The sequence below is a fragment of the Schistocerca nitens genome, chromosome 1 (genome assembly GCF_023898315.1).
Source record: "Schistocerca nitens isolate TAMUIC-IGC-003100 chromosome 1, iqSchNite1.1, whole genome shotgun sequence".
In the NCBI taxonomy this organism is placed as follows: Eukaryota; Metazoa; Arthropoda; class Insecta; order Orthoptera; family Acrididae; genus Schistocerca; species Schistocerca nitens.
In genome coordinates, this window is record NC_064614.1 from 224,954,883 (window position 1) to 225,243,240 (window position 288,358).

Sequence of the window (288,358 nt, forward strand, 5' to 3'; positions counted from 1 at the left end):
GCACCAAAAAAGCTCGTCAAGTCAGGTTCAAAATGGTTCAAATGGCTCTAAGCAGTATGGGACTTAACATCTGAAGTCATCAGTCCCTAGACTTAGAACTACTGAAACCTAACTAACCTAAGGGCATGACACACATCCATGCCCGAGACTTGATTCGAACCTGCGACCGTAGCAGCAGCGCCGTTCTGGCCTGAAGCGTATAGAATAGCTCGGCCACATCGGCCGGCGTCAAGTCATGTCAAGTGTCAAAATAAAACTGATAGTTTTCTTTGACTCTGAAGGATTAGTTCATCATTAATTCGTGCCACAGGGACAAACTGTTAATCGATGGTAATATCGGGACTTGCTGCGACAGCCGGCCGCGGTGGTCGTGCGGTTCTAGCGCTGCAGTCCGGAACCGCGGGACTGCTACGGTCGCAGGTTCGAATCCTGCCTCGGGCATGGATGTGTGTGATGTCCTTAGGTTAGTTAGGTTTAAGTAGTTCTAGGGGACTGATGACCTAAGACGTTAAGTCCCATAGTGCTCAGAGCCATTTGAACCATTTGAACTTGCTGCGACGCCCGTGTGGAAACGTGAGAGCCCGCATCTCGTGGTCGTGCGGTAGCGTTCTCGCTTCCCACGCCCGGGTTCCCAGGTTCGATTCCCGGCGGGGTCAGGGATTTTCTCTGCCTCCTGATGGCTGGGTGTTGTGTGCTGTCCTTAGGTTAGTTAGGTTTAAGTAGTTCTAAGTTCTAGGGGACTTATGACCACAGCAGTTGAGTCCCATAGTGCTCAGAACCATTTGAACCATTTTTGAAACGTGAGAAGAAAACGGCCTGAAATGTGGCGAGACAATGCATGGCTCTTGCATCACGATGACGCACCTGCACATTCACCCTGTTGGTGCGTGACTGTTGTATAGAAAACGAAATCACTGTGCTGCCTCATCTTCCATACTCTCCAGACGAGGCCCCTGCGGACTTCTTTTATTTTCAAAATTGAAAACCACGTTGAAAGGGCGAAGATGTGCAATGATAGACGAGATAAAAAAAAATTCACAGGCGGCGCCGAGCGTGATCCAGCAATAGGTGTACCAAGACTGCTTCTGGAAGTGGGAATGGCGTTGGGTGAGGTGTATCAGTTGTAGAGGGGAGTATTTCGAAGTAGACCATGTATGATAGGAAAGAGTAAGCGTAGAAAAATTTGGTGGACAAAGTTCCAGAATCTTTTGAACAGACCTCGTACGTCAGAGCACGTGACACAGCAGGTAAATTGGAAATTTGTGGGAAGGTCTTATGGGACCAAACTTCTGAGGGCATTGGTCCATAAGCTCAAACACTACAAAACTAACTTTAACTTAACGCTAAGGACAACACACACATCCATGCCCGAGGGAGGACTCGAACCTCCGACAGGGGAGCCGCGCGAACCGTGACAAGGCGCCTCAAACACCGCGGCTACCCAGCGCGGCTCACTGCAGGTCTTAAGAGTGCCAGCAGATGTCTCCGGCAGGGAGCGAGTTACTATTTCAGACGAATTTAATAATTCTTGACTGCGTGTTTAAATGCGTGCAAGTTCTGGAAAGCACACACCAGTGGGTACCTTTTCAATTAAATATTGAGCGTTCACGAAGTGTGGCTTATAAGCTGACTAGTGTGACTCCCCTAGATCGTTGCAGGGCCCGATATCTCGTTGGTCCCATCCTGAAGTATGCATCCTACGACGATATAATTTTCACAGTGATATATGTAGATAGCGCCTGCAAAGTGCGTTGCGAAAAGAGCTAGAAGCAAAGAAGTAGTAAGTTATAACGTCATGCCTAATGTTAAAGATGTATTACGCGAAAATTTAAGCAAAACCTACTTTTGCCGGCCGGTGTGGCCGTGCGGTTAAAGGCGCTTCAGTCTGGAACCGCGTGACCGCTACGGTCGCAGGTTCGAATCCTGCCTCGGGCATGGATGTGTGTGATGTCCTTAGGTTAGTTAGGTTTAAGTAGTTCTAAGTTCTAGGGGACTGATGACCACAGATGTTAAGTCCCATAGTGCTCAGAGCCATTTGAACCATTTGAAAACCTACTTTTTCACGCATCTAAATGTTTATGGCGTCATATCTCCTGAACTGTGTGTCCTACAATGATATAATTTTTGTGGCACACTCAATGATGTATTTAGATACTGTATGCAAATTCGCTGCGAATAAAATTAGTAGTAAAAAAGTAATAAATTAAAATATCATGCCTGATGCTGGCGTTTCACTGTATGAAAGCGAAAATGTTGCAAGCAATAAATTCTTCTCCTTTCACCATTTTGCGGGGGCCCTTAGCGAAAATAGTTTCGTTAACATTTGAAACTACGTGTAAAATTTGTTGCAAGTTGCTATGTCCTCTCAGTGTAAAATCCTTGATGAATATTTCCATGTGATTGCGCATCGTCAGTTACGCTAACTCAAGGTAAAAAATGGTTCAAATGACTCTGAGCACTATGGGACTTAACTTCTGAGGTCATCAGTCCCATAGAACTTAGAACTACTTAAACCTACCTAACCTAAGGACATCACACACATCCATGCTCGAGGCAGGATTCGAACCTGCGACCGTAGCGCCTAGAACCGCTCGGCCACACCGGCCGGCTAACTCAAGGTAAAATCACAGTTTCCAATTATAATATTGTCAATGCATTAAAACTTTAGCATAAGATTATACCCCTTAATGAGGAGTTACAACAGCATGGTAAATTTTTAAATTCGGTCAATAGTTATGGGAAATACTGAAGATTGCTGTTTCGTTGCCCCCTATGCTGCAACTGGTACCAGGTTCCGGATTCCTTGTTCTGGGATAGCGTTTTAGTACTGTAGATTATAGATTGGAACTATTGTGTAATCAGTTTAAAAACTATAGTGATCATCTGTTTCATCAGTTTCAATGGTTAGTAAGTTTTTACAGGATTTTCATGTTATTTTGAAACCACCATCCATACTTTTATGGCCTATACTTTGATTTTCGTAACCAATAATATGTACATAAACACGTTACACAAATTACATAAACAGTAATACATATTCCAGAATGAGTTTTCACTCTGCAGCGGAGTGTGCGCTATTATGGTAGGAGACGAGGTACTGGCAGAAGTAAAGCTGTGAGTACCAGGCGTGAGTCGTGCTTCGGTAGCTCAGATGGTGGAGCACTTGCCCGTGGAAGGCAAAGGTCCCGAGTTCGAGTCTCGGTCGGGCACACAGTTTTAATCTGCCAGGAAGTTTCCTATTAGTAATACATATTGTTGTTTATGTGTATGTCGTGTAATTCAAATGTGACGTTTGAGTCCTCCTAGTATACAGTTCTTCACTTATTCCTAAAATAACGATAGTAACAATAGCGTTCGTTGACGTAGGTTTCTGTTTTGTGAAATGCACTTCAATTACTGCTGATGTCGATAGATGTGTGAGGCAAAGGGATGGTTTTGTGACAGCGAGGCCGGTCAGGTTCCAGATATTTTGATTTCTCCGTCGTGCTAAGGCACGTACAGGCGAGCAAAATTGTGGAATTCGAAAGGAGAGGATTAGATGCAGCTGGATGAGTAGATATAATTTAGTCGTAGACTTGAATCTTGAATACATTCCGTTGGTAATCGAAACAGTACTACATTCTGAAGGTAAGGTCATGCTCTCTGGCCGAAGTTATAAAGTCGTTGCTGCAATGGTTCTGATGGAACTCATCGAGTACTGTGAGGGCTATTTCTCCCTCTCTCTCTTTTTCTCCAAGCTCCGATCGGTGCGAATCACAATGAAAATCAGAATTGTATTTGCAACATGTGGCTATAGCTTTCGGATACGTCTCAACATAGTCGCCTTTCCGACTTAGACATTTGTCGTAGCGTGGTACCAACCTTTCAATACCCTCCGACGATTCCAAAATGGTTCAAATGGCTCTGAGCACTATGGGACTCAACATCTGAGGTCATCAGTCGCCTAGAACTTAGAACTACTTAAACCTAACTAACCTAAGGACATCATACACATCCATGCCCCAGGCAGGATTCGAACCTGCGACCGTAGCGGTCACGCGGTTCCAGACTGAAGCGCCTAGAACCGCACGGCCACACCGGCCGGCATTCCGACGATTCCACACGATAGTTTGCAGCTCTTTGTTCAAAATGGTTCAAATGGCTCTGAGCACTATGGGACTTTACATTTGAGGTCATCAGTCCCATAGAACTTAAAACTACTTAAACCTAACTAACCTAAGGACATCACACACATCCATGTCCGAGGCAGGATTCGAACCTGCGACCGTAGCGGTCGCGCGGTCCCAGACTGAAGTGCCTAGAACCGCTCGGCCACACCGGCCGGCAGCTCTTTGTCTGTGTCAAAATACTGTCATTGTCAGCGGTCATGCGAGCAAATAGAAGAAAATCAGAGGGAGCCATGTCCGTGCTGTATGGTAGGTGATCGAACACTGCGCATCGAAAACGCTTGAGGAGCATCTTTATTGCTCCTGTAGTGTGCGGGTGAGTATTGTCATGAAGACGGACACGCATTACCGTTGCGTTATGTGGGTTACGTGAAATCAAGCTGAACTCGCACTTCACACTTGGCGGGTAACACTACTATTCTAGTCACTTTTAGTGCTCGCTGTGCTCTCAGAACTGAAAACTGCGAAATGACGCGATTGACGGGCATACTAGACACTGTGCAACACATATGCGTAGAGCTTCATCGGATTTTCACTGTGATTTGAATTTTGCGACCGATCGGAGCTTGAAAAAAAATTGCCCTTGTAAATCAAATACCTGTTCTCTTATTTGCGCGATTACCGTATTTACACCTTTGAGAAAGATGCAATTACGATGTTTAAGGTTAGTTTTAACGGACACTGAAAAACCTTGTGAGAACTTCCGCTTTACTGGTCCATTGGACAAGACTCCACAAAAAATTTTTGAAAAAATTACAATTGTAATGGCTCTACGTCATGTTGCCCTTCATCTGGTTCGGCCCATGCAAGTGGCGGTGCTGTCACAGGGGATGGTGCAGTCGCCCTGGCACAGCTCTTGCTCGTCAGGCATTCGTGAGTAACCGCCCGCCTGTTGCTGCTGCTGGGGACCTCCGCCCCCGCTGCAACAGGTGTTTACTCGAGCTCCACAACAGCTGACTGGTACGCCTCCACCGCAGCAGGAGATCTTGACGCCCCCGCCGCAACAGAGGACTCTGCCGCCACCACAACAGCTCATTCCGCCACCCCCACAACAAACCATTTGGCCGCCTCCGCCACAACAGACGTGCCCTCCGCCGCCGGGTTGGTAGGCATCCGCTCCGCGAGACTGGCTGGCCGCCATAGGCTGCGGGGAGGCCCAATCTCGCTGCCCCCTGAAACATAACATACGCCACCCGTCTAAGGTGCACCACAACACTGACGAAAAGGAAAGTGTTAACCGTCAATATCTTGACTAAACGCTACCACAATGGTATCCAAGTACTTCCATGTCTTTGGGGTTTCAGCCTGTCTCGAAAGTGTGTTACGGTATACGGTACGTATTGTTATTGGTGTAAACTATGGTAGATCACGCTGAATACTACTGTATGGTTTGTTTGCTTCTGTTAGTGATATCAGGTGTTCCCCAGGGAAGCGTCCTGGGACCTCTACTGTTCCTGGTCTATATAAATGACCTGGGTGACAATCTGAGCAGTTCTCTAAGGTTGTTCGCAGATGATGCTGTAATTTACCGCCTAGTAAGGTCATCCGAAGACCAGTATCAGTTGCAAAGCGATTTAGAAAAGATTGCTGTGTGGTGTGGCAGGTGGCAGTTGACGCTAAATAACGAAAAGTGTGAGGTGATCCACATGAGTTCCAAAAGAAATCCGTTGGAATTCGATTACTCGATAAATAGTACAATTCTCAAGGCTGTCAATTCAACTAAGTACCTGGGTGTAAAAATTACGAACAACTTCAGTTGGAAAGACCACATAGATAATATTGTGGGGAAGGCGAGCCAAAGGTTGCGTTTCATTGGCAGTACACTTAGAAGATGCAACAAGTCCACTAAAGAGACAGCTTACACTACACTCGTTCGTCCTCTGTTAGAATATTGCGGCGCGGTGTGGGATCCTTACCAGGTGGGATTGACAGAAGACATCATCGAAAGGGTGCAAAAAAGGGCAGCTCATTTTGTATTATCATGTAATAGGGGAGAGAGTGTGACAGATATGATACGCGAGTTCGGATGGAAGTCATTAAAGCAAAGACTTTTTTCGTCGCGGCGAGATCTATTTACGAAATTTCAGTCACCAACTTTCTCTTCCGAATGCGAAAATATTTTGTTGAGCCCAACCTACATAGGTAGGAATGATCATCAAAATAAAATAAGAGAAATCAGAGCTCGAACAGAAAGGTTTAGGTGTTCGTTTTTCCCGCGCGCTGTTCGGGAGTGGAATGGTAGGGAGATAGTATGATTGTGGTTCGATGAAGCCTCTGCCAAACACTTAAATGTGAATTGCAGAGTAATCATGTAGATGTAGATGTAGGTGCTGCTGCATGCTGAAAGCTGGACTTTGTTGGCACACAATCGACGGCCATGTCTCGAAGGAAGATACAGCCGTCACTGTGCTTGTTTCCTGACTTAATTATTTGTACGTATGATTAACTGATTAAAAACACTAACTGTTCTTACGTATTCCACTAAACGGTATGGGACGCGATAACAGATCTTGTAGCAGTAGTCGTGGGAAGAGAGACGTGACATCAAAATTGACCAGGAGATCACCCTTGTCCAGATGAGTCTCTTGAAGCACTTTCACAAACTCTGTCGTGTGAGCAGAGCCTATGAGAGGTTTTAGTAGCTATGCAATGCATTTGGCTATGTCATGCGTCGAAAAAGTTATAGTGTTTACTACTGGGCATAGTGGACCTCCCTCTATGCGTATTTTTGGGAGCCCATAAAGTCGTGGTTGTAACGGTGCACTAGGATACAGCATTGTGACCACTACTCTGGGCTACTGACCACTACAAATTCGCCAATTTATGGCGTAGCCAACCACGTGGTAGAGCTATTAAAACCTCTGGTGGTCACTGTCCACAAAGCATGTCTGCATCCAGTGATGAACAGCCCAGCTCAAATAAATATCATCTCTCTCTGAACACATATTTCACACATTCATATAAACTAAAATTTCAGAAATCGTGACAACCAAAAATTCTCCTTCCTTGGAAAATGAGATGAAATTATTATTCACTCTGTTGATACTACGCAAACCATTTTCCGCAGTGTGTGGGAACGTACTTGGGATAACATTATCATTTTTATTATTTTCTGTTCCATTTTCAAATGATGCTTTTTCAAGATCGACTGTCGGTGACTTAGTACACCTTTGTGTAAGGTCGAATTTCTTTGATTTTAATTCATGATCAATTCCGTATGTTTTCGCAATTCTAACAGCAGCGCTCTCCATGGTGCATAACATCTCTCTGTATCATTTTGTGCTTACTAAATGAATCCGTGAAGAAGTGCATGGCTCATCTTTGGAACACCTACAACTCCTCTATGTATCCTAATGCTGAAGGTCCAATATTATCGAAAAATACTCACGCATGAGTAGAGGACAATCTGTTTCGTGGACGAATTACATTTTCTTAGGATTTTCCACTGAATCTTTTTTCTTCATTAGCTTTCCTTGCAATTGGTTTTAGGTTGTCGATTCAGTTTAGGTCGCGCCTGACGCATATGGTGCTTGCAAAAGAGTTACATGATTTTAAGAACAGAAGACTCCCGAGATTCGCTACAATTTTATGAAGTCGAGACTCTCCTATGTACATCAGCATTATTCGAAAATAGTTCAACGGACTTTCTGAGGTTATCCTCTCTAACATTCTGCGTGGTTTCTGTTTGTTCTAAGTCGTGTCTCCCTACCACTTTCGCGCAACGACGCTCTGAGCGTGTTTTTTAAGGAATTGACTAGTTTGAACCTGGGACCTGTTGCTGGTAAGGAGACACCAGACCACACATGACATGTGGAGTTCAGAAGAGCTCAGTGAGACTAGCGATGATATAACCAAATACTTAATGATTTCAGCGTCAGCTCCACTGCACTCCCTGTAAAAGAATCTTAATACTAACTAAATTTAGTGGAAGGGGTTCAAGGCTTTCCTATTTTTAGTTAGCTGGTAAAATAACGTCGAAAAAGCAGTTAAGTTTACCATTGGAAATTTTATTCTACTCACAAAACATTGTTTATAAATTGCACTATTGATAAAAGGAAATGTTTTAATACAGGATGATGAAAACCAACTGCGTTCAACAAAAATGTGAACGAATATTCCCTGAATGGGTTTCCAAGTTCTACAATGGATCGAAGGATGACCTATGCCATATCACATCTATAATCTAGGTTTAAATTAAGTTTCACAAAAGAGAAAACTGTCACAATGGTCTACGGTGACCCTCAATTATCTTTAATTACTTATCTAAGTTGTCGTAAATTACAGTGGCTGATGTGGCTTCTCAATAATTATATAACAGAAAAATCATCGCGTTTCAGATTTTAACTTACGTAGCAAATGTGAATACCATGAGCTTCAATTGACGATCGACACTAGTATTACGTAAAAAGGGGATGTAACAGATGAGACTTCTGCAGTTCTGAGTGAAGCCTTATGCGCTCAAAAATGCGGCATCGCGTGCCTTCATTACCTTGTTGGTGTTCGTCAGGGGGCGGCGGCTGGCGCAGCTCCATGCATCTCGCCGTCTCGGAAGCAACTCTTTCCTAACTTCCTTACTACAATTTACCGAAGATGGTTTAAAAAAACTATCTGGCTGTGTTTTCATCTGACCAATCAGAGTCTCAATGTTGACCTTAAGCTCCGCCTACAAAAATTCTGTCCATCCAATGAGAAACGTTATACTTTTCGTGGTGGGGCAATGTTTTTAACGTTTGAAACGTGACAGAGACGCGAAAAAGTCTCACGCTAAAACTTGCAGCTTGTGTGGCCCTTTTAGTGTTATCGTAAGATCTATACTGTTCTTCTGGAGGGTTCTAGCTTTTAACATGGGCTGGGGGGGTGGTCCTGACGGTTAGCTGGCTAGCTTAACACGGTTCTGTTCTCGTTTCTCCCCTCAGAACTGCGTCTGTCTCACGGTGGGAAGGTATGACATGCATTTAGGCATTCTTGTGTTAGTCTCTGGTATTCCATTTGCTCACTCGTTACTCGTATTACTTTGGTTAATTTAATGTCACGATTTATTCGGAGCTATGTGACATACTACTGGATTTGCTTATCATGTCAGGGTTTACATGGAAGGTGTTGGATTTGCCTGACACCTTACACCTCCATATCACTTTTTTCCACCAGATCACTTTTTTAGAATTTCAAACAGCTCCTCGGTTGGTCTCAAGACCTTAAGTTGATACTATTCCATACCTTTGCATCACATAAAAAACAGTATGACGACCGGCATCCTATCCGACATCTCTGGGCTATTAGCCATTGACGAAAAACGCTGATAGATCGTAAGGCAACATGCTAAATCTTCATTTAAATTACTGCATATCACGATCACTAGCTGTGATATGCTGAGGTAATCAACAATTCTGAACAAACCTGCGCCTCGTCATATACTGGGCATCAGTCTCGAATGAATTTGGAATATGGAGATTCCATCATTACTGGTGCTCGTGGAGTCCTGAAGACTTCCTGTATCTAAAGCTTCATATTCTGTTGTACTACAATTTCTACTCGACGAAATGTGAGGTGACCTGATCTTTTCTTGAAAGATGTTTGGAGAGCCAGGTAGGCTACTTACAAATCTGGTGGCGGGAGCGGCAGCATAGTGTCGCACTGCGGGCAGCTGGCGGCCGGCTGCATGGAGCGCGGGTCGGCCATCGGCGACATGTAGTCGTATGGCATGCCGCCTCCCATGGCCGAGGCGTCCTTCTGCACCACGTAGATGCCCACTCCCGGCGCCGAGAACACCTGCCAAATCAACATAACGTGTCTGACTCACAATAAATGATGTCATACCTACACAGTTATCTACAAACAGTATTTATATACATTACTGCGAATAGGAAGCACATCACAAAAACATACACCAGTCTTTAAACGTCCGGTTGCAGTATTTCGGTAACAGAATTTAATACTCTCGGACCACCAGCCGCCTTGACCAAGTCAAAACCTACAAATTTTCGGTCTAGAATACATTAGGTCCGCCTCCAGAGCAGAGTAGGCGACATTACAGACATGCAGGGAGACCCGAGTTCGATTCCCGGTACTGCTAAGGAGTTTTCCTTTGTGGAAGGACTGGACAAGGATGCACTGCACCTCATGATGTCAACTGAGCAGCTACCTGTTCGAGAGGTAACGGCTCCAAAGTAGAAACGTCGACAACGGCTAGAATTACAGTATGCTGATCCCATGCACCTATTTACCGTATCTGATGATGCATGTCTGTGGATGTCGCTGCAGTCGGTCGACTATCTCTTGGTTTCCAGGGCCTGATCACGTGGTTTCCTTTTTTTCCCTTCTTTCTCTCTCCCTCTCTTTCCATTACACACCACACTCGGCTCCTTTCAGCCAAGTCCCAGTATACTGGGAGGTGTTTCCAGTTGGGAATATTTGGGAAGGATTCCCATTCCAGCGGTCAGAATGGTCACAATTCGTAGAAATTGATGGGAAGGCATCTAGCGAAACCGAAATTATGTCTGGGATTTCCCACGAAAGCGTTATAGCCACAGCGCTGTTTCTAACCTACAGAAGCCATTTAGGAGACAATCTGCGCAGTCTTCTTACACTGTTAGCAGATGATGCCCTAGTTTTACATCTAGTAAAGTCATCATGTAATGGCACAAAATAATGTCGGTTATGCATAATTTTTTTATACCTCGAATGTAAAGTAACATAGTCATATTTCACTTTTACAGAGCAATTTTGATGAAGCGCACGTCAATAAAAAAATCCACGCTTATAATATTAATGTAGAAGTATTGTAATCACTGGGATATCATAGGGCAAACAGAATTGTAAAGGTTAGGACCGGTGAGTCTTCCTAACAATTACTCTGAATCTTGGAGAGCGCGGGCGTGCACAGAGTTGCAGGGAGAATTTGGCCATTGCACATGTCGTTCAGCAGCAGGTTTGAGTCGCGTGGGAGGTTTGTAAATGGGGGGGGGGGGAGGCGGGGGCGTGAGTTAACTTCTTGTGAGATTCTCGAAAGCCTGATATTCATAGGCTGCAGTGGCCAGGGAAGGAAACACTAACAAGTGAAAATTTGTACCAATACTGGGAATCGAATCAGGTCTCCTGCTTATTAGGCAGGTGCGTTAGCCACTAAGCCACCGTGGCACAGCAGTTCGAACAACTGTACGAATTACCCTGGCACGCATCCATCCTTGATCCAAATTCTCACTACTGCCCCAGTCTACTTTAAATTCCCCATTACACGCGAACAGAATTGCTGAGATTCTCCATGTTCTGAAGTATCACCTCTGCATCGAACGTAAATAGGGGATCCAGCCTGAAACCCATGTGCAGGTACTTATGCAAATGAACTGACACAATATCAGTCACTGGGAAAATTTCAAGTTGACTGTGGAGGCAGTGAGAATTTGGATCGAGGAGGGAGGTGTGCCAGGGTAACCCCTCAGTTGTGCGAACTTCTTTGCAAAGTTGGCTGCCTAATAAGCGGGACCTGGGTTCCATTCCTGGCTATGGCACAAATATTCACTTGCCACTTCAGTCTGTACACATAAAAACATATCCATATGAGACTAGTAAAGTCTCTGAAATTGTGTCAATTCATTTGCGTAAGTACCAGCACCTGGGTTTCAGGCTGTATCCTCCATTTACGTTCCATGCTGAGAAGCTATTCCAGAACATGGAGAGCCTCAGCAATTCTGTTCGTGTGTAAGAGGGAATTTAATGTAGATTGAGGCGGCAGTGAGACTTTGGATCGGGGAGGTAGGCGTGCCAGGAGGAGACCTGCGTTTCTGGCCTTGGTACATATTTTCAAAAATGGTTCAAATTGCTCTGAGCACTATAGGACTTAACCACTGAGGTCATCGTCCCCCAGAACTTATTACTACTTAAACCTAACTAACCTAAGGACATCACACACATTCATGCTCGAGGCAGGATTCGAACCTGCGACCGTAGTTGTCGCGCGGTTCCAGACTGAAGCGCCTAGAACCGATCGGCCACAGCGGCCGGCTACTTATTTTCACTCGCCACTTCAGTCTATAAACATAAAAACACTAACAACAATTTACGCTACTGCACAATATTAATGAGCTGTCACAAACTTCAGAAACAGAGCAATTCTGAACTATTGTTCCCACTGACCAACCTCTCTACAAGAGAACGACGTTATAAAACATTGTCATGAAGAGACTGTTAAGAGTGCCACTTAGAAGATTACCTTTTTAAATTGTAAATCCCATTGACTCAGTAAAAACCAGTAACATCCCTAGTACATAGTGCACTGGTTCCCCACGTTTCAGAGCCATTACTCCTCAGTACAACAAAAAATTAGCTAGTACCATCCCCCTTCCGCCAACTATTATCAACACTGATATTTAGTCTCTGCAAATGTTTTATTATTTGCGAGCACTACCTACAGCGAGGCCGTCCGGCTAGCCGCGCGGTCTAACGCGCTGCTTCCCGAGCGGGAAGGCGTGCCGGTTTCCAGCAAGAATGCGCCCGGCGGATTAGTACGATTAGTGTCGAGGTCCCGTGTGCCGCCAAGCCTGTGGATGGTTTTTAAGGCGGTTTTCCATTTGCCTTGGCGAATGCTGGCTGGTTCCCCTTACTCTGCCTCAGTTACACTATGTCGGCGATTGCTGCGCAAACACTGTCGCCACGTACTCGTACACCATAATTACCACTGAGGACTACGGACGGACGAGCCCTCTCCGTCGTTTCTAGGTCCCCGGTTCAATTGACACATACACTAACTACAGCTCCTTCTCAGGAATGAAAACTTACTATTCACATAGAGAATAGACATTTGTTACACAACATGCTTCCCCTGCACCACTCCCCCCACTAGTGACACTTGCTTCATTCACACTCTGCACGCCCGTTTGCTATAAAATCAACCAAGTTCAAATGTCTGCACTACACTTGCTATTTGTAAATCACTCGATTGCTGGTTTCCTTTCTTCTGAAATGACAGTAGTTGGGAGACTTTAGGCTACCAATGCCACTAATAATAATAATAATAATAATACTGTGTAGGCCCTACAGTAGTGTAGTAGCCATTATCTACGAAGGCCACCCAGAAATTAATAGTCGTTATGGTCTATCACGGCAACTGGCTGGGGTACATCCACCACCTTGAGAGCCATAACGTTCTCTATACTCAGTACGCATCCAGCAGTGCTAGCGTGTGGTCCGTGTCTCTGCTACTTTGCAGTGTGTGACGTATTAAAATACGCGCTGCAATAGAAAATCCCGCCACTTGTCAGGTGCGTTCTATGATTCAATTTTTGTTGGCAAAAAAACTGCAAAACAGTTGAAATTTATAGCGATCTTTATGACGTTAATGGAAAAGGAATAATGAGTGGAAGTCTGAGAGAGACAATGGCCGTATCAATGATCGCGATGAGGGCCGCAATGATTGGGCTTGCCTTGTGACTGACGAACTGACGATGAAAATCGACGACAAAATTCATGAAAATTGTCCTTTTACGATTACGGAACTTTCGCAACATTTTCCCCAAATTTCACGGAGTCTGGTGTATGAAATTGTGGTTACTACAAATTTTATGCCGAATGGGTTCCCAAAATCCTAACGGAAACACCCCCTCCCCCCCACCCCAAAAACAAACAAAGACTGGCTGCAGCACTGACCTTCCTCAATGATTACAAGAAAAATTGTAACAAAGTTATCGATCATGTCTATAATGGGGTCGAGACTTGGGTGAAGCATCTCAATTGTGAAACAAAAAAGCAACATTAAGTGATTTTTATCCATATTGGATGCTATTGAACTCCGTGACTATTCCTTTATAAGGCGTAGAAAAATTTCCGCTACCAGTGACTTGTAGCGTAAATCTTTATACACTCTAAGACGGCAACTAACGGAACGGGGACACACAAGTTCTCCCAAGAAACCAAGGAAGTGTTTGCGAACTTTCAGAAAGAAAGATCATAGCTACTGTCTTTTGGGACTCTAGAGAATGATTCTTATTGAGCTCCTTGAACGTGACACAACAGTTAGCTCAGAGAGGTATTGTCAAACACTGAAAAAAGTTAAAGATCGGCGATATAAAGCAAGCGTCGTGGAAAACGTAGTGCAAAAGTTTTACTTTTCACGACAACGCACGTCTACACACGGCCTATCGTAAGTGAGAGCTCCTATTAAGTTTTGGATGGGAGGTGTTTAATCATCCACCATACAGCCCGGATTTGGCGCCAACCGGCTGCCACACCTTCCCTTCAATAAAGACTTGGCTTGCTACACAACGCTATTCCAGAACATGGAGAGCCTCAGCAATTCTGTTCGCGTGTAAGAGGGAATTTAATGTAGATTGAGGCGGCAGTACCTCAATTTGAATGGCGATTATGTAGAAAAACTGCTTAAGAGTGTACCTTTAAAATGTATATAATATTTCTTTTCTTCCATACTGTTCATTTTTTATTTCAAATATCTGTTACTTTCTGGATAGACCTTGTAGTTACTGTTGTGAGATGTTGTCAATTAGTTCGTTTATTGTTGCGAACTGAATAATGAGGGAATTTATGGTCTACTGCAGGAACTTCCTTCAGCTCGGAGAAGACATTTTTACGAGATATTTAAACATATGTGATATGTGCATAGTACGAAGTATAAGGTATGTGTCTGTGTAGGGGGTGCACTGTGCGAGGAAGATGCTTATATGCATTTTTAAGCAGTATTAAAATCTTACAAAATAGTGATAAAATTACATTTTATTCCTGACGAGGTAATTACTTCTAGGTTGGGTTCCGCTGGTACAGTGTTTTGTATTAGTATAGATTTTGTGCGGTAGACCAGATTATTGACATAACTAATTATTACCTGGAATAGGTTCCTGATTCCAAGATTGATATTAGCATGAACGAATGTCGTGAAAATGAAACAGAAGCTAATATAGTTATCAAACTTCATTTCTTTGAAAATTTTATAACTAAATCCAAATTAACTAACAACCAGCTTCCAAAGTAACAAGTCTTCAACCTAGTATTCTTTTATTTGAAAGTAATTATTTCCTTTTTTTAATCTGATGTTTGCACTAGACAAATATTGAAAGAAATTTGTTTATATTTTAGTATAACTGTGTGTTTATCGCTTGGTGTGCAATACTTCAGCGTTGCTTCAACAGTTATTTTATAATGGGTTTGCGCCGGCCGAAGTGGCCAAGCGGTTATAGGCGCTTCAGGCCGGAACCGCGCGACCGCTACGGTCGCAGGTTCGAATCCTGCCTCGGGCGTGGATGTGTGTGATGTCCTTAGGGTAGTTAGGTTTAAGTAGTTCTAAGTTCTAGGGGGCTGATGACCTCAGAAGTTAAGTCCCATAGTGCTCAGAGCCATTTGAACCATTTTAATGGGTTTCAGTGGTTTGAAAGTTTTATTTTTCTGATCTGAGTAATTCTTGTACAAATAAATTTGTGAAAGTAAGTATTAGTGTGCTGCGACACATACGTATTGTCATGTTCAAGGTCATTTCAGACTAACAGCACTCACAGTATGCTTTATTACATATGTGTGTTCCGTCACAATTATTCAGCAAAGTGATTCAGGCCTTCTAATTGCAGTAATTTTGTATCATGCCTGCGTTGGCAGGCATGATACAAAATACATATCCAGTTGTGCACTGAATCAGAGATTATGTACGCCACTGCTGTAATCAACTAGTTCAGATCTATCTAACGTCGATTCAAGTAACTAAATATTTACTTCCATGTTAGATCAGAACCTATTATAATCTTTTACTCATTAATTATTCCGTACCAAAAATATTGTAGTTCACTGAGTTGTCAGTCAAGTGGCTTAACTAATCGGAATGTGGTGTCCTCATAATAGAAAACCAAAACGAATTGCAAAATTATTTAGACACGTTATCTGCATTGTGCTATAAGTGATAACTGACCCAGAACACTGCTCTCTTACGGTCGTATTGCCAGGTCTGATGTAACTGGTGCCTAGTCCGTTGTCATGTGTCGCGTTGTTCTCACTAAGGCAAAGGTCCCGAGTTCGAGTCTCGGTCGGGCGCACAGTTTTAATCTGCCAGGAAGTTTCCATCGTAGTTAATGGTTAATTTTCTGCTGTAATCCCAGCATCACACGGTTGCCACGGCCAAATCCAAAAGAGCCCATTTTCGTGTTAACTTGTGCATGTTTTCAACATTCAAAGACGTAAATCATGTGTACCAATCTCTACTATACCCTCAAGTAAAATATGTGACATGAACGTTCGGTAATATATTCATGGTGTTGAATAGTTCATTATATGATGATGTTACTTGAGGCATCGTAACAGTCATTAAAGGGTGTCACTGTTCTGACGACTTTTAATGCAGATTTATATCCGTGGAGGAGCAAATTATTTTCGTCATTTATTAACTAATATAAATGAAGTAATTTGTTTTCTAACATCAGGCATTTAATTACAGTCTTTACATTAGTTATACTGAAATTAGGGAATAATAGGTAAGACATTGCAATGAGAGGGATTGTCAAATTACTTTACGTGAAATCTCAAATATAAACATTTGTTGTGAAACGATAAACCGAAAATTAACGGTCTTAAATCAATACTACGAATATGTTAATAGTTTGTAACTTTCAGTAGTAGCCTTGTAGATCCTCCTTTCCAACCAGATCTTCCTCTTTTCCCAGTATTCTTAGCTGGTACAGAACTCACAGTATCAGAAACCATGTATCTTCCACACCTATAAATTCTTTTTGTATCTGGTGCTATTATTACTATGATTGTCATTACAATTACTATTATCACTATTAGTGGCAGCAGCTACAGAAGTACAAGTACTGCCAGTATTAACTTTAACAGTCCATAGTCAGTATTTTTTACTCTCATTGTTACTTCAGACACTAAGATCCTTTTAATACTATTTGTCTTTTTAAAATTGTTAGTACTTAGGAAACTATGATGCAAAAATGGTATGGTATTTGTGAAACCCTGGTCCATGTGAGAGAAGGCCTGATGGCCTAATAAGATCAGGTTAAATACATAAATAAAATACTATACTGAATCACTCCTTGTTTTGGTGCTACGCTTCTCCGTACGAGTTAGTTCTCTGAGAGAGTATTCAGTGAGACCTCATGGCGGGTAGTTGTGGTGGGTAGTTGTTTGGTTCAGCTCACGCAGAGATAATAGGAAATAATTGTTTGAACTGAATATATGAAAACTTTTAAATGCAAAATGTTATAAATAATTATCCGTGTATGATGGACCGCGTGGTGAGGAATGTAATAAATGGGAGTGGAATGTTATGTGTGTAGATACCCGTAGTTACAAAAGATACTTTTTAATTATGATGTTTTTATTTGTGACAAATCTGTTTTTATTTTTAACAAACCTGTGTGGAATATGCTACATACTGTCCACTATAAGGTCAACATGGCTTGTATGATACAATCAAAAGGGAATAGGACATATAACAAGTTTCTTGAAGACAGAAGACGACAGTGTTAGCTGTTGAAATTAGTCATCAGGAATAAATAGCACTGACGCTATCGTGGCTATTAAAAATTTCTTCACAGAAAGTACAGTTCGCTCTTTGCCATATCTAATTGAATTATGACTTGTTAAAATGGCTTAAGTACAGTTTTACCTTTTTTTGTTTAGTAAAGTATGTTGTCGGGATATTGAACACAAATACGTACGGTACTGTTAACAGGACTTTAATCCAATCAATCCTTGACCAAACACCAAGGCCTCAATCTTTTCACGTAGTGTCAGTGGGACTTAGGTCCAGGACTTAATACTGGACTGGTCTGAATCAGTTACATTTAAGCCTTGTGAAAACATGGAATTTAAGTACTCTACAGATGTGAAAGGACGTGCAGTGACTTCACCTTACATACGTAGCTCTGTATGTCACACATTTAAGCTTCCATGGCCTAATAATATGAAAGGTGTAGCTTTCCCTAGCACCTTAGCATATACCCAAGGCAATGTTTCCATTGAACCAAGAAAATAGCGGACATTCAGCAAGTACTGTCATATATTCCCCATGTTAACTGGAACAATACGGCCGGAGCAGGTGACGTTAGTGAAGAAGATTGAAGAACCTTGTTAAATCAGTGTTTGTATAATCACTGATTCAGCGCCAGGCTTAAGGACCACGGTTTAAATTTTGTTTGTTATGTGCCTAGTGCTCTAAAAGTATTAAATATTACTTCTGGAATAATTTATACACCTGCAAAAATGAAGGAGAGAAACTGTTTTACATGAATTTAGTAGTCACTGAGAAAAATGTATTAAGCCACTATTTAGTTTAAGCAATAATGTTTTCAGATGTATGATTTTATTCGAGAATAACAACCTGGAAATCCATACAAAATACTACACACATCAAAAAAATTTTGCATGACCTCGGTTCCGAGAGTTCTGGAACCTGTGCAGAAAATTGGAATGGAGATCCACATAAACATCATTTCCGCCGTTTTTATTGCTCATGAAAACCACACATTGCATGTTGTACCACCATACAGCGAGACCTTCAGGCTGGTGGTCCAGATTGCCGAACACACCAGTACCTCCAATACCCAGTAACAGGTCCTCTTGCATTGATGCATGCCTGTATTCGTCGTGGCATACTACCCATAAGTTCATCAAGGCACTGTTGGTCCAGATTGTCGCCCTCCTCAACGGCGATTCGGCGTAGGTCCCTCAGAGTGGCTGGTGGGTAACTTCGTCCATAAACAACCCTTTTAAATCCATCCCCTGCTTATTCGATGGGGTTCATGTCTGGATAACATGCTGGCCACTCTAGTCGAGCGATGTCGTTATCCTGAAGGAAGTCATTCACAAGATTGGGAGGGTGGCGCTATTGTCAGGGTTCCTCCGAGCCATACACTACAGTAGTACCCCTTGGGCGGCCTGAGCGAGGCATGTCATCGACAGTTCCTATCTCTCTGTATCTTGACCATGTCCGAACAACATCGCTTTGGATCACTCCGAGACGCCTGGAAACTTCCCTTGTTGAGAACCCTTCCTGGCACAAAGTAGTAATGAGGACTTCATCGAACCGCATTATTGAACGTCTAGACGTGGTTGAACTACAGACAACGCGAGCTATGGAGCTCCTTCCTTGTAGGATGACTGGAACTGATTGGCTGTCGGACCCCCTTCGTCTAATAGGCGCTGCTCATGCATGGTTGTTTACATCTTTGGGTGGGTTTAGTGACATCTCTGAACAGTCAAAGGGACTGTGCCTGTGATACAACGTCCACAGTGAATGTCTATCTTCAGGAGTTCTGGGAACCGGGGTGATGCGAAACTTTTTTTTATGTGTGTATTTTTGGAATTTTTAACAAATGAATTGTTAAATGGACTTACATCCATGCACTATAAACACTTTTAATTACGTCAAATTGCTTCTGAAATGAAAAGTGTTGTAATAAATATAAACAAGAATAACTGTAGCATCAGTTAAAGTAGTTTGAATTGAAGTCACACAATTGAACCACATAGTCACACAATTGAACCACATGTAAAGTGTTTTAGTTTCTCAAAATCTGAGTCGATGGACTTATCTCCATCGAAAAAGTCATGATTCAGTTATGAGAAATTTCAATGAAATCTGCTAACAAGTGTTAAACACTTAAGCGACTGTAGGTGAAAACTTGTGTCACGCTGCAGCTGACCTACCTCTTTGCCGCCGGGCGGAACACGCCCGAAGTCGGCGGGCGGCATCGGCCGCTGCTGCATCTGCATGCCGCCTGGGAAGTCGTAGGGGAGCGGCCGGGGTACGCCGACTGGCTGCGTGGGTGGCGGACCGCGGCCGCCCCCTGTCAGCTGCCTGCTGAGGGCCTGCGCCGTGTTCTGCATGTCCGACAGCAGCTGCTGCATCGATGAAATCTGCTCCATGGTCCTGCAGCGAATGGATGGTAGCAAACGTCAGACGAAAAGAGACCTTCGAAAAACCTATCAGCGGACAGTAATTAACTTAGTGGAATTCAGTGGAAGAGTGGAATGAGTTTAGCTTAGTTCTACGCACTTTTGAACGTCTAATGTACACTCAGGTGCTTACTGAGCGCTATATTCGGGCTATCGTTTTCAGAGCGAAATTCAGGAGTGATTATACACTACTGGCCATTAAAATTGCTATACCAAGAAGAAATGCAAATGATAAACGGGTATTCATTGGACAAGTATGTTGTACTAGAACTGACATGTGATTACATTTTCACGCAATTTGGGTGCATAGATCCTGAGAAATCAGTACACAGAACAACCACCTCTGGCCGTAATAACGGCCTTGATACGCCTGGGCATTGAGTCAAACAGAGCTTGGATGGCGTGTACAGGTACAGCTGCCCATGCAGCTTCAACACGATACCACAGTTCATCAAGAGTAGTGACTGGCGTATTGTGACGAGCCAGTTGCTCGGTCACCATTGACCAGACGTTTTCAATTGGTGAGAGATGTGGAGAATGTGCTGACCAGGGCAGCACTCGAACATTTTCTGTATCAAGAAAGGCCCGTACAGAACCTGCCACATGCGGTCGTGCATTATCCTGCTGAAATGTAGGGCTTCGCAGGGATTGAATGAAGGGTAGGGCCACGGGTCGTAACACATCTGAAAAGTAACGTCCACTGTTCAAAGTGCCGTCAATGCGAACAAGAGGTGACCGAGACGTGTAACCAATGGCACCCCATACCATCACGCCGGGTGATAAGCCAGTGTGGCGATGACGAATACACGCTTCCAACGTGCGTTCACCGCGATGTCGCCAAACACGGATGAGACCATCATGATGCTGTAAACAGAACCTGGTTACATCCGAAAAAATGTCGTTTTGTCATTCGTGCACCCAGGTTCGTCGTTGAGTACACCATCGCGGGCGCTCCTGTCTGTGATGCAGTGTCAAGGGTAACCGCAGCCATGGTCTCCGAGCTGATAGTCCATGCTGCTGCAAACGTCGTCGAACTGTTCGTGCAGATGGCTGTTGTCTTGCAAACGTCCCCATCTGTTGACTCAGGGATCGAGACGTGGCTGCACGATCCGTCACAGTCATGCGGATAAGATGCCTGTCATCTCGACTGTTAGTGATACGAGGCCGTTGGGATCCAGCACGGCGTTCCGTATTACCCTCCTGAACCCACCGATTCCATATTCTGCTAACATTCATTGGATCTCGACCAACGCGAGCAGCAGTGTCGCGATACGATAACCCGCAATCGCGATAGGCTACAATCCGTCCTTTATCAAAGTCGGAAACGTGATGGTACGCATTTCTCCTCCTTACACGAGGCATCATAACAACGTTTCACCAGGCAACGCCGGTCAACTGCTGTTTGTGTATGGGAAATCTGTTGGAAACTTTCCTCATGTCAGCACGTTGTAGGTGTCTCCACCGGCGCCAACCTTGTGTGAATGCTCTGAAAAGCTAATCATTTGCATATCACAGCAACTTCTTCCTGTCGGTTAAATTTCGCGTCTGTAGCACATCATCTTCGTGGTGTAGCAATTTTAATGGCCAGTAGTGTATAACGATTTAGTTAATGCTTTATTCTCCAAGAAACTACAGTACTTGTTTTGAATAATTGAGGCCTCTGATAGTGTTAAACGGGATATATGACAGATGAATTGTTATCGAGAAGTCAGCTGAGTATATGTATGTTTCTGGGCAACGTTTCAAGAAGTATTGTACTTATCTTCTAATCATCTTAATGCAGCTGGAAGCTCCAGTAGAGATTTCTTTCCGTTTGATAATTAAACTTGGGATTTTAACTCCGCCTTCTCCAAAACGCAATGAATTTTTTTTCTGTTTACCTAAAAATGTTTCGACATTTGTATTTCATGTTCTTTTAGTATCGATTTTGTTTCTGTAGAAATATACAAAGTTCATGGTTGTTTTTCAATTGTAGACCTAAAAACTATAACCTTTTGCATTTTTTATTTTGTTTTGACTGCTCAAGTTGATACAACATTAATTGTGAAAGTCCAGTTGAACAGATCGGCTTGCTTTTATACCTTCCTATGGTTAGAAATCAGGCCACCTGCAAAGAAGTCGGCAGAATTTGCTTAGGTACTTTTTATGAATAATTTTCGGAGGTTAGTAGCGGCGTAAGTCTTGTGCTTCCGTTTTTCGTCCCATTATAAATCTTTAGTGTGATTCATCTTTTGGTCGCACTTACATACACTGTTTCTCACACCTTCTACATTTCACTCTCACCTGTCATCACACAAGTAAATGAGATTTGGGAGAAGACTTTATGTTGCAGAACACATCGAGAGATGATGTAATTATTGCTGCTACTCACTTGTTCGTCGTCTTTTGTGCGGTGTGGTGTTAATTCTGAATGTCTGGTGAGAGCTTCTGTAGTGCACCTGCTGTAGGAAAATTTATTTGATTTGTGTGTGTGTGTGTGTGTGTGTGTGTGTGTGTGTGTGTGTGTGTGTGAGTGTGCGCGCGAGAGATGGATAAATAGATAGAGAGAGAGAGAGAGAGAGAGAGAGAAGGAGGAGGGGGGAAGGGGCTGCGAAACAAGTGTTTTTGGATAATCGAAGATGTTTACTACACTATATATTCTTTGACAAAGTGTGTATGTGTTGCATAGTGATGTGTATTAATCCACTACTTTCTTCCCTTGTAATATTCTCTCTGTCTTTCTCTCCCTGTCTCCCCCCTTCCCCCTGTTACCCATCTCCCCCCCTCCCCCCGCACACACACACACACACACACACACACACACAATCAAGTAAGTTCAGTCGCAGCAGAAATGGAGTCACTTAAACTTTTCTTGGGAAAACGATCAGATTCTCGTTTACTGTTAATGTGATATTACCACTTCCTTTACTTGTCAGTAAGGACCGCAAATGAAAGCAACAAATAGTCATTTAATTTTTTGAAAAAAAAAAATGGTTCAAATGGCACTGAGCACTATGGTACTTAACATCTGAGGTCATCAGTCCCCTAGAACTTAGGATCACACACATCCATGCCGAGGCAGGATTCGAACCTGCGACCGTAGCGGTCGCGCTGTTCCAGACTGTAGCGCCTAGAACCGCTCGGCCACTCCAGCCGGCACTTTTTTGAATAAAAATAAGATACTGGTTAGTGTTTATAATGATTTCAGGAAAAACTTGGAAGTCTTCAAAATCTGAAGCTGTAGAAAAAATAATTAAACTCTGGACTGTTTCTGGATTTCTATAGCCTTTGATCTGATCAATCATGACCTCACGTTTTGAAAATTATACAAATATGGGATACAAAGAGTTCCTTGTAACTAGTTTAAATCGTAACTTTCTGACAGACGATATATGACTGTATTATCTCATGAAGGTACAAACTACTTTTCAGGATATAAGAAACTGGTTATGGAGATCCTCAGAAATTCTGTTAGACCCTTTCTTACTCTTACTTATTATTAATGGTTTGCCACAACACATTTCCGGAAGCATTGCAAGTATTGTTTACCGACAGAATTTTATTAAATGATACAATGAAGCTGACTTACTCGAGAAGGTCTATCATAAAATGAGTTGCAGTAGATGTTTTGGAGAAAATTTTAGGGTTATAGGTGAGAAGACAACTTTACTAATAAGCTTTAGAGATATAAGAATAAATTCCAGAAGCAATATAATGCTAGAATTAGGAGGATGTAGCACTGAACAGACATTTTACACAAACCATTTATTATTGGTTTTCCGCAAACAAACGTATTTTACACAAAGTTTCTAGAAGCGAAGGTAGAAGATTATTTAGAATGGGAAAAACGTAATCAACTACTCGACGAAAGGTTGCATAAACGCTACTATGCTGTAGTTTTCAGTCCAAAGACGGATTCAATGCATCTCTTCGTGCTAGTTCATTATGTGCTACCCTTTTTATCTCTGCATAACTACTGGAACTACATGCATCTGAACATATCCCTCAGGATGCGTCCTATCAATCGATAGGACGCATCTTTTAGTCAGGCTGTGAAATAAATTGATATTTCTCTCAAATTGACACATTTCCTCTTCGTCAGTTATTCGATCTACAAAGGGTGATCAAAAAGTTTTACACAGTCGTCTCTAATTTTTTTATTTTTTGCAGGAGGAGAATGTAAGTTTTTGTGAATATACTTGGAACATTTAGATATAAGTTGGTATATAAAAGCATTTTATTTTATTTACAGGTGAGCCATAATGGGCCGTGAAGTAGATGTCAGGTTGCGACAACGGTCGGTGATGAAGTTCCTCTTCAAGACCGACAATGACTCTGCCACATCGATTGACAGGAAGTTGCTGCCTGTTTATGGCGAGGACACAGTAGATCGCAGCAGTATCCAGCGGTGGTTGCAGAGTTTTCAAGAAGGTGATTCCTCTCTACTGGACAATCCACGATGAGGTAGACCATCGACGGCAGTGAGTGATGTGAATAAGGACACCATTGATCATATCATCCAAAATGACAGATCTGTGATGATACAACAGCTTGCTGAAATGACTCGTAGTGGGTAGTGTGGTATCACTGGTACAGTCACTAGGGTACATATAAATCTGTGCACGTTGGGTGCCTAGATTTATGACAAGAGAAATGAAAACGATGCGGAAGAATGTGTGCGAGGGTCTCATGAAGACCTTTACTCAAGAGTGGAAACAGTGTTTTGACGGCATCATTACCCAGGATGAAACATGTTTGTTTTTGTATGAACCTGAGAGCGAAACCCAGTCCATGGATCGGCGTCATCCGGGTTCCCTCGGAAGAAGAAACCAAGACTTTCACGAACAGCAGGCCGAAAGGTGATGGGCTAATTCTGGGATCAGTGTGGTGTCATTTTCATTGACTTTTTGGAACCTGGCTCCACAATTAACGGCGACCGTTATTGTTTGTCATTGGACACGCTGCGACGTGCCTTCAAGACCCACAGACCACAGCTTCAGGGTCGGCACATCAGACTACACCATGACAATGCCAAAACCCATACAGCCCTTATAACACAGGAGAAAATCAGGAAAATGGGTTGGAAAATTGTTCCTCGTCCTCCCTACAGTCCGGACTGGGCTCCGTCTGATTTTTACCTCTTTGGTCGTCTGAAGGCCCACCTGTTGCGGTAAAACATTTGATAGTGAGGAAGACCTTATTCCCTGTGTCAAGCGATGGTGTAAAAGTCAATCCCCAGAATGTTACCAAAGTGCATTTACATAATGGAAAGAACGTTGGGCCAGATGCGTTACAGCTGATTGAGGCTACACTGAGTAGGCTTAATGTATAGACAAATGTTCCAAGTATGTTCACAAAAAACTTCATTCTCCTCCAGAAAAAAATAAAAAAATTAGAGACGACTGCGCAGAACTTTTTGAACGCCCTTTATACACATTTAATGTTCAGCATTCTTTTGTAGCACCATATGTCAAAAACCCCTATTCTCTTCTTGTCTGTATCGTTCATCGTCACCGTTTCACTTCCATAAAAGGCTGCACGTCTCACCGATACCTTCAGGAAAGACTTCTCGTTTTCAGAAAAGTTTTTCTTGCTATTGCCAATCTGTATTTTATATCATCGCTATTTCATCAATCATCAATTTTTTTGTTGGCCCAACAGAAAAACTCATATACTACTTACAGTGCCTCATTTCCTAGTCTGATTCTATTAGCCTTACCTGATTTAATTCGACTGTATTTCATTACCCTCGCTTTACTTTTGTTCATGTTCAACTTATATCTTTTGTTTGGCAGTGTCCATTTCATTCAGCTCATCTTCCAAGTCGTTTGTCGTCTCTGACAGAATTACAATATCGTCAGCAAACACAGAAGATTTTTTTCTTTTCCATGAACTGCATTTCACTTTCCAAATTTTTCCTTGGTACTGATAGCTCAATGTATAACTGAAATAACATACGAATGCTCATGGACTGCTGTAATGTCGAAATAGTACTATGTGCTTCTTATGGGTTCAAATGGCTCTGAGCACTATGGGACTTAACATCGGATGTCATCAGTCCCCTAGAACTTATAACTACTTAAATCTAACTAACATAAGAACATCACACACATCCATGCCCAAGGCAGGATTCGAACCTGCGACCGTAGCGGTCGCGCGGTTCCAGACCTACTATTGTATGGTGTGCTGTTCTCGAGAAATGCACATTTTACAAAACAGCCATTAAATATATTACAATAATCTAAGCAAGTTAACAAAAGATTGTGACAGGTAGTGGTATCTGAGAAACCGATGAAACTAAATACTATATGACTCACTAACTTTAGCGTATATGTGAAAATGTTTTTATTGTTTCGTTCACTATGCATTGTAATGGCGACAGAGTCCTCAGCGTGTTTCATCCACAATGTGGTAGGTGGAAGCGGGTGATTTGGTTGGAGGATATCTCAATATAATGCGCGATGCGGAACACTTATTTCTTTTAGAAAAATCTATATTCTTTATGACTTCTGAACTTTACCTTGTTAGTGAATATACTCGCTTAGACAACCCTCGCCCTGTTCCATCCATACTGGCATTAACTTTACGTCACGTAGACATATTTAAATGCGGGTAACGCCACGGGGCTAGTGCTAGTTTAGTAATATGCTCTTAACATTTAAATTTTTAATATCAAAAATTTAATATTTAAATAAAGCCGGAAAGGAAACGCGCGAGCCGGCCGTGGCGGCCGAGCGGTTCTAGGCGCTACAGTCTGGAACCGCGCGACCGCTACGGTCGCAGGTTCGAATCCTGCCTCGGGCATGGATGTGTGTGATGTCCTTAGGTTCGTTAGGTTTAAGTAGTTCTAAGTTCTAGGGGACTGAGGACCTTAGAAGTTAAGTCCCATAGTGCTCAGAGCCATTTTGAAACGCGCGAAATTATAAAAAGGATTATACTCACGAAGAGTAATCGAAATGTTTATCCTAAATCAATGTAGTGTACCGTTCGATTATTCATTTGTTACGAGTAGTTTTTGTTGTTGAGTTTATCTGGATCTTTTTCTTAGTGATTCTGTTGATCGTCGGTGAAGCGTTACTGACGAAAACGCGCTGAGAGATTAGAAACTGAGGTGTTTGATCTTAAACGTCGTTATTATAGTCTGAATCGTCAAACTGCGCAAGCATCTTATTATGCCGGACGAATGAAACAATGAAAACATTCTCACATGTACGGCAGAACTCGTAAGTCACAGAGTGTATAGTTTCTCCTAAGATTATTTATTGCTTCACATTTCGCGGAGTTTTGCCCGCCACACTCGCCGGCTGCCACGCACCGTGACCAAACTCCCTTACTAACAGCATGAGATCAAGGGCTATCTACCACCACAACGAGTAGTGGCAGCGGATGGATATAAGTCTGTCAGTACGATCACACACAAGCCTTTTATGTATTGCATTGATCGTTCCGGCGGCTGACGGTAGAATATTTTATACATTATGACTGGAACATACCCAACACTGGTGTTATATCCTACAATATTTATTAACTATTCCACGAACCGGTTTTCGGCCGTTACGCCATCATTAGGTATAAAGACGAATATGTGGTGCAGCGAAATTTTGTTGTATCAAAGATTTTAAACTAGTGCATCTACAGAGTATCTCCAGTTTCAGAGTTTTATTTAGGTCCTAAATTACTAACAGATAAGGTGTAATAGTGTTACTAAGCAGATCAGTGAAGCAGCTGTTGTTATACAAATTAAAAAGTTTTTAACACAAAGAGAGAAATTATAGAAAAGTGGGGCAAGTGAGTAAGAGGGGTAATTTACAATATGGAGTGGGTGGGATTATGTAAGGGAACTGTGTGTGGCCCTCCAGTACTAAGCTTACATTGATGGACATGTTTATTAATTTCCATTATTTCAAGATAGTTCATCTTCCTTCCTTTCTGGATGTGATGTAGTACTTCATGTTTCACCTCGTAACTATGACCTTCTTTAAGCATGTAGTCTGCGAAGGTAGTGTCTCCGTTTCTAAGTTTCCAACTTGTGTAGTGTTCCTTCAAGCGGGTACATATTGCCCTGCGAGACTGACTTATATAGAATTTGCCACAATTACAAGTAATTTTATATATTCCATTCTTTTCCAAAGGTGGAGTGCTGTCTTACCATTGGGAAAAAAGTGTCTGACAGTGTTGTCCGCATAAAATGATGTTTTTACATTCCTGTATTTAAACTTTCTGGCTGTATCCAGTGTGACTTTTTCTAAGTATTGAATTGTGTACCATTTATTGCGTTCTTGAACTGGTGGGTCAAAGACGGGACAAAGAAGAGAGTACACCTGTTGTTTCTATTTTTTGTGCATTACGAAGTCTACTATGATAGGAAGTTAGCCACTGTTTGATGGAATTTATACTCCTTTTATCAATAAAGTTCCAGGATATGTTCTTTTTTTAATAGAAAATTGCACTTACCAAGTAATGATCCTAGCTCCTATCGAAATAGTCCATTTGGCTATCTATACACAGCTATCAACATTTATGGTGGTCTTGGAAGCGAGCAGGGAAATTTTCAACTGCGGTGCTTGTAAGATCATTTGTCGCAGCTCGTTGGATGTCTGTGATATCTTAATGAAGCTTTCCTTTCAGTCGCCTATCCACTCGCGGAAAGAAGAAAAAGTCGCAAGAAGACGGGAGAATGTAACGGATGTGGAATGGTACGAATAGAATGTCTCGCCAGATACTCGGTAATAGATTAAGCAGTATGGGGTTTTGCATTGTCAAGCAGTAAGAACCAGTGCTGAGAATGTCACAAATCAGGTGATGTCGTACTGCCTGTCGTAAACGTTTCAAGACTTCGATGTAAAGAGTTTGTCAGAGCTGTAGGGACATACTCGCTGTGAACTAATCCTTTACCATCAAAGAATGCGATCAACATTGTCTTTGTTCTCGAAGGTTGCCGTTTGACTATTTTCGAGGCTGGTGATCCAGGACTCTGCCATTCAACACTTTGACATTTCGTGTGAGGCTCATACTGGTAGCACCAACTTTCATCCCCAGTGACAATCTTTGACAGAAATGTGGGATCAGGTCTGGCTCTTTCCAATAGTTTAGCAGAAATTCATTTGTCTTTCCTCATTCTGTTTGTCTGTTAGTGTATGAGGGACGAATATTGTTTTAAGTTTCCGTTTCCCTACATCTTAGCGTGAAATCTTATGGCACATATAACGATTTAAATTAAGTTCTTCTGATATCGCATGCCCAGTTACATGTCGGTCCTTATTGACTTACACGCTCCACGTTTGCATCGGTATGTGCTGTAGACGGGAGACAAGCTCTGAGATCGCCTCGCACCGAAACTCTACCTCCACGAAACGTTTTGTGCCACTCGAAAACAAGACTTCTTGAAAGAGCCTTACTTACATATGCTTGCTTAATCTTTGGCCACGATTCGCTAGTGGTTTTCCCGAGCTTAACGCAGAACTTAATGTTCAGTCTTTGCTCACAATCAACATCCATTGTGTCACCGTAACTAATGCACCAACAACCCAAACAGTGTGTTGCCAAGCACAGTCCTGCCACCTAGTGAGTTTGCGTGGAAACATAGCCAAGGTCATTTCAAGGACGCACACATACCAGGTAACATAAAAACAACTTTTGTTTCTGTGGTGTCACCGCCAGACACCACACTTGCTAGGTGGTAGCCTTTAAATCGGCCGCGGTCCATTAGTATACGTCGGACCCGCGTGTCGCCACTATCAGTGATTGCAGACAGAGCGCCGCCACACGGCAGGTTTAGAGAGACTTCCTAGCACTCGCCCTAGTTGTACAACCGACTTTGCTAGCGATGGTTCACTGACAAAATACGTTCTCATTTGCCGAGACGATAGTTAGCATAGCCTTCAGCTACATCATTTGCTACGACCTAGCAAGGCGCCATTATCAGTTGCTATTGATATTGTAAATAATGTACAGACAAGAGCTACGTTCAACATTAATGGATTAAAGTATTCCACCAGTTACATCCTTTTTTTCTAGTCTAACTTCCTTGTCCTGTTCCAGACCTCACGCCAGCCTGCGTGAGCTAAAACGCGTGCCTTTCGGCTTCCTCTTACGTTAGTGGGTTGGCCCTCTTGCCAATCCACAACATTTTGGCGACGAGGTTTTCCGCGTTCTTATCGATATTGCCCTGATTTACTTGTGTAATGGCTTCGCCACAATCTCCAGATGTGCTGTCCGAATTTAATCGCTTACAGAAAAAGCAGACGCAGGCCTTACTGGATGTCCTTGGACAGCTCGTCCAGGATCAACGTGCAATGCAAAACGATGCGGCAGCCGCCGCTCCACCGCTACCGCAGCCACAACACGCTGTTGCACCAACTTTTCGTCCTTTTGATGTTGCACTGGAGAGCTGGACGGAGTGGTCACGCCAATTTGGATTCTATCTCGCCGCCTACAGAGTTCAAGGTAATGAGCGGCAGCCTTTTCTCCTTTCCTCCGTAGGTGTCCAAACATACCATGTGATAGTGAAATTATTTCCCCGACGCGAAATAGCAACTCTGTCCTACGACGAAATTTTGTCTGCATTAGATGCATATTTCAAAGAATCAGTCAATGTAGTTGCAAAAAGGTATACCTTCTTTCGTACAAAACGTACGGCTGGTCAGACTAATAGGGAGTGGGTTGCAACTTTGCAAGGCCTTACTAGGGATTGTGCTTTTGAGTGTCAATGTGGACTCCCTTATTCAAATACTATGGTACGTGATGCGATTGCACAGAACGTTTCTGATGTTCGTATAAGGGAACAGATTTTGAAACTAGTCAATCCCTCGCTTCAACAAGTGATGGACATATTGGATCGGCAGGACACACTTGACTTTGCTCAGGAATCATTTGAAACTTCACCAGCCGTGTGTCACATTAACCGGCCCGCCGGGCGCGCTGCATGGAACAGTAAACAGCCCTCGTGCCTGTCCGTGCTGCTGCCACCAGGCTCTCAGCCACGTGTGCCGCGCAGGCAAGCTGATGCAGTGCTAAAATCATGCCCGCGGTGTGCTACTAGACATTCGCGTGAGAATTGCCCGTCACGCCAAGCTGTTTGCTTTTTCTGTAATAAAAAAGGACATGTTCAGAGTGTTTGCCAGAAAAAGCTCAGATCGGACACTCACAACCATTCCAGGCCCTTTGCTTCGCGCTGGAATCGGAATCGAACCAAGGATACTCCGGCTCGTGAAACTTCGCCCATGGAAATTCATGTAGTTCATTCCACTCCGCACAGTGCCACTCTCTCTAACAGTGACTGTGTTCGTCCCACAAATAGTGTGCGTCGACATCGACGGAAATCCCGTCATGGCGCAAGTGATTCTGTGCCAGTGTCGGTTCACGTTGCACGAGACAGTCACTCTTGTCGTCAGCAGGACAATAAACTTTTTGTCGACTTGGACATTAACGGCAAAGTGATACCATTCCAGCTCGATACGGGAGCTGCAGTTTCACTGATCAATCAAGACACATACAAACAGCTGGGCACACCTCCGTTGCGTGCCGCAAATGTTAAGCTAACTGTATATTCAGGTCACGGGCTCCCTGTGTTAGGACAGTGCAGCCTTCTTGCAACATACAAAGGACAAACAAAACTTGTGTCATTGTACGTCCTTCGTTCTTCTTCTGCAGTGAACTTGTTTGGTTTAGATTTATTTCAGTTGTTTAACTTGTCTATAGTCAATCAGGTCCTATCAGTGAACCAGACTGTGCCTTCAGACAGTGTTTCTCGTCTATGTGAAGAATTTGCAGACATTTTTGCACCGGGCCTTGGTTGCGCTAAGAACTATAAAGCACATTTGGAACTGAAATTCAACGCGCAACCGAAATTTTTCAGAGCGCGCAATGTTCCCCACTCCTTGCGTGATGATGTCGCAAAAACATTACACGATTTGGAATCACAAGGTGTAATTGAACGTGTGCAGGCTTCTCTCTGGGCGTCACCCCTAGTAATTTTGCCAAAACCTTCCGGAAAATTGAGACTTTGTGTGGACTTCAAGGCAACAGTGAATCCACAACTAGTGATTGCAACTTTTCCTTTACCCCGCCCAGAAGATCTTTTTGACAAACTGTGCCCGGGTAAATATTTTTCGAAGTTGGACCTAGCAGATGCGTACTTGCATATACCGGTGGACGAAGAATCCCAGAGCGTTTTGGTGGTTAACTCGCATCTTGGTTTGTATCGATTCAAACGACTGCCATTCGGGTGCGCATCCGCCCCTGCATTGTTTCAGCAATATCTGCAAACTGTTTGTGCGTCGGTCCCTACTGCAGAAAATTATCTGGACGATATAGTGATCTCCGGACAGACAGAAGAAGAACATTTGGCCAATCTCAGAACATTAATTCAGGTCTTGCGACAAAATGGTCTTCGCTTGCGGAAGGACAAATGTGTGTTTTTTGCTCGTGACTTACCCTACCTGGGACATGTACTCAATGCCCAAGGCATACATCCCAGTCCTGAGCACCTCCGTGCCATACAAGACTTGCCTTCGCCGCAGAATTTGAAGCAGCTACAGAGTGTGCTGTGAAAAATTAATTATTATCATCGCTATGTGCGCCACGCCTCTTCCATTTCAGCTCCGCTTCATCGCTTACGCCGTAAAGGTGTTCCGTTCGTCTGGACGATGGAATGCGAACGCGCCTTTCGCCAGTTGAAATCGGCGTTGCTTTCCAATACTTGCCTTACGCCATTCGATCCCCAGAAACCCCTTTTGTTGATGGTGGATGCATCGGATTTCGGGATCGGTGCAGTGCTTGCACACAAAGATGGATCGCACGATCGCCCTATTGCCTTTGCGTCCAAATTGCTCTCGTCTGCGCAAAGACATTATTCACAGATCGAGAAAGAAGCATTGGCTCTCGTATTTGGTGTTACTAAGTTTCATGATTTCTTGTATGGTCGTCACTTTACCATCATCACAGACCAAAAACCTTTGACATCGCTTTTTCATCCGAACAAGCCTGTACCTCCACGTACAGCGCAGAAATTCATTCGCTGGTCTATTTTCCTCTCGCAGTACCGCTACGATATCTTGTAACGGTCCACTGCTAAGCACGGAAACGCCGATGCGTTGTCCCGTTTGCCTGTTGCTGAGGATAGAGCATTCGATTCTTCCGAACTTGCTTGCATGTTCATTGATGCGGAAACCGATGACGTGGTCGAATCGTTTCCGATTGATTTTCGTCGTGTAGCTACAGCCACAGCTGCTGACCCTGTCCTTGCTACCGTTCTGCGTTTTGTTGCCACGCAATGGCCCTTGTCAAAGTCATGGATCGAGGATCCGTTGGTTCGCCGATTTTTTGCTCCCAAGGAGAAACTTTTAAACGACGTGGTGTTTTGCTGTTGCGTTCTGATAATGATCAGTCCAGGGTCGTGGTCCCACGTTCGTTACAGTCCTCTGTCTTACAGCTTCTCCACCAAGGACATTGGGGTATAGTGAGAACGAAACAACTTGCTCGTCACCACTGTACTTGGTTCGGAATCGATGCTGCGATTACGAATATGTGCTCTTCTTGCATGGCGTGTGCCGAATGACAATCCGCACCGCCGCGGAAATTCTTTGCATGGCCAAAAGCCACTTCCCCTTGGCAACGCTTACCCATCGATTTTGCTGGTCCATTCTGGAATGTTCGATGGTTGGTTCTGGTCGATTCATTCAGTAATTTTCCTTTTGTTGTCCGGATGTCTTCCACGACGGCATCTGCCACCACCCAAGCGTTATCTGCTATCTTTTACATTGAAGGTCTTCCGCAGACTATTGTTTCCGACAATGGCCCACAATTCAGGTCCGCAGAATTTCAGTCATTCTGCAAGGCCAATGGTATTCAACATCTGACAACCGCGCCGTTTTCGCCACACTCAAACGGTGCCGCTGAACGCTTGGTCCGGACTTTCAAGTCACAGATGTTTAAGTTAAAAGAGTCGCATTCTCGGGAGGACGCGTTATTGCTCTTTTTGTCCTCGTATCGCTCTCAGCCCCGAGATGGTCGCTCGCCGGCTGACTTGCTCCACGGTCGTCCTCATCGAACCTTGATGTCTTTGCTACGTCTGCCGCATCAGGTTCCTGTGCAGCGGCAGACGCCTGCTTTTGCTGCAGGCGACGTTGTCTACTATCGTCACTATCGAGGTTCACGGCGTTGGCTCGAAGGGCGCATTCTTCGCTGCCTCAGCCGCGCTATGTATCTGGATTTGGGGGCCTCTGGTGAGGTGCGCCGGCATCTCAACCAGCTGCGCCTCTGTCGTCGCATGGGATCTGCTGCTCCCCGTCTGCTTTCAGCGACGGGGCCGTCCGGTCAGCGCCCTGGGGACCCATCTACTGGCCCGCCTCAGCCCCAGGTGTTACCGACGCTGCCTTCCATTTTGCCCCATGGCGACGCGCCGCCGCCGCCGCCTGTTCTCTCGCCGGTGACTCCTGCAGTGGACGCTTCGCTGCAGCCGCCGGGCGCCTCCCTGGATCACGCGCCGCCGCTCGCTTCCCGTGACCGGTTGTCCTCCGCCATGGAATTCTTGCCCGCTCCGGACCATATGTCGTCTTCGCCCGTCGGGTGCCCCGGCCCGATGGAGGTCGACCCTTCGGCCCCTCCTGGCTCTCTGCGGGCGCATACACCGCATGTTGGCGTGCACCCTGGAGTAGGTTTACAGGCGTTTCCTAGCTCCCCTCGGACCGAATGGCAGGGTGCGGGTGGCACAGCCCCGCCTGTTGTTAGGCTCCCCACCTCGTCGCATACGTCAACGTGGGGTCCTCCCCACGGCGGGCGGAAGCCTTATAACACAACCGTACGCCGATTTGCGGGGTAGGAATGTGGTGTCACCGCCAGACACCACACTTGCTAGGTGATAGCCTTTAAATCGACCGCGGTCCGTTAGTATACGTCGGACCCGCGTGTCGCCACTATCAGTGATTGCAGACCGAGCGCCGCTACACGGCAGGTCTAGAGAGACTTCCTAGGACTCGCCCCAGTTGTACAACCGACCTTGCTAGCGATGGTTCACTGACAAAATACGTTCTCATTTGCCGAGACGATAGTTAGCATAGCCTTCAGCTACGTCATTTGCTACGACCTAGCAAGGCGCCATTATCAGTTGCTATTGATATTGTAAATAATGTACAGACAAGAGCTACGTTCAACATTAATGGATTAAAGTTAGGTATTCCACCAGCTACATCCTTTTTTTCTAGTCTAACTTCCTTGTCCTGTTCCAGACCTCACGCCAGCCTGCGTGAGCTAAAACGCGTGGCTTTCGGCTTCCTCTTACATTAGTGGGTTGGCCCTCTTGCCAATCCACAACAGTTTCTTTTTAGCATTGCAAACTCAGAAATAAAAAGACCTGTCCTCGAACTTTCCTGACAAAGGAGGGACAAAGAGACAGAGAGAGAGAGAGAGAGAGAGAGAGAGAGAGAGAGAGAGAGTGAGAGAGCAGCGAGAGAGAGAGAGAGAGAGAGAGAGGGAGGGAGGGAGGGAGAGAGAGAGATAACATCCTAGTCAGCAAGGAAGTAGTGGAACAAATTTGCAAATTTGGAAATTTGTGGTAAGGAAAATGGGACCAAACTGCTGAGGTCACTGGTCCCTAGGCTTACACACTAATTAACCTAACTTAACCTAGAATATCATAATTCCAATCCCAAGGAAACTAGGTGTTGACAGATGTGAAAATTACTGAACTATCAGTTTAATAAGTCATGGCTGCAAAATACTAACGCGAATTCTTTACAGACGAATGGAAAAACGGTAAAAGCCAACCTCGGGGAAGATAAGTTTGGATTCCGTAGAAATATTGGAACACGTGAGGCAATACTGACCCTACGACTTATCTTAGAAGCTAGATTAAGGAAAGGCAAACCTACATTTCTAGCATTTGTAGACTTAGAGAAAGCTTTTGACAATGTTGACTGGAATACTCTCTTTCAAATTCTGAAGGTGGCAGGGGTAAAATATAGGGAGCGAAGGGCTATTTACAATTTGTATAGAAACCAAATGCCAGTTATAAGAGTTGAGGGGCATGAAAGGGAAGCAGTGCTTTGGAAGGGAGTGAGACAGGGTTGCAGCCTCTCCCTGATGTTATTCAATCTGTATACTGAGCAAGCAGTAAAGGAAACAAAAGAAAAAATCGTAGTAGGAATTAAAAATCATGGAGAAGAAATAAAAACTTTGAGGTTCGCCGATGATATTGTAATTCTGTCAGAGACAGCAAAGGACCTGGAAGAGCAGCTGAAAGGAATGGACAGTGTCTTGAAAGGAGGGTGTAAGATGAACATCAACAAAAGCAAAACAAGGATAATGGAATGTAGTCGAATTAAGTCGGGTGACGCTGAGGGCATTAGATTAGGAAATGAGACACTTAAAGTAGTAAAGGAGTTTCGCTATTTGTGGACCAATATAACTGATGATGGTCGAAGTAGAGAGGGTATAAAATGTAGACTGGCGATGGCAATAAAAGTGTTTCTGAAGAAGAGAAATTTGTTAACATCGAGTATAGATTTAAGCGTCAGGAAGTCGTTTCTGAAAGTATTTGTATGGAGTGTAGCCACGTATGGAAGTGAAACATGGACGATAAATAGTTTGGACATGAAGAGAATGCAAGCTTTCGAAATGTGGTGCTACAGAAGAATGCTGAAGATTAGATGGGTAGATTACGTAACTAATGAGGAGGTATTAAATAGATTTGGGGAGAAGAGGAGTTTGTGGCACAACTTGAATAGAAGAAGGGATCGGTTGGTAGGACATGTTCTGAGGCATCAAGGGATCAGCAATTTAGTATTGGAGGGCAGCGTGGAGGGTACAAATCCTAGAGGGAGACCAAGAGATGAATACACTAAGCAGATCAGAAGGATGTAGGTTGCAGTAGGTACTGGGAGATGAAGAAGCTTGCACAGGATAGAGTAGCATGGAGAGCTGCATCAAACCAGTCTCAGGACTGAAGACCAAATCAACAATAACAACCTAACTTACGCTAAGGACAACACACACACCCATTCCCGAGGGAGGACTCGAACCTCCGACTGGGAGAGACGCGCGAACCGTGTCAAGACGCCGTGGACCGCGCGGCGAAGTAATGGAACAAATGAATAAAGAAGGCAGAGAACGTACGTGGCGAGAGCCTTGATCTGCTGCTCCGCGCCGCCACCACGCTTCTTCGACGTTGGGCAGAGGCATTTCACTTCGCCTCCAGGGCCAGGTGCGGACGCTGGCGAAGAGGAAGCGTCGGGCTCTGGGGGCGCCTTCAGACTGGCGGTGAGTACCAGGGTGCCCGCGCCAGGGACCTCCATGTGCAACGGGGAACCCCCGGGTACCAGCGCCTTGCCTATCGTCAGCGGCTCCTCGCCCGAGGCGCAGATGAGGCGCGCCTTCACCGGCACCGTCGTCTGCTCGGCCTTCTCAGCCGCCTCCGCTGACCCCGCTTCTGTCTCCTCTGACGGAGATGCCGCCACCTCGCCTTCTTCTTGTCCTCCGGCATCGCCGGGCTCCTCCTCGACCTCTGGGGCTGCTTCGGCTTCACCCTCCTCCTGTCATGCGCATAATCCTCGGTCACACACGAGACTCATTCAGTAATTAAACAGACAAATAGCAGTACAGCAAAAATTTTTTGTTAAAGCAATACAATTTTTATCTATTTTTCGTCATAATTCCCACCAACTGTAAGTAGGCTGTTTAGGTTTTTATGTTGATAACGCCACGTACCGCTCTATATGAAAATCACTGACTGTGCTGTGTGAAGTCTGTGGCTGGTTTGCATTGTTGGAATATTTTCTATTGTAGTGTTGGGCAGTTGGATGTGAACAGCGCGTAGCGTTGCGCAGTTGGAGGTGAGCCGCCAGCAGTGGTGGATGTGGGGAGAGGGATGGCAGAATTTTGAGAGCGGACGAGACTGGATGCCATGAACTGATATATATATTATGACTTTTGAACACTATTAACCCATTAGCGGCGTGCGTTGCCATATGGCAACGTTTGTAACACTTTTTTAAAATTGTTGATTCCACGACATCAATGAAGCGAGAGTGTTGGCAACACTGGATTCCGTTCCGCAAGACTGTAAAGATCATTACAATGCAACAGTTTTAACAATACATTTAAATTCTGCGGCTTAAGCAGTGTTGGAAGTCGTTGTATGCTGAATGACGAAGAAAAATGGAGTATAAGTTCGAGTAAGTATGTTTTACACAGTAACTTACGATATAGCATTTTGGATTTTTAATATGGTTGTGCTTTAAATACTCAAATATATATTCTTTGGAGGTTATTGCTTGCAGTGAAATAAATTACGTTCATTTAGGCCATTTGAACGTCGGTGTTGCCATATGGCAACGCTAGGCGCTTGTACTCAGTAAAAGGACGAATTTTCTCTTTTTTGTTTTGGAAGAGGTTTCTCGCTTGCTGAGGCGCTGGAGATTCTTTATAATGACGATATTGAAGGTGATGTGTTTGTTAAGCCCCCAGATCCGAATAGAGAAGAATGATAGATTATTGTATGTGCAGTGGCTGGACAACTCAGTTGTCACAATGGTCACATCTTCATGTGGTGCACAAGAAGTTGGCCAAGTCAAGAGATTCTCGCAACTAAAAAAGCGAAATATGATTCAAAGACCAAAACTGGTAGCCAAATATAATACATATATGGGAGGTACTGATCAGATGGATCTGAATCTAGCATGCTATCGCATTGCAGTAAGAAGCAAGAAATGGTACTGGTGTCTCTTTACACGGGTGTTAGATGTCTCCATACAAAACAGTTGGATTTTGTATAATAAAGCAAGAAACCAAACTATTTCTCAGCTTGATTTCAAGAGAGAAGTAGCAACAGTGTACTTGCAAAGACACCAAGCTCTACCAAAAGGAGCCGGGAGACCATCTGCATCAAGGGCATGTTCCGACAGCCGCATATCAGATTCAGTTACGTTTGATATGACTGACCACCTCGTCCAGCACACAGAAGGAAAGAAGAAGAAAAGGTGTGCACACAACGACTGTAAATCTATTGTGAGAACAATGTGTTCAAAGAGTAATGTGGGATTGTGTATTGACTGTTTTATTCCATTTCGTGTAAAACAATGCTAAGTTCAAGGTTTGATTTTTATTATTAATTGTACTGTGTTATAAAGTATCAATTGTATGATGAAGACTGAATAATAAATTTGCACAAAACTTGTATATGTAATAAGAAATTTCAATAACCTACATATTTTAGTTGAAGTTGTAATCCATATAAACTTAGGTAGTGAAAGCGCCTAGAGTTGCCATATGGCAACATCAAATACCTCGCTAATGCCGGTAATGACTTTCGTCAAAACAACTCTGTTGCATAATTTATGCCTTTTACAGACATAATAACGTATTTTAAAAAAAATCACGAAAAAATTAATTCCGGTGCTAGTGGGTTAAGGTAAATACGTTGTTTGTTCTCTATCAAAATCTTTCATTTGCTAACTATGCCTATCAGTAGTTAGTGCCTTCAGTAGTTAGAATCCTTTATTTAGCTGACAGTATTGGCGCTAGCTGTATTGCAGTAGTTCGAGTAACGAAGATTTTTGTGCGGTAAGTGATTCATGAAAGGTATAGGTGGTTGTTAGTCACGGCCATTCTTTTGTAGGACTTATTTAAAGTCAGGCTGCGTTGCGCTAAAAATATTGTGTGTCAGTTTAGTGATGATCAGAATAAGTAAAGAGAGAAATGTCTGAGTACGTTCAGTTTTGCTCAGCTGTTTGAAAATCAAATAACGTAAGGGTTTTACCAGCACAGTAATTCATTACACATGAAACATCCCCTTAGAAAAGTTTGTGAATTACTCTGTTGGTAAACCCTTACGTTATTTGATTTTCAAACAGTTGAGCAAAACTGAACGTACTCAGACATTTCTCTCCTTGCTTATTCTGATCATCACTAAACTGACACACAACAGTTTTAGCGCAACGCAATCTGACTTTCAATAATCCGTACAAAAGAATGGCCGTGACTAACAATAACATATACCTTTAATGAATCACTTACTTCACAAAAATCTTCGTTACTCGAACTACTGTAATACAGCGAGCGCCAATACTGCCAGCTAAATAAAGGATTCTAACTACTGAAGGCACTAACTTCTGATAGGCATAGTTAGCAAATGAAAGATTTTGATAAAGAACAAACAATATATTTACTTTAACAGTGTTCAAAAGTCATTATATACATACACACACACACACATATTATATATATATATATATATATATATATATATATATATATATATATATATATATATATATATATATATATACTCCTGGAAATTGAAATAAGAGCACCGTGAATTCATTGTCCCAGGAAGGGGAAACTTTATTGACACATTCCTGGGGTCAGATACATCACATGATCACACTGACAGAACCACAGGCACATAGACACAGGCAACAGAGCATGCACAATGTCGGCACTAGTACAGTGTATATCCACCTTTCGCAGCAATGCAGGCTGCTATTCTCCCATGGAGACGATCGTAGAGATGCTGGATGTAGTCCTGTGGAACGGCTTGCCATGCCATTTCCACCTGGCGCCTCAGTTGGACCAGCGTTCGTGCTGGACGTGCAGACCGCGTGAGACGACGCTTCATCCAGTCCCAAACATGCTCAATGGGGGACAGATCCGGAGATCTTGCTAGCCAGGGTAGTTGACTTACACCTTCTAGAGCACGTTGGGTGGCACGGGATACATGCGGACGTGCATTGTCCTGTTGGAACAGCAAGTTCCCTTGCCGGTCTAGGAATGGTAGAACGATGGGTTCGATGACGGTTTGGATGTACCGTGCACTATTCAGTGTCCCCTCGACGATCACCAGTGGTGTACGGCCAGTGTAGGAGATCGCTCCCCACACCATGATGCCGGGTGTTGGCCCTGTGTGCCTCGGTCGTATGCAGTCCTGATTGTGGCGCTCACCTGCACGGCGCCAAACACGCATACGGCCATCATTGGCACCAAGGCAGAAGCGACTCTCATCGCTGAAGACGACACGTCTCCATTCGTCCCTCCATTCACGCCTGTCGCGACACCACTGGAGGCGGGCTGCACGATGTTGGGGCGTGAGCGGAAGACTGCCTAACGGTGTGCGGGACCGGATATATATATATCAGTTCATGACATCCAGTCTTACAAATTTCGTTTTTCTGACGGACACACGTCCAGATTGTCCGCTCTCAACATTTTGCCATCTTCTCCCCACATCCACCACTGCTGGCAGCTCACCTCCAAACTGCGCAACGCTACGCGCTGTTCACATCCAACTGCCCAAGGTTCCCAACTGCCCAACACTAGAATAGCAAGTATACCAACAATGCAAACCAGCCACAGACTTCACGCAGCACAGTCAGTGATTTTCATATAGAGCACTACGTGGCGTTACCAACATAAAAACCTAAACAGCCTACTTACACAACTTCTACGCACTTCTTCAAATAAGTTATGGAAATGCAATCGAGTGACGTCGACAATCATCGATGTTTCGACAACTGCACATCCTGTCATTTTCAAGCAAAACTGCAGCGATTTAGTGCTGTGCAACGAATTTCCAGCCTTGAAGTTGCAAAGCAATTCCGAAAAGATAACACACACACTGTAAGCACTAACTCTATCAAACAAACCAAAGATGACCGACGTCAGAAGTTGTTGACATTTAAATTAATAATCAACGGGTGAGATTGCATAAACTCTGATTCTCTTGTTTTTTGACAAATGAGTGTGCTGTATTCCACGCCGAATTTATACAAAAACCATCATCTCTATTTATAAGGTTACTTTCTAATATAATTTCAACCACTTCCTTGAAAACAATACCTCAATAGCTGGAAGTGCATGACAGAATCTCCGTGTTGTTGTATTCGACAGGATGACAGGTGCCAAGACAATGTTCTGCAACGGCGGATTTGCTCGGTTGTTTTAAGCTTGCGTGACGCGTGTCCTCTGTAAGCCAGTTCTGATAGTCTGGCACCGGTTCAAAAATGTTCAAATGTGTGTGAAATGTTATGGGACTTAACTACTAAGGTCATCAGTCCCTAAACTTACACACTACTTAACCTAAATTATCCTAAGGACAAACACACACGCCCATGCCCGAAGGAGGACTCGAACCTCCGCCGGGACCAGCCTGGCACCGGTCATCCTATGGATAACAACACGAAGATTCAGACGTGCAATTTCAGCTACTGGAGTAGTGTTATTAAAGAAGCAGTTGATATTAAATTAGCAAGTAACCTTGTAAATAGAGATGGAGGCTTTTGCTTAAATTCTGTGTGGAATCCTGTTCTCTCCCTTGTCAGAAAACAAGAGGGACGGCGTTAATGCTACCTCACCCACTGTTTCGTAATTTTCACTGTCGACATCTTCTAGTGTCGGTCGTCTTTGGTTTGAGTGGTGTCGCTAGTGTTTACACTGTGATTCACCTATCGACCCGGTGTGAGAGCCGTATAACGAATAGTGCTCCCATTGAACTCTTGTATGAAAAACTGAGTCACTCTTTCATTTGATGTGATATTTATAATTGAAGTTGGATGTAATATATGCAACAACACCTTTAAAATCCGATATTCATTTTGAAGCACCAAGTACACTAAAGAAACAGGAGGCCGAAAAAACTAATCGCTGGGAGCGCCCCTTAGTCGGGGAAGGATTGGAAGAAGCGATACTCGTCGCTCTTAATGACAGGCCCACTTCGGAGACACATGTGGACTTGCGAGGCGAGTCCCTTGGGACGGCGCCGGACACTTCAGATGCTGGTCAGCATCCGACAGCTTGGTCCAGCACGCCATTATCAGTGAGCTCCATCGGCGTAACGCCAACTGTTATGTTGGGAGACTCAGTCCAGAAACACGAGAAAAAGCAGATAGTGGCATACAGGCTGTAAGGGAAAAATTCCTTCCACAATTCTGTCAGCTATTTATTGTAACATACTTTCCAGTAATGGGGGAAAGGGCTGTAACTTCAGAGACTTGCGGGGCGTCAACTAATAGCGAACAGTAACAGTGTAACACTTTGTTTCAGAATTATTTTGTCAGTTACTGGGGAAAATAGTGCTGAAAATTGGTTCAGTGACCTGCTAACCTCTGTTCCATTAAAGACTTAAACGTTCCTCGTTCTGAACGTATGTTCTCGTGGAACTTTGATTGAGACATGAGATAGGGACAGGTAGCTTAAACAACGGAATACTGGGGGACCTGTCGCAGTTGCCGATGAACTTGATGTCCCGCAAGCTTCTTTCATCGGGCCAAACAGATAAAAATTCGAAGCGGCAAGGTCAGGACTATACGGAAGATGAGGTGAACTACCAACCCATTTTGCCACAGCGTCGCTTGTGCCTGATGACGAAAGAAGTCCTGAAGCATGCATTTCCTTTGCCATCCCGGACATTACCTCTTCATGGTAGGCTTGACTTTGTTATCAATCGTGTCTGAGTAGTAGAGGCTATTGATGGTGGTGGGTTGCTCCTCCAAAAAATCACAGAATAACTATGGGTGCTACAAAGGGTGGTTAATATGAACTTCGGAGCCGATCTTTGCGTTTTGAATTATTTTTACGGGTAGGTTCAAAATGGCTCTGAGCACTATGGGACTCAACTGCTGAGGTTATAAGTCCCCTAGAACTTAGAACTACTTAAACCTAACTAACCTAAGGACAACACACACATCCATGCCCGAGGCAGGATTCGAACCTGCGACCGTAGCGGTCGCGCGGTTCCAGACTGTAACGCCAGAACCGCTCGGCCACCAGCGGCCGGCTTTACGGGTAGGTCAGTCAGGATACATCCACTGTATACTTTGACGCCTGAACTCTGACTCAATTATCCAAGTTTCATCAGAGGTTCAAGTTAATCCAAAAATGTATCACCTTCGCTACTGAAACGATTTTTGAGCTCGGTGCAAATGCAAAATCTCTGTTTTTTGTGATGAACGGCATGCTGTTTCGGAAACCACCTTGTACAATTCAGTATGGAATAGGTTGTGCGAACACTTACTCGACATTTCTCAGCAATTTTTTCGATTGTTAAGTGTTGCTAATAAATCAACATGAGCTTGCAACACTGGGGTGCTCGTCAGTTACACTTAGGCGGCCAACTATAAACTTTCCCATTCAAGCGTATAAACGGTTCATGCAACTAATGCCGTATCGTCTATACATCTGAGAGAATGTTGCTGACGGTTGTACACTTTTTGACAGTAAAAATCTGCTCGCAGAACGCTGTTCTTCAAGCGTACTTTCTTCGAGTGGGCACACTTGCCTCTAAGAACTTAGTCGTTATGCTCACGCAAATATTAATGGAAGAAATGACTGACGATCTTCACAAAGTTGCCAAGAAACACACAAAAATTTCAGTTTCCTGCATTAGGCATTGTCTTCCCTATACAGGGTGTTTCTAAGTTACGGTGACAAACTGCGAGGGCATGTACAAGGTGTCTTGAAGAACAAAATGAGGGCAGTAACTGACGTCCAGAAATGTCATCCAATTGTGTGGCAGGGCGTCAAAGTTATAAGTACCGGCGCCTCCCGCTAGACATCCCGTCCAGCAACTGTCCTAACGTTGTATGCGACTTCGGGCAGAACATCTCGCAATGTACCTGACAGCAGTCTGGAACGCTGAACGCGGCCACACCTGTTACATAAACACTGTAGAGACCGTTAATAGCAGTAGCGGCATACTGGAACGACAAACATATGCAGTGGGAACACAGGCTCGCTCAGTCGCAGTATGTCGCGTGCTGACGTGCCGCATCATGGAGACATTCACCTAGGCCAAGCAGCGCGAAATGCGTGTATGGTGGGTAAGAGGCAATGGGCGTTTATGGCCAACGATATCCCAAAAGACGTCAGCCGCCCCACTCCACGGTTGCAGCGATCAATCAGTGTCTAGGTGAAGTGGATGGATTCATAGGGCGTCGAAACGAAAGAGGCCCACACACGAAGCGTATACACGGCACGAATGTGGATGACGTACTAGAGAGGTTCGATGCAGATCCATACACAAGTACTGTACCTTCGCTGTGGCACATCCACTGCAAACTTCCTCTCAGCGATTTGGCGGGTGCGGTATGAGGAGGCAAGGTATCCACTGCATCCTCAAAAGACACAGGAGCTCCATGTGTGAACTTCGGGCAATGGCTCCTGCAGGTTGTGCTGGCAGCGGTAGTATGCGACATATGTGTTGTTGACGGACGAGGCGACCTTAATCCTTGAGGAAGTATTCAGCGCCCACAGTTGCCGTGTATGAGTTGAGGCGAGACGCCACGCCACTTACGAACGAGGTCATCAGGGAAAGTTCACCATCAGAGTATGGTCTGGCATCGTCCATGATACGTGATTGGCCCCTACATGCTGCCCCCCTTGACCCACTCCCTGGATTGGCCGAGGTGGCCTTGTAAGGAGGACGCCTCGGTCGCCTGACCTCAAAATGTTGGACGTCTTCCTGTGGAGCCGCCTGAAGAACATGGTGTACGAAACCTCTGCAGAATCAGCGGGAGACCTAGTGCGAGGGTACATGCAGCGTGCGAAGTTATTCAAACCATGCCCGACATATCTGAGCGAGTGTGGCAGTCAATGATACCCATGTCAGGCATGCTGCGACGCAACTGTACTTAATTCGTAAGGGGTGAAATCATTATTGCATGGAGTATCAGCGATCCGACAAACTAATTTAAACAAGTGGGACATTTAGTTTGTATCGTTTCTTTCACATCGTGCTCACTTTGTACACTGTATTTAATTTCCTCGACTAATGGAACAGATGGTAATGTACATTCCTTGAATACTATTGTCTAATGCCTGCTACAGTGTCTACATGCGTGGTTCCTTCCCGTTTCCTTGCATTAGTGGTTACTGTACTTTAAATTCAATGCAGCAATGGCGTCCCGAAATGTCTGCCGTTATTCATGCACATATCAAAAAAAGTTTTGCATCACCCTGTCTCCCAGAACTCCTGAAGATAGACGTTGACTGTGGATATTGTATCACAGACACAGTCCGTTTTACTGTTCAGAGATGTCACTAAACCTGCCCAAAGATATAAAAAATCCTGCATGAGCAGCGCCTATTAGACGGAGGCGGTCCGACAGCCGATCAGTTTCAGTCATTCCACCAGGAAGGTGGTACACGGCTCGTGTTGTCTGTAGTTCAATCATGCCTAGAAGGTCAATACCGTGGTTCCATCGCGACCGCATTGTTACTTTGTGCCATGAAGGGCTCTCAACAACGGAAGTGTCCAGGCGCCTCGGAGTGACCAAAGCGATGTTGTTCTGACACGGAGGAGGTTCAGAGAGACAGGAACTGTCGACGACATGCCTCGCACAGGCCGCCACAGGGCTACTGCTGCAGTGGATTACCGCTAACTACGGATTATGGCTCGGAGGAGCCCTGACAGCAACGCCACCATGTTGAATAATGCTTTTCGTGCAGATACAGGACGTCGTGTTAAGACTCAAACTGTGTGCAATAGGCTGTATGTTACGCAACTTCACTCCCGACGTCCATGGCGAGATCCATATTTGCAACCAAACCATACAGTGCGGTACCGATGGACCCACCAACGTGCTGGATGGACCGCTCAGAATTGGCATCACGTTCTCTTCACCGATAAGTGTCGCATATGCCTTCAACCAGACAATCGTCGGAGACGCGTTTGGAGGCAACCCGGTCAGGAAGAACACCTTAAACACACTGTCCAGCGAGTGCAGCAACGTGAAGGTTCCCTACTGTTTTGGGGTCGCATTATGTGGAGCCGACGTACGCCGCTGGTGGTCATGAAAGGCGCCGTAACGACTGTACGATATGTGAATGTCATCCTCCGACCGACAGTGCAACCATATCGGCAGCATGCTGGCGAGGCATTCGTATTCATGGAATACAATTCGCGGCCCCATCGTGCACATCTTGTGAATGACGTCGTTCAGGATAACAACATCGCTCGACTAAAGTGGCCAACCTGTTCTACAGACAGGCCTGGGATAGATTGAAAAGCGCTGTTTATGGATGACGTGACCTACCAACCACTCTGAGGGATCTACGCCGAACCGCCGTTGAGGTGAGGGACAATCCGGACCAACAGTGCCTTGATGAACTTGTGGATAGTATGCAACGTCGAATACAGGCATGCATCAATGCAAGAGGACGTGCTACTGCGTATTAGAGGTACCGGTGTGTACAGCAATCTGGACCACCAGCTCTGAAGGTCTCGCTGTATGGTGGTATGACATGCAATGTGTGGTTTTCATGAGCAATAAAATGGGCGGACATGATGTTTATGTTGATCTCTATTCAAATTTTCTGTACTGGTTCCGGAACTCTCGGAACCGAGGTGATACAAAACTTTTTTGATGTGTGTATAATGTGGCCGACTGCCACACACTGCAGCGGAGTTAACGGCGATGGCAGCTGCGTAGATCGACGTTCGCCCCCATAATTTCGACGCTATCGTTCTCTGTCTGTATACTATACCGCAAAAAATCGGAGTTTGTATAGGAGTTTCCGGGAGACAATAAATTGCGAATATAAGGCAGTGTCCATCATCGCCAGCCACCACGGCAACAGAGCATCGAATTCACAGGAGACGTGGGCTGTCTGACATGTTCCACACCCACGAGAATCATCTCATTTTTTGGGTCCATGGAACGAAAACTGGATCTAATCTAATCTAATCTAAGCAGCAGCTACCTCCATCTACTCCACTGGCGATCTAGGCATTCAGTCGCGATCACCAAATATCAAAAACCACAGGTCTCGATCTGACCACAGTCTGTTCGCGTTCAACGTCACGCCTGCTGCCGGAGTAGAGGTCTAGCGCCAGGCACCGGCGCCTGTAACATCATCACTCCGTAGTGTAGTTTGGATGACGTTTTCGGACACGGGATACTATCCTCAATTTGTTCCTCGAGACACCTTCTAAATTCCCTCGAAGTCTATCGGTGTGATTTTGAAACACTGTGTATAGGTTTACTGTTTGACTGTTGAACGACTGTTAAATGATAAATTATGTTGTTTAGTGTACTGGAGAACGCACTATGTTACAGATACAAATCGATGGTACTAATCCAAGAACAGTTAAACACAGCGTGCAATATCTCACAAAAGCACGCTGAACAAAAACGTTGCCAGCCCACAAGACATCACGCCAATAATGTATAACAACGCCCTACACTTGATAAATGTCTTAGTTGGGCGACGGAAAGAGTCTATAAGTTTCTTCAGGTATGTCATATCAGATTGAAACCACTTGCTGATGCTTAGTTCTCGTAAAGCAATCAAACTGCGGGGATGCTGATTGTCACAGGCATCTACATCTACATGATTACTCTGCAATTCACATTTAAGTGCTTGGCAGAGGGTTCATCGAACCACAATCATACTATCTCCCTACCATTCCACTCCCGAACAGCGCGCGGGAAAAACGAACACCTAAACATTTCTGTTCGAGCTCTGATTTCTCTTATTTTATTTTGATGATCATTCCTATCTATGTAGGTTGGGCTCAACAAAATATTTTCGCATTCGGAAGAGAAAGTTGGTGACTGAAATTTCGCAAATAGATCTCGCCACGACGAAAAACGTCTTTGCTTTAATGACTTCCATCCCAACTCTCGTATAATATCTGCCACACTCTCTCCCCTATTACGTGATAATACAAAACGAGCTGCCCTTTTTTGACCCTTTCGATGTCCTCCGTCAATCCCACCTGGTAAGGATACCAAACCGCGCAGCAATATTCTAACAGAGGACGAACGAGTGTAGTGTAAGCTGTCTCTTTAGTGGACTTGTTGCATCTTCTAAGTGTACTGCCAATGAAACGCAACCTTTGGCTCGCCTTCCCCACAATATTATCTATGTGGTCTTTCCAACTGAAGTTGTTCGTAATTTTTACACCCAGGTACTTAGTTGAATTGACAGCCTTGAGAATTGTACTATTTATCGAGTAATCGAATTCCAACGGATTTCTTTTGGAACTCATGTGGATCACCTCACACTTTTCGTTATTTAGCGTCAACTGTCACCTGCCACACCATTCAGCAATCTTTTCTAAATCGCTTTGCAACTGATACTGGTCTTCGGATGACCTTACTAGACGGTAAATTACAGCATCATCTGCGAACAACCTAAGAGGACTACCCAGATTGTCACCCAGGTCATTTATATAGATCAGGAACAGCAGAGGTCCCAGGACGTTTCCCTGGGGAACACCTGATATCATTTCAGTTTTACTCGATGATTTGCCGTCTATTACTACGAACTGCGACGTTCCTGATAGGAAATCACAAGTCGCTTGTGAGGAACGGTGTCAAAATCTTTCCGGAAATCTAGAAATACGGAATCAACTTGAGATCCCATGTCGATAGCGGCCATTACTTCGTGCGAATAAAGAGCTAGTTGCGTTGCACAAGAACGATGTTTTCTGAAACCATGGTGATTACGTATCAATAGATCGTTCCCTTCGAGGTGATTCATAATGTTTGAATACAGTATATGCTCCAAAACCCTACTGCAAACCGACGTCAATGATAAAGGTCTGTAGTTCTGTAAGATCTGCCGATTTAGCAGAACAGTCGAGATGCGATAGGCTGCCTAAAAAATGGTTCAAATGGCTCTGAGCACTATGGGACTTAACTTCTGAGGCCATCAGTCCCCTAGAACTTAGAACTACTTAAACCTAACTAACCTAAGGACATCACACACACCCATGCCCGAGGCAGGATTCGAACCTGCGACCGTAGCGGTCGCGCGGTTCCAGACTGTAGCGCCTAGAACCGCTCGGCCACCCCGGCCGGCCGATAGGCTGCCTGAGCGTTAGTCAAACAGGTAATGTATACTGAGGTGACAAGTCACGGGATACCTCTTAATATCGTGTCGGACTACTTCTCGCTCGGCGTAGTGCAGCAACTTGACGTGGCATAGACTCAGCAAGCCGCTGGGTTCGAGCGTGGCGGAGACCTCACGAAGCCATGGACCCAAGTTGCCAACAAGGCACAGTGCAACTGGTGGTGGCTCCATAATGGTGTAGACTGTGGTTGCATGGAAAGGACTGGGTCCTCTGGTCCAACTGAACCGCTCATTGACTGTAAATGGTTATGTTCAGCCACTTGGAGACCCTTTGCAGTCATTCATGTACTTCATGTTCCCAAATAAAGATGTAATTTTTAAGGATTACAATGCACCCTATTACCGGTTTGAAGCCAACCTGCATTTGAAACGGGCTCCCTTAACTCTTGTGCAGAAAGGCGTGTAGTATACTGCCACAATCGTTTTCAATAACCTATCACAAGAATTCAAAAATCTGTGCAGTAATCCAAGCGCTTTCAAATCGAAACCGAAGTTTCCTCATGGGTCAGTACTTCTATTCTGTTAGGAAGTTCCTTGAAATATTAAGCTAATTCTTATGTTATGTAGTTGATTGCGTTTACTTAAACTTATGGCTTGACTTTTTTTGTGTTCATAAACATTTTATTTTTATCTGTTATTACTTTTATGTTGTAATTTCATGTATTGACATGTTCTGTGACCTTGGAGCTTTGCTCCTCAATTTGGTCCTACGGAACTTGACATGCAAATAAATAAATAAATAAACAAACATTCTGGAGAGTTCGAACGAATGATTGGGACATAATTGAGAGTAAAACGTTTTAGGTTTTCAAGCCGCGTCAATTCGAATAAAAATCCTCGAGCTTTCGATGACAATCTCTGCCATCGTCGTCAGGAGTTCACTGACTATCGGGGGCGCCTACTGTTTCTCGCTTATATAAGGCTGATGACATCATCAGCAGCCAATCAGATAGACCCACTGTGGCGCGCGCGCGTTAAGTCGACCCGGGCAGTTAGCGGAGCACCGGTGATGTCAGGTGGCGCCAGGGGCAGGCGCCACGTTTGAAACTGCCGCTCCCCCGTCACGCATCTGTCTTTGCTTTCTTTCGATGTCCAACGCCCGTCCCCATGCCCTGCTGAGTGTGTACCACTGGTCTCTGTTGAATCTGTTGTTGTTTAAACGAATCTCAGCCGCTTCCTTTATAATAATGGCCTAATATGTAGATGCATGAGCCAACGCTTCTGTATTTTCAAACTGTATTTTATGTCCGTTTTCTAGGCAATGCTCCGCTATGGCCGACTTATCAACTCCCTTTGTTTTATATGGCGCTTGCCCTCAGTACAACGCTCCGCAACCGTGCGAATTGTTTGTCCGATATACATGGTGCCACATTCACAGGGTACACCATACACGCAGGACACTCGAAGAGCAATGTCGTCTTTAACAGGGCGCAACATATCTCGTGTCTAGGGGGCGGGCCGGAACACTGGTCTTAGCCCATGTTTCCGCAGCAGACGTCCTAACTTGTTGCTAGTTGTTCCACGGTATGGCAGGAATGCAGTCCGTTTGGCCTCTTCTACTGATTCACCAGGTGTCTTCCGTCGGCGGCCCTTGAAAGCGTTTGCGATGTCTCTTTTATTCGAATTGACGCGGCTTGAAAGCACAGAACGTTTTATTCCTGTATGCCGTCGCGAAAGACTCCGAGGACACATAACTGAGAGGTCAGTTTGTGCCCAAAATCCTGCACCGGCAACACTTTCGAAATTATAGACGGTTATAGAGTCAGCATGGCTTAATATTTCTGCAGGGGACTTCCAGCCGCTTGTTGAGTCTATGCCACGTCGAGTTGTTGCACTACGCCGGGAAAAAGGAGATCTGATACTAAATTAGGTGGTATCTCATGACTTGTCTTCTCAGGGTATGTGCCGCTGAAAGCAATGACCTTTCGGAAGGTACCCAACGCCAAACGTGCAGGTTTCTTCCCAATATTCGCTCGAAAACTAGCCGAGATGGGCCTATGTTCACTGACAGCGACACGTCCTCTCGGGACTGAAACCGATTGTCACCGACAGTACGTGGAACTCTGTCTCCACTCGCTGTCGATTAGGATCTCTTTAAACAGCGTTACATGTCTGCGAGTAGTACACCACTCCTTGTATACACGTTGGACAGCATTGATACATTAACAAATTGGGAAACTTCATTGGTGCTGTGGTTACGAATATTTCCAGACACAATGGTTTCTTTGCACTCTGTCACGTCTCCGGATCAACCATCTTACTGCACTGATCTCCAACAGCTGACTGGCACATACACACCACTTCACTGCCATACCTTACGTCAGCTGTGGAGGGTGACGTAACCACCTGATAGCAGTCTTACACGATTTACAGTGCTCCAAAGCGGTCAGTGTGCCCTTTTGATGAGGTGACCAACATTTCGACCGGTGAGCTTCTGATTGGTGTAGCACTGGTGACTGTGTCTTTTAATACTTTCTGGCAGGGAAAAACGAGCCCGGCGACTCTTTATCAAGATGAGTTTACGAATCTAGCGGTACTGAGAATACCAGGGTCTACCGATATACGTTACCTTAGCTAATCGATGGTTTAATACACGGTCCAAACACATTAATGTGACCACCGCTTATGTTCGATATCAGCCACTCAGAGACGGAAGATGGCAGCACTAGCAGTGGACGATATAAAGCGTGTTGGGGGGACGCAGAAAACACTGAAGTCGTCGTCCGAATGGGGAAACGAAGCGATTTATCTTACGTCCAAAAGTCCATGACCACTGGCTTTCCAGCCAAGGTTGGAAGCATTTCCGAAACGGTTGTATTTGCAAGCTCTTAGCGTGCCTCCGTGGTTTAAATATAGAAACTTTGTGTTCTGCCTTAGGGCAGGTCTTGTCGTGGGGGAAGCCTCGTCAGAGAGGTCCACCGCATGAACGTCTAGGGAAGTGATTCCAGTGATGGTTTCCCGTTGCCTTCCACTGATGATGATGAAATGATAATGAGAACAACACAACACCCAGTCCCTGAGCGGAGAAAATCTCCGACCCAGCCGGAAGTCGAACACGGGCCCCTTACCGTGACAGATCGCCGCGCTGACCACTCAGCTATCGGGGCGGACTTAAGCCTAGTTTACACGACGACACTAGGTTCGAGGCAACTGCGCTACCGGCCACTGAGCATGCACGCCGCACGTTTGCGCAACTCGTCGGTGAAACTAAACACTTTCGGCGTGTTACAACTTTGGCGACACTAGTTGGAGGTTATGTGTGTTCGTAGTGTGTAGGCAACCTGAAATATGCAGTGAAGAACGAAGAATAATGGTCGCTTTTTGGATACCTATTCTTTGCATAGGTGTTTTTGGGATTTCAGTGATGCTGATTGCAAAAATAAGCAATATATTGCTGCTCCTGAGACCTTCACGTGCGACCAGAACACGGAAAGTTTGACAATATCTGAGCTGCATGGCAAAATTTATTGAATTAGAAGCACATATACAACTGAACTTTTTTTTAAGGGATATTGTTGACAGGAGGGAAGGCTATACAAATCAAGAAGCTGCATTATTTATTCAATATTCATGTATTTGAGACGTCGCAGCAGTGCTCCCCATTTACATGTTTGAACTTTGAAATATTGCCACTGTACAGATCTATCTTCAAGAGAGTAGTTTGCAAACCATTCTCTTCTTAATGTGCTCTGTTCGAATAATTATTGCTGTCAATGTTAATAATTATTACTGTTAATGTTAATTATTATTGGTGTTAATGAAAAAGTGTCATCACCAAGTAAATCCGCATATTGTAGCATGCTGAGTGTTCTCGATTGTAATGCACGCAATGTGATATGTAATTTCAGTTCTGGGGACAGTGCTTCATGCATTACAGTATCTTTATTCCTTATCGCAAAATTAACTCTATTTTGAAGAAATGTGAACAATTCTGGTGACATTCTAAGATAATTAAAAGAACTTCTTGGGTCTTCCATTACAAATTGTTTCAGAAAGAATGCTGAGCAACCGAGATGACGTCTTTTCTTCATCCAGTCACGAATCGAAACACGTTTCTTATTTTTTTTCTTATGCAGCGATTCCACGCAACAAGCTTTAACTCCACCACAACTCGTGCAACTTGCAGCTGCCAAAACGTAATTTTAGACACGACTCAGGAACCCACAAAACGACGAAAGTGAAGTGTATACTGGTTTCACCGTCTCGACAGTGAAATATGAAACCATTTGCGTGCAACTCATTCCACGCAACAAGTGGCGCAACCCAATGTCGTCGCGTAAACTAGGCTTTAAAGTACAGAGCGCACGGCAAAATGGCGCTATCCAACACCGGTGCCGTGCCAACTGTGGTGCACCGGGGGCCACAGATGACAGGGACGAACGATGGCTACGGAGATGTGTACGGGCGAATAGGCGTGCAACTATTGAGCAGCTGAGAGCCCCGATGAGCCAAGGGGCTACCAACAGTGTCTCCACAAAGACGGTTCAGCGAACACTGCTGCGTCAGGGCCTCCGTAGCAGGTGCCTGGTTAATGCACCCATGTCGACAGCTCTCCATAGGTGACGAGCTGTGGAATTTACAGGCCAATACCGCACCTAGACGTCCACTGACTGGCGACAGGTGGCCTTTTCTGATCAAATACGTTTTATGCTCCATCGGACAGATGGCTGTTGGCATGTACGGCATGAAACGTCTGGTGGCAAACACCCTGCAACCAGAAGCAAGGATTATGGTCTGGGGAGGGTTCTCGAGGCACTCCCTTGGTGGGCTCGTCATTTTGAAAGGCACAATATATCAACACGCATATGCACCTATCCCTGGGGACCATGTACACCGCAACATGCAGTTTATTTTTCCTCGGCTCGATGGCATCTACAAGCAGGACAATGCAACGTGTCACGCACCTCGCAGTGTACGTGCGTCCTTCAAACGGAACCAGATAATATATATGAAGATGGTATCTGTACTTTCGGAAATGTCCGTAGGAACAGATACCATCGGTGACCATGCAGCTCGTTGGAATGAAATTACAATCAAATGAATACCCCTAGCTGCATACAGGGGTTGATATAAGCCAACAAGGACAGATGAAAATGTGTGCCCCTACCGGGACTCGAACCCGGGATCTATTGGCAAAAAGCCGCGAGTAATGAGTATAATGGGCAGAGGCCATATGAATATAGTGCGGGCCAATAAGTTGGGAATGTGGGTCTCACGGGAGGCGTGCCAGAGATAAGTCCCTGCAGTCGCACTATCCTCTGTGTCCTCGGTGGCTCAGATGGATAGAGCATCTGCCATGTAAGCAGGAGATCCCGGGTTCGAGTGCCGGTCGGGGCACACATTTTCACCTGTCCCCGTTAATCTATATCAACGCCCTGCGCAGCTGACGGTATTAATATAATTCTAATTTCGTTCTAGACGACTGCAGGTCATCAGTGGTGTCTGTTCTTTCGGACATGGACAGACACCATATCCATATAAGTTATAGTTCTGGCGATACGGGCCATGACCTTCTTCTTCTGTGCGACTGCACATATATTCCCCGAACTCTTACGGGACTTGGAAGAATGTCATCCACGAGTAATGAGTTTGTTGGGGTGGGACACTACGAATGTAGTGTGTGGACACACAAGGTGAGACTGAGAGTGTCGCGGGAGGTGTGAGCGAGATAGTCCCTGCAGTCGCACTATCATCTGTGCCCTTGGTGGCACAGATGGATAGAGCGTCTGCCATGTAAGCAGGAGATCCCGGGTTCGAGTCCCGGTCGGGGCACACATTTTCATGTGTCCCCCGTTGATCAATATCAACGCCCGTGTACAGCTGACGGTATTAATATAATTCTAATTTCGCCTTATAGACTCTCTTCCACCATGTCTCGCGCTGCAAGAGGTGGTTATTCAGATGCAAAAGGTGGTTATTGAGACTTTTGGCAGGTGGTAACAGTAATGTGACTGAACAGTGTACATCGAATACTTCGATTCGCGCACCGCAGTTCGACATTCACGTGTGGATTCTGGTCGCGGACGCGCATCAATTTCCGTATGACGCCACGGCGACAGGGAGGAGCATTTCCACAAGTCTTCCAATTGTTATTCTGCACTTCGTGTGGGGTGCATAACTTAGACCTGATCTAACTGATAACACAAGACCTCACGTTCTGCGAAAATTGTTTCCTTTTATATGCGGAATTTAACAGGTTTTGGTGCTGGCAGTGTTTCTGTTGATAATTAATCTAGATGAATAATTTTCAAATATCTTTAGAGGGCTATTCAGAAAACACCATGATTGTTGATGACAGCAGAACACTAACACGCTGTCATGGGTCCAAACTCAACCTAACCAAATGCGGTACAAATGGTGGCTGACAAAGCCTACAACTGGTCCACATCAAAGAATGTTAAGTCTTTATCTCACAAAAGCTCATATTATTCCTTTTCAAACAAAAAAAGAGAACTGAGATAATAGTCATATCCTTGGAGTCCAGATAAATAATAACATGCCCAATTCAGCAGATTTTCCTTTCCGAAGTGCCTTTCATTTTGTTGATTTGAAGACGATGGCTATTTCTTTCGTTTTCTGCTGTCGTTGCAGATTTTCTCCTCTGTCAACGCCTGAGCGAAGTTGCTGTGTCACAGGACTTACATTCGAGAGAATAGTCTCTAATTCCTCCCAACTTAGTATAGATTTAGGTTTTTAGCTGTTTCCCGAAATCTATTGGGGCGAACATAAGTGCGGTTCCTTTAAGTTCTTCAGTTTCGATCACCTTTCCTATCCTTATGCAATTGAACTAGTGTCAGTCTGTTATGATTTCGACATCGCCAGGTCGTACAGCTCTAACATTCCAGCTACTGTATCAGTTATTTTCTGCAAGATCTACAAGGTCGTGGATGACTTGTTCGTGGAGGATACAATGCAAAATACTTCTTCGCAGAAGTGATTGTCACTGTATGGACTATTAACAGGTGGATGCCTTGATTACTTCTTTATGGGTGACGCTTGGGACGTACGAGAGTATTCTGTTCCTTCTGTTGACGCCATACGTAACGCTGTTAACAGATTGGTGACTTGATTACTCCTTTATGGGTGTTGCCTGGGACGCATAAGTGTTTTCTGTCCTTTCTGTTGAAGTTTTTATATTGGCACTGGGGAGTAATTTCCGATGCTCCGTTCACCCGGCGACATATAAATTGCCGGTAATCAAGGAAGTTAATTTAATTATTTTCCTTACGAGTTTCAATGCCGACGGACTCTCTCTCTTCTTGATCGTGAGTGGCCGCCTACAAATTTCATGGATTGTGTATGGATCTGATACAGTCGTCTTAGTTTTCAGCCACTATCGATCTGTTACGCTGCCTGAGCCATACGTAACGCTGTTCCTGTACCAGGAGCACGCTAATACGTCGTCACGTCTCGCCAATTTTCACCAATTAGTGTTCGCAGATAAGCTAACACCTGGCAACTGAAGGCTTGTTGACGCCGTTCTTAGTGAAGCCAAGATAATCTCTGAAAATGATTATTTTCTTCAACGAGAAGGTGTGACAACACTAGGCTATTAAATGAAACTTATTTGAAGCAGCAGTATGGGCAGGAATTAGGTTGCTTTCACACAATAGTAAATTGTATGGCCGACAGGTTTGATGGCGACTGAACAAACACTCAGATACATGCACCCGTTCATACGCGATGACTGTGAGACAACATGTATAACTTTCCGAAACACTGTTGAAGAAAAAATTCTGCCGCCTGCAATGAACCCCGTATCAAGACAACTAAAACACGGAAAGGCAATGAGTCGTTCACACGAGGCAAGTATCCGCGTTAGCAGCTGTCAGCGAAGACGCTACCAAAAAGTATTTTGTTTAAATCAAGGAAGACTACATCCATTCCTAAAGTTAGTATGTCATTATATATATCTTAGTTTTTGTGTTAGAAATGTTTTTAATTCTGTGAGATTTTTCACCCTTTACAGTCTCTCATTTGACTTTTAGGTTAATAAGCTGTGAAAAGAAATTTATTCTTTTACGCCTTATAGCCTCACATCGCAGCTTCATGATAAATTTATTATCATTTTATTATTCGCCATAGCTGTTATGATTTTGCATTGTGCAATCTGTTCGCTGGACACTTTGCGTTTCTTGTGCTTTAAATCATAAACTGTTGAGCATGAAATGTAAATAACACTTAGAAATTATTTTTAAACTTGCAAGGGAAACACTAATCCCTCCGTTCAAGAATAAATGTGTTTACTAACCTCGGATGTACCCACCCTGATAGCTGAAATCACTATGTGCCACACTGAATTTGCTGTCTGCGTATAATGAAATTCATCTGTATGTACCCACCAAGTGATAATGAAAATTTACATAATAGTTAAAGATACCTTTATTTTTGGGCTCTGTGCATCCATATACTGCTGAATAATGGAGCAACAGCTGTTGTTGTATCTTATGTGAAGTAAGGAGAACATCAAAAGCTGTATTGACCATATGATTAAATATATTAACTTTCTTAATTATACGTTACAATTTGTTTTATGATACGTTTAGGTCCCGCCCATGCAACTGGCACACTGCGCGCTACAGCATTCGAACTACTTTATCTGTCTGACTCTAGAGGAATACAGTCCTCCTCCTAAGATTGATACAGCCTAATGACTCCTATGCCTCACTGAGCAACCGTATACATACCCTTTCACTTGCATGTATGTACTGCTCCCACTTTGTGATGCATCTGTAGTTTAGTCGGTTTGATTTCATCAAAATAGTGACAAACGTGATACGGTGTTGACACTACCTACAGCTTGGTTCAAATGGCTCTGAGCACTATGGGACTTAACATCTATGGTCATCAGTCCCCTAGAACTTAGAACTACTTAAACGTAACTAACCTAAGGACAGCACACAACACCCAGCCATCACGAGGCAGAGAAAATCCCTGACCCCGCCGGGAATCGAACCCGGGAACCCGGGCGTGGGAAGCGAAAACGCTACCGCACGACCACGAGATGCGGGCCCTACAGCTTGATTCTTTTATTAAGATGTTAAATACTTCGCCAGTCTCGTAGACGTATGTAACTTGAATTTGTTCCGTCTAATGTAGCTAACATATGATCATTTTGAAAAAGTAATTATAGGTATTCTTATTAAGTATTTTTACAGTATAACGAATGACATGTTTTCTGTGTTCCGGGGCCTGAAAACGGGGCACTGAACACAGAAGCCGGAGTGTATGAAACAGTAAATACCTTTCTACATATTTACTGTTATTACATACAAGAACAAAAAAATCGCAACACCAAAAAATAAATAATGTAAAGTAATAAAATTTCGGGAATACATCTGTCTCGGCAACTCATCACGTTGCAAGATTACAGGTTAATGTAAGCGCGAGATAAGCCATTGCAAATGTGAATTGCTGGTACATTAATAATAACAGCCAGTGTAACCACCAGAATGTTGAATGCAAGCAGGCAAACGTGCATGCATTGTGTTGTACAGGCGCCGGATGGCAGTTTGTGGTACGGAGTTCCACACCTGTTGGACTAGGTCCGTCAGAAGAGGGACCGTTAATGGTGCTTGTGAATTACGTCTACATCTACATCCATACTCCGCAAGCCACCTGACGGTGTGTGGCAAAGGGTACCCTGAGTACCTATATCAGTTCTCCCTTCTATTCCAGTCTCGTATTGTTCGTGGAAAGAAGGATTGTCGGTATGCTTCTGTGTGGGCTCTAATCTCTCTGATTTTATCCTCATGGTCTCTTCGCGAGATATACGTAGGAGGGAGCAATATACTGCTTGACTATTCGGTGAAGGTATGTTCTCGAAACTTTAACAAAAGCTCGTACCGAGCTACAGAGCGTCTCTCCTGCAGAGTCTTCCACTGGAGTTTATCTATCATCTCCGTAACGCTTTCGTGATTACTAAATGATCCTGTAACGAAGCGCGCTGCTCTCCGTTGGATCTTCTCTATCTCTTCTATCAAACCTATCTGGTACGGATCCCACACTGCTGAGCAGTATTCAAGCAGTGGGCGAACAAGCGTACTGTAACCTACTTCCTTTGTTTTAATATTGCATTTCCTTAGGATTCTTCCAATGAATCTCAGTCTGGCATCTGCTTTACCGACGATCAACTTTATATGATCATTCCATTTTAAATCACTCCTAATGCGCACTTCCAGATAATTTATGGAATTAACTGCTTCCAGTTGCTGACCTGCTATTTTGTAGCTAAATGATAAGGGATTTATCTTTCTATGTATTCGCAGCACACTACACTTGTATACATTGAGACTCAATTGCCATTCCCTGCACCATGTGTCAATTCGCTGCAGATCCTCCTGCATTTCAGTACAATTTTCCATTGTTACAACCTCTCGATACACCACAGCATCATCTGCAAAGAGCCTCAGTGAACTTCCGATGTCATCCACAAGGTCATTTATGTATATTGTGAATAGCAATGGTCCTATGACACTCCCCTGCGGCACACCTGAAATCACTCTTACTTCGGAAGACTTCTCTCCATTGAGAATGACATGCTGCGTTCTGTTACCTAGGAATTCTTCAATCCAATCACACAATTGTCCTGATAGTCCATATGCTCTTACTTTGTTCATTAAACGACTGTGGGGAACTGTATCGAACGCCTTGCGGAAGTCAAGAAACATTGCATCTACCTGTGAACCCGTGTCTATGGCCCTCTGAGTCTCGTGGACGAATAGCGCGAGCTGGGTTTCACACGACCGTCTTTTTCGAAACCCATGCTGATTCCTACAGAGTAGATTTCTAGTCTCCAGAAAAGTCATTATACTCGAACATAATACGTGTTCCAAAATTCTACAACTGATCGACGTTAGAGATATAGGTTTATAGTTCTGCACATCTGTTCGACGTCCCTTCTTGAAAACGGGGATGACCTGTGCCCTTTTACAATCCTTTGGAACGCTACGCTCTTCTAGAGACCTACGATACACCGCTGCAAGAAGGGGGGCAAGTTCCTTCGCGTACTCTGTGTAAAATCGAACTGGTATCCCATCAGGTCCAGCGGCCTTTCCTCTTTTGAGCGATTTTAATTGTTTCTCTATCCCTCTGTCGTCTATTTCGATATCTATCATTTTGTCATCTGTACGACAATGTAGAGAAGGAACTACAGTGCAGTCTTCCTCTGTGAAACAGCTTTGGAAAAACACATTTAGTAATTCGGCCTTTAGTCTGTCATCCTCTGTTTCAGTACCATTTTGGTCACAGAGTGTCTGGACATTTTGTTTTGATCCACCTACCGCTTTGACATAAGACCAAAATTTCTTAGGATTTTCTGCCAAGTCAGTACATAGAACTTTACTTTCGAATTCATTGAACACCTCTCGCATTTCACACTACATTTCGCCTCGCGTAATTTTTGTTTGTCTGCAAGGCTTTGGCTATGTTTATGTTTGCTGTGAAGTTCCCTTTGCTTCCGCAGCAGTTTTCTAACTCGGTTGTTGTACCACGGTGGCTCTTTTCCATCTCTTACGATCTTGCTTGGCACATACTCATCTAACGCATATTGTACGATGGTTTTGAACTTTGTCCACTGATCCTCAACACTATCTGTACTTGAGACAAAACTTTTGTGTTGAGCCATCAGGTACTTTGTAATCTGCTTTTTGTCGCTTTTGCTAAACAGAAAAATCTTCCTACCTTTTTTAATATTTCTATTTACGGCTGAAATCATCGATGCCGTAACCGCTTTATGATCGCTGATTCCCTGTTCTGCGTTAACTGTTTCAAATAGTTCGGGTCTGTTTGTCACCAGAAGGTCTAATATGTTATCGCCACGAGTCGGTTCTCTGTTTAACTGCTCGAGGTAGTTTTCAGATAAAGCACTTAAAAAAATTTCACTGGATTCTTTGTCCCTGCCACCCGTTATGAACGTTTGAGCCTCCCAGTCTATATCCGGCAAATTAAAATCTCCACCCAGAACTATAACATGGTGGGGAAATCTACTCGAAATATTTTCCAAATTATACTTCAGGCGATCAGCCACAACAGCCGCTGAGCCAGGGGGCCTATAGAGACATCCAATTACCATGTCTGAGCCTGCTTTAACCGTGACCTTCACCCAAATCATTTCACATTTCGAATCTCCGTCAATTTCCTTCGATACTATTGCACTTCTTATCGCTATAAACATGGCTCCCCCTTCACTGTCCAGCCTGTCTCTGCGGTATACATTCCAATCTGAGTTTAAGATTTCATTACCGTTTACGTCTGGATTCAGCCAACTTTCTGTCCCTAGTACTATTTGGGCGTTGTGACCGTTTATTAATGAGAACAGTTCTGGGACCATTCTATAGACGCTCCTGGAGTTTACTATTAGCACATTCCCTGTTGCATTTTGCCTACTCCTACCTTGCCGCGTCTCAGGAGGCGTCTTGTCGGGCCTAGGGAGGGAATTCTCTAACCTAAAAAACCCCCATGTGCACTCCACACGTACTCCGCTACCCTTGTAGCCGCTTCCGGCATGTAGTGCACGCGTGACCTATTCAGGGGGACCCTACTTTTCTCCACTCGATAGCGGAGGTCGAGAAATTTGCACCCCAGATCTCCGCAGAATCGTCTGAGCCTCTGGTTTAAGCCTTCCACTCGGCTCCAAACCAGAGGACCGCGATCGGTTCTGGGAACGATACTACAAATAGTTAGCTCTAATTCCACCCCGCGAGCGAGGCTTTCCGCCTTCACCAATTCCGCCAACCACCTGTACGAACTGAGGATAACCTCTGAACCCAGACGGCAGGAGTCATTGGTGCCGACATGAGCAGCAATTTGCAGTCGGGTGCACCCAGTGCTCTCTATCGCCGCCGGCAGGGTCTCCTCCACATCTCGGATGAGACCCCCGGCAAGCAGACAGAGTGAACACTGGCGTTCTTGCCCGACCTTTTCGCTATTTCCCTAAGGGGCTCCATCACCCGCCTAACGTTGGAGCTCCCAATCACTAATAAACCCCTCCCCCCGTGTGCCTGCTCGGACCTTGCCGAAGGAGCAGCCACATGTCCACTCACAGGCAGAGCGGGCGATGCCACACGGCCAGCCTCCACATTTACCCTCCGCTTCGTGCGCCGCGAACACCGCTGAATCCGCTACTCCCCTTGGGGAGAGGGTGGCCCAACCGCGCCCGGTACCCGCGAAGAGACACCCGCGAAGAGGTCTCGACAGCAGAGACAGTGGGTGAAGCATGTAACACCTGGGGTGTACCATGCGACGCACCAGACTCCCTACTGCCGCTACACTCCGAGGCAGCAGCCTGAAGACGGCTGACCGTGGCCATCAACATGCTCAGCTGTTCGCGAGCAGTGGCCAGCTCCTCCTGCGTCCGTACACAGCAGTCACACATCCTATCCATCCTAAGGAATCAATTTACTATAGAGAGTTAATCAACTTTTAACTAGACTGCTAATTCACTAAAGGCGGCTGATTGTTGACTAAACTGTGATTGCTAGCCACTTCTTGTAGAAAACAATGAACATAGCACCACCTGTCTCTGGACTGTATTGAAAACAAACACTAGTACTAATGGCACTATGGTTGACTAAAGGGACTCTCTCTGACTTTATTCAAAACAAACACGAAATCTATGGAACACTATTACTAGCACTCGACAATTGCAGCTTCCTAAAAGCAAAAACACACGAAGAAGAAGTGACAAGTAAGAAAAATACAGTTAATACTTAAATTAAGGTAGCTCGCTGCACAGCAGACGCGAAGCAGACGGCAGTTACGACGACACTGACACTATGCTACAGTTGTTGTCCGATGATGTCCCATAGTTGCTCGATAGGGAAGCAGATCTGGTGATTGAGCAGGTCAAGGCAACATTTCGACTCTTGACACTCTGTAGAGCATGTTGGATTGCAACAGCGGTATGTGGGCGACTGTTATCTTGTTGGAAAACACCCCCAGGAATTCTCTACACGGCCGGCTTTGTGGCCGAGCGGTTCTAGGCAATCAATCCGGAACCGCGCTGCTGCTACGGTCGCAGGTTCGAATCCTGCCTCGGGCATGGATGTGTGTGATGTCCTTAGGTTAGTTAGGTTTAAGGGTATACGGAATGAGTTTTTCGATGAAAAAATGGATTTTTGGGTAAATGCATTTTCGAAAAATTTATACTCTCCCGTTTAATACCATGTATAAAATATTTGGATGACGTGAATAGAACTAGTTTAAATAATTTTTTAAAATAATTTCGACACACGATGTTCCGCACCTTGTATATGAGACGCGAAATAGATATAGACAGCCTTGCCAGAGATATAATTGAGCACAAAAGTTAACTTTTCTGTTGGCTACACTTTTAGACAGTTGACAATAGATTCTGCACCATTAGTATTGTTTCATTTGTGAGTACATTCATGTCATTGTTGTGAAAATCGTGTGTGGAGAAGTCATAGAGTTTTCTTTCCTTCAACATGCCAAGACCTAGTCTGAAGGTATTTAGAAAGCGTGTAAAGTGTACTAAAAATTCGTCTGATTCATCTTCATCAGTATCTAATGTCCCAGTAGCGACTAACCTCAACACTGGTAGTGATACATTGAGTGATGCTGCTGCCACTACACCGGAAAGTGCTTCAAGAAGAAAACTAGCTAGAATTGAAAAAGAATACAAGAAACTAAATGCTGGGACTACAAAATATGAGGTAATTAACGTCTCTTTATTATCAGACGTTTTGGAGAACAATGTGTGCTGCAAACGATGTGGAAAATGTGGTGTTTCATTGAAAACAAACTTACATGTAGGACTTGCTTGTGAATTAGAGTTGATGTGCAGTTATTGCAAACACAGTGTTACTTTCTTCACATGTTACTGCAGATACAGGTAAACTATACGATATAAACATTAGACTGGTTTATGGATTACGGTGTATAGGAAAGGGCAGGGCTGCAGGTGCCATGTTGTGTGGTGTGATGAACCTCCCTCCTCCACCTTCAAAATTTAACAAACACATAATTGCAATAGGCTCTGCTGTAGAAGATGTGGCACAGGAAAACATGAAAGATGCTGTTGAGGAAGCAGTTGTTGAAAATAATAATAGCAGAGACTTGTCGATAGCTTTTGATGGAAGCTGGCAGAAGAGAGGCCACACATCTCTGAATGGTGTAGTAACAGCTAGAAGTGGGGGCACTGGTAAGGTAGTTGATGTGGCAATACTTTCCAAGCATTGCAGCTGCAAGGAGAAAATGAAAACTAAACATGAAGAGGAGTGCACGGCAAATTACTGTGGATCAAGTGGTGGTATGGAAGTTGCTGGTGTAAGAAGTATTTATCAACGCTCAGTAAAATGGTACAACGTTAGATACATAAATTATCTTGGAGATGGTGACTCAAAGGCTTTCAAAGAAATTGAGGAACTGAGACCCTATGGTAACGATGTGAAAATTTCCAAACTGGAGTGTGTTGGCCATGTTCAGAAAAGGATGGGACCAAGACTTCGACGGCTCAAGGCTAGCATGAAAGGCAAGAAATTGAGCGATGGAAAAACTTTAGATGGGAAAAATAGACTGACAGATGCTACAATAGATCATATTCAGAAGTGCTATGGTCTAGCAATAAGACAGAATACGGCAGATGCAGAATTCATGAGAAGAGCAGTCTGGGCTCTGTTTTTTCATACAGCTTCAAACAATGAGAATCCCCAACATGGGCTATGTCCAAAAGGAGACGATAGTTGGTGCGAGTACAACAGAGGCAAGGTAACTAAGAAACAATACAATCACCCTCATCACCTGCCACCTGCCATAATGGATGAAATAAAACCAATATTCCGAGACGTCGCAGATATTAGTCTACTAAAGAAATGTCTTCATGGCCGGACTCAAAATCCAAATGAGTGTGTGAACCATGTGATATGGAATAGACTACCTAAAACTGTGTTTGTGGGTATAAACACACTTCACTTTGGCGTTTATGATGCTGTTTCATCATTGAATCAGGGCAATATAACAAAGTGCAAAGTTCTGCAGAAGTTGGGGCTCTGTGTAGTACTACGAACTGCCGCAGCTATGCTTTGTTTGGACAAGGAACGACTCAGGTCTTCAGATAATGCCATAAAAGTATATTCAAAGATGGCTAGACAGCATAGCAGAGCCATCAAGAGGAAGCTGTTGGACGATTCTGATGATACAAGCTATAGAGCAGGCTTGTACTGAAGTAAAAACTTTGAAGCTAATTTCCTGTAACTTTAGTTTTTTTGTGTATAAGGTACATTTTCTCAGGGCCTATTTATAGTAGAAAGATGAAATTTTCTGTAGTTGTTCCTTAAGACCTTCTAATATATCTGAATTAAAAGATATGTGGAATTATTTTGAATTAATGGATGTAAATTTCAAAATACTTGTTAAAATGTATAACTTTTTTTAACATTTACAAAAAATAAAATATCTGAAAAACTATACATTATTTTTTTCAAAATTAATAATTCAGCATAAAAGCAGAACATATCTCTGCGTTCTGTGGAAAAATCAAGAGTATCGTCCAAATAACAAATGAGAAAATGTTCCTAACGTTTAGCTCAATTTAACATTGTAAGCATAGGGCGTTCCGTATACCCTTAAGTAGTTCTGAGCTAGGGGACTGATGACCTTAGACGTTAAGTCCCATAGTGCTTAGAGCCAATTCTCTTCACGAATGGCAGCACAACAGGTCGAATCACCAGACTGATGCACAAATTTGCAGTCAGCCTGCGTGGGATCACCACGAGGGTGCTTCTGATGTCATACGAAATCGCACGCAACATCATAACTCCAGGTCTACGTCCAGTGTGTCTAGCATGCAGACGGGTTTGTTGCAGGCCCTCAACTGGCCTCTTTCTAACATGGCCATCACTGGCATCGAGGCAGAAGCAGCTTTCATCAGAAAACACAAAAGACCTCTGTCATTCCTTGCTATGAGCTCTCGCTTGACTCCACTGATGTCGTGAATGGCGGTGGTTTGGGGTCAGTGGAACGCACGCTACAGGGCGTCTACTCGGAACTGTAACCGATTTGTAACAGTTCGTTGTGGGCTGTGGGCCCAACTGGTGCTTAAACTGCTGCTGCAGATGCAGTACGATGCGCCGGACCCATACGCCGAACACGATGGTCTTCTCTCTCCCACGTTGTCGTTCAGACCCCGATCTTGCGACCGTATATTCCCGGGACCACCGCTGCCAGCAGCTATTTACAGTTGCTATATTCTTGTGAAGTCTTTCTGCAATATCGCAGAAGGAACATCAGCTTCTCGTAGCCCTATTACACGACCAGGTTCAAACTCAGTGAAGTGTTGATAATGCCTTAAAGGCATTCTTGACTAACACCACATCAACTCGCCATGTCTAATCTCAAAGGTAACTAACGCTCGTGACTGCTACAGTGTGTATTTAAAGCAAATCTGATTTGCATCCTCCTAGTGGCGCTACTAGGGCCATTCTTTTGCGACTGGAAGATTAATGCTTTACTTAGAATTCTGTTGATTCCCCGCGACACTTAAAATTAAGTGACAGTTCCCTCTGTACAGTACCAATGAACTCATTTTACGAGAGTTAAGGACAGTCTTTCTATTGATGATTTGCTATTCAACGTATCTATCTAATGATTCGTAATATCTTTGTTTCCTGTCCACTACTTCTTACATTTCCTCAAACAACGTTGCAGACAAGTGGTAATAACTGAACCTATCCGATTCATCTTCCACTACTCGATAAAGAATAGCCTTCTTTCAGAAACTGGAAATGGCCGGCCTAGAAGGATTAGATATCTTCGTAAATGAGGGACTGTGGACCCCTCTAGGTACACGTTTTTTACCAAAACATGGCCACTCTTACCTAGAGAACGACACGTTCCTAGTGTAAAATCTTCTTTTTTCAGACAAGAGAGATTTTTGAGTCGCTGATTGGCTCCCCTCAGGATATGCAAAGCAGAGGCTTGCTCCCCCAGCGTGGGAACCACAGTGCTGTGCCTGGATTGGCTACCAGGCCAGCTGAACAGTCAAGAGGGGAGATTCATTGAGTGTAGGATAGTTCGATTTGTTTGTACAACCTGGAGGCGGGTTTTTGCTGCTAATTCGGCTCCTGTACGAGGCTTGGTGAAAGTGATTGTAATTCTTTGCTTCTTCGTCTTCTGGTCCTCCCCTGGTGGGGAAATTCAGGTCTATCCCTAGTGGGCGACACTTGTGATATGCAACTTGTGGTGGACTAAGATCCAGTGGAAGTTTCCAACTGTGGCGACAGTGGAACTGCATATAATAGCGGACATATTGTGTATCACGAGGGTGAAGTTATTCGTCCTTGAGTCGGCTGTCTGTTGTTTTACAATTCGAACACGCACCATCGTGCCTGTGAGTCAAATTAGTTGGCCAGACCAGCGAACAGGTGCATCTCATACTGAAATCTGCTGCGATTTCAGGGTCCTGACAGGGAAGTTTCCCACGTTCATCTAATCAGAACGCCAATCCACGTAGTTTGCAAGTTTTCGTGGACGTGTCAGATCATTACAGCTGCCGCCGGGCTCCGCCCTCGCTCACAGCATACCGTTTCCTGCTGCCGCCTGAATCGAGGCGAAAGGGTAAAGCACTGCTGCGCCGCCGTAGGATTGATAAATTATATTCACAACTCCCTGTTCTCCATAGTTCGTGGTTATCAGGTCGCAGTTGATTCCATTTGAATAGAATTTGGCCTCGCAGTGGATTCACATAAGCGAAGTCTGATTGCATTGTAAAAAGGAATAATTCAGGGGAGAACATGTATAGTTTGCACCCAATGAATGCTTTGCCAAACAAGCATCATTCCGTTCCTGATTTATGTTTCTCACTTTTTTTGTGAGATTTATCAGCTCGATTATAGTTATAAAAGGATGAATAAAAACTTGTTATTATTTTTGTAAAATTAAATATGCCACTGATCTCATTCATACTTCCCCAGCCATTCACTGTTTTTATTTTATTGTAGTGATACAGGGATGCACCAGCAATTCAGAATGCGATCTACTAAATTAGTTAATTTGATGGTTAATTTGAGTTCTGAAAATGACGGCAGATTAAGGCAACGAAAATGCCATGAGTAAATTCACTAATTTCATGTATGAAAATTAAGTGTGCAGTTCACGATTTGAAGATTGTTCAGAAGATAAAACTTTTCTATATGTAAAGATAATAACATTTAGCATCGCTTGGACATATATTTATGATAAAGCACGCGACCGCTTGCACCAGTTTTACGGCTCTCGTCTCATAATGATAGGACAGACGGTAGCTTGGTCCCCACGGCTTACCGAAAACCCATACAGTGAGGTTGTTACTTACTTGGGGATTTAAATCTCTACACACGGCAGCACAAGCGGTGGATTGTAAAAATGGCAATGGTGAGTTTTTTGGAAGAGAAACAGCGTGCTGTTAAGAAAGGGTATTCGTCCTGGGCATAAATGGCGTTACGGTTGCCACAGAGAGGTCACAGTAGTATACAGACGTCTGCGAAGTCCGAATTCTTTCTACTCTTAATTAAAGGAATCACTTGCCATGTAGGAAAGACAATGGAAAAACGGCGTATCAATATATTATACAAAACTATGAGCGAAATATACAGGAATGTTTCCTATGGGCCAAGAATGCTCGCCGCCGGTTAGATAAGGCTCAAGCGTATAGAATCCCATGTAGATGTACGTGGTTACTACAAACAGAAACTGGAGGATGAAACAGAGAACCATTATAAGCAACTTTGGAAGAGAAGAAACGGACAGATCAACTGTAGCGAAGCACGTGCTGTAATCAGCAAACTACATGTTTCTGTTTTGTAAGGTCCAGTTCAATTGCACCCAGGAAGAGGAAGGTGTTAAGCCCAATGTCATCTGGCTTCCGCTACTGTAGAGGAAGTGTGCCAATCTACCATTGTGAGAAGGTAGCGGGAGTGTACGACAACAATGTACTACGTACAAATGCAATCGAATTTCAAAACCATGTGACTTCGCGCCCTCTCTAATAAGTGTCACTCTAGTTAGCACCGTCCCTCTGTCTGCAGTGTAGCGAAACCACGAGTCCCGCTGAAGGTGTCATCCGCAGACGTGGATCAACCATTAAGTTTACCTAGAAAATCCATATGTTCATAGTTTTATAATTCAGTAAATTTCATTAACTGATACGTTAACCTATTCTTCTACACTCCTGGAAATGGAAAAAAGAACACATTGACACCCGTGTGTCAGACCCACCATACTTGCTCCGGACACTGCAAGAGGGCTGTACAAGCAATGATCACACGCACGGCACAGCGGACACACCAGGAACCGCGGTGTTGGCCGTCGAATGGCCCTAGCTGCGCAGCATTTGTGCACCGCCGCCGTCAGTGTCAGCCAGTTTGCCGTGGCATACGGAGCTCCATCGCAGTCTTTAACACTGGTAGCATGCCGCGACAGCGTGGACGTGAACCGTATGTGCAGTTGACGGACTTTGAGCGAGGGCGTATAGTGGGCATGCGGGAGGCCGGGTGGACGTACCGCCGAATTGCTCAACACGTGGGGCGTGAGGTCTCCACAGTACATCGATGTTGTCGCCAGTGGTCGGCGGAAGGTGCACGTGCCCGTCGACCTGGGACGGGACCGCAGCGACGCACGGATGCACGCCAAGAACGTAGGATCCTACGCAGTGCTGTAGGGGACCGCACCGCCACTTCCCAGCAAATTAGGGACACTGTTGCTCCTGGGGTATCGGCGAGGACCATTCGCAACCGTCTCCATGAAGCTGGGCTACGGTCCCGCACACCATTAGGCCGTCTTCCGCTCACGCCCCAACATCGTGCAGCCCGCCTCCAGTGGTGTCGCGACAGGCGTGAATGGAGGGACGAATGGAGACGTGTCGTCTTCAGCGATGAGAGTCGCTTCTGCCTTGGTGCCAATGATGGACGTATGCGTGTTTGGCGCCGTGCAGGTGAGCGCCACAATCAGGACTGCATACGACCGAGGCACACAGGGCCAACACCCGGCATCATGGTGTGGGGAGCAATCTCCTACACTGGCCGTACACCACTGGTGATCGTCGAGGGGACACTGAATAGTGCACGGTACATCCAAACCGTCATCGAACCCATCGTTCTACCATTCCTAGACCGGCAAGGGAACTTGCTGTTCCAACAGGACAATGCACGTCCGCATGTATCCCGTGCCACCCAACGTGCTCTAGAAGGTGTAAATCAACTACTCTGGCCAGCAAGATCTCCGGACCTGTCCCCCATTGAGCATGTTTGGGACTGGATGAAGCGTCGTCTCACGCGGTCTGCACGTCCAGCACGAACGCTGGTCCAACTGAGGCGCCAGGTGGAAATGGCATGGCAAGCCGTTCCACAGGACTACATCCAGCATCTCTACGATCGTCTCCATGGGAGAATAGCAGCCTGCATTGCTGCGAAAGGTGGATATACACTGTACTAGTGCCGACATTGTGCATGCTCTGTTGCCTGTGTCTATGTGCCTGTGGTTCTGTCAGTGTGATCATGTGATGTATCTGACCCCAGGAATGTGTCAATAAAGTTTCCCCTTCCTGGGACAATGAATTCACGGTGTTCTTATTTCAATTTCCAGGAGTGTATAATGCCATGTCCTAGCACAGCCACTAAGATGCACCTACCTCAGTCAGTAACAACAAAACACCTACCTCAGTCAGTAACAACAAAGCTAATATAATAACTGTATTTAAAATTAAATAGTGATAAAGTATTGGTGCTATTGAATGGTATCCCTGGAGGAATGTATTACGCTTAGGAAGCCACCAGTAAACTCACAACCCCGAATCTTTAAAGAATCGAAGTCTCATGCATAAAAAATCATCTTCCGAGCTGTACTACGCGGTCTGTTCAAAAAATTCTGGAACTTTGTCCATGAATTTTTTCTATGGTTGTTGTTGTTGTTGTGGTCTTCAGTCCTGAGACTGGTTTGATGCAGCTCTCCATGCTACTCTATCCTGTGCAAGCTTCTTCATCTCCCAGTACCTACTGCAACCTACATCCTTCTGAATCTGCTTAGTGTATTCATCTCTTGGTCTCCCTCTACGATTTTTACCCTCCACGCTGCCCTCCAATGCTAAATTTGTGATCCCTTGATGCCTCAAAACATGTCCTACCAACCGATCCCTTCTTCTAGTCAAGTTGTGCCACAAACTTCTCTTCTCCCCAATCCTATTCAATACCTCCTCATTAGTTACGTGATCTACCCACCTTATCTTCAGCATTCTTCTGTAGCACCACATTTCGAAAGCTTCTATTCTCTTCTTGTCCAAACTGGTTATCGTCCATGTTTCACTTCCATACATGGTTACACTCCATACAAATACTTTCAGAAACGACTTCCTGACACTTAAATCTATACTCGATGTTAACAAATTTCTCTTCTTCAGAAACGCTTTCCTTGCCATTGCCAGTCTACATTTTATATCCTCTCTACTTCGACCATCATCAGTTATTTTACTCCCTAAATAGCAAAACTCCTTTACTACTTTAAGTGTCTCATTTCCTAATCTAATCCCCTCAGCATCACCCGATTTAATTTGACTACATTCCATTATCCTCGTTTTGCTTTTGTTGATGTTCATCTTATATCCTCCTTTCAAGACACTGTCCATTCCGTTCAACTGCTCTTCCAAGTCCTTTGCTGTCTCTGACAGAATTACAATGTCATCGGCGAACCTCAAAGTTTTCACTTCTTCTCCATGAATTTTAATACCTACTCCGAATATTTCTTTTGTTTCCTTTACTGCTTGCTCAATATACAGATTGAATAACATCGGGGAGAGGCTACAACCCTGTCTCACTCCTTTCCCAACCACTGCTTCCCTTTCATGCCCCTCGACTCTTATAACTGCCATCTGGTTTCTGTACAAATTGTAAATAGCCTTTCGCTCCCTGTATTTTACCCCTGCCACCTTCAGAATTTGAAAGAGAGTATTCCAGTTAACACTGTCAAAAGCTTTCTCTAAGTCTACAAATGCTAGAAACGTAGGTTTGCCTTTTCTTAATCTTTCTTCTAAGATAAGTCGTAAGGTTAGTATTGCCTTACGTGTTCCAACATTTCTACGGAATCCAAACTGATCTTCCCCGAGGTCCGCTTCTACCAGTTTTTCCATTCGTCTGTAAAGAATTCGCGTTAGTATTTTGCAGCTGTGACTTATTAAACTGATAGTTCGGTAATTTTCACATCTGTCAACACCTGCTTTCTTTGGTATTGGAATTATTATGGTTACCTTTTACTTATTGTGCATGGTCTCTTTGAAATACTCTCCTCCACGATTGATATACCGCTCCCAACGTCATTTCTACTTCCGGAAGCGGTCTTGGTACACTATTTACTGGACTGGGCGAAGCGCCGCATGCGAATTTTCTTTTAGCTTGTCTATCGTTACAAAGCTTCGTCCTTTCAACGGGGTTTTCAAGTTTGGAAATACAAAAAGTCCACAGGGGCCAGGCCTGGAGAATACGGAGGATGAGGCAGCATAGTGATTTCGATTTTGCGCAATAGTGACGCATCAACAGAGAAGAATATGGAATGCGTTCTCGTGATGCAAAAGGTATGAATTGTCTCGTCATCTTTCAGACCGTTTCCTTCTCACATTTTCTTGCAGGTGTCGCAAAATGTCGCGATAGTACCATCGATTAACACTTTGTCCCTCTGACACCAATTAATGATGAACTAATCCTTCAAAGTCAAAGAAAACTATCAGCACGACTTTGACCTTTGACATGACCTGATGAGGTTTTTTTGGTCTTCGAGAACCTTTCCCGACCTATTGTGAAGATTGAAACTTGGTCTCAACATCGTAACATGCGAGGCGAAGGTCTTTCTGGTCGTAAATCTCGAGCTGTGGGACAAATTTGGCGGCAAAACGATGCATTCCAAGATGCTATGTCAGGATTTCATAGCATGATCCAACTGAAATGTTACACTATTCTGGAATCTCTCGGGTAGTCAGTCTTCTATTGGCACGAACAGTTTCGTTGTCATTCCTGACACGAGTGTCGTCGACAGACGTGGAAGGGCGTCGTGAACGAGGGTCATCTTTAACTTCCGTCCTACAATTTTTAAAGCGTGTGAACCATTCGTAACACCGAATACGGCTTAAACACTAGTCACCGTAGGCTTCCTGCATCCTTTGGTGGGTCTCTGTAAAGGTTTTCTTGAGTTTCGTGCAAAATTTGATGCAGACACGTTGCTCTTCTATCTCTGCTATCTCGAAATTCGCAAATTGTGCGCCACAGTGTTTACTCATTACAGCACTGAACAGTAACTAACAGGAATAAAACAATGAAACTTCCGGCAGCCATACATTAAACACAGGCGAATGCAGGGATGCCAACCGCATTTCGCTCCAACACAACACTGGCGCGAAGATTATTGAACAGACCTCGTATGTCGTACAATGACATAATTTTTCAGGTATATACATAGTATATGTGGATACTATTTGCAAAATGTGTTGCGAATAGAATGAGTAGTAAGGGAGTGAACAACAAAAATGTTGTAATGATAAGCAAACTTTTATCCTTTCATTATTTTGTATCAGAGAGTAAAAATTCCGTAAAGGTTTGAAATGACGTGTGAAGTTTGTTGAAGTCGCTAAGTGCTCTCAGTCTCAAATACTGGATGAATATAGTCTAGCTAATCTGCGTGCCATGAGTTCTGCTGTCTCAAGATCTGTACGCAGTTTCGAACTGTAATGCTTGGCTTACTGTGTTAAACTTTTAACATAAGATTTTACCTCTTCATGAGTAGCTTATGACACCACCTTAAATTTTTAAATTCGGTCAATAGCTGCATGAAATACTGAAAATCAAAATTTTGTTACCCCTGGGACCCATTAGATAGGCAACCTGCAACTGAAAGTACCCGAGATTAACTCTTCAGAAATATAGACGTCTGGAAACCTCAATCAGCGACGCTGCTGTGCATAAACTTACGGGGACAATCGCCTAGATTGCCTTCTCTATATCTATTTTTAAAGAGTGGTTGCCCTATAGTCGAGTAGGTGTAAAAAGCTCACTGAGCTTTAGTAGCACTGTTGTAAGCTTTCGACCGTGTAGCACTACCGACCGTAGGCGAAAGCAACAGTCGCCTACGTCGCTGCGACAATAATGGGGCGTTGCCATAGAAACGTTTGCAGAATCGTGTTAGGTGATTGGTTGAAGGAAGTACGCGAAGCAGCAGCGCCCAGCCCACTGCAACTGTCAAGAGAGCTTCTTACGCCGACTCGACGATAAATCCCAATGGCGTCACATAAGTATTTAGTTGGCTGTATATGTATAGCGCACTGAGATGTTCGCTCTAAGGAGGCATCTTCGAGCTATTGCCTGTAAATCTTTTGCTACATTTACATGTATCCTACCAAGTCACAATTTATATTTAAAGATAACATTATATTACGAATTAACTACAGTGTGAGATGAACAGACACAATAACGCATAAAATTAAATGTGTGATAAATGGTTAGCAGTCTTCACAAGACTGTTTTATTTAGAATTCTGTTGATTCCCCATGATATTTTTAATTGACAGTTGCTTTTGCAGGATACCAGTTGACGTGAGTTAACAACAGCCTTTCTAGCGGTGATGTACTATTCAGCATATCCGGCTCTTGCTTGTTAGGTATCTTAATGTTTCCTACTAATACATCTTTTCTTCCTCAAACGAGGTTGCAGACATTCTGAAATAAATAAACTAGTCGATGACTTCATTTACGCCTTGTCTTAGTATAAGAATAGAAGAAAGCCATTAGTCTGCGTGCCGACTCGCCGTGCTGTCCTGCACAGCTATATACACACATCAAAAAAAGTTTTTCATTATCTCGGTTCCGAGAGTTCCGGAATCTGTACATAAAACTGGAATAGAGATCAACATAAATATCATTTCCGCCCTTTTTACTGCTCATGAAAACCATGCATTACATGTTGTACCACCATACAGCGATACCTTCAGAGCTGGTGGTCCAGATTGCTGTGCACACCTGTACCTCTAATATCCAGTAGCACGTCCTCTTGCATTGATGCACGTCTGTGTTCGTCGTGGCATACTATCCACAGGATCATCAAGGCACTGTTGTTCCAGATTGACCCACTTCTGAATGGCGATTCGGCGTAGATCCCTCAGAGTGGTTGGTGGGTCACGTCGTCCATAAATAGCCCTTTTCAAACTATCCCAGCCATGTTCGATGGGGTTCATGTCTGGAGAACATGCTGGCCACTCTAGTCTAGTAGTCTAGTGATGTCATTACCCTGAAGGAAGTCATTCACAAGATGTGCACGATGGGGGCGCGAATTGTCGTCCATGAAAACGAATGCTTCGCCAATATTCTGCCGATATGGTTGCACTATCGGCTGAAGGATGGCATTCACGTATCGTACAACCGTTACGGCGCCTTACATGGCCACCAGCGGCGTACGTCGGCCCACATAATGTCACCCCAAAACAGCAGGGAACCTCCACCTTGCTGCACTCGGTGGACAGTGTGTCGAAGGTTCTAGCCTGACCGGGTTGCCTCCAAACACGTCTCCAACGATTGTCTGGTTGAAGGCATATGTGACACTCATCGGTGAAGAGAACGTGATGCCAATGCTGAGCGGTCCATGCGGCATGTTATTTGGTTCCATCTGTACCGCGCTGCATGGTGTCGTGGCTGCAAAGATGCACAGCGCCATGGACGTTGGGAGTGCAGTTGCGTATCATGCAGCCTATTGCGCATAATTTGAGTCATAACACGACGTCCTGTGCCTGCACGAAAAGCATTATTCAATATGGTGGCGTTGCTGTCACGGTTCCTCCGAACCATAATCCGTAGTTACCGGTCATCCTTGGGCGGCCTGAGCGAGGCTTGTCATCGACAGTTCCTGTCTCTCTGTATCTGTGGCATGTTCGAACAACATTGTTTTGGTGCACTTCGAGGCACCTGGACACGTCCCTTGTTGAGAGCTCTTCCTGGCACAAAGTAACAATGCAGGCGATAGAACCGCGGTATTGACCGTCAAGGAATGGTTGAACTACAGAAAACAAGAGCCGTGTGCCTCCTTCCTGGTGGAATGACTGGAACTGATCGGCTGTCGGATCCCCTCCGTCTAATAGGCGCTGCTCATGCATGGTTGTTTATATCTTTGGATGGGTTTAGTAAATATCTGAACAGTCAAAGGGACTATGTCTGTGATACAATATCCACAGTCAACGTCTGTTTTCAGGAGCTCTGGGAACCGGGGTGATACAAAACTTTTTTTTTCTTTGTGTATATAGTGTACTGAAACCGGAAAGCTTATCGCTTGCAGAATCCTATAGTTTTCTCTATTTCCTTTCAGTAGTAGCTTATAAAACAGTGCTTACTTCTTTGGACTTGTTTCATGTGTTTCGCCTACGGAGAAGGTAATTTGTACCTCCTTTTGTAATGCCGTTTTCTTTCTTATACATGTAATAAAAGTACCGTATTTCTCAAACCTTTCCTTTTGCTTATGGAGTCGAGAAAATAACGATACGGCATGCTCGAGTGCTGCATTGGTGGAAAATGGTCTCATATTTTCGATTCTTTGTAGCGTCATTCAACGACAGCTGAAATAGCGCATGAGTACAAACTTGAACAGGTTACAAGCTTCTTCTGAAACGTTGCATTCGAGTTCGGAAATCCGTCAATATGTAAGCTACAAATGACATTATGAAGAAATTGTTCACATTGTAATGGTCCCTGTTACGAGATTTAGCTACACGCAAGATTGCGCGATAAAATGTATCTGACAAATTAAAGATGTTGAATGATTCTTTGACATATTTTAAGTAGGGTGAGATTTTGAGAGCTGCATGCGAGATTTTGGACGGAGTTTTGCTGAAAAGTGTGAGGATTCTGAGAGCAGCCTGAAGATCTGATTTGTCTCAGCGTTAAGCGTGCAGGGTTTCTATTGTGTTACCTGAGGAATCCAGTGAAATTCCAGTTTATTACCGGAAAGAGAGTCTTACGTGTAGTCGGAGGAGCAGTTTTTAAAGAAAAACAGACCTATTAGTCCTGTTGTTGTATAAACTTGATGAATATTTGTCGTAACATCTCTGTTGCCCTTGCTACTGCGGTGGCAACGACTCTGGTGAGAAATTCACATTCGAAAAGGGAATCGGGCGTACCAATGAGCATAAGAATTATTGGTCCACTTAAATACAAGCGTTACACGTGCGTCGTCACATAAAGCCTTGATTCGTTCGCAGCAGCGTACAAGGGAAGAAGAAAAGAGTCATGAACAGATGCAGACTGTATCATGTTTTTTAGAGGTATGATATTTAGTGCCGTTGGGTATCGCTCTCTTTCTGCTGTGGTGTCGTGGTATTTTCATTAAATATCGATTGCGTGTGTGGTTCTATCACATCAAAATCAGACATTTTACGTTTTTATTTTTTTCATCATATTTTAAAAATGTAATTTTCAAAACGTGATTTGCAAATCTGAACTATTGGAATAATTATGCCAAAATTTAAAATATAAATCAGTGTTTCACAGCACTCGATGGGAGTCTTAGAATTACACATATCTTTGTCGAAACGGAAAGTCCGGGATCGAATAATAACAATATGAATTAGGAGAGACTACTACTTACCACATAATGGACGCTTTGATCGACAGAAAGGCGGCATGTACGTATATTTTTGCATATTATTAAGCTTTCGGACTACATCCGTCCTAAAATGTAGACGAACACACACACACACACACACACACACACACACACACACAGACACGGCCACTGTTGTCTTCGGGCAATGAGACACGATGTGTGAGTGAGTTGTGCTTTTGTGAATGTGTGAGTGTGTTTGTCTACATTTGACGAATAATTAGTCCGACAATTTTTCCGCCCAACGCCTCCTTTACGTGATGAGTGACAGGCTGCCCTAATTCATATATCTCAGTAAATTACATCATCTTCCGCGAGGTCTTGTATTTCTTGAGTTAATTCAGATCTGCTGTTAGCCTGAGTAGGAGTGAAAAGACAAATTCTATGGTCAATATTTTGTCTGAAAGGAACTAACACTTTTTTTTTTTTGGAAACTTAAAGCACTAAATGAATCAATTGATAGAAACCTAAAATCATTAAATCCATCTGCAGCATACAAAGCTTCAGAGAACTCAAGGCCGTAACGGAAACTGCAAACAATGTGCCTACAATGAACTTTCGTGGATTCTAATGAATCACGAGATGAGTAATAAAAACTGATGTGGTGCGTATGGTTCTTAGTCACTTGGAGTAATTACAATACATCCGTTTATTGGGATAAAATGCATCCAGTATAAAATATATACCTTTAGGTGAAAACGTAAGCCTACAACTGAGAGTGTGTGTCCGTGTACGATGGCTCGTTTCTCTCTAGCAGACGATGTCCAGCGGTTTTTATGTGTTGGCATACTGTCCAAAGCATATGCACGATTTGTCTAAAGCCACACACCTCAAAGACAGAGTGACATGATGTAACTGCGATTTTTCAAAATTTCAAGCCACTTCTCGCGTAATTCCACAAATCCTAGTAGTAGCCGCTACGATACTACAGCCAAGTTTTTGTGACACCCTTGGACACGCTCCCAAAGCCGCGGTTAAAGCAAGACAAACGACAGGGTAACTGATACCACATTCCCTGATACCTTACTTAAAGAATATGTGCCTCTTTAAACTGAAAATAACCTTCCTAAAACACTTTCGTAGTGTTCGAGATGTCATGAGATATGTGGCAGAACCTATGCTGCGACGCGGCGTGGACTGATTGCAAACTGTTTACTGAGGACAGTTGATCATTCATACATTGTGCAATAAATTTTGCAGATTGCGTGCCGAAACAGGAATCATCTGCTAACTTCCCAGATTTTTCTGTATATGGAAGTGTCTTTCTAAGCGCACCTACGTGCGGTGCATGTAAGTACTTGCTAGCACGTTAGCTACAGATACATGGCGCTTCCACTTCGTGTGTTTCATAATCATTATTAACCTACATTACACTTTTCATTTTTCTATGCTAACACTCGCAGTTATTACGAAATCACACACTCATGTATCATAACTATCAATAAGTTTGAAGATACTACTCAAAAAACTATACCAAGTGCACCATCTCAAATGAAGAAAATACTCGAACAAATTTCATACAGGTTTACACTTACCATGTTTTCTTCCGTTACTGGATGGTATAATCACTTCTAGGGCTTCAGCGAACCGAACGATGAAGGGCGTTTTGTTTGGAGCGTAATACTAGAAAATTTTGCTTCATAGGGCTGAAGCGTTTCCAAATGGTTCACCGCATTTTATTTCCTGAAAGAAAGATAGCATTTTTAGTTAAGGTACAAATAAGTACGTGATATTTAATTTTTAAGGAATTTAAAGAGATCTTTGCCTAATAGCTAATTCAAGACCTTGAAGCCGAAAATGGGACTGCAAATAATGATTTATGTGCTAAGTAAAATAACCATGTTACACTAAACTGTTATAAGGGATAACGCAAAATTCACCAATATAAGCACCGTGAGGCACGGGAAATTGATATTTTTTCTCATTATCACATATAACAAACGTCAATCATAGGATTTTTTCCAGTCACTTTATGTGACTTTCTCAAAGTTTTTGAGTGCTGAAGAGATGTACTCGTCGATGAGAATTTTAAAATTTACAGTAATGAAATGTCGATTTTACCAAGAACCTCTTAAATGAAAGAACCTAGTAGAAACGAAGTCTCCTTAAGCACAACTGACCTCATACTATACTACTTGTTAATAAAAATTGGCCTTATACTAAGCAACATGTTTCTTTCGATTTCTGGAGTGTAGAAATTCTTCAGGCTTTCTAAACAGCTGCTTCACCTGTGAACCGTGAGCTAGCACAAAATATCCAGTTTACTATGGAAAAATGTGAAAATAACACACACAGAATACCATGAAACAATCATCATGGTCCCAACGGCAAGGGGCTTCATAGTGTGTTTTGGGCTTTTATTCGTATTTATTTGCTGTGTGGAGTGGTGACGATGGTAACAAAATAACCTTTGCGTAACCTACCGATAGACAGAAACAAAACATTTATAATTCCTAATGGTGTGTCATGTGTTGTTCAGTGAGATGTCAGCACACCCATTTCTCTGAGATTTTCAAGTTTATGCATGGCTCTCTCCTAGTGTTTTCAAACTGTTGATTTGTGTTGTTGTTAATTATTAATTATATTTCATATGGATTCTCGCGTTGAGCCACACAAACAAGAACCAGATATAAAGACATGAAATAGGATAAAATTGAAGCCACTACATACACAGGACATGAACAAACCGAAAGTTTTGAAAGTATATGTACACTGGGTTATCATGAATATAAACCCATTTCATATTGTACCATTCAACGTTAAACTTGTCCATAAACTACTCAAATTAAGTACAAACTTGAATAATCATTAAATATAACTTTCACACAATCAAATGAATTAATAAATAGGTTTACAGGTCTGATAGTTCAAAGATCTCAGAAGTAATTGGCCTGAAAGTAATCAACTATTCTGGGTTCTTCACATAGTCTTTTCCCACTTTCTTTGCTATATTTTACACACTTCAGTTTTACAAAAGGCAGGATTCATCTTAAACCGCACAGTAATCGCAATTTGAAAAGGTTATTAACTATAACTGGAGATCTTCCTTTTGTTGGCAACCAAATGGTCTTCGATCCGTTACTGGTGACAATCTCTTTCAGTTTATACCCAGGCCTTTCACTTTTGAAGTTGTTATAGCTGAATGGAACATTTTTCAACTTTCGCAAGATGGTTCGTTTAGTTTCAGGTACTCCTTTGCAACGAACGATATGGCAGTTTTTGTTGCGTTGTGTCTACGCAAGTTTTGATTTGCGACGTAATGGAATAGGTTTATGTGATAGTCCTACCACGTGGAAACTTTCAGCGCGACCACTGAATAAAGTCTTTGACTCATTTACGCTATGTCACAGCGTCGCGGTCACACTGGTCGCTGTTTGTCGTTTTCAATAAAAATTAACTGTCTGCAATAAGCATAATCAGAAAAGTATGTTCGTTAGTTTGGCTATATGGGGTATAAATAATGTAAGCCGACATGGTAGTTAGAAATTAAAAATCGCACTATTTATTAAAACAATTTTATACATCAAGAGTGGGCTGGTGAAGACTGACCTAATTGCCGTCATCATTCAGACGTAAATATGTCTCAAGTCCTCATACAGTGTTTCAACATTACTATAAATTAATAATACTGTTTGTATCAAGTTTTAAAATTCAAAGTTCTGCTGTCTTATTCATAAATTCACAGAATCAAAAAGCTTGAAAAGTATAATTCGAACTGAAAACCGGTTCTACACACGAAAAATCGCGTGTCCATAGACGCAAAAAAAAAGAAGAAAAAAAAAAAAGAGAGAAAGGGAAGCCCGCAATCCGAGGTGGCTAAGTCACCGGCCAGGAAAACACAGACGTTTCCAACGGACTGCCAGAGATCAATATGGCCGCTCCCTTTATAACGACATCCAGGTATCCCCGGTATTGCAACAAGCAACTCGAATTGTCTGTCGTTCATCAGTCCAGAGTACAGCTTTTTATCGGCAAGTGTTATCTTAAAACTAAAGACACCAAAACTTGCGAGCAGAGACGCTGATTAAAATGATAGTAATAATAAATTTTATGATTAGTAGTTTGCCCGAAATCACAATTTAAGTGAAAGCAATTTTCACATAATTAGGAGTATATCCAGTCTTTGTGAACTGTGCCTTGAACATAAAAAGCTAACTACACGGGGCGTTGAAAAACGATTGGCACTACGATTTTTGTGTGCTCACATGAACCATTTACTGAACACACGAAGACAGATTATACTACGGGTATTCCCCGCCAATGTCCTTGCACTTCTGACATTGTTCTGACAGTTTCCATATTTCCATTGTTCATATTTGGGTGGAGAATGGCGTGGTATCTTGGGGCACCTTAGTTGATCGGTGGTTCCAAGATTTCACTTTGAGTATTATTCAGATCCAATTTTCTGAAATGCACGAGACGTTGGTAAGACACAAAGCAGTGTACTCCACCTCTCGACATCTACTTACATGTTCTTGATCCATTAAATGGGTGGTTCTCATGTTTTTCCTCTTCCAGAGAGTATAGCTAAATATCAGGGCGTTATTAATGTTGGTTGTCCTGGCTTGACAAGGGGAGGCCGCCAATTGTGAAACTCAGATTCGATTCATACTGCGCATAATAAAAGCTCATGGCCAGAGGTGTAATGTGCCAAAGCACCAAGATGTACTTCTCAGCCGTTGTCGAGAAAATCGACAGTTAAAAGAAACCGTTGCGGTGAAATACTCGATGCGATTGACAATTTTATGTAGCGTCGTGGCGCAGCGGTAAGCGCTCGGGTTCGTAATCCGAAGGTCGCCGGATCGAATCTCGCGCCATGCAATTTTTTTTATTATTATTTTTTTGTAATTCAAATATATATATATATATATATATATATATATATATATATATATATATATATAAACTATTAATGAATTGCTTACGCATGTTGGTGAAGGCGGATCGCTCTCCAATTGTACCGCCTCCATTTTTCCGTTTTTTTAACAGGGTGTACCAAAGCTCTCCCGTCCGCACTGATTTTCGACAATGTTATAAGTTGCGCTAGGGACCGCATCTACCTTCTTTCGAAGTTAGCAGGCAACTACGCTGTTATGCGGCGGCTCGTTTCGGCCCATTCAACATCTGTCCTTCAAGTGTAACGAGCGAGTAACGGAGTTTATATTTCATACCTGCCGCAGCAAATTTGTGTTCGTGGGGTCTCTATTCTAATTCGAACGTTTGACTTACGCTATACGTATTAGTTTCGGAATATCGTTTCTACGTCTTCCGTTAACTATACGTGGTTAACATTATGAAGACAATTAATAACATTTGTGAAATACAACTTTGTTTGCGGAAAACATAATGTTGTTCGAAGTCGCCAGTTTTTCCACGACAAACGACTTTCAACAACTTATTATATGCATAATTGTTGCAACTGGTTGCCGGGAATTATATATATATATATATATATATATATATATATATATATATGAATTACAAAAAAACAAATACTAAAAAAAAGGGTTGCACGGCGCGAGATTCGATCCGGCGACCTTCGGATTACGAACCCGAGCGCTTACCGCTGCGCCACGACGCTGTAGAAAATTATCAATCGTAGAGAATAATTCACCGCAACGGTTTCTTTTAACTGTCGATTTTCTCGACAACGGCCGAGAAGTGCATCTTGGTGCTTTGGCACATTACACCTCTGGCCATGAGCTTTTATTATGCGCAGTATGAATCGAATCTGAATTTCACAATTGGCGGCCTCCCCTTGTGAGAGAGAAACTGCAAGAAAGCATGTACAGCATGTGACTCATTATCATGTGTTTAATGTTTGTGGGCACTATAATTGGTGATGGAACTGATTTCTTAGGGTCTTGATGGAACTAATTTCCCAGTTAGACCCCAGGATGAACATCAATTTGAGAGGCAGAATCCCTGTATATCAGTTCATATTTATGGCCTGAAGGTATGCACGTCTGGCGATGGTGTCATTACACACAGATGATGGCGTCATTACATACAAAGTCACTGGATCCCTTTGCTTTTCAGACTTCACCGGTCAGCACCACAAACATGTAGATTTGTTGCTTTTCTCCCAGGGGGAGAGGAAGGGGGGGGGGGGAGGACAAACAACACTACTGCTGAAGCAAGAACATGTCTTCCCTAATAGCCTCCCAGTTGAGCATGTTTGTCCTTGATGTGTCGACTCGTTTACAACGAGTGGCCGATCTGTGAAGCATCTGTTTGGTCTTGTCAGGAAATGATACATGTCTACTGAGACGGACACGGTGTTAAAATTTAACAATATTCATCATCAGGAGGGTGTCTCTTTACGGTATATACTGACTGAGTACCTCATCGCTCCTATGACAAGCTGTGAGAATGACACCATTGCCTCACAAAATTCACAGAACAGCATATACGATGTGCATTAGCATACGGTGTTGTGTGTTCATACAACTCAAATTTTAATCATTTGGAATCATAAATCAGGAAAATTCTGCGAGATATTTGCTCTTGAACAACTTTCAGGGAAAGTTGATGTGATTTGGCCAACGTCATTCTCATGACCACATCGCAGGAAAAGATACATTATAGAAGAAGGTAGTTAACTGCTACATTTGTGGGCTGCCATTAAATACAAAAGCAGAAAGTCCATGTGGGGATCACTGCCATCTAACCAACAAGGTCCATGGTGCAGCATACAATGCATGTATCTGAATTACCAACTGCCATACTACATAACCGTTTTATAATTTGAGCACTTGGCTGATTCATCCTGCCTGAGAGCACGGAAAACTACATTTAATTTTCCTGACGAATAACCTAGAATATTACACTGTGTTTCTGGACTCACTATATTTCATGCAAGGACCGCTTCAGCAACTTCTTGAAACCTCACTCGGGCTGCACATCCCAATGAAAAGTTTGAGCTCATGATGAAGAAAGGGGTCTTCCTATATGAACAACTGCACCCTGTGGAGAAACTCAACAATATCGCATTGACTAACAAAACCACATTTTCCCGTAATCTTACAGGCAATGTCTTAACTGATACAGAGTGTGGGGAGTTAAGCATCTCTGATTTAGTGGGTTATGCAAGACTTTTTATAGACATGCATATAAGCTTACTTGCATACATTTTTGTGAAATCACAGACTGAATGCAATAAACACACACGCCAGATCCTGCTTTCTGTTACACTGCACAATGGCTTTTGTGGAATGCCATGCTCAAAGCACAAAAGTCAACATCCAACTTTTGATTGATGGTGATGTGCTATGGGGTTCAAGGGGGGGGGGGGGCTGTGGTAATGTGTCCATACGCAGGCCACGGCAAATAACCCGTGAATAGACAAAGAGTTCAACGTATCTGACATACATGTTTGTAAACAATCTATATGGGCATACTATGAAACAATCTCTGCTGATTGAAGGGTTTCGATGGCTGTCTGATGAAGAAATCATTGAATTAGATGATTTCAAAGCTGTGGCAGTGGATTGTGGTGTAGTATATGCAATGGAGGCAGACGTGGCACATCCCAATACTTTGCATGACCTGCACAGCGATTTGCCATTATTTCCGGAGCATGTAGTTTCATTCAGTGGTTGCTCCCAAGCTAATGAAGATGCTGGGGAATAAAAAGAGACATATACTTAACTGTAGAACTCTCCAGCAAAGTCTTTATCTGGGGTTGAAACTGATTAGTCACCTGTGCTATTAAATTCAACCAGCATGCTGGTTGAAGAAATATGATGATATTAACAACACGAAGAGGGCTTCTGCAATGGCTTTGAAAAATATTTTTACAAACTTATGAACAATGAAATTTTCGGCAAAACACTGAGGAATGTTAGAAAACACCAGGGCATTCACTTAACAACGAAGTGGAATAGGCGGTATGGGACAAATAATTATATCGTCACGCCAAGCTTTAAATGGGTCACAATCTTCAAAAAGAGCTTCATCACTCTGACAATGGCTAAGGGTTTGATAAAGATCAAGATATTTGTTGATGTTGGTATGTGTCTATTGGACCTATTCAAACTCCACATGTACCAGTTTCATTACGAGCTACAAAAAATCATTTTTCAGATCCAGAGTTATTTTATATGGATACCAACAGCTTCATCTATTGGGTGAAGGATCATGATCCATATTAAGTATCAGATGCCACCCCGATGCATTCAACGCATATGTGGCCAATAATATTCACTGCATAATGCTTGCAAATATCAAGGTTATCAGCCTAATGAATGACGAGGAGAATAGATCACAGATTGTGGAGTTTGTACACATCATATCAAGATTGTATCCATACCGTACCACAACAGGTGCCACCCCAAAGGAGGGTGAAGGATGTCGAAGTGTGGCCTCAGTGACTAGCATGATTGACGAATACTTCGGATGCCAGCTTAGGGGTATTGGTAGTGCTCAACCTCCCCCTCTGCATATGATGCGCCTAGTTAATATTCAATCACTGGACCATGTGGTACATACTGCACTACAACTGAAAATCGGCCTGTCGTGCTTTGATAACAAATGGGTAATTTTTGAGGATGGAATCGAAACCCTGATGTACTCACACTATTCACTCAGGTGAGAGAGTAGATGTTGTTGTGCCGTGCCCTCCTAAGAGCTGTCAGGGGGATTTTCTTTGTGCTTCGGCAGGTATTTGCGATCTCGTTTTTGCAACGTGTAGCTGGAGTCAGCCAAAGCATATACTGCTCGTCACGTTTCATACAACACTTAGTGTCAACAGAAAACATCGGTTTGTTTCCCATTACAAACAAAAATTATTTTGAAGCAGAATTTTATGTGCCTATTCGACACAGTGGTCCAAAATCAGTCTAGTGTGATATACGTTTTAGAGACATGTATTAAAAGGGACAGTAGAAAAAACAAAAAAAATAACGAGTACTCCTGCTGCAACTGAGCACTGCATGTCAGTAGTACTCAGCGCTGCAGGCATGGTGCTGGTGCTGTTGGAGTAGTGTTATTCTTCGTGTTTTACTGTCCACGTCAATGCATATCCATAAAACAAATGTCACATATTGTTTGGGACTTCGAGCTATCATCATAGATACTGTTGAAAACATGAGTACATTTAATGATACTTGACGCTAAATGTGAGATGGTAACTAGTGTATACTGCAAGTTCACAGCAAAGAAGCGTCTTTCAGTACTTTGAACTCATCTATTAAATCGCTGCTAAAAGAGAATGATGACTGTAGGACATGAGGCTTAATAGATTTGTTGAAAACACCAATCATCCTAAAATATTCCCATAGCAAATTATCCCGAATATTTCACGATGCTGCAACTAGATGCATTCGACAAGGAAGAGGCTGTACTAAAAACCCTCAACCGGTGAGAAAATTAATATTTTTAAAGTCATAACTCGAACAACAGCGATCTTGTAATTTAACAAAAAATTGGTAGTCTAGGTCGCAAGTGGTGCTTCTTTTTCTGGAGTGTAGATCGCAAGTGGTTCTTAATTTCTGGGTGACCAGTTTTGGTCATAGAAAGGCCATCTTCAGACCAGTAACGTCACCAATCGTCTACCTGTGACTGAAACCAGTTACCAAAAATATAATAATCATTTGCGATCCAAACTGATCGCTTTTTGTTAAATATACAGTAGGATAATGCTCCTAGAAAGTGAGTGGGGGGGATAGCAGAGGAGGGGAACAGCCTACAAAGTGACAGGTGTTGTATATATGTCACAAATCATTGCACCTCTCCACGCTGTTCCACTAATGATTGTCACACAGTCATCATATTTAAGCAAAGTGATAATTAAATTTCGTAGATAAACATTATCCTATAATACATCTACTGGAGACAGTACATATTCTTACTTCTTAAAAGGAATTATCGTGGTCACTACCATTTGGAACATGTTTTAGAAAACAGAATGTAGTGTTACATTGTATATTCTGTGCATTACGATTTAAAAGAAATATGTGACAGGTATAGTCGCAGTTCATCCTTGTAAATAATTTGGTGCTGTTTTAATGTAGTAAGTTTCAAATAATAAGAGTTACCACACAATTAACGTCGAACAATTCACATAAAAACTAAAATATGTCCTTCCTTTGAACAAAACCAAAGTACTCCACAATTTATATCATTCAGCAATTTTGTTGTGTTTCATGACCTAATGCACCATTCGCTCCTTCCAGTATAGTTTGGGAACTTACTTGTATCTGAATTACACTCGCATTTCCTGTTGGGAGCAACACCTGATAACATCTTCATAGAATGTTGCAGTACTCTTTAAATGAAGAAAACAATTTCTGATTTGGGACAAACTGTCAAGTCTGAAATACACTCCTGGCTATCACTAGGTCTTTGAAGCTTTTTCTACGCTGTAAAGAAGGAATTTACATTTCTACAGGATTCTGTCACACCTGGTACAGACACAGTTAACAGTGCCTCTTAATAAATTTCAGATGGAGGTGTAACTATTTTTATTCTTCTTAATTTGTAAATCAACAGTATCTATGTGAATTTCTATCAAAGTAATTATCTTCCCGAGGTCTGAAGATGTTGTTGCCACTTTTCTGGATTGTGAATTAAATACTGACAACATAGTTGTTTAAATGATTTGCCTGGCTACCTAATTTGCTGTTCACCTCTATCAGAGATCTCTTCAAGAATGAAATATACAGTTTCAATTTTCCTGTGTCTGCTTTGATAGAATGTAGTTCTTAAAACTCTGCATTCTACACAGCACAGTGTTTTTTATATTTTATTTAATTTTTCTCCAAAAATGTTTTGAGACCTATGTGTCATTTTCAGTGTCTCTCTCTCTCTCTCTCTCTCTTTTTTTTTTTTTTTTTTTTTTTTTTGCAAAGCATTCATTATACAAAACTTTTGATTTGGTCTCCATTTTTGGCTGAAGGCAAGAAGATGAACATTTTATTTCCTTTTGATTGCTCACACGAAACTGTATTTATGGATTTACAGATAATACGCTGGTATTATTTGTATAGCTTCATGGATGACACACTATCAAGCCATAAAACGCGTAAAAGCACGCCAACCAAAAGCACAGTCTTGTCTTTAAAATTAATGCAGTGGCACGTGAGCAATCACAACAAAATAAATTGCAAATGGCACAGTGCATTATCTGGAAGTTTTATAAAATACTTCACATAAATTAAGGGAGGCCCACTTAAGATGACACACAGGTGTCGAAACATGTTTGGGTAAAGAATAAATATAGAACTAAAAAAGGAAAAATTGCGTTCAAAACTACAGACACAATAAAAATGAAATTGTACATTTTGTACTTGGAGAGATCTCTGATAGAGGTGAACAGCAAATTATTTAACAAGACAATCATTTGTCTACTTCAACAACTATATTGTCCAATACTTTGTTTTACAGAAATCTACCTCAAAGTTAAGTTTCTGAGCTAAATGATTTAAGTAGTGGCAAAAGATAATGCATAAACTGTTAGTGGAAGACCTGCCTTCAGGACAGACTGGTGGGGGTTGCTATGGTGTTGCTGATTGGCTAACATTTATGATGTCTTAAGAAAGGCAGGTTAGTCTTTCAGAACGAACTGATAAATGTCTATGCAGTCTTTGCCGTCTGCTCACGGTGTGGCCCTTTGTACCAATAATATTCCAAATGGATTTCGTAGCAAAGATGTTGAAAGAGATTCATGAGTCTTCAAACGTATGTTTCACATGTTAAATGGATCCACGAAACTTCTCATTACCACCAGTCCACTTTTTGTCATAAAAATTTCCATGAAGCATTTTGATTTAGGCGTCAATATTTTTTGGTACATAGGACAGATAATGCCTGTGGAAGAATTTACAAAATACTCGTGCACCCCATCTTTGAATATTTCTCAAGCATATGGGATGCGTACCGAATAAGACTAACTGGGGTTACTGACGTAACAGGATTACCCAGTTTAATGTGGGTTCCATACTATGGTGCAACTTGATATTTTTCACATTAACGAACTCGCTAGAGATGAAAGAAGTCATAAATGGAAAAAATAACAATACTAATACAAAATTACCAGGTCTTCAGATTAGTATTTCAGTATTTAATACTTTTCATATCTTAAAATCATTTATTATGATGAACTAGTATGTAGTACACACCTGGTTGTTGCTGTAAAGCTTAACCACCATCAACTCCCATTTCAAATTATTTACACTAAACAAAGAATTAATTAATTAAAAAACAAACAAAAAAGAAGACAATGTTGGTGTACATTTAATATCCACAAAAATGTATATTTTAAACAACATAATTGATATAAATGTCTTCCTGATGATAATTTTCTCTGCATTATGTTGATCTATAGTTTGAACTGATTTTACTGAATCTATTTATTTAACCTGATCTGATTAGGGCCATCAAGCCCTCTCTTACATCAAACCAAAATTTCAAATATACAGTGCCTTTTTTTAGATCACAGTTACATAAGAAATAATTTTAGTGTGACAAATAGTATTAAAATGATACTGACTACAAACAAATAAAGTTAATACTGGTAGTACTTGTACTACTGCTACTACTGCCGCAAACATTGGGTCAATTCTAGTGTCCGATTCCACTCAGCGGCTCTGATCAATGACGTCATACCTGAGGCACAGACGCTACATAGAGGCAATCTTTGAGAGCAACTGATCATATTCGTAAGCAAATGAATGTGGCATACGATAAAATTATAAACACAGTTCACGTGATTCATTACTTAGCCACAAATTATACCGACAAGAATTAAAGGTAACAAAGGAAATAAGAACTTGAGAAGAGAAGCCTAAATAAATTATTAGCGTACTTTATGCGAATAAGAAAAGCACAGAGAACATTTAAACCCAGTAAAGTATAGCGCCTGATGAAGTCATAATACAGTGAAACACCGATAACTTTTAATACTGATTGTTAAATCTAACGGGACTACTATACAAGTAACGAAAATTGACAAAAAGTATGGCCTAACAACTACTGGAAATTCGATACAATTTGAAACGAGACTCATCCGACTAGGCAACATATTTCCAGTCATCAACAGTCCAATGTCGGTGTCGACGGGCCCAGGCGAGGCGTAAAGCTTTGTGTTGTGTAGTCATCAAGGGTACACGAGAGGGCCTTCGGCTCTGAAAGCCCATATAAATGGTGTATCATTGAATGGTTCGCACGCTGACACTTGTTGATGGTCTAGCGCTGAAATCGGCAGCAATTTGCGAAAGGTTTGCGCTTCTGTCACGTTGAAAGATTCACTTCAGTCGTCGTTGGTCCCGTTCTGGCAGGATCTTTTTCCGGTGGCAGCGATGTCGGAGATTTGATGTTTTACCGGATTTCTGATATTCACGGTACACTCGTGAAATGGTCGTACCGGAAAATCCCCACTATGTCGCTACCACGTGAATGCTGTGTCCCATCGCTCGTGCGCTGACTATAACACCACGTTCAAATTCACCGAAATCTTGATAACCTGCCATTGTAGCAGCAGTAACCTATCTTAACAACTGCGCCAGACACTTGTGTTATACAGACGCTGTCGACCGCAGCGCCCTATTCTGCCTGTTTACATATCTGTGTATTTGAAAACGCACGCCTATACCGGTCTGTTTGGCGCTTCAGTGTATAAAGTTAGCCATGCTATTATTTGAGTAACACGAAGAGAAGTGATGTAGCCACAAATGGTAAAGCTGTGAGGGAGAACAACCTCGATCCAAGGACAGTGTCTTGTCTTTTTTTAACTGAAGTGGTCTGCTTTTACGGAGAATTGCGCTTAGTTCAAAAACACGTGGGAACAATTGGTTTATTAATCTTTTCTTTTACAGGTAAAGAAAACACTGTATTAGGACTCGTCATTTAGCTCAAAATGTCGGCCACTCTAAATGATAAGAGTAATACAGATACAGCGGAACAGTATGTTCGATATTTTCATGTGTTATGCTCTGGAGGGCAGTGTGTTCGAATCCACAAATTTGGCTTCTGTGCTCAGAGATCTTCCTGCTGAACCACTGCGACTGACATTTCGGTTAGTCGTTAGATAGTATGTTCATTACTAGAGGGAAGAATTTAGCAGAACTACTGACCTCAGTGCATTAATAACCCTGTGGGTCTGGTAAAGCTAGTTTCTTCGCAGCATTAATTTTTGTGATGTGCATCTCCATCCGGTCCAGCAACGCAATCTCTGCAGGACTTCAATTGGAAGGATATATGTGTAGTGAAGTTAGAAGTCGCTTCTTGAGATCTGATTGGATGTTTCAACCGTAGGAGCGCTAACCCGCGAAACGAAGGCGGTAGTTTGGCACTCAGTAGTGAGTATTCAACATTATTTATACTTCACCATAAGCTGAAGCAGACTGAAGTTCATATTTGCCCAGGTACTCCACAGAAACTAAAAAAGTCAGTACACAATACTTAAAAGCAATATCAGGTTCGTTTCAGGCAATCGCAAAACTTATTCTTTATTTGTAGAAAATATCGAATCAAATCTATGAATAGAGTTGGCTCTTTAAGCTCAGATATCTGTGGCCTGGGTAAATAAGAATAAAATGCATCTGGGTTGCTAACAACGTCAAATGTGTAAACTACTCTGTTTTCTCAATCTCTATCACTTGTGGTCTTTCGCTAAGTAATGAAGCATACTCAAAAGTATCAGTAAATGATTCAAATGGCCATAACAACAGAATACTTTACACCACAATACTGTCACACATCCACAAGAATTCAAGTAAAATGATGTCAGGAGTATTTGTACTAATTCCATAACCTTGGAAATGTAGATGTTTTGAATTTGTTTTTCGAGACTATGGGTGATTTACATCTTATAAACAACACTTTATTTTCGCAAGAGAGGAGCAATCATTTACAACAGCTGACGGAATTCAGCATTAAAAAACCAACGAAATACCCTCCGAAGAGTAGTCACACTACACTCGAGAAGGTAGTTATGGTCTGGATAAACACACCCTACTAGAAAATAATTATTGCAGTTTCCTCAAATCAAATTCATGACTATTTCTATAGAAATTGCTCAACCACGTATGGAGTGAATAAAAATGTAAACATATGAAATGTTGCGTTGATGAAAGACGGAAATTTGTAGGACAGTAGTTTTAGACGCTATTCAATCTCCACTCGAAATTACAATAATATAAGAGACCATCAGCAGTTAGGTACTTGTGATTTATGAGGTCTCCTATCGTAATTGATAAAAAAATGTGCTTCCAGTTGTCTAACTGATTTGAAAATTTCATTTTTCTGCACATCTCAACTGTTCACAAAGTTGTCTTTTTGAGCAGTTGTGAAGATGCTTTTAACATGTACACCGTGTAGACACAACCGTCATCGTTGTATTTCTTACATTTGTATAATTCGTTTTAAATTATTATATTATCGCTATTTTAAATAAATAAAGACAGGCTGAATAGTGGTATATGGTCAGTAATGGCCCGAAAAGACCCCAGAGAAAAAAACCAGGGGGTGTGATTGGAAAGTTTTAGAATGGATCCACTACTGCTTACTGGTTTGGCGGGCAGGTACACGGAGGATGGGGTCATTGCCTTGTCCTTGAACGCTCTCTGACAGGAAACTGCGTTTCCTTTATTCAGTTCGTTGTGGCAGCTGGTTGAGTGTGGGTCTGTTAGGGCTTGTTGCCGGATTCTGTCTGTGTGAAAATGGACGTAAAAACGGAGCAACGAGATTGTGTGAAATTTTGTTTTAAAACCAGGAAATCAGCTTCTTAGACTCACGAACTATTAAAAACAGCATTGTATTAACCAGTCAAATGTTTCTGTCTGGTTCAACAGATTTAAAAATGGCCACGATTCATTTGAAGATGAACCACAGTCCGGCTGTCCTTCCACCTCATAAAGGAATGAAAATGTTGTGAAAGTTCGCGACTTAGCGCGCTCTGATCGTAGACTTACAATTAGGGAGATGGCTGATGAACTTAATTTAAGTTTCTATGCAGTTCAGTCAATTTTAACTGAAGATATGAACATGCTTCGAGTGTCCGCAAAATTCATTCCAAAAGTGTTGTCAAGTGACCAGAGACAATACCAACTTGGAGCGTGCCAAGAAATGATTAATGGACTAAATATGTCCCAGATTTGTTAAACAGGGTAGTTATGGGTGACGAATCGGGGGTATATGGATATGATTCTGAAACCAAAGTGCAGTCTTCGCAGTGGAAGACCCCAGGTTCATCAAGACCGAAAAAAGAACGGCACAGTCGGTCGAAGAGGAAGACAATGTTGATTTTTTTCGATTCTACCGGTATTGTGCATCATAAATTTACCCCTGGAGGACAGACAATTAACCAGGAATACTAAAAATGTGTCCTTGAGCGTTTGCGCGAAAAGGTGTGGAAGAAAAGGCGTGAATTGGCGAAAGACAGGAGTTGGGTGCTACACCATGACAATGCTCTGGCTCATCGTGCCTTCCCCGTCGTTGAATTTTTGACCAAATTCAAAATTCATGTGCTTCCAAAACCGCCATATTCCCCTGATTTAGTCCCTGCGGACTTCCACCTGATGCCTAAACAAATTTTCATTGAAAGTGAAGCGATTTGAGTCGATTGAAGACATCCCGGCAAAAACGGAGAGCATCCTTAACACACTTCAGGAAAAAAATTTCCAGGAATGTTTCCAAAAGTGGAAACACCGTTGGAGTGGGTGTGCTCAGTCAGAAGGGGACTATTTTGAAGGAGATGCATCACAGTAGCAGCCGGCCGACGTGGCCGTGCGGTTAAAGGCGCTGCAGCCTGGAACCGCGAGACCGCTACGGTCGCAGGTTCGAATCCTGCCTCGGGCATGGATGTTTGTGATGTCATTAGGTTAGTTAGGTTTACCTAGTTCTAAGTTCTAGGGGACTAATGACCTCAGCAGTTGAGTCCCATAGTGCTCAGAACCATATGAACCATCACAGTAGCATGTAAGTACCACCATTGTACAATTACAAGCCCATTCTTAAATCTTTCCAATCACACCTTGTACGCCACAGTAAGATTGTGAAGCATAGTAAACAGCATTTAAATTTTCAAATCTCCTCCGTCTAGCGATACTGTGACACGTTGGCAATTGGGCGATGAAAATATTTGCACGACTCGTAGTTGAGACAAGGCCGGCAGAAGCAAGGCGATCGCAGTAAGTCACTTGGCCCACTACAGGGAATTCTAGCGCCTACCCAAGTAGTTCCTGACTGTACTGCCTCGTGCTGTTCATGACAAATTTATTTCTACGCGAGCACACACACACACACAGTCACACACACACACAATATTTCGGCACATTTTGTTTCACAGTAAACAAACAACTTACTTACACCGCCTGTTAAAGCACAGCTGGAGTGCATCATCCACAACTGATATAATGAACAATGTCATAAATATCACTAACATAGTGGCAATAAAGAACAAACTGAAAGATGTGTACAACGTTAGTACTTTACACAAGGAGTCGTAAACCTGCAAGGCGAGAACATGGTAAAGGATAAGGATGTAATGGCCCAATGAATCTTTTAAATTAAAAGTTGTTTGGCTCCCGTGTGTTGACTTAGTAGATGCTGTCAGCAGCACCAGCACCAGCGCGCTTTCCCGAAGTACAAATAATAAATTCTTCCTGATGCATGAATCAGACCAAACAATGTTCGGCTGAATATAGGTGCAATAACCTACATAATGTTCTCAACTACAATTTGTAAAGCTCAGCGATAGTAGTTCATTCTGCTTTGTCAAACATTGTATTCAGACCGGTAATTAATCTCATCAGGAAAATTAAACAGATTTAAATAGGTCGAGCCCCAATATAGTTGATACCAAACTCATTATATAATTAAAATAACCGGTAACACAGCACGTGTTCAAGCTCAAAACTGTACAAAGTCCGGATCGACACTAAACTCAATAAATACTAGTCCGATAGTCACACTATGGAATGATTCTAAGCGTCGATCGGCGTTGAAATAAAGTTACCACTAAACAGACTGAATTAAGAATTCGACTCAGTATAGGATCACTCTTAAATCTAAACCGGCTTAACACGCCAAAAATGCAAGCTCCATCAAACAACTGGAGCAATAAATCAGAGTGCTGACCACTGTGGAATTTTTAAGTCTTCGCTGAGCTACTGCTTGGACTATTTCTAAATGTAGCGACGTCGACACGAAAAGAACTTCTGTAGCGTAAGAATGTGTGACTATCACCGCCCAGACCAGCAAGGGTCATATCTCTTTCACTCAGTCCAAGCACGCGCTAACGAGTAAGATAAACATCATCGTTCTATAAATTTAGTCCTACCTACCACGGGAGATCCCAAGCATCTACGTCACTTAACGACAGCCTTATTTACAGCTTTTTATACAATACTTTGGTCTCAATTTAAAATCCACGAACCCAACCATCCGATACGCCCGATATCTAATAGTATGAATAGCGCGTACCATGATTTGGCCCAATTTCTACATGAAATTCTAAAAAAAAATCATTCGTTTTCGAGAACAATTGTTCCGTCCCCAATAGCCACGCCCTAGTCCAAAAAATAAAAGATTTAGAATGCAGTTCAGACACCAAGTTGTTTTCATTAGACATCAAAAATCTTTATACTAATACTAATGTCCCTTACAAGAAACGCTTACAATTGTAGAAAAAAATTTACGTCATTTCAAAAAAGATCTTTCAGATGAAAAAATCACTGACTTCATGAATCTCATCACAGTCGTAGTCAAGTACAACTATTTTGAATTAAATGAACAATTGTACCAGAAATCCGACGGTCTCGCTATGGGAAATCCCTTAGCTGGTATCCTTGCCGATATTTTTATTTTTATCGCCGGCCGAAGTGGCCGTGCGGTTAAAGGCGCTGCAGTCTGGAACCGCAAGACCGCTACGATCGCAGGTTCGAATCCTGCCTCGGGCATAGATGTTTGTGATGTCCTTAGGTTAGTTAGGTTTAACTAGTTCTAAGTTCTAGGGGACTAATGACCTCAGCTGTTGAGTCCCATAGTGCTCAGAGCCATTTGAACCATTTGATATTTTTATGAACTCTCTAAAAGAAAAGTTCTTTAACTGTTTTCAGCTACATCACTAGGCTCCTCTCCAATTTAAGATTCGTTCATGATATTTTAATCATCTACAAGGAACCTGCTGATGGCATTGACCGTATTTTTACTCTCTTCAACGATCTTCATGAGAAAATATCTTTCACCATCGAACTTGAAAACGAGGCCCGCCAATTAAACTTTCTTGACATGACGCTTACAATAGAAGATAATAAAATCTCATTCAATATTTTTCGTAAAGAAACGTATACTGATCAGATCGTACCTGCATCCTCCATTCAACCACAGTCGCACAAAAACGCCTTCTTTCATTCTGCTATTCATCGAGCTACTTCCATTTCACTTTCGAAAGAAAAGTTCAACGACGAAATCAATTTACTCAAAACGATAGCAGTTAGTAACGAGTATAAAGCTGGCATAGTAATATTTCTCTGTTCCATTCGTGGGGCCCATCTCCTATCAGATCCAACGCCTTCTTCGTAATAACTACAACTGCAACGTTGCGTTTTCTACCAATAATAATTTGAAAAAAATCTTCATTCATAATTTAAAATCGATTCGTTCCTCTTTAGGAAGTTCTGGCGTCTATAAGATTGTCTGTGATGCCTGTTCTTCTTACTACGTGGGACAAACAAGACGTGCCTTTACAACCAGATATAAAGAACACCTTTTAAGAAAAAATGGCACTAGTCCCCAAAATTCTTTTGCCGACCATCATCTAATTACAGGTCACGCGCCTAAAGTTATTTGCGACATCAACGTTTTGCACGCCGAGAAGAAAGGTCGTAATTTAGACATTCTGGAAGAATTAGAGATTTTTAAACATCTTTCTCCAAGTGATGGTGTCAATCTCAATGAACAGCTGCAGTTGCGTAATAAGAATTTCTTCAACGGTATAAAGCCGTTACTTGACATTTAATTTCAGGTCTCCTTGTGCAGTTTACCAAAATGTTTTTTTCCGTCTAAGTTAATTCATATTTTTTCATTTATTACATTGTTTATCGGCTGTATTTCATGTTATATCGCTTTCTACAAGCTGTGTCATTCAGCCCTTCCTGCATTTTCTATAATGACGTTTTTATGTTTCAAACTGTACTGCTAAGCTCTGATACGGACAAAATGTTACTTTATCTGTAGCTGTTAAACAAAATATAGCTTTTTGCATTATGTACTGAACAATATTCATTATAATTTTCATCTGCCTACACTTAATGTTAAGTAACCAAGTTGTACCTGCGGCTACTAGATGGCACTCTCGCTGCAATGTCATATTCACCTGCCCGCACTTGTTTATTCCGGGCGCCTCAATCCGCTGCAACCTGTGGCTGTACAGGTACGAGAAGCCCATAGTGGCTCGCTTTCACGCATTTCTTTTTATATATTTTGTGACTAAAGCCCTTCTGGCCTGTTAATTATTTTATATGTGACATGTAAGTACTGCCTCTGTCTTTTATTGTTGTCAGTACTTACACTTTTTATATAAAAAATGTCTTTTCCTATAAATTTGTAACTATGTTATAGGGCATTTTAATTGTTTTAATTCTGATGAAAGCACTCTTACAAGTGTTGAAATCTGGTCAATAAGACTAAAAATAATTGTGACCGAGGGCTCATTTGTTTAAATTTCAACACTTAGCCGGCCGAAGTGGCCGAGCGGTTCTAGGCGCTACAGACTGGAGCCGCGCGACCGCTACGTTCGCAGGTTCGAATCCTGCCTCGGGCATGGATGTGTGTGATGTCCTTAGGTAGGTTTAAATAGTTCTAAGTTCTAGGGGACTGATGACCTCAGAAGTTAAGTCCAATAGTGCTCAGAGCCATGTGAACCAATACTTCAGTCTCAACACAAGACGTGTCAACAGAAGCATTCTAAAAAATCTGAATAAATCGACATATTACACTTGATTTTACATTAAGTAGTTTGTTGAAAATCAAAGTTGAATATTTTAATTGCAGAGGTTAATTTCAGTCTTTGCTTTTTGTGCCTGAACAAACATTGCTCAGCGAAGTATGGCACCTCATCCGTACAGGAAATAACCTGTTCTTTTCGCTAATGCACTCACTCAAAATTCAAGCATCTTCAACCAATTTAAATTATGGGCGAAACTACGCAAAATATTATAACTAATTAAAACTGGCAGTTAAACACACAATTGTTATAATCTAAATATTGCACGAAAAGCGTTTGTATGTTTGCCAAAACATACTAAAACTGGCAGTTAAACACACAATTGTTATAATCTAAATATTGCACGAAAAGCGTTTGTATGTTCGCCAAAACATACTGCCATGCTGATATGGTACCTGTTTTGGTTTATTATGTAAGCTGATTTTAATTAACGTCCAATTAAACTGTCTCTCAATGGTTAATTGCGTATGCAATCAGACCTCTATACAGCTCAATCGATGTATATTGATGAACGCTATCACCTATTGGACTTATTCCTTTTATTGCTATAAAATTACAATCGTTATTAACTATTTACAGAAAATCCGCTACAGAGACCTTTTTACACCACTTTTATAGTATATATATCCGCTGAAACGTCTCTTTCTCCTCTTTTAAAATATTGCACCGCACTTTACCATAAGTACTACAGTTTACGCTGCACGTGCGCGAAAATTTACAGTTTACGTAGTTCTTTATGAGCACTGCTGGACGGTCATGACGCCTTGTGCATACAGCGTGCAGAGTCTGACAATTTCACGTGTTTCCAGCCTCGCCACACGGATCCACCACGTCCCTCCTGCGTGCAGTCTGTGCTGTGCCAGACAGCCTCCGCGCTACTGCGCGCGTAAATGAGATGACGGCCAAAATCAATCATCTCTGCTCTCTCTTCAGCACATTGTGTCACAACATTTCAACAAACCATTTTTGTTTGATACAGTTCAAACTTGGAACAACACATAGCCCAAAGTCGCATTGTTAGTAACAATCCCTTTTTGTTTCTTTGATGATCAGTGCAAAACATAACAAACTAACAAACGCAAAGTACACTCATTCCACATTAGTTATGTTCGATTAAGGCCACAACAATAGTGGTACCATCAAGTAATCTAAAACAAGAAACAAGCGCCTTCGTAGCAGGGACAAGTACAGCAAATATTTGAGAAAAATCAATGTGAGAAGTGAGGCTGGAAGCGGGAAAGCTGTTTTTCTCTTCGCTTCCTTCTGGCCCGCGGCTGTCTACGAGGTTGGCAAATACACGGAAACACCAAAAACACAATACATTACCATCCCTAATACGGTGTAACAATATCGTTGACATTCAAAATAGCTTTGTCAGCTCTGCATGGATAAGTAAGTACAAATCGTTTACGTTTTTACAAAGCAGACCACAAAGAATCAATAATATCGAGATCTGGAGGTGGCCAGGGGCGCTGCGACAATTCATCCTCGTGCTCACAGACTCAGTTCTGGACTATGTTCGCTGTGTGAGGAAGGGCCCTGTGGTCTTCACACACATTATCACCATTCGGGAACAAAAGCTGCATCATCGAATGGACCTGATCAGCCAGAATTGTGACGTAATCCTTGGCAGTAATGCCATCTTGTCGAGTAACCGTGAGGCCCATGAAATAACACGTTATGGCTGTCCAAACCGTAACCGAATGCCTGCCATGCTTCACTCTTGGACGTAGACTCGGCCAAAAGCTGGAAACAGTGTGAAACAAGCCTCATCCGACCAAGTGACTTTCTTCCGTGTTCCATAGTCCAGGTTTTATGGCTTCAGCATCGCGTTTTACTGTTACGGGCATTTGCATTATCGATGCGCAGTTTTGCAATTCGAGCTCGCCCTGCAATTCACTGCTGCTTGGTGATTCCAGGGGCTCGTGAATGCAACATTCAGTTCTGCAGTGACTTTTGCAGCGGCCTTCCTCTTATTTTTCGTCACAATCTTCTTCAATGACCGCATGTCACTATGAATTGCTTTAATAATTATTATAAAAGGTGGTAATTTTATTTACGCACTGTCTTTTAAATAGATATGATGGTATCTGATACTCAAGTACTAATGCAAAGAAATGTAATGATGCTAAAATGCTTTAAATTCTTGCTATGATTTAATCTTTAAAATTTAATCATTCCCTTCCTGTTAATATTTAATTAATTAACTTACGTCGTTTTCGTAACGCTGACGGCGTTAAAATTTAAAGTTGTTCAGTCCCTGTTGTGTTTTCTTTCAATTGTTGCGAGCCCGCGATGGTGCAATGCTGTTCGCTTTCAATTCTACACATTTATAAAAATCAGGTCCAGGAAACACTTTTGTGGTCACGGTTGCGATTTAGACGGTATTCGCGTAATTGTACTGATTAAGAGTTATCGTTTCCGAAAGATGCAGGTTCGATTAAATCTGTGTGCACTTTTGCGCGGATAATGAAAATACTCCTAACACGTCGCGTAACAAAAAGTAACATGCGAATCACAACCGTGGTCAAACGAAGAAAATATATGATGACATAAATGTTCTTCGCTGTTATTCAGGACAGGTTCAGATTAAACATCGCAGTTTTCAGTCTTTAGAAATCACAAGACGATACACTTTAGAGATATTTGTTTTGAATAACTTGTATTTACCTTTTCTTATACAATATGATGATTGTCCGCAAGGATTATCTCTCTCTCTCTCTCTCTCTCCTTTTTTTAATAGCTTTTATACATTCACATTACTTACATCGATTAAGAAACTTTTCTTTCTCTACCGACCAGTACGAGAAGAAAATCCGCCCAGACAAAATGTCTTACACAGAATCAGTTCTCACTTAACAATCATATATAGTTTCATAGTACAAACAATGCTAGTTTATTCCGTGCACTAGAAAGTCTTTGATTCACTGAGCACAAAAATTAAAATAATAAAATTATAATTACATTTTTAATATCGTCAATTCTTCTTTATATCATGAAAATAAGGTTTGACATCGTAATATTATTTTTCATCGTTGTAGCACTATAACTAGCACTTAACACAAGTTTCCGTCCGCGTTGTGAGTGAGCGGATGATGTTCTTCCGCGTTCCCTGTATGCGGTATAAATCTTCGATACGGTGCCTCCAGGAATATCAAACACCAAGGCTCACTTGGTTACGGACGCACCGACCTTACGAGCACCAACAAATTGCCCGTATACTAATTCACTTAGCTCCAACATAATGCACTCACAACCACATAGAAAATTGTTCTGACCATGACTGACACTTTGCAACGTAATGATGACAATGCACAGCTGCCATTCGTGCTCAAATACAACAGACTGCCTGCTTGGCTAGCACCTGCATTTATGTTCAAGTACGCATTTCTCGCGATGTTGCCTTGTTTCTGTTCAGCCCCAGTGAACCGCGTCACGAACCGACCATGCTTTCATGTGCGCTTACCTCTGCGGAGCCTTTTCCACCGCGGACTAAGGACTAGTGCCGCAAACTGCCATCTGTGCCAGAGTTCTACTTACTCCACGCTCCGCCACGGGACCGCAAGCTGCATGTTATGTGTCTCTCCATTAATACCCGGTGATGAACTTTGCAGTGAATGCTTACATTTAGCAGTGCAGTAGAATTATTTTAACTGCTTTTACGACTTTTTACGAGTGTTTTGCAAGGTGCGCTAATATGGGTATTACTCGTTAACTGGGCAGATCTCTGAGAGAAGTCGAAGTTAGCACTACCTCCGGTAAAAAATAGTAGAAATAAATTGCAGAGACCTAACAATGGAGAAGAGCTATCTGTGCTATCAGAATTACAGATATTATTATCTGCTTTTTTTTTTTTTTTTTTTGGAAGAAGGATGAGTGCTTTTTGTTTATTTATGAAAATACAATGTACAATCTCCAACAAATTTTACATATTCACATACACCTTTGCCTTTAATCCAAACGTATACAGACTCATTTACAGATATTTTACGTCTACTACGTGTGTAGAGGGATAGAGGGGAAGGTGACATATAAAAAGATTTTCCAAAATCTTTATTAGCAAGTTCTCCAATATGATATGTGCGATAGGCGATGATGTCTCTATCGACAAAACTCTCCAAGCCACCAACAGCAGGAACACCACTACCACCTCTTACAATGGCTACAGTGAACCATCCGTTGCCATGCGAAAAGGAATTGTCGGTTCTACGGTTCTCACTGACGGATATTAAATTTTCACGGTCTGTAACTGATACAATTATTTGTAGTGTAACGTTCTCTGGCAGCACGCATCCAAAGTGAAAGTTAAAAGGAACATTCTGATGTATAATGCTCACTGTAACAAATAATTTATACGTATTTCGGTTAATTGAATTTCAAAAGGACGCTTAATTTTGTGAGGAAAAATATAATTATAAATTTTGCTATTATAAATGATTATTCAAAGAGTGTGAAATACTATCTGTGGCGGAAGATGCGAAAACCGCCACAGAAGAAACGATATGTAATCAAAATGACAAAGACTGTGCAAGAATTAGTTAATATATAAATAGGCAATTTATTGTAATAGAATCGCTTGCCTTCTGCACGGACTGAATGGGAGAGGAACCCGTGACGTTGCATTAGGCTCTTACGTAGTCTTCATTTGTCGTAAGTCGATGATCGACGCCATTTGTAGCTGGGATTGTGAAAGGTGTGTAAAGATTTTAATTGTTTCTGTTAAAACATATTTATCTAGTAAAATCTGTTTGTCACAATTACTGCAAAGTTCGCACCGGACATTACCCATTTTATTCAAGAAATTTCAGCATTTTATTGGATATTGCTGGCGGTGCGGAGCTGCGCCGCGAGCGAGCAGTCTGCAGCAGCAGCAGATTTAAATATACGATCGCAATAACGACCACATCCTAAAAAGGGTACAGGTGGAGGTGAACGAAAATAATAAAGTGTTTCTTTTCACAGCATTCCAGACGCAGTATAAAAGGAGATAGTAGATTTTATCTTGTGCATTCACAGGTGGATACAAGCTGCTGATTTTGTAAATTTTCATTTAAAAAAGTGATAAATTCTGAACATATCGTAAAGTGTATTTAAAACTGGGTAATTTTCATGAGAACTTAACAATATAAAAAAGAAAACATTTTCATATGGTAAAGATAGTCTTATGCTTCAAAGCCAGTGGGGGTACGTCCAGTAAACAAAAATCCACTGTAACGTGAAAATGTTTGCTAAGTTTGATGAACAATAATATTTTCATTCTTGCACAAACAGCTTTAGTACTTGTATAAAGAAAAACTTGAATCATTATTTTGGGAATATTCAAAGAAATTCATTTTTATTAATCTGCAACCTTTCATTTCTCATGTCCATCCATGTATATGTAAAGTCCAATTTCAACGGTTTCCCAATCAAATTAAACGCAAAAGACAAAGGAAGTTTAAACCTGACGGTCAAATCCCGAATAATTAAAACAGACAGAATCGCACTAAAGTAGTAGGAATACATGTGAGATTAATAATTGTAGTGCGTATTTTTGTGAGTAGATAGTACCTACCCTGTATATGATTCAGTACGTAATAATTAATTGTTGACCTGCCCCTTTCTGTGTAGGCTCATTGTTGTAGCGAGGCCGTTAATGACAAAAATTATATAAGTTCTTCCAATAGTCATATAATACTAAAAGTATAAAAAGAATAATTTTAATAAACTGAAAACGGCGTCCTACAATATTTTTCAATTCATATTAGGCCAGAGGTACAATTTTTATTAATAACAATATCAATAAATGCTTACGCTGCCTTTGCACATAGGCAGGTATCCTGGAACATCCAGCCCCTCAGAAAAAATAATTAAGAATTGTTTAAATGTATTATCGCGTAATAGTTAAAAAGGATTTTAATCCATCATGAGTAGGACGGAGGTCTTCACGTTGGGATATGTATGCTGTTGTTGGTGACAGCACCCTGAGAAAAATCAGCCGGGACTTTTAACATACATAAAAGAGAAAAGATTCATTATTTCTATTTTCCAAAACTATTTCATACAATAAGAATAACGGCACGGTTATCGTTGTATGAATTATTCAATCAATCATTTATTATCATTTAAAATTACGCGATAATACCCACTAATTATCACCTTACCATTTAAATCATTTGATTTGTTTGACAAGGTGGTGGAACTTCCTTCTAATTACATACTTGCTGTTTATTGTGTTGTTCCATTGGCGAGACAAGTGGATGAGGACGTAGATCTTAAATTCAGTAAATTTTATCGCTGTGAACAGCATAAGGTTTTGGTGTGATTTTCAACACTCCACCTGTGTTCAAGCGGCCATCATTATGGAGTTGCTCAGCCTGAGCTCTCTGAGTATTAGCAAAATGGTTTATTTAAGAACGCTAATGCGGGTCTTCTAATTCTTGTAAATGTAGTAAAATTGTAATAACGTATTTTACCCCTCTGTTATATCATTTGGTACCTGCAATTTTTGCTTGTCCTTTCATACTTCGTGAAACAGAGTGGTGTTGAAGGAGTGGGTGCAGCTAATCCCTAAGAGTAAAATTCAGCTATTTGTTGCCACGCTGTTTGCGCGTGTTAGTCTTGTGTATGTTTCAGAACCAGTTAAATTGGGCTACTTGGCCGCGTTCTTGTTGAGTGTCGCGCGTTCTACCGCCAGATACGAACCGCTTGCAATACTAGAAGGCTGCTCAGAATATTTTGTGAAGTTTCACCTTCAAACTTCATACTACAGCTCTTTTATATGTCTTTTCTTTAAAAAATTCTTTAAATTGATTTAAATGTCACTAGATGTGCCCAGTTAAGGTTCAATTGGGTGTTACTGTGAGTTTGTGTACATTATTACACGCACTGCTAAAAGCTTTTAAGAGTTGTTTTCGTTTAAAGCCCATATTGTTAAGATTATGTGTTTTCAGTCACAAATATTCATTGTAAAGAATGTTTGGTAACTTTCATCATACCTCAATCTTTGCCTTGCAGTGCTCTCAATTTAGAAATTGTTCTAAACCTTTTAGTTTTGGGGGAAGGCCTTTCAAGTTCGCAGATTTAGGGGTAATCTTGTAATCTTCATAAATTATAATTTAAATGTACGTTAACGAATTATGTTCAATCCCCATTTGCCCAGGCCTTCCTTGTCCTTACTAGTAGAGGCGTACTGACGCATCACACCCAGTTGGATCCGTCGCCAACCGAAAAACACTCCTTACCAATGACTCCATTGTCAGCCTTATTAAGTTTGATAGTATGCCGTTAAGGGTCTCACAGCTTCTTTTTATTTTTATGTGCAGAACCAGTGAAAAGGTACATTCCAGTGAAATGTGCTTGCAGATATCATATCGACATTGCAACTCCGCTACCATTGACGAATTTTAACTGAATAAAACTAAATATTTTTTGTGAAGAAAAAAGGTTTTGCATTAGTTCCATTCCAGTATTAACAAATTATTAATATAGCAGCTATTGATGTGTACCCACAAATGGAGAATTAAACTTATGTTGTATTATTTCCCTCATTTGGTGAGAGGACTTAATGTATTTAAATCGCTCGAATCTCTCCAAATAAGTCACAGTTACAACATTGTCACATTTACAGTCATGAAAATGTTTTTAGAATAGCATATAGTATTCCGTCTCGAACACGTCACCCAACTTGCTGACGTATTCCTGTTTTGTAAATTCCTCTCAGCTCCTCATGTTTTCCCTTCATGCGTGTGCACCACCTTCCCACTCTGCTGCCTTCCAATCGATTACCTTCTTCTTCATGTCCCTGTTACATCCTCCTCCGTCTTCTCATTTTCTTACACCTTTCCTCATTTTTAGGGTTCCGTACGTCAACTGGTAAAAACGGAACCCTTGTAGAACTACTTTGTTGTCTCTCTATCTCTGTACAACTTTTAACAATCCGTTTTCTCAGGACGGGTTGGACGTATCAAGTACCGAGTTGAAATTTATAACCCATACTAAGGTCTACGGTCCTTTGGATGTGTCAAAAAAAATGAAGCTTCTAAGTCAACGTTATCAAACGATACGGCCGTTTAATGCCACGAGGGTTGGGAACTTTTAATCGTGGCAACTATTTATTTGCAGTTCGTACAAAATAGATACGTGTTCCAAAGTTAAGCGTGTCGTAGATTGTGTTCCAAAAATGAACAGCATAGAGACAGAAGTGATAACACTTTCTGCTGGAACTGACCATCATTTTGCGGGACAGTGCTCAAACACGTACAGTGTTAGCTGTTATTGATTTGTTTGACTGATGGGGCTGCTAAGTGCTATACCACCCACTGCACTCCCCTGACTTAAACCCTCGTAAGTTCAACTCGATTTCTAAATTGGAGGAAACACTTCACGGCATTCACTTCAGCACGGGCAATAGACCGCGCCCCTCGACAGTCAATGCTGGTGACATACTTTGAAGGCCAGTAAAACTTTTAAACACGTATTTACTTTGTACGAGCTGTAAATGAATAGTTGCCACTATTAAAGTTTCAACCCTCGTATTTTGACGCCGGAAACCTCTCATCAAAACCTATAGGGTACTTTCCGTTGGCCTAGAATCGTAATATTTTGGAGGAAGCAAGATTTCACAGCTCAATCAAAGGAAAATATTCAAGAACTGTAATTTCATTGGACGAAAAAAATTTTTATCATTTGTAATCGGACTGTGTCCGTCCGTCCGTTAATATCCCTTTTTCTGAGGAACAGGTAGGCGTATCGATCTGAAATTTATGTCACATACAAAGGTCTATGATTCCTTGGCGGTGCAAAAAACATAAGCTTCTAAGTCAGTGCGATCAAAAGACACGGCCATTTACGTCACATTATTTGATACTCAAAACTTCAATCATCAAAACCTGTATAGTAGTTCCGTTGAACTTGAATCATAAAATTTTGCAAGAAGGAAGGTTTCACAGCACAAGCAAAGGAAAACTATAATGTTGTTTGAGGTATGTGCGTGGACAACGTACTGTCGGAAAGAGCAAACTCTCGAGCTTTACATGGTTCGCGCTAGGTAGCAGCAGTTTGCGCCCACTTCAGTTCTGGTAAAAATGGTGTCAGGACAACAGAAAGAGCGTTTTGTGTTCTACGTTTTGCGCAGTGCGAGTCAGTAATAACTGTTCACCGTACTTTTGTACCGGGTATGGTATGGATCCTCCTACAGCACGGAGAATTAGACGACGGCATGAACAATTCCGAGAAACAGATTGTTTGTGTAAAGACAAATCGCCGGCCATCCCCGAGTGTCTGACACAGGGTCGAACGAATCCGCCATAGTTTCACACAGAGTCCGCAGAAATCCGTTCGCCGTGCAGCTCGAGAGCTCAACACGACCCCGATGTTCGTCTGGTGTGTGTTACGTCGATGTTTACGTATGAAACCGTACAAAATTCAGCTACTGCAAGCCCTTTGTGAAGGTGACAAGCAACAAGGTGTGTAGTACTGTGGCTCAAATGGCTCTGAGCACTATGGGGCTCAACTGCTGTGGTCATCAATCCCCTAGAACTTAGAACTACTTAAACCTAACTAACCTAAGGACATCACACACATCCATGCCCGAGGCAGGATTCGAACCTGCGACCGTAGCAGTCGCACGGTTCCGGACTGCGCGCCTAGAACCGCGAGACCACCGCGGCCGGCTGTAGTACTGTAATCTCGTTCTTGGTAAGATGGAGAATGACAGTTTTCTTCCACGTTTAGTGTTAAGTGACGAGGCAATATTCCATTTAAATGGAGAGGTGAACCGTCATAATGTGAGAATATGGGGTACGGAACAACTACATGAAGTTGTACAACATGAGAGGGACTCACCAAAATTTAATGTGTTTTGTGCAGTTTCACGGGAAAAGATGTATGGTCCATTTTTCTTTTCCGAGTACACTGTTAAGGAAACGCATATCTCGATATGCTTGAGAATTTTGTTTTAACACAGTTGGAGAGTGATTCGAAAGAATTCATTTACCAACAGTTTGGGGCACCGCTACATTGGCATCTTAATCAAAGGGTTACTGAACGATAGATGGTCGCACTGGACCAAATGTTCAGCCTTACATTACTGGCCTCCAAGGTCACCGGACCTGATTCTGTGATTATTTCTTATGGGGGTTTGTAAAAGACAGTTTATGTGCTCCGTTACCAACAACAATGAATGAGCTGAGACATCATACAACATCAGCTGTGAAAGCTGTAACTCAAGACATGCTCGCTGCAGTGTGGGAACAATTTGAATACCGCATTGACATACGCCGTGCATTTCAAGGGGGCATATTGAACACCTATGACAATGTATGGAAAAAAACTGAGTTTCTCGTTCATCAACAAAAAAAAATCGTTGTATATGTTTACTAGTTCCAGAAATATAAACGTGCCTTGTATATCATATGAAAAAATAGCTTTTTGCCGGCCGGTGTGGCCGTGCAGTTCTAGGCGCTTCAGTCTGGAATCGCGTGACCGCTACGGTCGCAGGTTCGAATCCTGCCTCGGGCATGGATGTGTGTGATGTCCTTAGGTTAGTTCGGTTTAACTGGTTCTAAGGTCTAGGGGACTGATGACCTCAGATGTTAAGTCCCATAGTGCTCAGAGCCATTTTTGTGCTTCCAGTTGTCTGATTTGAAAATTTCATTTTTGTAATTGTGGAAATTCCCGGCACCGATATTTTGCCAGTATCGATATGGCCAACAGGCAAAAGTCGTCGAGATTCTCGATTCCCGGTATTGACGAACTGTCTACATGCAGAATAAAGTTTGTACGGAAACCTCGTCGCGCAACACCAAACTCTGCGCCTTAGCTTCTGCAGACGGGGGCTGACTGTCCCGGACAGGACCCTGGCCTGCGGAATTCCCAAACTATTTGTCCTACACGCACTTATCTTGATTTTTACGCCTGTCACAGAACTACGGCCCACAGAATCTATACGCAGCGCGTCCCGGCTGTCATACCCTAGCTACGAACCCGTCTGTCCCCTCACCGCCACAGCACAGTCCTTGGGTACTCTCTTCCTACTGGATGTATTACAATGCAGCGCCAGAGAAACTGGTGTAGGCGTGCGTATCTCCGACATCGCTGCAGCCGGAAGAAGATCCTGCAAGAACGGGACCAACGACGACTGAAGAGAATCGTTCAACGTGACAGAAGTGCAACCCTTCCGCAAACTGCTGCAGATTTCAATGCTGGACCGTCAACAAGTGTCAGCGTGCGAACCATTCAACGAAACATCATCGATATGGGTTTCGGAGCCTAAGACCCACTCGCGTACCCTTGATGACAGCACGACACAAAGCTTTACTCCTCGCCTGGGCCCGTCAACACCGACGTTGGACTGTTGGTGATTGGAAACGTGTTGCGTGGTCGGGCGAGGCTCGTTTCAAATTGTATCGAGCGGATGGACGCGTACGGGTGTGGAGACAACCTCATGAATCCATGGACCCTGCATGTCAGCAGGGGACTGTTCAAGCTGGTGGAGGCTCTGTAGTGGTGTGGGACGTGTGCAGTTGGAGTGATATGGGATCCCTGGTATGTCTAGATACAACTCTGACGGGTGACATGTACGTAAGCATCCTGTCTGATCAACTGCATCCATTCATGTTCATTGTGCATTCCGACGGACTTGGACAATTCCGCCAGGACAATGCGCCACCACACACTTCCAGAATTGCTACAGCGTGCCTCCAGGAACATTCTTCCGAGTATAAACACTTCCCCTGGCCACCAAACTCCCCAGACAAGAACATTATTGAGCATATCTAGGATGCCTTGCAACGTGCTGTTCAGAAGAGATCTCCACCCCCTCGTACTCTTACGGTTTTATGGAGAGCCCTGCAGGATTCACTGCGCCAATTCCTTCCAGCGCTACTTCAGACATTAGCCGAGTCCATGCCACGTCGTGTTGCGGCAGTTCAGCGTCCTCGCGGGCGCCCTACACGATATTAGGCAGATGTACAAGTTCCTTTGGCTCTTCAGTGTATTTTGACGTCGAAGGTGTGAGACACCTTTTGAAGGATAAGAAGCTATGTATACAGGGTGGTCCATTGATCGTGATCGAGGCACATATCTCACGAAATAGGCGTGAAACGAAAAAACTACGAAGAACGAAACTTTTCTAGCTTGAAGGGGGAAACCAGACGGCGCTATGGTTGGCACGCTAGATGGCGCTGACATAGGTCAAACGGATATCAACTGCGTTCTTTAAAATAGGAACCCTCATTTTTTTATTACATATTCGTGTAGTACGTAAGGAAATATGAATGTTTTAGTTGGACCACTTTTTCGCTTTGTGATAGATGGCGCTGTAATAGTAACAAGCATATGGCTCACAATTTTAGACGAAGAGATGGTAACATGTAGGTTTTTTAAATTAAAATACAGAAGGCAGGTACGTTCGGACATTTTATTTCGGTTGTTCCAATGTGATACATGTACCTTTGTGAACTCATCATTTCTGAGAACGCATGCTGTCACAGCGCGATTACCTGTAAATACCACATTAATGCAATAAATGCTCAAAATGATGTCCGTCAACCTCAATGCATTTGGCAATACGTGTAACGCCATTCCTCTCAACAGCGAGAAGTTCTCCTTCCGTAATGTTCGCACATGCATTGACAATGTGCTAACGCATGTTGTCAGGCGTTGTCGGTGGAAATCCGGGGACGTCAGATCCGGTGAACGTGCGGGCCATGGTTTGGTGCTTCGACGACCAATCCACCTGTCATGAAATATGCCATTCAATACCGCTTCAACCGCACGCGAGCTATGTGCCGAACATCCATCATGTTGGAAGTACATCGCCCATCGCCATTCTGTCATGCAGTGAAACATCTTGTAGTAACATCTGTAGAACATTACGTAGGAAATCAGCATACATTGCACCATTTAGATTGCCACCGATAAAATGGGAGCCAATTATCCTTCCTCCCATAATGCCGCACTATACATTAACCCGCCAAAGTCGCTGATGTTCCACTTGTCGCAGCCATCGTGAATTTTCCGTTGCCCAGTAGTGCTTATTATGCCGGTTTACGTTACCCCTGTTGGTGAATGACGCTTCGTCGCTAAATAGAACGCATGCAAAAAGTATGTCATCGTCCCGTAATTTCTCTTGTGCCCAATGGCAGAACTGTACACGACGTTCAAAGTCGTCGCCAAGCAATTGCTGGTGCGTAGAAATATGGTACGGGTGCAATCGATGTTGTTGTAGCATTCTCAACACCGACGTTTTTGAGATTCCCCATTCTCGCGCAGTTTGTCTGCTACTGATGTGCGGATTAGCCGCGACAGCAGCTAAACCACCTACTTGGGCATCATCATTTATTGCAGGTCGTGGTTGACGTTTCACATGTGGCTGTACACTTCCTGTTTCCTTAAGTAACGTAACTATCCGGCGAACGGTCCGGAAACTTGGATGATGTCGTCCAGGATACCGAGCACCATACGTAGCACACGCCCGTTGGGCATTTTGATCGCAATAACCATACATCAACACGATATCGACCTTTTCCGCAATTGGTAAACGGTCCATTTTAACACGGATAATGTATCACGAAGCAAATACCGTCCGCACTGGCAGAATGTTACGTGATACCATGTACTTATACGTTTGTGAGTATCACAGCGCCATCTATCACAAAACGAAAAAGTGGTCCAACTAAAACATTAATATTTCTTTACGTACTGCACGAATATGTTATAAAAAATGGGGGCTCCTATTAAAAATAAATAAAAACCGCATTTGATATCCGTTTGACGTATGGCAGCGTCATTTAGTGGGCCAACCACATCTGGTTTTCCCCTTCAAGCTAGACGAGTTTTGTTCTTTGATGCTTATTTCGTGAGATATTTGGCCCGGCCACTATCAATGGACCACCCTGTATACGAGGTGCGGCTAGAAAAAAACCGGACTGATGCTGGAAAAAACATTTATTTACAATTATTTACAATTTCATGTTATCTCCTTCAATGTACTCTCCTCCTCGGTCTCTACACCGCTCCATACGAATTTTCCACTGTTCACAGCAATGCTGCAGATCATTTTCGGTAAGTCCATACATTACTTCCGTCGCTTTTTCTTTTACTGCTTCAACAGTCTCAAATCTAGTTCCTTTCAAAGCTGACTTGACTTTAGGGAAAAGAAAAAAGTCACAGGGGGCCAAATCAGGTGAGTAGGGTGGATGATCTAAGATGGGAATGCCAAAAACGTCTTCACTGACAACGCACTGTGAGCTGGGGCATTGTCTTGGTGAAGGATCCATGACTTTTTTCTCCACAAATCGTTCCGTTTTCTCCGTACTCGCTCACGTAGGGTAGCCAGGACGCTAATGTAGTAATGCTGATTCACTGTTTGTCCCTCTGGTATCCAATCAATGTGCACAATCCCTTTGATGTAAAAAAAAAAAACAATCATCATTGCCTTGAATTTCGATTTTGACATTCGTGCTTTTTTTTGTCGTGGAGAACCAGGAGTTTTCCAATGCATCGATCGGCGTTTAGTTTCGTGATCGTAAGTAAAAAACCACGATTCATCGCAAGTAATAACATTTTGTAAGAAGGTGGGATCACTTTCAATGTTTTCCAGGATGTCAGAACAAATCATTCTTCGGCGTTCCCTCTGTTCAATTGTGAGACACTTTGGAACCATTTTTGAACACACTTTGTTCATGTTGAAACTTTCATGAAGAATCTGCCTAACACTTTCCTTGTCAACTCCTGTTAACTCAGACACTGCTCTGATTGTTAAACGGCGATCTTGTCGAACAAGTTTACCGATTTTTTCAATGTTTGCATCAGTTTTTGCTGACAATGGTCTGCCAGTGCGAGTGTCATCACTGGTGTCTTCGCGGCCATCTTTAAATCGTTTAAACCACTCAAACACTTGTGTTCGCGATAAACAATCATCGCCGTACACTTGTTGTAACATTACAAACGTTTCACTTGCAGATTTTCCTAGTTTGAAACAAAATTTGATGTTAACACGCTGTTCTTTCTGTACACTCAACATTTTCCGACGCCCAGACAAAACGTCAACTACTTAAAACAGACGCCACGGGCAGACTGAGTGCAGGAGGCAGATGAAACTCGAGCAGTAGGCGGAGCGAGAGTCACGTGACAGGCCACGCGACTTTCAGCCTTATTGCATTCGTTTTATTGTTTCACCAGTACTAGTCCGGTTTTATTGTTTCACCAGTACTAGTCCGGTTTTTTTCTAGCCACACCTCGTATGATGGCGGTAGCAGGTACAATAAATAACTGGGAGTAAAGTGTTGCAGGAAATATTTAATACGGGCAATAGTTGTAGGACCGCTCCATCAGGCACTGGGGACAGTTACAGAAGGTGGGAGGGGGCGGCGGAGGCAGCGAGTAGTAGCGGCGCGCCCACGTGGGCCGCACGTAGCTGCCGCTGCTGGCCCTGTAGGTGACGTCAGGCCTGGCGGCCACCGTGTCCCAGGGCCGGCCGCCGGGCCCGCCCAGGGTCGCCAGCGCAGGCCGGGTGATGCGCGGCCGCCACGCGCTCGCGTCGGCCGCCGAGTACGCCGGCCTCGGCGCCGCCTTCCTCGCCGCGCCGCACGCCGGCGGCGGCGTGAAACACACCCGCTTTCTGTGGACGCGCGCACCTCAGTTACCGTACTCTCTACAACTCGTGTCAGTTGGCAACTCTAACGTACACAGTACAGGGTGAGTTCGCTAAATGCAACAGAAACAGGCTATGGACAAGCAACAGGCGATTATTATGTACTTCTTGGACTTCAACAAAGCTTTCTATACTGTCCACTTTGATATTTTACTTGCTGAACTCACAAGTCAAAATTTTCCTTAAGTTCTTGTTACACTACACACTGAGGTGACAAAATTCACGCCATAGAGATACGTAGATATACAGATGGCGGCACTATCGCGTATGCAAGATAGAAAAGGGCAATGCGCTGGCAGAGTTGTCAGGCGATCATTGTAGGCAAAACCGCCCCTTCCTTCCGTCTTCTCGAATTCTATATCACCATTTATGGCCGTCCTGTCACCCTCACCCCCACCCTCAAGTACCATCGCCTCTCCTGGACCCCCCATCTCCGGACGATCCAAGCCAAGCTCCTCTCTGGCCGCACATGGGGTCTGGACTCCTCCACCATCTTCCACACCTATAAATCCCTCATCCGCCCTATCCTCTGCACGCCCATCCCGCCTGGATCTCCGCCCCTCCTACCTTTTACAAATCCCTTCAAATCCTGGAACGCCATACGCTCTGCCTCGCCTATAGCATCCGTGTAAGACGTGTATATTTCTATTGTTTATTGTCAAATCACAATTTATGAAAGGTGTTTATATTTTATTAATAGGAATAAGTAGGAATAATTAATATTTGTCATGTTGGAAATAATTGTGGCAGCAGGTAATGTCTGCACCAAAGTATTGTTGACAAGAGAGATCGCAAATTGATATAATTTTTAAAAAGGGCGGGAGAGACCGCGTATGGATACATTTTAAGAAAAGAGCGGGAAAGACTGCGCATTGATACGTTTTGTAATGGAAGCAGGGATTGTCTGCACCAGAAAGCATTGTTGGCAGGAGAAACGGCACTTTAGCGTTCGTAGGAAGTTAGTAGTAAGCGAGAAGTGAAGCGAGTCGGTAGCAGGTCTGAAGCGAGAGGTTGAGAGGAGCGGTGTGCCTGCCAGCCACTAGCTATGATTTACAAGAGATTATAAACGGATGTACAGAGACATCAGCTAACTATTATAATTAGAGGAACTAATATTATTGAATTAATTTTTTTGAGAAACTCAAGACTGGCCGGCCGGAGTGGCCGTGCGGTTCTAGGCGCTACAGCCTGGAGCCGAGCGACCGCTACGGTCGCAGGTTCGAATCCTGCCTCGGGCATGGATGTGTGTGATGTCCTTAGGTTGGTTAGGTTTAATTAGTTCTAAGTTCTAGGCGACTGATGACCTCAGAAGTTAAGTCGCATAGTGCTCAGAGCCATTTTTTGAACTCAAGACTACTGAGTGTGGTGTCACCGACAGACACCACACTTGCTAGGTGGTAGCTTAAATCGGCCGCGGTCCATTAGTACATGTCGGACCCGCGTGTCGCCACTGTCAGGATCGCAGATCGAGCGCCACCACACGGCAGGTCTCGAGAGACTGACTGGCACTCGCCCCAGTTGTACGACGACGTTGCTAGCGACTACACTGACGAAGCCTTTCTCTCATTTGCCGAGAGACAGAATAGCCTTCAGCTAAGTCCATGGCTACGAACTAGCAAGGCGCCATTAGCCTTAGATAGCTTGTATCTAAAGAGTCTCACTTGTATCGTCACAATCTCCAGATGTCTCATCAAGAACGATGTATACAAGGATGGATTAAAAGTTAAGTATTCAAGGAGCTACGTACTTTTCTTTATAACATTCATTACGTATCCTGTTTCAGACCTCACTCCATCCTTCGTGAGTTAGCGCGTGCATCTTGGCCGCCTCTTTCAATTAGTGTGCGTAGTGTTGGCAAGTCTGCCGACACTACACTGAGGGTATGTTTGCGCATTGCTAGTTGTAAGATTATTGTAAAAAGTAAGTCCCATTTGAAAGTTTGTAAAATCATTTCATTCAGAATATAATTAACTTTTGCCAGCAATATTGCATTTCTAATTATAATCCATCCCTAAAACCATCAACGTAAAATTTTGCAAAATTTTATTGTTGTCAAGAAAAAGTTTTACTATGAATTACGTAATTTCAGTCAAATTAATTATGGAATAACGTCAGCTTTGCTATTAAAGAATAACGTCAGCTTTGGTAATAAATACAGCCACTTATTATGAAAGCCAACCAGCAGCTAATAAAGTATAGTAAAACAGAGTAAGTATATTCATGTCGCAGTTCGATGCAGCAGTCAGATGGCGATCCAGTAACAGCAAAAAAGGTAAGGAACAGTTTTGGGTTATTGCAGATAACGACTGAGAGCCACGACGACGACACATTGTATGTTTCGTCGAAATAATCAGAAAATCACTTTTAATAAGCAGCAATTAAATTTGTATGCGAAGATAAAGAGAATAAATTTCAAAGGGAAGATGTCATTTGTTATTATTAAGCAAGAGAGAGAAATCCTAAGAAAAGGTTACATAGTTTGTTGTAAAAGGGAAGGTTATCAATAACACAAGAGGTATAGAGGAGACGGGAAGGTATGACCTCATTCTGTTCCCGCACCTCCTCCTTTTCCTCGAACGGATACGGATCCTCTACGCCTCCCGCAAACTTGAGCCCCCTCTCCCGCTTGTCTCTCCCATCCTTTCCCACCCCTGTCCGCTGCCACACCTGTATTCCCACGTCCCACCTGCTCTCCATCTCTCCACTCTCCATACCCTCACCCAAGGTGGCTTCCGCCGACTCCCCCTCCCTGATGATGCCCTCATACCATCCATCTACCCCTCCTACTAACTTTGCTCCTCCCCTTCCACCTCCTGTGTTTTTCCCAAGGGCACCCTCTCTCCCTTCTCTCCCTCCTCCCTCCCTTCTCTCCCCCTGGGCTTCCCCTCCCCCCTACTTTCTTCCCCCCCCTCCCCTTTCCTCTGCCACTGGCATCTACAGTCTCCCAACTCCCCCACCTTTTCCCCTCTGGCAGATCTCCGGACTCGTACACGAACAGTAAACATTCACGCGCTGGAGATCGTCGCCAGTGTTTGTGTGTGCCTTCGTGACAGTGATTCAGTGTTTCGTCGTTTGCGCTCCATCGTTCACATGTGTCATTTCTGTCGTCTATGTTCGTGTGCTAGTACTGAACGTTTTTTATTTCACTGCGCCTATGAACGGCTCCATGTTTTTTAACGTTGTCTACTGATTTTTATCCGCCATTTTGTTTTGTTTTCCTATGCCTTCTTTATGTACTAATTGTAATGTCTGTGGCCGAAGAGCGGCACAGTTTTGCCGCTGCCGGCCTACCTGTGCAGGTATGAAAATAACAATACTGAAAAAAAAAAGCAGAGTTGTCATGTGATCCCTGAGAAGAGGTTTCCGACGTGATTATAGCAGCACGACGGGAATTAACAAACTTTCAACGCGGAATGCTACTTGGAGCTAGACACATGGGAGTAACACATTTCTGAAATCGTCAGCGAATTCAATATTCTGAGGTCCACAGCGTTAAGAGTGTGCCGAGAATACCACATATCATGCATTACCTCTCACAACGGACAGCGCAGTGGCCGACGGTCTTCACTTAACGACCGACAGCAGCGTCGTTTGCGTAACATTACCATTGCTAACAGACAAGCTAGACTGCGTGAAATAACTGCAGAAGGCAATGTGGGATGTATGACGAACATATCCATTAGTACAATGGGATGAAATTTGGCGTTAATGAGCAATGGCAGCACACGAACGATGCAAGTGCCTTTGCCAACACGACATCCCTACAGCGCCTCACCTGAGCTCATGATCATATCGGTTACACCCCAGCCGACTGGAAAATTTTGACCTGGTCAGATGAGTACCGATTGCAGATGGTAAGGGTTGATGGTACGGTTCGAGAGTAGCACAGCCCCCACGAAGCCATGGACTCCAATTGTCGAAAAGGCACTGTGTAAGCTGGTGGCGGCTCCACGATCATGTAGGCTGTGTTTATATGGAGTGGAATGGGTCCTCCGGTCCAGCTGAACCGTTCATTGATCGTAAATGGTTAGATCCGCTACTTTAAAACAATTTACAGCCATTCACGGACTTCATGTTCCCAAACAACAATGGAATAGTCATGGATGACAATGTGCCATGTCACCAGATCACAACTGTTCACGATTAGTTTGAAGAACATTATGGACAGTTCGAGCTAACGATTTGGCTACCCAGATCACCCGACATGAATCCCATCGAACAGAACGCACGGTTCACTTCCTGCACAAAATCCTGCGTCGGCAACATTTGTGAACAGCTATAGAGGCACCAGGGCTCAATACTTCTGCAGGAAACTTCCAACGACTTGTTGAGTCCATGCCACGTCGAGCTGCTGCACTGCACTGGACAAACCGAGGTCCGAGTCGATATTAGGAAGTATCCTATGACGGTCAGCTCAGTCTATTTAATATCAAATAAGATTTAAGATCAATATCTGTCTAGTTTCCGAAAAAATCGCAGCACGGCGACTGCTCCTACGAGGGGCGTTCAATAAGAAACGCAACACAGTTTTTTCTCGGGCAGTTTCGGTTGAAAACATTCGGCATTTGTTGTGAGACATAGTGGCATATTCCCGTTTAAGCCCCTATAGTTTCATGAACTTCCGATAGATGTCGGTGCTAAACGTAAGTACAGGGTGTTTCAAAAATGACCGGTATATTTGAAACGGCAATAAAAACTAAACGAGCAGCGATAGAAATACACCGTTTGTTGCAATATGCTTGGGACAACAGTACATTTTCAGGCAGACAAACTTTCGAAATTACAGTAGTTACAATTTTCAACAACAGATGGCGCTGCGGTCTGGGAAACTCTATAGTACGATATTCTCCACATATCCACCATGCGTAGCAATAATATGGCGTAGTCTCTGAATGAAATTACCCGAAACCTTTGACAACGTGTCTGGCGGAATGGCTTCACATGCAGATGAGATGTACTGCTTCAGCTGTTCAATTGTTTCTGGATTCTGGCGGTACACCTGGTCTTTCAAGTGTCCCCGCAGAAAGAAGTCACAGGGGTTCATGTCTGGCGAATAGGGAGGCCAATCCACGCCGCCTCCTGTATGTTTCGGATAGCCCAAAGCAATCACACGATCATCGAAATATTCATTCAGGAAATTAAAGACGTCGGCCGTGCGATGTGGCCGGGCACCATCTTGCATAAACCACGAGGTGTTCGCAGTGTCGTCTAAGGCAGTTTGTACCGCCACAAATTCACGAAGAATGTCCAGATAGCGTGATGCAGTAATCGTTTCGGATCTGAAAAATGGGCCAATGATTGCTTTGGAAGAAATGGCGGCCCAGACCAGTACTTTTTGAGGATGCAGGGACGATGGGACTGCAACATGGGGCTTTTCGGTTCCCCATATGCGCCAGTTCTGTTTATTGACAAAGCCATCCAGGTAAAAATAAGCTTCGTCAGTAAACCAAATGCTGCCCACATGCATATCGCCGTCATCAATCCTGTGCACTATATCGTTAGCGAATGTCTCTCGTGCAGCAATGGTAGCGGCGCTGAGGGGTTGCCGCGTTTGAATTTTGTATGGATAGAGGTGTAAACTCTGGCGCATGAGACGATACGTGGACGTTGGCGTCATTTGGACCGCAGCTGCAACACGGCGAACGGAAACCCGAGGCCGCTGTTGGATCACCTGCTGCACTGGCTGCGCGTTGTCCTCTGTGGTTGCCGTACGCGGTCGCCCTACCTTTCCAGCACGTTCATCCGTCACGTTCCCAGTCCGTTGAAATTTTTCAAACAGATCCTTTATTGTATCGCTTTTCGGTCCTTTGGTTACATTAAACCTCCGTTGAAAACTTCGTCTTGTTGCAACAACACTGTGTTCTAGGCGGTGGAATTCCAACACCAGAAAAATCCTCTGTTCTAAGGAATAAACCATGTTGTCTACAGCACACTTGCACGTTGTGAACAGCACACGCTTACAGCAGAAAGACGACGTACAGAATGGCGCACCCACAGACTGCGTTGTCTTCTATATCTTTCACATCACTTGCAGCGCCATCTGTTGTTGAAAATTGTAACTACTGTAATTTCGAAAGTTTGTCCGCCTGAAAATGTACAGTTGTCCCAAGCATATTGCAACAAACGGTGTATTTATATCGCTGCTCGTTTAGTTCTTATTGCCGTTTCAAATATACCGGTCATTTTTGAAACACCCTGTAGCATTCAAAACGGCATCTGTGACGAATGTGCGTTCCAAGCATTGAATTTCTTTTGGCGGGAAACCGGAGTATCGCAGATATTCATAGATGCTTGCAGAATGTCTGCAGAGACCCATCAGTGAACTAAAGCGCAGTGAATAGTTGGGCGAGGCGTCTGTCATCATCGCAACAAGGTCGCGCAAGCCTGTCAATAGCCTAGTTTCCTATGTTAAAAATGTGGTTCCTCATGGGTCACTCCTTCTATTCTGTCAAGGAGTTCCTTGAAAAATTAAGCTGATTCTCATTGTATTGTTGATTACGTTTACTTAAACTTATGGACTAACTTTTTTTCGGGTTCATAAACATTTACTTTTTCTGTTATTACTTTTACGTTGTGATTTCATGTACTGGCACGTTCCATGACCTTGGAGATTTGCTCCTCAATTTGGTCCTACGGAATTTGACGTGTAAATAAATAAATAAAAATTGTTGTTATTCTGATTGATTATAACATTTAAACAGCATTTACGTTCAATGTTTTCATAAAATGGCTGTTATTTTTATGTAATTGAAGCCTCAAAATAATTAAGTATCAAGAGCTGGTCACGTGATCGGAAACGCTGTTAGTGGCTGATGCTCTGATGACGTCACAGACTATGAGTAAGACAAAGCTATACGTGTGTTATCTTAGCATTTGCCGAAGCTGCGAGGTTTTTGCGTACTTTTTCTGCAAACAGTTTACCTATTTAATGATGGAAAACGCAATTACAACATTTAAGTAACACCGGAAAAGAATTTCGTGAACGCTGACAGTGGAAGCCTCGTGAAAGTTGAAGGGGTTCATGCTCCTCCATTTATAGCGACCATATGTGCAATGATGGAACTTTCTTTTGCCTCCTCCCTGCAACATCATTAAACTCGCTCAAAACTAAGGAATTGTAGAACTTTTGCAGATGAGTCCGCATATTACAACTAGATTGTCGACTATCAGTCATGATCGAGGACCCACAGCAAAATAAAATTATTCTTGGCAAAACTTAGTGCTGATTTCGTCTGTAGAAGATACTCAGCAGAAAGTCGTCAGTCAAGAGGCATACCGTGGCGCAACGGATAGCGCATACGAATGCGGAGAAAAATGTCACATGTTAGACGCCAGGAACACTAATACTTTTTAAAACTTTTACAAGAAATACGGAAATAGTGTTAGCAAGAACTGATAGTAGAAGTTGTTTCGATTGTGGGATGTATTATTTATAGCTTCACATTAGTCTTAGCCTGAGAAACTTCAAGCAATTCAAGTTTTTGGAAAGCATTTCTAGCAGTGAAGATACACCACACGCCCACAGTACATCTACATCTACATCTACGTGATTATTCTGCTATTCACAACAAAGTGCCTGGCAGAGGGTTCAATGAACCACCTTCATTCAAGCTGTCTCTCTCTACCGCCGGCAAGGAGTGGCCGTACGGTTCTAGGCGCTACAGTCTGGAGCCGAGCGACCGCTACGGCCGCAGGTTCGAATCCTGCCTCGGGCATGGATGTGTGTGATGTCCTTAGGTTAGTTAGGTTTAATTAGTTCTAGGCGACTGATGACCTCAGAAGTTAAGTCGCATAGTGCTCAGAGCCATTTGTCTCTCTCTACCGTTCCACTCTCGAACGGCAAGCGGGAAAAACTAGCACTTAAATTTTTCTGTGCGAGCCCTGATTTCTCTTATTTTATCGTGATGATCATTTCTCCCTATGTACGTGGGTGCCAACAGAATGTTTTCGCAATCGGAGGAGAAAACTGGTGATTGAAATTTCATTAGAAGGTCCCGTCGCAACGAAAAACGCGTTTGTTTAAATGATTGCCACTCCAATTGACGTGTCATGTCTGTGACACTATCTCCCCTATTTCGCCATAACACAAAACGAGCTGCCCTTCTTTGTACTTTTTCGATGTCATCCGTCAGTCCCACCTGATGCGGATCCCACATCGCACAGCAATATTCCAGAAAAGGGCGGACAAGCGTGGTGCAAGCAGTCTCTTTAGTAGACCTGTTGCACCTTCTAAGTACAACGAGGTGTAGGACGATGAGGTTATGCGGAGAGACATACAGCATGTACAATATGCAGGTGACACAAACGTAAGGGCTGTGATGTTTCTAAGTGTAAACTAACATCAGGATCTGAAGCAGACTTACTTCATCTTTATGTAAGATGATGAAACTGCAAAAGTTTAAACGATAAGGGTCCTAGCTGGACAGTACGTATATAAAAACACTGTTTATAATAAAGTAAAAAGTGTGTGTCTACATTAACTAGAAAATATATTTTCGAACGTGACGGGTGTGAACAGTGATTGTAAATGCAAACGCATATAAACAGCAAGGAAAACACAATAATATTCTGTTTCTGACCTGTGTGGTGAAATTTTGTGACTGTGATTTGGTTTTCATATGAGAGGACTGTCGAGTCGTTTTACAAATAAGTTAAAATGTGCTTTCTGGGTACTTTAGAACCAGCAATCTACGGATATCATTTTGTACAATTCGTCGGTCTTCCGCTGTAAGAACTGAGCTACCGAATAATTCACGTGTAGTTGGATAAAACAACAATTTTCACTAGAAGTTTAATTTCGCTGAATGACTATCCTTCGTTGTAACAGTGGGAGAGCATACCTCGGAGGTAAATTAATGTCAGCCAACGGCCTTGCTGCAGTGGTAAACCGGTTCCCGTCAGATCACGGAAGTTACGCGCTGTCGGGCTGGGCTGGATGACCATCCTGTCTGCCGAGCGCTGTTGGCAAGCGGGATGCAATCAGCCTTTGTGAGGCAAACTGAGGAGCTATTTGACTGAGTAGTAGCGGCTCCGGTATCGTAAACTGACATACGGCCGGTGTGTTGACAACATGCTCCTCCATACACTCTTCAAGTGACGCCTGCGGGCTAAGGATGACACGGCGGCCGTTCGGTACCGTTGGGCCATCATGGCCTGTTCGGGTAGAGTTTAGTTTAGTTTTAGATTAATGTTAACTTCACAGTGCAACATATTTTAAATTAAGTTAGTGACCATTTGCGTCGGCGTGGTGGCAATTTGTCGCTACATTGCAACCACATTTTACACATCTTCTCATTCTCTGGAACACTCAAAAACAACTTTGGGTACTACACGTCATTTGAAGCCCATTTTCCGAAACGTAAATTCCAAAATAAGACATCAGTGTGAATTAGCTCAAAAATGGTTCAAATGGCTCGGAGCACTATGTGGCTCCTAGACTTAGAACTACTTAAACCTAACTAACCTAAGGACATCACACAGCCATCCCCGAGGCAGAATTCGAACCTGTGACCATAGCAGCAGCGCGGTTCAGGACTGAAGCGCCTAGAACCGCTCGGCCACAGCGGCCGGCTGTGAATTGGCATTTATGACAGTAGGAGCAGCGAACTAGACAGTGGCGTCACAGGTATCACATGACTCGAACGGAGCATTTTAGCGGCCTTTCAAATTATTTGAATTTCATTTCAATTTTTATAGAAGAATACTGAAATCCAAGCATGGAAAAAAGCAGGTTAGGAGCATAAAATGACACAATTAATCATTTAAGACAATTTCCAGAAGTCAGTCAAATACCCTAATCTCCCGCGATTCGGCCGGGCACAGCTCTGACCGCCGGCCGAAGTGGCCGTGCGGTTAAAGGCGCTGCAGTCTGGAACCGCAAGACCGCTACGGTCGCAGGTTCGAATCCTGCCCCGGGCATGGATGTTTGTGATGTCCTTAGGTTAGTTAGGTTTAACTAGTTCTAAGTTCTAGGGGACTAATGACCTCAGTAGTTGAGTCCCATAGTGCTCAGAGCCATTTGAACAGCTTTGACCCCAGCAATGTTGGAACGTGCGGACACTCTCATTCCAGGTGATCGCCGGATCACAACCAAACACTTCGCTGCACAACTGAGCGTCCCTGTTGGTAGTGATGATACACTCGTCCACAAGTTGTGGTACTGGATGGTATGTGTGCGCTGATTTCCTCGCCCCCTAGCAGAAGACCATTAACAGCAACGAAGGATCACCTACGCGCAATTGATAGCGAGTTATGAGGCTGATCGTGACAATTTTTCGTCAGACATCGTCACAGACGATGGATCTTGTGTTCATCACTTCTAATCGGTAACAGAACGGCAGCGCACCACCTCTCGAGTTCAAAGCCGCATCTTCAGCCTTTAAAGTCATGGCGACGGTCATCTGGGACTCTGAAGGGGATATTCTGTTCCACCTCCTCTCTCATGGTGCAACGATCGACTCTGAAGTGTATTGTGCTACCTTCAGGAAATTGAGCAAACTACTCCAGCACGCCTGTGTCAACAAAAATGCAAACGAACTTCTCATTTTCCATGACAATGTAAGGCCTCACACAAGTCTGAGCACCCGAAAGGATCTCACAAAAACTTCAATGGAATGTTCTTCCTCATCCGCCCTACAGCCCCGTATCTCGCACCTTCCGACTTCCATCAGTTTGGGCCAATGAGGGATGCACTCCGCGGGAAGGAGTACGTGGATGATAGAGATTACTGATGCAGCAAGACATTGGTTCCGACGTCGACCAGTAGAATGGTAACGTGCAGGCATACAGACCCTCCGAGTAAGGTGCAGTAAGGCAGTCGCACTGAACGGAGATTGTATTGCAAAATAGGATTTTATAGTCAAAAGAGTGGTGAATAATACGATGTACTTTTAACCTGAATTAAAGTAACCTGATTTCAGAGAAAAATATGTTGCGTTACATATTGAACGTTCCTCGTATAAAAGCGATCGACGAACAGGAAGAAGCTACGGAAAAACAACAGGCGACTATAACGTGCTATTTGGATTTCAGCGAGTCTTTCCACATTGTCGACGTTGATATTCTACTGGCTACACTCACAAGCCAAAATTTTCAAGTGCCGTACAATGGTTCCACCCATATCTTACACCGCTCCAACAGTGTGCAATGACTGAAATAAAAAGGTCACAATGGAGGGATGCAGTAAGAAGACTCACAAGGTTCATCTTTCATTACATGCTAACGATCTGCTAATTACTTTCTCCTACTGCAAATATCACCTTTACGCTGACGACCTTTAGTTGTATCTAAGTGGATCTCCAACAAACCTGCGCACAGCCATTCAGCATGTAAATGCTGATTTACGAGTCTTGTTTGAGTGGGCGCAGAGCACATGTTTGAAACTTATCTTTCTTCTTCTGCTGAGAACTTGGGGACAATTATGGACTATTACTTAGACTGGACTGAACACAATAGCAGTCTGTAACAAAATTCAGCGTCGCTTCGTGCACTTCAGAAATATCAAAAAAATATTTCCTTGTGACCTCCGCATACTTGACTATGGTGTACGAACAGTTATCATGAATACGTGTCGATAAGAGGACAGACTATCATACTCTATGTTTGCTCTATCGTCTTCTCAATCACTGCACTCTTACCTTCAGCTCTTACATTACTATCCGAACTGCAGCAGAAAAACTCGATCTCAACAAAGTAAAATCCTCTCTATAGCATCACACAACACTGCCATACTTTCTAAATCACTTTCTGGATCAGAAAAATATCAGAGAAATTAAATCCCTTCCTAACTTCAAAAGACAGGTAATGGCGCACCTATCACAGTAGCCATGTCTTTCACACGATAGTCTGCAGCTCGCTCTCGGCATTTATCTCTCCCCCCGCAACTTTCCCTCCCCATTGTCGGCCAACTTCTTTATTTAAATTCTGTTCTTTCTTAACAGTCACGTCACTGTCATTTCAATCTCACCCTCTTTTCTTTATCGCGTCTGCTTCTGATTATGATAAAAGTGGTTTCAAATGTGCCAAAACTAATCTAGATCATTGTTAATAAATTTTACTATTATTATTAGCGTCAATAATAATAATTATTATTATTCTCCTCGGAGTCATTCGCGACGGCATACATGGATAAAACGTTCTCGGTTTTCAAGCCGCGTCAATTCGAATAAAATCCTCGAGCTTTCGATGACCATCTCCGCCATCGTCGTCAGGAGTTCACTGACTGCCGGGGCTCGCCCTCGCCACGGATCTTCACTGGGGTGTACTTCAACCCGTGAGCGTATGGAGTGTCCAGCCTTGCGGCTTCTCCTCCCGAGTCTTAGTGGGTGAGATATAGGGACGTCTAGGGATGGTTGGCTTCTGGGCGATCCATCAGTGACTGCCGGGGCTGCTACGGTTTCTCGCTTATATAGGCATGATGACATCATCAGCAGCCAATCAGATAGACCCACTGTGGCGCGCGCGCGTTAAGTCGACCCGAGCAGTTAGCGGAGCACCGGTGATGTCAGGTGGCGCCAGGGGCAGACGCCACGTTTGAAACTGCCGCTCCCGCGTCGCGCATCTGTCTTTGCTTTCTTTCGATGTCCAACGCCCGCCCCCATGCCTTGCTGAGTGTGTACCCCTGGTCTCTGTTGAAATTGTTGTTTAAACGAATCTCGGCCGCTGCCTTTATAACGGAGTTCCAATATGTAGAAGCATGAGCCAACACTTTTGTATTTTCGAACTGTATTTTATGTCCGTTTTTTAGGCAATGTTCCGCTATGGCAGACTTGTCAAGCTCCCTTTGTTTTATATGGCGCTTGTGCTCAGTGCAACGCTCCGCCACCGTGTGAACTGCTTGTCCGATATACATGCTGCCACATTCACAGGGTACACCACACACGCCGGACACTCGAAGAGCAATGTCATCTTTAACAGGGCGCAACATATTTCGTATCTTGGGGGCGGGCTGGAACACTGGTCTTAGCCCATGTTTCTGCAGCAGACGTCCTAACTTGCTGCTAGTTGCTCCACAGCATGGGAGGAACGCAGTCCGTTTGGCCTCTTCTACTGATTCACCAGGTGTCTTTCGTCGGCGGACCTTGAAAGCGTTTGCGATGTCTCTTCTGCTGTATCCATTTTCCCCGAAAACACGTTTTAAGTTCTGCAATTCAGACTGTAGGTGGTCGTCGTCAGAGATGATCTTGGCTCTATAATCCAACGTGTTCAGGACCGCTTTCTCATGTAAAGGGTGGCGGAAACTACTGGCGTTCAAGCACCGATCAGCGTGTGTCGGTTTACGGTACATTGAATGACCAAGCTGGGCTCCTGCCTTCCGCTCAGCCAAAACATCCAAGAATGGTAGCTTGCCGTGCTTCTCCATCTCGACAGTAAATTTCATGTTGGGATGGACACCATTCATGTGATCGACGAACTGCTGTAGTGTATCTTCATCATGAGGCCATATCAGGAAGATGTCATCAATGTATCGTAGAAAGCAAGACGGCCGTAATGTCGCAGTTTGCAGAGCCTGCTCCTCAAAGTGCTCCATGAAGAAATTTGCGACTGCTGGAGACAGTGGTGATCCCATGGCTGTGCCGTCCATCATCTCATAATATTCATCGCAGTATAAAAAGTAAGTTGTCGTTAGGAGGTGACGGAACAACTTAATGATTCCAGATGGAATCTGTTGGGCCAAAAGGCCTAGCGTATCTTGTATTGGCACCCTCGTAGAATTCTTATTATTATTATTCTCGTGAAAGTTTTTGTAATATCTGTTTTTCCTGTTCAGAATTAAGAGAGGGTCTTAACTTAAGATCCTAATCTGAACAGGCTAAATAAGCAATAAATAAATAAAAAAATATGGCCGGAAATGCTTTCCAACGGAGGTACACACACTTAAGGCTGAGATAAAAGATATTTGCAGTGACTGGTATCAGCGCCATGCGAATGGCCAAGCACCACTAGGTACACCAGACAGTCGTGTGGAACATTCTCCACGATGACTGCCACCATCCACATCACATACAACGCGTGTAGGTCTTACTACCTACGGCCTCCTCTCCGCGGCGACGACTTTCTCGCTGATTTGTAGCCAGGACCACTACGGTGTTGGGACTTCATCCTGTTCGCAGATGAGGCTACCTTAACGAGAGCGGTATTGTCAACCTCCACAACACCCACCTGTGAGCTATGGAGAATCCTCATGAAGTGGTGGCAGGGAACCATCAATTGGTCCAGCCTCAGTGTGTGGGTGGAGATTATTGGCGGCTGCCTAGTTGACCAGTCAATCTTCCACAACGCCTCACAGGCGAGGAATATCTGTGCTCACGCAGGCGGCTCCCCTTTCTGGAAGATGAGCATTTCGTGGTAGGAAGTGTAATGTGGCTACTGCATGATGGTGCTTCAGCTTACTGCCCTCTTGAGAGTGGAGCTAAGACACTAGTACAGCTTAAACTCCACTTTTCATCAACGCATATACATACAGTCTCTTGAACCATACTGTTACCGATACGAAATATATTTGCAAACATAAAACATGATCTACATATAGAGAGAAAACGTCTGAAGGAGGCAATCAATAAAATAAATGTGTTCTCATGTGTGCTTTCAATAATTGAAACCTACCCTGTTAAACATATTTTATCTCCACCTTCAGGTGAGTGTACCTCCCATGGAACGCATTTCTGGCCATATGTCCACTGACATTTTTTGCTCCTTATCCTCTCAACAGATCGTTTCCTGAAGTTTGTTCCCATTCAGCAAAATCTACCGGTATGTTCGGCACCACTCTCGTTAACTTTACGAGTATCTAACTCCTGAGACGGAATTTTTTGCAGCCACCACCCTTTGCCTGCTTCATTATCTGACCAGCACATCATAGGTGCATATTCAGTGTTCGGTTCTGCGGGGGGCTCATACTTTCTTTCTTCCTCCTGCCCCCCCCCCCTCCCCAAATATAATTTCTATCATCACTACCTTCAATGTACCACAAATGCCTAGTATTTTCATAATAATAAGAATAATTATAATAAATATATAAAATGTCTTATATAACAATAATTTGTTTACTTTCGTACTCAGTACATTGTTTTGGCTTAACTTGCAAGAAACTGCAGTCCAGAAAAATAAATCTTTTAAAAGCATTTGTCTGTAAATTTGAGAAATTCGTGTGTCATGCAATTGCCTTAAGATGTACAGGGAAGAGGCAAAATAATGTGAACATCTGTACTTACTTGGGAATTGTTTACTAAAAAGGGGTAGGACCCCCATTTGCCCGTAATACAGCTGCGATTCATCTGGAATGCTGGCATATAATGATTGTATAGTCTCCAGTGGAATGTTATGCCACTCTTTGATCAGAATCTCTTCTAAATACTGCAGTGACGAGGGAGGCGGAAATCTGCTCCGGAGTCTGCGCTCCAATACCGCCCATAAAGGGTTCGACAGTGTTCACGTCCGGGGGACTGTGGTGGCCAGGGAAGACGTTGCAGTTCAGTTGCATGCTCCTCATATCTCGATTGTACTTTTCTGGCTGTGTGAATAGGTGCATTACCATCCTGAAATATGGCATTATTGTTGGGGAAGAACATTTGAATCATGGGGTGCACCTGATTCACATAATCGTTGGTTGTAATACCGCCTTTGTGAGTAATGATGGGACCAGCAGAACACCATGATATGGCTGCCCACACCATCACACTCCACCTCCATTTTTAACCGTTGGAATCAAGCAATCAGGGTTGTAGGCTTCTTTTGGCATTCTCCAGACGTTAATCCGGACCGATGTTGGAAATAACGAAAACGTTGACTCGTCGGACCGTATGAGGTGTCTCCACCGAACAGCCGTCCAAGACTTATGCTCCTGTCACCGTGTTTTACGCTTCTTTGCGTTGACTGTCGTCACTAATGGTTTCGGTATAGCAGCTCGTCCATGAAAATTTGCTTTATGCAGTTCTAGGCAGACAGTGTCGATAGATTCGGGGTCTCGAAATTGGCTATTGAGTTCTGCAGTCACTTTAGCCACCGTAGTTTTGTGTTGTTTTGACACAGTTCTAAGTTTTGATTTGCACCCACTATTACGTTTACACGACGATGTCTTTCCATGTTTTGTGTGGAATGTTATGACTGTTGAAACAGTTGCTCTTGAAACATTCAGTAAGTTGACTGTCTTGGTTACTGATGTTCCAGCTAATCGGGCCCCCACAATCTGCCCTCTTTGGAACTCTGTTAGGTCTTCATTGCACGTCGAACCTCGGCCTCTGAATGCAAATACGAAGTGTGCGCTACTCGTAAACAACCTGCACTGACGCCTAGTTCGTACTGAACACGCACAGTACAGCGCTACACGTGCCTCACCTGCGTTGTTGACAGTCAAACACAACCATCTCATTACAACCACTGTTCACATTATTTTGCTTATCCCCTGTATAATAGTAACAAACTATCGTAAGTCTGGTACCTTCCCAATTTATACGATATAAAATTGCAGTGAGCAATTACTACTATCAGTATTTCCCCTAGAACTGTGATTGTGAGCCTCAGTTGTGCGATTGGATTCGTGATTTACTGTCAGAAAGGTCACAGTTCGTAGTAACAGACGGAAAGTCATCGAGTAAAACAGAAGTAATATCCGGTGTTCCCCAGGGAAGTGTTATAGGCCCTCTATTGTTCCTGATCTATATTAACGACATAGGAGACAATCTCAGTATCCGTCTTAGATTGTTTGCAGATGATGCTGTCATTTACCGTCTTGTAAAGTCATCAGATAATCAAAACGACTTGCAAAATGATTTAGATAAGATATCTGTATGGTGCGAAAACTGGCAATTGACCCTGAATAAGGAAAAGTGTGAAGTTATTCAAGTGAGTACTAAAAGAAATCAGCTAAATTTCGATTACGCGATAAGTCACACAAATCTGAAGGCTGTAAATTCAACTAAATACTTAGGGATTACAATTACAAATAACCTAAATTGGAATGATCACATAGATAATGTTGTGGGTAGAGCAAACCAAAGACTGCGATTCATTGGGAGAACACTTAGAAGGTACAGGTCTACTAAAGAGACTGCTTACACCACGCTAGTCCGCCCTATTCTGGATTATTGCTGTGCGATGTGGGATCCGCATCAGGTAGGACTGACGGATGACATCGAAAAAGTACAAAGAAGGGCAGCTCGTTTCGTATTATCGCGAAATAGGGGAGATTGTGTCACAGACATGATACGTGAATTGGAGTGTCAATCATTAAAACAAAGGCGTTTTTCGTTGCGACGGGATCTTTTCATGAAATTTCAATCGCCAGTTTTCACCTCCGATTGCGAAAACATTCTGTTGGCACCCACGTACATAGGGAGAAATGATCATCACGATAAAATAAGAGAAAATAGGGCTCGCACAGAAAAATTTAAGTGCTCGTTTTTCCCGCGTGCCGTTCGACAGTGGAACGGTAGAGAGACACCTTGAAGGTGGTTCATTGAACCCTCTGCCAGGCACTTTATTGTGAAAAGCAGAGTAATCACGTAGATTTAGATGATAGTGCGTAAATACACTAACGGAAAAAACAACAGCAATAAATAATTAATGTAGACTAATGAATTTTCTGGAATACATTTGTCTAGGTAACATATTTAAGTGATTAAAATTGTAAGATTACAGGTTAACGTGACCACGAGATAAGCCAATGCGTATGTAAAGTGCTAGCACAGTAATTACTGGTATAGCCGCCATAATGTAGAATGCAAACATACAAATACGCATGCATTGTGTTGTACAGGTGCCGGAAGTCAGTTTGCGGGATTGAGTTCCATGTCTGCTGCACTTGGCCGGTCAATACAGGGACGGTTAATGCTGGTTGTGGAAGATGTGCAATATGTGCTCTTTTGGAGACAGATAGGGTGATGGAGCAGACCAAGGCAACATGTCGACACTCTGTAGAGCACGTTGGGTTAGAACAGTGGTATGTGGGCGAGCGTTATGCTGTTAGAAAACACCCACTGGAATGCTATTCGTGAATGGCAGCACAACGATAGAATGGCCCGATTAACGTACAATTTTGCAGTCAGGATGTGTGGGGTCATCACAATAGTGCTCCTGCGGTCGTACGAAATCGCACTCCAGACCAGAACTCTAATTTCAGGTCCAGTGTGTCTAGCACGCTGACGCGTTGGTTGCAGTCTCTCAACTGGCCGCCTCCTAACGAACACATGCCCACCATAGGCAGGCAGTGAGGCAGAATTTCATCAGAAATCACAACAGACCTCCACCCTGCCCTCCAATGAGCTCTGGCTTGACGCCATTACAGTCGCAAATGGCAGTGGTCTGGGGTCAAAGCAGTGCACGCTGCAGTGCGTCTGGTTCGGCGCTGACCTGGAAGTAGCCGATTTGTAACAGTTCGTTGTGTCGCTGCAGGGCCAACTGCTGCAGCAAATGCAGTACGATGCACCAGAACCATACGCCGAATACGATGGTTTTCCCTCTCCCACGTGGTCGTCCAGAGCCCGATCTTCTTGCGACCGTACATTCTCTTGGCCACCGCTGCCAGCAATCAAGTACTGTCTGCAATATCGTAGAAGCAACATCCAGCTTCTCATAGCTCTATCACACGACCTCTTTCAAATTCACTGAGGTGCTGATAATGCCCTCTTTGTCACCTTGAAGGCATCCTTTGTTGTGATTGGCAGGAGAGCCAACACCGTGTTACTAGAGGAAGCCGAAAGGCACGCGTTTCAGCTCACGCAGGCTGGCGTGAGGTCTGGAACAGGACAAGGAAATTAGAATTTAGAAAAACGGACGTAGCTGGTGGAATACTTAACTTTAATCTATTAATGATGAACGTCGGTCTTGACGGCACATGATTCACAATATCAATAGTAACTGATAATGGCGCCTTGCTAGGTCGTAGCAAATAACGTAGCTGAAGGCTATGCTAAACTATCGTCTCGGCAAATGAGAACGTAAGTAGGCAGTGAACCATCACTAGCAAAGTCGGCTGTACAACTGGGGCGAGTGCTAGGAAGTCTCTCTAGACCTGCCGTGTGGCGGCGCTCGGTCTGCAATCACTGATAGTGGCGACACGCGGGTACGACGTATACTACCGGACCGCGGCCGATTTAAAGGCTACCACCTAGCAAGTGTGGTGTCTGGCGGTGACACCACATCCTTCACTAACATCAACGCAGCACGAGCAGTCTTAAAGGTAACTAACGATCACTACCGCTACAGTGTGTCTCTTAAGCGAACCTGATTTGCATCTGCATAATGATGCTACTAGCGCCACTCTTATGCGACTGGCGTGATATTTCATTAGACATTAGAAACACGCCTACCAACTTCCGCTTATGTAGCACAACTCCTTATTCGTGTTGCGATCTTTTTTTCCCTCACTGTAGGTTGAATGTTACGTGGTATAGTCACTTCAATATGACCACGCACCAACGGCAGGTGGCAGCACTAGCAATATACAGGGTGCAGTCGTTGTAATGCGGATGTGGAGTGATTTATCTTGACGTCTGAAAGGGCATGATCGTTGGTTTTCGGGCAAAGAGCGGAAGCATTTCCGAAAAGGCTAAGTTTGTAAATGTTCACGTGCCCTGCGGTATACCGCGCATTGCAAAATGGTGCTATCCAAAACCGGCGCCGAGGAAACTGGTGTCCCACGAGCAATAGGTGACAAGAGTGAACGACGGCTGCGGAGATGTGTACGGGCGAATAGACGTGCAAATGTTGATAAACTGACCGCCCAGATAAACCAAGGGGCAACCAACAGTGCCTCCTCAATGACTGTTCAGTATACGTTGCAACATACGAGGTATGACAATCAAGTAATGAGACTGATTTCTTTTCCAGATGTGGCTACCCTGCAGGCTTGCGTAGGCACAATATCTTTGACCTTGGTCTATAAGCTGCTTCTAGTCCAAGCGGCACATCGATGCAATTGCTCAGTCATTAGTTGTGCTGTAATAAGTTAACACGTGCTTGTGTCTCTTGTCACGGGAATGGAACCGCAAAATATTGCGCAAAGGTATGCCATTTCTTTTTGCGTTAAATTGGGTGAAAACGCGACGACAACATACGGCAATGTTCAGAAGGCTTTTGGAAAGGAGGTTATGTCAAGAGGTCAAGTTTTTCGTTGACATAAAATGTTTAGTGAAAGCAGAACGAAATTTGAAGATGAAGACCTCAGTGGACGACCATCAACCTCATAGACGGATGTCAACTTGACCAGGGTGCGTGAACTCGTACGATTTGATCGAAGATTATCCGTGAAAAGGATTGCAGAAGAACTGAACATCAATCGAGAAACAGTTCGTCTAATAATAACTGAAGATCTTGGTATGAGAAAGATTTGTGCAAAAATCGTCCCCAAAAATCTCACACCACAACAGCGAGAAACACGAAAAAATGTGGCAGCCGATCTGTTAGAGCAAACGGAAATCAATCCAGAATTTATGAGCGTTGTTATGAAAGTTGGTTTTTCCAGTACGATCCAGAGACACAACGCCAAAGTTTGCAAAGGTGCTCAAAGGGATCACCCAGACCAAAATAAGCTGGCATGTCAAAGTCTAAAGTGAAATGCATGATTGTGTGCTTCTTTGATTCCAAGGAAATTGTTCAAAAAGAGTGGGTGCCTCCTGAATAAACAGTTAACCAATATTACTACAAAGACATTTTAGAAAGACTTCGTAAAACAGTTCTTCGTGTCCGTGTCAACATTGCTGATAATTGGATTCTGCATCACGATAATGCGCCACCCTATACTGCTCTGTCAGTACAGCAATTTTTAACCTCAAAACAAATTTCAGTACTGACACAGCCACCTTATTCACTAGATATCGCTCCGTGCGACGTTTTTCTATTTCCAAGATTGTAAACGGCGGTCAAGGGACACCATTTTCAAACAACACAAGATGTCCGAAAAGCTGTGACGAGTGTCTTGGAGGATATTAGAGAAGATGAATTCCAGAAATGTTACCATCAATGGCAGAAGCGCTGGAAAAAATGTGTGCAATCAGAAGGGAACTACTTTGAAGGAGACAACATTATACTTGATTAAAACGGTAAGCAACATTTTTTTCACGTCAGCGTCATTACTTTATTGTCGCACCTCGTATAGGCCTCGGCAGCAGGCGCCTGTTTCATGCACTCATGCTGTTTTCAACGGCGACGAAGGATGGAATTGGACACCAGTACCGCAACAGGACATTCATTGAGTGGGCTTTTCAGGTGAATCAGTTTTATTTTTCATCGGACAGAGAACCGTTGGCGCGTACAGCGGGAAACTTCTGACAGCAAGTACCCTGCGACAATCTTCGAAACGGTCCAGGACGGAGGAGGGAGCATAGTGGCTTGGGCGATGTTTTGGTGGCATTTCTTGGTGATCTCGTCAATCTGGAAGGCACAATGGATCAACACAAATAGGTACCTATCCCTGGGGACAATGTTCACCCTTACAGGCAATTTGTGTTTCATCGGCACGATGGCATCTTCCAGCAGCTCAATGCAATGTGCCACATGGCTTCCAATGTACGTGCGTAGTCCGAAGAGCACCAGAATGAGTTTACCGTACTCCCTTCGCACCCATACTCCCGGATTTAAGCCCGATCGAGAATGTGTAGGATCAACTCGATCTGGTTGTTCGCCCCATAGATTCTCAACCGAGAAACTTAGCGCAGCTCGCTACGGTACTGGAGTCAGCCTGGCTCCACATTCCTTTCGGTAAGTTCCAGAACCTCACTGACCTCTTTCTGCGCATATCACAGCGGTCTGTGTCCGCCCCAATAGCTGAGTGGTCAGCGTGACGGATTGCCGTCCTACGGTACCGGGTGTTGTGTTGTCTCCATCATCATTTCATCCCCATCCGGCCCGCAGGTAGCCCAATGTAGCGTCGAATACCAAGACGGCCGGACCTGCCCCGTAAGGGGCCTCCCGGCTAGAGACGCCAAACGCTCCTTTCCAGCGGTCCGCACTGCGAAATGTGGTTATTCAAGCTTTTCACAGGTGGTTACATTAATGTGACTACACAGTTTATTTCAGTCAGTCTTTCCCACTTCTGTTTGAGAAAGTTTTTTTTTCTCTCTCTTTCCCTTCCTTTTCCCTTACTGGACAGTTCTTCCCTTTTCTGTTTTGCTTACTTATCTTCCTCTGTTTTCGGGTTCTACCCGTGGACTCACAAATAGTGTGGGATTTGCTGTTGACAGCAGGTATGTTTAGCTTGAGAACAAGCGCTTTTTCCTGGCCGGAATGTTCCCTGCAGCCACAAGCCCATGCACGTAGCTGCTCCTCATGCACGAAACGGAGAAGTGTCCTGTGTTAACCACAGCTTGTCACTTTCGAGACTATTAGTTTTCATGCTACTTTATTTTTCAAACGTTATCTGAGAAACTTGGAAACTGATGTGTGTAAAAATATAAAAGCTTTTAGGAAAGTTTGAGGACGACGACTAAAGTTGGTGTAACAGTTCTCAACAGCAGGTACTGTGGCTGAATAAAACAAGTTTGTTTCCAAACAGAATACAGAGCGTATACCGTCGACATTTAACTGCTGTGCAGATATTTTCATTGCAATACAGATATAAAAATAAACAGGCATAAGGAATGGAAAGAAATGCGAGCCGCAGCACACGGACCCAATGGGTCTCTTATAGCAACTTACTCAGGCAATATCCCTGAGCAGCCACCTAAATTATGTCAGAGGAATTCAGGTTCAGCCTGTGCATAACCCGATGTACAGGTCTACTACAAATGATTCATTCGTTTTCAAATCGCTATATTTTCCAAAGTATTATATGTAAAACTGTGACTGATACATGAATAGAACCGTAAACTCACAAAGTTTGCATTTTGCACTCTACAAATGTTCTGCGAGTGCCCCTCTTTGTCACATGACACACGCCCAGGACGTAGTCAAGTTCGTTCCATACCTTGTAAGTAGGCTGTTTAGGTTTTTATGTTGGTAACGCCACTTAACGCTCTGTATGAAAATCACTGGCTGTGCTGTGTGCACTCTGTGGCTGGTTGGCATTGTTGGAATATTTACTACTGTAGTGTTGGGCAGCTGGATGTGAACAGCGCGTAGCGTTGTGCAGTTGGAGGTGAGCCACCAGCAGTGGTGGAGATAGCAGAATTTTGAGAGAGGACGATCTGGGCGTGTGTCCATCAGAAAGGGTAAATTTGTAATACTGTACATCATGAACTGATATATATATATATAGTTAGTGCCTTCAGTAGTTAGAATCTTTTATTTAGCTGGCAGTATTTGCGTTCGCTGTATTGCAGTAGTTCGAGTAACGAAGATTTTTGTGAGGTAACTGATTCATGAAAGGTATAGGTTATTGTTAGTCAGGGCCTTTCTTTTGTTGGGATCACAAAGTCAGATTGCGTTGCGCTAAAAATATTGTGTCAGTTTAGTGTTGATCAGAATAAGTAAAGACAGAAATGTCTGAGCACGTTCAGTTTTGCTCAGCTGCTTGAAAATCAAATAACGTAAGGGGTTTACCAGCAAAGTAATTCATAAATATTTCTAAGGGGACGCTACAACCTAATGTAGCGACATCCTGTTAATGATCATCCCAGCAGCATAGGTTCGTCTTCTGAGCTGTTCCACTGTACTTGGTAGTGATGGTACGTACACACGGTCCTTAATGTACCCACAAAGAAAAAACTCGCAAGGCTTTATGCCAGGCAACTTGGAGGGCCAAGGGAACAGAGCCACATCTTCACCACTACACTTAATCCAGCGATGCGGAAGTTCATCGTTTAAGTAGCGACGAGCATCGAAGCTCCAATGAGAAGGTGTCCTAACTTGCTGGAAGATGAAATTCTCGGAATCATGAGTCATATCAAGTTAAGAGGAACCCGTTAAAGTCTTCTGCCCAAAAACATTTTTTTGCTTTGTCGCCACTTTGTCAAGGCACCACACTCGTGACGGCAACTACTGGGCACATGCAAACTCTGAGAGCTAACGGTTCTATTCATTCATCTACCCTGTAACACTTTGGAGAATATAGAATTTCAAAACGAATTAATAATTTACAGCAGCCATGTAAACTTCATAGTTTTTCAGAAAGTTTCATTATTGTTGAATATCAACAGTTTTAGTTTCCATTGACAAGTACGAAATTTTTCTTCCAAGGAAAGCAAATGACTCCACTCACAAGGCTCTCATTTACTTTAGCCTGCTTGCAATCACTGCGGTCCACGAACTGCAAGCTGCCATGTACAATATTTGCCAATAAACCTGGCTACCTCCGCAGTGACTAAGTCCAAGAAACATTGCAAAAAAATGGCTCTGAGCACTATGGGACTCAACTGCTGAGGTCATAAGTCCCCTAGAACTTAGAACTACTTAAACCTAACTAACCTAAGGACAACACACACATCCATGCCCGAGGCAGGATTCGAACCTGCGACCGTAGCGGTCGCGCGGTTCCAGACTGTAGCGCCAGAACCGCTCGGCCACCAGCGGCCGGCGAAACATTGCAGGCTGCGGCAATTTACAGAACAAGTGTTTCTTTTTCTTTTTTCCTTTTTTTTCATTCTAGCTTTCCTTTGCTGCGTCCGCTTCTGTCAGCGTGGCTGACTGCCATGCGAAAGACCTTGGTTCGATCCCCAGTACTGCCAAGGACTTTTCCTTGGTGGAAGGACTGGGATGGGTGCACTCGCACCCCTCCACACTGCATTCACAAGATGTCATTTGCCGATGGCCGACACGGCGGTTGGGTTGGACTCGATTGGCCAGTCTATGGACAGAGCGACGGTGCTTATCCTTCCGCTATATGTGGCTGTGTCCTGTCGGTAAACGACATGCCGTGTCAGTACATAGCCTTTCATTCAAGACCATTCGTTTAATAACTTTTTAATACTGCATTTCAGTTTTACACTAAAAGTTTTTGTCTAATCAAAGCACCTTTCTGCCAATCTAAAAATTGCAGTCCGGTCGTTGACCTAATCTTCTCTCCCCATTGTACGAGAGCAAGCCAGATAGTCTCTGAACTTTTTTATTAGTCAAAATAAGGGACATACAGGTAATGACAAACATCCTATCTACGTACCTTACACTATTTTTCCACATAGTCCCCACACTGGTTCACACATTTGTCCCATCGCAACACTAAATTTGAGATGTTCCTGTGATAGAATTCGTCCAGCTGAATACGGAACCACTGTCGGACTGCTGTCTTGGTTACATGTGAATCGCCGTCTACCAAGAGCTTCTTCGGCAGCCCGAAAACGTGGAAATCACTAGGAGTGAGGTCTGGACTGTCTTATGAGTGGTTCAGAATCTCCCGGTGAAATGCCCAGAGCTTTTTGACATTTCTGATTGCAGCATGTGATCTCCCATTGTCGTGGAGAAGAATTACTTTGTCCACATCGAGTATCCCTCAGTACTTTCGCCTGATGGCACCCCTCAGACGTGACAGTATGGAGTAATAACTGTCGGCATTGATGGTTGCACCTTGTGGCATGAAATCCAGCAGGAGCAGTCCATGGCTATCCCAGAAGGCCATTAACATCACTTTCCAGATAGATGGCAGTGAACTGGTCTTCTTTTATCACACCATACTCTGCTGCTATGATTCCAGCGTGAAATGCCCCCCCCCCCCTCCCCGGATGATTCAGTGAAGACATCACGTTTTCCAACTGCTTAGGCAACCACCGATATAAAAGCTTCTGGTACCTTAAGGGCCCATGAAGGATGTCATAAGCACTCCTACACGATATGTCAAGCCCCCAGGAAATGGCCATGGCGTGCACACGCCGATATGCTTTCACCATTGCATCCACGGGGGATATGTTGTCGCCAGTCAACGAGGAACACAGCGTCCCCGACTGCTCATTGTCATGCAAGACTTCACTGTCTTTGTCGAATTCATAGCACCACCACTTCACACTTCTCAAAGCGACACAGTTTTCCCCATATGTGGGCTGCTATGAACAGCAGTGCCGTGCGGCGGAGCTACCGGCAGATAAGGTTAGAACGAACCAAGAAAGGTCCAACACTGGGAATGGATATGTTGATTTTGCCTTTATAGCCGTAATTTAGCTCAAAAAAAGTAGGGGCAAAGACTTTTTCATTTGCGCTCGTAGTGCCTCTACTGATCTCACTTTGAAAAGTACAAGGTTATTTATTATTGTTGTGTAAATTCCCACCTAAAACATGTACAACAAACGGAGTCCATATGGCGCAGCAGACGACCGATGGAAATGTAGGCAGATCTTCCAGTTTTGACTTCCACAAATGAATTCATGTGGAACTTAAAGCTGATCGGAAATGGTACGAGGTGCATTCAAGTTCTAAGGCCTCCGATTTTTTTTCTCCGGACTGGAAAGAGATAGAAACATGCGCATTGTTTTAAAATGAGGCCGCATTCATTGTCAATACGTCCCAGAGATGGCAGCACCGTACGGCAGATGGAATTTTACCGCCAGCGGCGAGAATGAGAACTGTTTTAAATACTTAAAATGGCGACGTTTTTCTTACTTGAACAGCATGCAATCATTCGTTTTCTGAATTTGCGTGGTGTGAAACCAATTGAAATTCATCTACAGTTGAAGGAGACATGTGGTGATGGAGTTATGGATGTGTGGAAAGTGCGTTCGTGGGTGCGACACTTTAATGAAGGTAGAACATCGTGTGACAACAAACCGAAACAACCTCGGGCTCGCACAAGCCGGTCTGACGACATGATCGAGAAAGTGGAGAGAATTGTTTTGGGGGATCGCCGAATGACTGTTGAACAGATCGCCTCCAGAGTTGGCATTTCTGTGGGTTCTGTGCACACAATCCTGCATAACGACCTGAAAATGCGAAAAGTGTCATCCAGGTGGGTGCCACGAATGCTGACGGACGACCACACGGCTGCCCGTGTGGCATGTTGCCAAGCAATGTTGACGCGCAACGACAGCATGAATGGGACTTTCTTTTCGTCGGTTGTGACAATGGATGAGATGTGGATGCCATTTTTCAATCCAGAAACAAAGCGCCAGTCAGCTCAATGGAAGCACACAGATTCACCGCCACCAAAAAAATTTCGGGTAACCGCCAGTGCTGAAAAAATGATGGTGTCTATGTTCTGGGACAGCGAGGACGTAATCCTTACCCATTGCGTTCCAAAGGGCACTACGTTAACAGGTGCATCCTACGAAAATGTTTTGAAGAACAAATTCCTTCCTGCACTGCAACAAAAACGTCCGGGAAGGGCTGTGTGTGTGCTGTTTCCCCAAGACAACGCACCCGCACATCGAGCTAACGTTACGCAACAGTTTCTTCGTGATAACAACTTTGAAGTGATTCCTCATGCTCTCTACTCACCTGACCTGGTTCCTAGTGACTTTTGGCTTTTTCCAACAATGGAAGACACTCTCCGTGGCCGCACATTCACCAGCCGTGCTGCTATTCCCTCAGCGATTTTCCAGTGGTCGATTACGTCGAGAAGTAGCGCTAGTTTCATCGATTTCGGGTGAGTAGTTAATTAGAAAAAAAATAGGAGGCCTTAGAACTTGAATGCACCTCGTACAATAGGTATTCAGCATGATTTTATCAACAAATGACCATTTTAAGCTACTTGGTGCAGAAGGATATGAGAACTTAGTGGCTGTTAACGCTGATTCGGTAGCCAAAAATAATCCAAACGCAAAATGTATTATCTTTTCACAATATCTAAAGCATGAACATTGAGACTACATTGCCAATAAAGGCAAAGCGCATCAGTTAAATGAGCTGTTGCATTTGCGGTATGCTTGCTGCAAGGCCACCATACAACTCGTCTCAAGACAATAAATAAAAGTCTCTGAAAAGATTCGAAGGGATCTTAATCTCATGGATCTGGATTCTGTTCGTCAGCTAAGGACTAATTAATAGAGGAAAATTTGGGAAACAATGATTTGTGATGGAACTGAAAGTAAATAATGTATAAAACTTTAATTATGTTCTTACCTGAATTTTAGTTTCTGCTTCAGCCAACAGAATTTTAGGTGTCCTTGTTTAAAATTTGATCGATTTCTGGATGGCGTAATGTAATTTGTTAACTAGGTTGCTTTTTTTGCGTCCATTCCCACCGCACCTTTCAACCACTGGTAGTTTAACAAATATACAGCTCTGGATAAAATCTCGTCGAATACTCTTCTACCACTTTCAGTCACTCCACGTTCTTTATGAACCCTTCGTCCGTTCTTATCCCATGCTAGCTAGTGCCACGTCTCTAACGACCTCGATGGCGACAAAAAGTATTTACTTTTCCAGCTTCCTCTTTAAAAAATTCCATTGTCTCAAATTTCTTATTACGATTTAAAATTTTGCAAAACCAAAAGCATTACACTAGCTTCTCTTGATGAAGAGCAAAAAGTAATAGCTAGTGCAGTAAAAATTGTGATGCACTAAATAAATAACTCAAGAAAAAAGAGTGACTTTTCGTTTCTGTCGTTAATTAGGTTTATTACATGGGGCAGTCATAGCTTCTGGCGTTACTCGATGTTACCACAATAACGATTTTCAAACTGCGATTCCTAATGCTTCAAATATCGATGCTTCATAGACACAATAAATTGTCCCATACGCATCACTGTAAAACGTCACGAAAGGAAAATATGGCAGCAGAAATTAAGACAGTGGAAAGTGAAAGCCCAAGTTGTTCCTTTGATGTATTACATTACGGTTGTTTTGGAGGGTGTATGAGTAGTATAATTCATGAGAGTTAGAGGAAACGTACCGTTTCCGGCAGTATGGAGAGCCGCAGACTGTGCAGGTTTTGCTTCCAGCAGCCCGCGCCCGTATCACTGATAGTAGCGGCTCTCTGAGGCAGAAGGCACTGGAATACAACATTACGCATTTGTACGAGACAGCGGCGCGAGTTTCTGATTGTCCATTACGCTATATGGCTTACAACCGACTGTGCGCTCCGCTTTGAAGACTTCTTTTTATGTGAGAGTAGGATTACAGGGACGGTTTCACAATAGTTCCGTTAAGTTCGAGAAACACAGCCTATTTTCTAAAAAGAAACAGATTTCCAGCAAATTAGTAGTATCCCTGTCATCAAGTTACAATCCCGACTTCTGTCTACCATTCGAAGATAACAGGGCCAGCTAATAATACAGGGTGTCCCAAAAAGAATGACCCGATTTTAACTTGTAATAATACTGAGACAAATGTCACTAGGTAACTGAAACAGCACTAGATGTAATCGACATGGTCTAGAGTTTCAGAAAAAATCCGTTAGATGTCGCTACGAGCGCTGACCTGGACGTGCACAGTTGCCTCAATGCCAACGTGCCTCAGCGTTGGATAGGGCGTACAGGACCACGAGACCAGGCTTTACACTCTTGGCCTCCTAGGTCCCTTGACTTAACACCATGTGATTTCTTCCTGTGGGGATATGTTTAACAATGTGTTTACGTTCCTCCCTTACCTCGTGACACTGATGAACTAAAAACCAGAATATCAGCTGCAGCATCTTCAGTGACAGAAGACACCTTACGCTCAGTTCGGGATGGATTCGGCTATCGGCTACATGTCCGTGCAGCCAATGGAGGACATACTGAACATTTTTGATGGATTTTTATAAACTTCTGTCTTTTCTGAGTAATTTAGTATGCAATGTTGGTGTTAAGCCCTTCTTCCCAATAAATAATTCTATTTAACATCTGATTATTCTTTTTGGGACACCCTGTAATTTCGTGTGGCTCAACAACCTGGTGCAAGTCTTTCAACTGGACGTCACTGCGGTGACCCGTGTATCCCTAAACGACACCAGTAAGCTTTCCAGCGAAAGGGGACTTACTGTTTAACAGGAATTCGAATCTTGTGTCGTTCCTCGCGAATTTTCGCATCATTGAGAGATGCAGACTAGGTTACAGGTGGACTGAAACAGAAAGTGGTCTGACCAGGATTCGACCCGCGACCTTTCTGACTACAGGCAAGCGCTTCGTCACTATTATATCAACAGTACCAAATATAATTGATTCGCTTCGATGGGCAATTAATCCACAATCTTCAGTGGGCATGCACATTTACGTTCGACTTCCACGGGTATGGAGGACGTGGACGAGGACTGTAGATAGGTGGCGCATGGTGAGAGTGTTAGTCAGCTGGGAAGCGCACACAGATACTCCGCACATTTGCGATAAACACCTCGTCTGGGTGGCTCAGTGGTTAACGAAACTGCCTAGTAAGCAGGAGATCCCAGTTTCGAGTCTCGGCCCAGCACACATTTTCACTCGTCGCCGCTGATTCTGTACAAAGTCCCTCTCCACCTTCATCTACATCTACATATATACTCCGCTAGCCACCAAGCGGTATGGCGGAGGGCACAATTCGCGCCACAGTCATATTCCCCCACCCCCTCTCTGTACCACTTGCGGATCGCATGACAGAGAAACGACTGTCTGAACGCCTCAGTACGAGCTCTTATTTCCCTTATCTTTGAATGGTGATCATTGAGCGATTTGAAAGTTGGTGGTAATAATATATGCTCTACATCCTCGGTGAAGATCGGATTTCGGAATTTAGTGAGCAGCCCCTTCTGTTTAGCGCGTCGTCTATCTGCAAGTGTGTCCCACTTCAAACTTTCTATGAGATTTGTAACGCTCTCGCGATGGCTAAATGTACCAGACACGAATCTTGCCGCTCTTCTTTGGACCTTCTCAATCTATTGAATCAGACCCAACTGGTAAGGGTCCCACATAGACGAACAATACTCCAAGACTGGACGAACTAACGTATTGTAAGCTATTTCCTTTGTTGAAGGACTGCATCGCTTCAGGATTCTACCAATAAACAGCAATCTAGAGTTCGCCTTGTCCGTTACTTGTGTAATCTGATCATTTCATTTGAGATCATTTCGAATAGTCACACCCAGATACTTGACGGACGTTACCGCTTCCAAAGACTGGGCATTTATTTTGTACTCGTAAATTAGTGGGGATTTTCGCCTTGTTATACGCAGTAGGTTACACTTACTAATATTGGGTACTTCCTGTCTTAGAAAACTTTCTATCCAACCGCATATGTCATCGGATAGACAGCAAGCGCGCACTTTTTGTAGCAAGCGACAGTGCGGAACCGAATCGAACCAGTTGAATTAAGTGTTTCTTGATTTCCTAAAAGCTTGGGAGTCTGTAGCGCAGCGACAGTTAGCACAGAAAGTATGTTCGAAAGAGTAACCCAACGGGGTTTGTGTCTGGAATATGGACTTAGCATGTACAGCATTTGTGTTGAGGAGACAACTCGATAAATTCTCCAACGTTTACAGCTTCAGACGAGAAATCTTCTCGATTTTGGAAACAGTAAGATCGTAGAAGCAAATCAGGTATCTCTGCAGCCTCTGACCACGTCTTCGCCGCAGAAAAAGAATTGTTAGGGAGTAAACGTGTCTTACAATAGAACACTACGGACTGGCCTTGTTCTGGCATAACCACAAGCGCCGGAACGGAGACGAAGAACGCAAGATCAGAGAAGGCGGAGAAACGACGTCGGCGAATGGTGGGCTGATTAGAACCGCGCCACGACAGGAGAGACACCTTCAAGAAGTGAATATAAGCGCCGCTCCTGCTGGCCTCGGCCAGACATTAGTGGTACGTATTCACAGAGCATAGCGCGGCCTAGCAGGGAGTGCTACGAGAACAGTCAGTAGTGATCCACAATTGTGTGACAGACTTCCTTGTTTGAACATTGTGTATAGTCAGGACTCGGATCTATGTTGCATGTCGCTCATCGCTTGCGATACCTTTGTACACTGAAGTTACGCACTGTCAATCTGCTTTATAGAAATAAAACTACTTATAGAAATAAAACTACTAATGTTATTTGCCATTTTACAGTTTTTTACAATGTCACCGTTTTATCACCTGTTTTTATTGTTTGTTTATATTCTCATCATGTTTTTCAACTTGTCTGTATGCTGTAGAGCAGCCTATTACGCTGCTGCCAGACCCCCCCCCTCGGGGGGGGGGGGGGGGAGGGGAAGGGGGGAATCTAAATGCAACAAAGGAAAAAAAGCTGTTTTATAGCATTCTGAGAAAGCAGCATCCCTTAGGCACCCTATACTGAGACGAGTGGGCAAGACCCAACAGGCCTCCCGTCACACATAATAGCATTAACTCAATGCTCGGCCGTTTATTTCCTAATGCAGTACGACTTGAAAAAATCAACTGTGAATATTTGAAGATTTTCGATCATGTACAAATAATTAACGCAGTCATCGGTGAACGAGTCAAGTCAAAGTAGTCCCACACTCATAAAATGAGCTTAGCAGAGACGATGCAATAATCTTGCAAAGCCATTCTAGGCGAGCTTCTAAAGAAGGTAGTTTGCTGTTGCCTTCCCTGACCTGTTATGAATTGTCAGGTGTGTGTATCTGTGTGGTGTGGATTACCGTTATGAGTGCTTGATTAGTGTAGTGTTGCGTTTGTATTGTTATAGATGAAGGGACGGGAGAGGATAGCACGAAGGGGGCCCCCGTTGTTAACGTTCCCACCCGACGGATGGATTACAATTCACAACAACAATGTTACGTGACCTCACTCCATGAGACACTGCAGAGACGTTTGAAATTTAATCCAGCACATCCGTGCAAGCGTTACACCGCCACCTCTCCTCCCCAGGCTGGCCAAATACTGGTAGTGAAAATGTCCCAGCACCAGGATTCGAACCGGCCTATCTCCGAGGCGAGTGTCGGTGCACAGGCGTGCGATAGCGACTTCAAGTACAGATTCTGGTGGTAGTGAGAGTATAGTGTAAAATACTTGTAATCCTACAGTCAGCAGTTCGACTATCGTTAGCAGTAACTTTTCTTATTTTTAGTTTAATTTCAAATTTACCAACAAATCAACATGTTACTTGACAAATACTGAATCTAATTTTTTGATAAAAATAACATATTTTTATTTATTGATCGTATTAAAAATGAATTAAAATTTGGTACAAAAATGCGAAAAATCAGATGGAAAACAGAACAGTTTTCTGTTTCTAGAGATGGAACCACATTATTGATGTATATATTTCTTTCGTTAAACAATAAACCATTTGAAGTGTGTTTCATATTTTATTTTTAGTAAAAATTACGATTCAATATTTATTAACTAACCTTTCTATTTTGATAATAAATATATAATATAAAAGAAAGCAAAAAAGTTCTACTGATGAGACTCGAAAACGCGATTTCACGATCACCAGATTTGTGCGCTATGCATTGAGCCATTACCGGCAATTATGTTAACAAGGTCTATATGTTTTTTATTTAACAGTGCTCGGAAATATTTTAATCTTCAAGGCCGTCTTTTTTTCGAGATTTTTTAACAATTGCTCCGTCCCTTCAAATCCTATAAGAATGAAGAAAATTGAAAAGCGCCAGTTCGTAAGATCCCCTACTTAAACTATGACAAAACTCCTGACAGTAATTTATGAGGGTATACAAACACTGGTCGTTAAAGCCTGCACTGCACGATAAGATAAACGTTATCTTGTATGGACAGCTATCCCCAAACATAAATATTCCGGGTATGACCCTGAAAATTGTGAGTGGAACGTAGCTGTCAAAGTCACATATTAATGACTCAACTGATAGAGTCGGTTGTAGACCCAGACTTCCCACAGATAACGCCGTTATTTACGAGGAAGCATTCAGTAAAAATTTTAGCACTGTCCAGTGGACAGGGTGATTTCGTGATGCTGTTACAAACTTTCAGAGATGATGGAAAGGGGTAAAAGACTCAATTTGACGTTAAGTGACCCTGTTCCAGAAACGACCGGTCGGAAGTTACAAGCGAAAATCGTTCTGATACCTCTCACAGTGGACCTCTTCCACGACAAGCACTTTGCTTTCCATATTTTGTGAGTAGGTGCTAAGGACGAAAACAAGATGAAGATTTCCAGTAAACGTGGGCTCTGTAGTGCCTATTTGAAGAGCTATGAGCACGTGTTCATCTTTACCACTGTGAAACATGTTTCTTCTACTGAACAAGTGCTCACAGGTATGCATTTTAGAGCCCTTGTTTACTAGAAATCTTTTTTCTTGTTTTGAACAACACTGTCTCCTCCCAAAATATGGAAAGCAAAGACCTTGCAGTAGAGGAGGTCCACTGTCAGAGGTATCGGGACGATTTTCGCTTAAAACTTTAGACTCGGTCGTTTCCGGACCACTGTCGCTTACTTCAAATGGGTACATTTACGCTTCTCCATCATCTCTCGAAGTTTGTAATATTATCACGTAATTACCCTGTATACTGACAATGCATCAACCTGGTGCAAAGATAGGCAATTAGCTATTAATGTGATGGCTATTAAGTTATGTACTTCACGAAACTTTAAAATATAGAAGTCTTGGAAAACATGGTTAATGAACCACATCTAGAATCGACCACATTATACAAATATGTGGGAGCAACAGGAAGTATGTACGTGCAGCAGATGGATACAGTTAGAAGTATAAAGCAGTTACCAGGAGTCGGCTTTTTGGTAGGATACTAAAAACTTCATGATTGTCGATCAAGGTGATTTTATTGACTGCTTCCCTTCAGCGAAAAACGGATCAAGCAACAAAATAATGCCAAATAATACATTTCCTCCTAAATTACCTTCAGCAGCAGCATTAATCATTCGAAATTAATTGCTGAATAAACGCCTTCCCTAGCAGTTCGGACAAGAAGAAAACAGAAGCTTTTGAAATATGTTGATATAGAAGAATGCTGAAGGATAGACAGGTAGATCGAATAACAAATGAGGAGGTACTGGACCAAATTGGAGAAAAAAGAAATTTATGACACAAGGGTCTGATTAATAGTACACATCTGAGGCATCAAGGAATTATCGATTTGGTAATGGAAGGAAGTGTGGAGGGGGGGGGGGGGAGGTTAAAAACTGTAGAGGGAGACGAAGGTTTGAAAATAGGTTTCCACCTACGGAGCTCATAACTCTTGTGAGTATATGCTTGGCTATCACAGGGCCCCAGCCTTTGCAGCTTTACTACCTTTCCATGCTGCATGCTTATACTTCCACTATCCATTTCTCCCTCTGAGTCTCCTTTGGCTAGTTTTCTTGGTGCCAACCCTGTCGGACCTCATTCATGATTGGGCCCGAATTTCCAGTTCTGGCGTATTCTATGTGTTGCTTCAGGTGCTTGAAATTTGCAACACTAGCCCTATCTGTAGAGACTGTGGATGACCGCTGCATGTGAATGCTTCCTGTGCACCTCTCCCAACTGTGTCAACTGTGGAAAGCATCATCCTCCCTGCTCACCGGAGTGCGCTGTTTTCGAGAGACAAGAGAAAATACAGGAATACAAGACTCTGGACAAACTCAGTTACCAAGAGGTCAAGAGGTTAAGAAGAAGTATGAGTGGTTCCACCCAGCATGTCAGATAATGTCATATGCTACAGCTACAATGTCGTCGCCTCCTTTGGCGACAGTGCTCCCACCCATTAAACTTCCTACAGTGGGCCCTCGGGGCCACTCAACCATGCCAGCCCCTGTGATGGTTGGAGGCTCCCCTCTTGCTGCTTCCGCCACATCTGCTTTGGGATTACTGGCTTCCCACCCACCAGGACATCGGTCCCCACCTCCCACCAGTTCTCTCGCCAGCCAGGGGCCCCTTGGGACACTCTCATCCAAGGTTTCCGCTGCTCTTCAACTGGATACCAACCAATGGCTGGAGGAGTCACAGGCTGCTGGTCCCAGGCTTCGCGCTCATCCTCTTTACCTAAAACTGATTCAGAGAGGTCCTTACAATCATCGAAATACTCTCAAGGAGAGGAATGGCAAGAAAAAGTCCTCAAAAACGAAGGACATTCTGGTGACCTCCACGCCATCAGATCCCGCCTGTTCGACTCCTGTGGCTGAGGTGGAGATTATGGTGGCCCCTAAGGCCCCCTGTTCACACCACACAACAGAACCTGGTACCTATGTATATTGATGCCGTAACCCTCGAACAATGACAGCAGGTGACCCTAAGGCAAAACCTGCCCTCTTGGTTCCTTCATGGCCTCACTGTACATCGACAACATTATTCACAAGTGGAAATGTGGCGGTTTGTTCCACCACCTGCCTGAGCTGCGACATCTTTTAAGGACATCACCTGCCTTCAGCATTGCTCTTCAGGAGACTCTGTTCCCAGCAATGCAGACTCCAGTCCTTCGTGGATACTGAGGATATTATAAGAATTGTGCTACCTATGACAGGGTGTCAGGTGGAGTTTGCACAAATGTTCTGGACATTCTATATAGCTAACTTGTGCCTCTTAATAATACACCTTTGGAGCCTGTGGCTGTTTGGGTAAGGGCATTCATGATTTTAACATTTGAAATGTTTACCTCCCTCCTGACAGTGAAATGTTTCAGAACATACTGCAAACCTTCTGGCACAACTTGACCTTTGTCTCCTGAATACTGGTACCCCTACACTCTTCAGTGTGGTGCACAGAACCTTCTCGGCTACAGACCGTTCCATTTGCAGCCCTTATCTCTCCCATCCATCCACTAGAGGGTCCACAATGACATGTATCAGTGTCACTCCCCTGGATGCCTGACCAGATGGGCTCTCAAAAAGTGCTGACTGGAATGATTTCGCCCCTGCTGTCGCCCTTGGCTCCCTCCCACATGAAGATATCGATATGGCAGTCCAGAACACCACTACATCCATGTCTTTGGCAGCTGATTTAGAATTCCCCTGCTCCTGGGGCCACCCCCAATGGAGGACAGTACCTTGGTGGTCCTCGAAATTGCAGAGGCCATTCGATATCATAGGTGGATCTCCAACACCATAAGTGGCACCCATCGACAGAGCACTTCACTGCCTTTAAGAGACTCCTCATGCAGGTCCGCCACCTAATACAAAGGTGGAAGTGAGAATGCTCAGATAGTATGTTCCAACCATCTGAACATGTACCTCACCTTCGCAGGTTTGGAGTAAGATCAGATATCTCTTATGGATATCAGACACCTGCAGGTGTACCTGGTATTACCTTGAATGACACTGTCTGCACTGACCCAGACGCCATCACTGCACTCAGTTGTCAAGCCTTTCATGTCCTAAAACAGTGGTTGGAGCAAAAGCAACTGTCTTTTACTGCATGCCACCTGCAGCCATATAGTGCTCCATTCAGTGAGTGGGAACCCGTCAAGGTTTTCTCCTACAGCCCTGATACAGCTCCTTGGCCAGACTGCATCCACAATCAAATGTCAAGGTCTTCTGTTTCCATCCCAGGGTGATTTTCGCCAAGGCTATTACCCTACTGATAATCTGGTTTACCTGGAGTCTGCCATGTGAACAGCTTTCGCCGAATGTCAACATCTCAACCTGCCAAAGGCTTATGACACCACATGGCTACATCATATCCTTGCCACCTTACTTGTGTGTGATCTCCAGGGTCCATTCCCGATATTCATCCAGAACTTCATGTCGCACCATATTTTCTGGGTTCGAGTTTGTGCTTCCCATAGTACCCCACATATCCAAGAGAACCGGATCAAATCAAATGGCTCTGAGCACTATGGGACTTAACATCTGAGGTCATCAGTCCCCTAGAACTTAGAACTACTCAAACCCAACTAACCTAAGGACATGACACACATCCATGCCCGAGGCAGGATTCTAACCTGTGAGCGTAGCGGTCCGCAATTCCAGACTGAAGCACCTAGAACCACTCGAACACAACAGCCGGCGAGGATCGGATCCCACAGAGCTCTATCCCGAGTGTCTCTCTCTTTCTAGTAGTCATCAATGGTCAAGCAGCTGTTGTGGGGTCCTCAGTATCACCCTCCTTGCACGTGATGACTTTTGCATCTACTATTCCTCCTCCAGTGTGGCTGTCACTGAATGCCGATTTCAAGGCGCCATACAAAAGGCGCAGGCATGGTCCCTCACCCATGTCTGTCTATTTGCTGCCGCCAAGACTCGCGTTATGCACTTCTGTCAAAGTCGTATCGTTCACCCACAACCAGAACTTTATCTTAACGACCAACTACTCAATGTGGTGAAGCCTTATCGCTTTTTAGGACTGGTCTTTGATTCTCGGTTGACATGGATTTCTCATCTTCGCCAGCTTAAGCGAAAGTGCTCGTTGCACCTCAATACACTTCGCTGCCTGTGTAACACCAGCTGGGTGCAGTTTGCAACACCCTTCTGCAGCTTTACGAAGCCCTGATATAATACCACCTCAGTCTTGGGAGTTTGGCATACTGGTCGGTTTCACCCTCAGCATTGTGGGTACTAGATCCAATGCACCACTGCAGGGTTCGACTTGCGACAGGAACCTTTCAAACTAGCCCTGTGAACAACTTACACGTGGAGGCTGGGGTCACTCTATTGCGGATCAGGCGCCAACAACAGTTTGTCAGTTATGCCACCCATGTTTGCAGCTCCCCTAAGCATCCGAAGTACTGTCTCCTCTTTCCGAACACAGTAATCCATCTCCTGAAATGGTGGCCCCGATCAGGGATTGCGATCGCAATCTGCATCCTGTCTGTCCTCTCTCAACTTCAGTTGTTTCCTTTTCCACCCCTCCTCTCGACACCTCCATGTCGCATCCCTCGGCCACAGCTTTGTCTAGAGCTATTACAAGGTCTGAAAAACAGATTTCATCCCCAGGCCCTCCACCACCAATTTTTCTCCATCCTTGGCGCATTCTAGGGTTCAGAAGTCATCTACACTGATGGGTCGATGGTTGCTGGTCACATAGGCTTTGCTTATGTTCATGCAGGACTTACTAAACTGCTCTCTTTGCCAGATGGCTGTAGTGTTTTCGCTGTGGAATTGATAACCATCTCTAGAGCTCTTGAGCATGTCCGTTCCTGCACTGGTGTGTCCTTTCTCATCTGCAGCGATATCATGAGCAGTTTTCAAGCTCTCTACCAGTGCTATCCTTCCCACCCCTTGGTCATTGCTATCCAGGAATTCCTGTATGCACTTTAACAGTATGGACACTCAGTGCCTGCCTTCAACTGCAACCCGGGACACGTCAGGATCTGAGGGAATGAACTCACTGATCGCCTGTCCAAACTGGCTACCAGTAAACTGAATCTTGAATTAGGTATTCTGGAAACAGACTTCCAATCGGTATTACGGCAGCAAGTTTTAGGAGCCTGGAATATGGAATGGCCAGTCTCAATTCACCAAACAAACTACTGGTGATAAACGAGTCTACAAATCTGCGAAGGTCCTCCATGTAGGCCAGCTCTGCATCAGCCATAGTTGCCTCACTTATCTTCTCCATAGCGAGGACGCACCCCATTGCTTGTTGCATCCACGTGACAGTGGTCCATAGTTTGCTGGTCTGTCCCACCTATTCATCCTATGGCGGACTCTTTAATCTCCATGACTCGCTACGCCAGGTGTTACGAGATGATGCCCCAGCAGCTGACTTAGTTTTACGTTTTAGTCATGAAGTGGGCTTTTACCACTCTTTTTAAGGGAGGATCACTTAAACTTATCAGCCCACTGAGGGTTGGCAGTACACTGTGTTGCCTCCTTTGCCAAGAGCGTGCTGCAGCTGCTAGGGCTTGATGGTCCAGCCTTGTCCTCAACCTACCTCCTCGTTTACTCCTCTCCCCCCCCCCCCCGGTGTAGTGTGGTCTGTTACATTTGTTCGTCTTTTATCTCTCTGTCCTCCTCTTGCCCTGTCCGAGTTGCTAGTTTTTCCAAGGCAATCTCAGAGTAGAGTGCCTCTGGTAAGTGGCGCGGGCTGAGGGATTTATGTCCTCTCATGGCACTCTGCTTTCACGTGCTTCCGGCTGCTCCCTAGATGGGACACCTTCTTTGATTTTCTCCCCTTACCTCAGATTCACTGACGTTGGTAGATCTTGGGGGTCTTCTTCCCCTGGGTTTTGTGCAGTAGTCCATCTCTGATCTACAGTCGTGCAGACCTGTCTGTTCGAGGACAAAGGGACTGATGACCTAGTAGCTTCGTTCCTTCAAGCAACCAACCAACCAACAGAAATGTACTCAGTTGAACAGTAACTATGCCTTATAGACAATAAAAGCCGATGCCAGCATTTGAGAGAGGATGTATAGTAGGGCTCAAGGAAACTGGTTGAAGTAATCGGCAAATCAATCGAGATTTTAACAGGAGTGATATTACTATCTGAAGGTGTTGGTAGGAATGGGTAAATCATGGCCAAACACAGCCTCAAGAAGGAAGCTGTTGACCTAGGGAGACAACAGAAAGCGAGGACCGAGCAATCATCAGAAAGGCACTCAGAGCCCCAGATTCATCATATCATCGATCTGACGTGAAACTGGTGCTTCAGTGACCACGAGGACCATTATCAGGTGGCTCACAGAATGAAGACTGTGTTCATGGCGGACTACCGTTGATCTCTGTGCACAACAAGCCCGCTTGCAGTGGTGTCAGGCAATTCGGCGCTTAATCTCACTGACTGAAGTGGAATTGTTTTAAGTGATGAGTCTCGTTTCGAATTCAGCCCTGATGACCAGTGAAGACTTGCCTGGAGATGCCCTGGACAGCGGTAGGATATCAACCTGATTGTCGCCCGCCATACAGAATGACAGATGGGAGTGATGGTCTGGGCTGTCATTTCTTTTCATAGCAGGACCTCTTCCTTTGTCATCTACGGCACCCTTATAGCTCAACGGTACTTCGACGATATTCCATTTACCGTTTTGTTACCCTTCAAGCTAGCCATCCCGAGCTTATATTTCAGTAAGATAATGGCCGCTCGCACACAGTGAGAGTTTCTACTGTTTGTCTTCGTGCTTGCCAAACCCTGTCCTGGCCACTAAGTTCACTTGATCCCTCCTCAATTGAGAATGTGGTGGAGCATTATGGACAGGACCCTCCGAACAGCTCAGTATTTTGACGAGCTAACGCGCCAATTGGACAGAATTTGGCACGATACCCCTCAGGAGGACATGCAACAACTCTGTTAATCAAAACCAATTCGAGTAACTGCTTGCATAAGGACCAGAGGTGCACAAATACGTTACTGACTTGCTCGATTTGTGAAACTCTCTTGAATAAATCACCAAATAACTTTTATTTAGAATCAGCATTATGCAAACAATTAATTTAGTTTTATATTTCCCCAGACATGTTTCGACACCAATGTGTCATATTCTGTGGGTTAAATTTTTATTTTCAGTAAAATATAATATCACATTTGTAATAATTAAACTACTGTAGACCTAAGAAATACAATATTTGAAATTTTCTTCGATTTCTTTGGACACTAACCTTAAAATTACATCGCTAATTGAACTGTATTATTAAACATCGATTTTAGTGGTCGTTTTCGTCGTTTTTTTGACAGCATGTCATCTGCAAACTAGCCATGAAGAAAAATTATTGCCTATTTCTGATGGAAAGAGGGGTGGGGAGAGTACCAAGAAAACGGAAGTTCTTTTTTTCTGTTGTGTTTTTTGTAGGGAGTCACTTTTGTATAGTTCATTGGTGTTCCAAACAGTATTTTGTTGCACAGTGTTGTATTTTCATTGAAGACTCACTTTCTCTGTGTTATTGCTTGTTGTATGTGGTAGTGCTCCTCTATTGTCAGTTTTTGATAGAGACTGTTGCTTTCTCTGAGGATCTTAAGATCAGTCTCCATGTTTTTTTGGTGGTGGTTTTCTCGTATTAGATGGTCTGCAAAAGTGGAGTGTGTACTATCACTTCTTAGGGCTCTGAGGTGTTCGGAGTACATTGTTTTGAAATTTTTGCATGTTTGGCCTATGTAGGCCGACTAGCATGAACCGCAGGTTAACTGATACATTCCAGCTTTGGAGAATTTGTCTGCAGAGGTGCCCTTAGATCTTACATTCTTCTGTACTGTGTTATTTGTGCGGAATGATATTGATAGCCCTTGTTTCTTCAGTATGTTTCCAACCCTGTGTACGTTGTTTTTTGCTGTATGTTAGTGTGTGCCACACTGAACTCTTTGTAGGGTGTTCCTGGTATCCTGTGTTTGTCTGGAGCTTGCGTTCGTGGTTCGCTGTTGTGGCTGGTGATTTGTTGATGGTTTGTTCTCTTTTAATTTGTGTTTTAATTCTGTTGTTCAGTTTGTTTATCATTTGTGTGTTGTACCCATTCTCTCTGTGCATTGTATTTAGTTCCTGTGTGTAGTTGAGTTTGTCCAGTGAAGTTCTGTTGAGCCTGTGTAGCATGTACCTGGATCTTAAGAATTTATGTGCTTGTGGGTGGTTGGAGTTGATGTGAATGGTTGTATTTGCGGCTGTAAGCTTCCTGAAAATTCCAAAATTATGTTTGTTGTTGATTCCATGTTTGGTAATGTGTAAGAAATTAAGTTTCATTTCCTGTTCTGTCTCAATGGTGAATTTTATTTTTGGGTCAACTGTATTTATGTCACTGTGTAATTGTTTTATTCGGGTATGTGTTTCATCAACCATGCAAATGATGTCATCTACATATCAGTACCAGTATATAATCTTGTACTGGTTTGGATGTATGATTTCATTGAATATTTTGCTTACATTGTGGTTTAGAAAATGTTTGCAATCAGACCACTGATGGGTGAGCCCATTGATAGGCCATCTTTTTGCAGATAGAACTCTTTATTGAAAGTGAAGTAGTTTTGTTCTGTTATAATCTTTAGGGTGGCTTCTATTTCATCTATGTGTGTACTTGTTATGTCCTCTTGATATTGCAGCTGGTTTTTAACAAAGCTGATTGTTTCTTCTACTGGCACATTTGTGTACATGGATGTGATGTCAAAAGATAACAGGGTTGCTGTTGGTGGTATGTTTATATCTTTTACCTTTTCTACCAGTTCACTGGTATTTTTTAGGTTTCTTTTGTCTGTGAAAGTGTATAATTTCTGTAGTAATGTATATAAGTGTCTAGCTAGGTGGTAAGATGGTGTATTTTTGAAATTGATTACGGGCCTGATCGGACAGTTATTTTTGTGTATCTTTGGTAAACTACTGAGACTGGGTGCTTTGGGATTCTTTTGTGTCCTGTATTTGGCCTGAGTTTCTGTGATGGTGACTCTGAGGGTTTTTAAGAGTATTTGAATGTTTCTTTGGTATCTCATGGTAGGATCATTGAGTAACTTGATAATGTTGATCTGTTCTATAAATTCTTCTGTTTTGTTGATGTACTTTGCCTCTTTCATCAGTACCAGTGTGTTCCCTTTGTCTGCTCTGGTGATGAATGCATTGTGATATTGGAGTTTTTTGTTCAGTTTTGTAGATATATTTTGCTCTGTTGTTTTTGTTTTTGAGACGATGTGTGTCTTTTTCTCCTTATCTCTTCTGCTACAAGTTCCCGTGTCAAGTTGGCATTGGAAATTTGGGTTCTCCAGCTTTTCTTCTCGCTTTATTATGTATTCTGTTTCTGTGATCAGGTTTTCTATGATTTTGTGTGACATGTTTGAGTTTATGTTGTGTTTAGGCCCCTTTTCAAGTAATTCTCTTTCTTGTTTTGTTAATTCTATGTAAGTTAAATTGACAAGTCTGTCTTGGAACTGATGTTGGGTCCCTACTCTGTCTTCCTTGTTATTGTTGAGGCAGATCTCATGAGGTGATTCAGTTTTTTATTATGTGTTTCTTCCTTTTTGTTCAGTAGTGTTTCTGTGTAAGACCTGATTTCTTGAGTTACATCATCGAAATGGGTTGGTGTTTCTAAACGATTGGCTAACTCAAGGTGTGTTTTGTACAGCTGAAGATTAAGCTGCTGTTGTTTCGCATGTAGGAAACTAATTTCTTCTTCTAACCAAATAATTTCTACTTTTCATTTGGCTACTTGTGCTGCAGGTGACTCGTTGTTTTCATTTACTTTTACAAAGCCAGGTGTTATGCTATTACTTAGACAGATTTTGTTAAACCTGATGTTGAGAATATTTTTATGGTGTTGCACTGTTGTATTCTTGAATTTGTTGTAGAGCTTCGTGGGAAATTGGTTGGCTTTGAGATACCCGTTTTACTAACGTTTGAAGCTCCTCTTCTCGTTTTCCGTGTTTGTAATCTAATAATTGGGTTATTTTGGGAATCAACCTTTATTCAAACATAATTAGTTTATTTTTATATTTCCCCAGACATGTTTCGACACCAACGTGTCATCTTCTGTGGGTTAAATTTTTATTTTCTCTAAAGTATAATATCACATCTGTAATAATTTAACTACTGTAGGCCTAAGAAATACAATATATGCAATTTGCTTCGTTTTGTCTGGACACTCACCTAAAATTACATCGCTAATTGAACTGTATTATTAAACATCGATTTTAGTGGTCATTTTCGTCATTTTTTTGACAGCATGTCACCTGTAAACTAGCCACGAAAAAAAATATTGCGTATTTGTGGAGAGCTGTTTCGAGGTTAGAGGTTATGTACGTTTCTGTGCTTACATTTTCCGTCCTGTTTCGTGTCCCTGGTTGGTGTCTCAATCAACTAGTTAGTGCATTGCTTTCACTCAGTTCTTCGTAAATTTCCACTCACTACTTCACCTCACACACACTTACTCAAAATGTGGCGAAATGTGATCTGAAGTCGCTTCTGGAAATACACTCAGTGAGATGTGTTATGTTATTGGCGTTGCTCACTTGTTCATCTTTGGTCATGTATGTGTTATGGCGCTGATTTTGAATGTGTGTGTATGTGTGTGTGTGTGTGTGTGTGTGTGTGTGTGTGTGTGTGTTTGTGTGTGTGAGAGAGAGAGAGAGAGAGAGAGAGAGAGTGTGTTCCAAATAGTATTTTGTTGTACAGTGTTGTATTTTCATTGAGGACTCTCTTTTCCTGTATTATTGCCTTTTGTATGTGGTAGTTCTCCTCTACTGTGAGCTTTCTCTGAGAATCTTAAGATCAGTCTCCATGCTTTTTGGGTGGTGGTTTTCTTGTATTAGATGGTCTGGAAAATCGTAGAAAACCTGAACACAGAAACAAAATACATAATAAAGCAAGAAGAAAAGTTGGAGAACCCACATTTCAATGCCAACTTGACACGGGAACTTGTAGCAGAAGAGAGAAGGAGAAAAAGACACACATCGTCTCAAAAACAAAAACAACAGAGCAAAATATAAATACAAAACTGAACAAAAAACTCCAATATCACAATGCATTCACCACCAGAGCAGACAAAGGGAACACACTGGTACTGATGAAAGAGGCAGAGTACATCAACAAAACAGAAGAATTTATAGAACAGATCAACATTATCAAGTTACTCAATGATACATTACTACAGAAATTATACACTTTCACAGACAAAAGAAACCTAAAAAATACCAGTGAACTGGTAGAAAAGGTAAAAGATATAAACATACCACCAACAGCAACCCTGTTATCTTTTGACATCACATCCATGTACACAAATGTGCCAGTAGAAGAAACAATCAGCTTTGTTAAAAACCAGCTGCAATATCAAGAGGACATAACAAGTACACACATAGATGAAATAGAAGCCACCCTAAAGATTATAACAGAACAAAACTACTTCACTTTCAATAAAGAGTTCTATCTGCAAAAAGATGGCCTATCAATGGGCTCACCCATCAGTGGTCTGATTGCAAACATTTTCTAAACCACAATGTAAGCAAAATATTCAGTGTAATCATACATCCAAACCAGTACAAGATTATATACTGGTACTGATATGTAGATGACATCATTTGCATGGTTGATGAAACACATACCCGAATAAAACAATTACACAGTGACATAAATACAGTTGACCCAAAAATAAAATTCACCATTGAGACAGAACAGGAAATGAAACTTAATTTCTTACACATTACCAAACATGGAATCAACAACAAACATAATTTTTGAATTTTCAGGAAGCTTACAGCCACAAATACAACCATTCACATCAACTCCAACCACCCACAAGCACATAAATTCTTAAGATCCAGGTACATGCTACACAGGCTCAACAGAACTTCACTGGACAAACTCAACTACACACAGGAACTAAATACAATGCACAGAGAGAATGGGTACAACACACAAATGATAAACAAACTGAACAACAGAATTAAAACACAAATTAAAAGAGAACAAACCGTCAACAAATCACCAGCCACAACAGAGAACCACGAACGCAAGCTCCAGACAAACACAGGATACCAGGAACACCCTACAAAGAGTTCAGTGTGGCACACACTAACATACAGCAAAAAACAACGTACACAGGGTTGGAAACATACTGAAGAAACAAGGGCTATCAATATCATTCCGCACAAATAACACAGTACAGAAGAATGTAAGATCTAAGGGCACCTCTGCAGACAAATTCTCCAAAGCTGGAATGTATCAGTTAACCTGCGGTTCATGCTAGTCGGCCTACATAGGCCAAACATGCAAAAATTTCAAAACAATGTACTCCGAACACCTCAGAGCCCTAAGAAGTGATAGTACACACTCCACTTTTGCAGACCATCTAATACGAGAAAACCACCACCAAAAAAACATGGAGACTGATCTTAAGATCCTCAGAGAAAGCAACAGTCTCTATCAAAAACTGACAATAGAGGAGCACTACCACATACAACAAGCAATAACACAGAGAAAGTGAGTCTTCAATGAAAATACAACACTGTGCAACAAAATACTGTTTGGAACACCAATGAACTATACAAAGGTGACTCCCTACAAAAAACACAACAGAAAAAAAGAACTTCCGTTTTCTTGGTACTCTCCCCACCCCTCTTTCCATCAGAAATAGGCAATAATTTTTCTTCATGGCTAGTTTGCAGATGACATGCTGTCAAAAAAACGACGAAAACGACCACTAAAATCGATGTTTAATAATACAGTTCAATTAGCGATGTAATTTTAAGGTTAGTGTCCAAAGAAAAGGAAGAAAATTTCAAATATTGTATTTCTTAGGCCTACAGTAGTTTAATTATTACAAATGTGATATTATCCTTTACAGAAAATAAGAATTCAACCCACAGAAGACGACACATTGGTGTCGAAAACATGTCTGGGGAAATATAAAAATAAGCTAATTATGTTTTCATAAGGCTGATTCCCATAATAACCCAGTTTTCAAATCGCAAACACGAAAGAACGAGAAGAGGAGTTTTAAACCTTAGTAAAATGAAATAATCGAATTTTCCTGAAAGTGTTTAACATGTTTGTCTGTGCATGTACAGCACATTTAGCGATTTACAGCACATTTAGCGATTTCCGTCCCATTCGGATATTTCCTTCGTGGTGCGTCGTTTTTTTTTTCTTAGTGTGTATTTTCTGTCGATTCTGTTCCACAGCTCCGATAAATTTGAATGACACCACTGAATGGCATTCTATAACACTGAAGCTGCATTTATAAGTAATCGCTAATAGCCGATCGGTATCGGTCGAAATCCATTTCCCAGCACGGCTTGGGTTAACAGCAAGAGTTTGGACTGAAGTGACGTCAAAAAAGGAGTACAACGTCATAAGAATCTCTGTATAAGGAATGAACGAGCAAAACAACTAAAACGAGCACACGGGCTTATAATCCCAATTGCAGATTGATTATATAACGAATTCCAGGGGCAACATAAGTTTGATTTACAGTATTCATATATTTATTGACGTAATTTAAAAATTTAATACGCATTCATAATCTACTCATTAAGATGTATAACGTTAAAAGTTCAACACTTAGACCAGGTTCTCATTCAAAATCCTCGAAAATTCGATTTCTCTGTAATTGTATTTTTGAAAGTTTTGTGTGTCTAGAATGTTGGGAACAACCGGTTTTTTTGTCCGTTCGTTACAAAAGTTTCTACAGACCATTATTCGAAGCAGTGTCATTACCGCCGTGTGACGCTCTCAGCCGGAGACGCTGGGCTCAAGTGGAAAACTTGTCATGCCGTGACGCACGTTCACAGAATGATTTATATTGCAGTATGCATGCAAACATATTCACCGAAAAAGCTGACGAACAACGTGCGCAGGCTGCCGAACGCAGCACATCCAGCTCATCCAGAGCGGCTTTTCTAGCCAAGAAGAACGAGGGAATAGCTCTCCAGGTACATTTCGAGTTGGAGGAAGTGCACATAAATGGTCCTGGAATCGCAGACTAAACATAAGTAACGAAAACAATTTTTGGGTTAAATTTTGTTTAAAATTGGTGAAAACGTAATTTTGGGTCCGCCATGTGGGATAGGTTAGTTTTAATTTTGAAAACGTAACTTCAGATTCGTGTTCGGCAACATCAAAACTATGTAACAAGAACTAGTTCATGTAAATTGAACTAATAATAGAAACTGAAGTTTTCCCTAAACTTTAAACAGGATTTTTACAAACTGCGTGCAACATAAAATAAAAACGATGCAATCTATGAACTTCTACCATTGACCCCGAAAAGCACAAAGCGTATAACTTTGCTTCCGCCGTTTTGGCGATAGGTGGCGACAACGGTAAGTAGCGGTCGAAAGAAACAGATCGCAGACGTCAGGCAGTTAGCTTGGATCTCGGTCAACATAACCTCATAGAAACATAGTCGATTTGTGTCTGTATGATGAACTTGTTCTTGATTGAAAATGTCAGTTTACGAGCCTAATTCTCGTCATTTGCAGGAGGTGTTACTGTTTGACGAAGAAAACAGCAGCTGAGTCTCATACAATGCTGTCAAGTACGTATGGTAAGGACGCTATTAGTGAAAGAACGTGACGTGAGTGGTTTTAACGCTTCAAGAACGGTGATTTTAACGTCGTAGACCGGCATACTGGTGGAAGAGAGAATGTTTTCGAAGATGCAAAGTAGAGACATTGCTAAGTGAAGACTCACGTCAAACTCAAGAAGAATTGGCACGACTAGTGGGAGTGCCACAGCAAGCCATTTCAAACCGTCTCAAGGCTATGGGCATGATTCAGAAAGAAGGAACTTGGGTCCCGTGTGAGCTGAAACCAAGAGACGTTGAACAGGGTTTGTGTGTTTGTGAACAGTTGCGTCAGAGGCAAAAACGGAAGGTATTTCTGCATCGCACTGCGGACCGAGGACGAAAAATTGGTTCATTACGATAACCCTAAACGCAAAAAATCTTGGGGATATCCCGGCCATGCTTCAGCGCCGACGGCCAAACCGAATATTCACGGCTCGAAGATCATGCTCTGCATTTCATGGGACAAGCTCGGCGTCGTGTACTATGAGGTGTTAAAACCAAGTAAGACAATCACAGATGCTCGTTATCGAACGTAATTAATGCGTCTGAGCAGAGCATTACAAGACAAACAGCTGCAATACAGCGAGAGGCAAGATAAAGTGATTTTGCAGCACGGCAAGGCTGCTCGACCCCACGTTGCAAAAGAGGTCAAAACGTACTTGGAAACGTTAAAACGGGACGTCCTACCCCACCCGCCGTATTCTCCAGACATTGCTCCCTCTGACTATCACCTGTTTAGATCAATGCCGCGTGGCCTGGCTGATCAACACTACCTATCTCATGAAGAAGTCACAAATAGGATCGAATCGTGGATCGCTTCAAAAGATGAACAATTTTTTCGACGCGGAATTCGTACACTGCCCGAAAGCTGGGAGAAAGTGGTGGCCAGCGATGGAAAATACTGACCACAATCTATTGGTTATGAACTGTAGATTAAAACTGAAGAAACTGCAAAAAGGTGGAAATTTAAGGAGATAGGATCTGGATAAAATGACTAAACCAGAGGTTGTACGGAGTTTCAGGGAGAGCATAAGGGAACAATTGACAGGAATGGGGGAAAGAAATACAGTAGAAGAAGAATGGGTAGGTCTGAGGGATGGAGTAGTGAAGGCAGCAGAGGATCAAGTAGGTAAAAAGACGAGGGCTAGTAGAACTCCTTGGGTTGTTGTTGTTGTGGTCTTCAGTCCTGAGAATGGTTTGATGCAGCTCTCCATGCTAATCTATCCTGTGCAAGCTCCTTCATCTCCCAGTACCTACTGCAACCTAGATCCTTCTGAATCTGCTTAGTGTATTCATCTCTTGGTCTCCCTCTACGATTTTTACCCTCCACGCTGCCCTCCAATGCTAAATTTGTGATTCCTTGACGCCTCAGGACATGCCCTACCAGCCGATCCCTTCTTCTTGTCAAGTTGTGCCACAAACTTCTCTTCTCCCCAATCCTATTCAATACCTCCTCATTAGTTCCGTGATCTACCCACCTAATCTTCAACATTCTTCTGTAGCACCACACTTCGAAAGCTTCTATTCTCTTCTTGTCCAAACTACACTCCTGGAAATTGAAATAAGAACACCGTGAATTCATTGTCCCAGGAAGGGGAAACTTTATTGACACATTCCTGGGGTCAGATACATCACATGATCACACTGACAGAACCACAGGCACATAGACACAGGCAACAGAGCATGCACAATGTCGGCACTAGTACAGTGTATATCCACCTTTCGCAGCAATGCAGGCTGCTATTCTCCCACGGAGACGATCGTAGAGATGCTGGATGTAGTCCTGTGGAACGGCTTGCCATGCCATTTCCACCTGGCGCCTCAGTTGGACCAGCGTTCGTGCTGGACGTGCAGACCGCGTGAGACGACGCTTCATCCAGTCCCAAACATGCTCAATGGGGGACAGATCCGGAGATCTTGCTGGCCAGGGTAGTTGACTTACACCTTCTAGAGCACGTTGGGTGGCACGGGATACATGCGGACGTGCATTGTCCTGTTGGAACAGCAAGTTCCCTTGCCGGTCTAGGAATGGTAGAACGATGGGTTCGATGACGGTTTGGATGTACCGTGCACTATTCAGTGTCCCCTCGACGATCACCAGTGGTGTACGGCCAGTGTAGGAGATCGCTCCCCACACCATGATGCCGGGTGTTGGCCGTGTGTGCCTCGGTCGTATGCAGTCCTGATTGTGGCGCTCACCTGCACGGCGCCAAACACGCATACGACCATCATTGGCACCAAGGCAGAAGCGACTCTCATCGCTGAAGACGACACGTCTCCATTCGTCCCTCCATTCACGCCTGTCGCGACACCACTGGAGGCGGGCTGCACGATGTTGGGGCGTGAGCGGAAGACGGCCTAACGGTGTGCGGGACCGTAGCCCAGCTTCATGGAGACGGTTGCGAATGGTCCTCGCCGATACCCCAGGAGCAACAGTGTCCCTAATTTGCTGGGAAGTGGCGGTGTGGTCCCCTACGGCACTGCGTAGGATCCTACGGTCTTGGCGTGCATCCGTGCGTCGCTGCGGTCCGGTCCCAGGTCGACGGGCACGTGCACCTTCCGCCGACCACTGGCGACAACATCGATGTACTGTGGAGACCTCACGCCCCACGTGTTGAGCAATTCGGCGGTACGTCCACCCGGCCTCCCGCATGCCCACTATACGCCCTCGCTCAAAGTCCGTCAACTGCACATACGGTTCACGTCCACGCTGTCGCGGCATGCTACCAGTGTTAAAGACTGCGATGGAGCTCCGTATGCCACGGCAAACTGGCTGACACAGACGGCGGCGGTGCACAAATGCGCGCAGCTAGCGCCATTCGACGGCCAACAACGCGGTTCCTGGTGTGTCCGCTGTGCCGTGCGTGTGATCATTGCTTGTACAGCCCTCTCGCAGTGTCCGGAGCAAGTATGGTGGGTCTGACACACCGGTGTCAATGTGTTCTTTTTTCCATTTCCAGGAGTGTATTTATTGTCCATGTTTCACTACCACACATGGCTACACTCCATACAAATACTTTCAGAAACGACTTCCTGACACTTAAATCTATACTCGATGTTAACAAATTTCTCTTCTTCAGAAACGCTTTCCTTACCATTGCCAGTCTACATTTTATATCCTCTCTACTTCGACCATCATCAGTTATTTTGCTCCCCAAATAGCAAAACTCCTTTACTACTTTAAGTGTCTCATTTCCTAATCTAATTCCCTCAGCATCACCCGACTTAATTCGACTACATTCCATTATTCTTGTATTGCTTTTGTTGATGTTTATCTTATATCCTCCTTTCAAGACACTGTCCATTCCATTCAACTGTTCTTCCAAGTCCTTTGCTGTCTCTGACAGAATTACAATGTCATCGGCGAACCTCAAAGTTTTTATTTCTTCTCCCTGGATTTTAATACCTACTACAAATTGTTCTTTTGTTTCCTTTACTGCTTGCTCAATATACATATTGAATAACATCGGGGACAGGCTACAAACCTGTCTCACTCCCTTCCCAACCACTTCTTCCCTTTCATGCCCCTCGACTCATATAACTACCATCTGCTTTCTGTACAAATTGTAAATAGCCTTTCGCTCGCTGTATTTTACCCCTGCCCGCTTTAGAATTTGAAAGAGAGTATTCCAGTCAACATTGTCAAAAGCTTTCTCTAAGTCTACAAATGCTAGAAACGTAGGTTTGCCTTTCCTTAATCATTCTTCTAAGATAAGTCTTAAGGTTAGTATTGCCTCACGTGTTCCAACACTTCTACGGAATCCAAACTGATCTTCCCCGAGGTCGGCTTCTATCAGTTTTTCTATTCGCTTGTAAATAATTCGTGTTAGTATTTTGCAGCTGTGACTTATTAAACTGATAGTTCGGTAATTTTCACATCTGTCAACACCTGCTTTCTTTGGGATTGGAATTATTATATTCTTCTGGAAGTCTGAGGGTATTTCGCCTGTCTCGTACATCTTGCTCACCAGGTGGAAGAGTTTTGTCTCTGACTGGCTCTCCCAAGGCCGTCAGTAGTTCTAATGGAATGTTGTCTACTCCCGGGGCCTTGTTTCGACTCAGGTCTTTCAGTGCTCTGTCAAAATCTTAACGCAGTATCGTATCTCCCATTTCATCTTCATCTGCATCCTCTTCCATTTCCATAATATTGTCCGCAAGTACATCGCCCTTGTATAGACCCTCTGTATACTCCTTCCACCTTCCTGCTTTCCCCTCTTTGCTTAGAACTGGGTTTCCATCCGTGCTCTTGATATTCATACAAGTGGCTCTCTTTTCTCCAAAGGTCTCTTTAATTTTCCTGTAGGCTGTATCTATCTTACCCCTAGTGATATAAGCCTCCACATCCTTATATTTGTCCTCTAGCCATGCCTGCATAGCCATTTTGCACTTCCTGTCGATCTCATTTTTGAGACGTTTGTGTTCCTTTTTGCCTGCTTCATTTACCGCATTTTTGTATTTTCTCCTTTCATCAATTAAATTCAGTATTTCTTATGTTACCCAAGTATTTCTACTTGCCCTCGTCTTTTTACCTACTTGATCCTCTGCTGCCTTCACTACTTCACCCCTCAGAGCTACCCATTCTTCTTCTACTGTATTTCTTTCCTCCGTTCCTGTCAATTGTTCCTTTATGCTCTCCCTGAAACTCTGTACAACCTCTGGTTTAGTCAGTTTATCCAGGTCCCATCTCCTTAAATTTCCACCTTTTTGTAATTTCTTCAGTTTTAATCTACAGTTCATAACCAATAGATTGTGGTCAGAGTCCACATCTGCCCCTGGAAATGTCCTACAATTTAAAACCTGGTTCCTAAATCTCTGTCTTACCATTATATAATCTATCTGATACCTATTAGTATCTCCAGGATTCTTCCAGGTATACAACCTTCTTTTATGATTCTTGAACCAAGTGTTAGCTATGATTAAGTTATGCTCTGTGCAAAATTCTAACAGACGGCTTCCTCTTTCATTTCTTAGCCCCAATCCATATTCACCTACTATGTTTCCTTCTCTCCCTTTTCCTACTGTCGAATTCCAGTCACCCATGACTATTAAATTTTCGTCTCCATTCACTACCTGAATAATTTCTTTTATCTCATTATACATTTCTTCAATTTCTTCGTCATCTGTAGAGCTAGTTGGCATATAAACTTGTACTACTGTAGTAGGCATGGGCTTCGTGTCTATCTTGGCCACTATAATACGTTCACTATGCTGTTTGTAGTAGCTTACCCACACTCCTATTTTTTTATTCATTATTAAACCTACTCTTGAATTACCCCTATTTGATTTTGTATTTATAACCATGTATTCACCTGACCAGAAGTCTTGTTCCTCCTGCCACCGAACTTCACTAATCCCCACTATATCTAACTTTAACCTATCCATTTCCCTTTCTAAATTTTCTAACCTACCTGCCCAATTAAGGGATCTGACACTCCACGCTCCGAACCGTAGAATGCCTGTTTTCTTTCTCCTGAAAACGATGTCCTCTTGAGTAGTCCCCGCCAGGAGATCCGAATGGGGGACTATTTTACCTCAGGAATATTTTACCCAAGAGGACGCCATCATCATTTAACCATACAGTAAAGCTGCATGCCCTCGGGAAAAATTACGGCTGTAGTTTCCCCTTGCTTTCAGCCGTTCGCAGTACCACAACAGCAAGGCCGTTTTGGTTAATGTTACAAGGCCAGATCAGTCAATCATCCAGACTGTTGCCCCTGCAACTACTGAAAAGGCTGCTGCCCCTCTTCAGGAACCACACGTTTGTCTGGCCTCTCAACAGATACCCCTCCGTTGTGGTTGCACCTACAGTACGGCTATCTGTATCGTTGAGGTCGTTACTCCTTGGGTAACAGAAGAAATATTGAATTTAATTGATGAAAGGAGAAAATATAAAAATGCAGTAAATGAAGCAGGCAAAAAAGAATCCAAACGTCTCAAAAATGAGATCGACAGGAAGTGCAAAATGGCTAAGCAGGCATGGCTAGAGGACAAATGTAAGGACGTAGAGGCTTATCTCATGAGGGGTCAGATAGATACCGCCTACAGAAAAATTAAAGAGACCTTTGGAGAAAAGAGAACCACTTGCATGAATATCAAGAGCTCAGATGGAAACCCAGTTCTAAGCAAAGAAGGGAAAGCAGAAAGGTGGAAGGAGTATATAGAGGGTCTATACAAGGGCGATGTACTTGAGGACAATATTATGGAAATGGAAGAGAATGTAGACGCAGATGAAATGGGAGATATGATACTGCGCGAAGAGTTTGACAGAGCACTGAAAGACCTGAGTCGAAACAAGGCCCCATAAGTAGACAACATTCCATTAGAACTACTGACGGCCTTGGGAGAGCCAGTCCTGAGAAAACTCTACCATCTGGTTCAAATGGCTCTGAGCACTATGGGACTCAACTGCTGTGGTCATAAGTCCCCTAGAACTTAGAACTACTTAAACCTAACTAACCTAAGGACATCACACACATCCATGCCCGAGGCAGGATTCGAACCTGCGACCGTAGCAGTCGCACGGTTCCGGACTGCGCGCCTAGAAGCGCGAGACCACTGCGGCCGGCTCTACCATCTGGTGAGCAAGATGTATGAGACTGGCGAAATACCCTCAGACGTCAAGAAGAATAAGATAATTCCAATCCCAAAGAAAGCAGGTGTTGACAGATGTGAAAATTACCGAACTATCCGTTTAATAAGTCACAGCTGCAAAATACTATCACGAATTCTTTACAGACGAATAGAAATACTGGTAGAAGCCGACCTCGGGGAAGATCAGTTTGGATTCCGTAGAAATATTGGAACACCTGAGGTAATACTGACCCTACGACTTATCTTAGAAGAAAGATTAAGGAAAGGCAAACCCACGTTTCTAGCATTTTTAGACTTAGAGAAAGCTTTTGACTGGAATACTCGCTTTCAAATTCTAAAGGTGGCAGGGGTAAAATACAGGGAGCGAAAGGCTATTTACAATTTGTACAGAAAGCAGATGGCGGTTATATGAGTCGAGGGGCATGAAAGGGAAGAAGTGGTTGGGAAGGGAGTGAGACAGGGTTGTAGCCTCTCCACGATGTTATTCAATCTGTATATTGAGCAAGCAGTAAAGGAAACAAAAGAAAATTTCGGGGTACGTATTAATATCCATGGAGAAGTAATAAAAACTTTGAGGTTCGCCGATGACATTGTAATTCTGTCAGAGACAGCGAAGGACTTGGAAGAGCAGTTGAACGGTATGGACAGTGTCCTGAAAGGATGATATAAGATGAACATCAACAAAAGCAAAACGAGGATAATGGAATGTAGTCGAATTAAGTTGGGTGATGCTGATGGAATTAGATTAGGAAATGAGACACTTAAAGTAGTAAAGGAGTTTTGCAATTTGGGGAGCAAAATAACTGATGATGGGCGAAGTAAAGAAGATATAAAATGTAGACTGGCAATGGCAAGGAAAGCGTTTCTGAAGAAGAGAAATTTGTTAACATCGAGTATAGATTAAGCGTCAGGAAGTCGTTTCTGAAAGTATACGTATGGAGTGTAGCCATGTATGGAAGTGAAACATGGACGATAAATAGTTTAGACAAGAAGAGAATAGAAGCTTTCGAAATGTGGCGCTACAGAAGAATGCTGAAGATTAGATGGGTAGATCACATAACTAATGAGGAGGTATTGAACAGAATTGGGGAGAAGAGGAGTTTGTGGCACAACTTGACAAGAAGAAGGGACCGATTGGTAGGACATGTTCTGAGGCATCAAGGGATCACCAATTTAGTATTGGAGGGCAGCGTGCAGGGTAAAAATCGTAGAGGGAGACCAAGAGATGAATACACTAAGCAGTTTCAGAAGGATGTAGGTTGCAGTAGGTACTGGGAGATAAAGAAGCTTGCACAGGATAGGGTAGCATGGAGAGCTGCATCAAACCAGTCTCAGGACTCAAGACCACAACAACGATACATGTGTAACCAATTTGTTTCATTAAAGCCTCAAATGTTGGGGAAAAACGGCGGAAGCAAAGTTGTACACCTTGTAAACACTTTTTTGGGTGGTTATGCCTAAAATATATCAAATTTGTTAATACTAACAACCTTTTATAAAGAGTGAAACAAACCCTCAATAATCGAACTCAAAAGTTCGAGTTTGCACCATATCATTAAATTTAAGGTTATTTCATTGTGGTTAGACATAAGCTCCCATAAATTTAATGTAGTGTCGACTGATGTTATCCTTTTTTTATTTCAGATAACTCCAGAGGGACTACACTGCACACAATCTGCGTACTTCAGACTCGCAGGCCCTTGATCGAATCATAATTACGGGCGTCATTTTGTTTTTTTTTGCTTTTGTATAGAAAATCTGAAATAAAGTTCACAGTACGATCAATCATAGTCCAAAACAGATCCTTCGTATGCCTTTTCAACGTCTCAAAAAATTTCCAAACTTTGCCTACTTTTTGCTCATTTGAATAGGAACCTCGCCTTAAGTTAGAAAGGCAACGGTCTTGCCGCAGTGGATACACCGGTTCCCGTCAGATCACCGAAGTTAAGCGCTGTCGGGCGTGGCCAGCACTTGGATGGGTGACCCTTTGGGCAGCCATGCACTGTTGCCATTTTTCGGGGTGCACTCAGCCTCTTGATGCCAATTAAGGAGTTACTAGACCGAATAGTAGCGGCCCCGGTCAAAGAAAACCATCATAACGACCGGGAGTGCGGTGTGCTGACAACACGCTCCTCCTATCCGCATCCTCAGCTGAGGATGACACGGCGGTCGAATGTTCCCGATGGGCCACTTGTAGCCTGAAGACGGAGTGCTTAAGTTAGAAACTGTTTATACGTATTGAGGCAGTGGGTCTCACGGCATGCATACTATCCAAACTACATGCATTTATTTGAGGATGGCCGGCCGTTGTGACCGAGCGGATCTAGGCGCTTCAGTCTGGAGCCGCGCGACCGCTACAGTCGCAGGTTCGAATCCTGCCTCGGGCATGGATGTGTGTGATGTCCTTAGGTTAGTTAGGTTTAAGTAGTTCTAAGTCTAGGGGACTGATGACCTCAGATCTTAAGTCCCATACTGCTCAGAGCCGTTTGAACCATTTGAGAATGACAGTACTTAGCAACTTCCAACAAACATTACGCATCGTACGACACAAGTTGCATCGAGCAACCAGCACTACGTGCTGCGTGAGGCGACAGCTTACGTATTGGCGTTGTATCGCTGTCGTCCCAGCGTGAACCAGTAATGTCGATTCCACTATGTTTCTATGCGCTCCACCAACGCGGGTTGCTTCTGTGTCTCATCCCGAGTAGCAACGCGTATCAAATTGCATATCGTATCGCTTCAGTGAGAACCGCGCCTGACTGTTGACGAACAAAGAGTACTTTTATATGGGAAAATGAGTGCCGCAGCAACTGGCAATATACATTACCCCATGCTCTCTTCCTTAACGCAGAAAGCGAGGATCGCGAATAGTGCCGATAGGAAGACAGTAAACCACCTAATGAAGCAACCTCGTACAGGTCAATAACGCTCCTAAACTGTGTGCAGAAAGTGCAGGAAAGGATGTTCACAACTTGTTTCCCAAAACAAATTTTGGTTTTCAGAGGAGAAATGGCGCGGACGAAACACTTAAAAATTATCAACAGAAACAGAACAGCAACAGAAACAAAACGTACGATAGTGTCAGCTTACTTATGCTGGCTGCCAAAATACGGAGGCAGAATATTCCCGGTATCTTCGCGAGCAGTTATCCACTTTTTTTTCCCGTCGATCATTGGCAGTACGAAGTAGAAATGGCTCTGCGAGGCCAAGGATGACAAGCATAGGGCTGCCCCAGGGATCAATTATCTCGCCCCTACTTTTCAGTTTATTTATGTTGGACCTACACAATAGCTTTGCCACAAAATGTATCAGCTTTACAGTATGCTGATGGCCTGTGTATATATTTTGCTGGTGACACCTTCCTGTTGGCTTGCAGAGGATGGATCAAAATATGTCTAGAGTACAAAAGTAGGTGGAAAGTTTTCGGATCTACTCCTCACCAGACACTTCATCCCACAGAGACTCTGAAGCTTGGGCTACACAGACTACCAGTCAGGACAGTAGTCAACTATCTTGGCTCTACATCGACCACAAACATCGGTGGAAGACATATATTACAGAACCTGTCGCAAACTAAGTTTGCTAATATACTGCGAGCTGTCATGGGTGCGAACTAGCGAACGGATGTGGTTTGGTACGTCCATGCATCTTTTTTTAGGTCAGCTCTGGACGCTTGTCTGACGATTAGACAGATGTGAGTACAAGCCACTTAAGAAATGCTTGGGTGCAATCCAGTGCATATCGACTAATGCTCGTTGAGTTGAAGTAAATGGGTCTCTCTTACATCTACGTCGCCAATACTTGAATGGGAGATTTGAACTCAAACAGTAACAGTTCGCACAATTTGAGATATTACATATCGATACGGCAGTGATTCACGTCCACATACTGGCTAAATAAAAGTCTTTCTCACCTTGTTGCCCCATATACTCGTACGAGGTGAGTCAATAAAGTAATGAGACTGATTTTCTTTATAAGATGTGGCAGCCCTGCAGGCTTGCGTAGGCACGTATGTCCTTGACCTTGGTCTATAAGCTGCTTTTAGTCCAAGCGGCACAACATCGATGCAACTGCTCAGTCGTGAGTTGTACTGTAATAAGTTAACACGCGTTTGTGTATCTCGTCACGGAAATGGAACCGCATATTATTGCGCAACGGTATGCCATTCCTTTTTGCGTTAAATTGGGTGAAAACGCGACGACAACTTACGGTAAGCTTTAGAAGGCTTTTGGAGAGGAGGTTATGTCAAGAGCTCCAGTTTTTCGTTGGCATAAAATGTTTAGTGAAGGCAGAACGAATATTGAAGATGAAGACCGCAGTGGACGACCATCAACCTCACGGGTGGATGTCAACTTGGCCAGGGTGCGTGAACTCGTACGATCTGATCGAAGTTTATTCGTGAAAATGATTGCAGAGGAACTGGACATCAGTCGAGAAACGGTTCGTCTAATAATAATCGAAGATCTTGGTATGAGAAAGATTTGGGCAAAAATGGTCCCCAAAAATCTCACACCACAACAGCGAGAAACACGGAAAAATGTGGCAGTCGATCTGTTAGAGCAAACGGAAATCAATCCAGAATTGTTGAGCCATGTTATCACTGGTGATGAAAGTTGTTTTTTTCAGTACGATCCAGAGACAAAACGCCAAAGTTGGCAATGGTGCTCAAAGGGATCACCCAGACCGAAAAAAACTCGCATGTCAAAGTCAAAAGTGAAATGCATGCTTGTGTGCTTCTTTCATTCCAAGGGAATTGTTAATAAAGTGTGGGTGCCACCTGGACATACAGTTAACCAATGCTACTACAAAGAAATTTTAGAAAGACTTCGTAAAAGAGTTCTTCGTGTCCGTGCCAACATTCCTGATAATTGGATTCTGCATCACGATAATGCGCCATCCCATACTGCTTTGTCAGTACAGCAAATTTTAACCTCAAAACAAATTTCAGTACTACCATAGCCATCTTATTCACCAGATATCGCTCCAAGCGACTTTTTTCTATTTCCAAGAGTCAAAATGGCGGTCAAGGGACACAATTTTCAACAAAACATGATGTCGAAAAAGTTGTGACGAGGGTCTTGGAGGATATTACAGAAGATGAGTTCCAGAAATGTTACCATCAATGGCAGAAGCGCTGGAAAAAGTGTGTGCAATCAGAAGGGAACTACTCTGAAGTAGACAACACTAAACTTGACTAAAACGGTAAGCAATATTTTTTTTGTCGCACCTCGTAGGTACGTATACTAGTCGATTTCTCGAACGAAGCGTGTCTACATAACGATTACTGTGCTTTGAAACAGACAAAAGAACCAGTATACTGGAACCACAAGTTGTCTTTGAGCTGGACTTTGTGGTTATTCAAATAACTGCATTTTGACAGAGGACTCCTCCAAACATAGCAACGCAAGATTCATCTACACCAACGCTTAGAAGAATGAAGATGAATGTGGTTTTACTTACTGGGATCGCAGATGTCGTATTGGAATGAAATTCGAGCTCCCTAAGGAACTCACGTTTGCGGCAGCGGAGCTTCTGGCTACCCTTCGAGCCCTTGAGTGCGCCGAGAAGCACTTAGGTTCTGAGTTCCAGATCACCGCTGGAACTATTAAGACACCAGCAAAGCGGAAAAGTAAACCATCCAATAGCGTATTACATCAAGAATCTGATATTGCAGATCACAAATAGGAAGCAGGAAGTTTCCACGTGTTGGGTAATGTACTCTATGGCACACCTGGAAATGAAACAGTGGGCAAGCTAGCCCAAGCAGCTTGTATGATGGAGCGAGGGGACACGTGGAATCATTGAAACGTTATTAAATCAACAATCAGAGAGAAGTGGAGCATATAATGGAAAAGACCTCCAAATAAAATGGCAATATGAAGCCTTTGCTGATTCCGAACTTCTGGCACTAGAAAAATCGATGCTCCAGAAGATCACGAACACTATATAAGGCGTCATACATTCAACAATGGTTGTTACAGACAGCATCTACATCGTATTGGTCTGGTCGAATCCCCACTGTGCGACTTTGGTGACGAAGAGGATGACAATATCTTTTTTTGGCTGAAGGAACAGAAATAACGCTACAAGCCACCCCCTACAACGTCTGATCACCATCGGTTGCTGTTTGCCGATATGTGTCACTGCACTGGTCTGCTTCAAAGACTTCGTCTTTTATATGCCTTTTTCTTGGAAGAGCAAGTCAATTTCTCTAATATGATTATACTGTACATTTATGTCTATGATGATATGAAAAGTATAAATCTAACGTATACCATGCTCTTCAACGTGTTAATCTTTTTATGTTATGATGATGCCTGTACGACCTGCTGAGGTGCCAAAATAAATAAAAAATATAAATAAATAAAAGCCCACAGAAAACTATGTTAGGTAATAATTTCAGTTGCGTTTTAAATGTTACTGATCAATATCCAAACTTAACACTTCCAAACTTCAAAGTTTCAGCCGTCATAAAGACGCTCACTGGGATCCATGACACGTGAAAACCAAGAAAAGCATCGTTACCGACTTATGTCTAAGTAACAAATGGATCAGCAAGCAGGCTGGTTAGAATTTATGTAACAGGGCCCTTCAAAACATTGCTACTCTCGCCTTCTTTGAGCACTGCTGTCAAATGGCAGACTCTCATATCAAGCTGCTATTACAGCAGATCAAATCCACAAGATGTACGTGGAAGCTAAATGTCAGTATACTATTGATCAGAGAATTAGAACATAATTTAACTACATAAGGCGGACTTGTACAAAAAAAGTGTCGAAGTATCATAATCCACTGGTCTGGTGGGCAAAACTGGCAAACCCGAGGATTAGGAAGTTTTTAATACGCTTTTCAAGCCATGAATTATATGTCTGATATACAGACTAATAATGTGAGAGACAAAGTATTAATAAAGTTAAGACTAAACTTTCAAGTAAGAAAACGCAACAGCTGGATGGTCTTAACAGCCAAAGTAATAAACGAGGATGAGTGAGAACAAATATCCTTGCACCATCTATTAGGACACAAAAAGGAGGTATCAACAGATAGTAAAAGAAATACAAACTGAGGAAGGAAAGTTAGTAACAGAGCGCAAAAGTATGTTAAAAGAAGTACATGCAGATGATATTACCGATAGTAAGGACGCTTTTGATCTTTTGAGACGTTCAACGAGCAAACTCGACGCAGTTAATCGTAATCGGTCACTAAGCAGCCCCTCCACGGAGGAAGAGACTCTTCAATCAATAAGACGAAAATAAGGAGGGGAGTCACAGTGCTGAGGTGAAATACCCGTCGAATTTTATACGAAATTTTGGGAGACGATAACACGGCATATCACCCATGTCATGAACTTATCTGGACAAACCACGACATGCTGTGATATTTTAAAGAAGGACTAAAGTTGTGCTAATCCCAATACGACGACGACAAACATTTATCTCAGTTCGAACCCATCTCCCTTTTGAACTCTTATAATGAAATGTTATGTGGAGCACTGAAGATTAAATTGAATCACGTGAAGAAAAAAATCATATCAGACAACTGGACAAGCACTGTTCCCAGGAAACCTACACTACACGCAGCAACTGATTATAAAATCTTGATACGGGCAACGTACACAATTTAAGCGAGTGCAGCAAAATACTAACGCGAATTCTTTACAGACGAATGGAAAAACTGGTAGAAGCTGACCTCGGGGAAGATCAGTTTGGATTCCGTAGAAATGTGGGAACACTTGAGGCAATACTGACCCTACGACTTATCTTAGAAGAAAGATTAAGAAAAGGCAAACCTACGTTTCTAGCGTTTGTAGACTTAGAGAAAGCTTTTGACAATGTTGACTGGAATACTCTCTTTCAAATTCTGAAGGTGGCAGGGGTAAAATACAGCGAGCGAAAGGCTATTTACAATTTGTACAGAAATCAGATGACAGTTATGAGTCGAGGGGCATGAAAGGGAAGCAGTGGTTGGGAAGGGAGTTGAGCAAGCAATAAAGAAAACAAAAGAAAAGCTCGGAGTAGGTATTAAAATCCATGGAGAAGAAATAAAAACTTTGAGGTTCGCTGATGACATTGTAATTCTGTCAGAGACAGCAAAGGACTTGGAAGAGCAGTTGAACGGAATGGACAGTGTCTTGAAAGGAGGGTATAAGATGAACATCAACAAAAGCAAAACGAGGATAATGGAATGTAGTCGAATTAAGTTGGGTGATGCTGAGGGAATTAGATTAGGAAATGAGATACTTAAAGTAATAAAGGAGTTTTGCTATTTAGGGAGTAAAATAACTGATGATGGTCGAAGTAGAGAGGATATAAAATGTAGACTGGCAATGGCAAGGAAAGCGTTTCTGAAGAAAAGAAATTTGTTAACATCGAGTATAGATTTAAGTGTCAGGAAGTCGTTTCTGAAAGTGTTTGTATGGAGTGTAGCCATGTATGGAAGTGAAACGTGGACGATAAATAGTTCAGACAAGAAAAGAATAGAAGCTTTCGAAATGTGATGCTACAGAAGAATGCTGAAGATTAGATGGGTAGATCACATAACTAATGAGGAGGTATTGAATAGGATTGGGGAGAAGAGAAGTTTGTGGCACAACTTGACAAGAAGAAGGGATCGGCTGGTAGGACATGTCCTGAGGCATCAAGGGATCACAAATTTAGCATTGGAGGGCAGCGTGGAGGGTAAAAATCGTAGAGGGAGACCAAGAGATGAATACACTAAGCAGATTCAGAAGGATATAGGCTGCGTAGGTACTGGGAGATGAAGAAGCTTGCACAGGATAGGGTAGCATGGAGAGCTGCATCAAACCAGTCTCAGGACTGAAGATCACAAAAACAACAACATAGATTTTACATGTAAAGCTTACGCAGATGATGTCAGAGTAGCAGTAAAGGACGAAGAAAATCTGACGAAAGTTATAAAAATAGTGGAAAATTTCAGCGATGTATCATGTGCTAAACTTAATATTCACGGGGCCAGTAATCTTATGTTAGGAAAGGGCATAAGATTAACCAACTATAGTGGATTTCAGGAGAATGAGGGGCATAAAACACGGGGTATCGACGTGTGCAGCGACCCTCAAAAATGGCAGCAAGCAATTAGAGAAAGATTTTAGGATTGGTTACGAGGAAACTGAAGGAATATGCTGATAGAGGCCTTTCATTACTCCAAGACGTAAAGGTTGTTGACAATCATATTTTGGCTCAACCATGGTATTTGGCACAGATAGTGCCTGTATTTAAACAAATTGTAAATCGGATGAAATCTGGAACAGGATGGTTGTCTCTTCTAGTTGCGGAAATCCTACAGCTGTGGTCGCATCCCGCACTTCTGCCGCCAAACGCCTCGATCTTGCCATTGCTCCTTATTCCCTTCTGTTCCTCTTCTCTCCATCGCTTCTTGGGTATCCCTTCGGCATTCTTCTCGTCGTGTTTCTGTTTTTCTTCTTTCAAGAGACTGACTTGAAAGTGCTCTCTTTGGTTATTCGCCTTCATCTATTCTTTTGACATGCTCTAACCATTCTAGTTTCCTTTCTTCTATTCACTGTCGGAAAAAAATTAGTAAATCTGGAAAGGGTCGATTTTGATCGGATGACGGTATTTGCCACCTGGGGGTAGTAGATGTACTGATAACTGTCTCAACGTTGTCTACCGTTTAATAAGGAATGCTCACAGCCAGAAGGCTCAGTGTGCTGCAAACGTTTGTAGCAAGCGGACAACAGCCAACTGAGAGAGTTTGAAAGCGGTCAAATTGTGGCCATCCGAACGGCGGGTAGTCCGTTCGGAGGACTGCTGCACAAGTTGGACGTGCTGCGTCACTTGTGCAATGATGCCGGTATCAGTGGCCACGTGAACATTCTCACACCAGTAGACGAGTTTCTGGACGTCCACGCAGCACAAACGCCCGCCAGGATCGTCATAATGTATGGGCAGCAGTGGCATATCGTACAACTACCACAGCGCAGATAAAAAGGATTGTGAGCCCAGACATGTCAACACCAACTGTTGCGTATTGGTTGTCAGTAATGGGATTACAGACTTGCACACCTCTAGAAAGTCTTCCACTCACGCCACAGCATCGACGGACACTGCTCGACTGGTGCCACCAGACCATCAAAGGATCACTTGGAAGAATGAATGGCGCGGAGTAGTCTTCAGTGATGAAAGCGGATTCGGCTTGCACGCAAGTGATCGTCGTTTGGGCATACGACGTAGACCTGGTTGAGTGCTGTCTCCTAGAGCGCATTCGTCCAAGACAAAATGGCTCCACCCAGATCTTACGGTATGAGGTGATATAAGCAACAACTGTCGTTCGCATGTGGTGCTTCTGGAGGGTAAGCTAACCAGCGCTCAGTACGTGCCAAATGTTGTTAGACCTGTTCTTTTGCCGTTCTTGCAACAGGAAGGTGATGTTTTGTTCTAACAGGATAACGCCCGCCCAAACACACTACCCGTGAAACTCAATGTGCTCTGCAAGACGAGCAACAACTTCCTTGGCCAGAACGATCCCCGAACTTGTCTGTAATCGAGTACATGTGGGATACGATGGGACGAGAAGTTACTCGTGCGATTCGTCAGCTAACAACTCTTACAGAACTACGTGAACCGATCGAGCAGGTGTAGAATGACGTATCCCAAGACAGTATTCGTCATCTGTACGATGGACTGTATGTTAGAGTCAGCGCCGGCCGCGGTGGTCTAGCGGTTCTGGCGCTGCAGTCCGGAACCGCGGGACTGCTACGGTCGCAGGTTCAAATCCTGCCTCGGGCATGGGTGTGTGTGATGTCCTTAGGTTAGTTAGGTTTAAGTAGTTCTAAGTTCTAGGGGACTTATGACCTAAGATGTTGAGTCCCATAGTGCTCAGAGCCATTTTTTTGTTAGAGTCAGCGCCTCCACTGCCGCCTGTGGAGGCTACACCGCGTAATAATAAGGGCGTTTGCCGGCCGGGGTGGCCGACCGATTCTAGGCGCTTCTGTCTGGATCCGTGCGACCGCTACAGTCGCAGGTTCGAATCCTGCCTCGGGCATGGATGTGTGTGATGTCCTTGGGTTAGTTAGGTTTAAATAGTTCTAAGTCTAGGGGACTGATGACCTCAGAAGTTAAGTCCCATAGTGCTCAGAGCCATTTGAACCAATAAGGGCGTTTCATCATGGGTCGACACGTGGTGCTCAGAACCGCTTGTACTATTGATGTGTAAATATAATCTTTTCATGTACTCGTATACACGGTTGCAACAATGAATCTTGAGTGATTTGGAAACATCTTAAAGGGTGTACTTTTTTCCAGGTAGTGTATAATGGGCCTGCGTCATTTTTCTTATTTCCTCATTTCCCACGCAGGTACGTCTAGAAATTCTACACGTTCTCTTCAAGTGGTCCATATCTACAGCTCTGAGTCTCTCCTTATTTCTTTCTGTGGATTCCGAACATTCAACCCCGTAACATGTTACTCGTTTACGATGAATTTGTATATCGTATTTTAACTTTTAAAGTCATTTTCGAGGACCAAAGTACAGGGTCTAATTTTGGATAGCCGTCCTTCCCTGCCAGATCCATCGTTGGAAATCTCTGTCACAGAATGAGATTTTCGGTCTGCAGCGGAGTGCGCGCTGATATGAAACTTCCTGACAGATTAAAACTGTGTGCCGGACAGAGACTCGAACTCGGGACCTTTGCCTTTCGCAGGCAAGTGCTCTGCTAACTGAGCTACCCAAGCGCGACTCACGATCCGTCCTCACAGCTTTAATTCCGCCAGTACCGCGTCTCCTACCTTCCAAATTTCACAGAAGTTCTCCTGCATACCTTGCAGAACTAGCACTCCTGGAAGAAAGGATATTGCGGAGACATGACTTAGCCACAGCCTGGGGGATGTTTCCAGAATGAGATTTTCACTCTGCAGCAGTGTGTGCGGTGATATCAAACTTCCTGGCAGATTAAAACTCTGTGCTGGACAGAGACTCGAACTCGAGGTCCCGAGTTCGAGTCTCTGTCCGGCACACAGTTTTAATCTGCCAGGAAGTTTCATCTCTGTCACATCTTCCATCACGTGATAGGATACTATTCAGATGCTTAAACTCTTCAGACACACTTCAGTCTGATGCCCGTCAATGTCCAAGTTACTTCCCTCCTTTCCACAACATGGATATTCCATCTTCGCACAGTTAATGTTCAAACTCCATTTTTTATTCAACTTCCTAAGCATATAAGAAATGTGCTCTGAACATCACCATAGAAATCTGTGTACATACTTTGCTTCTCTACTTAAATCGCCAGCCCATGCACTTTCTACTAGAGATGGGGGGATCCGCTCTTGAACTAATTCATAGAGTTGAATCTTTCAAAGGAGTGAACAATCAGTGATTCAGAAAAAAAGAACGGTAGCTCCAAATGTTTCCCACGGCAGAGAGAGAGAGAGAGAGAGAGAGACGGAGCATATCAGCAGCGCGTCTGCTGGCCAGAGCACACTGCACGCCACACAACACAGCCAGCGCCGGCCTCTGCCCTGCTTCTACCTTGGCTGCCTGCATTGTGCAGTGCCCCATTGGATTTTGTGTTTCACATATGCCGTGCCATCTCTGTGCGTCGTCTGCCGCGTGCAGTGTCTGGCGCAGCTTAACTTCGCATCGCACTCTGTCGGCGATCGTTTCAGTCGCACGTCCTGCCCTCTGGGCAGTTGATGCGAGCAACAGGACAGAGAGCCACCTAGCGGATAACATAGGAACTACTTGCAAAAACCTGCTCGCAAGGGAACGGACGATTTGGCTCCGAGCGGGTGAGCTCCCCCCACCCTCGGAACTCGCCCGCTCAACGCTCACCCCACCGTCTCGACTCTAGCCAGAGCGTTGAGCAAAGCGACTCAGGTGTCACTCTGGTCTCTGCGGTCTCAGCTCATGCAGCAATACAGCTCGCGGCTCGACCTGCTCAACTCAGCGCCTCTGCATCGGAGTTCGTCCCCACTGGATATTGTTCTTCGTAGTAATACCGCTATGTATATTACATTATTATGTTATGTATACATCAATCGTTTTTATTTTATTTTTATTTGTTTAAACTGATTAGATTAGGTTGCTGATGACTCCTCTTACCATAGGATTTTTATTATGGACACTCGAAAATACGCTTTAATTACGAGCGAACCGATAAACGTATCGCAAAATGTGATACACCAATATTTTCCTTGTTTTATTCTGCGTAAGGCTATATGCAGCACTTTCGTTTTACAGTCAAATTTATATATTTTTTTCTTATTCTGCTACGGATTTTGCGATTTTAGGCGTCTTCGGAAGGAAACGTTCACTTTAAAAATATATGGCTTGCGATGTATTTGTATGAGGTTAATGAAATTTTAATACATTATAGCCAAATATATTGTTAATGTAAATCTCAAGTTACAACATTTTCCGATCACCCAAAAAACCACGATAGTGCAAAATAAATCAATAATCAAAAACTTTGTCATATCGTGGAAATTTCAATAAACAATACAAAATTCTTACTCATTATCTGTGTTACTTCAAAATAGGATCAAATAAGATCAAAATACAGGTGTAGTACTGGAATAAACCAAGTTTAAAGGGCAATGTGCCTTCCATTTATTTTCTATTGTAAATGAGTGGTGAGTCATGAAAAAGAGCTAATTCATTTCAGGGAGTGAACAGTTCTGATCCAATCTCTGAAAAGAACAGTTTTGCCCATCTCTACTTTCTACAGCTCCGATACAGTGTCTTCTGCACATACATCTTCTGAGTAGATGAAAGAGACATTGTAAGTAGGCTGTTTATGTTTTCTTATTGGTAACGCCACGTAGCGCTCTGTATGAAAATCACTGGCTGTGCTGTGTGCAGTCTGTGGCTGCTTTGCATTGTTGTAATACTCGCCATTGTAGTGATGGGCAGCTGGATGTGAACAGCGCATAGCGTTGCGCAGTTGGAGGTGAGCCGCCAGCAGTGGTGGATGTGGGGAGAGAGATGGCGGAGTTTTGAAATTTGTAAGACTGGATGTCATGAACTGCTATATATATTATGACTATTAAGGTAAATACATTGTTTGTTCTCTATTAAAATCTTTCATTTGCTAACTATGCCTATCAGTAGTTAGTGCCTTCCGTAGTTTGAATCTTTTATTTAGCTGACAGCAGTAGCGCTCGCTGTATTGCAGTAGTTCGAGTAACGAACATTTTTGTGAGGTAAGTGATTTGTGAAACGTATAGGTTAATGTTAGTCAGGGCCATTCTTTTGTAGGGATTTTTGGAAGTCAGATTGCGTTGCGCTAAAAAAAATATTGTTTGTCAGTTTAAGCACAGTCATGCATAATTGTTCAAAGGGGACGTTTCATATGGCGACCCTGACAGGAGACCTCACTGGTATCTTCTGATTTTTTTCTTGTAGTTTGTGTAATTAGTGTAGCTATTGTTTATTGCTAGCGCGTAATTGTAGAGAGAATCTCCTTTGTAGTTGCAGTCTTTCATTGTTGTTGTGGCATGCATGTAGATTTGCACCAAGTATTTTGAAGCTGCGCTTGCAGTTAACTAGATATTATTTTCAATGCTATGTTAATGTGTTTTGTTATTTTGCTCTTCAAATTGTGCTTATCTGTGTTGTGTGAAATATTGTGACAATAATGGCGTGTGAAAAACGTAATACTAGGCTCCAAAGTAAACTGAGAAATGACAGTGAAGACGAAAGCAGTGTGTTAGCGCCACCGTGTAATGAATTAACTAATGTTCAACATAGTAATTTGGTAATTGTGCATAGGGAAATGGAGCGGGCGGCAAACAATGGCGTAGGCAGTGAAACAATTAGTGAACAGGGAAGCATTATCGATCGATCGATCGGCAACAGCTCGCCTCAGGAATCCGAAATGACAGGACACAATTTTGCAAATACTGTAGATTCATGTTTTGCGTCCTCACCGTTTTCTCAAATAAGTCAAGACACATTTTCTGCTTATCAAAATGTGAATGTTGCCGGAGCAAATGCACTGCCGAATAGCGTAGAGGAACAGATTCCAGACACTAATGCACTGTTATTACAGCTAATGCAACAAATGGAACAAAATCAGAGACAAACACAGCAAAAGCTTCGAAAGTTAGACACAATGGAACAAAATCTTCAAAAGTTAGACACAATGGAACACCACCAGAGACAAACACAGCAAAAGCTTCAAACGTTAGACACAATGGAACAACGCCAGAAACAAACACAGCAACAGTTAGACGCAATGGAACAAAATCTTCAAAAATTAGACACCACACTTGAACAAACACGTGAAGATTTAACTACTGAGTTACATAAAATCGAATCGTAATGTCAAAAAGTCTGTAATGACGTAAAAACACAAATTTGTGAGCATTTCCAACCTATTTTTTCGCGGCATGAAAATGCATTACAGAATCACGAAGCAGCCATAAAAGAACTGCAAATTATTGTTCATGAAAATCACGACACCTTGCAAGCTAAAATTGACTCAGTTGCATCTACCGATTCGGTTATGCAACTTGCAAAAACTCAGGAAAACTTAAATGACACAGTAGATACGATTTCAACACAAATGGACACTCTGAAACTTGGTTCAGAAAAACACACAGAGGAAATAATTTCACTAACGGATAAAGTAGCCGAACTTTCAGATCAGTTCACTAACTTATCTACAAAGGTAGATGATGATCTGAATGACACAACACCTGTAGCCATCACTGACACAGAGGAGTATGAACAAATTAAGAAATTCAAACAAAATCAGAATCAAATTAATACGCAACACAAAAGAGAAATCCAGGAAGTACAAAATCAGTTGGCACAAGTAATACAAAAATTACATATTTCAGAGGACACTCGCGCTCCAACACGGGAAGAGGGTCTTAGAAATATGGAACAACCACAAAATAATAACACAGGACACTTCGGAAATTATGAAAGAAATTGGCAAGGCACACCGAATTTTGAGATGGAACCGCCGAAACGATGTAACAATGACCGACATGCGACTCGCCGACATGATGATTTTGACTATAAGCTGTTCATTACTACACGTAAATTCAAAACATTTAAGAATTCTGGCAACGACATTCATCCACAAGCATGGCTCCATCAATTCTCTCATTCTTTTCCTCCCAACTGGTCGTTAGAGCACAGATTAGAATTTATGTGTGGCTACTTAGAGAATGAACCAACTGAAAGAATGCGATCGGTCATTCACGATTGTCACAGTGAAGGAGAATTTTACCATGCGTTCCTCTCGGCATATTGTCTCAAGCTACACAAGACCGAGTAAAACATAGCATCATGATGATGAAACACTTTGAACAATCTGAATTTTCCAGTCTTGTCAAATATTTTGAAGACATGTTACACAAGAATCAGTACCTGTCAAACCCATACAGCCCCTCAGAACTCAACCGCATTTGCTTAATCAAATTACCTGAAAATTTACGACATATTATTTTGGCAGGACGTTGCAAAGACGACATTGAAGCTTTTCAGGGGCTCTTGCAAGAACTGGAAATTGACACTGACAATCGCGGAACGCGAAAACAGGAACACAACAACTACAGGTCACATCCGTCACAATTCCGCGATGACAGAAATAATAACTGGACGCGACAAGGCTATTCTCACAACACAAATCGTGACCAAAACAGACACCATCCGTATGACAACCGTTGGCAGAGTAGTAATAATTACAGGGAAAGATCACCTCTCCGCGGTAATGACTATCACAGAGACAATCAGAGAAACAGACAATATGGGAACCAAAACAATTATTATTACGGGAGACAGAATAACTTTAGACGCAACGGTCCAGCGCGCAGTTACGATTCAGGGAGAAATTCTCCACCACTTAACCGACAAGAAAGAAACTACAGGAACTACCGACATGACGACAGACGATATGATCGTAACGACAGACCTGAATTGCATCAGAACTGGCGGGATTTAAACAGGGCAGGGCCCTCTCGACAAGGTGAATTTTAAGGTAAATACATTGTTTGTTCTCTATTAAAATCTTTCAATTGCTAACTATGCCTATCAGTAGTTAGTGCCTTCCGTAGTTTGAATCTTTCATTTAGCTGGCAGTAGTGGCGCTCGCTGTATTGCAGTAGTTCGAGTAATGAAGATTTTTGTGAGGTAAGTGATTTGTGAAAGGTATAGGTTAATGTTAGTCAGGGTCATTCTTTTGTAGGGATTTTTGAAAGTCAGATTGCGTTGCGCTAAAAATATTGTGTGTCAGTTTAAGCACAGTCTTGTACAATTGTTCAAAAGGGGACGTTTCAACATTTTCCTTGTTTCAGTCCTTTAGTTATTCTGAAGACCTCTCTAGAAATGTCTTTCCCCACTTTAATGACACAGTCAGCCGACTTGTAAAGATTTATGTCTTAGATAAATTTTTGGCAGTTGCCCTTACCACGACACTCCGAACTTTCTCAAGATCTATGAAGAGCGAATGGCTGCTTAGATTCTTTTCCAATATCTTTTTCATGACCTGCCTCAGGGTAAAGATGTCATCGACACATGACCTGCCTCTTCGAGATCCATTTTGTTCTTCCACTTCAGATATAATCTTGTCCATTCTTGATTTTAAAATCTTCCCGTACAGCCTGCTAATTAAACTCGTGACACTTATGCCATAATAATTACTACACACTTTCTTGCTTGGTTTTTCATGTATGGGGCTTAGATACGCTAAGTTCCAATCTGCTGGAATTTCCTCAGCGTACCACAAATATTTATTAAATAACTTGCTTAGACATTCATACAGAATACTTAGCCATACCTCAATAATTTTACTGGTGCATTTCCATAACCTGGTGATTAACCCATCTTCATTTGCGTAGCCGGCCTTTGTACCTCTTCCGTCTTTATTTTCTCTACGTTTTAACTATCCCGATTCTCTCGCATCGTGTTTTTTTTTTTTTTTTTTTTGGAGGTATAATACCTTCATGGCTGAAATGACAACTTTAACCTTACCACAATGTGAAGGACAATGAGGACTGTGGGTCGTTAAAGGGCGATAAGATGCAATATTCTAGAATGTTTCGTGGAAGGAAAAAAAGGGGCTACCGAATCGCCTAACAGTTGCGATTTTGGAAAAGATGCGACCACTATGCCTGAGCCACCAGCGAATATATCTTACCTTACATCAGTCATGTCCTGGACTGAATTAGGCAATTTTACATCGAATACAGTTATACGAGGCGTGTCCTGAAAGTAAGTTCCATTTCTGTCTTTCACTGATACCATTACAGATGGATAGTGTTGTGTTTACGTTTGATACTGACCGTTCAAAATGTTTAAGACAATCTCTGAACCCGCCGACTATGAAGTGCGTTCTGTAAAAAGGTTTCTGAACGCAAAGAAAGTTAAACCAGCAACTCATTGTCAACTTGTACTGACTGATCTATGGCGGAAATGCAATGACTGATGGAATGGTGAGAAAATGGGGGAGACCGTTCAATGATGGACAAACCAGTGCTCTTAAAGCAGCATGGAGTGGGCGGTCTCTAGTTGTCAACGATGGTTTCGTTGAGAAAATGAATGAGGAAGTTCGTGAACACAGACAGCTTACAACAAGAATGGTTTGTGATGAGTTCCCACAAATTTCAACAATATTGGCAGTTACCCAGAAAAATATTTTAAGAAATGCTTTGTCTTGTAAAAATAAAATTTGATTTTAAAAAAATGATTTTATGAGATCCTTTTTACGTTAACAGTGATTACTTTTCGGACATGCCTCGCATAATTGACCGGGTAAGACACAAAGCTTCCATAAAACACGGAAATATGCCGGCAGAAACATTATAGCATCTGGGGAAACATACTGAAGGAAGACTTAACTCGTCAACTTGGAATCGGCAATTATAACAACAGCAGCAAACGCGAAGTCCAACTCAAATATGCAAAACTACTAACTGTTCATTAGGCAGTTAAACAGGTAATCTGGAGCACAAATTTTTCTGCATCAAATACGAGGTAATACGCATATGGATAGAAATTAAACTTCATTTAAAGACTTAAACAGCATAGAGGAGAGACATTCTCTGTCTACAACATTTTTAATCGAGAAGAAGTTTATCGCTTCCTTTTATACAGTCATTCAGGTGCCTCTACTGACGTTTTATGCAACCTCAAATGATAGATCAATGTTGGTGGCCAGTTAGCTCTGGAGATGTGAAACACATTTTCAAAATATGACAGAATAACTACCAAAGTATACGAAGACATCTTTGATGGACTGTACGAATTTTGTTTATGAAACTACTTTACCAGATTAACGCGCCGATTACATTAATCTTTTCATTCAGTTATATCCATGCTTCCCATTTTGATGTCTCATGTTAATTTCGTTGTTTCCAATGATGAACGCACTTTATAAGATAATGTTTCTGAATCATTTACGAAAGATTAAATATCATTACTGTTGTGGTCTTGATGCAGTTCTCCACGCTACTCTATCCTGTGTAAGCCTCTTCATTTCCGAATGATTACTGCAACCCACATCCTTCTGAATCTGCTTACTGTATTCATCTCCTGGTCTCCTTCGACCATTTTTACTTCCCACACTCCCCTCCAATATTAAACTGGTGACCCCGTGGTGTCTCAGAATGTGTCCTGCCAACCGATCTCTTCTTTTAATCAAGTTGTGCCACAAATTTTTTGTCTCAACAAAAAAATGGTTCAAATGGCTCTGAGCACTATGGGACTCAACTGCTGAGGTCATTAGTCGCCTAGAACTTAGAACTAGTTAAACCTAACTAACCTAAGGATATCACAAACATCCATGCCCGAGGCAGGATTCGAACCTGCGACCGTAGCGTTTTGTCTCAACAGTTCTGTTCAGGACCTCCTCCTAGTTACGTGAGCTACCCACCTGATCTTCAGCATTCTTATGTAACACCACATTTCAAAAACTTCTATTTTCTTCTTGTCTACACTGTTTATATTGTCCATGTTTCACTTCCGTACATGGATACACTCCATACAAGTAATTTCAGAAAAGGCAACGTGACATTAAATCTACATTTGATATTAACAGATTTCTCTAGTTCAGAAACGCTTCTCTTGTCATTGCCGCTCTACAGTTTATGTCCTCTCAACTACGGCCATCGTCAGTTATTTTGCTGCCCAAATAGCAAAACTCATCTACTGCTTTAAGTGTGTCATTTCCTAATCTAATTTCGCAGCATCACCTGATATAAATCGACTACATTCCACTCTCCTCGTTTTGCTATTGTTGATGTTCATCTTATATCCTCCTTTCAAGACAATTTCCATTCAGTTCAACTGCTCTTCCAGGTTCTTTGCTTGCTCTTCTAAGTCCTTTGCTGTCTCTTACCGAATTGCAGTGTCATCGACAAACCCTCGAAGTTTTTATTTTTTCTCCCTGAAATTTAATTCCTTCTCCAAATTTTTCTGTGCTTTCCTTTATAGCTTGCTCAATGTTCAGGCTACAGCCCTGTCTAACTCTGTTCTCAACCACTGCTTCTCTTTCGTGCCCTTCGACTCTTATAACTGCTATTTGGTTTCTGCAGAAATTGTAAATAGCCATCTGTTTCTTGTATTTTACGCCTGCTACATTCAGAATTTCAGAGTGTTACAGTCAACACTATCAAAAGCTTTCTCTAATCTACAAAGCTATAAACGTAGCTTTGTCTTTCCTTAACCTATTTTCTAAAATAAGTCGTAGAGTCAGTGTTCCTACATTTTTCGCCCGCATCTCGTGGTCGTGCGGTAGCGTTCTCGCTTCCCACGCCCGGGTTCCCGGGTTCGATTCCCGGCGGGGTCAGGGATTTTCTCTGCCTCGTGATGGCTGGGTGTTGTGTGCTGTCCTTAGGTTAGTTAGGTTTAAGTAGTTCTAAGTTCTAGGGGACTTATGACCACAGCAGTTGAGTCCCATAGTGCTCAGAGCCATTTGAACCAACCTACATTTTTCCGGAATCCAGACTGATCTTCCCCGAGGTTGGCTTCTACCAGTTTTTCCATTCGTCAGTAAATAATTCGCGTTAGTATTTTGCAACCATGACTTATTAAACTAATAGTTCGGTAATTTTCACACCTGTCGTCGAGCAACTGCTTTCTTTGGAATTGGAATTATTACACTCTTCTTGGAGTCTGAGGGTATTTCGCCTGTCTCATGCACCTTGCACACCAGATAGAAAAGCTCTCCCATCGCTATCTCTAATTCTTGCGCAATGTCGTCTACTCACGGGGCCTTGTTTCGACTTAGGTCTTTGACTGCTGTATCAAATTCTTCTCGCTGTATCGTGTTTCCCATCTAATCTGCGTCTACGTCGTCTTCCTTTTCTGTAGTATTGCCTTCAACTTCATCTTCCTTGTGGAGACCATCTATATACTCCTTCCACGTTTCAGATTTCCTTTCTCTGCTTAATACTGGTTTTCCATCTGAGCTCTCAAGATCCGTACAGCCACTTCTCTTTTCTCCAAAGATTTGGGTTGGTTGGGGAAGAGACCAAACAGCTAGGTTACCGGTCTCATTAGATTAGCGAAGGACGGGGAAGGAAGTCAGCCGTGCCCTTTCAAAGAAACCATCCCGGCATTTGCCTGGAGCGATTTAGGGAAATCACGGAAAACCTAAATCAGGATGGCCGGACGCGGGATTGAACCGCCGTCCTCCCGAATGCGAGTCCAGTGTGTTAGCCACTGCTCCACCTCGCTCGGTTTCCTCCAAAGACCTCCTTAATTTTTCTGTAGGCGGCATGTAGATTTCCCCTAGCGAAATGTGCTTCTAAATGCTTACTTTCGTCCTCTAGCCGTTCCTGCTTAACTATTTTGCACTTCCTGTCAATCTCATTTTTAGACATTGTATTTCTTTCCGCCTCCTTCATTTGCTGCATTTCTATATTTCCTTCTTTCATCAATTAAATTCAATATCTCCTGTGTTATCCAAGAATTTCTATTAGGTGTTTTCTTTTTACCTATTTGATCCTCTACTGCCTTCACTATTTCATCTCTCAAAGCTATCCATTCGTCTTGTACTGTATTCCTTTCCCCAGTTCTAGTTAACTGCTGCCTAATGTTCCCTCTGAAACTCTCAACAACCTGTGATTCTTTCATACTAGCCCGGTCACATCTCCTTAATTTCCCACCTTTTCCAATTTCTTCAGTTTTAATTTACAGTTCACAACCAACAAACTGTGGTCAGAGTCCACATATACCCCTGGGAATGACTTACAATTTGAAATATGGTTCCGAAATCTCTCTCTTAAAATTATTTAATCAATCTGAAACATTCTGGTGTCTCCAGGTCTCTTCCACGTATATAACATTCTTTCATGATCCCTAAACAAGCGTTAGTGATGATTAACTTGTCCTCTATGCAAAATTCTATCTGGCGCCTTCCTCTTTCATCCCTTGCCTCCAGTCCATATTCACCTGCTATTTTTCCTTCTCTTCCTTTTACTACTGTCGACTTTCAGTCCCCAACGACTATTAAATTTTCGTCTCCCTTAACTATCTGTATAATTTCTTTTATCTCATCATACATTTCTTCAATCTCTTCATCGTCTACGGAGCTAGTTGGCACATAAGCTTGTACTATTGCGGTTGGTGTGGACTTTGTATCTATCTTGGCTACAATAATGCGTTCACTGTGTGGTACGCAGTAGCTTACCCGCGTTCCTATTTTCTATTCATTATTAAACCTACCCCTGCATTACCCCTATTTGATTTTCTATTTATAGCCCTGTATTCACCTGACTAGAAGTCAGTTCCTCCTGCCGCCGAGCTTCATTAATTCCCACTATAAGTAACTACTTCGACCATCATCAGTTATTTTGTCCCCAAATAGCACAACTCCTTTACTACTTTATGTGTCTCATTTCCTAATCTAATTCCCTCAGCACCACCAGATTTAATTCGACTACGTTCCAATATCCTCGTTTTTCTCTTGTTGATGTTCATCTTATATCCTCCTTTCGAGACACTGTCCATTCCGTTCAACTGCTCGTCCAAGTCCTTTGCTGTCTCTGATATAATTACAATGTCATCGGCGAACCTCAGAGTTTTTATTTCTTCTCCATGGATTTTAATACCTACTCCGAATATTTCTTTTGTTTCCTTTACTGCTTGCTCAATATACAGATTGAATAACATCGGGGACAGGCTACAACCCTGACTCCTGTCTCACTCCCTTCCCAACCACTGCTTCCCTTTAATGCCCCTCGACTCTTATAACTGCCATCTGCTTTCTGTACAAATTGTAAATAGCCTTTCGCTGCCTGCCACCTTCAGAAGAAGAGGGTATTCTAGTCAACATTGTGAAAAGTTTTCTCTAAGTCTATGAATGCTAAAAACGTAGGTTTGCCATTACTTAATCTATTTTCTAAGATAAGTCGTACGGTCAGTATTGCCTCACGTGCTCCAACATCTTTACGGAATCCCCACTGATCTTCCCCTAGGTCGGCTTCCACCAGTTTTTGCATTCGTCTGTAAAGAATTCGTGTTAGTATTTTGCAGCCGTGGCTTATTAAACTGGTAGTTTGGTAATTTTAACATCTGTCTACACCTGCTTTCTTTGGGATTGGAATTATTATATTCTTCTCGAAGTCTGAGGGTATTTCGCCTGTCTCATACATCTTGCTCACTAGACGGTAGAGTTTTGTTAGGCCTGGTTCTCCCAAGGCTGTCAGTAGTTCTAATGGAATATTGTCTACTGCCGGGGCCTTGTTTCGACTTAGGTGTTTCAGTGCTCTGTCGAACTCTTCACGCAGTATCATATCTCCTATTTCATCTTCAGCTACATTCTCTTCCATTTGTATAATATTGTCCTCAAGAACATCGCCCTTGTACAGACCCTCTATATACTCCTCCCACCTTTCTGCTTTCCCTTCTTTGCTTCGAACATTTAGTATTCGTATATATGCTTTTTAAGTCCTGTGTCATATATTTACATCTTGCTAACCAGATGGTAGGGTTTTGTTAGGCCTGGTTCTCCCAAGGCTGTCAGTAGATCTAATGGAATGCTGTCTACTCCTGGGGCCTTGTTTCGGCTTAGGTCTTTCAGTACTCTGTCAAACTCTTCACACAGTATCATATCTCCTATTTCATCTTCATCTACATTCTCTTCCGTTTCTATAATATTGTCCTCAAGAACATCGCCCTTGTATAGACCCTTTATATACTCCTTCCACCTTTCTGCTTTCCCTTCTTTGCTTAGAACTGGGTTTCCATCTGAGCTCTTGATATTCATGCAAGTTGTTCTCTTTTCTCCAAAGGTCTCTTTAATTTTCCTGTAGGCAGTATCTATCTTACCTCTAGTGATATGCGCCTCTACATCCTTACATTTGTCCTCTAGCCATCCCTGCTTAGCCATTTTGCACTTCCTGTCGATCTCATTTTTGAGACGTTTGTATTCCTTTTCGTCCGCTTCATTTACTGCATTTTTATATTTTCTCCTTTCATCAATTAAATTCAATATCTCTTCTGTTACCCAAGGATTTCTATTAGCCCTCGTCTTTTTACCTACTTGATCCTCTGCTACCTTCATTATTTCATCTCTGAAGGCTACCCATTCTTCTTCTACTGTTATTTCTTTCCCCCCATTCTCGTCAATCGTTCCCTAATGCTCTCCCTGAAGCTCTCTACAACCTCTGGTTCTTTCAGTTTATCCAGGTCCCATCTCCTCAAATTGCAATACGGTGGCTTAAACCTTTTTTAACCCTCATCTGTGAAGATGGTCCAAGACCGAAACCGGTAGGTATTTGAGTTCAAAATAAACACAGATGATGGTTCAACTATGTTCGTTAATGTGAAAAATGCCGGCTGCACTGTGGTTCGGAATTGAAAGCTCAGAAGAAAGCAACGATATAGCACCTCTCGTAGGGCCACGACTTGTAAAACAGTTTGATGTTCAAATCAACTTTCGCGTTCACGGCAAGTTTCTTTTACTGTTGTTGATAATTCTTCCGGGTCATATGGCCGTGGTCCATGGAATTCTTCTATTCCTAACGTTTCGTCCAGTACTATGTTGGACATCTTCAGAGGTATGGCTGGTCCTGCTGAGACCTGCCGATTGACGAGTCGGGCGTCGGAGAGGCCTAAATACCGAGGAAAGTGGGCGTGGTCTAGCTTGCACATAGTAGCAGAGTGAAAACTAGGCAAAGATAAAATGTAACTATCGATAATAGTCCGTCATAGATAAAAATCCCTTATCGATTCTGTAACGCCACTGTCCATATCTCGCTTAATTTCAAGGCCTCTTCTTTTCTATTAAAATTATCTTGATGTTTTAAATTTCAATAGCCTCCCTATACAATAGCCTCCCTATACAACCACGACTGTATAGGGAGGCTATTGAAATTTATAAACATCAAGATAATTTTAATAGAAAAGAAGAGGCCTTGAAATTAAGCGAGATATGAACAGTGGCGTTACAGAATCGATAAGTGATTTTTATCTATGACGGACTATTATCGATAGTTACATTTTATCTTTGACTAGTTTTCTCTCTGCTACTATGTGGAAGCTGGACCACGCCCACTTTCCTCGGTATTTTGGCCTCTCCGACGCCCGACTCGTCAGTCGGCAGGACTCAGCAGGACCAGCCATACCTCTGAAGATTGTTGTATTGGACGAAACGTTAGGAATAGAAGAATTGCATGGACCACGGCCATGTAACCCGGAAGAATTATGAACAACAGTACCATCCGGTCGTGAAAGCCTTCACTGTATGAACTTTCTTTTAGTTTCAGCTTCAGCTTTGTCGTCTGGCAGCGAATAGGCTGTCGAGGGAGCAGCGGAAAGGTGGCTGTACCTCGCCGTCGGCAGTCGCGCAGACGCGGGCCGACAGATCCTCACGGGGGAGGGCGGCGGGATGGAGGTGAGGCTGCTGGTGGCGCTGGAGCGAGACCCGGAGGAGGAGCGCGAGCACGCGCACGCGCGAGGCTGGGCTGCCTGCGGCTGAGGCAGCGCCAGCGGCGGCGACGGCGACGGAGACCGCGAGGACGCCCGCGACCTGCTGCCGCTGCCGCCGCCCCCCACGCACGTCACGACGCGCTCTGCATCACGACCGCGGTCCACAATAAAGGCCCATCAAAGAGCACTAGCTCACCAGTGGCTCCTCTCATAATTTTGTAACAGACAGCAAAAAGTCATTTCCCACAGTAATGAGGACGGCTATGGCGTCCGATTGGGGCATGGGTAAGTGCGGAGTGTCTCAGGGGTCGGTACTCGGACAGCTGCTATTTCTTATATGCATAAGTGACATGACTTCTGGTATTCATTCTAAATTACACTCAAGACCAAAGAAGAAGAAACGACGCATCACGAAGGAATTATGCGAATGTGGTGTACATGTGCAGACAAACAAATGATTAGTACACTACTGGCCATTAAAATTGCTACACCACAAAGATGACGTGCTACAGTCGCGAAATTTAACCGACAGGAAGAAGATGCTGTGATGAGCATATGATTGGCTTTTCAGAGCATTCACACAAGGTTGGCGCCGGTGGCGACACCTACAACGTGCTGCCATGAGGAACGTTTCCAACCGATTTGCCATACACAAACAGTAGTTGACCTGCGTTGCCTGGTGAAACGTTGTTGTTATGCCTCGTGTAAGGAGAAATCCTTACTATCACGTTTCCGACTTTGATAAAGGTCGGATTGTATGTAGCCTATCGCGATTGCGGTTTATCGTATCGCGACATTGCTGCTCGCGTTGGTCGAAATCCAATGACTGTTAGCAGAATATGGAATCGGTGGGTTCAGGAGGGTAATACGGAACGCCGTTCTGGATCGCAACGGCCTCATATCACTAGCAGTAGAGATGACAGGTATCTTATCCGCATGGCTGTAATGGATCGTGCAGCCACGTCTCGATCCCTGAGTCAACAGATGGGGACGTTTGCAAGACAACAACCATCTGCACGAACAGTTCGACGACGTTTGCAGCAGCATGGACCATCAGCTCGGAGACCATGGCTGTGGTTACCCTTGACAGGAGCGCCTGCGATGGTGTACTCAACGACGAACCTGGGTGCGCGAATGGCAAAACGTCATTTTTTGGGATGAGTCCAGGTTCTGTTTACAGCATCATGATGGTCACATCCGTGCTTGGCGACATGGCGGTGAACGCACATTGCAAGAGTGTATTCGTCATCGCCATACTGGCGTATCACCCTGCGTGATGATACGGGGTGCCATTGGTTACACGTCTCGGTCACCTCTTGTTCGCATTGACGGCACTTTGAACAGTGGACGTTACATTTCAGATGTGTTACGACCGTGGCTCTACCCTTCATTCGATCCCTACGAAACCCTACATTTCAGTAGGATAATGCACGACCGCGTGTTGCAGGTCTTGTACGGGGCCTTTCTGGATACCGGAAATGTCCGACTGCTGCCCTGGTCAGCACATTCTCCAGATCTCTCACCAACTGAAAACGTCTCGTCAATGGTGGCCGAGCAACTGGCTCATCACAATACGCCAGTCACTACTCTTGATGAACTGTGGTATCGTGTTGAAGCTGCATGGGCAGCTGTACCTGTACACGCCATCCAAGCTCTGTTTAACTCACTGCCCATGCGTATAAAGGCCGTTATTACGGCCAGAGGTGGTTGTTCTGGGTACTGATTTCTCAGGATCTATGCACCCAAATTGCGTGAAAATGTAATCACATGTCAGTTCTAGCATAATATATTTGTCCAATGAATACCCGTTTATCATCTGCATTTCTTCTTGGTGTAGCAATTTTAATGGTCAGTAGTGTAGTTCAGAAAAACCGGATGATTTATTCAAGAGAAAGAGGTTCCCAAATTGACCAAGTTGATGATGCATTGCTGCCCCTCTGGGCTTTATGCAAGCAGTTATCCGGTTTGGCATTGATTGACAGAGTTGTTGGATGTTCTACTGAGGATTATCGTGACAAACTCTGTCCAACTGGCGTGTTAGATCGTCAGAACCCCGAGACGGTTGGAGGATCCTACCCATTATGCTCCAAACGTTCTCATCTGGGGAGAGATCCGTCGACCTTGCTGGCCAAGGTAGGATTTGGGCAGCAAGAAAACAAGCAGTAGAAACTCCTGCCATGCGTGGGCGGGCACTATCTTTCACAAAATGGCTTGCCATGAAGGGCAACAAAACGGGGTGTAAAATATTGTCGACGTACCACTGTGTTGTAAGGGTGCCGCGGATGGCAACCGAAGAAAAGAGATAGAACCCCAGACCACTACCGCTGGTAGTCGGGCCATATGGCGAGCGACTGTCATGATGGTATCTCAAAGATGTCCAGCATGTTTACAGACACGTCTTCTGCATGGAATCTCATTGACTAGAGTAGAATTGTCTTCAGTGATGAGTCGTGCTTCAAACTGAGCTCCGTCTAGAGACGCCCCGGATTACGGAAGGATACCAATCTGACTGTCGGCCACCATACGGTCCGACAACGAGGAGTGATTGTCTGGTGTTTCATTCCTTTTCATAGCAGAACCCTTAGGTTGTCATACGCGGCACCCTTACAGCACAGCCCCTCATGGCAAGCCATCCTGTGATTATATTTCAACCTGATAATGCCCCCCCCCCCCCTCGCACACGGAGAAAATTTCACCTGCTTGTCCTCTTGCTTACCAAACCCTACCTTGACCGGGTCCCCAACCGGCTCGGGATTTTGACAATCTAGCGTGCCCATTGGACAGAATTGTACGATATCCCACATGCGGAAATCCAGTAACTCTACCAATCAATGTGAAGCTGAATAACTGTTTGCACAAGGGCCAGAGGTGGACCAACGCGTTAATGACTTGCTTAATATGTGAAGCTCTTTCTCTTGAATAAATCATGCAATCTTTCTGAAACTGTAATCTTTGTTCGGCTGTACTTGTACATCACTTCTACCAAATTCCATCCCATTCGGATAATTTCTTCGTGTTACGTCTTTTTTTGTCTTAAGAGTGCATCTTTACATGCTGAACACATGAGCGATGCACAGTCTCTGGTTTTCTGAATTTGCATTATTAAGCGCGGGCACGCTAGTAGACAATAGCGAAGTCGAGTGACAGCCTTGCGCAATAGCATTTGTGGAGTCGTGGAGAGAGGATGTTGCACCATGGCGGAATGAGCAGCTTCGTTAGCGAAGGTGCCACAAGAGATTTCTAACTGAAGATAAATGACGATTTTTAAGATGATTATACAGACAGCACCTCGGATCAAAGGTAACTTATTTTGAGTTCGTTAGCCGCAAGCAAAAGTTCAGTAATTATTGATGTGCAAGGATTTCATTGTGTCCAATAACATCTACTTGCTGGAATTCATGGATAACTGTCAATAATGTGTTCAGTATTCTAGTTAGCCCTCCCCCCATTTAGATAAGAGAAATAAGATTGTATTAGGAAGTCAAGAAAACATATTTTTGTAATAGAAATATTTTGTAGATAGACATTATCTACTATGATAATGCGGAGAGAGAGAATGCTGGCTGTTCGTATAAGCTGGAGTTCAGTTTTGCGTCATTCAAAGAATTTCAAAGTAGTTCCTTTTGTTTTAATAACTATTTCACAAAGTACATCCGCTCTGCTCAAAACAATATGTTCGGTAACATTTGTATTGTCATGCCTTGCACTTTTGCGTGAACAATAATTAATAATTTGAAAAAGAGAATCAAAAACTAGTTTGCTAAACATCAATTTAAAAGAGATAACAATAAAATGGCAAAATGTCGCGCAGTGATTTATTTCAGATCATCATTTGCAATGCGGCCAGATCAGAGTCAAGTTATCCATTGCAAAGTAAGAATTTGTCGTAGGGGCTAAAGGAACATATTTAACAGAATATTAGAAACAGTTTTCAGTTAGTGAAATTTAATGTAACTTCAACAGATGCGTTTTGTAATAGGCCATATTTAAATAACGCAACAGTTAATCCTGGGTGTTTTCGTGAATCATTCTCTAACGCAATCTAATTAACAGACAGTGTGCTGCAATTCAGATTAATTAAAAACGTATTCCTAAAAATCAATTTGTATAAACAAGTTCATGTTCAAAAGTAGGGTGGCTATATCGATTCTAGATCTGAATCTGTAATACCAATTAGAAGTCAGACAGTTTTCAGATTGATGGTGAGAAATTCAGTTAAACGCAATTTCAGCATACAGCTCCCAACTACAAAGGTAACTTTCAAGTTTGTGTCGCTGCCCGTCATAGTGTACGCCGCATGTTAACTGAACGTGCCACATCCTACAATGTTTGCAACTAAGCACGTTGCACAAAAAAATTTGACACCTCCAAGAGGCATCACTGTGCAATATAGCACTCATGTCGAGTTGCGAAAGGGTTCCTTGTGAGTGAACATCAAACCAGGAACGCACGCATACAGCACTGTAAAGATGGCTATTGTCGTTCTGGAAGATGGGAGTGTGCATAGAATACTCATCATAAAGATGTAAAAGAAAGGACAATATATTGACACAGAGAAAGCTGAAATAAACATCCTGCTTCATGTCACGGTAATATGAATGAATGGACCCAAGTCATGGTACCAAAACTTTCGCAAAACCACCAGAGAACCATCTCTGGTCTGAACCAACTCCCCTTCCCCACCCCCCACACACATATTGCTCATTAAATGCCTCACTGAACCGTGGCGCACTCGACGTCTCGCATAATTAGAAAATCCACTCTGCAAAGCCACTATGCCAGGGTGGTATAGTGATTAGCGCATCTACCTAATGAACAGGAGACCCGGGTTCGAATCTCGGCCTTGGTACAAATTTTCATTTGTCACTTCACTCTGCATGTACATATCATAGCCGGCCGAAGTGGCCGTGCGGTTAAAGGCGCTGCAGTCTGGAACCGCAAGACCGCTACGGTCGCAGGTTCGAATCCTGCCTCGGGCATGGATGTTTGTGATGTCCTTAGGTTAGTTAGGTTTAACTAGTTCTAAGTTCTAGGGGACTAATGACCTCAGCAGTTGAGTCCCATAGTGCTCAGAGCCATTTGAACCATTTTGTACATATCATAGATATTTGTGACTTGAAATGCTCTCTGGAACCAGATAATTTCATTTAATTAGAAAAGAGATCAAATCTCTACTCTCCAAGCCACACTACACGCTTCCAGACAGCTGCTATCCAGTTTTTGTGCTGTTTGGCCAAATGAAGACCTGCACCCCCATGTACTGCTGTGAGCAATGACCTTTCGTGAGGCCGTGCTGGGTAGCCGCGCGGTCTAGGGCACCTTGTCACGGTCCGCAAGCCTCCCCTCGTCGGAGGTTCGAGACCGCCCTCGGGCATGGGTGTGTGTGTGTTGTCCTCAGCGAAAGTTAGTTTAAGGTAGATTAAGTAGTGCGTAAGCTTAGGGACCGATGACCTCAGCAGTTCGGGCCATAAGACATTATCACAAATTTCCATTTTTCTTTTCTTTTCGCGAGGTACCCGACGTCAAATTTCCATTACATGTAGTACCTTTCGCAATGTTTGCTCGGAAACCGGTTAAGATTGTCCTATATTCACTGACAGTAGCAACTGCTGCAGTTTTTTGAACCGACTGGCGGTGACAATGCGAGACATCCATCTCTCTGGTGTCTGTCGGATAGGATCTTTTTACGACCACCGTTCCTACGGCGAGTTATGTGGCTGCATGTGGTACTCCGTTCCTTGTATACACGTTTGACTGTCCCAGCTGCTGCAATGAGGTATCAGACAACTTCATTCACGGCCTGGACAGTGACACGTCGAAACCAAATAGCTCCTTTTGGTCATGTCTCTACGTCGTCCCATCTTACTGAACTGGTCCATGCAACCGGCCAGCACATACACATAACTACAATGCCGTGACTTAAGTCAGCGATGGAAGGCCACATGACAGACTGGTACCATGTTCTACACCAGGGCTATGCAACCGGCGCACACACAGCAAAATGACCACTTTAGGCGACCAAAAATCGATTTTCACACTTATAGATTAGGTCTAAACGTCCTTGTATTCTTCACCTCAGGTAACTGGTCCATCGCACTGCAGTAAAATATCCTTAGTTATGTTGATAATAAAGGCGTGTGAAAATCTGACAGGCAAGTTGCATTCGAAACTCGAAAGTATTATAACGTGAATTTTTTGATCATCTCATGCGAAAATCTCAATATTTATCATGGAGGTGGAAGCCACAGGTGTGTTCATTAAATAGACAACGTTACAATTCATTTTTTACTCTCGTTAATAGTAAATGACGATTTTATAAAAAATATTTTTCCTTAGACTTTTAAAAGGAGTTCCGCTTAGTACCGCTTTCGTCCTAAATATTTATACTTGTGCATTTGTTGACTATTAGTATTGTAAATTCTAGGAACTCAAACCAACGCATTGTGACACCAGACTCTTTTCTTTACAGGTAGTCGGAGTGGACCAAGTCACTCGGAATTAAATATGAGGAAAATGGATCTAGTTTTAGTGTTAAAAAAGGAGAACTTTTATAATCACAGTCTAAGTGTATAGAACGATTTACGACTCACATATTGGATAAATTTAGTGAATATAAACAGTCAAAAGACAGTGTATGTGAAATTAAGCCAATTTTAAAAGTATTTGTCTCAAAATTGCTACAAAAGTGGAAAAAATCCAATTGGAATATGGAAAGATTTACCAAATCCAATTCAGAATGGTTAAAAAAGGACTTGGTCTTGCCAGATCTAAGCACTACAACCACAAACGAAGATTTACACGTGAAAAACCCAGAGGAAGACCTGCAAAATCTTTTGAAGAGAGCTCTCGACGATCAAAACGAGGAATAGTACAACCAATTATTGCTGAGTCAACCCCAGAGCTTTTGTGTACTGCTGCTCAAAGCAGCCTTGATAAGAGTGGAAAAAGAACAGCTGCACAAGTAGTAAACTTAGCCCTAAACACAAGCGTTTTGTCTTGCGGATTTATTGTTAATTACAGTAATTTTAAAAATTATTGCCTCGAAACAGCAAAAATCTGTTTAGAAACGTACAAGTGGTACAAAATGAGTGCATCTGTGCACAAGCTGCTAATACATGGTGCAGACATAATAAAGGAACTACCTTTGCCTGTGGTGCTTTTCTCAGAAGATGTCTTGGAATCTAGTCAGAAAGAATATAAAGGTTTAAGGCTTTTCCATGCAAGGAAAACTTCAAGAATACATACGAATACGGATATTGTCCACTGGATGCTGATAGCTTCAGATCCTATTATTGCCGCCCGGGTTCCCGGGTTCGATTCCCGGCGGGGTCAGGGATTTTCTCTGCCTCGTGATGGCTGGGTGTTGTGTGCTGTCCTTAGGTTAGTTAGGTTTAAGTAGTTCTAAGTTCTAGGGGACTGATGACCATAGCTGTTAAGTCCCATAGTGCTCAGAGCCATTTCCTATTATTGCGATCAAGAGGAGGAGGCACATTAAAAAAAGAAAACCCTTACCTAAGGAGGTACTGTTAATGTTAGAAGAACCTGTTGTGAAAATGCTTGAAGATAATGGTGACGAAGAATCAATGGATGATGATGATGATGATGATGATGATGATGATGACGACGACGGAACGATGGATGATTATGATGAGAGATACTGTCTTATTGTCTGTCAACTTTAAGTAAAATATACTAATTTGATTTTCATCCTACTTTTTCATTTTTAGCTACCTATAAATCACCTTTTAGTTTGGTAGGTACTTTCAGAATCTTGTCAAGTCTGAATACACATCAACCCTAAGGTCAGAAGCCTTTCTAAGTATAAATGCACATATTATTTAACATATTTGAATTTTGGCCGTCTAAAGTGGTCATTTTGCCGTGTGTGCGGCGGCCCAAGAGCCGGATCTGGTCCGAATTTGGTTTCAATCAGGGGCGCGAAAGAAATTCGTGGGAGAAGGACCGAGGCGATGGGGAATCTTGCAACGGATGTTTTTAAGGCAGCTATTTGTAAATGGTTGTAAGTAAAGAAATAATGTTCAGGGCGCGTAAATAAATGTAAATATCTGAATGATGGATGTACTGTCAAAAACGCATGCTTTTAGACATTTTTTGCTGTCGTGGCGTTTTGAGAAATGTGTGCCATTCATATCGGTCTTGATCCCACACAAACATTAACGTCAGTGACGCTATAATCTTGACTTCATACGCTAAGAGCTTTGCTGTCGCGTCACGTGAAGAGGTGGCCCGCGAAATTACGCATGTGAAAGGAAGGAAGATTGAATTTAACGTCCCGTCGGTATCGAGGTCATTAGAGACAGAGCACACGCTCGGATTGTGTCAGGGACAGCGAAGGAAATCGACCTTTCAAAGGAATCATCCTGCCATTTGTCTTGGGCGATTTAGGGAAATCACAGAAAATCTAAGTCTGGATGACCGGACGTGGGTTTGAACCGTCGTCCTCGCGAGTGCGAGTTCAGTGTGCTAACCACCAAGCCACCTCGTTCGATTTAAATATGTGAATCACACCCGCGCCTGTCCTACTCCTCCACAGCGCTCCAAAGCTACCAATTTCCTGTTCTAAGGGAACGGGTAATGTTTTGTCCGCTGAGTTTCTATATGTAATCAATCAATTTATTACGTCGTCCGAACAATGATTCAAAAGGCTCTAAGCACTATGGGACTTAACATCTGAGGTCATCAGTCCCCGAGACTTAGAACTACTTAAACCTAACTAACCTAAGGACAGCACACACATTCATGCCCGAGGCAGGATTCGAACCTGCGACCGTAGCAGCAGCGCGGTTCCGGACTGAAGCGCCTAGAACCACTCGGTCACAACAGCCTGCAACAATGATTCGTTAGTTGCTGTATGGAACCGTTGTTTGTAAGAGCACAGATTTCAACTATGTCCAATATCTTAATCTATACGATACTTCCTGTACTGCTATAACTGCGAGACTCGTTTATGAAGCATAAAGCAAGGAAACTGTTTCAGTTACAGTTACAATATGCATCGTCGCAGCTGGAGCAGCACGTCGAAGATGTTCTGCATTCGCAGTGAATTTCGTTAGACAATTCCCACGAAGAGGAAAGACAATTCCTCACCGAGAATATCCACGTCGCTGTTTTATCATCATTCACAGCCAATTTATAACAAATGAAGCACAATATTAGGAAACTGCGGTAGCAGTTCCATGCCTATCTTTTTTCTCTGGTAGCGCCAAATATGCTCGCTGAATTTATATCAAAGTCAATAACTATTCTCAGGTTTCTGAGCAAAAAGATCTTATCTGTGAGATTACAAACGTGTCCTTATTCATAGTTTTATCACAACAGTACATCTCAGTTAACTAGTGCTTTACACACTGGACTCGCATTCTGGACGAGTAGCATTCACTTCCCCATCCGGAGCGGTTCTAGGCGCTACAGTCTGGAGCCGAGCGACCGCTATGGTCGCAGGTTCGAATCCTGCCTCGGGCATGGATGTGTGTGATGTCCTTAGGTTAGTTAGGTTTAATTAGTTCTAAGTTCTAGGCGACTGATGACCTCAGAAGTTAACTCGCATAGTGCTCAGAGCCATTTGAACTCCATCCGGAGAACCAGTTCTAGATTTTCCTAAATTGCTTAAGGGAAACGACAGAATGGTTGTTTTCAAAAGGATATGGGCCATAACCTTACCCGCTCTTTCCCATTGCGAGCTTGTGCTCCTTCTACAATAATCTGTTCGTCAACGGGACGTAAACGAATAAACTTCCTTCTTTCCTTTCTCCCCAGTAATCATTATTTCTAGGATATTCCCTAACTATATAAAAGACTGTGTTGTTGTGCATCAAACCAAACAAAATGCTTAAGTGAGATGTAGCGAAGTCCAAAAATACAACTCAGTTGCCTATGTTGTAATACCATTACAAAAGGTATTGAAATGAAATGAAATGTCCCGTCGGGTAGACCGTTTGCCTGGTGCAAGTCTTTTGAGTTGTCGCCACTTCGGTGACTTGCGGGTATTTCTAACTGTAGTTAAGAGTATGAAACTCAAAATAACGCAACATACAGTAAATCACTAAATTTAGTAGACGACGTCCCCTCAGAATTACTGAGGTTCTTGGGAGAGTTAGCCTTGACTATTCCGGAAAGTGTGCAAGAGATATGAGATGGGTGAATTATTACATTCTTATTGAAGAAGAATAAACTTCTTCAAGAAGAACGTAATTATCACAATTCCAAAGAAAGCGGGTGCTGACAAGTGTGAATATAATCCATGGTTGCAAAGTACTAACACGAATTCTATACAAAAGAACATAAAAACTGGTAGAAACCGACCTGGGGGGAGGTCAATTTGGATTCCGGAGAGATGTAGGAACACTCGAGGCAATACTGACCCACGACTCCTTTTAGAAGATAGTTTAAAGGAAAGGCAAACCTATGCTTATAACATTTGTAGATGTGCAGACTTAGAGAAGTTTTTGACAAAGTTGACTGGAATATTCTCCTTGAAATTCTGGAGCTATAAGGGTAAAATACAGGGAGCGAAAGGCTATTTACAGCTTGTCACGGAAACCGCACAGTAGTTATATGAGTCGAGGGGCTTGAAAGGGAAGCAGTGGTTGAGAAGGGAATGAGACAGGGTTGCCACATACCCCAGACGTTATTCAGTCCATACATTGAGCAGGCAGTAAAGAAAATAAAAATAAATTGGAGAAGTAATTAAAGACCTGGGAGAAGAAATAAAAAAATCGACGTTTGCCGTTGACTTCGTAATTCTGTCGGAGACAGGGAAGAGCTTGGAAGTGCAGTAGAACGGAATGGAAAGTTTCTTAAAAAGAGGTCCTCAGTACAAAAGTAAAATAAGGCTAATGGAATGTAATCGAAGTGAATTAAGTGATGCTGAGGAAATTAGATTACGATATGAGACATTAATACGAGGGTAATCCCAAAAGTAAGGTCTCCTATTTTTTTATAAGTACAGAATTCTGTTTGTGTGGCAGTTTGTCACACTGTTATGAAGAGTGCTTCACGCGCTGTGTGTAAACATGCGCACGCCTCGCTGAGGCGCTCAGTATTGGCTTGGCAGCCAGTGAGAATGGAGCTCCCGTTAGAGGTTACCGCCGAGTGCGAATTGTGCGCAGTTATTTGGTTTCTGTACGCAAAGGGCACTGCGCCGATTGAAATCCATCGCCAATTGACGGAAGTGTATGGTGAGTCGTGCATGGATGTCAAAAATGTTCGTAAGTGGTGTAGAGAGTTTGCAGCTGGACGGACCGGAATTCACGACGAACAGGGCGGGAGACCGTCAATTTCTGAGGAATCAGTGTTGAAGGTTGAGCAAAGCATGCGGGAAGATCGGAGGATCACCCTGGATGATCTCTGCACGTTGGTTCCTGAGGTTTCTCGAAGCACCGCTCACAGAATTTTAACGGAAACATTGAACTACCGGAAGGTGTGCGCAAGAAGGGTGCCACGCATGCTGATTGAGGACCACATGCGGCAACGAATTGATGTTTCCCGCGCATTTCTTCACCTCCTTGCAGCCGAACAGGACAACTTTCTGGACTCAATTGTCACGGATGACGAAACCTGGGCATACCACTTTACACCTGAAACCTAGCAACAATCACGCCAGTTCATAACTTTCTGAACAGCATGGCGACGAGCTGGTATGACATGGGCATACAAAAACTGCCACAGCATCTAGAAAAATGCAAAGACAGAAATGGTGATTATGTCGAAAAATAGCTATTTGTTCAAGCTGTAAACTGATGTAAACCATTGTAGAAATAAACAGGTCTACGCACTTATAAAAAAATAGGAGACCATACTTTTGGTATTACCCTCGTAGTAGTAGATGAGTTTCGATATTTGAGCAGCAAAATAACTAATGATGGCTGAAGTAGAAATGGTATAAAATGTAGCGTGGCTGTAACAAGGGAAACATCTCTGAAAAAAAAAGAATTTTTTAATATCCTGTACTAATTTAAGAGTCAATAATTCTTCTCTGAAGGTATTTGTCTGGAGTGTAGCTTTGTACGGAAGTGAAACGTGAACAACAAGCAGTTCAGAATTTTTTGTTCTGTTCTCAATATCGGTTGAGGTATGACAAATGATGTATATTACTCGGTCGACCTCCCACAACTGACGCCAAGTTGCAGCCTTCTGCCGGCAAGAGCTCTCCGAATTGTGGCGTGTAATATGGCGGTATGTAACGGAACTATGTCGGTGCGAAAACGGAAAACTCAGAAAACTGATAACACGAATTCGAAGAGTTTGTTCACACATGGAGCAGCCAATGGCAGACCACACACGAGCTCTACGTCAGCTGCAACAATTGGACGTCTTGGGTACATTGTCATCGATCATCCTTCATACAGTCCACTCGATTTTCATCTGTTTCCAGAACTTAAAGAACACCTTCGGGGACTTCACTCTGATAGCGATGAAGCAATGCAAGCAGAGGTGAGGTTGTGTCTCCGCCTACAACGGCAAACATTCTACGGTGATGAAACTTCCTGGCAGATTAAAACTGTGTGCCCGACCGAGACTCGAACTCGGGACCTTTGCCTTTCGCGGGCAAGTGCTCTACCATCTGAGCTACCGAAGCACGACTCACGCCCGGTACTCACAGTCTTACTTCTGCCAGTATCTCGTCTCCTACCTTCCAAACTTTACAGAAGCTCTCCTGCGAACCATGCAGAACTAGCACTCCTGAAAGAAAGGATATTGCGGAGACATGGCTTAGCCACAGACTGGGGGATGTTTCCAGAATGAGATTTTCACTCTGCAGCGGAGTGTGCGCTGATATGAAACTTCCTGGCAGATTAAAACTGTGTGCCCGACCGAGACTCGAACTCGGGACCTTTGCCTTTCGCGGGCAAGTGCTCTACCATCTGAGCTACCGAAGCACGACTCACGCCCCGTCCTCACAGCCTTAATTCTGTCAGTATCTCGTCTCCTACCTTCCAAGCTTTACAGAAGCTCTCCTGCGAACCATGCAGAACTAGCACTCCTGAAAGAAAGGATATTGCGGAGACATGGCTTAGCCACAGACTGGGGGATGTTTCCAGAATGAGATTTTCACTCTGCAACGGAGTGTGCGCTGATATGAAACTTCCTGGCAGATTAAAACTGTGTGCCCGACCGAGACTCGAACTCGGGACCTTTGCCTTTCGCGGGCAAGTGCTCTACCATCTGAGCTACCGAAGCACGACTCACGCCCGGTACTCACAGCTTTACTTCTGCCCGTATCTCGTCTCCTACCTTCCAAACTTTACAGGAGCTCTCCTGCGAACCATGCAGAACTGGCACTCCTGAAAGAAAGTTTGGAAGGTAGGAGACGAGATACGGGCAGAAGTAAAGCTGTGAGTACCGTGCGTGAGTCGTGCTTCGGTAGCTCAGATGGTAGAGCACTTGCCCGCGAAAGGCAAAGGTCCCGAGTTCGAGTCTCGGTCGGGCACACAGTTTTAATCTGCCAGGAAGTTTCATATCAGCGCACACTCCGCTGCAGAGTGAAAATCTCATTCTGGATTCTACGGTGATGATATCAATAACTGGTCTCTCGTTGGGAGAAACGTGTTCGTCATCAGGATGTCTATGTTGAGAAATAAATATGTAGACATGAAGAATAATGATGTAGAACGTCAATAAAGTCTGTTTTATTTAAAAGGCTTTAAGAGTTTTCACATAAAAAATCGGCGACATTATTTTTCAGCCCGCCCTCGTATGTGACAAAAGATACTGGGAGATGAAAAGCCATACACAGGTTAGACTAGCGTGAACAGGAGAGAATATTCATTTATACCAACAATGTAGGAAGTAACTTGGTGGGCCATCAGTACAGGAGTGTACCCGTGGAAACTAGCGCTGCACGCCAGCGGCAGCATTCGAGATCTTTCGTCGACTATCATTTTGCCCTGGCACAAACTCGGTTTGATGTTTAAATTATACTCTATTGCGATCTGGTATAAATATTCTTAGGAAGGGTGCTTTGCTCTCAGACAGTTGTTCTAAGAAACGGTGTGAGTACCGCAGTGCTTCTGCTGTTAATCAGCTGATGAATCCTCAGAATCCAAGCAAAAGATACTACAAATCATCTTGCTGTGACGCCCTCTGGAAGGCGTGACGATCAATTTATATAGGTCGCCGAGCGCTACGGTCATGAGGATTACTTGTAGATGACAACGAGTCCGTTTGTGGAAATATCGTAAAGAACTTACGACGTTAACCCAGGCAGCTATCCAAGAATTCCATGAGTTATAAATACGCCTGGAAAACATCATCGCATATGTATTAGCAAAAGTTACGACTTACTGTTATTAAAAAAAATTATTTAACCTTGAAATAGCGAAACTGAAATAACCATGGTAAGTGTTACTTTATCATTGTGCAGATAATTTTTCCTGCACCAGTGGTGTTTTGCAAACTTAAGTGCAATGTTCATAGCATAACGCACCTGAACTGGGCACAAACTACTTTACAGATTGGAACCCCTTGAGTGCGAGGTCCCAGAAGTCGAATGATTTTTACGGCATTCGACGACTCACACATTGTCTACGAGGCGACCACAATATTGGCTGCTAATAGCAAAAGGGAGCAAGGCTGGATGTATCCAATGGTGAGCACAGCATGTGACAACGGAGTGTAGTTGAACCGCTTAGTCAACACAGCGCGGCTACAGTGCTACTGGTGTTAATACAGAGCAGAGCAATGAAAACGATAAACAAAGCAAACACTGTATTATATCTGGAGCAACAGTTGCCGAAGTCGACATCTCGACAGAATGGTACCAAAGGACTATCGCAGACTATATTAGTGGAATGTGTGGTGTCGTACGCACTCGATTGTGCAGACAACGTACATAAGGAGTACGATGATGAAGATACGTGCTTAACAAGTGAAAGTGATACTGAAACAGGCGTCGAGCCATGTAGTTCATTATACTTGGCGGATCGAGCCATGTAGTTCATCATTCTTGGCGGACAAGGACATTTCTTGAATGTCGACAACGTCAGTTTTGTGAAACGTAATACACACATCCCATAGAAGGTTGATTTCTGCACATCCCAGGCACTCATTTCCTGTCGCCCCCATGATACACGTGGTGAGTCTTTAGCAGCTAATACTTTTAAATACTTTACAAACTCTTGACGAAATCGGCGAAGAAAAAGACTTATGAAATTTATAAAGGCGAAAAATCTAGAAACGAAGGATACCCGAACAGTTTGTCCTCAACATGAGATGGCAACAGCGTTTAAAACATCTGATGAAGTTTCTTAGTATGCGGAAGAATTGTTTGGAAAATATTACGGGGGAAAGGCGTACCACAAAATAACGATGTGGAACCAAAAGACGTGGCAGTTTAAAAGGAGAAAGGGGCGGAGATACGTACAAGACGAGCATATCGAGCCATCAGGGACACGAAGCAAACGAAGGCCACTGATGATAAAGTATATATCACAAAAGTACCAGTCTAAATTTTCATGTAAGAAAAATTGTACCGCTGACACTTCAGAGACACCTAAAGTGCTAGATATAATCATAATTAGAAGAAGATAAGTTTCGTTTCAGTAAAGTAAATGAAACCAGTTATACAGCTGTAATGAAGGGCGTTATCATCAAAAGCGATTACGGTGTTACTGAATATATCTGTGTAGGCTTCAGTGAGTGGCAGAATATTTGGACAAACAAACTATGAAAGACAGAAACACATTGCGCATGTCACTGGATAGAGGAAGGTTCTTACGTTTGGACACAGCTGAAGTGTTTCAGGTCGGCTTGGACTGCGTGGAGGTTTTGCTATACTTCACCTCATGCACCAAACACTTTAATAAGTTGCCACCCGAACACTCCTCTTATATATAACGAATGCTGCTTACTGAACATTCGGTCGCCGTTAGGTATTATTAATCAGGATCCAGCTGGTCTGTGTCCTGAATCCGTGTGCCTTCTTCCTCCAAATTGGCTCAGACTTCGTCTCCTTACAGGCCACAGATAAAGCTGCTGAACATTAACTTCTCGTTCTCATTCACTCCACCAAATAAATAAGAAGTGAGACTTAATTCACCTTCTTATATTATCTTCAAAATTACAACTCAATACACGATAAATAAGGACCGCTACCAACTGGTATACTCCATCTCTGTACTATGTACATACCAGGTCTGATATTCAAATTGATAATTAACAATTACAATACATTTATTATCTTTGACTTTCATGTTCTCAGATTTCATGGAGCTCTTTCTTCCGTACCGCCCGCTCCATGGAACTCCTATCTCCACCTCAGCAAGTAGGGTCATCTGACTGCGCCGAGCGGTCTTAGGCGCTGCAGTCATGGACTGTGCGGCTGGTCCCGGCGGAGGTTCGAGTTCTCCCAAGGGCATGGGTGTGTGTGTTTGTCTTTAGGATAATTTAGGTTAAGTAGTGTGTAAGCTTAGGGACTGATGACTTTAGCAGTTAAGTCCCATAAGATTTCACACACATTTGAACATTTTGAATCATCTGACTGCTAACAACTTCCGTAGAGTCACTGGATTGTTAGCTCTGATATCAGCACCTACTATTTAAAACACCTGCCAACAATGGGATGCTTACCATTTATCGACTACTCTCAGTCACGAAAATCTTTTCTCTTACTTAAATATTTAAGGACGTGATATTTCTCATCCAATGGATGGGACGCGCCTTCCATCATCGACTCAGCAAGAAGTCGCTTCTGCACAAGCTGATTTATGACTAGCATACAAAATTCTAGAAAATTGGTTATATATGCAAAGGGAGGAGCACTGGTCGGCCAACCGAGCGACGTGGCGCAGTGGTTAACACACTGGACTCACATTCGGGAGGACGACGGTTCAATCCCGCGTCCGGCCATACTGATTTAGCTCTTCCGTGATTTCCCTAAATCGCTCCAGGAAAATGCTGGGATGGTTCCTTTGAAAGGGCACAGCCGACTTCTTTCCCCATTCTTCCCTAAGCCGATGAGACCAATGACCTCACTGTTTGGTCTCTTGCCCCAACCAACCCAACCCCCCCCCCCCCCCCCCGGTCCCCCACTGGGTCGGTCACGCACATCGATAATGAAAATATCGAGCGTGTCCGAGGTGGGTTCACACGGAGCCTTCAGAAATCCACTTGACGGGCAGGCCGGGAACTTCAACTTCCTCAAACAACTGTGTGTCGTGTTCTGAAACGACGCTAGCATATGAAGCCTTACAAGTTGCAGTTAATGCAACAACTGCGGCCCTGCGACCATAACAGAACGTGCGAATAATGTATTTCAGTTCTAAAGGATATGTGGTAGAGGGCACTTTTTCCGAACGACTCATCTTTTGTGACGAATCGACGTTTCGTCTATCGCATAAAATAAACCGCCCTGATGTGAGAATTTGGGGGTCACAAGATCCTGGCGTACTCGTTGAACGTGAAAGAGACTCAGCAAATCTGAATGTGTTCTCTTCAAAATGTAGATGGACCTTACTTTTTTGCGGAGGAAATGTGACAGAAATGCTATACCTGGACATGCTGCAAAGTTGGTTGTTTCCTCAACTTCACGAAAATTCCAATGATTTCATTTTTATCCAAGACTGCGCCCCGCCTCAATTTCACCTTGAGGTGCGGCATTATCTTAACAACCCCACCCTCAAACGTTGGATTGGTAGAGGCGGACAACAAGATGTTGTTCATTGCTTTTGGCCTCCCAGATCATCAGACAACACACTTGCAACTTTTTTCTGTGGATGTACACAAAAGACAGTCTTTGTCCCAACTAAGCACCTACTCTTCATGATCTGGGAAATCGAATTGTTGAAGCTGTCGATTCAATAAAAAGGGACCTGCTGATTCGTGTGTGAAAGTAAATGGATTCCCATTTTAATGTCTCTTGAATAACGCATGGTGCTCATGTTGAGTGTACGGTATATAATACTTTGAACCTTCCTGTGTCCAGTGATGTCGCAATGTGTTTCTATCTTCCACAGTTTATAATACACTCCTGGAAATGGAAAAAGGAACACATTGACACCGGTGTGTCAGACCCACCATACTTGCTCCGGACACTGCGAGAGGGCTGTACAAGCAATGATCACACGCACGGCACAGCAGACACACCAGGAACCGCGGTGTTGGCCGTCGAATGGCGCTAGCTGCGCAGCATTTGTGCACCGCCGCCGTCAGTGTCAGCCAGTTTGCCGTGGCATACGGAGCTCCATCGCAGTCTTTAACACTGGTAGCATGCCGCGACAGCGTGGACGTGAACCGTATGTGCAGTTGACGGACTTTGAGCGAGGGCGTATAGTGGGCATGCGGGAGGCCGGGTGGACGTACCGCCGAATTGCTCAACACGTGGGGCGTGAGGTCTCCACAGTACATCGATGTTGTCGCCAGTGGTCGGCGGAAGGTGCACGTGCCCGTCGACCTGGGACCGGACCGCAGCGACGCACGGATGCACGCCAAGACCGTAGGATCCTACGCAGTGCCGTAGGGGACCGCACCGCCACTTCCCAGCAAATTAGGGACACTGTTGCTCCTGGGGTATCGGCGAGGACCATTCGCAACCGTCTCCATGAAGCTGGGCTACGGTCCCGCACACCGTTAGGCCGTCTTCCGCTCACGCCCCAACATCGTGCAGCCCGCCTCCAGTGGTGTCGCGACAGGCGTGAATGGAGGGACGAATGGAGACGTGTCGTCTTCAGCGATGAGAGTCGCTTCTGCCTTGGGGCCAATGATGGTCGTATGCGTGTTTGGCGCCGTGCAGGTGAGCGCCACAATCAGGACTGCATACGACCGAGGCACACAGGGCCAACACCCGGCATCATGGTGTGGGGAGCGATCTCCTACACTGGCCGTACACCACTGGTGATCGTCGAGGGGACACTGAATAGTGCACGGTACATCCAAACCGTCATCGAACCCATCGTTCTACCATTCCTAGACCGGCAAGGGAACTTGCTGTTCCAACAGGACAATGCACGTCCGCATGTATCCCGTGCCACCCAACGTGCTCTAGAAGGTGTAAGTCAACTACCCTGGCCAGCAAGATCTCCGGATCTGTCCCCCATTGAGCATGTTTGGGACTGGATGAAGCGTCGTCTCACGCGGTCTGCACGTCCAGCACGAACGCTGGTCCAACTGAGGCGCCAGGTGGAAATGGCATGGCAAGCCGTTCCACAGGACTACATCCAGCATCTCTACGATCGTCTCCATGGGAGAATAGCAGCCTGCATTGCAGCGAAAGGTGGATATACACTGTACTAGTGCCGACATTGTGCATGCTCTGTTGCCTGTGTCTATGTGCCTGTGGTTCTGTCAGTGTGATCATGTGATGTATCTGACCCCAGGAATGTGTCAATAAAGTTTCCCCTTCCTGGGACAATGGATTCACGGTGTTCTTATTTCAATTTCCAGGAGTGTACTTTGAACCTTCCTGTGTCCAGTGATGTCGCAATGTGTTTCTATCTTCCACAGTTCATCTGAAGTAAGCCAATGAAAGTTGTTCTACCTTTTGGATCACCCTGTATATCTGAGAGCAAAACGGAAGAATTAGTGTGAAGACATAAGCGGAAGTGTAAAACAGGACTGCGGCCTCCACTCACCCTGTTTAATATTTATGTTCGATAAGGTTATCAACCAAAATTTCGACTGGGAACTCGTGTTCTTCTGTGAAATTCTAAATCAGTATACAACGCGGGCGGCGAGGTCCAATCCTACACACATGTTCAGATTGCAATGAAATGCGATACAGATCATACCAAAAGTCATGATCTATGAACTGAACACTATGAACAATTTTCCGTGCACACGTCGGATGCTCGCAAATGCCCTTTAATTGTAGCAAATGAGATTCAGAAAGCGTCGCTAGTGGAAATGAAGTCTTCTAGTGTTAATTATGCGAAATGGTTAACACTTCGAATAGTTTCTTCTGCTGTGTTTCGTAAATCACGTCTGAGTCTAGGTCTGTGGTACCCCCTGCAGACAGTCCAGCACCTAAAGCACTGGCAACATGGTCACGACTCCTGGGAGGTAATTTTATAGACCAGGCAAGTTATTGGGAAATAAAAATAGTTCAAAAGTGCTAGTGAGACCGTAGAATTAGTTTAGACGTTCTTTGGCGTAATGTAATGAACCATGATACATAGCCTATGCAGATGCTACACAAGCGACAGCGCTTTCGGAGAGATCTCTCCGTTTGATGCTGTAATATTATCGTTATGACAACAAGAATCCACTGTATGTAGGTATTCTAACGAGTTATAATGCAGACACTGCCATTTTACATTCTCGTGTTTCGCCTCTACTCTGTACTGCTACAGTCGGTGGGGTTCAACTGGTTTATTCCTTAGGTATAGATTCAGTGGGACCACTAATGCATTGTATTTAAAAAGCCAAAATTTTGCGTACATTATATTTTTGAATCCTCTTAAGAGTGTACGGTAACTGTTGACATAGACGTTAGTGAACGATTAAGTAGTCAGTTTCGGGAAATCAACAGACCAGAAAGGAAAAAATGTGTGTGAAATCTTATGAGACTTAACTGCTAAGGTCATCAGTCCCTAAGCTTACACACTACTTAACCTAAATTATCCTAAGGACAAACACACACATCCATGCCCGAGGGCGGATTCGAACCTCCGCCGGGACCAGCCGCACAGTCCATGACTGCAGCGCCTTAGACCAGAAAGGAAAAAATTCAAGTAGTATGACAGGCGATATCAAAGCTTAATGCATTACTTGCTCAACAAAATATAAGAACTATCGTATTTCATCAACTGAAGTATTAAAGCGACAATTGTTGTCATGCGCGTTGATGCAAGTGGAGAGAGAGTGTTACGAGCGCTACGGCCAAAAATATTTCCATCTGGCTGCAAACACAACTTGCTGAATCCTCCAGGTTTAAGAAATCGAGGACGAGCACGGGTCCTGAAATGGTATAGTTTGTCTCGGTCTCCTGGTCAGCCTTCTCTTTGACAAACGCTTTCAAGGTTCTTGACAAGCGCTCGATGTCTGCGAAGGATCTTCAGAAGACACGACTTCCACAATTTTCGCTCGCGTAATAAAAAGCGTCCTTGTGAGACTGCCAATTTTCTTGACACTCTAGCTAAGACCGTCAAGAAAACTGGCAGTCTTGCAAAGGAAGTTTTTTTAACACGCAAGCGCAAGTTGTGGAATTCCAGTAAGTGGTTCACCAATTAGTGGTCGACTGCACGCTGTACGTGTTACCCAGTCACGAAAAATAACGCTCTCTGGGGGAAACTCGTAAACTAAGCACAGTAGTATGTAAGACTGAAAAAATGTGTTCGAGATGTGAATTACGCGAGTCTCTTGCATTACACAGGTTCCAAAACATTCTACGACTTTTATTTTTTTAACATAATTCAGTTTTTATATTTCTCCAAGATTAAAAAAACAGCGTCATTTAATACCCTACTGGCCATTAAAATTGCTACACCACGTAGATGACGTGCTACAGACGCGAAATTTAACCGACAGGAAGAAGATGCTGTGGTATGCAAATGATTAGCTTTTCAGAGCATTCACACAAGGTTGGCGCCGGTGGCGACACCTACAACGTGCGGGCATGAGGAAAGTTTCCAACCGATTTCTCATACACAAACAGCAGTTGACCGGCGTTGCCTGGTGAAACGTTGATGTGATACCTCGTGTAAGATGGAGAAATGCGCACCTAATGTTTCCGACTTTGATAAACGTCGGATTGTAGCCTATCGCGATTGCGGTATATCGAATCGCGACATTGCTGCTCGCTTTGCTCGAGATCCAATGACTGTTAGCGAAATATGGAATCGGTGGGTTCAGGAGGGTAATACGGAACGCCGTGCTGGATTCCAACGGCATCGTATCACTAGCAGTCGAGATGACAGGCATCTCATCCGCATGGCTGTAACGGATCGTGCAGCCACGTCTCGATCCCTGAGTCAACAGATGGGAACGTTTGCAAGACAACAACCATCTGCACGAACATTTCGACGACGTTTGCAGCAGCATGGACTATCAGCTCGGAGATCATGGCTGCAGTTACCCTTGACGCTGCATCACAGACAGGAGCGCCTGCGATGGTGTACTCAACGACGAACCTGGGTACATGAATGGCAAAACGTCATTTTTTCGGATGAATCCAGGTTCTGTTTACAGCATCATGATGGTCGCATCCGTGTCTGGCGACATCGTGGTGAACGCGTGAAGCGTGTATTCGTCATCGCCATACTGGCGTATCACCCGGCGTGATGGTATGGGGTGCCATTGGTTACACGTCTCGGTCACCTCTTGTTCGCATTGACGGCACTTTGAACAGTGAACGTTACATTTCAGATGTGTTACGACCCGTGGCTCTACCCTTCATTCGATGCCTGCGAAACCCTACATTTCAGCAGGATAAAGCACGACCGCATGTTGCAGGTCCTGTACGGGCCCTTCTGGATACAGAAAATGTTCGACTGCTGCCCTGGCCAGCACTTTCTCCAGATCTCTCACCAACTGAAAACGTCTCGTCAATGGTGGCCGAGCAACTGGCTCTTCACAATACGCCAGTCACTACTCTTGATGAACTGTGGTATGGTGTTGAAGCTGCATGGGCAGCTGTACCTGTACACGCCATCCAAGCTCTGTTTGACTCAATGCCCAGGCGTATCAAGGCCGTTATTAGGGCCAGAGGTGGTTTTTCTGGGTACTGATTTCTCAGGATCTATACACCCCAATTGCGTGAAAATGTATTCACATGTCAGTTCTAGTATAATATATTTGTCCACTGAATACCCGTTTATCATCTGCATTTCTTCTTGGTGTAGCAATTTTAATGGCCAGTAGTGTAGATAAAACGCACAAATAAGATGCATTGCAATTCAGTTGCGAAAAATGACATCATACAAATGGTGGCCGTACTTGTTTAGGCACTGTTGTAGGCAAGTGGAAAAATGTTCCATACACCTTTCAAGCATAGCAATGGGAATTTCTAGAGTAGTGACTTCTGAAAGAGTTTCAAGTTGTGTGATTTTCAACGGAAACCCGACATTTCAGGCAACCCCATAAGAAATAATCGCACGCAGAAAGATCTGCGGTCGAGGAGGCAACTCCACATACCCACGCAAAGGAAATTAGGCGACCTGGAACGTTCCTTTAGAAAAGCCAAGGGTGGTCTTGAGGTATGGGAAACAGCCCCATCGTGTTGAAACCAAACATTATCGAGGTAAATCTGATAACCTTCTCAGTTCTTGCATAAAACATTTTCGCAACATGGGGCCTCTCGCGCAATTACAGTGGATTATTTTCCAACCAGTATCGGCAATATTGTTTGTTCACAGCACTCGATAAGTGAAAATGAGCATCATCAGTCATCATCAGAATACTGTCATTTTCCAAGTCTCCAGCATCCTTTCTGCAAACATATGCCGCCGTACGTAGTCATGTTGCTTCGGTTGTTCAACAACCATGATTTCAAAAGTGTGAAAGTGGAGGTCAAAGTGCAAAATGCAGTGAACTGACCTGTCTGAAATGCGCAAACCACGCTCATGTTGTACCGCTGAACGCCGAGGGCTGGCCGCTACAACTTGTCGACCGTTCTCAGTGTTCTATGCTGTTCTAACTGTCCGAACACCTTCTGGAGCTGTTCCAGGTCTCAACGTTCCTCTTGTTCTTAAGCTGCTGTACCACTCCCTTATTGCTGGGCGAGATGGGACAGCACCGTGTCGATCAACATTGAATTTCTTGCGAAATCTTCGCTGCCTTCTGGGCTGCCGGATGACCGGTTGCAACAAAGTTTGTTCACGGCTTCAGAAATGGCCAATAATAACGGATGTATATCAATCATTGCGGATGCCCTAGCACCCCCACTACTTTAGTTATGGCGGACTCTAAACCATGACATCTCGCTGCCGGACCCTATAGTTGGACACTGAAGAGCCAAAGAAACTGGTGCGCCTGCCTAATATTCTTAGGGCCCCCGCGAGCACGCAGAAGTGCCGCAACACGACGTGGCATGGACTCGACTCATGAGTGAGGTAGTGGTGGAGGGAACCGACACCATGAATCCTGCAGGGCTGCCCATAAATCCGTAAAAGTACGAGGGAGTGGAGATCACTTCTGAACAGCATGTTGCAAGACATCCCTGACATGCTCAATAGTGTTCATGTCTGGAGACTCCGGTGGCCAGCGGAAGTGTTTAAACTCAGAAGAGTGTTCCTGGAGCCACTTTGTAGCAATTCTGGTCGTGTGGGGTGTCGCATTGTCCGGCTGGAATTGCCCAAGTCCGTCGGAATGCATAGTGGGCATGAATGGATGCATGTAACCACACAGGATGCTTACGTACATGTCACCTGTCAGAGTTGAACCTAGACGTATCAGGGGTCCCATATCACTCCAACTGCACACGTCTCACACCATTACAGAGCCTCGACCAGCTTGAACAGTTCCCTGCTGACATGCAGGGCCCATGGATTCATAAGGTTGTCTTCATACACGTGCATGTCCATTCGCTCGATATAATTTGAAACGAGACTCGTCCGACCAGGCAACACGTTTCCAGTCTTGAAAAGTCCAATGTCGGTGTTGACGGGCCCAAGCGAGTCGTAGACCTTTGTGTCGTGCAGTCATCACGGGTACACGAGTGGGCCTTCGGCTCCGAAAGCCCATTTCGATTATGTTAAGTTGAACAGTTCGCACGCTGACACTTGTTGATGGCCCAGCATTAAAATCTGCAACAGTTTGCGGAAGGGTTGCACTTCTGTCACGTTGAACGATTCGCTTCAGTCGTCGTTCGTCCCGTTCTTAAAGGATCTTTTTCCGGCATCAGCAGTGTCGGAGATTTGATGTTTTACCGGATTCCTGATATTCACGATGCACTCGTGAAATTGGCCTACGCGGAAATCCCCCCTTCATGGCTATCTCTCAGAGATGCTGTGTCCCATGGCTCATGCGCTGACTATAACACCACGCTCAAACTCACTTAAATCTTGATAACCTGCCATTGTAGCAGCAGTTACTGATCTAACAACTGCACCAGACACTCGATGTCTTATATAGGCGTTACTGACCGCAGCGCCGTATTCTGCCTGTTTACATATCTGTGTATTTGAATACGTATGCCTATGCTAGTTTCTTTGGCGCTTCAGTGCAGTTTTATACACTGATCACAATTTTATCTTCGGAACTGTTTCGTATTAAGACAAAAACTTAACTTCTTTGCCGCACCCTCCCGGATATCCTTGCGTGTTAAAGCTCCGGCTCCGGATCGAATACCCCAACGGATGAACGACGAGGGCCGGTGGCCGGACAGCCTGGATATGGTTTTTAGGCGATTGCCCACATCCCACAGGGTAGGACAAAGTCCCGACTCAGTTATGCGATTCGCAAATATTTAGAAAACTTTCGCTCACTTTCACACAAATAACACTAAACATCTATAGTTGGGATACACAAATTCCCTCCCGGATGGTAACTAGGGCACTGTGCCGATGCGGGACGAAGACACAACAAAAGAAAGAAGGATACTTCCCTCCAGCCCTAGTAAAAACGCCCCTGCTCACACCATTCACGTGCTAACTTCCCTCTCACTCAAGGCCTTTAGTCGCTAATTGCGGTTCCACAAGGTCCCATAGTCATACTCATCATTCCACCTCCAAAATGAACATAGCCATCTTCATGCGTCAACAACATCAGTAAAACAGCACTACAGCATTATTACCACTAGTGATAAGATTTTTACTGACGGTGCTGGTGTTCTAGCGGTAAAGCGTGTGTCTAGAAACAGAGCTTTCGGAATCGGATCCCGATCTGGCCACAGCAGTTATTAGTCTACCTTTAAGCTAGCCTTCCCCTACGAAAGATGTGCGGAGTCGCCAGGCACGAGACATGGTTCAGATTCAACTTTAAGTTGTAGGTTCCCTTTTCTCGGTTTGATAACTGAGATAGGTTAGGTATTTTATCCGCAGCCAGTCCGCCCTGTCGTGAGAAACTGAAATAATAATAAAGAAAAAAATATATACATTAGTGTCATGCGCACGCCACGGACAGCACATGAAACTGAGGGGTGGCACTGTAACAACAACGGGTATAGTATGCACATCTATATACACTACTGGCCATTAAAATTACTACACCAAGAAGAAATGCAGATGATAAACGGGTATTCATTGGACAAATATATTATACTAGAAAGGACATGTGATTACATTTTCACGCAATTTGCGTGCATAGATCCTGAGAAATCAGTACCCAGAACAGCCTTGATACGCCTGGGCACTGAGTCAAACAGAGCTTGGATGGCGTATACAGGTACAGCAGCCCATGCAGCTTGAACACGATACCACGGTTCATCAAGAGTAGTGACTGGCGTATTGTGACGAGCCAGTTGCTCGGCCACCATTAACCAGACGTTTTCAGTTAGTAAGAGATCAGGAGAATGTGCTGGCCAGGGCAGCAGTCGAACATTTTCTGTATCTAGAAAGGCCCGTACAGGACCTGCAACACGCGGTCGTGCATTATCCTGCTGAAATGTAGGGTTTCGCAGGCATCGAATGAAGGGTAGAGCCACGGGTCGTAAGACATCTGAAATGTAACGTCCACTGTCCAAAGTGCCGTCAATGAGAACGAGAGGTGACCGAGACGTGTAACCAATGACACCCCATACCATCACGCCGGGTGATACGCCAGTATGGCGATGACGAATATACGCTTCCAATGTGCGTTCACCGCGATGTCGCCAAACACGGATGCGACCATCATTATGCTTTAAATAGAACCCGGATTCATCCGAAAAAATGACGCTTTGCCATTCGTGCACCCAAGTTCATCGTTGAGTGCACCATCGCAGGTGCTCCTGTCTGTGATGCAGCGTCAAGAGTAACCGCAGCCATGATCTCCGAGCTGATTGTCCATGCTGCTGCAAACGTCGTCGAACTGTTCGTGCAGATGGTTGTCTTACAAACGTCCCCATCTGTTGACTCAGGGATCGAGACGTGGCTGCACGATCCGTTACAGCCATGCTGATAAGATGCCTGTCATCTCGACTGGTAGTGATACGAGGCCGTTGGGATCCAGCACGGCGTTCCGTATTACCCTCCTGAACCCACCGATTCCATATTCTGCTAACAGTCATTGGATCTCGACCAACGCGAGCAGCAATGTTGCGATACGATAAACCCCAATCGCGATAGGCTACAATCCGACTTTTATCAAAGTCGGAAATGTGATGGTACGCATTTCTCCTCCTCACACGAGGCATCACAACAACGTTTCACCAGGCAACGCCGGTCAACTGCTGTTTGTGTATGAGAAATCGGTGGAAACTTTCATGTCCGCACGTTGTAGGTGTCGCCACCGGCGCCAATCTTGTGTGAATGCTCTGAAAAGCTATTCAGTAGCATATCACAGCATCTTCTTCCTGTCGGTTAAATTTTGCGTCTGTAGCACGTTATCTTCGTGGAGTAGCAATTTAAATGGCCAGCAGTGTAAAGTCACGCCCCCGCCATGCTTTTCTGGCTGTATGTGAAAGCTAATCATACGATCTATTGTAGGAATTTTGATACAGTTAACACAGATACACAGAATGATTCACAAGAAAGGTTTGTGAATACAATTTACTACCGCTACGAGAGACAAGTCGTGCGGCCGTTGTTACTTAGTGCTAACCGTGCAAAACTAGGGCGGGACGCCAGTTTATATTATTAATCACACGTATGTTTCAAATTAGTTACGTAAGATCAAATTTAACATTTTCTATTCGTTTTAACAGATCTGAAGACGTTCGAAATTTCAACGAAAGCGGCAGTCATTATAAAGAAAATTTGATAACAGACTGTGACAAAAATTTTTAGAAGTGAATACTTTGCAACTGTTATGAATCTTGACAATAAAGGATACATATAATTCCATAGGAATTTCTAATATCGTGGGGGCGAAGTGGCATCAAAATGATTATTCACGTCGGTGTGTAGAATGTATGAGACCGGCGACATACCATCACTTTCAGAAAAACATCATCCACACAAGATTGCAAGAGCCAACAAGTGCGAGAGTTATCGCACAATCAGCTTAACAACTCATGCATGCAAGTTGTTGACAAGAATAATATACAGAAAAATGGGAGAGAAAATTGAGGATCTATTAGATGACAATCCATTTGGCAATAGGGAAGGTAAAGGCACGAGAGAGGCAGTTCTGACTTTGCGGTTAATAATGGAAGCAAAACTAAAGATAAATCAAGAAACCTTCATAGGATTTGTCGACCTGGAAAAAGCGTTAGACAATGTAAAATGGTGCAAGATGTTAGAAATAGTGAGAAAAATAGATGTAAACTATAGCGACCAACAGGTAAAATACAATATCTACAAGAGCCAAGAGGGAACAATAAGAGTGGAAGACCAAGAACGAAGTGCACGGATTAAAATGGGTGCAAAAGAGGGATTTAGTTTTTCGCCCCTACTATTCAGTCTATACATCGAAGAAGCAATGACGGAAATAAAAGTTCAAGAATGGAATTAAAATTCAAAGTGAAAGGATATCAATCTTCAGATTCGCTGATGATGCTGCTATCCTCAGTAAAAGTGATGGATTACGGGATCTATTGAACGGATTGAACGGAATGAGCAGTCTAATGGGTGCAGAATATGGATTGAAAGTAAATCAAAGAAAGACGAAAACAATGAGAAATGACAGAAATGAGAATAGCAAGAAACTTAACGTCAAGATTGATGGTCACGAAGCAAAATAAGTTAAGGAATTCTGCTGCTCAGGCAGCAAAATAACCCATGACGGACGGAGCAAGGACGACATAAGAAGCAGACCAGCACTGGCAAAAAGGGCACATCTGGCCAGGAAAGACTACTAGTATCAAACATAGTTCTTAAACTGTAGAAGTAATTTCTTAGAATGTATGTTTGGAACACAGTATTGCATAACTGTGAAATATTTTGGCTGTGGCGAAACCGGAACAGAAGAGAAGATGTGTTTCAATGAAGAATGTTGAAAATTAGGTGGACTGATGAAGTAAGGAAGCAAACGACCTTGCCGCAGTGTTAACACCGGTTCCCGTCATATCACCGAAGTTAAGTACTATCGGGCTGGGCTAGCACTTGGATGAGTGAGCGTCCAATCTGCCGAGCGCTGTTGGCAAGCGGGCTGCACTCAGCCTTTGTGAGGCAAACTGAGGAGCTACTTGAGTGAGAAATAGCGGCTCCGGTCCCGTAAACTGACATACGGCTGGGAAAGCGAAGTGCTGACCACATGCCCTGCATCCAGTGACGCCTGTGGTCTGAGGATTACACGGCGACCGGTCGGTGACATTGGGCCTTCATGGCCTGTTCGGGCGGGGTTTTTATATAAGGTAAGGAATGAGGAGGTTTTATGTAGAACCGGCGAGGTATGGAATATATGGAAAACACTGACAAGAAGAAGGAACAGGACATGTGTTGTCATCAGGGAATAACTGCCGTTGTACTAGAGGGATATGTGGAGGGTAAAAACTATAGAGGAAGACGGAGACTGGAATTTTTTTTTCTTTTTGTGATTTCATTCCCATGCCCCATATATGGGCAGGGGAGGGCTGTCAGCGGCACAATCCGTCGCTCTTCAGCCGAGTGACATAACAACTAAAACAAGAATAATATGTTACATATATAAGGCGATAAAAAAGGGGAACATAAAACAGAGTAAGGGGAGAAAATGGATGTAAAAATACACTGACTGGGAAACAATCATGGGGGACAATTAAAAAAGTCACCAGAAAGTTAAAAATCACAGTTGGCGATTCTTAAAACACAAAGAAGACGCTGGATGCACATGCACATGTTAAAAGTCGGCCACAGTATTAAAAACACTCCAGAACAACACACTTAAAACCCACTTGGAGCATACACGATGAAGAATAAAACTGCCAGGTGGGACCTGCCGAGGGAAAGGTCAGAGAGGACGGAAAAGGAGGGGAGAGCAAGGGACAGCAGGGGAGGCGGCGGGATGAAGAGAGTAGGGGCGTCAGCAGGTACCCTAAGAGGCAGGAGACACGTGGGGCAGGAGAGGAAGAAGGAAGACAAGGCAGGAGGGAGTGCAGAGACACTGAAAGGGAGCACAAGAGAGGGAGGAGGAGTAGGAGGGGAAAGCCTGATACTGGAAAAAAAAAAACAGCTGATAATTGTAGACATAGGTTGCAAGTGTTACTCTGAGATGGAGAGGTTGGTGCAGGAGAGATGTTCGTGGCGGGCCGCATCAAACCAGTCGGAAGACTGACGACTCAAAAATATGACTGAGAATTTGGACGTTACTTTGCAGCCCTACTGATAGGTTACCAAGAGTACAGATGCAGATGTACACCATCTGATCAAAACTATCTAGACGGCCCTATGTAACGCAGAACTGACCACAAGATGCCACGAGAGGCGGACCCGCCAGTATAAAGGAGGCAATATTATTGTTCTGACAGCAGAATGGATCGGTCAGGAGAGCTCAGTGGCTTCGAACGTGGACTAGAGATCGGACGTCACCTAAGTAATAAATCCATTAGATACAATTCACCCCTTCTAAAGCCGCCGAAGCCGACTGTTGGTGTTCTGACTATGAAGTGGAAACGCAAAGGAACAACTCCAGCCAAATACCGGGCATGCCTTATTTCCTAACGGGCAGGGGCCGTCGAAAGTTGCTGAGGGTGGATGTAAAAAATTGCATGCAATCAACAGAAGGAATCACTCGTGAGTTTCAGAGTCGTTTCAGCTAGCAGAGCTACCAAGCATCAGTAGAGGTAGGCTTCGATCTTGTCACCCACCCCTGGAAACCGCAAGAATGTTAGTTGGAAACAGCTTTAAAGTTCGTGACTGCTGGAGACATACATGGTAGCGTAACACTATGACATATCATCATAAAATGTCATACATATCGACCACGCCACCTAGCTTTGAATTGCCACCGACATCTGATCGGTTCTTAACACCAACAAGAACCAACACTGGAAAGTGGCCGGTTCTTTGCACCAGTCGAAAAATAAAATAAATAAATAAATAACTTCACCAAGCTGTGACTGTGGCGCTGAGAAGCAGACTGTTCGCCGTGTCATTTAACAGTGCCCCTTGATCCTCAAATTGCCTTCTCTGGTGATCCAACAGAGATCCCGATGATAACGCAGGGATAAACAGACTATCCCCCCATGAACCACGGACCTTGCCGTCGGTGGGGAGGCTTGCGTGCCTCAACGATACAGATGGCCGTACCGTAGGTGCAACCACAACGGAGGGGTATCTGTTGAGAGGCCAGACAAACGTGTGGTTCCTGAAGAGGGGCAGCAGCCTTTTCAGTAGTTGCAGGGGCAACAGTCTGGATGATTGACTGATCTGGCCTTGTAACATTAACCAAAACGGCCTTGCTGTGCTGGTACTGCGAACGGCTGAAAGCAAGGGGAAACTACAGCCGTAATTTTTCCCGAGGACATGCAGCTTTACTGTATGATTAAATGATGATGGTGTCGTCTTGGGTAAAATATTCCGGAGGTAAAATAGTCCCCCATTCGGATCTCCGGGCGGAGACTACTCATGGGGACGTCATTATCAGGAGAACGAAAACTGGCGTTCTACGGATCGGAGCGTGGAATGTCAGATCCCTTAATCGGGCAGGTAGGTTAGAAAATTTAAAAAGGGAAATGGATAGGTTAAAGTTAGATATAGTGGGGATTAGTGAAGTTCGGTGGCAGGAGGAACAAGACTTTTGGTCAGGTGATTACAGGGTTATAAATACAAAATCAAATAGGGGTAATGCAGGAGTAGGTTTAATAATGAATAAAAAAATAGGAGTGCAGGTTAGCTACTCCAAACAGCATAGTGAACGCATTAGTGTGGCCAAGATAGACACAAAGCCCATGCCTACTACAGTAGTACAAGTTTATATGCCAACTAGCTCTGCAGATGATGAAGAAATTGATGAAATGTATGACGAGATAAAAGAAATTACTCAGGTAGTGAAGGGAGACGAAAATTTAATAGTCATGGGTGACTGGAATTCGTCAGTAGGAAAAGGGAGAGAAGGAAACATAGTAGGTGAATATGGATTGGGGGGAAGAAATGAAAGAGGAAGCCGCCTTGTAGAATTTTGCACAGAGCATAACTTAATCATAGCTAACACTTGGTTCAAGAATCATAAAAGAAGGTTGTATACCTGGAAGAATCCTGGAGATACTAAAAGGTATCAAATAGATCATATAATGGTAAGACAGAGATTTAGGAACCAGGTTTTAAATTGTAAGACATTTCCGGGGGCAGATGTGGATTCTGACCACAATCTATTGGTTATGAACTGCAGATTGAAACTGAAGAAACTGCAAAAAGGTGGGAATTTAAGGAGATGGGACCTGGATAAACTGAAAGAACCAGAGGTTGTAGAGAGTTTCAGGGAGAGCATAAGGGAACAATTGACAGGAATGGGGGAAAGAAATACAGTAGAAGAAGAATGGGTAGCTCTGAGGGATGAAGTAGTGAAGGCAGCAGACAATCAAGTAGGTAAAAAGACGAGGGCTAATAGAAATCCTTGGGTAACAGAAGAAATATTGAATTTAATTGATGAAAGGAGAAAATATAAAAACGCAGTAAATGAAGCAGGCAAAAGGGAATACAAACGTCTCAAAAATGAGATCGACAGAAAGTGCAAAATGGCTAAGCAGGGATGGCTAGAGGACAAATGTAAGGATGTAGAGGCTTGTCTCACTAGGGGTAAGATAGATACTGCCTCCAGGAAAATTAAAGAGACCTTTGGAGAGAAGAGAACCACTTGTATGAATATCAAGAGCTCAGATGGCAACCCAGTTCTAAGCAAAGAAGGGAAGGCAGAAAAGTGGAAGGAGTATATAGAGGGTTTATACAAGGGCGATGTACATGAGGACAGTATTATGGAAATGGAAGAGGATGTAGATGTAGACGAAATGGGAGATAAGATACTGCGTGAAGAGTTTGACAGAGCACTGAAAGACCTGAGTCGAAACAAGGCCCCGGGAGTAGACAACATTCCATTAGAACTACTGATGGCCTTGGGAGAGCCAGTCATGACAAAACTCTACTATCTGGTGACCAAGATGTATGAGACAGGCGAAATACCCTCAGACTTCAAGAAGAATATAATAATTCCAATCCCAAAGAAAGCAGGTGTTGACAGATGTGAAAATTACCGAACTATCAGTTTAATAAGTCACAGCTGCAAAATACTAACGCGAATTCTTTACAGACGAATGGAAAAACTGGTAGAAGCGGACCTCGGGGAAGATCAGTTTGGATTCCGTGGAAATGTTGGAACACGTGAGGCAATACTAACCTTACGACTTATCTTGGAAGAAGGATTAAGAAAAGGCAAACCTACGTTTCTAGCATTTGTAGACTTAGAGAAAGCTTTTGACAATGTTAACTGGAATACTCCCTTTCAAATTCTGAAGGTGGCAGGGGTAAAATACAGGGAGCGAAAGGCTATTTACAATTTGTACAGAAACCAGATGGCAGTTATAAGAGCCGAGGCGCATGAAAGGGAAGCAGTGGTTGGGAAAGGAGTGAGACAGGGTTGTAGCCTCTCCCCGATGTTATTCAATCTGTATTTTGAGCCAGCAGTAAAGGAAACAAAAGAAAAATTCGGAGTAGGTATTAAAATTCATGGAGAAGAAGTAAAAACTTTGAGGTTTGCCGATGACATTGTAATTCTGTCAGAGACAGCAAAGGACGTGGAAGAGCAGTTGAACGGAATGGACAGTGTCTTGAAAGGAGGATATAAGATGAACATCAACAAAAGCAAAACGAGGATAATGGAATGTAGTCAAATTAAATAGGGTGATGCTGAGGGAATTAGACTAGGAAATGAGACACTTAAAGTACTAAAGGAGTTTTGCTATTCAGGGAGTAAAATAACTGATGATGGTCGAAGTAGAGAGGATATAAAATGTAGACTGGCAATGGCAAGGAAATCGTTTCTGAAGAAGAGAAATTTGTTAACATCTAGTATAGATTTAAGTGTCAGGAAGTCGTTTCTGAAAGTATTTGTATGGAGTGTAGCCATGTATGGAAGTGAAACATGGACGAGAACTAGTTTGGACAAGAAGAGAATAGAAGCTTTCGAAATGTGGTGCTCCGGAAGAATACTGAAGATAAGGTGGGTAGATCACGTAACTAATGAGGAGGTATTGAATAGGATTGGGGAGAAGAGAAGTTTGTGGCACAACTTGACTAGAAGAAGGGATCGGTTGGTAGGATATGTTTTGAGGCATCAAGGGATCACAAATTTAGCATTGGAGGGCAGCGTGGAGGGTAAAAATCGTAGAGGGAGACCAAGAGATGAATACACTAAGCAGATTCAGAAGGATGTAGGCTGCAGTAGGTACTGGGAGATGAAGAAGATTGCACAGGATAGAGTAGCATGGAGAGCTGCATTAAACCAGTCTCAGGACTGAGGACCACAACAACAACAAGAACAGACTATTGATGACCTGGATATTATTTTGTAGCTTGAAATACACTAAGGTGACAAGTCAGCGATAGCGATATTCACATATGCAGATGGCTGCAGTACCGCGTACACAAGGTATAAAAGGGCAGTGCATTGGCGGAGCTGTCATTTATATTCAGGTGATTCATGTGAAAAGGTTTCGGACGTTATTATGGCTGCACGACAGGAATTAACAGTCTTTGACTGCGAAGTGATAGTTGGAGCTAGAACCATGGGACTTTCCATTTCGGAAATCGTTAGGAAATTCAATATTCCGAGATGCGCAGTGTCAACAGTATATCGAGAATACCAAATTTAAGGGATTACCACTCACCACTATTAAGACAACGGCCAACAGCAAAGGTGTTTGTGTAGAGTTGTCAGTGATAACAGACAAGCTACACTGCTTGAAATAACCAAATGAATGTGGGACGTACGACGAACGTATCTCGCTAGGACAGTGGGGCGAAATTTGACGTTAATTTGCTATGGCAGCAAACGAATGCCTTTGGTAACACCACAACATTGCCTGCAGCGCCTCTCCTGGCTTCGTGACCGTATCGATTGGGCCCTAGAAGAATGGAAAATCGTGGCCTGGTCGGATGAGTCCTGATTGCAGTTGGTAAGAGCTAATTGTAGAGTTCAAGTATGACGCAAACCCCAAGAAGTCGTGGACCAAGTTGTAATCAAGGCACTGTGCAATCGGGGAGTTGCTCCATAATGGTGTGGGCTATGTTTGCTTGCAAGGAACCGAGCATTGACTGTGTATGCTTATGTTCGGCAGCTAGGGGACCATTTCCAGCCGTTCATGGACTTCACGTTCCCAAACAATGATAGAATTTTTATGGATGAAAATGCGCCATGTCACTGGGCCACAACTGTTGGCGATTGGTCTGAAGAACATCCTGGCCAGTTAGAGCTAATGACTTGGCCACCAAAATCGGCATACGTGAATTTTACCGAACATTTATGAGACAAAATTGAGATTTCAGTTCGTGCACCAAATCCTGTGCCGGCAACACTTTCGCAATTATGGACGGGTACAGAGGCAGCGCGGCTCAATATTTCTGCAGGGGCCTTCTAATGACTTGTCAAGTCCACGCCACGTCGAGTTGATGCATTATGCCGGACAAAACGAAGTCCGACACGATATTAGGAGGTATCCCATGAATTGTCTAAAAAAAAACGAAACACCTCCCGAACAGGTCATGAAGGCCGAACAGTACCGACCGGCCGCCGCGTCATCCTCAGCCCTTAAGCGCTCCCGGCCGTACGTCAGTTTCCGATACCGGAGCCGCTACTTCTCCGTCAAGTAGCTCCTCAGTTTACCTCACAAGGACTGAGTGCACCCCGCTTGTCAACAGCGCTCGGCAGACCGGATGGTCACCCATCCAAGTGCTAGCCCAGCCCGACAGCGCTTAACTTCGGTGATCTGATGGGAACCACTGCGGCAAGGCCGTTGGCATCCCATGACTTGTCACCACAGTGTAACTGCAATATTATTTCTCTGTGGTGTAGCCATATACTAATTAAATCAATATATAATGAATGGCGCTATACCCGTAGCATTCCTATGGAAGGGTTTGGGTCATACGAATGCTGGAGAACGTTACCCTGCCATCATGTGTAACACCAACAGTGAGGCATATAGGAAACAGTTATGGTATGGGTAAGTTTTGCAGTTCAAAAATGGTTCAAATGGCTCTAAGCACTATGGGACTTACCATCTGAGGTCATCAAAAAAATGGTTCATATGGCACTGAGCACTATGCGACTTAACTTCTGAGGTCATCAGTCGCCTAGAACTTAGAACTAATTAAACCTAACTAACCGAAGGACATCACACACATCCATGGCCGAGGCAGGATTCGAACCTGCGACCGTAGCGGTCACGCGGTTCCAGACTGAAGCGCCTAGAACCGCACGGCCACACCGGCCGGCTGAGGTCATCAGTCCTCTAGATTTAGAAACTACTTAAACCTAACTAACCTAAGGACATCACACACATCCATGTCCGAGGCAGGATTCGAACCTGCGACCGTAACAGCAGCGCGGTTCCGGACTGAAGCGCCTAGAACCGCTCGGCCACAGCGGCCGGCGTAAATTTTGCAGTATTATGTACTGTGTAGAGTAGAGTAACAATTCGGAGACGATGATTGTTCGTTGCAACACGACAATGCGCCCTGTCAGACAGTGGCTTGTGGACAACAATATTCCTGAAATGGACTGGCGTGGACAGAACCTCTCCCTGAACCCAATGGAACACATGTGGCACGAATGTGAACGTTGACTTCTACCCAGACTCCGGCGTCCAACAATCATTACTTTCGTTAGTTTCGGCTCTTGAGGAACAATGGACTGCCATTCCTCCACAGTCCGACTCCGGTAGCTGAATGGTCAGCGTGACGGATTGTCATTCCTCTGGGCCCGGGTTCGATTCCCGGCTGGGTGAGGGAATTTTCTCCACGCAGGGACTGGGTGATGTGCTGTCCTCAACATCATCCTTTCATCCTCCATCGACTGCAGGTCACCGAAGTGGCGTCACATTGAAAGATCGGCATCCGGCGAACGGTCTGCCCGAAGGTGGGCCCTAGCCATACGATTAAATAAATAATTCCTCCACAGGCAGTCAGTCATCTAACTGAAAGTGTCCACAGCAGAGCTGAAGCCACCATAAAGGTGAGAGGTGGTCGCGGCCCATATTAACGTCCACTAATACACTCCTGGAAACGGAAAAAAGAACACATTGACACCGGTGTGTCAGACCCACCATACTTGCTCCGGACACTGCGAGAGGGCTGTACAAGCAATGATCACACGCACGGCACAGCGGACACACCAGGAACCGCGGTGTTGGCCGTCGAATGGCGCTAGCTGCGCAGCGTTTGTGCACCGCCGCCGTCAGTGTCAGCCAGTTTGCCGTGGCATACGGAGCTCCAGCGCAGTCTTTAACACTGGTAGCATGCCGCGACAGCGTGGACGTGAACCGTATGTGCAGTTGACGGACTTTGAGCGAGGGCGTATAGTGGGCATGCGGGAGGCCGGGTGGACGTACCGCCGAATTGCTCAACACGTGGGGCGTGAGGTCACCACAGTACATCGATGTTGTCGCCAGTGGTCGGCGGAAGGTGCACGTGCCCGTCGACCTGGGACCGGACCGCAGCGACGCACGGATGCACGCCAAGACCGTAGGATCCTACGCAGTGCCGTAGGGGACCGCACCGCCACTTCCCAGCAAATTAGGGACACTGTTGCTAATGGGGTATCGGCGAGGACCATTCGCAACCGTCTCCATGAAGCTGGGCTACGGTCCCGCACACCGTTAGGCCGTCTTCCGCTCACGCCCCAACATCGTGCAGCCCGCCTCCAGTGGTGTCGCGACAGGCGTGAATGGAGGGACGAATGGAGACGTGTCGTCTTCAGCGATGAGAGTCGCTTCTGCCTTGGTGCCAATGATGGTCGTATGCGTGTTTGGCGCCGTGCAGGTGAGCGCCACAATCAGGACTGCATACGACCGAGGCACACAGGGCCAACACCCGGCATCATGGTGTGGGGAGCGATCTCCTACACTGGCCGTACACCACTGGTGATCGTCGAGGGGACACTGAATAGTGCACGGTACATCCAAACCGTCATCGAACCCATCGTTCTACCATTCCTAGACCGGCAAGGGAACTTGCTGTTGCAACAGGACAATGCACGTCCGCATGTATCCCGTGCCACCCAACGTGCTCTAGAAGGTGTAAGTCAACTACCCTGGCCAGCAAGATCTCCGGATCTGTCCCCCATTGAGCATGTTTGGGACTGGATGAAGCGTCGTCTCACGCGGTCTGCACGTGCAGCACGAACGCTGGTCCAACTGAGGCGCCAGGTGGACATGGCATGGCAAGCCGTTCCACAGGACTACATCCAGCATCTCTACGATCGTCTCCATGGGAGAATAGCAGCCTGCATTGCTGCGAAAGGTGGATATACACTGTACTAGTGCCGACATTGTGCATGCTCTGTTGCCTGTGTCTATGTGCCTGTGGTTCTGTCAGTGTGATCATGTGATGTATCTGACCCCAGGAATGTGTCAATAAAGTTTCCCCTTCCTGGGACAATGAATTCACGGTGTTCTTATTTCAATTTCCAGGAGTTTAGGTGTCCGGATACTTATGATCAGATAGTGTATATGTTAAAACTCTTAGCAAGCAACACTGATAGCGACACGAATGTCGGCTGGTAGAGTTTAGAGACTCCTACAACGCTGAGAGGCGTCTGTCCCGCGGAGGGAAAAAAAGGAATTTACGTAAGACGGGAAGCGTTCGCTGGCGGCTCGGCGCAGCGCGGCTGCTATGTAGTTGGCTACGGCTCGCGTGCCGCGCTGGCTACGCAAGGGCCGTTCCTGCGTCCGCGGCCTCGCGGCAGCCGCGGCGTCTGGGAGGGGCCACACGGCCTGCAGACTGCACCGCCGCCAGCACACGGCCGTCACCCGACAGCCGCTTCTCCGGCGGGACGCACGAATCTCGCCGATACGCGCTTTTCCGTTCCGCTGAGCGCTGCATTTCCTACGCGGCGCCTCCCGAGCTGGCAGTCTGCCAGAGCGTGCGCTCACCGCCCCAACATGCGCGCCCGACGCAGGAAAGGTGAGTCTCGACCGCTACAGCATACGCCGCCGCGTGCTGGGTGCTCATCGAAAAGAGTGCACCGTTAAACGTTCATAACCGCTTCGAGAAGATCTCTTGCAAGGTTTCAGACACGTGTTGGTACGCTAGTGATCGAGTGTTTTGTTGCGTGGTTGGTGTTCGTAGCCTGCGTTGTTGTTCGTGCGGTCTTCAGTCCAAAGACTGATTTGATGCACCCTTTCATGCGTGTTTCCTCGTTAAAATCAGGATGTGTGTCCTATCAGCCGATTCATTCTTGTAGTCAACTTCTGCCATTAATTTTTTTTCTCCATAATATGGTTCAGTACCTCCTCACTAGTTACTCAATGTAATCCTTTCTATGGATGTGTCTGCTTTACGGAGCATATCGTTGAATTCTAGGTATAGACACCAAATACTGCAGAAATAATGTTTGAACCCCAGTACGAAAGCCATTCTTGTTTGAGCTTTGCTGTAGTGAATTTCTATAGAACAAATTTCGAAAGTTTCTATTCTCTTCTTGTTTGAACTGTTTGATTCCAGAGAAATGCCTTCAGAAAATACTTCCTAACATTTAAACTCATATTTAACACTGATAAATTTCTCTTTTAGAAACTTTTTTCTTTTTTTCCCCAATAACCGTCACAATTGCGATAACGGTCATTTCTTTCTGGCGAATAGTTGCGGGCTATCATGTCCTTTTCAAACCGTAGCCTTAAACGCGTTAAAGACTTCATATTATATGCTCATTTAAAGTCTTAACGTGGAACGGTAGAGAAATAGCTTGAAGGTGGTACGATGACCCCTCTGTCAGGCACTTAATTGTGAAATGCACAGTAATTATGTAAGTGTAGATATAGTCTGTACGATTAAAGTCGGCCGCTGTGGCCGAGCGGTTCTAGGCGCTTCATTCCGGAACCGCGCTGCTGCTAAGGTCGCAAGTTCGAATTTTGCCTCGGGTATGGATGTGTGTGATGTCCTTAGATTGAAGTAGTTCTAAGTCTAGGGGACTGATGACCTCAGATGTTAAGTCCCATAGTGCTTACAGTCATTTGAACAATTTACGTTTAATGGCAGTGATGCTCCGAAATGGTTTAAATGGCTCTGAGCACTATGGGACTTAACATCTGAGGTCATCGGTCCCCTAGAACTTACAACTGCTTAAACCTAACTAACCTAAGGACGTCACACACATCCATGCCCGTGGCAGGTTTCGAACCTGTGACTGTAGCAGTCCCGCGTTTCCGGACTGAAGCGCTTAGAACCGCTCGGGATGCTCCAAAACTAATCGCCACAAAGAAATGAATATTAACGCAACAGTAACGTATATCTGAAAAAAATAAAAATATTTGAAACCCAAGTTGCTGGTCCTATCCTCCATTATGCTGAAACTTCATAAACTCTCTTCTTGTTACTGCGAGTCTGCATTTTGTATCCTCTCTATTTCGGCCTTCGTCAGTATAAATTCCGTATGTAGCAGAACTTTTTAAACAAAAATCTTTCTTTAAAAACAGTGGACGTAAATTAAACGGCGCATTTTAACATAAGCGTATAATACTCTTCGATCGGGGAATGGAGTGATACTGGGTGGTGTGGAGCAGACAGTACAGCAAAAGTGCCCCGTAATTTTTTTAAAAGTGGAAAGAAAAGCTGTCGACACAACGCAGACTGACCTCAGTCCCACGTAAACATCTGATGATAGTGCTGAAACTGCGCTACGCCCTCTGCGGTAGCTTTCGCTATCAGCAAATTTCCCGGCCATTTTTGTGAAAAAGCAGTACTGTGAAAGTTAATAAACGATCTATTCCTGTACTCTTCTTTTTGAAGAAATACCGAATATCTTAAAGGAAATAATTCATCCCAATCGGGAAACCATAACAGTCTCAATTCAGTATCTTGGTGAAAATGCGTGACGATTGTTAACCATACGGTATATCACTTGAAAGTCTGAGTGCTGTCACTTGCTTTGATATCTTGATCCGTTGACGAAATGATACGAATACCCACGTCACATGTATCCATCAGTTATTCGGCTGCAGCCCTTCTTACACGAGGGAAGCGTGCTCCTACTTGTTAGTCACTCTAGTCCAAGGAATGAGTGTCGTTGACACTGCTACTTCCTCTGCGCAATGAATGACGATATCATTACAAAGAAAAACTTTTCCACTTCTCGTCACCTTCTGACGTTTTTAATGTACGGTAACACCACAGATAACAGGATAACAGAAACATTGCAAAAACAAAAAAAAAGAAAGTTTCGTACTAATTAATAAATAACTTTAGTCATGGCGAGAATACATTCCTCTCTTGGTCGTGAATTGGTGGAAGACGTTTGCTGTCTCCGAAACTGACCCTTGTGCTATTACTGCACGTGGTGACAAGGTGGGATATCCCTCATCGCTACTGCGATGTCATAGCGTACGTGGCTTATTATTCGGTTTTCCGGCCTGTAGATGATGTGTCGGAAGTGAAACTGCATTGCGTGGATGACAGTGGTTGGTGCTCGTGCAGTGCAGTGTTGCTTTCGTGTTGTTATAAATGGAAGTGTATACACCATAAAAAGATATCGAGAACCACGACCTCAGTGCATAGCCTGCTCCTCATTGATAAGATACCATCAGGCTTAATACGCAAGTCTGAAGGACAGATCACCGTCAATAGTGCCCAATGGTCTCTCTCCATGAGACATGGGTAGAAATTTGGCATTTAGTTCGCGGTATTGACGAATTGATGGAGCTCCAGAGTTGTACGCTTCGATCTCTCATACATTTGATTCTTATATACTGGTGATGAAAATGTGTTCTGCCTCTGGAATTTCGAATCGTCTAACTCCAGTCCAAGCAGAATCGGGCCTGTATGTATCTGCTTTACGGAGCATATCGTTGGATTCTAGGGACAGACATATCAAAAACTGCCGTAATAATGTTTGAACCCCAGTACGAAAGCCATTCTTGTTTGAGCATTGCTATTCTGAATCTTTCAGGAAGCTGCTAACAATGAAAACCGACACCATCACAAACCACTGTACAGGAACGCTTCGTGGACTCTCTCATATGCTCTGCGTAGACAGTTTCGCATCTTCAAGAGATATGGCAACTTTCCTTCAAACCATATCCATGAGATCGCCATCTGAAATCTCTGAAGCTTACTTCTATACATTCTATATATTCTATGTGTTTTATATATATGATCTTGAGTACATTAATTGACCAAACTGACTAGTGCGTTAACTTCAATGTGAGGCTATTTTTTTCTATAACACTGTTTTGGTATTAAAGATATCACGGAGTATACATCGTATGGTAGAGAGCAGTTGACCATGGTTTCTTAGCAATTTGTTGCACCTGTCTACCAAGCTACAAAGAACATGATACATGTTCAGCGGATCGACATAAAAATGCTCTGTGATAGTGTACCGGAGAGTTCTAAGGATCTGACCTTATATAAACTGTTGTTTCTACTTGGAACTTGAGCATAACAACGAAGAGAAAATTTTTGCATGACGAATGTTGGAAAGTAGTTCCTGAATGCTATATTCGTTTCTTATAGAAACTTATAGGAAGAGAAAAAACACTAAGAAAAGTTGTACAGATTATTCGCTAGTCCGTTGCTCTGTTTCTTTATGTTAGATAGTGTCTCAGACGAGTGCTCACGATAACTTTCTGGATAAATGGAAATTATTTCTGACAGTGTACGGAACCGCTTTCACTTTATTTTATAATCCCAAATGTTGTGCAAATGCAGTACAACATAGGCCAGTTTTCTTTAAGATAATGCCTTTACGACACTTGGATATGGCTTGTGCTAAAATCTATTTGTTGTTAATCCAGAGTGTGATCATTTTTAACTGAAACTGAAAACAATATCCACTAAAAATTTCACGTCTTGAGTTATATAAAATGACTAATAAAAATCGTCTATTGTCACAAAACACGCACGCTACTTCATCACAGAGTACTTCTCTGTAACTTGTCAATCAAAATGTTATGTTAAAAATTTTATTTTCGAATATGTATCGTTTGTTAACATACGCGGCAGAAGAAAAGTGCACAGAAATATAAAATGCAGATAGTGGTTCATTATATTTAAGAGAGATACAAAAGTGAGCTTCCCTAAACGGTAAAACAGCTGGGACAGAATCATTCAGAAAAAAATTGTGTTGTAGGTTTCAACATAAGAATCATAAGAGAAAAAGCACTATGCATGATGTAGAATGTACAGTATTTTTATGAAGCTTTCCTTTCTTTTCTTGATTATTCACTGTGAGTTGACACTATATATATAAATATATATATATATATATATATATATATATATATATATATCGAAAAAAACATTGACTGCCAAAACTGCTATGGACAGAAAACAATATCTTCGATAGCTACAAGGCAGAACTGACACCTCGCAAATAAACTTCGTACTAAAACTGAAACAGCATTTGGAAGTAAAAGGAAATTCAACCAGCAAGTTACTGCAGAGACTGGAGATATCCTGTTACATCACAAGACTCTTCCGCGAAAAATGACTTTGTGCTTTTGGGGAAAGGTTTGTGGGGCTATTTTAATCACAGAACTCCTCACTGCTGAGAAATGACTTACAGTACTATCGCCGCTGTAGAAAACGTCGACGCTGTATGCGGGGCCTGGCGGTGCTAGACGAATCGCTAGGCCGTTCCGTCAGAGCTCGCGAATAGCCACTACTTTCTCCGTTGCGCCGGGTCACAAGGACGCGAACCGCCGTGCGTGAATCAGCTGCCACCGAGAAAAGTGTGACTAACACGCCAGACGGCTCATCCGGCAGTCAGCACTTGCCCGGCATTCAAAAACTTCAAAACCAGTCTGGCTTTGTAATACCTCGGTGCGTGTCAGGCCGGAAAGTGTCAACGGAAGTGGTGGAACTTGTGAGTCACTGAAGGGAAACAAAATGCAAGTGTTTCCGCACACGCACGCAAATATACAATCAGGTACGCACGTACGGACTCACACACTCTCTGACATGCACTAGTTAATGCAAGTATACGCTGACATACGCACGTCGACTCACCGACTCGCATATACATGTTGACACCTGGCGCAAGTACAAACACGGCACCCTCCCGGCACGGGTGGCGATTAAGTTTGGTTCACTGTAAATCAGCTATTGCCACCAAATAAGAAACATGCATTCGGATTATAACAGCGCATGATATGGTTGTGTATTTTATTAATTCAAACAATTAAGTATTCTTCCTTACTGATACGTTTGTTTGCGTGGTCACGGTTATATATACCAGTTGTATTTTTTTCTGAAGCTTCCTGAAGTTTAAGGATGGTTTTCACCAGGCGTGTTTCACTTTTATTTACAAAGTGTCTTCCGTTGTCATGGTATACAAACAGTCTGTCTTTCTAAATTTGGCATCGAATTTACGTTCATGTAAAAAAAAAGTAGGTGCAATACCGTAATTAAAACGTATCCCAAATTTATAAAGAAAACTGATTTTAGTTTATAACTAGCAAAACGTAAAAACGTATCACCTGTACTATTTTTCAAAATGACCGCAGGAGATGCTTTTTAAATAAAAGCGAAACACCTTTGATGAAAATTACTCTTAAACTAAAGACGGAAGAAATAATAATTTATTCTTCAGTTTAGTTTAGCCAAATATGGATCGAGTGGAATTTAAACCTTTCGTGCCAATCCTTTCTTCTCTTTCCAGAACTTTTTCTTTCTTTCACTTCATATTCTCAACCGTTCTTCAGTTAAAAATAAATCCCGGAATGACTTGATGCTTTCAGTGCGGCTTATATATTTTCTCCAGTGTGACACAAATCTCTTTTATGTCGTTCTTGTCCTTCATCCATTTGATACTAATTTTCAGTCCATAGAAGTACCGAAAAATCTTTTTGGTCAACATGTTTCAGTTTATTCTCAGGGGATGTCAGCATTTTAACTTTAGTTTCTTTACTGCGTTTGTAATTTTTCAGGTTGGTATAAATCTTCATTTCCTCGGTTCTTCTTTGACTCTTCTATAGTTTTCTTTATTATTCTTAACTATTATTATCGGCAAGTGTTTGTGAACGTGAGTAAATGACGTAAAGTTGACAACTGTAGAAAGCCATCACAAATGAATAAAGATATATGGATCATACTACTTTCATTGTGCAGATGATGTCTGAGCCATACTGTCCAGTTATGATACGCCGTGCGTTTTCAAACCCTGAATCAGGGGCATCTTTCGCAGACATCCCGTACCAGGTCGGTAGCATGAGCACGGAGAAAAGTATAAGCCAGTTTTCTGTTCATCTGGCACAAGGTCGGTAAGTCTTATCTCGCAAGTCAAGGAATCCCTCAGATTCTCTGCAAACATTTCGAGCCACTCGCGTAAGTGATTACATAACGGTTCTCTTGTGAACGTAGATTATTTCAGTAGTTTTTTAGTTCGCATCCTCCTACGAATACTGAGTTTCACAAGCCACTCTTGATCGTTTACGCGTGATATTGAGGTTCGAATATCCAAAGAAATCTTAAGTAGTGCATAAATTCGCATATGTCGAACGAATCGACCAAGAACAGCGGAAATTGGAAGACAACCCACAATAGGCGATATGTATTTGAGCACCTGATTACGACGTTCGCTTTATTAGATAATAAGTTGCTCAAAAATGAATGTTACGAACAACCGGAAAACATTCGATGTAATAGTCTTATAACTGAATTTAGTGGGTGAAGATGAGAAGACAACTGCCATGACGTGAAGATGCTTACCGGCAGATATTACTCGCACGAACTATTCACGATGAGAAACAGTTGAAGGGCAGCGGGAGATAGCAAATTGCATGCCGAATGACGGCGTTCCCGACTCGTGAAGCGGTATGGAAAGAGTGAAGCAGAGAAGACTGGGCGAATCACTCTAACGACAATACGGGACACAAATGGGAAAATTCACTGACATAAGCGCTTTTGACACAGGGTTGTTGGTTACGTCCCGGTGCCTGGGAATGAGTATCTCGCAAACGGTGAAGCTGATCGGTTGTTCGCGTGCTATTATTGCATGCATCGAAAGTGGCTGAAGTACCGTGAAACCACGATTGTGCGACAAGATGTTGGACGTCAACGATTCATCATAGAGCGTGGTCAGAGGCGTGCCCGGTTTGTTAAGCTAATAGACGGCGATCTACATCTACGTGGATACTCTGCAAATCACATTTGATTGCCTGGCAGAGAGTTCATCGAACGACCTTCACAATAATTCTCTATCAATCTCGTACAGCGCGCGGAAAAACCGAACACCTATATCTTTCCGTGCGAACTCTGATTTCCCATATTTTATTGCGATGATCGTTTCTCGCTATGTAGGTCGGCGTCAGCAAAATATTTTCGCATTCTAAGGAGAAAATTGGTGATTGAAATTGTGTGAAAAGATTCTGCCGCAACGAAAAACGCCTTTGCTTTAATGATGTCCATCCCAAACCCTCTATCATTTCGGTGACACTCTCTCCGCTAGTTCGCGATAATAGAAAACGTGCCGGCCACGGTGGCCGAGCGGTTCTAGGCGCTCAGTCCGGAACCGCGCCACTGCTACGGTCGCAGGTTCGAGTCCTGCCTCGGGCATGGATGTGTGTGATGTCCTTAGGTTAGTTAGGTTTAAGTAGTTCTAAGTTCTAGGGGACTGATGACCACAGCTGTTAAGTCCCATAGTGCTCAGAGCCATTTGAACCATTTGAACCAATAGAAAACGTACAGCCCTTCTTTGAACTTTCTCGATGTACTCCGTCAATCCTATCTGGTAGGAATTCTACACGGTGCAGCACTATTCTAACAGAGAACGGACACGCGTGGTGTAACAGTCTCTTTTGTAGGTCTGTTACATTTTCTAAATGTCCTGCCAATAAAACGTCAGATCTGTGGCAAATCTGACGACAGAGTAGAATAGTGGTGCAGGCATCAGTGTTTCGGAGCAAACCGTCCAGCGCACACTCTTGAGCATTATGCTCCGCAGTAGACAACCCGACGTGTTCCCATGCTGATCCAACGATGTCGTCAATTACGACTGAAATGGGCAGGGGATCGTCGACTTAGGACGTTGGATCAACGGAAACGTGTCACCTTGACGGATGAATCACGTTTCTTCTTACTCCGGGTCAATAGTCGTGTCTGGATATGCCGCCATCCAGGCAATAACCAGGAAACAACTATGCGCAAAAAATCATCACTGGTATAACTTCAGGAGCTATACACAGTGAAAATATCTGCCTTTCCGCCGTATTTCTCTGCATCCTAAATGCATACCCATCACAGACTCCATTCAGTCACGTAATAAAATGCAGCAGTCGTTTACAGGTTATTTTATTATATGGCAATCAGTTTCGGTAACTCAATATACCATCTTCAGGCCTTATCTGATGCTGAGGGGGTGAACTCCGATCGTATACATGTTCTGGTGTAACCACAAGCGCCGGAACGAAGATGCGGAGCGCAAGACCAGAGAAGACGGTGGGGAAACGTCGGCCAATGATGCGCGTCGGAATTGGACTGCGCCGCGCCAGGAGCGATATCCGAAAGAAGTAAATATAAACGCCGCTCCTGCTGGTCTCGGCCGCTCAGATCGCCCCAGTCTGCAACGGACATAAGTGCTACGATATCAGATTGTCGTGATCCGTATCAAGTGTTTATTTGGACATTGTGTATAGCAAGAAATTAACTGTTTTCATGTCGCCTCTCGCTAGCGACATTTCCTGTAATCAAAGTATTGTCAATTGCTTTATAGAAATAAAACTACTAATGTTATTTGTTTGATTGTTGTATCGCATTCCGAGAACGCTGCATCCCTTACATCCCTTAGGCACCGTATTAGCGACGAGTGGATAAGACCCCACAATACACGTTTCCATCAGAGGCCAAAATCTATGAACTGGCTTCCGCAGAATATTGTAACAGTTCATAGACGTCCTACACCAGTGTTTACAAAGTGTATTTGATGTCGTATGTGGTGTAAATATCACAGAAAAGGAATCCTGATGCCACTGGAGGCAGTGCTACAGGTTACCCCAAAGTCATACACACAACACGTACATCTGTTATACAGTCCCATACAACGCGTGTGAGAAATGTAATGAGATGACAACACTGAAGGCCATTTGGTAACGCTGTGTTGTTCTACTTGTGTAGACCTAAGTGTTCATTCCAACCAGTTGCTCATTCCGAGTTTCAGCTCCGCACAGCTATTACAAAGATTTTCGAGAGCGCCATCAGTGAAACTGCGTTTTGTTGTATGTTAAGAAAACGGAACAGCGGAATTTAGAGCAACGTTATAAAATCACGTTTTGTGTTAAACCTGGGGAGCCCGCGAATGTGACCTTTGAAAAGTTGAAACATGCGTATGGGCAACATTCCTTATCAAGAACTTTTGGAAGGCAGAGAACACATTGAAGACGAACCTCGCTCTGGGAGATCTTCAACTTAAAACACCGACCTAAACGTCTAACGTATGCTTGCTTTTGAGAGATCAGGCCGACATTTAGCAATAAGGATGATGGATGATACTTTCACCATACATCAAATTCTGACCGAAGTTTTGCAGATGCGAAAGATTTATGCCAAAATGGTGCCGAAAAATCTCACATCTGAGGAGAAGGACTGTCGAAGAAACGTATGTGTTGATCTTGACAGGAGTGCCAATGACCACTAATGATTCATTTATGTGGTCACAAGTGACGAATCCTGAGACAAAGCGGCAAAGTGAGGAGTGGCACACTAAGACAACTCCTCTACCAGAAAAAAAGCTCGAATGGGTAAATCAAAGATCAAAGCACAGCTGATTTCCTTTTTTGACAATAGAGATATCATGTATAAAGAATTTCTTCCTCCAGAACAAACTGTTAACCAAGTGTTTTACAAAGATATCTATGAGAGGCTCAGGAAAAGGGTGAATCGAGTGAGACGGGACGTTGCAGACAAGTTGATGCTGCATCGTGACAACAGTGCATGTCACATGACCACTTCCTTTACGGAATTTTTTACCTCAAAAGGCGTTCCTGTTGTTTTACAGCCCATCTATTCACCTGATCTGTTCTTCTGACTTTTTTTCTTTTCTCGAAATTGAAAAATAGCTTAAAAGGACATCATTTTGAGACTCTGGAGAACCTTCAAAAAATGTGACCGATATATTAAAGGCCCTACCAGCTGAAGCCTCTCAGCACAGATACCAAGACTGGGAACACAACGACTCCACACGTGTATGGCTGCCGAAGGGAACTACTTTGAAGGTGACAATATTGATATTTGAAAAAATAAAAACTCTGGTAGGTTAAAATTCAGTCTCATTACTCCTCTCACACATGTCATATATCCACTTGATGATGGAGGTTTAAACATCCAAAACGTGTAGTAAAAATAAAATAAATTGTGATTGCTATCAGTAAACTTGTAGTTTCAGTTGATGTCAATAACAGCAATGGGCAAGCCTACCCTAAAATGTTTGCGTTTACAATTCATAGACAGCACATTTCGGAACTATCTGTTATGGTTTTTCAGTTAAGAAAATTCGAACGACAATTAATATTAAAAATCAAACGCAGAGATAAGCAACAGCTGTTATGTCTGAGATGCGAATGATCTACTGCTTGGATGAATTATACCAGAATCAGATTTTATTTAGAAACTGATGAGATTTCACACATCAATGGAAACCAGGAATGACTCGGAGACTGTACAGATTCGGAAAGTTTCACTATAAAACAAAACTGTGCCGAGAAACATCATCAAGATTTCCTTCACTCAGAGACGGCCGAAAGGTACACGGCCGAAATATCAGGTGAAGTTTTAGTGTGGCACCCTTAGTGATGGCACCCTCGAATTCTAGTGGATCAGCGAATTCTAGACAATTACCATCAAAACAGACTGCGCTGACACATCTTGCTTCCTCTGGCTAATATCATACGACTACACGTTAAACCAGACTTGTCCAGGAAATACTATCAGACCAGACCGCAGTTTCCGCACCATCCTTCCTGTTGCGTATGTCTGAGTGCATACGTATTTACAGTTCCCATTTACGAGCTTGTATCTCGCTAGGTTAGTTGAATTCCAATCAGTTTATTAACCTGTCGATTCCCGAATGATTTTCTACGTTTCTAATTTAATATACCTGTGTGTGCGCATGTGTCCAAGTAAGTATGAAATTTACAGTTGTTGATCTTTCTGTATACTTGAAGTACTACATCTTAACACCTTATTTGTCGACCGTCCAACAGTATTGCAACAACAAAGTTTTCCGTAGCAGATTTGTTGTATAAGACGCGACAAGTTCACCTACTACATTTTATACATGTAGTAGTGTACGAGCACGCTTTGAGCTGACTCACAAGCCGGCGGTAAAACAGTGGAGGCTGAAAATTAATGACGTAATTTCCTGAAGCACAAAGAATAAGAACTGGTACAAGAACTAGACTTTTACACAGAAACTCTAAATGAAGAAGAATACAAGCAAAATTCGAAAAGCAGAATGGTGTTGAGAGCCGGATATTCCGTGAGGCAAGAATTGTTGGAACACAGAAATGATTAAGTCAGCGTAGGAGACGGGTGCAATTATTGCCGTGAAAATGTCGATAGTGCATAGTGCAATTAAATTTAATTGAAAAAAATGAAATGCATGAAACGGCCTAGACGCAGTCCAAATTTGGGTCCCATTCATCCAAATGGTTATGCCAAATGGATCAGACGGTTCAGGACCCGCTTTCATTGTACAGTGCGAGCGAAATAAAACTAGACCGGAAATACTTCCAAAGACTGACCCGGGATTGACCCTTGTTAATGATCACCACTGAAGGTGCTGGAAATGGCCAACGTTGACGTCGATGCAGCACTGTGCCCAATTTATCAACGTGACACGCGTAGCAGCTCTGCTTGATGAGCAGCAGCACTTGCGTTTTCAGTGTTCTGCTGTAGTTCTTCCTCTGCGTGAAAATTATTTGAGTACCCCTGACCATTCAGTTCCCCCACAGGCAAAAATCACAGGGAGAGGGATCAGGCGATCGAGGTTGCCACGAGATTATACTACGTCTGCTGATTGTCCTTTCTTTACCGAACACACTATGCACTCGTGACAACGTTATAAAGCCAGTGTGTGCAGTTACTCCGTCTAGCCGAAAATATCCAGGGAATCGCTGGGAGTTGGTCCGCACACGGATTAAACAGATTCTGGATACACTGGTTAGCAGTAACAGATTGGTGAAAGAATCGTGTTACGATGCGGAAACCAGACATTGCACACCAAACACCAATCTTGAGATGATGCAACGACTCTTAAAAGTACTGATGGAGGTTTTCTGGCGTTTAATGGCGCATGTTCAGTGAGTGCACAGGCACTGCCAAGCTGCAACAGGCCTCATCTGAAGAAATAAAAACTGTGGATCAAAAATATGTGATTCCACTTTACTCAGAAACCGCCGGCAGTATTCAATGCGCGACAGTTCGTCTGGGCGCTTAACTCATGCGCAGCAGTAAGATATAGGTGCAGTTCCTTTAAGATAATGCTTCCACAAAACAGTCTCTTAGTTTGGATATGCACAGAAAAACGGCTTTGAGATGTCGTCAAACTTTGTTTCAGTTCTTCCTTCAGTCGAGCAATGTTTTCTGATGTGCGATCTCTTTTCGAACAGTTACGCTTTTTATTCGCTACAGAGTCCGTTACGCGTCATTTTGCATTACGGCTTCTGCTGGAGATTTTGCCAAAACACTTCTAGTCGTAAACTCCTGTGTAAACAGCTCCGCACACGTTTTCCACGAATTGTCCTTCACATAAACACTCGGTGATGAACACGGGCTGTTTTATCGTGAGCACATGTTGTGTTGCTGCTCACTCACTCAACGTAATGACACATAGTCAAGTCAACTGATACTCAAAACAGCCATTTTCGTAACAAAATTGCGGAATTTTTTTTCTGTCTCTGAATCCTAATTCCAACTTTGCTGCCTTGTGGGAGGTCGGCTTCACAAAGAAACACGTAAAAACCGTCAAAATGTTCGCTTTTTTTACAGTTTTTGGCTTGTACCTCGAAAACTATGAGTTTTTCGATCATGACTACTCTACACAAAATTAAAGCAGAAAAAATTTCTTACAAAAAACACTAGCTAAGTTTTATTTCCAGACGAGCGGTATCGACGATAGAAAGCGCTGAAAAGCAGCGATGTTTTGGTCCTTCCACGGAAACGCCAAATACATCAATTCCCACCGGTTACAGCTAAAAAATACATATGTAATCAACAAGACCCCTATACCACGTCACAGTGCATTTAATTCCCTTTAAGAGACGTCTTTAACATTGCACGTTCTCATAATGGGGGGAGTGAGCAAAGAGAAAATTACAAAAATTGTCTTCTGCGCCCTATAGCCAAACGAACCCTCCCAACTGTCTATCTTTCACCGTCGTTATACTTTCGGTGTATTAAACTTAAAAAAAAGTTTCTTTTGATTGAATTGATGGGAAAGTATCTTTAACAAACATTAACATATTATATTTAGAACATAATAGGTATATGACACTGAACAGAAACATGAATATGAGATCTGTATGTAGTAATACACATGTGTCATGAAATTGAGTGAATGCGAGCCCATCATTGGGTCATCACTTCGAGTAGATTCTTTGTCTGGAAAACAAAGATGGCATTTAGTGATAGAACATGGACAAAAAAGACAGGTAAGTTGTATACTGAAATATCGATTAGTCACGAAATACCTGTACTGATGTCGTGTGCACGGTACAGGATGTTTAAAAAAATCACATGATTTTGGGCGGTAATAATTATGAAACATGGGATGTGTCAGCAAGAAACTGTTTGTTGTTTGAATGGGTGTGGCTTAGAATTTCAGAAAATCGCCATTAGATGTCAGTCAACGCGTCTTCTCAGTTTGCAGTCAACCAGAAGAAAGAAAAACATTCGTAGTTGGTATCGCCAATTTGAAGAGACAGGATGCCTGTGTATGGATAAAAGAGTCCAAGGTGACCGCGCACGTCTAATGACATGGTGGAAAGAATACGGCAAACGTTTGAGGGGAGTCCATGAAAGTCTACTCGCCATGCAAGGAGAGAACTGGCAATGCCTCGTACAACTGTCTGGCGAGTTTTAAGGCGTCATTTGGTCTGTAAACCATGTAAAATACGGTTAGTGCAAGCTCTTTGGGTTGGTTGTAAAAGGAAACGGGTTGACTCTAGGAATGCTCTGCTACAGGACCTAATCCGCCGAACGCCGAAACGCGGAGTGCTGTACAGCCGTGTGAAAACGAGAACGTAGGGCTGTTGACAAAATATCGATATTTTTTCTAGAACGTATCGATATGAACGGGCGACACTGCACCCTCGATATATCGATATCAAAAGGCAATATCAGGTGCCAATATTTTTATTTCATATTATATTTTTTTCTCAATTTTCGGAAATATTTGAAGCTGTTCTTTTCAAATTGTATTAGGACATAATTTTACTTTCACTGTGTGAAGGAGTCTTACTACTTTTTCCTTTTTCAGCTTTCATCACGTCCGATTATATTGGCACAAAATAAGAACTCTGACTGCAAGGGGGGGGGGGGGGGGTTTGAATAGAATAAAAAGAAGCACATCTAGTGTGCTATTTCTTCACATCGACATTAATCAAAAACAGATGCTGACAATTATGAACAAAACTCTACATGACAAGATCATTCGTTGCGGTGGGCTGATACGTGTAACGGGTAATGCTGACGTAATCGGCTCTCGGGCGCTACCGACAGAAACTGCAACGTTCAGCTTCACCACAGAATTTTGACACCACGACTGCTAGGTCGCTGGCGTTTGCAGAAATGAGAAAGCAGGGAAGTCAACAAAGTTTTCCGGACAAATCCGATATGTGACGAAACCGAACGATGGACCCATCAGACACCTTTTATTGTGCCGCTTACATGCATTTACCATTGTCACCAAAGTGGATACCGTCGTGCATGAACGTACATCGTTTTCCTTTCAGTTCTTGCTTTAAGGGTGATATACAGGCTGCTAGCTTGTTAATTTGCAGAATATCTAATACTAAATCAATACTTCAATAAACAGATCTAAAACCGGCAGTATATTTACAATGTGCAGCCGATATTTGTGTAGGCCGGTACGTCGATATTTTTCCTAACCGTTATATCGATACTTTCTTCGGTAGAACGGCAGCCAATAGCGATACCTCATCTATATATCGGTTTATCGTATCAACAATATTTGTAAAAATAACAGCAGTCCTAAACGAGAGCCCTCCTACCCCCGGAATGTTGAGGGCGAGGGAAGAGGAGGGGCGAGGAGGACACGGCTGCCCAACGTGTTTTGAAATCTTGTTCGAGAACATGTTACTCTACACGAAAAAAAAATCAATTTTGTCGATGTATAAAATGGGACGTATGTCAGTATATTTCACATTGCAGTCAGAACTATTCACTGGAGACCAATGGCGTTTACGCAAGGGAGTAACCTTAAGTCTCTCATTGTGCACTATGGTCTTTTGGTCGCGGTGGGTAGAAGTGGGTGGTTATGGGTGACAAAAATTGAATAGCTAACGCAATTAAGACACGGCACTGCCAAAACAAATTGTGTGGTGTAATCTCTGCCTAGTGCGTATTAATATTATTTATAATAATCGCGCCGGCCCGTGTGACCGTGCGGTTCTAGGAGCTTCAGTCTGGACCGCGTGACCGCTACGGTCGCATGTTCGAATCCTGCCTCGGGCATGGATGTGTGTGATGTCCTTAGGTTAGTTAGGTTTAAGTAGATCTAAGTTCGAGGGGACTGATGACCACAGATGTTAAGTCCCATAGTGCTCAGAGCCATTTGAACCATATAATAATCGCAGTAAAAAATAACAAAGGAAAAACTGCTCGCGGAAACTTGAGAACAATGTCGACATAGTTGCCTCGACTATCACGTACACAACAATATGCGGAACCATCGCGCCCATAATTTCACTTTGTAGTGAAAGCTATTCACTGCAGACCAATGGCGTTTATGCATGGTAGTAGCCTTAGTCTCGCATTGTTCACTATGGTGTTTGGTCGCGGTGCGTGTAAGCGGGGGGTTAAAATTGTAACACTAACGTAATTAAGACTCGTGGCTGCCAACACAAATTGCGAGGTGTGGTCTCTACCTAGCGCGTCTCAGTATAATTTGTAATAATTGCAGGAAAAAAATACACAGGAAAAACTGCTCGCGAAAACTATGGTTCAGTTCCAAATCAATATTTAAAGGAGTAATTAGTTTCTGGGTGTAATAACAAAGTACGTGAAAATGTATTGGAGCAAAATGCCCTAACTTAAAAGCACTTTTTCGCGACCCCTTACAGTGTCGAAAGACAAAAGACGGCACAGAACAACGAAACCGATCAAGAAAGAGAAGCACATCTACCAGTAGTATGGCAAAATTCTCAACGAAGAAGAAATAGTCTAACAGAAGAGCAAAGTGAAAATACTGTTATCAGGGAGGTAGATCGAAGCAAAAAGCAGTCACATAGAAAAACAGGAAAAAGATCGAATAGCAATAAAAATGATGAACAGAGTACAGAAGTAATAAATAATCTTCGCTTAGTAACTCAGGTCGCGGCAGTATCCTTGAAGACATCCTCAAATGCTGGATGCGCAAGGAGGCAAGGTCGTCACTGTCTTAACAAGGAAGCATTTCATTACAATCCAACTACAAAATATAATGAATATCCAAGTATATAAATCGGGAGTATGGATAAACTATGTAAATATGGTAAGGCAAAAACATTTGAAGGAGAAACACCAAGTATATGCTACTCAAATGGTAAAATTACTTCGCCAGCACTAAAATTATCTCCACCTGAATTATGGATATATGAAAAGCGAAACAATGATATGGAAGGACTTTTTGAAAAAAAAAAAGTTCTACAACGCATGCTTCCAAATAACATCATTTGGAGCAACAACAATAACGGAGGAGGAAGGATTTAATCCGATGTTTGGTTTGGGTTGGGGTTGGGCTGATTCGAGGGAAGAGACCAAACAGCGAGGTCATCGGCCTCGTCGGATTACGGGAGCAGGGCAAGGAAGTCGGGCGTGCCGTGTCCAAAGAACCAGCCCGGCATTTCTCTGAAGCAATTTTGGAAAATCACGGAAAACCTAAATCAGGATGGCCGGACAAGGGATTGAACCGTCGTCCTCTCGAATGAGAGTCGAGTGGGCTAACCAATGCGCCACCTCGCTCAGTCGGTGTTTGGATTCTAAGGACAAGTGTATCATAAAACTGGGTCACTGTAACCATTCCCAAATGAAACATAGTGTAATTTACTGCGTAGACTTTATATGTAAGACATTTGCCCGAATAAAGAGAAACTAAACGAGAAAGTCTTTAACTGCTGTTTTTTGTCTATTATTACATTCATTAAACTGCTGACAGAAAGCTAAAACCGCAGTGAAACGGGTTATTATCAGCTACTAAGTAATATGAATACGTAATGTGTCAACCTGAAACACCGAAAATGCAGATAAAATATGTTCTGCACCATCCAAAGCTTTTCGCCGTTTTATATCAGATGATAACGTGTACTGTACTTCTGCTTCTGAATTGTAAGCCTTATTAAAAAAAAAACTATATTTAATGTCTAAGGGATATAATAGCGTATTTATTTCTGAATATATATAATTGATGGTAAGTATTGTAAATTGCTGGGTAATAGCCAAGGGGACTTTATTTTAATGTATCGATAGCAATGACGAAATGGCAGTAGCTGTGGCTTTGTTCATCTTTGCATATGGAGATACTCTGTCATGTTGCGAGCAGAGAGGAAGCAGAACCGCTTGAGTCACGAAAGGGTGCAGAAGCGTTTGTTGGGCTAAGCGGTGTGCAGCTATGACCGCGCGAGTGTAGGCGCACCTAATGCGTTAACCCGCGAGTGAGAGCACGGTAGGAGTGAACAGGCGGAGGAAGCTGCAATTCTAACTTCTGCCTGTCCCACAATTATCCGTGACTCTGGAGACGACTCGTGGTTCTCAACCAGCAGCAATAGCGGCAGCTCAGCATTGTCATGGACTACATTCTTCGTCGTCCACACACAGCTACAACATCGTAAGACTGTTAACTAACATTGTACAGGCATCACTCAGTGGCGTTTCTTTCACAAATATTAATAATTTTCGTCAATAATAGCCTGTAGATTTAAAACTTGTAGGGCACCTGTGTTGTAATTGTCCTGAGAGACAGGGACCCCTGTCTTTCCATGCAATCACCGAGTGTTGTAAAAACTTGAAAATTGATTAACTATTTACTGCCAGTTTTGTTTGTTTGCTAATGATCAGTTTCGGTCTAAATTTTACTGCCTCAATAACTGTTCATTCTTGTATCGCATAATAGAGGCTTATATAATATGCAAATCTGAGTATTAGCTTCACTCACTTAAAGTAACGCGAAACGTCGCTGGAAAAACTAATAACTAAAGTTACAGCACAAATTAAGAGTGCGCAACTTCATTTATTCTGTATTTAGCTTAGAGAGTGACTTCAGTTGGATTGGTACGTACCTTATTGTTATATTAAATCAAATGCTCATTTGCTTAAGGGGCTCCGGAAAGGCTCAAAATCATGAAAAGTTCAATTTTTACTTTTTTGCGTTTTCTGAATCTGCAGACTATTACCTTTTAATAGATATATAATTTATTCAATTCCGAAGACTACAACTATTTTTAAATTTTTTTTGGAATGTGTTCTACATGGGCGTGACCCACTGTGGCGCTGTTAAACTGCTGTCAAATGGTGTTATTATTAACGTCCGTGTTCATCAGGTACATTTTAGTGATGTGAGATAAAGTATGTGTTGTGGCTAACCTGTGATGGTTCAATATATATCGCTGGTGTGATTGTCGATTGTTTCATGTTTACTTACTCTGTCGTTATCTCGAAAATATTCGTAATTAATTCTGTTTCTTGAGTCTCTGTTTTGTTGAAGTATAATAATGAGTAAAAGTAAAGTTATTAGAAACCCTCTGAAGGCTTTTAAGAAAAGGAGAAATGTTGGCAACATTGTAAGGTGCAAGGTATTTAGAAATACGGGAATGAAGATAGGTTCTAACATGGTACGAGCGATGCTTGCTTTAGACAAGGAACGCCTTCGGGCTGCAGACAGGGCTGTAAAGAGTCTAGAAATACAAGCAAGAGTAAACAGGAGGAGGAACAAGAGGAAGCTGGAGGAGGAGTTTGCAGAGGATGAAGATAATCCATCCTATGGACCTGGAATGCACTAAAAAGTTAATCCAATCTTTGTCGCTCGATTCCCAAAACTTTTATTTTCTCATACTAATTACATGTTTTCTAAGGATCTTCCAAACATATTTGTTTCAAACTTTCAGTAAATGTTACACAGTACCTTCTGCATAATTTAACACAGCCTTTTTCCAAAAAGCTGTATATTTTTGAATATATAAATAAAAAATTGCAAAAAAAGTTGTGAATTTTCATTACAATTGAAAAAAAAAATCATCTTTAATAACTGAACTAAAATTTTGTAAAATCCCTGTGTGAAGTTGTAGCCCATATTCCAATAAATAATCTGTAAAAAGTTCAACTTCCTACCTCAAATACTTTGTGAGGAAAGATGTAATTTATAAGCGTTATTTTAACATTGCAAGTATAGAGCGTTCCGGAGCCCCTTAAAGTAAATTCAATTCAGTCTTTCAATAATTAAAAGTAAATTGCTTGCTTTTTTTCCAAATGCTGATGTTACTGAAAGCCGTTTTTTACAAAACAAAGTTTCAGTAATAGTCAGTCAATTACCGTATTTAACCAGCAACTTCATTTAACTTTACTTTCAAAATTTAGTATTTCAGATTAAGCAACTGCAAACTCAGTGCTTTCTGATTGATTTATTTTCTCGTTAACTGTCGTGTTGTAGAAAAGCGTGGCAACCTTCTGTTGCAACACCAGTGATGATTTGCTTGATTTCCTTTACCAATACCTTTCTTAGGATTTTGGATATTGTGCCCCAGTAGGCTGTTTTCTCCCCTGTGTGGTTCGTGAGTGATTGCACTAAATTTCCACCCATTTCAAAATTATCATCAGTATTCAGATTAGCTTTAGAATAGATTCGTCCTGCAGAAGGGCCTGCTGTACACTGTTCTCCTACTAACCGGTATTATTTTCCTTCAGTAACGATAACCTTACTCATTGTAAAATTTCATTAGGCATACGCAATCCAGAAGGCCGATTAGGAAGGGAGTGGTTACAAAATTCACGCATATATGCTTTCAGTATTATTTTAACTCTATTCTGCAACTATATATACATCTCAAAATCAAAATGAATAAACCTAAGCAACTACAGAATTATTCTGAAATGCAGTTAATGATTTTATGTTTATAATTTAATCATACCAGTCACGTTGAAGAAAAGAATTTCCTGCAAATGCATTTCACTTTAACAGTGCTAAGTTTAAAATCGAAAGAATATAACGCGCAACAGCGATGTCAATAATTAAATATTGCTACGCTGCTTGTTTAATGACGCGCTAATTCGCTTCAATCTCTTACACTGCATTTGTGAATCGCAACACAAAAATGTTCAAAGCAAAGAAATCTCTGGTACCAGCTACAGATAAGAAACCGCGCACTTTGACACAGTGAATAAAGCATGTAAGTAATGTGAAAACAGTTATTTACAAACCTTTTCCTCACTCAGCTACCGAGCGAGGTGGCGCAGTGGTTAGACACTGGACTCGCATTCGGGAGGACGACGGTTCAATCCCGCGTCCGGCCATCCTGATTTAGGTTTTCCGTGATTTCCCTAAATCGCTCCAGGCAAATGCCGGGATGGTTCCTTTCAAAGGGCACGGCCGACTTCCTTCCCCATACTTCCCTAATCCGATGAGACCGATGACCTCGCTGTCTGGTCTCCTTCCCCAAACCAACCAACCAACCAACCTCACTCAGCTGTATTGTATTTCGCGCTCGGGCATTAAGCAGCTGCAGTGGGCCTGAGCGTGTAGCAAGCGTCTGCTGCGCTCTGTAGTTTAAAAGCTGAACTCTCAGAAAGTACTTTCAGAATTATGTCACGCGTGATTTGTTTCTGTGGCTGATATCTTGCAAGTGTGCTTTTATCTCCGTAAAATATGAGGTTTAAATCGAGATGTACCTTGTTGGAGACCCTGAGTAGGAGGGGGGGGGGGGACTCGTTGTGGGGGGAGGGGGAAAGGGTTGGGTTGTTTGGGGGAAGAGACCAAACAGCGAGGTCATCGGTCTCACCGGATTAGGGAAGGAAGTCGGCCGTGCCCTTTCAAAGGAAGAATCCCCACATTTGCCTCGAGCGATTTAGGGAAATCACGGAAAACCTAAATCAGGATGGCCGGACGCGGGATTGAACCGTCGTCCTTCCGAATGCGAGTCCAGTGTGCTAACCATTGCGCCACCTTGCTCGGTTGAGGGCGGTGAACGGCTGTCCATATTGTGAAAGTATGGTGAAGGCTACATCTCGCAGTACTATACTTTACCCTCTCCCCTCTTTCATTTGCAAAGAGTGCGCGGGGAGCTAATTTCTCCGATCTTTCTCGTCATACTCATTTCACTACATGTACGTGGGAGGAAGTAATACGTTGCCTGACGCTTCTAGGAACGTACGCTCTAGGAATTTTAACAATAAATGTAATCTGTGATCAGGGCTGTTTCGAGAACATTTCTCTGTTTCCAGTTAAGGTAACTTTAAGCTTAAGCTTTACTGAAAGCAGTAAGAACTGGACCTATTACATTGTTTTAATTATGATAAAAATATGCTGGCTGTTAAATTGAGTGGAAATGGTGAAAATATAAAACTTCAGTTATTTTTTTAGTTTAATAACACAACTCTTTAACTCTGCAGTTTACAAATTACCTAACTTTCCATAGGAACAAATGGGAAAGAAATACAAAAAATACCAGGTAATTTATACGTTAAACATATGATGCTGCGTAAGTTATATGTGAAGAAAACACGCCAGTATGTAACTAAATTTTAGAAATTTTTTCCCTGAACGTTGTTGAAAATTTATAAACAAGGACAAAATTGTTACGTATGCAACGGAAAAGGAAAAAAAAATTGTGTGGGATACGAAAGATAAATACCCATATTCTATTAACAAAGTCATGTTAATTCCTGAGCCGCCCGTTTGGCCGAGCGGTTCTAGGCGCTACAGTCTGGAACAGTGCGACCACTGCGGTCGCAGGTTCGAATCCTGCCTCGGGCATGGATGTGTGTGATGTCCTTAGGTTAGTTAGGTTTAAGTAGTTCTAAGTTCTAGGGGACTGATGACCTCAGCAGGTAAGTCCCATAGTGCTCAGAGCCATTTGTTAATTCCTGTAGTTATCCGGCGTATGTAGTGAAATTTTTTCCCTTGGATAATTCCATTACGTTGAAATCTTTCTTGCCCTAAGCTTAGCAAATCTTTCAAGATAGAATCGGAATGTATATACTTCAACGTATCGCTTTCAATAGCTAAAGTTGACAGTCTACACATTCGTGCTTTAAGAAAGTGTTCACTTAAGGTTTATCTTTATCAACTTGAGTTTTGAAAAACTCTTTTCGTCACGTGTAATGTGCTTAAGTAGTATTGTATTCCCTGTTACAGAAGGCCTGGGGTGAAATTTGAGTCCAATTTTATCGAAAAGTTTACGTTTCACGTACACTGTCTTAGAAGAAAGTGAAGCACGCAGAAGGCATGGTCGGGTATCTATGTAGCTTCCCACATACACACCATCAGTGGGTATGTAAATGATTGAGAGTTAAACAGTTCTCTGTGACAGTTAGAACGACCAACAGTTTTCATGTTTAGTGTTGTTACCAGGCCGGGTAGGGTATACAGAGGGGGTGTCAGATGTTGAGTGATCACTGTGAAGGGCAAAGAATCCCGCGTAATTGTCTGAGACAGCGGTATCAGCAACAGATAGAGTTTGAAACGGGCCTGATTGTATCTGGCCGGCTGGTCAGATCGTGCAATATCCATACCTGTACGACGTTATGATGAGACTGTGGCCCGATGTTGGAGAGCGTGGGAATGTGACAGTAGGCATACTCGTCGTCATGGTTCCGTGTACATATCTGACTGCCACATAGGAAGATCGCCGTATTGTGCACCAAGCACACTGTAGGCCCTATACATCTGTGCCTGTCAGCCAACAAGTAATGGACTCCGTGAAAAATTCTGTCACTGGTCGGAGACTAGCTGCAGCCAGACTAGTGAATTACCGTCCCATGCGTAATCTGCTGTTGACGGCAGATCGTAAACGTCTGCTTTTGGGTTAGTGCCGTGACCGGGAAGCATGGACTATTAATGAATGGCATCGCATTTTGTTCAGTGTTAAATCACTGTTCTACACTATTCCGGATGACCATTGTCTGCAAGTATGGCGGCCGACCTAGGGAGAGCTTCCATTCGTCCAGTATTTGCGACATGCATGGTACACGCAGCCATCGTGTATGACTTCAAGACACGGATGGTGGTGAGAGAGAACTATGACGGCACAACGGTACGTTACTGACATCCTGCGTCCTCGTGAGTTACCTCTCATAGGACAATATCGTGCTGCCATTTTGCAACAAGATAGTACTCGTACACACATGGCACGTATCTCTATGAACTGTGTACGCCGGCCGTAGTGGCCGTGCGGTTCTAGGCGCTACAGTCTGGAGCCGAGCGACCGCTACGGTCGCAGGTTCGAATCCTGCCTCAGGCATGGATGTGTGTGATGTCCTTAGGTTAGTTAGGTTTAATTAGTTCTAAGTTCTAGGCGACTGATGACCTCAGAAGTTAAGTCGATAGTGCTCAGAGCCATTTGAACCATTTTTGAACTGTGTACGCGATCTTGAGGTACTCCCACAGGCAACAAGATCGGCAAATCTGTACCCAACTGAACAGTGTGGAACTAGATCGGACGTAAACTCCGTCGCAGTGGCAGTATCCAGGATAACAAGGACCAGTTACAACAGTTGTGGGTCAGCTTCCTAAGGAGAGGATAGAATGGCTTCCCAATCGAGACAGGGCATGCATCCAAGCCAGAGTGGATGCAGCGTCATGCTGATAATGTGATCCATACTGCCGAGTTCCTCTACGACGTACACGCAACATAATCGCACCGCTAACTACTTTAATGGCAAGACTAAGCATGGTTGGCAAGCGCCAACCATGCTGGGTGTCATAGACTAACATCCCCCTAACGAACGGATCGAAGACGTAGTAGCAAGCCTACGCAACTTTTTAACATGAACTTTCAGAGAAAGCTCCACAGGCCGTGAGATGGTAATGGAATGTGCTCTAGAAAGAGCGGCTCTGACGGTAGGTAGAAAGAAAGAGCTCAACCGAAGGCTTGGAAGGAGAAGCCGTCTGCACAAGGCCGTGGATCTGCCGAGGTAAACCCTAAAGCTGCGCTGCTCGCTGAATCTTGCCTGTATATTCTACAACTTTACTGAGAATAAGTAACAGTTAGTCCCAAGCTTAACTTAGCTTAGTCCCAAGCTTAATCTAGCTTCAGTCGCTGACAGACAAGGTATTACATAGGTGATTGTATACAGGGTGAGGTAGGCCTCCCCAAATACATCCAGGATGAAAAATACATCGAGTTGCGTTTTTCGCCAAGTTATAGCGCACAATATGATGAATTCTTGACGTTCGCAAGCAACATTTATCGTTTATAATCACCGCATTACGACACCGATCTTGTTTTTGTCTAATCGACCTATAGAGTTTCCTGTGGCATTTGAAAGAAGCGTCTAAGAGAACTTCAACGACATAACATGTATGAGAATTGATCTAATAGAATCAAGATAACAGCTTCGCAAACCAATGTCCCGGCGTCAGGAGAAGAGGTCCACAAACGTCTGCCCCATTATATAACATTTGAGCAAACATGTAACTCAGATAAGGTTCTTGAGTTTACCTACGTGCTTGAAGCCCATCAGTCTGTGTTTTGCTGTTGTGGCCATCAGATAACTTGCTCACAAAGCTACTGAAACATTAAAAATGCATACGATAGCCCAGAAAGTGAATACCGCTTATGGTGAATGTCGGCAGACTATTAGAGCAGCAATGAGGTTGCATGCGTAAGAGTATCGAGATCGTGCCAAGCACTCGCGACCCGTCTTTGCAAATATATTAAAAAAAGTTTTATGAACTGGAAGTGCGTAGAATACAATACCACAAGGAAAAAGAATAGCAAATAATGAAAGAAATGATACTAATATTTCAGAGGCAGTAACGCTCAATGCAAATGTCTCTGAGAGACGTCTCGGAAGTACGAAAGCGATCAACAAAATGAGTGTTCTGCGAACAATATGTTCCGTCGCATTTCATCCTCTTCAAATGTCGCTGCATCTGCAGCTTGATGGCACTGATTTCCAAAACTGTTTTATAGTTCTCCAAATGTTATCTACGAAAACTGCAAAGTGATGCGTCACATCAGTGCAAGATTTCGTTTAAGAAAAAGTACCGTTTACAAGCCATGGGCAAGACAATCTTCACATTATGCACTAATCATCAGTCGAAAATACACGCTGATTCAGAGAAGTGGGTAAAATAATGCTCTTGGTCTATCAACGTTTGGTGGGTGTTTTTCAAGACCCGCATCGTTGGTCTCCGTTTAATTGATGGAGATCTAAATAGACTCAAGTATCTATAGTTCCTAAGATATGCTGCTGCGGTAATTATTGGAAGACATCCAACTGGACATAAGGTAATCAGTGTAGTACCAACATTGCGGATGTCCGCCCCCAGCCGGCCGGGGTGGCCGAGCAGTTCTAAGCGCTACAGTCTGGAACCGCGCGACCGCTACGGTCGCAGGTTCGAATCCTGCCTCGGGCATGGGTGTGTATCATGTCCTTAGGTTAGTTAGTTTTAAGTAGTTCTAATTTCTAGGGGACTGATGACCTCAGAAGTTAAGTTCAAAATGGTTCAAATGGCTCTGAGCACTATGGGACTCAACTGCTGTGGTCATCAGTCCCCTAGAACTTAGAACTACTTAAACCTAACTAACCTAAGGACATCACACTCATCCATGCCCGAGGCAGGATTCGAACCTGCGACCGTGGCAGTCGCACAGAAGTTAAGTTCCATAGTGCTCAGATCCATTTGAACCATTTGTCCGTCACATTACACGCATGTGATGACAGTTCCTCTTAAGAGAAGATTTGAGAAGCATTGGCACGGCTGTTCAGGAACCGCAAAATAGTTTGCAGACTCACCAAACTTGACACTTCTAAACTTTTATCTGTGGCGAAAATTAGAACAAGACACCTGGCATTTACTCCAGATGAAATTCAAAGTGCAGTGTTGTTTCTCCAGAATCACTTTATAGCATTCAGCAATGCTCAAGGTCAACGTTTTGAGCACTTGGTACCACAGCCGTGATAAACACACGAACCGTAACTGAGTCACGTGTTTGCTTACATTTGGTATAACAGCGCAGACGTTTGTGGAACCACTTCTGCTGACGCCGGGACAGTGGCTTGCGGTTCTGTTATCATGGTACTATTTGATCAAGTTGTGGCAAAACAAGCGCTGTATCGTATGAGTGATACAGAGACGAGCGTGTGTGCCGGAACTTACCCCAGCTCACTGTTACTAGCGTCACGTCACTGTAACGCGTCTGTTCGTAGCACACAAGTATTGCACCATAATTAAGAATGAAACTGAAAGTTAAAGTTGTTTTTTCAAACTTTGTCAACATATTCTTTAGTGTAACAATGTTTAAACTGGCAAGTCTCAGATTGGTCAATATTTTCACCTAAATACATTGTTTTAAGAAAAAAAATAAGTGGCGCTAAATAATAAAGCTAGGAAGCCAGAAATTGGTCATAATGTGCAGATGTGTGTCAAAATTAACGGGTACAAGTCTCAATGCGATTAAAGAAATATTTTGGTCAGAATACACGGTTTTAAGAAAAATTGAAGGCGCTAAATACTAGACTTAGAAACGTGAAAATTTGTATGACACTTCAGTTCAACATAAAAATAATAACTATGTGACGCCATTAAGTTACCTCTAATAGTTTCGAGTAATTTAATGAAAACTAAATTTGGAACCAAAATGTCCTTGTTTATAGTAGATTAATTGTCTGTTATATTAATACGAGAAAGCTTTGGTTACAGCACGTGATGAAACCTATTAAATAATACAGCTATAACAAGCTTTAGGACCTTGATGTTAATAATAACCGATGCAAGGTCTCTGAAAGTTGTAGTTCAGAGGTCATGTTCTATGGTCAGTTCCATTCTGGAAATTCTAGAAGGCAATGTTTTAATGCAGGCGGGCTAAAACTTTTTCTGTGGTTTTAACCAACTTATCTACATGTATGAAAAAATTACGAGGTTTCTAAATTGATTCATGACATTGTTATTAAATATTGTGTGTCCGAGAAAGCGGCCGTTTAGAGAGTGCTACCGTGTACATGCGCATAGGGCGGATGACAGCAGGTGTTTTCTTGGCCGTCCGCTGCAGTAGGTGTTTTCTTGGCCGTCCACTGCGCCACAGCCCGAGAGGCAAGTCTAGGCTTCACTTCCCCACCAGCCACCGTAGTCAGTCAAACGCCGGAGTGTGCAATGCCTCGGATGACGTCAGAATCAGGCTGTTACAAAACGCTTATTTTCAGTAATAATAGAAAGTGAACTCGCGAGGACTTTCCACCGTCCTGGATCGCTTAGATTTCGCAAAAGTAACTGTTAGTATGCCGCCCGTAATGTTAACAAATCCGCGTGGCAAGTGGTGTCAGTTATTTTCTCTTTCGTGGCGAGCATTTATTTTGATTAGCAGTAGTCAGGGAGGAAAGACAATTTAGTAGGAGCTTATCGTAGAGGTCGCCTCTGAACTGCTCATAGTGCTATTTAGAGGGCAGAGAGATTTACAGTCAGTATGAACATAATGAATATTACAATGTTGTGCATGTGAAACTTTACCAAATATATGTATCAATTAGCTCAAAATCTTCATTTATGATTATAGTCCTTATCCCGCACAGCAAATAGATAATAGAAACGTTTCTTTCAGTGGGCTGGACAAGAATGTAGACTTGCAGACTGGTAACTATAGTCAGTATGTTCTCCATCGCTTTCTGGCTGACCACAGAAATACACTCCTGGAAATTGAAATAAGAACACCGTGAATTCATTGTCCCAGGAAGGGGAAACTTTATTGACACATTCCTGGGGTCAGATACATCACATGATCACACTGACAGAACCACAGGCACATAGACACAGGCAACAGAGCATGCACAATGTCGGCACTAGTACAGTGTATATCCACCTTTCGCAGCAATGCAGGCTGCTATTCTCCCATGGAGACGATCGTAGAGATGCTGGATGTAGTCCTGTGGAACGGCTTGCCATGCCATTTCCACCTGGCGCCTCAGTTGGACCAGCGTTCGTGCTGGACGTGCAGACCGCGTGAGACGACGCTTCATCCAGTCCCAAACATGCTCAATGGGGGACAGATCCGGAGATCTTGCTGGCCAGGGTAGTTGACTTACACCTTCTAGAGCACGTTGGGTGGCACGGGATACATGCGGACGTGCATTGTCCTGTTGGAACAGCAAGTTCCCTTGCCGGTCTAGGAATGGTAGAACGATGGGTTCGATGACGGTTTGGATGTACCGTGCACTATTCAGTGTCCTCTCGACGATCACCAGTGGTGTACGGCCAGTGTAGGAGATCGCTCCCCACACCATGATGCCGGGTGTTGGCCCTGTGTGCCTCGGTCGTATGCAGTCCTGATTGTGGCGCTCACCTGCACGGCGTCAAACACGCATACGACCATCATTGGCACCAAGGCAGAAGCGACTCTCATCGCTGAAGACGACACGTCTCCATTCGTCCCTCCATTCACGCCTGTCGCGACACCACTGGAGGCGGGCTGCACGATGTTGGGGCGTGAGCGGAAGACGGCCTAACGGTGTGCGGGACCGTTGCTCAGCTTCATGGAGACGGTTGCGAATGGTTCTCGCCGATACCCCAGGAGCAACAGTGTCCCTAATTTGCTGGGAAGTGGCGGTGCGGTCCCCTACGGCACTGCGTAGGATCCTACGGTCTTGGCGTGCATCCGTGCGTCGCTGCGGTCCGGTCCCAGGTCGACGGGCACGTGCACCTTCCGCCGACCACTGGCGACAACATCGATGTACTGTGGAGATCTCACGCCCCACGTGTTGAGCAATTCGGCGGTACGTCCACCCGGCCTCCCGCATGCCCACTATACGCCCTCGCTCAAAGTCCGTCAACTGCACATACGGTTCACGTCCACGCTGTCGCGGCATGCTACCAGTGTTAAAGACTGCGATGGAGCTCCGTATGCCACGGCAAACTGGCTGACACTGACGGCGGCGGTGCACAAATGCTGCGCAGCTAGCGCCATTCGACGGCCAACACCGCGGTTCCTGGTGTGTCCGCTGTGCCGTGCGTGTGATCATTGCTTGTACAGCCCTCTCGCAGTGTCCGGAGCAAGTATGGTGGGTCTGACACACCGGTGTCAATGTGTTCTTTTTTCCATTTCCAGGAGTGTAGTTTCCAGGCTCTCGTAAAAGACGGCGAACAATATTTACATCAATTCCAATTTTAAAAAAATGGTTCAAGTCGCTCTGAGCACTATGGGACTTAACATCTGAGGTCATCAGTCCCCTAGAACTACTTAAACCTAACTAACCTAAGGACATCACACAGATCCATGCCCGAGGCAGGATTCCAACCTGCGACCGTAGCGGTCGTTCGGTCCCAGACTGACTCGCCTAGAACCGCTCGGCCACACCGGCCGGCAATTCCAATTTCCTCCTATGACTTACTATGATTATTAACATTATTATGATAACCAACCCGCCAGCCCACAAAGTCCTATACATGTTATGTCATTGAAGTTATCTTAGGAGCTTTGAAATGCCACAGAAATCAATACATAGTTCTATTAGGAGAAAAACGTAGTCGATGTCGTAATTCGGCGACTATAAAAGATAAAAATTACTTGTGAACGTCAGGAAATTCGCTATATTGTAGGCTATGACTTGACGAAAACCGCTCATCGATATACATCGAAGAGCCAAATAAACTGGTACACCTGCCTAATATCGTGTAGAGCCCCCGCGAGCACGCAGAAATGCCTCAACACGACGTGACATGGACTCGACTAATGTCTGAAGTAGTGCTGGAGGGAATTGACACCATGAATCCTGCAGGGCTGTCCATAAATCCGTAAGAGCACGAGGGGGTGGAGATCTCTTCCGAGCAGCACATTGCAAGGCATCCCAGATATGCTCAAATAATGTTCATGTCTGGGAAGTTTGGTGGCCAGCGGAAGTGTTTAAACTCAGAAGAGTGTTCCTGGAACCACTGTGTAGCAATTGTGGACGTGTGGGGTGTCGCATTGTCCTGCTGGAATAGCCCAAGTCCGTCGGAATGAGCAAGGGACATGAATGGATGTAGGTGATCAGACAGGATGTGTACTTATGTGTCACCTGTCAGAGTCATATCTACACCTATCAGGGGTCCACATCATTCCAACTGCACACTCGCCATACCATTACAGTGCCTGCACCAGCTTGAACAGTGCCATGGATTCATGAGGTTGTCTTCCTACCCGTACACGTCCTTCGGCTCGATGCAATTTGAAACAAGACCCTTGCGGCCAGGCAGCATGTTTCCAGTCATCAACAGTCCAATGTCGGTGTTGACGGGCCAAGGTGAGGCACAAAGCTTTGTGTCGTGCAGTCATCAAGGGTACACGAGTGAGCCTTCAGCTCCGAACGCCCATATCAACGATGTTTCGTTGAATGTTTCGCACGCTGACACTTGTTGATGGCCCAGCATTGAAATCTGCAACAATTTGCGGAAGGGTTGCACTTCTGTCACGTTGAACGAATTCTGTTCAGTCGTCATTGGTCGCGTTCGTGCAGGATCTTTTTCCGGCCGCAGCGATGTCGGATATTTGATGTTTTACCGGATTCCTGATATTCACGGTACACCATGGTCGTAGGGGAAAATCCCCACTTCACTGCTATCTCGGTGATGCTGTATCCCATCGCTCGTGCGCCATCTATAACACCGTGTTCAAGTTTGTTGTCTTATATAGGCGTTGCCGCCCGCAGCGGCGTTTTCAGCCTGTTTACATACCTCTGCATTTGAATACGCATGACTATATCAGTTTCTTTGCTGCTTCAGTGTATTTACTCATTCTTGATACACATGGGTGGCCTGTCTTAGCTGCCTCACCCTGAATAATGTTCTCCAAGTTCTCAGTCGGCGCGTCGACTAATTGGACCTCAGTGTACCATTGTTTTGGTATATTAAACTTGTCATACCTCACCAGGTTCTTCTCTTGAAGCGCTTTCACAAGCTGCTAAGTTTCAAACCGAGTCCCTATCACATTAAAAATCCCAGCTTTAGCCCTACACATTGTAGCTACTGCTGGACGATTCCGCCTGTTTGCTGATGTCCTGAAACAGCTAGTAGGACGTAACCAGAAGTATAGTAAGTGTCACGTTGTTTGGCTAATAACAGAGCAGCGACGCGACATATAAAAAAATGTATGGTATCAGATGTGCGGCTGTGTAAATTACATTACTGCACGCTGAACTATTTTAACAATAGGTCCCGTTCTTAAGAAACTCCAGCCCAGCGTCACACTCGAAGACGTTCTGGCTTGGATTCCGTTCCATCTGAAGAATCTAATCCACAGACAGGCAGGCAAGCGCAAGGCGCAGGGAGAGAGAAGTTACGGACAGTAAATCGTCAGAGAAGCATCAATCAGAGATCTTGACCAACAACTAGGCCGCCACCCAGGATCCAGGCTTCCGTGAAAGAAGGCCGCCACCCAAGGTCCAAGCTTCCGTGAAAGAGAAAGGGGCGCGCCTGCTGATAAACACCAGAGGTGCAAGGACGCCGCTACCCTTATGAACGCCGCACTGCACCCTATCGACATACAGCGACGGCAGCTACCCGCCGCCGCCGTCATCGCAGAGACAGCGCAACAGTCACCGCCAGTGTCTTCAATTTAGCCATTTCATATCTAAATACAGCATATTCGTGGCAGCGTTTGGACGTAAAACACCACAAAATGCTTGCAGCCTGAATACTAGCCTATTTGATAAAACCCACCTGAAAAAATCCAGCTTACAGTCTGAGTAAAATTACTTGACAGTTGTCCGCCCCAATAGCTGAACGGTCAGCGCGTTGGAATGCCACGCACCGGGTCCCGTGTTCGATTCCCGACTGCCGTGGGAGATTGTCTCCCATCAGGGACAGGGTGTCGTGCTGTCCTCATCATCATTTCATCCCCACTGTCGACGCGCAGGTAGCCCAATGTGGCGTCGCACTCAGTAAGACTTGCACTTGGCGGCCGAACTTCCCGCCTGGGAACTCCCAGCCACTGACTCCATACGATCATTTCCATTTACTTGATAGTTGACACTTTATGCGTTGTAGCTGGTTTCCTCCAATCAGAGCGCTCAACGTCATACCCGAACCGTTCGTCGTTGCCAAACTTTCACAACAATTAGTTCACTTCCAGTTTCTTGTCCAGTTTTCTTTCCTGATGTGTTTCACTCTCAAATCCTGCGTCTGGCCTTTTTATTTCGTGTTTCATCTTACATTATAATTAGGCCTAAGAGCTCACACACACACACACACACACACATACACACACACACACACACACACACACACAAAACGATGCTACCATATACACATGTTTCGTACAAGCACTAACCGAACACTACTGGATACTTCAGCGTCAGCTATACAGTTATTATAATGACAGACATCGGCTTGTATCAGATAGGCTTCGCACATTTCCTGAAGCCTAATTTTTGAAGGCTGTCAATGAACCGTTGCGGCTTAGACACGAGAGTTATAAATACAACCGCATTTTTTTACCGTGTGATGGCATATCGCTCTGATTAGCGTAATTTGTCGAATTTCGACAAATGCGGGAGGGAGGGAATTTTTTTAGTTTGCTAAATCTAATCCAAGACGCTGATTATCGTTTTTATTAATTAATTGGATTAAATGTATTTTTTATTTCTAATTCTTCGCCCTTCATTTTCATCATTGTACTGACTTTTTTGTTTGCTGTAATTTTTATTCCTGCCATCCTGTCTTCGTTAGGAATCTGCATTCAAGTGCCAACCAGGACTGCTCAACGGCTGGTAACGTGGCATCCCATGCAACCAGTGAGGCGGTAGTTTCTGGTAACCAATGACAGCGAGAAATTACAGTTTACTTTTACCACTAAAACCGAAATACTGCTGCGGAAGATGGCTAAGAAAACAAACATATTATGAAATTTATCTGCTTTTTAGTTGTTCGCCCCCGGTAGTTGAGTGGCGCCGGCACGGTGGCTAAGCGTGTTCGGTCAGAGGGTTAGCCACCTTCTGTAATAAAAAACTGAGTGAAGGGATCAACAAACAACCTGAACGGGTGTCATCGGACGTTGGCCCCGAACAAATTCAACGAACAATAAGAGCAAAATGAAATTTCAGCCGGCACGGTAGATCAGCGTGTTCGGTCAGAGAGCTGGCTCTCTGTAATAAAACAATAGGATCAACAACGAATGTCATGTGACGTCAGCCTCGAGCAAATGCAATGAACCATAACAAAAAAAAAGGAAAAAAATTGTTAGCGCGACAGAATGTCAGTTCTAAGGGCCCGGGTTCGATTCTCGGCTGCGTCGGACATTTTCCTCGCTCAGCGACTGGGTGGTGTATTGTTCTAATCATCATCATTTCATCACCATCGACGCGCAGGTCGCCGATGTGGCGTCAAATCGAAAGACTCGCACCCGGCGAACGTTCTACCCGACGGTAGGCCCTAGTCACACGACTTTTTTTGTTTGTTATTAGTCTCGTAAAGATTAACCTTAAATTCCGTGAACAAAAGGCGACCGTGATTTTAATTCTGCTGCAGGCTGTTGATCGCCAATTTCTCAAATACATTGCACATCACGAATTGTGATTAGGTTAGGACATGGGTTTAAATTCAGGGCTACAAAACTCGTCGTCTGCCGCAGTTCTCACTGGTCACTTAAAATCAACTGTCAACAGAGCATCTCCCTATTTCATCATAACTCGAGGCGGCCGCTTCCATTATTACTCTGAGTTACTTATTAACAGCATTTGTGAAGTGACCCGCAGTGTTTGTGTGTCGCCCATAACCGAGCGATAGCTGACAGCCGATGTGCCAGCACCGTAGCTGGGAAGTGGCAGACGTCAACTATCAAATAATTTTAATCGGACTGTAAATAGCATAACTTTAAATACGCTCTACACAACATGGGCCTGCTGGCAACGATTATTCACAATGGTTATTACCCACATAATTTAAAACTCAACTGCGTTATAGTCAAAAGATATCAAAACAATTAGAAAAATAATGGCCTTTTTAGAAAATAACCAAGTACGGATTACGTAATCATTAATAACATAATGATAGAACAGGTGTCCCATTTACAGTATTTAGTATGTGACAACTTTTGAAGAAGAGAAAGACCTAACTAAGAGAAAAGTACCCTCCACCGCTAGTGCTGCTACATGCCGTCAGTGAATGGGTATTACACATTGCGTCGAACATAGATGGAGGTCTCTTGAATAAATCATCCAGTTTATCTGAAATTGTGCCGGCCGGGGTGGCCGTGCGGTTCTAGGCGCTACAGTGTGGAACCGCACGACCGCTACGGTCGCAGGTTCGAATCCTGCCTCGGGCATGGATGTGTGTGATGTCCTTAGGTTAGTTAGGTTTAAGTAGTTCTAAGTTCTAGGGGACTGACGACCTCAGAAGTTAAGTCCCATAGTGCTCAAAGCCATTTGAACCATTTATCTGAAATTGTAATATCATTTATTTGTACATGTACGTCAGATCTATCTGTTTCCGTTCCATTCGGATAATTCCTTTGTGGTGTGTTTCTTTTTCTTTTTGTCTTAGAGTCTATTATCAACTCATAAGGATTACCCAGTATTCCGTAACCTTATATTTGGTTCGCTTTGCGACAGTGTGAAACTGGTTTCTGAAAATCAAAAAACACAGCCTTAACCTTGATGTCTTTGTGTACTGACCTCTGGATCTCAAAGACGAATAAAGCGAGTTGAATGTCACAAGGTCGCAGATTGCGGAAACAACGTTGATTCAGACGGCGGAGTTTCATTCTCCAAAAAAGTCGTAAAAAAATTTAAAAACGTAATTCTACAACATTTAAGAACCTTCAACATCGCAGCGCGTCAGCAATCGTTAGTTAATATATTGAAAAACTAAATCGAGGCGGGTTTTTAGTTTTTTAATAAATTCTACAACAGACTGATGTCAGCGCTACAATCTCAAAATTATGTGCACCTTTCTGGTGAACTTTCGGAAACGGGACTGACCTGCGGCTCTTCTTTTTTTTCCAATCGTGTAAAATATTTCGTTGCTCCAGCGATCTACGATATATTGCTGCTAGAATGGAGACAAGTTCTTTCATATTACCTATATAGAATCCTGTAGATATCATCAGCTCAGGCAGCCTTTCTTGTATTGAGATATTTTAGGTAATTTTACCATTCTGCGATTACTTACTGCCACTTCGTTGTTTGTGTGGTGACTGAAAGGAGGAACTGTATCTTGCAGTGAAACAAAATGAAAAAAATCTGATTCATTGCCTCGGTTCTCTCTGTCGTTTTCCGTTTCGGTGTCAATAGGACACTGAGCGACTGCACAGATGATTTTGTTCGAATTACAAACTACGTGAGAGCAAAACTTCTAGGGTTTTTTGGCACCTTCCCCATTCTACATTAGGTAACCTGGAATCTCGCTACACTACAGGAGCCTGATGAGAAAGTTTATCCTATGGTTCCTGTATCAGTTCGGCTGCTTCCTTCGATCTGGCCACGGGCACATTCCTTCCCTTTTCTTTTCGAACAAGTTACGGGAACTCGCTTGAAAGCCACTCGACAAAGAGCAGATTGTTATGGAGTAGTGGCTGGGAACGAGCTCCTCGGAAACGGTCGGCTGTTCTCGTGCTGCTCTCGTGATCATCTATAGGAAGCGGTTGAAGGATAGTGAAACCACGGGTAGGGGGCACAGTAGTGAACGCCCACGCCTCAACACAGAATGTGTAGGTCGGCGGCTTGCCTGCTATGTAAAACACGATAGGTGGCGGTCTGTGGCAGAGATGACGACAGAGTCCAATACTGGTGCAGGCACAAGTGTTTCGGAATTCACTCTTCAGTGCATACTACTCAACGTGTTGACTGCTCGGATGAAACGGGTTTCTTGTCATACCAATGACGATCGTGTCCGGACACAGACGATCAGCCTTCACGCCTACTCGACCTTAAATAGTTTATCATTTTTAACTTGCTGAAACTGCATTCACAAGATGCTGTAGTCACTGTCATTGTCAAAATTTCGTTAATAGTTGGAATGCAGGCAGCAATAAACAAAGACCCTGGAAGCGCCTCTTCCGGATAATCTACGAACTATTATCAAAACGTCGTGCTTGTAGCGCATTTTCGGAAAATATATGAAGTTAGTGGAATTTGTTGGGATATTTCACTGGCGGAAAAATTATCGCAACACCAAAAAATAATTACTGTAGAGTAATGAAATTTCGGGAATACATTTGCCAGGAAAACAATGAAGAATGTTGAATGCAAGTATGCAAATTTGCACGCCTTGTGTTGTACAGGTGTCGGATGTCAGTTTGTGGAATGGAATTCCCTGCCCGTTGCACTCGGTCGGTCGATACAGCGACGATTAATGCTGTTTATGGATGACGCTGGGATTGTCGTCTGATGCTGCCCCATATGTGCTCCATTTGAGACATATCTGGTGATCGAGCAGGCCAAGGCAGGGCATGGTGAGTTACAACAGCGGTGTGCGATCGACCGTATCTTGTTGCAGAACATCCCCTAGAATTCTGTTCTGAACGATGGCACAACAGGTCGAATCACCAGACTGACGTACGAATTTGCAGTCAGGGTCTGTGAGACAACCACGAGAGTGCTTCATCTGTCATAAGAAAGCGCACCCCAGACCATAATAGTACAGCCACCGAAGGAAATTCAGCGGAAAAAATTTGTGTAGTCGCAAAGTTTTGTACTGTGGCAGGGTAAAGAATCATGAACAACATACTAAAATTTCCCACCTGTGGAGCGTGGGCGTTGGTGTGTGGGGGGGGGGGGGTGCGTTTAAAACACACGCTTTTGTTTTTCTTCAATAACTCGAAAGCCGCAGCTTCTGTTGAAAATGTTTCCCACAACAAAATTAAACTGCAATAAATTTACTGCAAAAAGGTGCTTTTCATTTTTTCTCTAGAACTAATAGCTTCCGCGCTGCAGGGGTTGGAAAAACCGCAAACTATGAAATAGTTTTTTAATGATATTAATGTTTAATGCCCACGGAACTTAGAAATAACAGAAAATCTACATTAGTTATTATATATTAACATCCTGAATGGGTATATATAAAAAATCAACAATTGTATCGTCGTCATCTTGCTGATCGAGTAACGGTGCACTATTCGTACATGAGCACGTGCCGCAAATCGAACATGTAATGCCAGCTTTTCGGAATCCAGATTGTCCCCCACACCCACAGAACATCGGAAAAAGATAACGTTCAGTGCAGCTTCGGGTGCTACTGTGTCAAGGGTAGAGCAGTCCACCCTTCCTATCAATGAAGACAGCGACAGCTTGTAGTATAGGTAATATGTATGAATGATCAAGGACGAGTAGCAGCAATGAGGGCGTCGGATAAGATGTCAGCTACCTTTCAGTTTTCTGTTTCGCCCTTTTCTTCGATGAAATGCAGTCGATGAAGACACGGAGTTTACACGGTACAATTTCCTCAGCCTCCCTTCAAGAATTTGTCGTAAGTTGGAAAAGCACAATTATCACATGCCACTGACTCAACATCTTCTAAGATTATAGTGTCTGCTGCTTTTACAGTTCTTTCTCGTTCTGCTTGTTCGTCTTTACTCTTCGAAGAATACCATGCATCATTCAGAATGTTTTCATCTGAAATAAGGGAAGCACACAACAGTTCTTCTGGGACAGACTGTGCTAATAGCAATGTGGTACCCATACTTTTTCGCTCAATCTGTCTTTGGCTGTCTTTGTGCGAGGTAATATTCCCAAATCTTGCTTCAACAACTCATCCAAGGTGAACTGGCAGTCGTCATTTCCCTCTACGCAACACAATATTTCCTCCATTGACGCATTAATTCCTTCAGCCTCAGCGCAACCACTTTTTCAATGTTTAGGTGCTGAGCCTGTAAAGAATTTTCTACAACAGTCTCGTGATATCTTGCACCTTCAGCTTGTAGATCCCCAACAGAGCAGATCCGTCTTCGGATGGTATCTCCCCATTCTCATCTGCACAAACTATGATTGTAACTGTAACTGTAGGATCGAGCAATATCAACCTTCGCCGCCGTTTTTCTTCTTCTGTTTAGCAAAAACTTCCTCGTCAATAGCTTCCGCATAAATTAGACAGCCACTTTGAAAATCAGATTTCGCTTTAGCTGAACGCAAACGTTTGACTCCAGCTGTCGTTGACGGCTGTTCTTCTGAAACAACCTCTATTAGAACTCTTTTAATCGACTTATCTCTGGTGTACTGTTTTCTGCAAGATGCATGAACATCTCACAATGTCTTTTGTCCCTAAAACTATCAGTTTTCCCATCTTTTCTCAAATAACTGCTCCCTCTGTCGAAGGTTCGAGTCCTCCCTCGGGCATGGGTGTGTGTGTGCTGTCTTAGCGTAAGTTAGTTTAAGTTAGATTAAGTTAGATTAAGTTTAGGGCCCGATGACCTCTGCAGTTTGGTCCCATAAGACCTTACCACAAATTTCCAAAAATTTTCAAATAACTGGCATTAACCAATCCACGTGTTCCTTTCTCACCAACACTGCCTAGGTCACTGACATCATTCACACAGATTAAACACGTCTTAGCCATTGTTTGTCGACATATATTTTGCATAGAAAGTCTCTTAACTACGATAAATAAATACTCACTTAATAATCAAAGTCACTCCACTATTAAGTTTAAAGCACAGTGAAGTTACTTTGTTTACTTACATAAGAGAACTGGACAGGAAATGGTGGGGAGTGTACTCGAATATTCTGCGTGTAAACTGAAGAGCGAGCAGTTATCGCGGTGGGGGAACTGACCTTTTCCTGAAGAAAGCCGCAAGTGTCATACAAGAGAGTAACAATCAATTTCACTATAAAATAAGTGCAAGGCCGTGTGCGGAGATTTGCATAGATTCTTTTCGTGTATGCAGTTTTGTATCTAATGTCTGTATTCAATTAAGTGTTAACGCATTTTTGTGGAAAATAAGCATTTCCAAGACATACCTGCGCACAACACAAATCGTGGAAAATAACACTTTCCAGCTGTGTCTGCGCAGTGTCACCAGTGAATTACAAGGCATGGTGCGGAAGGAACAGTACGATTGTGAAACAGCGTGTAGTTGTTTCCTGCTGCGTGGTGGTGTAGAGAGAGTGGGAATCCACTTGTTCGCTCTCCGTGTTGCAGACGCGCAAATGAGGGAAGTAAGTGACCTCATTCTGGCGACCTGCCCTCCGTCACATTTCTCCATCCCCGCTCCCTCCATTACCACCAGTCACTTCCCCTGAACATAATTTATCACTCAATACGGCTCTACTGCACTTAAATATGATACAGTCATTTAATAGTTGGTCAACCCATTTAACAATAAACATTAATTTTATACCATTAAAACATTATTATTAATAGCTGCGGTTTTCTATACACTGTAACACATAAACTATTAATTCTATAGAAACAAATGAATAGGGACTTTTTTGCAGGAAATTTACTGTGGTTTAATTTTGTACTGGGAAACGTTTTAACTAGAATCTGCAATTTTCCAGTTATTCGAAAAACATGCAAAAAGATGACCTTCAAACGTCCCCCTCCCACCCCATCCCACTCCAATGTTCACACCCCACAGGTGGGGATTTTTAGTATGTTGTTCATGACACTCCCCCTATCACTGTACAAAAATTGGCGACAACATGAATTTTTTTCGCCTATTCGCACGTTTTTGGTCTTTGTTGACAGGGCTATAGGTAATATCCAAGAATGATTGCCTATGGAAGCCGCTGGGTCCAAACGACAGATATCGAACGTGCGATTGTAAATCGATCTTGCGAGTCTCGGTGCGGGCGTTATGATCAGTTATTTGTGGTCATCATTTTTATCTGTTTTCCGTCGTTCCTTTAGTTGCTCTAAACTACGTTCCTTGAGTTGCTTGGGAAACGCAGGCGATTTCTGTCGATAGTGAGTGTGATGTCTGGTGTTCCTGACGTTTCTTCGGAGGATTCTCTCACATGGAAAAATCCTATTCCATGCTTATCCAGCGTAGAAAGTTGTTTGACTTTTTGCTGCAAATATGGAGTACTAACGGACGACAATAGGAGGTACGGTACTGTGAAAACAGTGGTGCTGCGAAGTGTGTAAAACTTCGTAAGAGGAGTTTAGATGCTGAAATACCGTTTCAATTTCATCGCGGACAGTGCGAAAAAAGAACGAGTATCAGGAAGAATATGTGGTTCGACTCTTCCAAATTATCCATCCAGACAGCGTAATTATTCTATCTTGCTGGATTCGAGACTACATGTTGCAAACAACAGTTACCTGCTAATACCGTGTGTGACTATTTCGGGTTTTGCAGAGAAGTCTGTTATGTGGTAGTGACAAACTACAGTGTACCAACTGGTGGAGCGAGTAAAGTTTTGCAAGTGGACGAATCTCATATAGCTAGACGGAAGAACCAGAGAGGACGACCTTCAAAGAGTGAAATCGATCTATTCGGGTATTCGGTGGAACACAGTCCCGGAAGTGTTCCGTTGTGAGAGTACTGTCCAGAGACAAGGTCACTTTAGTGGGTCTGATAAAGCACTTCATGCTGCCTGGTACTAAAGTCATTACAGACGGGTTTCAGTTCTACAAGACTCTGTAAGCTGAAGGATTCGACCACGAGTTCGTGAAACACTCTGCGGAGTTTGTGTCTTCGGATGACCCCAGTAACCACATGCAGAATATCGAGCGGCTAAGGAAATCTGTCAACTCTTCCATTAAAAGAGAAGGGCGTCCAGGACAAAGAGACGAACTGTACTTGTTTCAGTACCTCTATTTCCACAACTTCCGTTTGCAGGGAAAAGTTAACGCATGTGACACACTGCCGATATTCTTGCGTGATATTGGCAGAGTTTACCCAGGCTATAGGAAAAATGGAATTGTCCCTGTAGCGCACGCATCACATGGACTTTCACACGACGACAACACCGACGACGAGTAGGGTAAGGCGTCTCCTTTGTAGTTAAAAGTATTTTTTAACGCTCTTCTTTTGTCGTTGCTGTAGTGGCCACCGTAAACATGCGCATAACGCCCGCCATGAGACTCGCATGATCGATTTACAATCGCACGTTCGGTATGTGTCGTTGGACTCCGCCAGTTCGATAGGCAATCATTCTTGGAAATTACCGGGCTATAGCTCCAGGTGTAGGTCCAGTATGTCTAGCACGCAGACAAGTTGGTTGCAGGCCCTCAACTGGCCACCATCTAACCAACACACGGCCATCACTGGCACAGACGCAGAACCAGCTTTCATCAATGAGCTCTCGCTTGGCACCACCGAAGTCGCAAATGGCGGTGGTTTGGGGTCGGTGGAACGCACGCTACAAGGCGTCTGGTTCGGAGCTCTCCTTGAAGTAGCCGATTTGTAACCGTTCGTTGTATCACTGTCGTGTCAACTGCTGCTCAAATTGCTGCTGCAGACGCTTTACGATGTGCAGAGCCATATGCCGAACACGATGATCTTCCCTCACGGGAGTGCCACCTGACAGTCCGGGCCCCGGTCTTCTACATCTACACCTACATACATACTCCGCAATCCACCATACGGTGCGTGGCGGAGGATACCTCGTACCACAACTAGCATCTTCTCTCCCTGTTCCACTCCCAAACAGAACGAGGGAAAAATGACTGCCTATATGCCTCTGTACGAGCCCTAATCTCTCTTATCTTATCTTTGTGGTCTTTCCGCGAAATATAAGTTGGCGGCAGTAAAACTGTACTGCAGTCAGCCTCAAATGCTGGTTCTTTAAATTTCCTAAGTAGCAATTCACGAAAAGAACGCCTCCTTTCCTCTAGAGACTCCCACCCGAGTTCCTGAAGCATTTCCGTAACACTCGCGTGATGATCAAACCTACCAGTAACAAATCTAGCAGCCCGCCTCTGAATTGCTTCTATGTCCTACCTCAATCCGACCTGATAGGGATCCCAAACGCTCTAGCAGTGCCCAAGAATAGGTCGTATTAGTGTTTTATAAGCGGTCTCCTTTACAGATGAACCACATCTTCCGAAAATTCTACCAATGAACCGAAGACGACTATCCGCCTTCCCCACAACTGCCATTACATGCTTGTCCCATTTCATATCGCTCTGCAATGTTACGCCCAAATATTTCATCGACGTGACTGTGTCAAGCGCTACACTACTAATGGAGTATTCACACATTACAGGATTCTTTTTCCTATTCATCTGCATTAATTTACATTTATCTATATTTAGAGTTAGCTGCCATTCTTTACACCAATCACAAATCCTGTCCAAGTCATCTTGTATCCTCCCACAGTCACTCAACGACGACACCTTCCCGTACACCACAGCATCATCAGCAAACAGCCGCACACTGCTATCCACCCCATCCTAAAGATCGCCTATGTAGATAGAAAACAACAGCGGACCTACCACACTTCCCCGGGGCACTCCAGGTGATACCCTCACCTCCGATGAACACTCTCCATCGAGGACAACGTACTGGGTTCAATTACTTAAGAAGTCTTCGAGCCACAGTCTTCTTTCGACTGTACATTCTCGTGTCCACTGTGCCACCAGTCATACCTATTCTTTCTACCATATCGCAGAAGGAACATCCAGCTTTTCGTTGCCCTATTACACTTAGTAAGGTCTTGATAATATCGTATCTGTCGCCTTAAAGGCATTCTTGACCAACATCAGTTCACCATGTCCAGTCTCAAAGCTAACTAGTGCTCACGACCGTTAGGGCATGTATTTAAACAAACCCGATTTGCATCCTCCCAGTGACGCCACTAATGCCCCTCTTATGCGACATCATGTCTCATATGTAGAAAGAGGCCTACCAACTTTCGTTTATGTCCTACAACTCCTCGTTGGTGTTGCTATTTCTTTCCGTCAGTGTATTTGGAAAAAAAGTTCCAATAACTTCGACTTGCACAGAGACGTAATGAAGGGATGTATGTCGTATAAATAGTCCTCAAAGATGTTTCGATTGGCGTCTCTAAACTATTATTTTTTTTTAAAAAAAATTAGCTTATTAGTTTCAGGACCCCCTCGCCGGACAATGGGATCCTATAATACAGTACCGAAGTACCAGACAGAACTCCATTGTTGAACTTAAGCGACCCATGTGAACCAAGCTCACTGTTGCCAAATAAAAATGTTACGCGATATACGTCTGTTCTGTATGGCCCTGTGAAGAAGTGTCCGTAGCTCTCACTCTGTAGGGCCCATGTTTACTAGACATTTTTGCTTGCAATGGTACTTCCTGCCGATGGGTCTTTTCCGTCCTTAATCAGCTTATCAGGCTCATAATTCTCCAGACCACGACATGCAATCTGCTTAAACTTTACCTGTAATTCCTCTATGTCCATCGTACTGGAACTAAGTGATGTCGATTCACTGTCTAAGTGAAATGCTAATAACAGCTTATCTGCTCTTTCTAGCAGATACACTCTCCTAGCCTTCTTAACTGATTTGCTATAATGACATTACGATCGCTAATCTCCATTTCTATACTGACACTGTCGATAAGGTCCAACCTATTTGTAGCTACAAGGCCTAATACACCACTGCGTATGGGCTGCTGATCTGGCTACTCAAGCCAGTTTTCAGAAAACGTGTTCAAAAGTACTTCTGTCTGTACACCCTGCAACTGATCCATAGACATCCCAGTCTATACTCTGCAGGTTAAAGTCGTCTCCAACTATTGATGCATAATCTGGGTATTCATGCGCTACTGACCATAGACATTCTTTGAATGACTCTAGAACAGTGACAGTAGAATCGGGTGGCCGGTAAAAACATCCAAAAATTTGCTTGGTTTCACCTAGACCTGTTACATGCAACCAGACAATTTCGCTGTCACATTCAACTTCGACCTCAATAGAGACAATATTTTGTCAACTGCAGTAAACACCCCCCTCCCCCCCTCACAGTGGCCTCTTATCTATCTTTCCGATATGAATTCCATGATTCGCTAAATATTTCCGAGCTTTCCACTTCCGGTTTCAGCCAGCTCTCGGTATCGAGAATAATTTGAGTGCGAGAACTTTCCTGGAGGACAGTAAATTCGGGAACTTTGTTATGAATACTTCGCGAATTTACTGATAAGATTTTGATAGTCGAAGTGTCTTTGCTCTGAATGGGGTCTACTTCCCATGCTACGTATCGATTGGAGCCTAAAAAACCCTCAGGTGCACTCCACCAGTACTTTGTTACACGAATAGCTGCTTCCTTTGGGTAGTGCATCCATGACCTATCAAGGGGAGACCTATAAATTCACAACCGATAACGCAGGTCTATAAATCTGCGCCCAAGACCGCAACAGAGTCGACACTCCACTCGGCTCCAAACCAAAGGACCCAGATAAACTCTGAGAACAACGCTGCAAATCTGCAAACTGTGAGCTCTGCTTGTACCCCACACGTGAGGCAAGCAGCCTTCACCACTTCCACCGGCCTTTATATGAACTGTGTATGGCCTCAGAACCCAGGCGACAGGCGGCGCTGAAGTGAGCCAAACTTGCAGACGACTGCACTTTCGACGTTCGATAGCCGCAGACAAGGCCACCTCCACATCTCGGATGAGACCTTCCGGCTGTCTTTCCAACCCTGATCGCTACCTGCCTAGGGGGCTCCATAAAGCGCCTAATGCTAGAGCTCCATAACTAGTAACTCCCTCACCCCATCTACCTGCATGTAATGTTTACACATGAACTACGCTTCGATTTGCGTATTTCAGAATTTTTTAATTCGTTACCATTTTTGAGAAAAGAAATAGTTGTCATGACTTTTGCAATGACCCTCGTATACAGGGTGGTCCATGGATCGTGACCGGGCCAAATATCTCACGAAATAAGCGTCAAACGAAAAAAACTACAGAGAACGAAACTTGTCTAGCTTGAAGGGGGAAACCAGATGGGGCTATGGTTGGCCCGCTAGATGGCGCTGCCATAGGTCAGACGCATATCAGCTGCGTTTTTTTAAAAATAGAAACCCCCATTTTTTATTACATATTCGTGTAGTACGTAAAGAAATATGAATGTTTTAGTTGGACCACTTTTTTCGCTTTGTGATGGATGGAGCTGTAATAGTCACAAACATATGGTTCACAATTTTAGACGAACAGTTGGTAACAGGTAGGTTTTCTAAATTAAAATACAGAACGTAGGTACGTTTGAACATTTTATTTCGGTTGTTCCAATGTGATACATGTACCTTTGTGAACTTATCATTTCTGACAACGCATGCTGTTACAGCGTGATTACCTGTAAATACCACATTAATGCAATAAATGCTCAAAATGATGTCCGTCAACCTCAATGCATTTGGCAATACGTGTAACGACATTCCTCTCAACAGCGAGTAGTTCGCCTTCCGTAATGTTCGCAAATGCATTGACAATGCGCTGTCGCATGTTGTCAGGCGTTGTCGGTGGATCCCGATAGCAAATATCCTTCAACTTTCCCCACAGAAATAAATCCGAGGACGTCAGATCAGGTGAATGTGCGGGCCATGGTATAGTGCTTCGACGACCAATCCACCTGTCATGAAATATGCTATTCAATACCGCTTCAACCGCACGCGAGCTATGTGCCGGACATCCATCATGTTGGAAGAACATCGCCATTCTGTCATGCAGTGAAACATCTTGTAGTAACATCGGTAGAACATTACGTAGGAAATCAGCATCCACTGTACCATTTAGATTGCCACCGATAAAATGGGGGCCAATTATCCTTCTTCTCATAATGCCGCACCATACATTAACCCGCCAAGGTCGTTGATATTCCACTTGTCGCAGCCATCGTGGATTTTCCGACGCCCAATAGTGCATATCATGCCGGTTTACGTTGGTGAATGACGCTTCGTCGCTAAATAGAACGCGTGCAAAAATGTGTCATCGTCCCGTAATTTCTCTTGTGCCCAGTGGCAGAATTGTACACGACGTTCAAGGTAGTCGCCATGCAATTCCTGGTGTATAGACATATGGTACGGGTGCAATAGATGTTGATGTAGCATTCTCAACACCGACGTTTTTGAGATTCCAGATTCTCGCGCAATTTGTCCGCTACTGATGTGCGGATTAGCCGCGACAGCAGCTAAAACACCTACTTGAGCATCATCATTTGTTGCAGGTCGTGGTGGAAGTTTCACATGTGGCTGAACACTTCCTGTTTCCTTCAATAACGTAACTATCCGGCGAACGGTCCGGACACTTGCGATGATGTCGTCCAGCATACCGAACAGCATACATAGGACACGTCCATTGGGCATTTTGATAACAATAGCAGTACATCAACAATATATCGATATTTTCCACAATTGGTAAACGGTCCATTTCAACACGGGTAATGTATCACGAAGCAAATACCGTCCGCACTGGTGGAATGTTACGTGATACCACATACTTATACGTTTGTGACTATTACAGCGCCAACTATATCAAAGCGAAATAAGTGGTCCAACTATAAAACATTCATATTTCTTTACGTACTTCTCGAATATGTAATAAAAAATGGGGGTTCCTATTTAAAAAAAAACGCAGTTGATATCCGTTTGACCTATGGCAGCGCCATCTAGCGGGCCAACCATAGTGCCATCTGGTTTCCCCCTTCAAGGTAGATGAGTTTCGTTCTTTGTAGTTTTCTCGTTTGATGCTTATTTCGTGAGATATTTGGCCCGGTCACTATCACTGGACCACTCTGTATACAGCATGTTTCAGGTTTTTCACACGTCTGTCTTCAAAACGTCAAGGCGAAGACCAAAACATTGTGCGCTATGTAGTATCCATCAACTACATATAATCATAACCTGCGTAGACTTGAAAGAGAGAAGGGCGTTGAATGTTATCTCAGTTTTTGGAAATAGTGAAGAATGGGATGCAACTCGTCGGCTTTGACCAATGACGTCATAAGGTAAGCCACAGATAATAGGCGACGAACATTTTAAATCATAAACGAATATTCGGAAAAAATAAATGTAGCGCACATAATAAAGATTGTAGACATATCTCGTAAACCAATACTTCGAGCTCCTATATATGAGTCTTAGCTATACTTGTAACGTGACTTTAAAATGTAACGAAAACACGAAAAAAAGAAATGTAGCACGAATAACAGACATATTACACGTACAACAAGTGAACAAACAATTGTAAAACAGTCTTACGTGAAGAAAAAATAAGCAAGCGTGATTTATCAAAGTCCATACAATAAAGGAAATTAATGGAACAGACGCGGGAATTTAGGGGGTTTCGGACGGATAAGACGTAAAACTAGAACTACAAACATAACAACAAAAGGAAATACTAACAAAAATATAAGGTAAACGTACTACACAACATGAAAAACACAACAAACCGAAGAGCGATATCCTGTTCTTCAACTGAGGAAGAGGGTAACATTGTTACCCGTGAAAGAAAAATCAACTAACAAAACACTGGTATTGCCAACATGGGAAACAACAATATACCTACATCTGTATCCTGTTCTTCAGATGACCTATATAGGTCAACTGAAGAACAGGACGCTAGGATTAACACCAGTGAAAGTAACAACATATCTAAGATTAAGATAATAACATACTTAACACTGGTATCCTGTATTCTGTGGATCTAGAAATTACCTTTTGCTGAGAAAACTACAACTCTTACATTGGTATCCTTTATTTCGTTGGTTGGGGTTGGGTTGGGTTGTGTGGGGAAGGAGACCAGACAGCGAGGTCATTGGTGTCATCGGATTAGGGAAGGACGGGGAAGGAAGTCGGCCGTGCCCTTTGAAAGGAACCATCCCGGCATTTGCCTGGGTCCATTTTAGGGAAATCACGGAAAACCTAAATTAGGATGGCCGGACGCGGGATTGAACCGTCGTCCTCCCGAATGCGAGTCCAGTGTCTAACCACTGAGCCACCTCGCTCGGTTTATTTCGTTGTATCCCACTTTTCAGTTGACCCCAGTTCTTTCGTCCCAAGTTGTATTAACTATGTTTACGCAAACTTTCAACTCAGATTGGCGAAAACCCGTGATGGCCCACGGTTACTAATACAGTTACGGAGGATCATTACTACTGAATGAGACGCACCTGGCCGCCGTGGGGTGCTCGTGGATAGAGGCCGCCAGCGACGGCTACCTGGCAGCGACAACCGCAGGTGCCGACTGGAGTCTGAGCGTCTCCATGGCTCGTTCTCTACCCTGCTGTAGTGCAGGATGAGGTCGTTGATCCTCTGCGAGAGCCTACGCGGCTCGCAGGCGCACTTCATGCCCTCAGCGGCCGACCATCGCCGCTCCTCCTCGCGGCGTGCGTTGCCTAGCAACGGCTGTGGTCCCAAGTGGTTGTTGCTAATCGGCCGTGGGCACGGACACATCTGGCATACGCCGCTGTTTATCAAAACAGGCAACAGACGAGCACTCTAGCAACTTAATACACCCCATGTTGATAATGGCCTCCTATACAGTATTATGCTACCTTGACCCAGAGCTTGAAGAAAGTCATATTTAAAGTCCACCAAGAACTACTTAAGAAAAAAACGTTGATTTACAATCAGGGACATCGCAAAACTTTACATCAAACTGCAACGGAATCAATTAGATACATTACTGGCCATTAAAATAGCTACACCACGAAGATGACGTGCTACAGACGCGAAATTTAACCGACAGGAAGAAGGTACAGTGATATGCAAACGATTAGCTTTTCAGAGCATTCACATAAGGCTGGCGCCGGTGGTGACACCTACAACGTGCAGACATGAGGAAAGTTTCCGACCGATTTCTCATACACAAACAGCAGTTGACCGGCGTTGCCTGGTGAAACGTTGTTGTGATGCCTCGTGTAAGGAGGAGAAATGCGTACCATCACGTTTCCGACTTTGATAAAGGTCGGATTGTAGCCTATCGCGATTGCGGTTTATCGTATAGCGACACTGCTGCTCGCGTTGGTCGAGATCTAATGACTGTTAGCAGAATATGGAATCGGTGGGTTCAGGAGGGTAATACAGAACGCCGTGCTGGATCCCAACGGCCTCGTATCACTAGTAGTCGAGATGACAGGCATCTTATCCGCGTGGCTGTAACGGATCGTGCAGCCACGTCTCGATCCCTGAGTCAACAGATGGGGACGTTTGCAAGACAACAATCATCTGCACGAACAGTTCGACGACGTTTGCAGCAGCATGAACTATCAGCTCGGAGACCATGGCTGCGGTTACCCTTGACGCTGCATCACAGACAGGAACGCCTGCGATGGTGTACTTAACTACGAACCTGGTTGCACGAATGGCAAAACGTCATTTTTTCAGATGAATCCAGGTTCTGTTTACAGCATCATGATGGTCGCATCCGTGTTTGGCGACATCTTGGTGAACGCACGTTGGAAGCGTGTATTCGTCATCGCCATACTGGCGTATCACCCGGCGTGATGGTATGGGGTGCCATTGGTTACACGTCACGGTCACCTCTTGTTCGCATTGGCAGTACTTTGAATAGTGGACTTACATTTCAGATGTGTTACGACCCGTGGCTCTACCCTGCATTCCATCCCTGCGAAACCCTACATTTCAGCAGGATAATGCACGACCGCATGTTGCAGGTCCTGTATGGGCCTTTCTGGATACAGAAAATGTTCGACTACTGCCCTGGCCAGCACATTCTCCAGATCTCTCACCAATTGAAAACGTCTGGGCAATGGTGGCCGAGCAACTGGCTGGTCACAATACGTTAGTCCTACTCTTGATGAAGTGTGATATCGTGTTGAAGCTGCGTGGGCAGCTGTACCTGTACAAGCCATCCAAGTTCTGTTTGACTCAATGCCCAGGCGTTTCAAGGACGTTATTACGCCCAGAGGTGGTTGTTCTGGGTACTGATTTCTTAGGAACTATACACCCAAATTGCGTGAAAATGTAATCACATGTCAGTTCCAGTATATTTGTCCAATGAGTACCCGTTTATCATCTGCATTTCTTCTTGGTGTAGCAATTTTAATGGCCAGTAGTGTAACATGCCCTGTCCAAACTATCTGGCCGCCCTGGTAGCCGAGCGGTTCTAGGCGCCTCAGTCTGGAACCGCGCGACCGCTATGGTCGCAGGTTCGAATCCTGCCTTGGGCATGGATGTGTGTGATGTCCTTAGGTTAGTTAGGTTTAAGTAGTTCTAAGTTCTAGGGGACTGATGCCCTCAGCAGTTAAGTCCCATAGTGCTCAGAGCCATTTGAACCATTTTATACCCAAAAATCTGGTAGTAATTCTGGATCGTACTCTGACGCACAAGAACTGAAAGTATACGAGAATGAAGGTAGAAGCCAGAAACAATGTCCTTCGCAAGATCACTGGTAACACCTGGGGCGCTCTATCGCAAACCTTGAGAACGATGGCGCTTGCAACGTGTTTCAGTGCTGTAGAGTATCCGTCCCCAAACTTGTACAAATCTACCAAAGCCGACATAGTTGATAAGGGGAATAATGACTCTTGAACCCTTACTACAGGTTGTTCAGCTCTGCAAGTATAGCGCCACTAGATGTTCGTCGTGAAGTAGATGACTACAAGGAGGAAAAGAAGCAGGCTCATCAAGAAACCCATCCGTTACATGGACACGTTCCAGGGGCCCAAAGGTTGATGTCCAGAAGAGGTTTTCTCAAGACCACTTCAGTCTTGCAAACATAAGCAGCTACAGCAAGGAAAGAACTCAATCTGCCGTTACAAAAAAGCAGTGAGTCACAAGAGCAACGATATGTTTATTTTTTGTTATTTCGATGTCAATGAATATTTAGTCTTCAAGGACTGTGTATTCTTGTTTTTCAATCTGTAATTTAGCATCAAAGTAAATTTAAAAATTACCGACTCGTGACTCTTTTGCAATCAATGACTATGTGTTACAATATATGAAAGCAATCCTTGCAAAAACATGCCAATGTTATTACAAAAATCAGTAAATATGATATACTGCAAAATCAGATATAACTATTACTATTTTATTCGCATTGTGTGCTATAGCTGTGTTTCTTATAACAATGCCGAAGTAGAAAACAATAAAACAAGTTAATCTTCTTGACCATCATCTTCATCTTCACTGTTTGTTCCCCCCTCTGTCGGCCATTCTTGTAACTGCTCATAAAACTCCTTAGACTCTGCTAGAATATACCTTTTCACTTTCAATATACACCAACTCTATTTCGCAGTATAAGATCCTTATTGGAGCTGTGAAGGAGCTGGAATTTCTGTAGAGAGGCAAGACCTTATCTTAAAATAGTCAGGCCACCATTTTTTAAATGCTAATATAGCAACTTCGTTAATAGTTGCCACTGAGAAGATGCCTGTTTGATCATTATGGCATACCTTTCAGCTACGTTAAGTCCTGTCATGACTTCTCATCTGCTTCTTTATAGTGCCAAAATCTCAATCGTTTGGGAAGAAACTATGCTCACGTATAGGAAGTAGTGTTTCATCATCTTAAACTTCTCAGTTGATATAAGTGTTAAACAAATGCGAATCTTTGTGACATTTTTATTTTGACTGGCACATCAGTCAGAGAACAGGTGAAGCTCATTCATATCTTTTGGGATATCCTTCTGTATATAATGGAATAGAAATGAGCAAACATCATTTCTACCTTTCCTGACTTCGCGTTCATGGTACACGTAAAAGTACGACTGCTTGGTTTTTGTATTATACATGCCATAAACACCCACCTACAACTGTTTCAAATAAAAAATATCATGAACAGGAATATTTGGTAATGCTAGATTTTGCATGCAGTCAAAAGTCACCCCGTAGACATTACTTTCCTTTTCACTGCGTTGAGAAACCTTATTAATTTTACTGTAAAAGTTTTTGGACTTTCTGTTGTGAACCATTAATTTTGCTGCTGCACTACGCTTTACGGACTCAACAAGGTGAGATCTGTTTTTCTTAGCTAACAGTTATTCACATGCACTACAAACATCGACCCGTTGGCGCCCAAATCTGAGACTGATATTTTCCTTGAAGTATAAAATATTTCTGCTTAATAGTGAAATCAGGATACTGTTCCACAAACAGCTTATGCATGGATTTAACATCTACGCGGGTACCTTTCCGGAATAGTGCGTACTTTTCTTTGGAAAAAAAAATTAATGTGATTACTGATCTTTTGACAAATTTCTCCTGGTGTGGCACTACCTGCTGTTTCCCCTTGTGATCATGCCTTCAACTACCGAGGGTATAACCTAGGAACCCTTTTTCTGCTACGCTGTCCAGACCAATAAGGGTTTTTCACAGTTCTTTATTTTTGTCTTGCCCGTAATGATCAACTAGCAAAAATTGGTCTTTCTCAGTTTCGGATCCTCTTTTCGGGGGTCATTTGCTTTTCACACTCTGAATTTCGATCAGCTCTTTCAGGGAAATGTCTTGCTGATTTTTATCACAGGAACAGTTCAAGTGAGCAATGATATCAATGTTTACATCCTCATCCACCAGATAAAAACTACTTCTTTCACCTAAGAGGGTCGAAGTTATAAATTACAACAATGCTTAAACTGCGCCATATAAGGATATATGCATTTACTTCCATACAAAAATTAAGTTCACGTATTTCACACACTTGCAGTCATCTACTGTACTACAATGCGGAATTCTGTCTCCTTTCAATTCACGCATTCCACCCCTTTCACTTTTAAATCACGAATAATATGCCTTTTGTATTTATCAGAATCCTTTTCTTCCCTGCAGGAAGAATTTCGGTGTCCAAAGAAGAATCAGACATATTTACACCTAGAAAGTGACTTCTGAATGCGAGAATAATGACTTACTGTTTGAAACTACAGTATTATAAACATAAAAAAGTATTGTTTCAGTGTGTCAAGCGTAAGATAAATAAATACATGCGAAAGCAACACAAGACCGCCAATATCTTCTGGACTCAGTTAGTTACACCGCCATATAGTCATTGCAAAAAC

The 288,358-nt window shown here is 43.4% G+C and overlaps 2 protein-coding genes and 1 pseudogene across 2 annotated transcripts; 1 reads left to right on the plus strand and 2 right to left on the minus strand.

Moving 5' to 3' along the window:
- Positions 1-4,953: 4,953 nt before the first annotated feature.
- Positions 4,954-239,817, minus strand: LOC126238404 (translation initiation factor IF-2-like). Its single transcript, XM_049947791.1, has 6 exons — positions 239,721-239,817; positions 80,035-80,182; positions 37,155-37,570; positions 19,815-20,037; positions 9,766-9,935; positions 4,954-5,338 (listed from the first exon to the last, which is right to left on the minus strand). The coding sequence occupies exons 2-6, from the start codon at positions 80,035-80,037 to the stop codon at positions 4,954-4,956; spliced, it is 1,197 nt and encodes a 398-aa protein (XP_049803748.1). The 5' UTR covers positions 80,038-80,182; positions 239,721-239,817.
- LOC126238564 (WAS/WASL-interacting protein family member 3-like) lies at positions 114,729-202,505 on the minus strand. The gene is made up of 3 exons (XM_049947802.1): positions 202,451-202,505; positions 195,963-196,206; positions 114,729-115,050 (listed from the first exon to the last, which is right to left on the minus strand). Exons 1-3 carry the CDS (start codon positions 202,503-202,505, stop codon positions 114,729-114,731), a joined length of 621 nt encoding a protein of 206 aa, XP_049803759.1.
- Positions 172,094-172,211, plus strand: LOC126205821 (5S ribosomal RNA; annotated as a pseudogene).
- Positions 239,818-288,358: the final 48,541 nt, after the last annotated feature.

What these genes read in the sequence shown, in the direction of transcription:
- LOC126238404 (XM_049947791.1), bottom strand. An exon ending in CAGATCAAGGCTCTCGCCAC is followed by an intron (nt 20,038 to 37,154) that starts GTACGTTCTCTG and finishes CATTCGCTGCAG; the next exon opens with GACCATGGAGCAGATTTCAT. An exon ending in CCGCTCCCGCCACCAGATTT is followed by an intron (nt 5,339 to 9,765) that starts GTAAGTAGCCTA and finishes GTTATGTTTCAG; the next exon opens with GGGGCAGCGAGATTGGGCCT.
- LOC126238564 (XM_049947802.1), bottom strand. Translation starts at nt 202,505, where the DNA reads ATGCGTTGGTTTGAGTTCCTAGAATTTACAATACTAATAGTCAACAAA. An exon ending in AATAGTCAACAAATGCACAA is followed by an intron (nt 196,207 to 202,450) that starts GTATAAATATTT and finishes GTCGTGATGCAG; the next exon opens with AGCGCGTCGTGACGTGCGTG. An exon ending in GCGCGACTGCCGACGGCGAG is followed by an intron (nt 115,051 to 195,962) that starts GTACAGCCACCT and finishes GCGCGTCCACAG; the next exon opens with AAAGCGGGTGTGTTTCACGC.